Source organism: Ruditapes philippinarum, unplaced genomic scaffold (genome assembly GCF_026571515.1).
Source record: "Ruditapes philippinarum isolate M1 unplaced genomic scaffold, ASM2657151v2 ctg182_1_1_1_1, whole genome shotgun sequence".
Taxonomy (NCBI): Eukaryota; Metazoa; Mollusca; class Bivalvia; order Venerida; family Veneridae; genus Ruditapes; species Ruditapes philippinarum.
The window spans coordinates 50,438-338,712 of record NW_026863049.1 but is presented as its reverse complement, the minus strand read 5'-3'; the positions used below and the strand labels follow the sequence as shown (position 1 = coordinate 338,712).

The 288,275-nt window shown below is 33.5% G+C and overlaps 3 protein-coding genes and 2 long non-coding RNA genes across 6 annotated transcripts; 2 read left to right on the top strand and 3 right to left on the bottom strand.

Moving 5' to 3' along the window:
- Window positions 1-13,450: 13,450 nt before the first annotated feature.
- LOC132720990 (nucleosome-remodeling factor subunit BPTF-like) lies at window positions 13,451-30,573 on the bottom strand. Its single transcript, XM_060705236.1, has 3 exons — window positions 29,035-30,573; window positions 16,186-16,306; window positions 13,451-13,687 (listed from the first exon to the last, which is right to left on the bottom strand). The coding sequence occupies exons 1-3, from the start codon at window positions 30,030-30,032 to the stop codon at window positions 13,562-13,564; spliced, it is 1,245 nt and encodes a 414-aa protein (XP_060561219.1). The 5' UTR covers window positions 30,033-30,573; the 3' UTR covers window positions 13,451-13,561.
- LOC132720991 (uncharacterized) lies at window positions 26,000-28,315 on the bottom strand. Its single transcript, XR_009624412.1, has 2 exons — window positions 27,591-28,315; window positions 26,000-27,276 (listed from the first exon to the last, which is right to left on the bottom strand). It is a non-coding gene; the product is annotated as an uncharacterized LOC132720991 (long non-coding RNA).
- Window positions 30,574-45,549: 14,976 nt separating the features above from the next.
- LOC132720987 (lysosomal alpha-glucosidase-like) lies at window positions 45,550-212,020 on the top strand. 2 transcript variants are annotated; one of them, XM_060705234.1, is made up of 19 exons: window positions 45,551-45,894; window positions 48,315-48,511; window positions 67,505-67,691; window positions 83,667-83,821; window positions 84,348-84,516; window positions 85,082-85,178; window positions 91,421-91,659; window positions 103,355-103,486; window positions 120,902-121,015; window positions 140,275-140,388; window positions 142,267-142,354; window positions 163,668-163,785; window positions 166,243-166,379; window positions 174,026-174,177; window positions 177,313-177,461; window positions 183,838-183,928; window positions 199,276-199,457; window positions 200,563-200,651; window positions 211,866-212,020. In XM_060705234.1, the coding sequence occupies exons 1-19, from the start codon at window positions 45,721-45,723 to the stop codon at window positions 211,925-211,927; spliced, it is 2,646 nt and encodes an 881-aa protein (XP_060561217.1). In that variant the 5' UTR covers window positions 45,551-45,720; the 3' UTR covers window positions 211,928-212,020. The 2 variants fall into 2 exon arrangements, with proteins under 2 accessions (XP_060561218.1, XP_060561217.1); XM_060705235.1 differs by lacking the exon at window positions 103,355-103,486 and having other exon boundaries at window positions 45,550-45,894.
- On the top strand, window positions 48,519-64,692 carry LOC132720989 (uncharacterized). Its single transcript, XR_009624411.1, has 5 exons — window positions 48,519-53,182; window positions 55,996-56,072; window positions 57,519-57,744; window positions 58,388-58,546; window positions 63,843-64,692. It is a non-coding gene; the product is annotated as an uncharacterized LOC132720989 (long non-coding RNA).
- A 35,583-nt stretch (window positions 212,021-247,603) lies between the features above and the next one.
- Window positions 247,604-249,275, bottom strand: LOC132720986 (uncharacterized). Its single transcript, XM_060705233.1, has 3 exons — window positions 249,116-249,275; window positions 248,114-248,213; window positions 247,604-247,913 (listed from the first exon to the last, which is right to left on the bottom strand). Exons 1-3 carry the CDS (start codon window positions 249,186-249,188, stop codon window positions 247,646-247,648), a joined length of 441 nt encoding a protein of 146 aa, XP_060561216.1. The 5' UTR covers window positions 249,189-249,275; the 3' UTR covers window positions 247,604-247,645.
- Between the last annotated feature and the right edge of the window lie 39,000 nt (window positions 249,276-288,275).

The window sequence follows — 288,275 nt, the reverse complement described above, 5'->3', positions numbered from 1 at the left end:
TCAATAATGTAAAATGAAGTTGAATGTGTAAAGTGTTGGGTATAATGAAGGAAACTGAAAAATTTCATATTATTTTAAAAATTAAAAGGGGCAAAAACTTTCCCAAAAAAATCATCGAACCATCCCAAAATTAAAACGTGCCCGTATTTTTCATGACATACCCATATTCAAATTGATTTTGAATATGTTATTCTTTTGGGAAATAATAAAAAGGAACTGAAAATTTCATATTATTTTCAAAGAAAAAGGGGGCATATTTACTCTGCCAAAAATCATCGAAAAATACCAAATTAAAAATTACTTTTTTCTCATGACATATCCATATGTAAAATTTTTGGTTGTTGTGCAACCCTTTACAAAGATAACTAGAACTCCCACTATCAGGGCGTGAATCCCCCCCCATACCATTTTGTCAGAATCAACAGTGGCCTTTTAGAGTTCAAGGACAACCTCCCTCCAAATCTGGGGTTTCTAAGCCAGTGCATTGCTTTTAGTTTCTACATGCTTCAAATGTCAAAATCAATCACTGCGGAAAGCATTTTAAAGCAATTGAGGGGAAAAGCCTTTTTTGGGGCCCAGGCCCCCATGACCTTGACCTTTCCCCAGTGACCTCAAAATAAATAGGATCACCTTAGGGGGCATGATCACCTCCATGCCCAAAAATGAAGACTGTGGGGCAAGGAATCTTAAGTTATTGGGCGGACAAACTTTTTTAAGTCCAAATCCATGTACCTTGACCTTTTACCTAGTGATCCCAAAAAAATAGGGGTCATCTATAGTTATACCAATACTATTTTGAAATATAAAGACTTTTGTGATGAATAGTTTTTTAAGATGATCAGCCGAAACCATGTGGTTACCATGGGAAAACCGAACCTACTGACTAACAAAGCAAAAAAATTCCCAATAAAACTACAATAACAAGCAATTTTCAAAGGTATTGCAAACAATCCATAAGTCCCCTACCGGGCAGAACCCCAGTTCAAATTTTTTCTATATCACAGTAATGTGTTTCCCCGGTGTTGCCCTGCCTAGTAAGGAAATTTGTTTGTACAACCTTGTCAATTTTTATTCGTTTGGGGGTTTTTTAAAGTAAACCCTAAAAGGAATAAAGGGGAATTTGGGAGTGAACAATACCAATTTTTTCGAAAAAAATCTAAGTTAAAAGGGACATAATCCTGGAAATAGTCTTGTAGAGTATTTCCCCTTCTAAAAAATTTGTTAGTGAAATAAAAAAACATTTATATAAATTTTTTAAGTAGATACATTAGGAAATAAAGAAGTTATTAAAAAAGACTACTTTTTTTTTTTTAAATTCTAAGTTCAAGGGAGGTAATCGATAATTTTTGTGCTAGAGTTGTAAACCCTTTGTAAATTTTGAGTGGTTGAAAACCGGGAAACTTATTTTTAAATTTGAAGAAAACACCTTAAAAAATTTAAAGAACTTATAGTAAAAAAGCAAAAAATTTAAATCAGAAATTTAAAATTCAGTTATTTGTTGCTAGAACCAGAGGAAGAAAAAAAAAAAGATGTGCATAATCCCCAGATGCCCTACCCATACCCAAAGTTCAAAAAAATATTTTCAGAAATTTTTTTGAGTTACCCCTGGCCAGTTTATGTTTAATTTTCCCCTATTTTCGATATTTTTTCCCAAAGAAACCCAAAATTTTTCAAATAGGAAGAAAAAAAAAGACGTGCATAATCCCCATATGCCATCTATCCTTTTATTCAATTTTCATAGAAAAATTTTTCAGTCTTTTTGGTTTATCGCGGGATCCAGTTTTGTGGACGGACGGAGGGGACTGACGGAGTTCTAACGGGAGAGTAAAATGTGGCTACTCTATTGTTCCCTTATTTAGGAAATAGATATCATTCTTAGTGCATTGTTGTAGAAAATGAGGGTTTGATTCAAAGCGAGTAATAAATCACGAAAGCCCACAGGCCTGAGTGATTAATTACAAAGCATTTTTAACGAAAAACGGCATTATTAACAATAATGCACGAAAAAATTAAAATCTATTTCCATTCTAACACTCAAAAAAAATATAATTTATTTTAAATTGGCTTTATTTTGGCGGTTTTAAATTTTTTTTCGCCCTTAGAGTTTCCCAAAAGAACTTTTTTTAAAGGCCGTTCCAGGGGGTTTGAAAAAAAAATGTCGTTAAATCTACCGGTGTAGAAACATTTTGAGAATAACGAATTTTTTAAAACGTTATAAAACTTTTTTTTTATTTTATTTATTCTTTAATTTTTAAGCGAAATACAAAAAATTAAAGTGAAATAAATTAAAAATTAATCTCTGCGACGTTTAAAAAAAGGACTTGGGTTTTGATTTTTTGCACTGCTGTTTGGCGCTACATTGGCGTCACGTAAACAACACTTTAAACGTCTGTACAGCGTTTTAACGACTGAAATTAAGATATTGGTTGTTCGGATTTCATTTTCTTAGTTAGACCATTTTCTATCTTCTAGATTAGTTTTTCACAACAAAAAATTCGACAAAAAAATTAGTTTTATTGTATCAGATTTTTCAAACAAAATGGCGCCCTCAGTTGTGAAAATACACAGGGAGATAATAAGAAGCGGCGAAGTGGCATTTGTTCGCAATAATGCACGCTTCGAGCCTTCTTTGTCTATATAGAAAAATTTTTCCGAATAGTGTTTAGAATGTTTCTGTTTTTAGCCACATAAAGGGAAAATAGCCCACATAAAAAGCATTACGGAATGAATGACATCAAAGAGAAAAACCCAGTTTATCTTATTGTCCCCCTCTTAGCCACATAATTACTGTCCTGTGAGTGGCCGGACGGACGACGACGGAGGGTAAACCTAAACAGCCCTCCGCGGTTTAAAACCGGGGTTGGGGACTTAAAACAGATTTAGAGATAGGCGTGCGTATCGGCGTTCATTTACGCAAGCAAAATACTCGGATACGCCAGCTTCGTTCTCATTTTGGGCGTTATTTACGCAAACTAAATTACAGTTTCGCATTTTAAGTTTGAAACAAATTTGGGCGTTAGGCAATTGTTACATTGACACCTGATAAAATGACAGACTGGTTAGGCGTACTGTTCTATTAAAGGTTTGTGTTATTTTCTCAGGGCTGGGTTTAAATTGCAAAACCAGTCGACATTGTATCACATTGTTCACTGAGACGCTCTGGTTTAAAAATAGATTGTATATAAGATAAATCAAGCGTTTTCTGTCACGTTTATTGAAGTAGACGAAAAATTTTGTCAAAATTTTTTTCAAATTTTTTCAAATCGTTTACATCGAAAAATGTTCTTGTTTAAAAACCCAAACAACCCGTAAAATCGACACATTCTACCGTGTAACAAGCCCAGTGTTCTTCTCGGTGTGTTTATTCAGCCAATTATTGAAGAACATTTTTGACTTTTGTTTGCAATAGCAAAAAAACTCATACGCACCAGCATTAGCACGCTACGAATCAAATCATGGTGTAAAGGTTTCCCGTGGCTTTTGTCTGTAACGTCAGATACGACAGATGTAGTGGTTTGAAATGTTGCCTTGTGTTTGTAAGCACTTAAAAGATGGGCGAAAATGGGCCACAGAAGGGGTTTCTCAACATTCCAAAAGTCTAACATTTGAACGGTAAAAAAATAAATTAATTGCAACCTTTTTATCTGTACCTAGCTCCCTTTTTAAAGAAAAAAATTTTTTTTACAATGAAACTAAGTTATACCTCACACCTTATTTAATTTCATTTATTATGTTTTAGAAAAATTACAGTAATTTTTTAAATTTAAAATAAAACAGTAATTCTCAACATAAAATTTGGTAAAAAAATTTTTGATTATTAGCCCCCCAAGCTAAAAAAATTCCCCAGTGTGGGTCAAAAACTGTTGGGCATGTATACATTTTTTTCCCCTTTAAAAAATTTGGGTTCAAGTTCTTATAATACCCCTTAAACCTTAATTTATTAAAAAAATTTCCCTTTTGCCTTTTCTCCCGATTTTTCTGATAAATTTTTAAACTGCTACTGAGGCAGTTTTTTTTGTTTTTTTTTTTCAGACAAATTTTAAAAATAAAAGGGATCATAATTTTTTTATAGCTTTCCCAAAAAAAGGTTTACAATTTTGCCAAAATAAAAAAAATTTAAAAGTCTTTTTTTTTATTTTGACAGGCCTTTTACTAGAAAAGAACTTTTTTTTTGTTTGCTGAAAGGGTTAAAAAAAAAAAAGCCTGGTATAATTTCTAGTCAGAGATTTGAAGATGAGGGTTGGGTTTGATTTGTAAAAACAATTTTTTATTTTTTTCCGCCCCAAATATTTGTCTTTTTTGAAAATTTAAAACCCCCCCAAAATAGTTAGATACTTTTACTAAAAGTTACAGCGCCCAAAATTTGGTGTTGCCCTTTAGGGGTATCAGAATTTTAAGGGGGGACAAAGTTTCTAAAATTTAAAAAATTTTCATTGCGGGATGGTTTAAAAAGGGGCCCGGGTTATTTAAAAATTAATTCTTCAAAATTTTTTCCCAATTCTCATTGAGAAAGTACTGACTTTAGGGAAAGAAAAAGGGGTTTTTAAATTTTGGGTTTTAAGGGATATGAAAAAGAATGGAAACCAGTCACCCCTTTTCTGGGAAGTACAAAAAACCCAGTGTTTGGTTTGGGGGCCATTTATACTTTTTTTGGGGGCAGTGTTTTGTGTTATTTTATCGTTAGGGTTTAGACTTAACAAAAGTGTGTCTCTCTGGGCTTACCGATGGGGGCAAAGTGTTTATGATGGGAAAAAAAGACTGGTGTAGGCGTCCAAAATGAAAGCCAAATTTTTCTCCATACATGACACAAACCCACTGCATTGCTGCATAGATTGAACCTGGCCCAATAGGTGATGCCCATTAAGAAAGAATGAAACTTTGAAAAATTTTTAAACAAGACTGTTTGAAACTTTTTTACCATTTCATGTCTGCATCAACTTTACGGATTAATAAAACTTAAGGGGCTGTGCTAGGATATACTGTATGAAACCTGAAATAAGTATTAAGGAGGCCTCATTCAATCAGATGGTTTAGGGCTTAAAAAGCTGTAGAAAGCTGTATATGATTGTTATGGTGCCTTGTTAGTAAACTCTTTCATCATTTGCTTTGTGACAATCCAACTGCAAAGGGGACTTCATAAAAAATTTTTCCACATACAAGTCAGCATTATGATAGGTTTTTAATGATGGACTACACCCCCAAAAACGGGGGTTTACTTCATGGGGGAGTTACCCCCCGGAAAAAACCCCTTTTTTGTTTTCCCTCGGAAATTTTTAATTCCCATTTCCCCTCGAAGAAAACAGTTGGGAAAAAATTGGGAAAATATAGAAAGGGAACCTTTGATGGGAAAAATGGGTTTAAAAATGAAAATGAAAAAACCCGCACCCCCGAGGGTTTTAAAAAAAGGTTAAAGATGATGGGGGGAAAACCAAAGCCTTTTTTAAAAGGGGTTGAAAGTTTGAAATATTTAAAAAAAGGTAACTTTTGATTTTTTAAAATTTAACGGGTTGAAAAAAATTTAAAACTTTGACATTTTAAAGCCAGAAATTTTTTAAAAAAAAGAATCATTTAAGTTGCCCTGTAATTTTTTATTTTAGTTTTAGGACTCTTGCTGGAACCTGCCTTTTTTATAGTACAAAAATTTTGAAAAATGTTTGAAAGAGTTTTGGTAGCACAAAGAAATGGTACACATAAATTTAACAAAAAAACTTTTGAAGATGTTGTAAAGGGAAAACCCCTTTGTTGACCCCTTTACTTAAGGGGTGATAAAACCCGGGAAAACTAAATTTGGCAAGGCCTTTTAAAACCCAATTTGGAAAACCTGTGGTGTTATAAATAAATTTTTTCAAAAAGGGGCTTTTTGCAGAAAGATTATTCAATTTCCCACTGTCAACAACCCTTATCCCAATTTTTTCCCAAAGTTTGGCGGGAAATTGGACTCTGCATGGAAAAGGACCCCCAGTGTAGAATTTGAGGGGACTTTTAAAGGGGCCAAAAAAAACAGGCAAAAAATAAATACGGGTTTACTTTTCTGTTTTTTTTTAAATTAAAATTTGTGAAAAAATGTATATGATTTAACAAAATTTAATTGGAAAATTTATTTTTTATTTTTTTTAAAATTTTAAAGAATATTTAAATTTTGGGCCCACTTAAAAAAACAGGAAAATAATTTATTAAACTTTGGGGGTGATTTTTTTTAATCACCAAAATCAATGTATTTTATATGTATAAAAATGGGGTCCCTTTTTAAAACAAAGTTTTTAAATTTTGGTATGTAAATTAATTTTGGAAACAAATCAAAATCCCTTGGGCGTATAATGTATTTCTTATCCTTTTTTCGAGCTCCCCCTGAAAAAAGGAATCCTTAAAAGGCTCCCCTTTAAATTGTTGTCATTTTTTTGGGCCCCAACCTCAGCCATTTAAAAAAGCCACAGGCGGGTTGTGAGGAAAGAGGGGTTTGGGACAAAGCGGGAAAGGAAAATGGGGGCCAAACCCTTGCACCTTACAATTTCAAGAACAACTAAAAACCATTATGTCTAAATGTGTTATAAAGTGTAAATACATGATACCCAATAAATACAAGTGATCTAATGATACATTTTGTTTGCAGTATGGTTCCTAAGTTTAGATGCGGCAAATTGACTCCCAAAGTTCTTAAAAAACTGAGAGTAAATTTTACTCCTTCATTTGGCCCCAGAAACTTGGCAGTTTACTCTCAAGTCTTTAAAAAACAGAGAGTATTTTGACTCCTTGAGTAAAAATAATTATTCTAGAACACTGCTAAAAATGTCAAAACTCCTCACCAGTGATTTAACCTCCCTTGGCAGGGATTGTAATTTTACTGCCTTCACAGACGTTCAATGATGATGAAAGTCACATGACGTTAACATCGAAAATTCAAATGGAAATATTTGACTGTTACCATAGAAGATCATAACGTCATTTTTTCTCTTTCTGTTTTTATTTTTAACTTTTCATACCTTACATCTGTTTACTATTTTAAACAAAAATTAATTAAAAGTATAGCAAAATAATAAAAATAAATTAAAAAAAGCTAAAAAAAATATAAAATATTGATATTTAATGGTTTGTGGGATGGCAGAGATTCTGTAGTGATAAAGGGGAGATCACTGCATAGGAGATTGTGAAAAGATGTAAGATTCTCCAGTCATCAAAGATGGAGGAGGGAATTACCAATGTTAAACAAAACCCAATGAACAGCGAAGAAACCACTCCGGAGGAAAAGTGATATAAATAAATGGATCTATTTCAAATAAACACAGATACTACTAAAAGCTCAGATTATACACCAAAATGTATTAAATCTTTCTTCCCTTACTATAGAATTATCCAGAAAGTGAAGTAAAATTTAAACTTAGTAAGGGGCTTAAATTTACTCCTACTCCAATGGAAAATAAAACAGACTAATACTAGAACTATCACTAAATGTGATTAATACCCCCGCAAGACTGCTTCGAAAATGAGGAAGTTACTAGTAACGGAATACCCTTGTTAAAAGAATTTGAATAGAGTTATGGTTGTTCGGCAAATTAAAGATAGTTTGGTTCTTGTACGTTGCATTTCCTTTCAGTGTGGTTGACGGATTGATGAAGTTTTATTGAATTACTCTGTAATAAGTCCAGAAAAATTTATGATTCTTTGAAAACTTTTTACTCTTTCTCTCAATGTGCTTAGCCATTGTATGAATCGTTTTATTAAATTCCAACTAGTGGTTTTCAAGTTATGCTCCAGAAAAGGAAAATGCAAAGGAAAAGTAACAAAGGGCAATTAACTCTATAATTACTTTACATGGAGTTATGGTTCTTGTGCACTGCATTTCCCTCTTATTTTTTGTTTTGGTTTGAATTCCAACCAGTATTTTTTCAAATAATGTTTCTGACGGGGGGAAAAAAGAAAACAAAGGGAAAACACTGTAAAAAAAACCAGAAATTTGTGTCCTTTAGGACTTTGGGTTCCCCCCAGGCCCCCACTGTTCTGTCAATTTTGATGACTTTAGGGCCCAAAATTTTTTTTTTGGGGAAAACCCAAAATTCTTTTTACAAATTTAAAGGGAAAAGAACTTTAAAAATACTGAAAAACCCAAAAAGGGCCCCAAATTTACAATGCCTGCCCCAACATTCTTTTTAAAATTTTCCCGGGGCCTCCCAAGTAAAATTTACTTTTTAAAGAGATGAAACAAGTTAAAAAAATTGCAAATTTTTTAAAAACCTGTTATTTTAAAGGGGCAATAACCCCTAACAAAAATTTGAAAAAAAAAAACCCACATGCAAAGTCTCAGGTTCATAGCTTCACAGAGATGTGAATCAATATTCCTGTAATTTAATAATGTTGATCATTATTCCTGTAAAGTTGGTTGATTCTAACTCAAGCACTCAAGGAACAAATAACAACATAATGAAACGGTTTTTACTAGGTCAAGGGTAATAACTCTACAAATACTGGATAAATCCACAAGCGAAACCCCAGGTGCAAAACTAAATATGCTGAGCAACCTTCCTGTAAGGTTCAATGACTCTATGTCAAATCCTTTTTAAGTTACATGCGACACAAGTTGAAAATTGCAAAAAATTTCTATATCAAGGGCAATAACTCTAAAAATACTAAATTAATCCTGACGAAAATACCCAGGTGCACAACTACACATGCTGACCAACATTCCTGTAAAGTTTTATGACTCTATGTCAAATCCTTTTTGAGTTACATGTGGCACAAGTTGAAAATTGCAAAATTTTACTAAGTCAAGGGCAATAACTCTAAAAATACTAAATAAATCCTGACGAAAATACCCAGGTGCACAACTACACATGCTGATCAACATTCCTGTAAAGTTTCATGACTCTAGGCCAAATACTTTTTGAGTTACATGCGACACAAGTTGAAAATTGCAAAATTTTACTAAGTCAAGGGCAATAACTCTAAACATACTAAAAATATTCAGACGAAAATACCCAGGTGCACAACTACACATGCTGATCAACATTCCTGTAAAGTTTCATGACTCTAGGCCAAATACTTTTTGAGTTACATGCGACACAAGTTGAAAATTGCAAAATTTTACTAAGTCAAGAGCAATAACTCTAAAAATACTAAAAATATCCAGACGAAAATACCCAGGTGCACAACTACACATGCTGATCAACATTCCTGTAAAGTTTCATGACTCTAGGTGTAATACTTTTTGAGTTACATGCGACACAAAAGTGAACAGACAGACTAAAGTGGGGGCACAAAAATGGATCTTGTGCACTGAACTTCCTCTCAATGTGCCTGACCATTGTATGAAGTTTAACTGAATTCCAACTAGTGGTTTTAAAATTATGCTGACCGGACAAGAAAAATGCAATGGAAAAGTAACAAAGGGCAATAACTCTGTAATTACTTTGGATAGAGTTATGATTCTTGTGCATTTCACTTCCTCTTATTGTGCTTGACCATTGCATGAAGTTGTTTTGAATTCCAACCAGTAGTTTTCAAGTTATGCTCCGGACAAGGAAAAGTAACAAAGGGCAATAACTCTGTAATTAGTCAAGATGGAGTTATGCTTCTTGTGCACTGCACTTCCTCTAAATGTGCTTGACCATTGTATGAAGTTGTATTGAATTCCAACCTTTAGTCTTCAAGTTATGCTCCGGACAAGGAAAACGCAACAATTTGCTGGACCGACCGACCACTGAGTGACTCCTATATACCCCCAAACTTTGTTTCGGGGGTATAATGAATGGAAACTGATGATGACGGAAGGGCAGAATGACGGAACAGGGTAACACTATATGCCCCAGCCATTTCATGGAGGGGCTTGAAAATAAAACAAGAGCCGGTTGAACTGGGTGATGCTCCCCGACTAGGTTTTGGACACAGAAAAGTATATCTTTTGTAGTTTCAGAGTTATGTCCCAGACAAAGTTCAAAGTGTGATAATTCCAAACTTAGGCAAGGCAGAGTAACTGTTCTTTGCACTGCACTTCTACTCAATGAGATCTATCTACCGACTTGCGCCTGACACATCGTCTCAATATGGTGATCATTTCTGTTAAATAGATGTTAATCCGACTTCAAATAACAAAGTTATGGGTCGTGCAAGGTAATGCTGTGACCTTGACCTTCAAGGTAGAGACCTAACCCCCTCCGTGGTCGAGGGGTTAGAGTTGATGACTTCTAATCCAGTTACCTCTCTGTCGTGGGTTCTATCCCCGGGAGATGCTTTGGTAGTTTAGCATGGAGGAAGGTAGTCTAGTACTGGTGTAACTCTCCAGGAGCGATGGTTAGGAAACTACCCGCCTATATGACTGATATACTGTTTGGAAAAGGCGTAAAATGAAACAAACAACAAGGTAGCGACCTAATTGTTGCATGTGACACGTCGTCTAAATATGGTGATCATTTCTGTAAAATAGTTGTATAATAAAACTGCAAATAACGAAGTTATGGGCCGGACACAATTTTGCTGCAAAGTCATGCTGTGACCTTGACCTCCAAGGTAGCAACCCAAATGTTGCGCGTGACACGTCTCAATATAGTGATCATTTCTATGAAATAGTTTAAAAATCCAACTTCAAATAACAAATTTATGGGCCGGACACGAGTTTGCTGCAAGGTTATGCCAAGACCTTGACCTTCAAGGTGTGACCCAAATGTTGGACCCAACACATCGTCTCAATATGGTTATCATTTCTGTTAAATAGTTTAAAAATCCAACTCCAAATAACAAAGTAATGGGCTGGACACGATTTCACTGCAAGATCCTGCTGTTACCTTGACCTTTAAGGTAGCGACCCAAATATTGCACATGAAACGTTGTCTCAATATGGTGTTCATATCTGTGAAATAGTTGTAAAATCCGACTTCAAATAACAAAGTTATGGGCTGGACACAATTTTGCTGCAAGGTCATGCTGTGACCTTGACCTTCAAGGTAGAGACCCAAATGTTGCTTGTCACACGTCGTCTCAATATGGTGATAATTTCTATGAAATAGTTTTAAAAATCCAACTTCAAATAACGAAATTATGGGCCGGACACAATTTTGCTGCTAGGTCATGCTGTGACCTTGACCTTCAAGGTAGCGACCAAAATTGGCGTGCAACACGTCGTCTCAATATGGTGATCATTTCTGTGAAATAGTTTAAAAATCCGACTTCAAATATAGAAGTTATGGGCCGGACACGAATTCGGGACGTACGTAAGTACGGACGGACGGACTGACAGACGTACTCACAAAATGGTACTTATGTGACATTTCCATTGATCTTTTTGGCCATTTTTAGTCACACAAGGCTTAAAAAAAGACACACAAGTAAAAACGGAATGAATAGGATCAATTTTTAAAATTGACTACCAAAGGAACCAGGGTTCAAACAAAAATCTGTCAACTAACTTTAAGCACTTTAAAAGACTTTTTAAGGCCAATTTTGCTCAGACACATCCTGCAATAGAGTTCTTATAAACAATCAAAGTGTCAAGCAAAGATTTCTATCTAAAAGCAAATTGTACACTTCAGGCACCTTATCACGATCATTTATCCTGCATTTTCCTTCGGGTGTTTCCTCTATTACATGTATTGCTTCTCTAATACTTAATGCACTTTCACTTTGTCCTATACATGTATAACATTTATTTCAATTATCTTCATGCATATCCGCCACTACTCTGGAATGGGCATTTCAAACATTTCTTTATATGATAAGCAACGTGAGCAAGAATTAACATTTTTTTCTTAGACTTTTTTATCCATAATTTTCAAAGTTTACTTTTTGTTTATACTCGTGAAAACCGGTAATGCAAAAAGTGATGATGTTGTACACATGTATACCAGGGCTCTCGATTGACACGGGGATCCGGGTTTTGACTCGTGAAAATCAGGAAATGCACAAATTTGACACGTGATAAAATCTGCACAAGAGTCAATTTGCCACGTGGGATTTTCAGCTATGCAATAATAATTACCTTAAATCTACTCCAAATTACCTATCAAATCCTACATATGTTCAAATCACACTCAAAAAAATGTCACTGTGTGTAATACACAGCATTGTTTATAGCCTGTGCACTGAAGCGCAACATTATTGGATGCAATTTGACAGCGCTAAAAATAGCTCTACACAACTGATAAGAATTACATACTTGAGGTGTCAATTATTGATTGCTTTTAAAGGTTTATGATACGTCTTTGATTTACTTGGAGTACATTTGTTATTTCCATTAAATATTCCTAGTGCATTTTGGTATTTAAAATTAATATGATATATTACTAAGCATACCAGTAAAGATATTTTTTATATTTTAAACTTTTAATCAGAAAAGCTGCTGCTTAATTTATTCTTTCACAGTAAAGATGCAATTCATTTTTTGTTTTTTTTTGTTTAAGTTGTCTTTTTTTTTTTGGGGGGGGGGGGGGGGAATATATACATTATAACTAGGCATTTTTTCCATGTAAAATATTATCAATTTAGACTTGAGAATCTACACAAAATGACCTCCAATACAGTAATTTTTGTAACATAAAAATGATTCATGTAGTCAAATGACACTAGAAAAAAATTATTTGACTCGCATGAAAATTTTGGCCAAAGAGTCTTTGACTCGTGATATTCTGACCCTACTGAGAGCCCTGTGTATACCTTTACCGATGAAGTAGAACACATTTTCTGTTCATGTTGTACTCATAAACATTTGTAACATAAATAAGTATGTGTAAATAAAAAAAATTTGCAAAGTTTTCCTTTCCATTTGAATGTTTAAATTTCCTTGTTAATTGATGATCACTTTTATTTTTACGAGAATCAGAGATTTTCAAGGATTTTTTTTCAAAATCAAGCCAATTTTTAGCACTTTTACAAGGACACCCTCAATTCAAGCACTTTTCAAGACAGAGATCGTTTTCAAGCACTTTTCAAGACCTGTGCGAACCCTGGACATTCCTGTGAAGTTTAGATGAAATTGGCTTAGCAGTTTATGAGGAGATGTCATTTAAAGTATAAGTTTACGGACAGACGCCAGACGAAAGTGATCACAAAAGCTCACCATGTCACTTTGTAACAGGTGAGCTAAAAACTGACCATTAGGGGGCCATAACTGTGCCCCCCACGAAAAAAATCAAGTGGAAAGATACTATGCACAACTAGGAATTGTGATAAAGAATCCTGTAAAGTTTCACTGAAATCCCCGCAGCGGTTTTGGAGATGAAGTGCAAACAAATTTATTTTACTCAAAAATCGACCATTAAGGGGGACATAACTGTGCAAATAATCATGAGACTTTGCACAACTAGGCAATAACGCACCCCCCCCCAAAGCGATTTTGGAGATGAAGCCCCCCCCCCTCCCCCCAAGCGGTTTTGGAGATGAAGCACGGACAAGCTATATACTATGCACAACTAGGCATGGTGACAAATAATCCTGTGAAGTTTCACTGAAATTCTCCAAGTGGTTTTGGATGAGGCGTGGACAAGATTATCAGACAAACGGACAGTGCAATTACTATATGCCCCCCTTCTGGGCATAAAAACTTGTTTTTCAAAACAATGAATTTTTGACAGTAAATTACTTACACTATGATTCTTCTAACTAGAAACCAGTATTTTCTGCCCAGTCTGTCATAACCAAGAGGATCTTGTCTACATAACAGACCTCCTTTCTCTGCTTCTGATACACAGTCTGTAACACCTTTAACCTGTAATGACCACAGAGATATTCAGGAAGTAGGCAAATGCTGGTTTTTCTCCATCTAATCCTGGGTGCAAACAACTCAGAATTTTAACATAGTACATGTAAATATAACTGTAATATTAAGCACAACACATTGATCATACTATTGTGAATGAAAGTGCATCATAAATTTATAACAGTCAAAGTTTGTTCACCGGGATTAGACGAGAAGAAACCCACATTTGACGAGCTTCGGATAACATCTATAATTCAAATTTTTTTATGAGTCTTTAACACTATCGGACACATCTTTTGAAAAAGACGGCCATGATGGCCCTGAAATTGCCCACCTGAATATGGAAACTCTCCATGACAAGGAACGAGTAATATTGTTAACTATCAAAAAAAAGCAGAATATAAAATCTAAAACTGATATCACAAAGTTCATATTTGTATCTGAAATAGTGCATATGTAAAAACATTACTGGTTGTTATTGCTAAGGGAAAACAAGAGTTCCAAAAGACGTGTACATATAAGGAAAATCAATAACCCCAGGAGGCGGGGCCAATTTTCACCCCAGGGTTTTTATTTGAACAACTTGGTAGATACTCTCAAGAAGATGTTTCATGCTAAATATCTAAGCTCAAGCTATTTGGGTTTTTTTTAAAAGATTTTTTTTTAAAGTTTTTACTATATACATATATGGAAAATCAATGCAACCCTGTGGAGGAGCCAATTTTGACCCTAGGGCTTTTATTTTAACAAACTTAGTAGATGTTTCATGCTAAATATCTTAGCTCTACCTATTTGAGTTTTTTTTAAAAGGAAGACTTTTTCAAGTTTTTACTATTTATACAGTGCACATCGGATACAACGAGATCGTCAGGATCATTTATTTCTACTTTCTCTTTTGCATGCATCTTCCTTGAAGAGTACATAATGGGAGGTAACTCTTTGCACTTAGAAGTTTTTGTTTTATTTAAATATACATTATATAAATATATCTTGCTATTACTGAATTTAAACAAAACATTTGAAAACACATACTACGCCTTACTGCATGTTTTTTTTTTAAATTATGTACATCTTAAATTTAGTGCAGTGTAGTTCTCACGAACATCAAATAACACTGCAAGAAATAAGCCGCTTCCTTTATGCTTATCACTCAATAAAAGTTGTTTAGTTAAAACATTTCGTCACCTAGAGGACAATTTGGCCTGGAGCGCTAAGGCTGACACATTAGATCGCTTATTGCTCAATCATTACTTCTTTAATTTACCTTTGTTTTCGATCACCATTGTTTTTCTCAATGACATGCCACTGGAGTGACCTCATTAATTTATGAAAATACATATGGGAAGGTGAATATATGTACCTTGTAACCAATATCTTGCTAAAACCGAATTCGTTATAAACAGTATAAACTCAAAAACTAAATAGTTCATGCTTAATATCTAAGCTCTAGCTATTTGGGTTTTTAAAAAGAAGACTTTGTAAGTTTTTACTACATACATATAAGGAAAATCAATTACCCCATCCCCCCTCCCCCCTGTAGGGCCAATTTTGACCCCAGGGCTTATATTTGAACAAACTTTGTAGACACACTCAAGAAGTTGTTTCATGCCAAATATCTAAGCTCTATTTTTTTGTTTGTTTTTTTAAAAGATGATTTTTTGTTTTCACTATATACATATAATGAAGATCAATAACCCCCTGAGGAGGAGCAAATTTAAATTATAGGGCTTTTATTTGAACAAACTTGGCAGAAACTTACTAGAAGATGTTTCATGCTTAATATCTGAGCTCTATCTATTTAGGTTTTTTAAAAGAAGATTTTTTTTAAGTTTTTACTATATACATATAAGGAAAATCAATGGGGCTGGGGCTGGGCCAATTTTGACCCCAGGGCTTTTATTTGAACAAATTTTGTAGACACTGACTAGACGATGTTTCATGCCAAATATTTAAGCTCTATCTCTTTTAGTTTTTTAAAAGAAGACTTTTTTAAGTTTTTTCTTTCGGTTGCCATGGCAACCAGAGTTCTGCATGGAATTAAATTCTTTCAACAATTTTTAAAGTTGACTACTAAAGGAACATTCCTGTGAAGTTTGGATGAAATTGGCTTAGTGGTTTATGAGGAGATGTCGTTTAAAGTAAAAGTTTAGAGACGGATGGACGGGAACCAAACGAAAAGCAATCACAAAAGCTCACCATGTCACTTTGTGACAGGTGAACTAAAAATGCTTATCAAAATTAATTGTATCGTCCTTCAAACAAAGTGCCACTTTTACACTTTCCCCTTGGTAGCCTTTGTTGACAGGTTTAACTGTAGTTTATATATCTTCATTTTTTGGTTCTTCAAACAGTCAAACTAAAACTAAAAGTTGTGCTGGAAAAATCAAGAGTTTCAGTTTTCCCCCATAAATAATGCATTATTATTATTATTATTATCATTATTATTATTATTATTATTAATTATTATTATTATGTAAGACTTATTGATCAATATAATTATTGTTCACTTGATGAGCTCTGCAGATGCTGCACAACCAATCATCATCTGGGACTTCTTCTAAAGGAGGGTCTACACATGTCAAATGGTACACTGCAGAGCATGTCTCACAACATAGAAGATCTCCCAATCTGAAATAAAATCATTTTATTCAAAATATACAAAATATAATTATAACAAGGAATACATCAAAAAATGTTTTCAGAAAAGGCATGCCAAGCCACACAAAATCTTATCTTTTTCACAAAGAAAATACAAGACTACTGTACGAAATATTTCAATGTCTCTCTGTATGCATATTTGTTGACGTTGATTAATTAACAAATACTGCTGTTCATATATTACAAATTTAGCTTATTTTAAATATGTTTAGATTCTGTACTTAATGCATTTTACTGCGTGTGAGTGTCTTTTTGTTATTATGTCTGGGAAAGAAAATGAACCCAAATTTTCTTTTCAAAACTAGTGAATACTGTAATGATTCCAGGCCTCAGCATTAGCAGTGGTTCGCTAGTCCGAGACCATCTCATTTTGGCAAGGTTAGGACGACCTTATTTTGTAAGCAATTGGTCCATCAAAAAATAAATTTAAACATACAAGGCAATATTTGCTTTTTTTAAGTACCTTAGGGTGTCTGTAACAACATTTTTGGAAAGAAAGGATAACTTTTTGGATACTTTTTCAAAATATTACATCTTTTGCGGACTGTGTGGGTAGGGGGATATACTTAAAGTCTGAATATCTTACAGTTTATGATAAAAATTGTTTTATTTCTCTTAATTTTATTAAAATATTAAGTATTCTGATAAATGTTACAAATTTTTTTTTTAGATATAAACAAATTTGCTTTCAAATTTTCAGTATTTTTCCCGCAAAGTAAAATTTTCAAACATGTTTGAAACAAAGAAGAAACAAGAGCCGGTTGAACCGGGTGATGCTCCCCAAGAAGGTTTTGGACACAGGAATGTATAAAAAAATGAACAAAGGGCAAAAACTCCAAAATTAGGCAAGGCAGAGTTATGGTTTTTGCACTGCACTTCTTTTCAATGAGATCTATTAAGTTTTGTGATAATATCTCTTAAAGTTTCAGAGTTATGTCCCGGGTAAAATTCAAAGTGTAAAAATGAACAAAGGGCAATAACTCCAAAATTAGACAAGGCTGTGTTTAGGTTCTTTAGAATTGCAGTTCTATCCAATGAGATCTATCTACATACAAAGTTTCATGTTGATATCTCTTATAGTTTTAGTGTTATGTCCTGGACAAAAGTCAAAAAGTAAAAATAAACAACAGACAATAACTTCAAAATAAGGCTTGGCGGAATTATGGTTCTTTAACAATGCACTTCTACCCAATGAGACCCATTTACCTACAAAGTTTCATGTTGATATCTCTTATAGTTTTAGAGTAATGTTCTAGACAAAGTATCAAAATGAACAAAGGGCAATAACTCAAAAATTAGGCAAGACATAGTTATGGTTCTTTAACAATGCACTTCTACTCAATGAGATCTATCTACCTACAAAGTTTCATATTGATATCTCTTATACTTTTAGAGTTATGTCCCGGACAAAGTTCAAAGTGTAAAAATAAACAAAGGGCAATAATTCAAGTATTAGACAAGGCAGAGTTACAGTTCTTGTGCACTGCACACCTACTCAATGAGATCTATCTACCTACAAAGTTTCATGTTGATATCTCTTATAGTTTTAGAGTTATGTCCCGGACAAAGTTCAAAGTGTAAAAATAAACAAAGGGCAATAACTCAAAAATTAGGCAAGGCAGAGTTACGGTTCTTGTGCACTGCACACCTACTCAATGAGGTCTATCTACCTACAAAGTTTCATGTTGATACCTCTTGTTGTTTCAAAGTTATGTCCCAGACAAGAAAAGCAGACGGACAGACAAAGCGGCCACTATACAGTCTTCGACTTAACCCACTCGACCGACGACCGAGTCGAGTAAATTTGCGGGTGGTCGAGTGAAAATTCCAAGCTGGTAGCCCGTCTGGTCGAGGGCTTTTTTCATATCCAAATTAAGAAAATGTTGGAAATATGCAGAGCTTCAGATAGCAATGTTTTGGCTTTATGAAAATACAATATATTTCTGCTGAATTGGATGGAAAACTAAAAGTACTATTGTCAACACTGCTGTAAGTTGAAAACGAAAGTACCAGGAAGTGACATCGAGTAAAAAGGGAAGGTAACTCTTGGGAGTTTCTGAAATGAATTTATTGATCAAGTTAAATTTGGTGTAATCATCTAGGACTTAACCTAATATTCAATTTGTTTAGACATATATTATAATGTTTTTGCTACAAAATAAAGAAAAATGTTGTACTTGCCACTTTAGTTATTGGAAAACATATTTCTCTCTTGCCATCTGCAGTTTTGTACTCAATATTGTCGTACCAAGTTTACAGTTACGGACAATTTCCTCAAAGACTAATTCTTTGTGTATAAAAGTTTTAATTCTATTATATTTATTTTTCATTAATTCTAATTTTAATCATAAATAATCAAAACCAAAGAGCGGCACTAAAATGTAGACTGTAGAAATAGAGTATGAATAAAGCCTCATGCTGACCATGTAGCTGATTGTAAAAGAATGTGACACATTCAAACAACAACATGTCAGCAACAAAAAAATGAGTCTTGTCATTAATTTGCTGTGTAACCTTAACAAACCCTAGTCTAGGGAAGCCTGCCTTAACAGAGCAAGTTTTGTATTATTTAACGTTGAATCAACATTTTATTATATAAGTCAGTCTGATTTATGTAAAGAAAGGAACTTTTTAGAAGGCAATGGAATTTGATAACAAAACAATGCAAATTCTTTTTATAAATTTTACCCCAGAATTTTCATTTTACTCTAGATTTTGATGGGTAAACCACCTTGGCCCTAAAAATTATTTGCAGCTTTATTAAACTTAAAACACTTATGAAATATTATTGATTGTTAGACATTTATTAGGCGTCATCTTGTGCTGCACAATATGTCTTTTCTCTTGTATTTTGAAGGCACTAAGCCAAAAAGGAACACACCAAAAATAAACAAGAGCTGTCACTGGAGACAGCCAAGCTCGACTAATAAAATACTGGACGCAGTAAGGAGGACAAAACTATGAAAGAAAAAACAATTATGTATAATTATGTATTAAGTTATAGTAAACAAGAGGGCCATGATGGCCCAAAGTCGCTCACCTGTATATAGGCCCCTGGAGCGGGGCCAGTTTAAACCCCAGGGCTTTTATTTGAACAAACTTGGTTGTATATGTATGCATGTATATATATATATATATATATATATATATATATATATATATATATATATATATATATATATATATATATATACATACATACATACATACCAGTGATTTTCTCGCTTAATTGGGAAGAAGCCTTAGCCTCTTGATTTTGGGAAAAAATTATCGCTAAAATTGCCAATTTGGGAAGAAAAAAGCATGTTTCAGTTCAGATTTTTGGGAAAACTGCATGATTTAAAAAAAATTTCAATTGGGAAGAGGCCCTTTTTCTGGAGTCTGTTATATATGTAGGAAAATCACTGCATACATATATAGATATATATATATATATATATATATATATATACATATATATATATATATACACAACATACATACATATATATATATATATATATATATATACATAATATGTATATATATATATGTATATATATATATATGTATATATATATATACATTTATATATATATATATTTATATATATATATATATATATATATATATATATATATATATATATATATATATAATATATATATATATATATTAAATATATATGTGTATATATATAATATGTATATATCTAAAAAAAAAAAAGTCAAGATAATGAATGACCCCCGGGGCGGGGCCAATTTTGACCCCAGGGCTTTTATTTGAACAAACTTGGTAGACACCCATGAGAACATGTTTCATGCTAAATATCTTAGCTCTAGCTCTTTGAGTTCTTTAAAAGAAGATTTTTTAAGTTTTTACTATATGCACATAGGGAAAATCAATGACCCCTGGGGGCGGGGCAATTTTGACCCTAGGGCTTTTATTTGAACAAACTTTGTAGACACTCATTAGAAGATGTTTCATGCTAAATATCTTAGCTCTAGCTCTATGGGTTCTTTAAAAGAAGATTTTTTAAGTTTTAACTATATGCATATAGGGAAAATCAAAGACACCCTGGGGCGGGGCCAATTTTGACCCTAGGGCTTTTATTTGAACAAACTTGGTAGACACTCACTAGAAGATGTTTCATGCTTTATATCTAAACACTAGCTATCTGGGTTTTTTCAAAGAAGATTTTTAAGTTTTGCTATACACAGTCATATAAGGAAAATCAATGACCCCCGGGCGGGGCCAATTTTGGCCCTAGGGCTTTGATTTGAACAAACTTTGTAGACACTCACTAGAAGATGTTTCATGCTTTATAGCTAAACTCCAGCTATTTGGGTTTTTTTTAAAGAAGATTTTTTAAGTTTTTGCTATACACATATAAGGAAAATCAATGACCCCCGGGGCGGAGCCAATTTTGACCCCAGGGCTTTTATTTGAACAAACTTGGTAGACACCCATTAGAACATGTTTCATGCTAAATATCTTAGCTCTAGCTCTTTGAGTTCTTTAAAAGAAGATTTTTTAAGTTTTTACTATATGCATATAGGGAAAATCAATGACCCCTGGGGCAGGGCCAATTTTGACCCTAGGGCTTTGATTTGAACAAACTTGGTAGGCACTCATTAGAAGATGTTTCATGCCAAATATCTAAGCTCTAGCTCTTACGGTTTTTTAGAAGAAGATTTTTTAAAGTTTTTCTTATTGGTTGCCATGGCAACCAGAGTTTTTAATGGAATTTAAATTTTTGAACAACTTTGAAAGGGGTCCACCTAAGGATCATTTCTGTAAAGTTTGGTTGCAATTGGCCATGTAGTTTAGGAGGAGATGTTGTTTGAAAAGTTTGACGCCATTTTTTGAAGGACGCACGACGCACGACGCACGCAGAGTGATGACAAAAGCTCACCTTTGAGCACTTCGTGCTCAGGTGAGCTAAAAAAATATCATTTGTTAACATAAATTCCAAGATCAAGGGGAATAATTCTAGAAAAAGTCATGCTAGAGTTATGAACCTTTCACACAACATGTGTGTAATGATAAGAAATATATATTTGAAGTTTGAAGTAGATACCTTAAAAAGTAAAGAAGTTATAATAATCAAAAGTTCAAAGAAAGATAAATCTGTAAATATTGCTTCAAGAGTTACGAACATTGTCACATAAAATGTAATTGATGATAAGGAATAAGTATTAGAAGTTTGAGGTAGATACCTTAACAAGAGGGCCATGATGGCCCTGAGGTCGCTCACCTGTATATAGCCCCCCCCCCCCCCCCCGCCCAATTTTTACCCAAGGGCTTCTATTTGTTTATTTGAACAGACTTGGTAGACACCCATAGGAAGTTGTTTCATGCAAAACATCTAAGTTCTAGCTCATTGGGTTTTTTAAAAGAAGATTTTTTAAGTTTTTACTATACACATACAGTTAAAAACAATGACACCCTCGGGCAGGGCCAGTTTTGACCCCTGGGCTTTTATTTGAACAAACTTTGTAGATATTTACTTAAAGATGTTTCATGCTTAATATCTAAACTCTAGTTATTTGGGTTTTTTCAAAGAAGATTTTTAAGTTTTTGCTATGTATATAAGGAAAATCAATGACCCCCGGGGCGGGGCCAGTTTTGACCCTGGGGCTTTTATTTGAACAAACTTGGTAGACACCCATTAGAACATGTCTCATGCTAAATATCTTAGCTCTAGCTCTTACAGTTCTTTAAAAGAAGATTTTATAAGTTTTTACTATATGCATATAAGGAATATCAATGACCCCCTGGGGCGGGGCCAATTTTGACCCCAGGGCTTTTATTTGAACAAACTTGGTAGACATTCACTAGAAGATGTTTCATGCCAAATATCTAAGCTCTAGCTCTTACGATTCTTTAAAAGAAGATTTTTTAAGTTTTTACTATATGCATATAGGGAAAATCAATGACCCCCGGGGCGGGGCCAATTTTGACCCCAGGGCTTTTATTTGAACAAACTTGGTAGACATTCACTAGAAGATGTTTCATGCCAAATATCTTAGCTCTAGCTCTTACAGTTCTTTAAAAGAAGATTTTTTAAATTTTTACTTTATGCATATAGGGAAAATCAATGACCCCCTGGGGCGGGGCCAATTTGGACCCCAGGGCTTTTATTTGAACAAACTTGGTAGACATTCACCAGAAGATGTTTCATCCCAAATATCTAAGCTCTAGCTCTTACAGTTCTTTAAAAGAAGATTTTTTAAGTTTATACTATATGCATATAGGGAAAATCAATGACCCCCTGGGGCGGGGCCAATTTTGACCCCAGGGCTTTTATTTGAACAAACTTGGTAGACATTTACTAGAAGATGTTTTATGCCAAATACCTAAGCTCTAGCTCTTACGGTTCTTTAAAAGAAGATTTTTTTAAGTTTTTACTATATGCATATAGGGAAAATCAATTACCCCCCAGGGTGGGGCCAATTTTGACCCCAGGGCTTTTATTTGAACAAACTTGGTAAACATTCACTAGAAGATGTTTCATGCCAAATATCTAAGCTCTAGCTCTTTGGGTTCTTTAAAAGAAGATTTTTTAATTTTTTACTTTATGCATATAGGGAAAATCAATGACCCCCTGGGGCGGGGCCAATTTTGACCCCAGGGCTTTTTTTTGAACAAACTTGGTAGACATTCACTAGAAGATGTTTCATGCCAAATATCTAAGCTCTAGCTCTTACAGTTCTTTAAAAGAAGATTTTTTAAGTGTTTACTATATGCATATAGGGAAAATCAATGACCCCCCTGGGGCGGGGCCAATTTTGACCCCAGGGCTTTTATTTGAACAAACTTGGTAGACACTCACTAGAAGATGTTCCATGCCAAATATCTTAGCTCTAGCTCTTACAGTTCTTTAAAAGAAGATTTTTTAAGTTTTTACTATATGCATATAGGGAAAATCAATGACCCCCCGGGGCGGGGCCAATTTTGACCCCAGGGCTTTTATTTGAACAAACTTGGTAGACACTCATTAGAAGATGTTTCATGCCAAATATCTAAGCTCTAGCTCTTACAGTTCTTTAAAAGAAGATTTTTTAAGTGTTTACTATATGCATATAGGGAAAATCAATGACCCCCTGGGGCGGGGCCAGTTTTGACCCCAGGGCTTTTATTTGAACAAACTTGGTAGACACTCACTAGAAGATGTTCCATGCCAAATATCTTAGCTCTAGCTCTTACAGTTCTTTAAAAGAAGATTTTTTAAGTTTTTACTATATGCATATAGGGAAAATCAATGACCCCCCCCCCGGGGCGGGGCCAATTTTGACCCCAGGGCTTTTATTTGAACAAACTTGGTAGACACTCATTAGAAGATGTTTCATGCCAAATATCTAAGCTCTAACTCTTAGGGTTGTTTAAAAGAAGACATTTAAAGATTTTTCTTTCGGTTGCCATGGCAACCAGAGTTCTGCATGGAATTAAATTCTTTGAACAATTTTAAAAGGTGACCACCAAAGGAACATTCCTGTGAAGTTTGGATGAAATTGGCTCAGTGGTTTATGAGGAGATGTCTTTTAAAGCAAAAGTTTACGGACGGACGACGGACGGACGACGGACGGACGGACGCCGGACGAAAAGCGATCACAAAAGCTCACCCTGTCACTTTGTGACAGGTGAGCTAAAAACTAAAAAAGTTATAGTAAAAAATAACATTTTTCTAGTAATTTCTAAGTTTATGGGGAGATAATTCTTGCAATATTAGTGCTAGAGTTATGAACCTTGCCACATAAGATGTGGATGATGATAAGTTACATATATTTGAAGTATGAAGTTGATCCCTTTAGAAATAAGTAAGTAACAGTAAAAACTAGTATTTTTTAAGGAAAATTCGAACTTCAAGGGGAGATCAATCTGAAAATATTGGTGCTAGAGTTATGAACCTTGTCACATAAGATGGGGATGATGATAAGGTACATATATTTGAAGTATGAGGTTGATCCCTTAAGAAATAAAGAAGTAACAGTAAAAAATAGTATTTTTTGAGGAAAATTCTAAGTTCAAGGGGAGATAAATCTGAAAATATTTGTGCTAGAGTTATGAACCTTGTCACATAAGATGGGGATGATGATAAGGTACATATATTTGAAGTATGAGGTTGATCCCTTAAGAAATAAAGAAGTAACAGTAAAAAATAGTATTTTTTAAGGAAAATTCTAAGTTCAAGGGGAGATAAATCTGAAAAAAATTGGTGCTAGAGTTATGAACCTTGTCACATAAGATGTGGTTGATGATAAGGAACATATATTTCAAGTTTGAAGTTGATACTTTAAGAAATGACAAAGTTATAGTGAAAAATATTTTACTGCACCAAAACTTTAATCTGAAATCTGGACGCGGACGTGGACGCCGACACCGGGGCAAGTAGGACAGCTCTCCATATACTTCGTATAGTCGAGCTAAAAAGTAATACGAAAAGGAATATAAATATGTCGTCAATGCATGTATCAGCCGACATGGTTACAGTAAACGAGGAGAAGAGTATTTTCAGTTTTTAAACAATTTTTTTCAGTGTCTGTGGACAATGCCACGCCACAGAAATATCAAAATATCTTCTTTTCATATGTAGTTTAAACTCTTCTTATTTAAATAATGAAAGGAAGAAAAGTTGATTAGTTGATATTTTAATAATGTTAAATGGTATATAAAACATAGAAAGTGTTATTTTTGTACAAAATGTATGCAAAAAATACCATTTTGGTTCGGGCTAGTTAAAATGTGTTTGGGCTAGTGAAATTTGTAAGCTGCTAGCCCGACTGGGCTAGTGCTGATAAAAAATTAAGGCGAAGACTGCTATATGCTCACCCTTCCGGAAGCATAACAGCAACAGACCGGCAAACGTATAGGGGATATTGTAAATCATTCACAAATATATGTTTCACTTAACTTAATTATAAGTTAGCTTGCTTTTTTTTTAATCATCTGCCGCATTCGTTATCATTCATGGTCTTTCACAGCTTTAATTTACCCTATAATTTAATGTATAAACAAAGCGCTATTTTTAGCGATGTCGGTTTACAACTGTTGCTGTGGCCACGTTTCAGCTTGTCTGCTAATTATGTCGGATTACACAATTAAATCTCGGTAATTCTGTAATTAGTCAAAATGGAGTTATGGTTCTTGTGCACTGCACTTCCTCTTATTGTGCTTGACCATTGTATAAAGATGTTTTAAATTCCAACCAGTATGTTTTAAGTTATGCTCCGGACAAGGAAAAGTAACAAAGGGCAATAACTCTGTAATTTGTCAAAATGGAGTTATAATTCTTGTGCACTGCATTTCCTTTAAATGTGCTTGACAACTGCATGAAGTTGTAATGAATTCCAACCGGTAGTTTTCAAGTTAGTGCTCCAGACAAAGAAAAGTAACAAAAGGCAATAACTCTGTCATTAGTCAAGATGGAGTTATGGTTCTCATGCACTGCACTTCCTCTCAATGTGCTTGACCATTGTATGAAGTTATATTGAATTCCAACCATTAGTCTTCAAGTTATGCTCCGGACAAAAAAGCAATGGAAAAGTAACAAAGGGCAATAACTCTGTAATTAGTCAAGATGGAGTTATGGTTCTTGTGCACGGCACTTCCCCTTATTGTGCTTGACCATTGTATGAAGTTGTTTTGAATTCCAACCAGTAGTTTTCAAGTTATGCTCCGGACAAGGAAAAGTAACAAAGGGCAGTTACTCTGTAATTAGTCAAATGGAGTTATGGTTCTTGTGCACTGCACTTCCTCTCAATGTGCTTGACCATTGTATGAAGTTATATTCAATTCCAACCATTAGTCTTCAAGTTATAGTCCGGACAAAAGAAAGCAATGGAAAAATAACAAAGGGCAATAACTCTGTAATTACTTTAGATAGAGTTATGGTTCTTGTGCACTGCACTTCCCCTTATTGTGCTTGACAATTGTATGAAGTTGTTTCGAGTTTCAACCAGTAGTTTTCAAGTTATGATCCCGACAAGGAAAAGTAACAAAGGGCAATAACTCTGTAATTAGTCAAGATGGAGTTATGGTTCTTGTGCACTCCACTTCCTCTCAATGTGCTTGACCATTGTATGAAGTTATATTGAATTCCAACCATTAGTCTTCAAGTTATGCTCCGGACAAGGAAAATGCAACGGACCGCTGGACTGACCGACTGACCAACCGACCGCCTAACCGACCACCGGGTGACTCCTATATACCCCCCCAAACTTCGTTTTTGGGGGTATAATAACAGTAACTCAAGGACAATAACTCTGACAAAACTAAATTAATCCACAAATAAAACCCCAGGGCCTGTGTTCACAAAAAATTAAGGATCAAGATCAGGATCAAATTTAAAAACTCTAATATTCTTCATTGTTTATCCACATAGATTAAATATCTAATCTTAATTTGATAAAACTGGACTTGCAATAGCAAGTTTATGAAATTTTAGAATAAATTTGTTGTTATTTTTGCAAGATACGGGCATTTTACAGTTGATCCAAATATTAATCCTGATCCTAAAATTGATCCTTATTTTGATCCGTATATTTATGTATTTGTTTTGTAATTTGTCGATTTTATCCCAAAAAAGTTGTTCCTTCTTTGCAAATCAACAATTTTTTACATTTTGCATATTTACCATTCAATTCTAGCAAAACACTATTAATTAAATAGTAACATAAAACAAGAGCCATGTCAACATGGCCATCCCCTGCCAAATGTGTTTGCTCATTGGAAGAATGTATATGTAGTAGAGCAGAATAATTCCATTTTAAGAGGTCTTTTGGTAATGAAAACTGATGGCTATAGTGATTACATGTACAGATTTGAAACCTATGTGAATACTGATGGCTGAAAATAACAAAGGGCAATAACTGAAAAATAATGCAGGGTAGGTTATCATTCTTGTGTGCTGCATCCCTCCTCAGTAAAATCTATCCACCTATGAAGTTTCAAGTTGATACCTCAAATACTTTTTGAGAAAAAAATTGAATTGAAAAATTAAGTATGAAAAATAACAAAGGGCAATAACTCAAAAATTATAAAAGGTAGAGTTATCATTCTTGTGCACTGCACACCTTCTCAGTTAGATCTATGCACCTATGAAGTTTCATAATGATATCTCAAAGGCCTTTTGAGTTATGCTCTGGACAAAAATTAATTTTGAAAAATAACAAAGGGCAATAACTAAACAATTATGCAGGGTAGAGTTATCGTTCTTGTGCACTGCACTCCTCCTCAATGAGATCCATCCAGCTATGAAGTTTCAAGTTGATACCTCAAATACTTTTTGAGATAAGCTCCGGACAAAATAGTATGAAAAAGAACAAAGGGCAATAACTAAAAAATTGTATAGGGAAGAGTTATCATTCTTGTGCACAGCATTCCTCCTCAATAAGATCTATCCACCTATGACATTTCATGTTGACATCTCAAACACTTTTTGAGTTATGCTCCACTCAGGTGAAAAATTAAGTATGAAAAATAACAAAGGGCAATAACTCAAAAATTATGAAAGGTAGAGTTATCATTCTTGTGCACTGCACACCTCCTGAGTGAGATCTATGCACCTATGAAGTTTCATGTTGATATCTCATAGGCTTTTTGAGTTATGCTCTGGACAAAAATCAATTTTGAAAAATAACAAAGGGCAATAACTCAAAAATTATGCAGGGTAGAGTTATCATTCTTGTGCACTGCACTCCTCCTCAATGAGGTCTATCCACCTATGAAGTTTCAAGTTGAAAACTAAAATACTTTTAGAGATATGCTCCGGACAAAAATGTCGGACGGAAGGACGGGTCAGACGGACAGACGGAGACTATTACTATACCGAAAAGGCGGCGGGGGATAATAATGAAAATAAAATCAGGATCACTTGATCCTGATCTTTTCTTAGTGAACACGGGACCAGGTGTACAACTTTACATGCTGATCAACATTCCTGTAAATTTTGTTGACAAGCTTAAGCACATTTTAGAGCTACATGTGACCCAACATGAGAACACATGAGAACGCCCCCAATTAAAATATCATAAAGGGCCATAACTCTGACAAAAATCATTGAACCGGGAAATGCCAACAATATGCAAAACTAGACTTGGTAATGATCATTCCTGTAGTTAGGATGAAAAATGCACTGGTCAGTAGTTTTCGAAGAGTAGCAGTACTTTGGGAGTAGTGCCGGTACCAGACAGATTGGGAAAAAAACCATCGGTTTGACTCAAATTGGGAATTTTACATAAGATGCAAAACATTCTTTGGAGACATGAAAATTATGCATAATAAATACTTTAAAATCATGTATTATTAACTTTATGCTTCTTGAGGTTGAAAAAAAAAAGATAACCACAACAATTGTACATAAATAATGTTAAGGGTGTGAAACACTAAAAGTACGAAATTAACTGGGTACGAATATCACTCGTGTGGTTATACTTGGTTTTTATCACAGATCACTTATCAATGGCATTTCTGTTTTTGTTTACCTTTAAAATTGCCGATTTTTGAGAAAATTTTCAGTGTTATTTTGGGAATTTATCAGTCATTAATTGGGAAATTTGTTGTCTATTTTCTATTGGAAACGGTGCCGTATTCTGGTATCAGTTATATAAGGAAAAAAAACACTGAGTAGTTCGGACAAGTTTTGTGACAGCAACGGAAAAGTGAACCCTATATGTCGCCACTACTCTATAGCAGGCAACGCAAAAACTAATTCATACTTATGACATGCTCTACAATGGTCATCATATGTAATGTTGCCTTCATTAAGAATCTCTTCTCGGACTTTGTTTGTTGTTAAGAATATGTCTGTAAGGGTTTGAAGCACTTTCAGTTTATCAGACACACTAACAAATGGAAAATCTGGCAACTCTAAAATTCCTATTGCTTCCTGATAATCATCAGAACTGTTTTTATCACTTTCTAAGTAGGATTTTGCAACTTCTGGCCATGTCATTGCATCGTTAAAAAAGTATGTTATGTTGATACTATCTTTGGAGTCTGATGGACCAAATGTTGTACTATTACTATCTTCTTCTCTAAGAATAGCTTTAATCATCATAACATGTATTTCTGTATATAAGCTACATTGTTCTTCACCTAGTAATGATGCACAAAAATCTTCAAATGTAAAAGGCGATAACCTAACAATGGTTCTAAAATGGCGTACAATTTCATAAATTCCTAAACATTGCATCAAATATTCAGTTGGCATTAACAAGTCAGTAGAACTTGGAGGTAAATTTAATGGCGGTATTTCAATATCATCTAACAATTCTGGACTTTTGGGGCGACGAAAAAATACAACTCGTCTTTTACCAGATGTACTGTTACTTTCAACACTAAAGTCTGAATCAGATTCATCATCTTCGTTGTACGAGATATCAGAATCTCCATCAAGATTTGACATGTTGTCAAGGTTTTCACTGTCTGGACCAAGAGAACCAGCACCAGCACTATCTCTCGACATTTCATCATCATCATCAAAAAGATTCTGAATAAAACTTCTTCCCCTACTTGCAGCATCCCTTCTACCTTTGTCATATTTATTTCTTGTTGGTGTTGATGCTGGGGATATACTGAGAGGGGTACTCGATCGAGAATTACTGTCACCAACAAATCCACCTCCAAAGGCCTTTGGCTTTCTCAAAAAATTTGCAGATCTTGGTGTTGCAGTCCTTGGTGGCCTCCCACGACCTCTGCTGCCTCTGCCAGGCATGTCTACAGCGAATTGAGGTGACTGACACCTCAAAATGTCAGTTATGCAAATGTAAACAAACACACGTGCTCATGGCCTCAGATTTACGCGAATAAGAATCCATGTTTGTAAATTTGGAGGCCGCCATTTTCCATAATGAAGTCACGTGATAAATTGTGTATTCCTTCAAAGCGGCGATTTCAAACATCCGCTATATACCCAACTTTTCGGAAAGGCCAATCAAATATTTCATACGTTATTTAATCATTATTCGGTAATTCTTGATTTTAACTTTTATCATAAAGACAGAAATTACTGTCTTTCACTCGTTTTCTCCTCTTTTCTTAGCTGTTACCGATCCAACGCGGCTATGCGTGCCGCTTTGAAACCGTGTACGGCATTGGATGAATGTTTGATTGGAAAATTGAGAAACGTTTAAAAGATAAAGTTTTTAAACTTCTTTCTTCATAAGAATCAACTAAACTTATACAGGCTAAGAGGAATTCGATATTGGGGGCTTTAGAATTTTAGTAAATAGTGTACTTTAACTGAACGAACTAAAATCGACCACATAGTATTGACCAATCAAATCACTTGTAACAAAAATAACATTGTGTCTTATAAAAGGATGACTAACGAGGTTTCGCGAGAGAAAACGAGATCTTTCCTTTATAGTTGCCATTAAATGCTGAAATTGTTCTTTACAATGAGAAAAAAAAACAGCAACAAAAACATAGTTATATTTTTTCGGAAATAATACAGCTTGTAAAGTTGTAGTCTTCGTAAACAACAAAACCTTGGACAACAGGGAGGGTTTCAATATATTCAGCCGGGGTCGTCTCAAACATACCTCGATTGAGGACCTTATCAGGGTGGTAGCAAGACACTTCATCCTCCAGACACTTCACCCCTCAAATTTTGAAGACACTTCACCCCTTAAGACACTTCACCCCCCAAAATCAGTAAGACACTTCACCCCTCATCCATTTTTTTTCTATAAAGTAAATAAAACAAATTAGTCAACAACAAAATGCTTATATATGTTTATATTAATTACTTTTAGTATTATTTGATTAAAAATTTTGCTTAATACCTTTATTTTTACTAAGTTTAAAGCTGATTTAGGTTAATTGGTTGTATTGCCAAATGATATACAAAGCACTTTCATCTATTAAGTGTTTATTGCATGTCACCTTGTTTATTCAACATGTTGATTGGTTGTTTATTCAACAGTTATCTCATAATTGATTAGATAATTGAATTAAAATGGTATAATTGTATGAAAATTAAATTTTTAATTTTTATAATATTGAATTGAATGAATGAATGAATGAATGAATGAATGAATGAATGAATGGAATGGAATGGAATGTGGAATGGCATGGCATGGCATGGCATGGCATGGCATGGAATGAAATGAAATGAATATAAATGAATATGAATGAATGAATTAGTTGCTTTATAAAATATAGTAAACATAAGTTATTTACCATCATTATCAGATACAATTATCCTGCATTTAATACAAAGATCATTCATAATGTCAATACAATCAGTGTTTTTTTTCTTTATATAACTACTACCCTAAAACGGTACTGTTCCCAATAGAAAATACATTGTAGACATTAAAATTCCCAATTTTCAATGTTTAAATTCCCAAAATGGTTGTTCAAAATTGCCACAAGGCCATGTGATTTCTCTGAAATCATTTAAATCCAATATATTCATATAAATCACCACTCAATAGTTCTACCTGGACAGTGGAAGCTGTTAGCTATCTTTATTCATGATGACTAATCTTATTTGTAGCAGAAAAAATGCATGAACAAAATCCCAATATAAGTCAAAATAACGCATTTTTTCCCAATCAATCTGGTACCGGCACCATTCCCAAAGTAGAGAAAAAAACACTGACAATAATCATAATTCATTACAGATAACTAACAGCTTTGTATTCCTGTTTTGCTTTTAATCCATTTAACAAGATACTGTCAATTAAAGACACAAAGTAAGTGTGAAAGAGATTATATACTCTTATAATATATCAAAGGAAAATTCACACAAAGGTTCACACACTTTACTAGAAAGTTATATATGTTAAAACAATAACATACTCAATCACTATTGAATGTATTTAACAATTTCTATATAAATAATTGTTAAACACAAAATAAAAAAATGAGGGGTGAAGTGTCTCAATCAAATTTCTTAAAATGAGGGGTGAACTGTCTGAGGGGTGAAGTGTCTGCAAAAATGGGCCTAGGGTGAAGTGTCTGGGGGGTGAAGTGTCTGTAAGCCATCAGGGTTTGTCGACCGTTCAACGGCTAAATATTTCAGTTACTAAGATTTAGTTTTCGGAAAAAGAAATAGTTAGCACTTTCTTGATCCAAAACAGGATATACTGTACGGTATTTTATTAGAATCTAATTAAAATAAAAGGTGATAATTTGTTTTTGTATAGTGCCACCAATGCTTTCCAGCGTTTTAATTGTAGTAGAATGGCTATAAGACTAATTGCAACACTGATATTCGATCCAATGTTTATTTGACTTAAACAATTTGAAAAAAAAATGAGTTGCCTTAACTGGGATTTGAACTTCAGACCTCTCGCTTCCTAAGCGAGCGTGGAAACCCCTCGGCCACGGTGAATTTATATGTTATTGGCCTGAAGAAAACCATATTATTCTAGTTAGGGTTTGTAACGACGCTATAGCTGTTGTTTAACACTTGTGTAAATAATCATGGCGCTTACTATAAGCATGTATATCTGTAAAGAATAAAACAATATTAGAAATATTCGACCATTCGGGAATTATTTTGCTTGAAAATTAATCCGCCTGTCATGTTACCATATTTACGCAGTGATCTCCCCTAAATTTTTCCGCCTAAGTGTTACATATAAAGGGAAGTAACCGCTTCAAAAAAAGCGGACTACTTTCGGCACTTGCAATTAACAGCATAAGAATACCATTATTTGTTTGGTCTGACGACCCAAACAAATAAAAAATGGTCTCGCTACGTTTATAAATCAAAGCACTGCAAGCACTGAGGTATACATTGCTTGACACTATACATAAAGGCCATGTTGATTTTAACCAACTGACTTCAAAATAAATAGGGGAACGGTCAATGTTCCTAACAAGTTACACAAACCTATGCTTAAATATTCTTCTCAAGTTATTGACGGAACAAGGGAAGAGGTGACTTTTCTACAGACAAGGGTTGTGTTATGCCAGGCCAAAGGCTAGTCGTACTTTATGTTTTGCGAAAAACGGAAAATGAAGAGCAATACAAAAATCAGTTTGCGAAACACCTGTTTATTGACTACAGTATACAATATTAAAACAGTAATATGGAGTCTTCAGTGTTATTATCTATTACTAAAAAGAAATGACCAACATGCGGGCTTGTAGTCAATCACCCAGCTAGACTTACTGTAAGGTGAACGTTTTGGTTTACACGCAAAACGTACACTTTTGAAAATGAATACATGCACTGCACGTTATAATATGCGCTAATCACAACGAACATTACATTATGAAATACGCAGAACACATGCAAAACGATATGTCACGGTTCAGAACTGTTCACTATTTAGGGGTGATCGTGTGTAAGCGGACGGATAGCTCAGTTGGTAGAGACGCGGTACGGTATTCTGAGGGTCCCGGGTTCGAGTCCCGGTCAGGCTGCACATTTTTCTCACCCATTGACATTTGGCGCCCAACGTGGGACCGTGACTGAATAAAGCTCAGAGTTTAATTTACATTGCTCTGTAACTCTGTGAAATTTGAGGATGAATTTCAATATAGCAGGGGAGTATGTCACGGTTCAGAATTGTTCACTATTTAGGTGTAAGTGGCCGGATAGTTCAGTCGGTAGAGCCGCGATACGGTATTCCGAGGGTCTAGGGTTCAAGTCACGGTCAGGCTGCACATTTTGCTCACGTTGTGACAGATATACAGTACCCTAATTGAAATGCTAAAATATTCTGAGTATTTTTCCATGTAAACCAACCTTACAGAGCTTAAACCATAAAGCATGCCTGTAAACAGAATCAAAGGCCTTCTTTATATCTATAAAATCGCAATAAAGGCGAAAATTTTGTGATAAAAATATTCGATTAAAGAAATTAAAACGAAAATCGTGGCAACTGCGCTCGCACTGTGAAGAAAGTCGAACTGAGCATCCGACAATACGTTAAATTGGCTCATGTACAGACTCAATCAAACCGAGTCTGCAATTCTCTTGTAATTTTGTTGTGATTAATGCTTCCGAGGAATCACTTTGTCTCCAGATTTTTACCCAATTTTCAAAAGGCTTTGTTAAAACACTTTAGTAAACAATTTTAAGTGTTATTCCTCTGTAGTTATTGGGAGAATTATTGCCCTCTTTTTTTATGCCCCCCCCCCCCCTTCGAAGATGAGGGGTCCCCCCCTTCGAAGAAGAGGGGGTATATTGTTTTGCAAATGTCGGTCCGTCTGTCTGTACGTCTGTACGTCGGTAGACCACATGGTTTCTGCTGATTATCTTGAAAACTATTTATCACAAAGTCTTCATATTTCACATAGTGATTGGTCATAACTATTAGATGACCCTTATTGATTTTTGGTCACTAGTTCAAAGGTCAAGGTCACAGGGGCCTTAAATGTCAGAATGGTTTCCGCTCATTATCTTGAAAACTATTTATCACAAAGTCTTCATTATTTTTCTTTTTTCCATAACTGAACACTTCCATGTACCCATTTATGGCAAGTTTCTATAACAAACTAACCAATAATGTGAGTGGTCTAGAAAGGGGGGCAGATGTGTCGTTGGGCATTTCTTGTTTATAAAAATTGAGATGAGATAACCATATGACCAGGCGTTGGGAAAAAGGCCTGAATCAAATATTTTATTTAAACAGTCGGTTGAAATGACATGCAACTGCTAGTATTTCCGCAGTTTGTAGTAAATACTCATTATCAGTAAATTATCAGCAGGATATGTGGCTTCATTAAGATTCACACGACTTATAGCTTCACGAACTTCTTCTGTGGTTATTGTGGTATTTAACGACTCAAACGTAGGACTATTTACGTTAAACAATGTGGCCATACCACGTGACTTATCGGGTACGGAGCACGCCGATTTTTCACCCGATTCAGGTATGTTTTTTATTCATAACTTATTTATTACTCAACCGATTTTGATCAGGTAATAATATCAGCTTTCCACGGTATATCAAAATTCTGAAAATCCCTGAATGGTTTTTGAGTACATTCGAGTACAGTTTTCTTCTCATAGCCGAGGCCGAGGGGAACGGTACACACTCATTTGTCATAACAAGCCATTTCTAGCAAGTCATATGTTTTTGTCGCTATTTCATAGAAAATACATGTTAAATCTGATATATTTACTATGTCCAATGTATCGAGTGAATGCAGTGATGTTTTAGCATAATTTCATAAAGTTATGTTGAAATGGTACGGAGCACACTGCTATTTCAAAAGATACGGTACACACACAATTTCTGTCTTTGAAATAATTCTAAAATAAAATATATGAAAATTTAATTTGAATTATAATGTGAGTGATTTTTTTAAGTCATACATTTTATTAATTTAAACAAGAACCCTGGGACCTGTTTTGCAATGTATCATTATGCTTATAGTTTGATGTAAACAGGATTATTAAAAAAATAAGAGTACGTCGCGCAAAATTCGATTTTAAATGCTGAGCAATTAATATTTGGCAATAATTAAAATGTTAATATTTACGGGAGGGATACGGAAGACATTCAAAATTTTGTTTTGTTTTGTTTTTTTTCATTGAAATAATTAAGTATATTTTTTCGGATTATAAAACGAATTGTGAAATTCATGGACATCTGTTATGTGCGATTATTCTTTCATTTAATTTATTTGTTCGAATATATAAATGACTGTCTAAACCTAGTATGAATATAAAAAAACAAACAAAAAGTTAGGAGTAAGTTGGAAATATATGTTCCTTGCAAAATGTTGATTTAAGAAATAACATCGGCCTGAGAGGTGTATATCGGCTATTTAACACCGGTTTGGAGTTTGGATGCGTAGGAATTGACCACGAAGGCCGTAGGCCTGAGTGGTTAATTTTGTCGCATCAAAACGACAAAACCGGTGTTAAATAGCCAATATACACCTCTCAGACCGATGTTATTTCGATTCTAACACGATAAAATAAGGAAAATCACTAATGTTATTTTTCAAGCGGAAATAACTTCCGGTACCGATTTTCGTATAACGCTGTTCGATTTTCGCACCCCACTGTTGCGAAGATATAGAAATTATCGATCAAAAGAAATGATAAAAAAAACGTTATTTTATCAAGTTTTCAACAATAAAAACTTACGTCGTATTGTGTTTACATCAGTGCCCCATTTATAATTCTTGTATGTATGAAATAACGTCAGCTTGTTTATGAATGAGTTGTTTACTTAGGATGACGTCATTACGCTGCTTACGGATTGGCGCCGTTTTGTCAAACTATTTATTAACTGATATGCATCTAATATGTGGCGTTAGTGTATGTGAGATATTATTTCGGTATTGTATGAAAAGAAAACATTATACGAACTGAAAATATAAATAAAAATGCTTTTTATTGTTGCTTTAAAATGCTTTGTAAACTATAGAATCGAGGGTGAAAACATAACAGCGCATATACAAGTAGTCCCTAACCGGTGTTTATTGGCAGTTTAACACCAGTTTTTTTCCTTCTTTGTCTATAGTGACAAAATCACGTGAGTGTTAGAATAAATAATCGAATTTGGAGAAAAAACACTGGTTTTGATGCAAGTGTTTTTTTAAATCACGGAAAGTTTAAAGTATTTTTCTGCCACATGATATTTGGTATGAATCATCTGCCAGGGTCCCAAACTGACTGTATGTATTTAAATTATCAAATTATCTACACATAGACACAGATATTCCGCAGTTTTACGTGCAATCAAAATTAAAAGCCGGATAATCTGAAGAACCCATATGGGAACAAGGCCTGTTATATAACGTAACGTTGTATCATAGTTTGGGGACCTTTCTGTTGAAAAAGTGTCAGAGTTATATCGTATACATATACATGCATGTAGGTACGAGACCACAAGTGACTTCGATGTTTCGATTTTTTGTGTGAGAAAGTTTTCTAACTACCATACAGAACGTCGGTAGTTCTACTCAGGTGCCCGTTCGAACCTTTATTTATACCCAAAGGGGCACTTGTAAAACTGGAAAGACGCCACATGATCATGTCAGTTTTGGTGAGCCGTGAAACCAAACCAAAAATGACCTATATTACCTGAATTAAAAGTTATTTTTAAAGCTTCATGTCTTTAAACATTAAAAATTTAAGCCATAGCAACTACATTTTTTGGGGGGTCGTCAGACTCTGATATGCTTATTTGCAAAATCAGAAAGTAGTCCGAACTCCTCGAAGTGGTTACTTACCTTTATAAGTACTCTAACGCCGAAAAAATAAGGAGAAATCCCTGCGTAAAGATTGTCAAATGACAGGCGCATTAATTTTCAAGCCTTCTCGGGGGAAGAAAAAGTAGTTTCCGATTGGTCGAAGATTTCAAATATTGTGTAATTCTTTACAGATATACATATAATATTAAGCTCCATGATTATTTACATCAGTGTTAAACAAAATTATTAAGGGTTACAAACCCTAATTAAGAATGATATGGTTTTCTTCAGGCTGTTATCTTATAACTTCCCCATGGTCGAGGGGTTACACGCTCGTTTAGGAAGAGAGAAGTCCTGAGTTCAAATCCTAGTTAAGGCAACTCATGTGTTTTTTTAATTGTTTAAGCCAAATAAACATTGAAGTGAATATCAATTGCAATAAGCCTTATAGCCAATTTACTACAGTTATAACACTTGAAACAGCATTGGTGGCACTATACAAAAACAAATTGGGTAATCATCTCACAACCTTCACCTTTCTGACATTCTGAGACCCAAACAAATTCAGCACCTTCTATACTTTGATTTAATTAAACATGACCATGATATTGCAAAATTGTACCTAGTGACTAACTTATTATTAACAAAATATAAATATATATAATGTTATCAAGTAATGATATTCTTCAGCGATTTAGGTCATGACCTTGTTTTATTTTATCAGGTTGAAGCAAAAAAAACATATCTTACACTTCACTGAAACTTAAAGAAATAAAAAACAACAACAATAAACACAGCATTATAACAACATTTTTTTTCTATAGAACAATCATTTTAAACGCAACTACCTGATTCTGTGAAGATCGAAGTGTTTAACATACCCTAGGTGATTTTAAATAGGACAATTACATGGAGGTTGTAAATGTTAAGCGTGATCTCTTGAAATATAATGCACAAATACATATTAACATTTAAAGTAAGCATAATGATACATTGCAAAACAGGTCCCAGGGTTCTTGTTTAAATTAATAAAATGTATAACTATGAAAAAAATCACTCACATTATAATTTAAATTAAATTTTCATATATTTTATTTTAGAATTATTTCAAAGACAGAAATTGTGTGTGTACCGTATCTTTTGAAATAACAGTGTGCTCCGTACCATTTCAACATAACTTTATGAAAATATGCTAAAACATCACTGCATTCACTCGATACATTGGACAGAGTAAATATATCAGATTTAACATGTATTTTTCTATGAAATAGCGACAAAAACACATATGACTTGCTAGAAATCGCTTGTTATGACAAATGAGTGTGTACCGTTCCCCTCGGCCTCGGCTATGAGAAGAAAACTGTACTCGAATGTTCTCAAAAAACCATTCAGGGGTTTTCAGAATTTTGATATACCATGGAAAGCTGATATAATTACGGTACTCTGCGCCTTATCTGATCAAAATCGGTTGAGTTTAAATAAGTTATGAATAAAAAGCATACCTGAATCGGGTGAAAAATCGGCGTGCTCCGTACCCGAAAAGTCACGTGGTATGGCCACATTGTTAAAATCATGATTATTTACGAAGTTATCGATTTTTTTCTATCTGAGTCGCATGTAATTCATGAAAGATATTTGCAAAGTAATCATGAAATTCTGCTGGCGAAATATTGCTTGCATTTTCCATTTTATTTTGTTTAAAAATTTCCAAAAGTCCTGAGGTTTCTTATGTAGTAAATCACTTAGGCGGAAGTTAGGCCCGTATTCAGAATCGATACTTACACTCACACTCATTGAGTAAATCCGTTCAAGACAGTCCTCAACTTTTCAGTAAAGTTGTATTCTGATGATAAAGTCAGTTTCCAGTAAACTAAGGTAAGTTGAGAATTTGTGAGATTTGTGAGGTATCCTCAATAAAATAATACTGAATACCACTTAGTTTTGAGTATTGATTTTGAATTAATTTCGTCCCATATTCATTCAAGTGCATCATATATGGGAACTGACAATATTTGGGGAAATAAATGTTGAATAACAGATACCTAGGGATAGAGATGATCCCATTAAACTTATGTCAGAAGTTGAATTTTATCAGAAAGGAGTCTGACTTATTCGAAGGAGTGTGCACATTTTATACCAGTAATGATACAAGTAGTATGAACTATTAAGAGTGTATTCAGCTCGCGGGAAATCAGTACTTATGCCAAAAAGAAGTGAATTTATACAATTTCAAGTTCCATGAAAAGTTCCCGTGTTTGTCAATGTGACCGTCGATGACTAATGGACTCGAGCCCTCAGATGATTTGTCATATGCGTCTAAATATAGACCTGTATAAATGTTTTTGTTTTAAACAAATGCCACTTAGTTATCTTTTGTTTTGGTTTGGGAATATTAAATACAAGTTATATCACACTGTTTGAATTTTGAGATTGACATAGAATTCCCAATCTATATATTTAAAGATATTTCAAATTTTATATATAAAGATATATATTTCAAAGGAAACACGACAGAAAGATATCTTCATGGCGTCATGAATAACCATAGCATAAAGTAAACTTTGATGACGTCTGACGTCACATTCAAACAGGTCTTTTTGGGGGAGGGGGTAAATAATAAAACAGTCTTGTTAAAGGCTCGTTATGCCTCATTTTTTATTTCTTTTAGAAAAATGGGTTTAATAATGTTTTAATAATGGACTTATGGTATATAAGATGTTTATCAACTACTTAAAGTTGCACTTATAGTTGTGAAGGTAGGAAAATGTAAACAAAGTAGTATTTTGACTCTATACAAAATGATTATGCACTATGATTATACCCTTTGCAAACAAAGGATAGTTCATGTATGTGGCAAATGAGCATTTTTTGAGCTATTACAAGATACCCAGAGAAAAGTTTTGAGAAATAAAAATGATAGAATTTATGAGGCATGATAGGCCTTTAAAATGTCATAGAGAAAACATAATTGTGTATTGAAATTTTTATTCATTGACACAAAAAATTGAATGCTTCTTTCAAAATACATTATTGAAATGCAAAATGTCTTCAGTTCTAAATGCCTGTCAGATGCCTTTCAGCTCTTTCTTTAGCTTCCATTTTTCGTCGTGTGTTTCAGGTTTTCCAACATTGTTTTGCTGTTCTGGCATTTACTACTTGAAAATCATAAAATTCTCTTTAAATTTCTTCCCACGCTTTTGTTTTATCGAACATATATAGATTTAAAATCTTTTTTTCTTTTACATTAAGATTTTTAATAATTAATTCTTTTAACATTTTTTACACGGTTTTACACGACATGGTTACACTTTTGCAATGCATATTGGTCTTCATCTCCCTTAGAGAGGTAAGGTTGAGTAAACAAAACGAATACCAATTTGCACATTGTGAGTTCTACTCCAGCGTTACTTGAGGTGACCTTTCGTGAGTTTAAGTCGAGATTGAGATTAAGAATAGTTTCTGAATAAAGGCCTTAATTCTTGAGACCTACGTAACCTAAATCCCTTTTTCTTTTCAATGATTGATACTTGCATTTAGCATTACATAGTAATTCCCTGTTTTATTACATTTTATTAAGATTAAAGAAGCTAAGAGCATGTTGATACTCTTGCCGCGAAACTCTGCATTCATTATCATACCAGTCTATCAACATTACAATTCGAATAATGCTTAAAATATGGATCAGCAGTACTTTGAATAAGCGCAGAAAAAGAATCATCAGTTTGATCAATATTATCATTACTGACAATATCAGTGTTTATTTGTGACAAAATTTCATTAAATTGCGGTTGTTTAGCGATATCATCCTTTATATGCAGCATTCCACTTATAGGTTTATTTTTAGTGAGAACGTAATCGGCGCGTGATCGCTATACAGCTTAAACGAACTGAACGAATCAATCAGTAGATAGATTTCTGTTACTCGCCAATATTATAATCGTTACCGATTCTACCGTTAGGGGCCAGTTACACAGACGGTCGGTCCCCAATCGGTCATTTAATTTTAAATTAACTCGCTGTTATGATCGGTTGTCATGCGTGATTTTATTTCTGGTTTTCTGCGAAAACGGCCATCGGTGACAGAAAGCAAACTCAAACGGGGCTGGATCGGTGATAAAAATGCTGAAATACTATGGGTTTTTATCGTTTGTAAATCGGAGCTAAATCGGGCGTAACGCTGATTAATCGGTGTTTGATAGCTATAGCTATAGTTTTATAGTCATCAGTGGTAAAACACTTTCGCCAGAAATGGCCGGTGATTCATATTTGGTTATCATTGTCCGATTGGCGATATCGGTGATTAAGAGCTTGCATATCTCGTTGCTGTCGGTTACATGTATTTATAAAATATCTTCAGCGATCGAGAATTTTAAACATTTTTTCACCGATAAAACTTATCTTTCCCCAATAGTAGTTGATAGGTCGAAAACAGGTGACCAATATAGGTGATATCGGTGTTAAATACGTTGTCATCGGTTCACTCCATAATTTGGCTAAAATAACTACCGATCAATCACCGATGGCTGTGTAACTGGGGTTTTAGCAATCCGTTTTGAAGCTGCTTTGCGAAATTCGAGCATTTGTGTACCACTTTATTACATATTTTATCGGAAGAGGCCCGTCCCAACGAAACATCTGGGTAATAATTATCATAATCTAGACCATTATCGCATGCATCAATTGAAATGTAATCGTGTTTATTTTCTACCCTATAGTTCCGAATCTCAAAATCCTGACAATATGCGCCAGGGCACTTGATGACAAAGCTTCTGTAAAACTTTCGTCAAAATCACTTGAGAAATGTAGGAGAAATTGTTTACGCCACTACCTCAATCTAATAACCTTTCTTTCCTTCGGAAAACCTGGTTAAAAAGTTATTGATGGTAAATTGGCTGTAACGTTAAAAAGTCATAAAATCAGAGCCGATATCGTGAATGCTAGTTGCTTGCAAATTATGTAAATACTCAATATTAACTTGTATAGCAAAAGATAGTTATTGAAATATTTATGTGTCCGATGGGTTTTGGTACGATCGATGAGTTATATGTGCGCTACAAAAGATTCGATACTATTGACATTGTTAATAACTACCTAAAACTATATACCATTGTGGTGTGGACTAAAATGAGTTTATTTCTAAGACTGTCTAACAATATGAAGTCAATTGGTCAGTACACTAAGTAGGCGGAGCCTAACAATCAAGTTTCAAGGTACTGCATGCAATATTTAATGTAGAATTAAATATAAAACAATATATATTTAATGTAGAATTAAATATGAAACAATAATCTCACCTCTGATCTTCATGTTCTTCGTAAATGACCTTATAGACAATATTAACACTGATTTAGAAGGTATTTTTACAATTAACGAACTTAAGCTTTTTCTCATTTTATTTGCAGACGACCAAGTACTTTTTGCTAAATCCCCTGAATCTCTACAGGCAATGCTAGCGGATATTGAAACTTATTGTAATACATGGGGTTTGAAAATAAATACGTCTAAAACAAAAGCAATGATTTTTGAAAAAGGCAGGCATACACAGCATATTTTTTATATTTACAACACACCAATCGAACTTGTAGAATCATTTAAATACCTTGGATTTACCCTCTTTAAAAATGGCAATTGGTTTAGAACTCAAAACAGAATAGCTCAACATGCCTCATTTGCTTTACATAACCTGTTTAAAGTATTTAAAAATATAGAACTGCCAACCTATCAGAAATGTAAATTGTTTGATTCTCTAGTCGGTTCCATTTTGAATTATAATTCGGAGATATGGGGAATGCACGATGCTTAAGATATAGAAGTTATTCATACTAAATTTTTGCGGAGAGTCTTAGGGGTTAAAAAATCTACTAACTTGTCAGCACTTTATGGTGAGCTTGGTCGTTACCCGTTACATATTACTAGAAAACTTAACATGATAAGATATTGGTCAAAAATACTTAAACTTAATGATACATCACTTGTTAAGCAAGCGTATTTACTTCTTAAGTCAGACACAGATGTTGGTCGAAATTATAACGGAAAAAATTGGGCTTCTTTTATTAAAGACACCTTGTCAAGTCTTGGCTTTTCATATATTTGGGACAATCAGTTTGATATAGATATACCATATAATACTATTAAACAAAGATTAATTGACACCTTTCTACAAAGTTGGTATGCATCTATCAATAATTCACCAAGATTACAAACATATTGTATATTTAAACATTCTTTTGAAATGGAAAAGTATTTAGATTATGTCCAAGAAAGTAAATACAGAACTGCTTTAACTAGATTTCGAACTTCTTCCCATAATTTATTTATAGAAACTGGTAGATACGAAAACATTCCTAGAGAACAGCAATTATGTAAATCATGCAATATGAAGCAAATAGAGAGTGAATACCACTTTCTCCTTGTGTGTCCACACTACCGAGATCTTCGAACAAAATATTTAAAAAAAATACTACTGCCATTGTCCTACTATGAATAAATTAGATAGTATCTTGTCGTCAGACTCAAAGAAAACTATTTGTACCTTAGCTAAATTTTTGTATTGGGCAAATCATAAACGTATATCTTAATCTGATATTTTTTTCTGAAAAACTATATTGTATAATAATAATTATATATAAGTACAAGTCTTATTTGTTCCAATATTAACTTGTATTCTTCAGAAAACTTGTGTATAATTGTTAACTGCTATTTTTCTCACTGTCAGGCGCGTAGCTAGCTTTTAAAGAATGTGGATTCAAAATAATCCAGGGGAGTCAGGGGGCATGCCCCCCCCCCCCCCCCCCCTGAAATTTTTTAAATAAATGGTGAAATTTGGTGCGTTTTGGGGCCTCCGGAGAGCTTTCTTGACCATCGAAAATCCATTTATTTTAGCATAAAAATGGAGATGAATAGCTTTACTTTAGTCTATTTCAACTAGTCTACATTTCACAGCAAGTCTAACTTGCGGCCTTTGCTTTCGAAAATACGGCGCGTGCAAACTTCCGACTTTGAAGAGCTGCAAAGGCCGACAACTTTTCAAAAAAAAAAACTACGGTATGGTGTACGATTTAGGCTATATGATTTATAAAGTATTCAGTGTGGTAATTATCAGATCTGGCGAACGCGGCTGAATTTCAAACCACATTTTTTTTACTAAAAATTTTTTTTGTCAAAATAATGTGGATTCAGCTGCGTACTCGCGTATAGGCAGCTACGCGCCTGACTGTACATGTGTATCATTGTTAATTGGCTATAAGCAATGTATTTTGTTTTATGCTTAATAAAATTCGTATTCGTATATACCAGGGTCTTTCAAATAGAATGGTGTGTAAACCCTTCGCGCTACAATTAAACTTCTATTTGAAAGACCTAGCTGGTAATATATATACTGAACAGTTTTAAGCACAAATGGAGTACACAAGAAGCACAAGAGAAGCATATAAAAATAATATAAAACAAAAATAAAGGCCTTATGCAGCATGTTTATCTTAAAGTTTTGTTTTCTTATTAAAATTAAAAAAACAAAACAACAACAACAACAACAACAACAACAATAAAACATTGTTTCTTTTTCTTCCAAAAATCAGAGACATAGATAACAGAGATAATTTAAGCAGCTCCTATATACTCATTTGAAATATCACTCATGCCTATCAAAAAGTGAAAAATTTGGCATTTTGAAGCAAATAAAACATAATGGATATACATGTACATTTGATCCTTTAATATTATGTACCATTTAAAAGGAAAATCTTTTATCTATTGCTGCATGTTAAAATATTTCATTTTGTAACTTTCCATGCCTTTCACTTCGAAAAAACAAATACTCACTGAGCCAGTTTTTTCGTCATATGAAGTTTTGTAACAAAAGTTATTAAGTAGTCTCCTTTAAAAATTGATGTATCATTTATTTAAATGGGAACCGTAATATTTTTTTTAACAGCAGCCAGAAAATGTATTATTTTACTGATTTTGATACCCGGTTAATAAGTTTTACTTGCTACAAGTTTTAAGTTTAGCAGGCATGCGTGGTATTTTAACTGGCTAGGAAGTTGCCTATCTCTGTTATCTATGTGTCTTTGTGCAAGTCCAATATCTAGTCTGTATAGACGGGCCTCTTCAGCCGCGAAGTCAGGTGACCTATTATATCACATGATAAAAATATGTCAGAAGCACTTATGTTTGGCTATTTTGCGTATGGACATGAATAAACAAGAGTGAATATACTATTTGAGAATTACGTTTAATTAACGTTCATTGTGCGTTATTAGAAATAGAGCTCTGAAAATTCTGACATAATGGATAGTGAATTTCTCCTCGACCAAAAACCTCAAAGTGAAAGTAGACTAGATCCACATGTAAGAAGTTATGAGACAAAAAGATATTCTTTCATTAAAACTATCGGCACTATATGCGTGGCAGCGATTTTAGGAGCATTTGGAATATATATTTCTATGAACTTGGATGAACTGGTAAAATATTTTTCTTTGATAGATCTACGTTTTATTTAATATACAGTCATCGTAACACACGGGCGTAGCCAATCTCCTACGCAGTGATCTCCCCTTATCAGTACAGAGATTACAAGTGAAAAATTAAAAAATATATTTAGTTTAAGGCGTAGCTAGACTAGAACGTTACTGTACTGGTTTTCTAGCATGAATCTTGAATGTTTTTTTTTTCTCTTTTATTTTTCAATCATAATATACAAACGTTCAAATCATAGTACATGTAATGAATACATAAAAAAATAATGTCAAATCAATGTTATCAGATTATGACAAGTATATTTGTATCTTGACTTAAGATCTTTTTATAAAAGATTTTGACAGAAGAAAATGAGTGCTAAGAAAAACTGATAGTATAAAGTGCATAGTAAGTATGAAAGAGAGAAAAGAAAGTGTATAAAGAAAGGAAAGATAAATAAAGAATGAGAAGAAAAAAAAAGAGAGAGAAAAGATAAAGATTAGTTATGTCCCTTATACTTAGTAAAAAAATATATCTAAAAAAATGGAGAAAATATAATTAATTAAGGAATGGACTAAACGGAGATAAGAATTGAAGATTGTTTCCTTTTCTATTTGTATATGCATAAATTATATGTCTAAATTGTGTGGTTTTGGGGTCTGTAAAAGTTAAGTTTCATTGAAATTTGACCATTTTTCTTCAAAATTTTGTAGATTGTCTTGTATTAATGATATTTCTTTTTCAATTCTAATCATGTAAGAGAGAAATGGCATAAATTTTTCAAAAGTGGGTATATTTTTGCTATATTTCATTTAAATATGAAGTATTTACACAGAATTATGATAAAATTTACAGTGTTATGTTTACCTAATATACCGAAACACACCTGTCTTAAGTTTAGAGGTATTTCATAACCTTTAGAGAATAAAAATGTTTGAATTTTGTTCCAGAAAACTTGTGTTAATTGACATTCCCATATTAAATGTTCAATAGATTCTATCTCCATAGAACAAAAATCACACAAATTGCTAGATGATAATTTGCATTTAAAAAGATATTTATTTGTTGGGACTAAACATATTAAAAATTTGTATTGAAAACTACGAAGATTTGTGTCGATTGTAGACTTAAAAGGTATATTAAATATTGGTTTCCAATCTATTTCATTGTCATTAAATATGTTTTCCCATTTTATGTCATTTCTGAAAAAGGGCCCTCAGAGATACACCCTAGCTTCAGTTCATAAAAGTGGCCATAACTCGATTTCCGTACGGTAAAGTTTGTTTAAATTTTGCGTACAGGTGTACTTTAAGGTATATATCTGACCTATGATTTAAATTTTTCAGTTCCTTATAGTGCCCGTTAGGGTGGTAATACCTTAAGGACGTTTTCGGGAGTTTTCTTATAGACATATAGGCAAAATTAAAACTGTTCCTTAGAATTTCTTTAAACTTGGCATGTTGTTAGAATATGATAACAGAAACATTTTAAGCGGAAAAAAATTGGGGTCTGTCCGTTCGTCCCCATCCGCTATTCTTGTCGGGACTTTGAAACAACAAGAGGTATCAACATGAAATTTTGTGGGTAGATAAATCTCATTAGGTGCAGTGCACAAGAACCATAACTCTGCCTTGCCTAACTTTGGAGTTATTGCCCTTTGTTTATTTTTATACTTGAAACTTTGTCCAGGACATAACTCTAAAAATTCAAGAGATGTCAACATGAAACTTTGTAGGTAGATAGACCTCATTGTGTAGAAGTGCAGTGCTAAAGAACCATAACTATGTCTTGCCTAATTTTGGAATTATTGCCCTTTGTTCATTTTACACTTTGAACTTTGTCTGGGACATAATCTAAAACTATAAGAGATATCAACATGAAACTTTGTAGGTAAATTGATCTCATTAAAAAAGTGCATTGCAAAAGAACCTTAACTTTGCCTTGCTTAATTTTGGAGTTATTGCTCTTTGTTCATTTTTACACTTTGAACATTGTCCAGAAAATAGTTCTGAAAGTATAATAGATATGAACAAGACACTTTGTAGGCAGATAGATCTCATTGGGTAGAAGTGCAGTTCAAAAGAACCATAACTCTGCATTGCCTTATTTTGGTGTTATTGCCTTTTGTTTATTTTTTACACTTTGAACTTTGTCTGGGACACAACAAGAGGTATACTTTTCTGTGTCCAAAACCTATTGGTGGAGCATCACCCGGTTCAACTGGCTCTTGTCTGAATGTTAACAGCATCAACATGATTGACGTACCATCAAAGTCTCCAGACTAATGTCACTGTGATAGAAAATACACCAGATTGAATCTTAGAAAATTTCCTATCTAACTGTGTTTCTTGGGTTTTTTTTTTTTTTTTCAAATTTAAGCTTTGTTGTGTTTTCTGTGCAATTGAGATTTATGTTTTTTTTTCAGAATGAACACAATTTAGAAGCAAATGGAACAAAAACAAGCATAAAACCGCAGAAGATACCATTTACAGATTCACCTTTTTGTTCAGATATACCCCATTCTAGCAGATATGACTGCTGGCCTCAGTCTGATGGGGTCACACAACAAAAGTGTGAAAATAGGGGATGCTGTTGGAGACCCTTTTCTGGAAACTCTCACCGGTAGTGATATTATTAGACCCACATTTTGTGGAAAAAATGTGGAGCTATTGTTATGATCCTTTCATTGGTGTTGGTTAAACTTTTTAGCTCACCTGTCACAAAGTGACAAGGTGAACTTTTGTGATTGATTTTCGTCCGCCGTCCGTCCATTTGGGCTATTTAAGAGAAGTAGGGGGGCCATGTGACTGTAAATAGAACAAAAGAGAACAATAAAGTTCATTCAGTAACAAAAGAATAGGGTGCCATGGCCGCTCTAGTAAACAAAAGAAAATTACAAAACAAATGGCCCCTTAGTCCATTTAAATGACAGTTCAGATATTAAGTAGTGAGTGTCTACCAAGTTTGTTCAAATAAAAGCCATGGGGTAAAAATTGGTCCCACGTTTGGGTCATTGTTTTTCCCTATAAGTGTATAGTTAAAACTTAAAAGATCTTCCTTTATAAAAACCAAAGAGCTAGAGCTTAGATATTTAGCACCAACCTTGTACAAATAAAAGCCATGGGGTTAAAATTATCCTGGCTGGTGGTGGGGGGGGGGTGAGTCATTGATTTTCTTTGCATGTATATATTAGGAACTAATGTTTTTACACATGCACTTTTTCAGATACAAATATAAACATTGTGATATCAGTTTAAGATTTAGATTTTATATCTGCTTTTGTTTACAATATTACTTGTTCCTTTTCATGGAGAATTTCAGGTGAGCATTTTCAGGGCCATCATGGCTCTTTTGTTATTGTTAAGGTCCATTTCAAAAGTGTTCACTTTCAAACTTGGTATACATGTTTACTATCAACATCATAAATATGCAGAGGAAAATACATGTAATCCTAAATTTAATCTGTGCTAAGTTGAACAATATTTTTGTGGTCCATTTCTCAAAATCTAACTGGAATAAAATAACTTGCTCACTATAAAAATTTAAATGCTTTTATCAGGGCTTGGAATCAAAACTGTGTCGTATCCTACAAGATATGTAAACAAACGCCGCCATCTTGGAACGAAAATGTTATGTTTTTGTTAATTACTCTTTTTATTGGAAATGACAGAAAACCAAATATATGTATTAACACGCTCCACTTTTTACCGCTTCGTTTGGTATATGTTGATTGCAGAACTATTTTGTATAACAAAAGTTAAAGCAAACTTGCAACTTGAAGTGGGACATATTTTTTAAGGAGTTTTGTGGATACAATTCAGTTCAATTTGCTATATCCATTGTTTATTTCATTCAGATCAATTATATACTCATTTCATAATTAACCATAAACTTCAAAATATAATTTTACATCATTTACTAAAATTTCATTAACCCATTACTTCATGAGCATTTTGTGAAAAATGGCTGTTTTCATTGAAAAGTCTCCTGTTACAAGTTCAAATTGCTATAAAACTTTTAAAACTGCTTCAATACTAATCAAATTGACTGGACCATTGCCTTTGTAACAACATGCCCAGGCTTAAATTTCCTGTTACCATGGCAATGAGGGGACATCTCAAAATTGCCAAAAATCACTATTTTGCGTTGATTTTTTCCATCAAAATTGATTTCAAAGTGCTGCAACTTCTCAATGGATTGAGATAGAGTCAAATGCTTTTCAGCATTCATTAAATGTTACCTTATAATCGATCTGGGGTCATTTTTAGCCTCTCACAAGTCCAAAATATTCTTAGTGGTGAGGGGGACTGCCGCCCCCCTTCAAACCCCCCAAGGGGGCACATTCCCCTTCAGGCAACCCCCTGATGTATCTTTCGGTTGGGGGGGGCCATGCCGAAAAAGTGGTCACTTTTTTAAACAACATTTCTCAAACAAAAACAAGCATTGAGAGCCTAAATAAGGCATTTTTTCACCATTTTAGACAACAATAAAAGGGGGGGGGGTGAAAAAGCCCTTAAAAGGCGTGTATATCTGGTAACAGGTTAAAAGAAATGTTTATTTTGAAAAAAAAAAATGATTAGTACCAAATGATACGACACAGTTGTATTAATATTGTAGGCTGTATATTGATTGGTTCAGCTATTTGCTTGTGGATTTATTAAGTATTTTTAGAATTATTGCCCTTGACTTATTAAAGATTTGCAATTTTCAACTTATGTCAGAGTTATTGCCCTTTAGATAGTATAAATTTGCAATTTTCAATTTGTGTGGACACAAGTTAAAAATTGCAAATTTTAACTACATCAAGGGCAATAACTTTAAGAAAACAAAATAAATCCACAAGCAAAACCCCAGGTGCATAACTTCACATGCTTAGCAACATTCCTGTAAAGTTTCATGATTCTTGGTCAAATACTTTTTGAGCTACATGCGACACAAGATGAAGTTGAAAATTGCAAATTTTTAGTAAGTCAAGGGCAATAACTCATAAAAAATATTAAATAAGTCCACTAGAAAATACCCAGGTGCACAACTACACATACTGAGCAATATTCCTGTGAAGTTTCATGACTCTAGCTCAAATACTTTTTGAGCTACATGTGACACAAAATAAAAAGGACCGACGGATGGACAGGACGGATAGATGGACGGACCGACCTAAAAGGGTAAATCCCCCTCCTCCTAAAATGGGGGGTACAAAAAGTTGCAATTCTGTCGCTGGGGATAGGGGGTGCTTTGACAGCATACCAACGCTCTTTCTTTACAAAATAATGCTGCGGATATCTACATGTTTGCATACCAAAAATAATTAAAATCTGAGATGTTGTAAAATTTTGGTCGGAAAGTAGATAGCTTCCTTAATATCAAATTATTTTCATAATTGCTCTACAGTATACAAGTTAGAGATCTTCCTTTCGCTCACTGAGAACAAATAACAGGTAGGAAGTGATTTATTTGGACGAATGTGAAGGAGAAGATATGAAAGTGACATTATTAACAAATAATACATGGCCTTGAGGGCAATATGCAAGTTTATGGACTGATTGGTCAGACTGAGGAAGGTATATGGTCCGAAGTGCAGCTGAGGGCAGTATACATTCCGAGGTCTAACCAACCAGTCTGTAAACTTGCATTATGCCCGAAAGGCCATGTTTTATTTGTTATATTATACCGAATCTAAATCCTTTCATCCCTTTTGTTGCTGACATTTTTACTATAATTTACTTTCAAATAATAATATATTTGTTCAGTGTGTGAAATATTTCAAACCCTAGTTGGAATTATTATTAGCTCGACAGAGCCGAAGGCTCAGGGTGAGCTATAAGTATCAAAGTATCAAAGCATCCTTCGTCCGTCGTCATGCGTCAACAATCGTCTTCTTTTCTGAAACTGCTGAGCAGATTTACTTCAAATTCAATCTGTAGCATCCTTGTGACAGTCGCACTTGAATTTGCTCATGTCATTTCAATTGGCCCCTTTTAGGGGTCAACAGAGCTAAAAATAGAAAAACCTTTAAACATCTTCTACTACAGAACTAATTGATGGATGATCACCAAACTTTGTCTGTAGCATTCTTGGGTAGTCTTTTATCAAGTTTGCTCATATTAATTTGATTGGCCCCTTTTAGGGGTCTCTAGGGCTAAAAATAGAAAAAACCTTTAGACATCTTCTTCTACAGAACTAATGGATGGATGATCACCAAACTTTGTCTGTAGCATTCTTGGGTAGTCTTTTATCAAGTTTGCTCATATTAATTTGATTGGCCCCTTTAGGGGCAGCTAAAGCTAAAAATAGAAAAACCTTTAAACATTTATCTAGAGAACTAATGGATGGATGATCACCAAACTTTGTCTGTAGCATTCTTGGGTAGTCTTTTATCAAATTTGCTCATATTAATTTGATTGGCCCCTTTTAGAGATCTCTAGGGCAAAAAATAGAAAAACCTTTAAACGTCTTCTTCTATAGAACTAATGGATGGATGATCACCAAACTTTGTCTGTATCATTCTTAGGTAGTTTTTTATCAAGTTTGCTCATATAAATTTGATTGGCCCCTTTTAGGGGCCGCTAAAGCTAAAAATAGAAATACCTTTAAACATCTATTTCTACAGAACTAATTGATGGATGTTCACCAAACTTTGTCTGTAGCATTCTTGGGTAGTCTTTTATCAAATTTGCTCATATTAATTTGATTGGCCCCTTTGAGGAGGCTCTAGAGCTAAAAATAGAAAAACCTTTAAACGTCTTCTTCTATAGAACTAATTGATGAATGATCACCAAATTTTGTCTGTAGCATTCTTGGGTAGTCTTATATCAAGTTTGCTCATATTATTGTGATTGGCCCCTTTTAGGGGCAGCTAAAGCTAAAAATAGAAATACCTTTAAATGTCTATTTCTACAGAACTAATTGTCTGTAGCATCCTTAGGTATGCTGTTATCAAATTTGCTCATATTAATTTGATAATATTAATTGGGTCGCTTGCGCATGCGCATAGCGAGCCAAAGTTATAAGCTACATCTCAAGCTTATGGCGAACCGAATTTTGGCTGAAATATACTTGCATGTAGTAAATAGTTCTGTATGGTCGGTAACAAGTTAGAAAATCCGTACCTTCATTCACTACAGGAGGGTTATCATACATTTTGAAATGTATCTTGATATCGAAAATTACAGTAAATTTGGGCTGTGTACAGAAAAAATATCAATGCGCGATTGAATCACGTGACAGGTCACTGGGGTCAGCCATATTTTTTCGATGTAAACATTTCGTCATCCAGGATATTTTGAAGAAATTGTAAGTTCTTTAGTAATTTTGACAGTTAGCTCGATCAAATAAGAAAGACTTTATGAAACTGAGCCACCCGTGTGAGATTTGTTAATAAAATTTGTCCCAATTTAGTGACGATTCCCCCCACCTAAAATTAACATTTTTAAAATTCATTTGGATTAAAAAAAATTTATGGTTTGCGTATTTTTGGCATTTGTTTAGTATATCCTTTATATTTAATAGATATCAGATAAAGGTTTAACAGAACTAACTTTTTAAAAATTTTTAATTTTTTAAAAATTTTTTGGGTTTTTAAAAAAAAAATTTTTTTTTTAAATATTTTTTTGGGGTTTTTTTTTGGGGTTTTTAAAAAAAATTTTTTTTTTTTTAAAAATTGAAAAAAGTTTTTTTTACCCCAAAAACTTTTTAAAATTTTCCTTTTTTTAAAAAAAAGGGTTTTTTTAAAAAGGGAAAAAAAAAATACCAAAAAAAATTTTTTTGGGTTTTTTGGGGAAAAAATTTTTTTTTGGGGTTTAAAAAGTTTTTTTTTGTTAAAAAAGGGGTTTGGCGTCCCAAAACCCCCCAAATTAAAAATTTTTTTTTTTAAAATAAAAATTTTTTTTTTTTAAAAAAAAAGGGGGGGAAAAATTTTTAGGGGTAAAAAAAAGGGGTTTTTTTTTAAAAAGGGTTTTGGAAAATTTTTTTTAAAAAAAAGCCCTTTTTTGGGTTTAAAAAAAATTTTTTTTTCCCCAAAAAAAAAAAAACCCCAAATTTTTTTAAAAACCCCGGGGGTTTTTTTGGGGTTTTTTTTTTTTTTTTTTGGGGGAAAATTTTTTAAAAGAAAAAGGGAGGGGGTTTTTTTTAAAAAAATTTTTTTTTTTTGGGGGCCCCAAAAATTTAAAATTTTAAAATTAGGGGAAAAAAAAAAAATTTTTAAAATTTTTTTTTTTTAAAAATAAAATTTTTAAAAAAAAAAGGGGAAAAAAAACCCCCAAAAAAAAAATTTTTAAATTTTTTTTGGGTTTGGGGGTTTTTAAAACCCAAAAAAATTTTGGGGGGGAAAGGGGGGTTTTTTAAAACTTTTTTTTTTTTAAAAATTTTGGGCCCCCCCCCCCCGGGGGGAATTTTAAAAAAAAATTTTCAAAAAAATTTTTTTTTTTTAAAAAAAAAAAAAAAAGGGGGTTTTTGGCCAATTTGTTTTTTAAAAAAATTTTTTTTTAAATTAAATTTTTTTTTTTGGAAAAAATTTTTTTTTAAAAAAATTAAAATTTAAGTTTTTTAAAAAAATTTTTTTTGGGGGGGCCCCCCAAACTTTTTTTTAAATTAAATTTTTTAAAACCCCCTTTTTTTTTTTTTCCCCCCCGGGGGAAAAAAAAAAAAAAATTTTTTTAAAAAAAACCCTTTTTTGGGGGTTTTTTTTTTTAAAAAAATTTTGGGAATTTTTAAAATTTTTTTTTGGGGGGAAACTTTTTTTTTTTCCCCTCCAAAAAATAAAAATTTTTTAAATTTTTTTTTAAAATTTTAAAAAATTTTTCCTTTTTTTTAAAAAAAAATTTTCCGTTTTTTTCCTTTTTTTTTTTTCCCCCCCAAAAATTTTGGGGGAAAAATTTTTTTAAAATTTCCGTTTTTAAGGAAAATTAAAAAAACCCCCCAAAATTTTTAAAAAAAAAGGGGGGCCCTTTTTTTTGGGGGGGTTTTTTTTAAAAAGGGGAAAAAAACCCCCAAAAAAAAAAATTTTTGGGGGTTTTTTTCCAAAAAAAAACCCCCCCCCAAATTTTTTTTGGGAAAAAAGGGTTTTTCCCCCAAAAAAAAAATTTTTTTTTTTTTTAAAAAAAAAAAATTTTTTTAAAAAAAAAAAAATTTTCCCCCAAAAAAAAAATTTTTTTTTTTTTTTTTTAAAATTTTTTGGGGTTTTTTTTTTTTTTCTTTACAAAAAACAAAAAATTCCAAAAAAAAAATTTTTTTAATAAAAATTTCCCTTTTTTTTTTTAAAAAAATTTTTTTTTTTAAAAAAATTAAAAGGAAAAAAAAAAACCCAAAAAAAATTATTTTAAAAAAAAAATTTTTTAAAAAAAATTTTTTTTTTTAAATTTTCCTTTAAAAAATTTTTTTTTGGGGGGTTTTTTTTAAAATTTTTTTTTTTTTTTTTTTCCAAAAAATTAAAAAAAATTCCAAAAAAAAAAAAAAAAAATTTTTTTTTTAAAAAACCTTTAAAATTTTTTTTTAAAAAAAAAATTTTTTTTAAAAAAAAAAATTTTTTTTTTTATTTTTTATTTAACCTTTTTATTTTTTTTTTTTAAAAGGTTTTGGGTTTTTAAATTTAAAAATTTTTTTTTTTGGGGAAAAAATTTTTTTTAAATTTTTTAAAATTTTTTTTTTTTTTGGGGTTTTTTTTTTTAAATTTTTTCCCCCCTTTTTTTTTTTTATTTTTGGGAAAATTTTTTAAAAAAAACCCCCAAAAAAAAATTTTTTTTTTTTTTTTTAAAAAAAAAAAAAATTTTTTTTTAAATTTTTTTTTTTTTTTTTAAAAAATTTGGGTTTTATATAACAATTTGATATATGTGATAAAATTGTATGTGTATATGTCTATTCCCTGAATAAATCGATACGATATTATAAACATGTATGATATTGTCTTAAGGTCAACATTTTACTTGCTTATGATTTGTTCCAATAGTTTGATGCATTGACCTGTTTTGAGTTGGTATATATACATGTACATGATGTAGCTGATTTGACTATTAAGCCAAATGATTAATTTAGATAACTATAAGTTGGGAATGCTTTATTGTTGATATGAAAATCATATAAATGCTAAATAAGAAATGCATTTATTTCAGGTGTGTGATATAACAAACTGTTGTGTGAGGTTTTTAATGTGACATGGTCAAGACATACTATGATAGTATTGTGCAGTGTAAGTTCTCTTTAGATGTTTGTTTATAAGAAAAACCCACATTTATTTTATTGAGCTCTGGAAAATTTTGAACACATATTTGACTTAGTAGTCAAATTTAAGAACAACACTACTGTCATGGAAGTATTTCCTGTACAAAAGCAGTATACCAGCTTTTTTTGCAATAAATGCTGTTGTTTTTTCATTGTGTCCAGAATGATATGCACATACTATTAAGAAATATATTCAGAAATACATTGAAAATTGTATATTTGTACTATTCTTATTCTATTCTTCCCGATACATATATGAATCAAAAGCTCGGCAACACTGTTCATTTTTGGGACATTTTACAATATTTCTTGGAAAACAGAGCGAGTGCATGATCTGAAATTTTTGCATATAGGTTTTTTTGCCAAGATCTACATCAAATAGAATATCATATTATCAATCTTGAAAAATTATTCCCATTTCCTGGTCATGTCAAAAGCCTCTCAGTGGAGTCCGTTTAAGTAATTCATATATGACATTGACCTTAATTAGATGACTGACCATCAAGATCAAATACTGAATTTAACTTATTGTCATATTGTTAATATTTATTTGTTTTGTGTTCGCATATATATTTATAAAGAAGAATTCCTTGAAAAATATTTACCTCATTTTGACTGGAAAAGTACATATATTATAACAACCTTAGAATTCAGCCACCAGAGGCAATTAATGCTAAAGGTAGTAATAAGAGTATGAGTCTGAAGTTTACAATATTTATGATTTCTCTTTGGTTACCGAGAGAAACAGTTTTCCTTTTTGTATTTTATTATATTGAAAAATGTATAATTTGCTATCAAGTTGTGTGTAACTAAATGTGTAGTACATTTTACATTATTTTCTGTTCTTAGTAATTAATCTATAGAGTAAGTGTATAGGTAAAAGAATCTCTGGTAAAAAATATTGAAAATCTGAAAAGCACATATAATGTGTCAGAGATAAATAATTTTGTAATTATTTAGAAAGGTCAAATATGTGTTCAATAATGTTTTAATGATGTATTTAGAGCATTTTAAATGTTTAACAAATGAAAAGAGTACCACTGAACAAACATGATGTGTTGTAAAGGTAGCAAAATGTGAGCAAAGTATTATTTGACTTCCATACAAAATACTGAATTAATGTAATTATACCAATTGCCAGATAATTTATCTACATGTACATGGTCAATGAGTACATGTAACTATTTGAGAACTGCAACAAGATATGTAAAAGGAAAGTTTGAAAAATAAAAATGTTATCTTTTCTAAGGCTTAATGGACCTTTAAAAAGTTATTATTTTAATATATATTTAACACAGATATCATATGTGCAGGAAAAATTGTGGTTAAATGATATAACTTGCCTATTTAACACTGATTACTTGTGCATGATCTTTAATATAAGACATTAAATTTTGTTCTCCTTTTTTTTTAGATGACTTCTGTCATGTTACTGTTTGATAACAGTGAAGGTACAGTAGGTTCAGACAAGTTATATACATGTATACAGGACAAGACAGCACAAACCGGCAGTTTGTTATAACAGCAAAAAGTGATGAAGTTTCAGCCATGATGATGATGATGATGATCCTATTTATAAATTCTTTGCAATTATCTGTAAGGAAGAGGTTTCTGCTGCAGAGAAGAAAAAATTCATACAGGTTTGTCATTTTTTCAATAATAAATTTAGGTCTGTTGTTGATTGCATGTACAGTAAAGGTCTTTCCTTATCATAAGGTTCTAAGGTATGTCATCTTGTGGTAATTACTGATCCCTTAGTAATTAATTACAGTCATCAAACTTTTTAAACATGTTTACTGTAATCACTTGTTGCATGGTGCATATGCCTGAGGCCCAGTATTTTGTGACAAATATCATCATGTTTTACTATTAGATTATGTGGAAAATGATTAATAAATGAATTACAGTTTTAGGGTTTTTCCAAATTTTCAATTTGCACCGATCTTGTTGTACATCAGGATTTTACTTTCTAATGTTTGACTGATATCATTGCAGACCTTTACTAATTCAAAATCATGACAAAGTATTTAAAATTATAAGTCTCCTTTCCAGAATTACATTAATTCATTGTAGGACTAGTAATCATACAAAAAAATATATATTATTGTAAACATGTTACACTAGAAAATTAAAAAAATGAAATGTATGCTCATCCATTCAAAAGTTAAATTTTCAATTATTTTTCTGAAAAACAATAACAGTTTATGCCCTGCTTCTAGTTTCTTGTATTTGAACAAATTATGCTGTTTCATTGTTTTACTAAACCTTGCTCCCACTTTGCAGTAAGAAGTTGCCGCCCACTCTGTTCAAATGAAGCTGTCTGAAGTACCCAGTAGAACAATGTTTTATTTCTGGAACAACTTAATTGAAGTGAAGCTTACTATGTGAAGGAGTTATTTCTGTATTCAAAAGGAAACTTCAGCATACAGAATACCAATTGAGGTATAGTAGTCCACTTTAAATTTTTACTTTTATCCATCTAAAGAAAGCATGAGATACAAAAAATAAGCGATAATAATCCCCAAACTAAACGAGACTTACCTTGGTAAAGTTGAAGTTTGGTTGAGATTTTATTCAGTCATACTGCTACTGGAGGGAATCAAATGAGATGCGCGCCGGACCATGTCGTATAAATCAGTCTTTAAAGCGCAAAAAATTAATGCACTTAACAAAAAATTAAAATACTCATTAACATATCGACCTATTCACAACAGATCAAAAAAGGGAAGGGAATCCATATGAATGGGTGGGATTTGATTCCCTCCAGTAGCAGTATGACTGAATAAAATCTCAACCAAACTTCAACTTTACCAAGGTAAGTCTCGTTTAGTTTGGGGATTTTATTACGTCATACTACTGTCGGTCTCAAATGAGACTTCAAAGCTGTTAAGGGCATTAAGCAATATGAAGTAGGCATAATACTTATATCATAATATTAAAATAAATCAAAATACCTGATAACTGTAATTAAAATTCTGTATACTGTTTCATAAAAATTTATTCTTGAAGTACTGCCCTTGCGAAACTACCCTTGTCTTTATTGATGTGTATAGATTTATCATAAAATTGACCGAAAGTCTTTGTATTAGACCATCCAGCAATTGACAAAATATGTTCTATAGGGACATTTCTTGCTTTTGCTCTAGATGTTGCTTTCCCTCGAATACTATGTGGCTTAAAAATATTAGTATCAATTCCTGAAGCACATAAGACTGTCTTAAGCCATCTACTGACTGTATCCCTTGACACATTATGATATGGTTTAATATAACTAATAAAAAGAGCTGTTATGTTTCCACGAATAGACTGTGTGCGATTTAAGTATTCCTTCAAGACAAAAGTTACACAAAGACGCCTGTCAGGCGGATATGACCTTAACACTGCCTGTGCATTATCAGAACCTGGTCGAGAATGTTTTAAAACATCACTGTACAATAAAATAACAGAATCCTTCTGCTTCTTCATATTTCTTATATCAAGAAGATGAATTGCCTGAGTCCTACAAGCAAGTGTTAATGCAATAAGCATTACTAATTTCAAAGTTAATAACTTCAGTGATAAACTTTTCACTGGCGATAAAGACCTTAAATATTTTAAAACCACTGAAACATCCCATGTTTCTTTATAACGAGGTACAGATGGCCTCAAATTGTAAACACCTTTCATGAATCTTATGACCAACGGATGAGATCCTGCTGCAAATCCATCCACAAGAATGCCAATCGCTGAAAGTGAGCTACGGGCAGTATTAATTCCACTATAACCAATGCCAGATTCAAAAAGTTGAGTTAAAAACTCTAAAACATAATTTACAGAAGAACAAATGGTACTAATTTTCCTCTCATTACAGAACTGAAACCACTTTTTGACTGTTGAGTTATACTGTTTTTGTGTTCTATGTCTCCATGAGGATAAGATAATGTCAACAGTTTTTGATGGAAGTTTTCTTGAAGAGAGAGAACTCCTGATAACTTGCATGCTATTAGCACTATTTTGTCGCTTAAAACATGAGTCTTGTCTGTTCCTGGGAGAATTAGTAATTTTTTCTTGCGTGGAAGAATAACTGGAAAGTCTATCAAAAGATTCATCAAAGGAGTCCACCAATTCTGAGTGGTCCATCGAGGACAAACAATCAAACATGTTGCCTTGTCTAGGCGAATTTTCTGTAGACATCTCATGATCAAACTGAAAGGTGGAAAAATATATGAATATTCAGATGACCAATTTAAAGAAAAAGCATTGACATATTTGGCCTCTGGATCTGGGTACCAAGATACAAATTTATCTATTTGTTTGTTAAGCCTCGACGCAAATAAATCAATAGAAGGAGTACCCCATCGATCAATCAATTTCAGAAAAATTGTTCTATCTAGCATCCACTCTACATTTTCATTAAATTTACGAGAACAAATATCAGCTACATTAGTTCTTCCTGAAATATAAGAGGCTGACAACCAAATACTTCTATCTATACACCACAACCAAATTTGCTTTGCAAGATCATTACATAACATAGACTTAATTCCACCCATTGCATTTATGTAAGACATTGCACAAGTATTGTCAGTTTGAATTCTGATGTGAACATTTCTCATGTCTTTACAAAATGCTTTCAATGCATAATAAATAGCCAAAGTTTCTAAATAATTTATGTGGTTATCAGCTTCTTTTTCTGTCCATCTACCACCAATTGACAAATTATCTTTCACCGCCCCATATCCATGAGACGAAGCATCGGTGGTTATAAAAACAGAAGGACTATCATGAGTAATATGTCTCTTTTGTGAATGCAAATTACAAATCCACCAAAGTAACTCAGATTTCATAGACAGAGATATCTGCATAAAAGCATCAAAATTACCAAAATTTATCTTCAACTGCTCAATTTTCTGCCATTCAATGTGCCGATAATGCAACGGCCCATACTCAACTGCAGAAAAACTTGCAACTAATAAACCTAATACTCTGGCCACTTTCCTTATAGGAACACTTTCTCGTGACCAGATATATAAGCACTCAGAAACTATTTCAGCAACTTTTTCTGCTGGTAAAGTTACAAACATAGTTTAGAGTCAATATCAAATCCTAAAAACCGTATCTTTTGTGTAGGGACCAGCACTGATTTCTTATCATGAATAATAAATCCAAGATAGGACATTAAACTCACTGTATCGTCAATATTGTGTTGACAAAGTGAAAAAGTGCTGCCTAGAAGTAAAGAATCATCAATATAACCTGTATTAACATGACCTTTCTGTCTTAATGTTGAGTAAACAGGCTTCATCAGTTTAGTAAATAAACGAGGGGCTGATGAAATACCATTTGGAAGAGCAGTGTATTGGTAAAGTTTGTTTCTCCATAGAAATCTGAGATACTTTTGATGATCTGGTGCAATATGAACAGTATAATATGCCAATTTAAGGTCAACAGAAGCCATAAAATCTCCTTTATTAATTAATTTAATGGCAGACTCAAAAGTGTCCATTTTGAAATGATAATAAGTAATTTGCTTATTTAATTCTTTTAAATTTAAAATCATTCTGGCTTCGCCATCTTTCTTTGGCACTGTAAAAATTGGAGAGATAATTTCACCATCTTCATGATTCACTTCAATTAAAACTTTCAGTTTTAACAATTTATCAATTTCATTATCGATAACTTCTTGTTCTTTAAGCGAAAAAGAATTACAAATTGTGTTTTTTAAACAAAAATCATCAGGATCAAAATTTGACTCAAATTCTAGATGGCAATGCTCAACAATATCTAAAATATTTTGATCTTGGGTAATATCTCTCCAATTTTTCACAAAATATCTCAATCTACCTGCTTCAAACTGACTCACCTTATCAATATTTATTTCTTGCTGCGGTCTTCTTGGTAGTTTTTTGGAAATCTAAATGCACCACCATTTCCACGACCACGGCCCCTCTTCATTACTCTGCCACGGTAAACACCTCTCAAAGGAAAACGACCTCTGGCACGAGCATTAGGATATCTACCCCTCATTCTTGAACCCATGCGATTGATGTCTTGAATTTCCTTAACATGCTTGCTCACATCATCACCATATAATAAATCTGTATATTTCTGAGAGGCAGAACATAAATAATGATACTCTTTGTTCAGATCAGTTTTGTGAGTCTCTTTTCTTCTTATGTTAATTAATTTATTTGCCTGACCTAATAAACCTAAAGCATCTGTCCCAGATTCAATTTCATATCCAGATAGTCTGTCTGAAGCCAAATTCAGAACCTTGGTAACAATGGCAGCAGCTTTAACAATAGATTCTTGTATAGACTGCATCTTAGCATCAATAGTCTGCATATGGGGAGATAATAAGTTCCAAACAAGACTATTTACTCTTGTTTTCGATAATGCTGTACAATTTTCTGGACGAGATGTCTCTTTCATGAGCAAGGCAAACTTATCATCAGAAATACCCTCACGAAACACATTATTAACCAAATTTGCTAAATCGGTGTCAACCTCGTCATCGACGGTTTCCAACAAATCATACTTGGAACAAACACCTTTAAAAGCCCCGGATGACCCCTGTTTGTTAATCTGCACTGACTGATCAGAAGGATGTTTATCTATATTACTACATATTGGATCAGTAACTCCCAAATCAGCATCGCCGAAATGGTCTTCCTCATCATGATCATTATAATAATCAACTGGAGTTTCCTCACAAAATGATAACATTTGGGACTCCAAAGACCTCAAATGGATATCTTGGGCTTTCTGATTTTTATTAATAGAGTTCAAAATACCCATCAGTTCTTGGTGAAATTTTTCACTCTGCACATTTTGTTCAGACAAGGAACACAACGAGTTCGAAGCTAACTCAACGGCTGCGTCGTCAAAGTTTTCTTTGTAGATGGGACTTTCGGGGGCTTTTTGACTGAAGTCACATCCACTGGTTTTGTCTGGTGACCATCAGAAACGCTCATATCGGCTAATTTCTGCTTTGCTTTAGCCTTATTGGCCTCACGCACTTCAACTTCGGCCATTACTACCGAAAAGCGTTAGCACTACCACAAACACAACATGTGGTAAAAAATACAAAAATAGTCAAAACCCAAAAAACGTTATTTACAGCGTAAAATAACTAAAAAGAAATAGTTTTACTTTCAAGCCACTACAACGTAATGACAAAATACAAAATAAAAATGTAAAACTAATTTACGACAATGGTCGATAAACCTCGTTTATCGGAGAGAGTAAAAACAACGTCTTTACTCTACTTGTACGATAGGCGCACTGATTTATACGACATGGTCCGGCGCGCATCTCATTTGAGACCGACAGTAGTATGACGTAATAAAATTATTTTCCTGACATCAGAATACACTATGGTTCTGCTTGCAGTTAGAAGTGATGTTCTTTTCTTGTACAGCAGCATTAATTGAAACCAATATTTGTCCTATCATTTAATTGAAAGTAATTGACAATATTCTTGTTTGTTTTTCAGCAGCATTTGTAAAGTTTAAGTCTGAATATCACACCATCCATTGCTTTTGATTTTCTTGTGACCAGAAACTAGCATTTTACATAGTGGTGTAAGCTTACTATGATAATTCATGCAAAGATATGATAAAAAAATTATAGAAGAAATATGTCTTCGATTTCACTGGTAAATTGTAACGTAGTGGAGCACATTGTCTTTATGATGTTGAATATATTCAGTGCCAGATAAACAATAACTTGCAACATGACAAATATATTTTATTTTCAGATATTTGTAGCTTTAGTTATGGGAGAACACAAGATTAATTGAACTGGAATCCCTTCAGAAGTTGACATAGCTAAATTCCACAGTTTAAACTATAAATTGACATAAAATTAATATACATTGGTTTTATTTTATACATGTATCTGTTAATATTTTTGTTTTCCATTATTTCCCAATATTGTTAATTTTGGATAATATAATGCCACAGAAAACTTGTCAGTCTTAGATTATGGCTGTTTAACAAAAACAATCCAGATTGTTCGTCATAACAATGAAATTACAGTTTTGCTTGTTAATAAAGTAATTTACATAAATATTTAATTTTTGTAAGCATGAAGAAATTTGGAACATACAAAGGGTATTTGTTTCTTTTACATGCATGATCCAAATATATTTCATAGAGTGAGAACCAGGTTCAATACCGGTATTTTCATGAATGGCATTGAAAAACATATGCAATGTATAACTTTGCCACAATGTTGGTAAATGGAGGCTGCTATTTTACTGTGACTGAAAGTAGTTCAGATATGACGCCTTATTATGTCCGAGATCTATAGCCCATCATACAAGCCAAAGAGAGCAGATTTTTTTTCTGTGTAGAATCATTAATTTTCAATGTTCATATTTGAAAGTGATTCTGTCATATTTCCTGAATTTCCTTCATGATTTGCAAATATTAATTATCTACTCTTTATTTATCACATTTTTCTGAGAAATAAATGTATTTCCCACAAAATATCTGTTTGTTTATAGGCTTTTCATCCTCATTCAAATAAAGTCTGACTTCTTTTGAAATTATACTTTATTGTGAAATAATCTAAAAGTACTGTCATTTTTTACTGAAAAGCATGTTATAAGTTATGGTGTTCAATTGATTTCTGCAGGACAACTTATGAAGGAAATGAAGTGTGTTGGTAATTGCCATGTTTTATAGTATCAAAAGACAGCTTTTGTTCAATTTTAACAACAATACATTTTTTGATGCAGTTATGCCCCTATTTAGCTCGACTTTTTTAAGTATTGTTACAGTCATCTTGGCATTGTCGAGGTCACCCACAAACTTGTACTTTGATCATTACTTTTTAGCTCACCTGAGCACAACGTGCTCATGGTGAACTATTGTGATCCCCCACCATCAGTTGTCGTGGGTCGTCAAAAATTTCTTTAAACAAATCTCCTCAGAAACCAAAGACTGCACAGTAACCAAACTTTGCAGGAATGACCCTACAGTTAGTGCCCTTTGAAACTTTTGTCCAGTGCATAACTTGAAAACTAGTAGTTGGAATTCAATACCACTTCATACAATGGTCAAGCAAAATGAGAGAAAGTGCAGTGTACAATAACCATTACTCCATCTGCAGTATTTATAGAGTTATTGCCCTTTGATCCTTTTCCTTGTCTTTCTGGACTTATTACAGAGTAATTCAATAAAACTTCATCAATGGTCAACCACATTGAAAGGAAATGCAACATACAAGAACCACAACTTACTATCTTTAATTGCCCACAAACATAACTCTATTTCAATTCTTTTACAAGGTATTCTGTTACATCCTAATGTCCAAAGCAGTCTTGTGTGGGTATTTATCACATTAAGTGATAGTTCTAGTTTTAACTGATCATACTTGACTTATTGTTTTGTGAGAATTTCTGACACTCTCTAGATGAAATTGTGACATTGATAAATCATGTATTCACTATCACTGAAAGTTTATCCCTGATGGAACACTTATTACTAGTATGCATATAAAAAGAAAGATTTTTCAACCATTTTCTTTTCGAGTTGTTTGACACTATCCAGTCTATATGCACATGGGTTAATGATAACTTTAATATCAGATTGATAATAACTCTTATCCCCAAGAATGAGCATGTTTTTCATATGTCTTATAAGTAGATGAAATGAGCCATGTCACGACAAAACCAACATAATGGATTTGCGACCAGCATGGATCCAGACCAGCCTGCGCATCCGCTCAGTCTGATCAGGATCCATGCTATTTACTATCAGTTTCTCTACTTGTTATAGGGTTTGAAAGCGAACAGCATGGATCCTGATGAGACGCGGCTCAAATTATCAATACTTAGTCATTGTTAATAGAGGTCTTGGTTACCTACTTCCAGCTTCTGCTTCAGTCAGTAGTGTACTCTTTAAAATTTATTCAACTTTCAAAGTATTATTTTGAGGATATAAAGCAATTTGATTTTTCGATCTCAACTGAACCACTTGAGAAAAAATACTGATTTTAAGTACTTTTGATAAACCGTGTTGTAATTGTTGGATGTTAATGATAAATCTCCCTGAATTAAATCATATGGCAAAATATTGCACTTTCCTTTGTACTCAGTCATTTCCACTTGAATATGACATGAACTTTTTCAAAAAAGTTGCTAAAGGACAGGAAATTTGGCCTTTCAAGTGATCACCAGCAATATAATGTCATATAAATTTGTCAGCGCAAGCGACCCTCCAGTGCTTTCAGTGCTTTGATTAATTTTAGCGGCCACTAAAGCCAAAAATAGAAAAACCTTTGAACATCATCTATCATCTACTGAAATAATTGATAGATGATCACCAAACTTTGTAGCATTATTAGGTAGTCTTTTATTAAGTTTGCTCATATTAATTTGAATGGCTCAAATTTAATATCAGAAAATATTGACAATGGATAATTTCCAACACTGAAAAGCAATTGTTTCTGGTGAGCGACTCAGGGCCATCATGGCCCACTTGTTATTATTTTCAAGCGATACAGCAAAAAAAACATGCTCTTCTTTTGTTATTCAATTTTTGTTAATCAAATTAAACAGGCAAAAAAACTTTAAGATTTAATATGACATCATCCAGTCCATATAAGAATTATGGACCGCCCCCGGTCTGTATGCGGTTTATGGACCGGATGAAGTCATATTAAATATAGAAGGGCGTATGCAAATGAGGTATAATATAAGATATTAAATGTAGCATTTAAATTGAAGTTTATATTAATATTGCTGTTTGTAGGTTTATATTAATATTGCAGTTTAAAGCTGTATATTATCAAAACTAAATTTTTGTTTTGGTTGATTATGATGATTTAATCTTCATTTATTTGCATAATGTCTATACATAAGCTGAGACATTGATCTTCCTTTTGCTAACTGTGAACCTGACGAAAGTGACTTACAGAATATCAAATATAGCGTTTAAACAGTTGAATATTAATACTGCAGTTTGAAGAAAGTACAGTAAATATGTTACATGTATATATTTTGTATAAATATTAATGTATCATGAAAATCATTATGTCCTGATGTTCAGAGCAAATATATATTTTAAAATATATTATCACTATACAACAACATTGATATTGAATAGCCATGTAGATTATCTTGCTCAATTGTTTTACGTGTTGTAATAATATTTCGCACCCAATTTAATTGACAGTAATCACGTGTAAATCCCATGTGTATGACAATGTATTTGAAAATAAATATTATTAGTTTCCAATTATATATGTCTACAAACTGCAATTTTCCTATAAAATTCTATCAAAATGCTATAATTCATATTTTTAAAGTCAGTTTTGATCACTTTCGTCAAAAAGTCACTTTTGTATTTTAGGCAATATACTGAATTTTTGATGATGATTTTATTTATGTGATATCTGTTGTTTATTTACTAGGCTTGGTGGTGTTCCATTTTGTTTCTTTCCAAGTGGTTACGAAGGTTACCAAGTGACAAGTTTACAGAAGTCAGATACAGGAATGAAGGTGAAGTTACAGCTGTCCCAACCAACAGTCTGGCCTGGCGATGTACAGCAAGTTGCCCTAGATGTTATATATGATACTCCTACAAGGCTTCATTTTAAGGTGAGACATAAAAGAGATGTTTGTTTTTTGCTTACTCCATATTAAAAAATAATAATTATTCGGCTGTTAACTTTGAACAAGATGTTTGATATACTGCGGAATGACACAATTAATTTTGCGAATCATCAATAAAAACAAAAGGATATAAAAATATTTACATTTATCAGCTTTACACTCCATGACCAATTTTCCTCAAATGGAAAGACAATGTTTTCTTATCTACGTATATATATAATGGACTGTGTAACTGTCTGTATATAGGTTTTCAAGATTTGATATTGTGGAACCAGGCTCAAAATAAATCATGCGTAAACATAGCAAAGATAAACCTAAAGGGGAATATGCTCGTCCATATGGTCTCTTTCTGATGGCGAGGGTAAACAAATCCAAATACACACAAAAGGGTCACTGTTTCATATGGAACAAAACACATTGGTGTTGCATTGGATTGTAATAAAATCATCTGAATTTTTCAATCTATCCGTTCCTTTTAGAAAATAGGAAATAAGTTTGTTTTGTAGAAATTTAAGTGTTTATATTTAAAAGTTTTGTATTTTTAGCTCGACTTTTAAAAAAAAAAGAAATAGAGGTAATTGTTATCGTTGCCGTTGCAGTTGCCGTCCGCAAACATGTATGTTGATCAGAACTTTTTAAGTTCTTGGTGTATTGTCTTCATACTTGACCACAACAACCCTTAGGACAATACCTTTTAGTAGACCAGGCTAACCTTCATCTATAAATGACCTTGACCTTCAAGGTTAAATGTCTAAATTTTGCTTGTTTTTCACTGATTTTTGCTATTATAACTTTGTTATCTTTTAATGGATTGTCTTGAAACTTGAACATAATAATCTTTTTAGGATAGACCTTCAAGGTGACCAGACAGAGGTCAAATATCTAAATTTTGCTTGTTTCTTGCATTTAGAGGCAATAATTATGTTATTGTCCCCCGCCTTTTCGAAGAAAAAAGGGGGATATAGAAATAGGCTCCGTCCGTCAGTCCGTCCGTCCCATCCGTCCGTCCGCACTACCGAATAGGGATAGAGGGCCATCTAACTGTAAACAGAACAAAAGAGAACAATAGAGTTCATTCCGTAACAATAGAGTAAGGGGCCATTGGCCCTCTATTAAACAATAGAAAATAACAAAAGAAATGGCCCTTTATTCCAATTCGGCCGGACGTCCGTCCGTCCGTCCGTCACACTTTAGTGTCCGGTCCATAACTTTTATGAAAGGAATTTGAAATAACTTGGCACAAATGTTTATTATAATAAGACGATGTGTCATGCGCAACAACCAGACCCTTACCTCCAGGGTCAAGGTCACACTTGCTCATTCAAGGTCAACATTACCTATTTGAGGGTATATGTCGTGTCCGGTCCATAACTTTCTTATCTATGAAGGGATTTTGTAAATACTTCCCATAATTGTTCACAATAATCAGACGATGTGTCATGCGCAAAAACCAGTCACCTACCTTCAAGGTCAAGGTCACACTTGGAGGTCAAATATTAACATAGTCTGTTACAGGGAATATTTTGTGTCCGGTCCATAACTTTGTCATTTTTCAAAGGAATTTGAAATTACTTGGCACAAATGTTTGTTATAATTAGACGATGTGTCATGCGCAACAACCAGACCCGTACCTTCAGGGTCAAGGTCGTACTTGCTCATTCAAGGTTAACATTGTCTATTTGAGGGTATATGTCGTGTCCGGTCCATAACTTTCTTATCTATGAAGGGATTTTGTAAATACTTGCCATAATTGTTCACAATAATTAGACGATGTGTCATGTGCAAAAACCAGTCACCGACCTTCAAGGTCAAGGTCACACTTGGAGGTCAAATATTAACATAGTCTGCTACAGGGTATATTTCGTGTCCGGTCCATAACTTTGTCATTTATCAAAGGAATATGAGATAACTTGGCACAAATGTTTGTTATAATAAGACGATGTGTCATGCGCAACAACCAGACCCATCCCTTTGAGTCAAGGTCGTACTTGCTCATTCAAGGTCAACATTGCCTATTTGAGGGTATATGTCGACTGTCCGGTCCATAACTTTCTTATTTATGAAGGGATTTTGTAAATACTTGCCATAATTGTTCACAATAATCAGATGATGTGTCATGCGCAAAAACCAGTCACTTACCTTCAAGGTCAAGGTCACACTCGGAGGTCAAATATTAACATAGTCTGTTACAGAGAATATTTTGTGTCCGGTCCATAACTTTGTCATTTATCAAAGGAATTTGAAATTACTTGGCACAAATGTTTGTTATAATAAGACGATGTGTCATGCGCAACAACCAGACCCGTACCTTCAGGGTCAAGGTCGTACTTGCTCATTCAAGGTTAACATTGTCTATTTGAGGGTATATGTCGTGTCCGGTCCATAACTTTCTTATCTATGAAGGGATTTTGTAAATACTTGCCATAATTGTTCACAATAATCAGACGATGTGTCATGTGCAAAAACCAGTCACCGACCTTCAAGGTCAAGGTCACACTTGGAGGTCAAATATTAACATAGTCTGCTACAGGGTATATTTCGTGTCCGGTCCATAACTTTGTCATCTATCAAAGGAATTTGAGATAACTTGGCACAAATGTTTGTTATAATAAGACGATGTGTCATGCGCAACAACTAGACCCATCCCTTCGAGTCAAGGTCATACTTGCTCATTCAAGGTCAACATTGCCTATTTGAGGGTATATGTCGTGTCCGGTCCATAACTTTCTTATCTATGAAGGACTTTTGTAAATACTTGCCATAATTGTTCACAATAATCAGATGATGTGTCATGCGCAAAAACCGGTCACCTACCTCCAAGGTCAAGGTCACACTTGGAGGTCAAATATTAACATAGTCTGTTACAGGGTATATTTATACCCCCAAAAACGAAGTTTGGGGGGGTATATAGGAGTCACCCTGTGGTCGGTCGGTCGGTTGGTCGGTCGGGCTGTCGGTCGGTCGGTTGGTCCAGACGTCCGTTGCATTTTCCTTGTCCGGAGCATAACTTGAAAACTAATGGTTGGAATTCAATATAACTACATACAATGGTCAAGCACATTGAGAGGAAGTGCAGTGCACAAGAATCATAACTCTATCTTGACTAATTACAGAGTTATTGCCCTTTGTTACTTTTCCTTGTCCGGGGCATAACTTGAAAACTACTGGTTGGAATTCAAAACAACTTCATACAATTGTCAAACACAATAAGGGGAAGTGCAGTGCACAAGAACCATAACTCTATCTAAAGTAATTACAGAGTTATTGCCCTTTGTTGCTTTTCCATTGCTTTTTTTTTTGACTGTTGCATTTTCCTTGTCCGTGGCATAACTTGAAAACTACTGGTTGCAATTCAATATAACTACATACAATGGTCAAGCACATTGAGAGGAAGTGCAGTGCGTAAGAAACATAACTCTATCTTGACTAATTACAGAGTTATTGCCCTTTGTTACTTTTCCTTGTCCGTGGCATAACTTGAAAACTACTGGTTGGAATTCAAAACAACTTCATACAATTGTCAAACACAATAAGGGGAAGTGCAGTGCACAAGAACCATAACTCTATCTAAAGTAATTACAGAGTTATTGCCCTTTGATGCTTTTCAAATGCCTTCTTTTTTTTGTCGGGAGCATAACTTGAAGACTAATGGTTGGAATTCAATATAACTACATACAATGGTCAAGCACATTGAGAGGAAGTGCAGTACATAAGAACCATAACTCTATCTAAAGTAATTACAGAGTAATTGCCCTTTATTACTTTTCCATTGCTTTCTTTTGTCCGGACCATAACTTGAAGACAAATTGTTGGAATTCATTATAATTCATACAATGGTCCAGCATATTGAGAGGAAGTGCAGTGCACAAGAACCATAACTCCATTTTGACTTATTACAGAGTTACTGCCCTTTGTTTCTTTTCCTTGTCCAGAGCATTACTTTAAAACTACTGGTTGGAATTCAAAACAACTTCATACAATGGTCAAGCACAATAAGGGGAAGTGCAGTGCACAAGAACCATAACTCCATCTTGACTAAGTACAGAGTTATTGCCCTTTGTTACTTTTCCTTTGCTTTCTTTTGTCTGGACCATAACTTGAAGACTTATTGTTGGAATTCATTATAACTTCATACAATGGTCAAGCACATTGAGAGGAAGTGCAGTGCATAAGAACCATAACTCCATCTTGACTAATTACAGAGTTACTGCCCTTTGTTACTTTTCCTTGTCCAGAGCATGACTTGAAAACTACTGGTTGGAATTCAAAACAACTTCATACAATGGTCAAGCACAATAAGGGGAAGTGCAGTGCACAAGAACCATAACTCCATCTTGACTAGTTATAGAGTTATTGCCCTTTGTTACTTTTCCTTGTCCAGAGCATAATTTGAAAACTACTGTTTGGAATTCAGTACAACTTCATACAGTTGTCAAGGACATTCAAAGGAAGTGCAGTGCACAAGAGCCATAAATCCATTTTGACAAAATACAGAGTTACTGCCCTTTGATACTTTTCCTTGTCCGGAGCATAACTTAAAACGTACAGGTTGGAATTCAAAACAACTTCATACAATGGTCAAGCACAATAAGAGGAAGTGCAGTGCACAAGAACTATGACTCTATCTTAAGTATTTATAGAGTTATTGCCCTTTGTTCTTTTTCTTTGTCTTTCTGGACTTATTACAGAGTAATTCAATTAAACTTCATCAATGGCCAACCACATTGAAAGGAAATGCAACATACATGAACCACAATTATCTTTAATTGCCCACAACCATAACTCTATGTTTCAATTCTTTTACAAGGTATTCTGTTACTAGTAACATCCTCATTTCCGAAGCAGACTTGTGGGGGTATTAATCACATTTAGTGATAGTTCTAGTTTGTGTCAGGTCTATAACTTTTTCATAGATCAAAGGATTTTGAAATACTTCGCCCAAATAGTCACTATAATAAGAGGATGTGTCATGCGCAACACCTGCATCCCTACCTCCAAGGTCAAGGTCACACTTAGAGGTCAAAAATTAACATAGTCTGTTATAGGGTATATTTTGTGTCGAATCTAGAACTTCTTCATAGTTCAAGGGATTTTGGAATAACTTGGCACAAATAGTCACAATAATAAGCCGATATGTCAGGTACAACACCTGCACCCCTACTTCTTAAGGTCAAGGTCACACTTAGAGGTCAAAGGTTAACAGAGTCTGTTATTTGGTATATTTTTTGTCGTGTCCATTACTTCTTCATAGATTAAGGGATTTTGAAAATACTTCACCCAAATAGTCACTATAATAAGAGGATGTGTCATGCGCAACACCTGCATCCCTACCTCCAAGGTCAAGGTCACACTTAGAGGTCAAAAATTAACATAGTCTGTTATAGGGTATATTTTGTGTCCAATCTATAACTTCTTCATAGTTCAAGGGATTTTGAAAATACTTGGCACAAATAGTCTCAATAATAAGACGTTGTGTCATGCACAACACCTGCTCCCCTACCTCCAAGGTCAAGGTCACACTTAGAGGTCAAAGCTTAACATGATAGATTTTTAAATTCCGTGTTTCATTTTATTTTTTTAACAAATTTATTGTTACATTTGCAGATCTAGCATTGATCATAATTTTGGACTGAATGTCCTGAGATCCATACCTCAATCTTTTGAAATAGCACAATTTTATGCTTCATATAAAACTCCCGGGGCGGGGGACGTTGGTAACTCTGTTACAAATTCTTGTTTTTGAATGAATTGTCTTCAAACTTGAACATTATAATCTTTAAGGATAGCCTTTTAAGTTAAACAGACAGACCTTGACCTTCAATCATATATGACCTTGACCCTGAAGGTCAAATTAATGAAATTTTCATTATGCCCCCCTTCAAAGAAGAGGGGGTATATTGTTTTGCTTATGTCTGTCGTCAGTCTGTTGGTCCGTCCGTAGGTATACCACATTATTTCCGCTGATTATCTTGAAAAGTATTCATCACAAAGTTTTCATATTTCACATAGTGATTGGTCATAACCAGCAGATGACCCGTTTTGCTTTTTGGGTCATTGATTCAAAGGTCACGGTAACAGGGGCCTTAAATGTCAGAATGGTTTCAGCTTGTTATCTTGAAAACGGTTTTGACTTTATAATTTTGAGTTATTGCCCTTTGTTATTTTTCATACATTTTGTCCGGAGCTTATCTCAAAAAGTGTTAGCGGTATCAACTTGAAACTTCATAGGTGGATAGATCTCATTGAGGAGGAGTGCAGCACACAAAAATGATAGCCTACCCTGCATTATTTTTCAGTGATTGCCCTTTGTTATTTTCAGCCATCAGTATTCACAAAGGTTTCAATAGCTTTTATCACTCCAGCCATAAGTTTTCATTACCAAAAGACCCATTAAAATTGAATTATCCTGCTCCAACAGAATAACATCTAACAAATAGTAAAAATCACTATTCTCCAATGTTTTTTTTTTTTCCATCAAAACTGATTTCAAAGTGCTGCAACTTCTCAATGGATTGAGATAGAGTCAAAGGCTTCTCAGCGTTGGTAACACTTTACCTTATGATCGACATCGGGTCATTTTTAGCCTCTCACAAGTCCAACATTTTCTTGGCGATGAGGGGTCACTGCCGCCACCCTTCAAACCCCCCAAACAGAAGGGGGCACACCCCCCGTCTGGCAACCCCCTGATGTACCTTTATGATGGGGGACGGCGCCGAAAAAGTGGTCACTTTTTTTAACAACATCTCTCAAACGAAAAACGGTGTTTGGGGTCTAAATAGGGCATTTTTTCACTGTTTGAGGCCTCAGAAAGTGTGTGTTGGGGGGGGGGGGGGTGAAAAGCCGTCAAAACACGCTCATATGAGGGAAAAGGTTAAATAGACTAATGTTTTAAACAGGCATGGATCCATCGCTTAAAGGGTTGAAGCCTTTCCCGCAGACATCCTGGCCTGAATTTTTTTCAGGCACAATGAGAGTAAAATTTATATTAATCTAAGTCCTTGTTTATTGGAACCTGGACCCCAGCCGAGCTTCCTGTCATTAAAGTCTTTAAGTCCAATTGGCAATTTGTTGACATTATGGCCTCAACTACGAAATTTTACTCCTGTATTTTTGACTAAAATACACCTGTATTTTAATCCCTTTCCACGTAGCGGAAAGGGGATTATAGGAATGGCATCCATCTATCAGTCTGTCTGTCTGTCAGCACTACAGAATAGAGATAGGGGGCCATCTAACTGTAAACAGAACAAAAGAGAACAATGGAGTTCATTCCGTAGCAATAGAGTAAGAGGCCTTTGGCCCTCTATTAAACAATACAAAATAACAAAAGAAATGGCACCTTATTCCATTTCGGCAGGACGTCTGTCTGTCGGTCAGTAACATGAACACTTTCGTGTCCGTTCCATAACTTTTTAACCGCTGATTTTTATGCCCCCGCCATGTAATGGCCGGGGCATATAGTGTTACCCTGTTCCGTCATTCCGTCCTTCCATCCTTCCGTCCTTCCGTCATTCTGTCATTCCGTCATCATCAGTTTCCGTTCATTATCTTAAGAACGGTTGCACACATTCAACTCAAATTTGACATATGGATATATCATGAGAAAATACAGGTCAAATTCGAATTTGGTCATGGTTCGATGATTTTTGGCAGAGTTATGCCCCTTTTACTTTGAAAATAATATGAAATTTCAGTTTCCGTTCATTATCTCCCCAACGGTACAACACAGTCAACTCAAACTTGACATATGGATATGTCATGAGAAAATACAGGTCAAGTTCGAATTTGGTCATGGTTCGATGATTTTTGGCAGAGTTATGCCCCTTTTACTTTGAAAATAATATGAAATTTTCAGTTTCCGTTCATTATCTCCCCAAAGGTACAATACATTCAACTCAAACTTGACATATGGATATGTCATGAGAAAATACAGGTCAAGTTCGAATTTGGTCGTGGTTCAATGATTTTTGGCAGAGTTATGCCCCTTTTACTTTGAAATTAATATGAAATTTTCAGCTTCCGTTCATTATCTCCATAAAGGTACAACACATTCAACTCAAACTTGACATATGGATGCGTCAAAGGAATGTGCAGGTCAAGTTCAAATTTGGTCATGGTTCAATGATTTTTGGCAGAGTTATGCGCCTTTCACTTTGAAAGTAATATGAAATTTTCAGTTTCCGTTTATTATCTCCCCAATGGTACAACACATTCAACTCAAATTTGACATATGGATATGTTTTTGGAATGCCCAGGCCAAGTTCGAGTTTGGTCATGGTTCAATGATTTTTGGCAGAGTAATGCCCCTTTCACTTTGAAAATAATATGAAATTTACAGTTTCTGTTCATTATCTACCCAACAGTGTTACATATTCATATTAAATTTGACATATGGATATGTCAAAGGAATGGGCAGGTCAAGTTGGAATTTGGTCATGGTTTGATGATTTTTTGGAAGAGTTATGTCCCTTTCACTTTGAAAATAATATAGATACATCTTAGAAATAAGCAGTTTAAGTTTGAATTTGGTTGTAGTTCAATGATTTAAGACAAACTTATCTTTCCTGAATGTTGGAAAAATTTTGAACTTTCACTTTCAGCACTCTTACTTTTAGCCATTATTTTGGCTACAAATATGCAATATGCTATTTTTAAAAGGTTTAGACTGAATAATTTCAGTGCCTTGAACATTGTATGAAAATGGTTTGTGTTAACATTGAAAAGTTTTAAGGGCTTTGAACTTAAAATGAAAAAAATAATTAAAGCACCATCTGAAATTTTGGCTGCATGCGGGGGCATCCGTGGCATGATGACACATTTCTAGTTTTTAAAATAACTTGGCACAAGTGATCACCATAATGAGAGAATGTGTAAAGCACAATAATTGGGTTGCTACTCCCAAGGTCAAGGTCACACTTAAAAGTCAAATGCTAAAAAGTCTTCATTTCATAATAAAAAGTCTACATTTTGTGTCCGCTCCATAAATTTTTTGCTGAAATGTTTTTGAAATAAATTGGCACAATCGATCACCATTATAAGAACATGTGCAGAGCTCTATATTTGGGTTGCTACCCCTAAGGTCAATGTCACAGTAAAAGGTCAAATGTATAAAAGTCTACATTTCCTGTCCCCTCCACAACTTTTAAACCTCTGAATTTTTTTTAAATAGCTTGGCACAAGTGATCACCATAATGAGACAATGTTCAGAGTGCAATAATTGGGTTGCCACCCCCAAGGCCCCAAGGTCAAGGTCACACGTAAAGTTTAAGTGTTTAAAGGTTTATATTTTATGTCCGCTTAATTATTTTTAAACCGCTGAATTTTTTTTTTATAAACTTGACAAAAGTGATCACCATTATAAGACGATGTGCACAGCACAATAATTTGGTTGCTACCCCCAAGGTCAAGGTCACACTTAAAGGTCAAGTGTTAAAAAGTCTACATTTCATGTCCGCTACATAACTTTTAAACCGCTGAAAAGTTTTTAAAATAACTTGGCACAAGTGTACACCATTATGAGACGATGTGCAGAGCACAATAATTGAATTGCTACCCCCAAATTCAAGGTCACACTTACAGGTCAAATGTTAGAAAGTCTACATTTCGTGTCTGTCCATAACATTTAAACCGCTGCAATGTTTTTATGATAACTTGGCAGAAATGATCACCATTATGACACCATTTTCAGAGAAGAAAGGTCCAATGTAAAAACATCTATTTTTATGTCTGCTCTACAACTTATTGACAATTCAAAGATTTAAAACTTACTTGGCACAAATGATCCCTACCATGAAACAATCTGCAGAGCTCAACATCCAGGTTGCTACTGCCAAGGTCAAGGTTATATGTTCTCTATAACTTTTTGACTTTATGGAAGATTTTGAATAACTTGGCACAAATATTCACTATCGTGAGACTATGTGCTTATGATGTGCATGGCTTAACAACAAGGTCATGGTTGGTAAAAGGTCAAGAAGTACACATTCATGTTCACTGCGGAAGGGGATGTAGCTGTCCTTCGAACTGCCTAAATGTTCAGTTAAAAATTACAGCTGCTGTACTTTTTTATCCCACCTGAGCACAAAGTGCTCAAGGTGAGCTTTTTTTATCACAATTTGTTCGGCGTCCATCATCTGTCAGTGTGTCTGTGCTTCCATCTTCAATTTTTGTGTCGCCTTGAAAAAGACATATAGGGGTTATTTTTGTCGGCGGCCCCTTAAGCTTTTCCGGGGCATAAGTCAGTCATTATAAGTCGGATTGGCTTCAAACTTGGTATTCATGCTTCTTATAATTACCCAAAGTGCAGTGCACAAGAACCGGTACTCTGCATTTCTTTTTTTTTTTAGTTATTGCCCTTTGTTATTTTTCATACTTTATTTTTTTCCAGGCCATTTCTCCTAAAGTATAAAAGCTATGGTCTTTAAACTTCATAGGATGATAGATCTCATTAAGAAAAAGTGCAGTGTACAAGAGGTGGTACTCTGCACTTCTTATTTTTGAGTTATTACCCATAATTAATTTGCTACTTTATTTTTGTCCAGGCCATTTCTCATAAATTATAAAAGCTATAGACTTGAAACTTCATAGGATGATAGATCTTATTGATAAGAAGTGCATTGCAAAGAAACTGCTGCTCTGCATTTCTTATTTTTAGCTCACCAGAGCCGAAGTCTCAGGGTGAGCTATAAGTATCAAAGGGGGATACTCCGTCGTGCGTCAACAATCGTCTTCTTCTCTGAAACCGCTGGGCAGATTTACTTCAAATTTGGTCTGTAGCATCCTTGTGACAGTCACACTTGAATTTGCTCATGTCATTTCAAGTGGCTCCTTTTAGGGGTCAACAGAGCTTAAAATAGAAAAACCTTTAAACATCTTCTACTACAGAACTAATCGATGGATAATCACCAAACTTTGTCTGTAGCATTTTTGGGTAGCCTTTTATCAAATTTGCTCATATGATTTGATTGGCCTCTTTTAGGGGTCTCTAGGGCTGAAAATAGAAATACCTTTAGACATCTTCTTCTACAGAACTAATGTATGGATGATCACCAAACTTTGTCTGTAGCATTCTTGGGTAGTCTTTTATCAAGTTTGCTCATATTAATTTGATTGGCTCCTTTTAGGGGCCGCTAAAGCTAAAAATATGAATACCTTAAAACATCTATATCTAGAGAACTAATTGATAGATGATCACCAAACTTTGTCTGTACCATTCTTGGGTAGTCTTTTATCAAGTTTGCTCATATTAATTTGATTGGCCCCTTTAAGGGGTCTCTAGGGCTAAAAATAGAAAAACCTTTAAATGTCTTCTCCCACGGAACTAATAGATGGATGATCACCAAACTTTGTCTGTAGCATTCTTGGGTAGTCTGATAGCAACTTTGCTCATATTAATGTGATTGGCCTCTTTTATGGCAGCTAAAGCTAAAAATAGAAATACCTTTTAAACATCTATTTCTACAGAACTAATTGATGGATGATCACCAAACTTAGTCTGTAGCATTCTTGGGTAGTCTCTTATCAAGATTGATCATATTAATTTGATTGGCCCCTTTTAGGGGTCTCTAGAGCTAAAAATAGAAAAACCTTTAAATGTCTTCTCCTACGGAACTAATTGATGAATGATCACCAAATTTTGTCTGTAGCATTCTTGGGTAGTCTTTAATCAATTTTGATCATATTAATTTGATTGGCCCCTTTTAGGGGCCGCTAAAGCTGAGTATAGAAATACCTTTAAACATCTATTTCTACAGAACTAACTGATGGATGATAACCAAACTTTGTCTGTAGCATTCTTAGGTACGCTTTTATCAAATTTGCTCATATTAATTTGATTGGCCCCTTTTTGGGGCCACTAAAGCCAAAAATATAAAAACCTTTGAACATTTCCTACTGAAATAATTGATAGATGATCACCAAACTTTGTAGCATTATTAGGTAGTCTTTTATCAAGTTTGCTCATATTAAATTGATTGGTGCCGTTTAAGCTAAAGCTTAGTCGCCCCAGGTCATGGCATTTAGTCAAATTATTATTTAAACATATTCTATGCTCAAATTAAATATCAGAAAATATTGACAATGGATAATTTCCAACTCTGAAAAGCAGTTGTTTCTGGTGAGCGACTCAGGGCCATCATGGCCCTCTTGTTTGAGTTATTGCCCTTTGTTAATTTTCATATTTCATTTTTGTTCTGGCCATTTCTCCAAAACTATATTGTTCACAAGGCGACACATCCGACCCGCGGAGTTCTAGTTTATACAAACAACTTCTTCTCAGAAACCACATGCCCAAACTTGATGAAATTTTCCTTGGATGTTCATTATATGAAGCTCTACTAAAATTCTTCAAATGGTTTTGCTCAATTGAATATCTGGATCAGCAGGGCTAAAATAGATTTTTAGAATGAAATCTTTTAAAATCTTCTTCTCTGAAAATGCATGGCCTAGAGCTTAGATATTTTGTGTGTAGCATCATCTAATGAAAGTCTACAAAAATTATTCAAATTATAGCCCTTGGGTCAAAATCATTATGTACATATAGTAAAAACTTAAAAAAACTTTTTTCTGAAGATATGAGGCTTTAAGAGCCTTGATATTTGGTAAATGATATTATGTATGTCCTCTAACAAAGTTGTTCAAAGTTTTCTCTAGTGTAAATATTGGCACCACGATGGGGGGAATAGGTTTCCAAATATGGAAAAACACTATAGAGGCTACTGTTTCAACTCAAATTGGTGAGAAAGTTTGTTTTGATGTTTGCTAGGGCTTTTTCAGATATGGGTTTTCTGGGGTTGAAAACTAGGTCACGCAGCCCAAATATGGAACAACCTTGTAAACACTTTAAAGGCTACTGTTTTGGTCCAAATATCCTGGAAATTGGTTAGATAGATTGTTAAGATGATTTTTTTGCTCAATTTGGAATAAGGGTCATCATAGGTCAAAATGTATGTTATACAGCCCAAATATTGAAAAACCACTGTTTTGGTTCAAATATCTTAGATTGGTTAGAACGGTTGTTTATATGATTTCTATTACAGATTTGCATATAGGTTATCTGAGGTCAAAAACATGTCACAGCACATAAAAAGGCATAAATGGAAAAACCTTATTTAAACATTTGCACTATTTCAGGTACAGATATGAATATTATGATATCAGTTTAAGTTTATGGCATTAAATCTGCCTTTCATTCATTTCATTCATTTGCTTACAATATTAATTCAGAGCCTCAATTATGAGTCAGGTGAGCGATATAAGGGCCATTATGGCCCTTTTGTTTTGCTATAACTTGCTATAACTTTGTTATTACTCATATTATAACAGAACATTCTTTAGGATAAGATTTCCATGTATAGCACACTCAAGTTGACCTTGACTCATGTAAGACCTTGACCTTTATGGTTAAATTATTGAATGTTCACTGATTTTTGCTTTAATACATATTCATATATGTATATAATTTTTTGATGCCACCGCAGCACCTGTGTGTGTGTGTTTGTGTGTGTGTGTGTGTGTGTTTGTTTGTATGTGTGTTCTATAGATTATATAGTGAACTTAAGAAATCTTCTTGTGAAAAACCACTAGTCCAATTTCAACCAAACTTGGCAGGATTGATCCTTTGGTAAAGGGCTTCCAAAGTTTCCAAAGAATTTCATTCCATGCAGAAATCTGGTTGCCATGGCAACCAAAAGGAATTATAAGAATAAATTAAAAAAATCTTCTCGTAAAGACCCAAAAGGCCTAGAGCTAAGATAATCCGCAAAAGGTATTGTCTGGTGGACCTCTACCAAGATTGTTTAAATTATAGCCCTGGGGTCAAAATCAGCCCCGCCCCAGGGGTCATTGATTTTCACTATATGTACATATAGTAAAAACTTAGAATATCTTCTTGTGTGAAGGTACAAGGCTTAGAGGTTTGATTTTTGGTATGTGTTATTATCTATAGGTACTCTACCAAAATTGTTCAAATTTTGCCTCTAGTGTCAAAATTAACCCTGCCCCGGGGGTCATAGGTTTTCATTATATGTATATGGTAAAAACTTTTTAAAAATTTCTTCTAACATTTGACAAATGCTAGAGGTTAGATATTTTGCATGAAATATTGTGTAGTGAACCTCTACCAAGATTGTTCAAATTTTAGCCCTGGGGTCAAAATTGGCCTTGCCCCAGGGGTCATTGATTTTCACTATGTACATATAGTTAAAAATCAAAAAATCTTATTGTCTGAAGGAATAAGGCTTAGAGATTTAATATTTGTTATATGATTTCATCTACAGGTACTCTACCAAAGTTGTTCAAATTTTGCCTCTAATGTCAAGATTAACCTTGCCCTGGGGGGTCATAGGTTTTCTTATATGTATATAGTAAAAACTTAAAAAATCATCTTTTCTAAATTGACAAAGGGTAAAGATTAGATATTTTGCATGAAACATTGTGTAGTGAACCTCTAGCAAGATTGTACAAATTATAGCCCTGGGGTCAAAATTGGCCCCACCCCAGGGGCTCATTCATTTTCACTATGTACATATAGTAAAAAATTAAAAATCTTCCTGTCTGAAGGTACAAGGCTTAGAGCTTTGATATTTGGTAAATAATATCATCTATGGGTCCTCTGCTAAAGTTGTTTTAATTATGCCCCTAGTGTTAAAATTGCCCTGCCCCAGATGCGATAGTTTTCCTTATATGTATAAATTAAAAACTTGAAAAATCTTCTTCTATGAATTGACAAAGGCTAGAGGTTAAATATTTGGCATGAGACTTTGCGAAGTGAACCTCTACCAAGATTGTTCAAATAATAGCCCTGGGGTCAAAATTGGCTCTGCCCCGGGGGTCATTGATGTTCATTATGTGCATGTAGTAAAAAAATAAAAAATCTTTTTGTCTGAAGGTACAAGGTATAGAGCTTTGATGTTTGCTATATAATATCATCTATAGGTCCTCTACCAAAGTTGTTCAAATTTTTCCCCTGGTGCCAAAATTGGCCCTGCCCGGGGGGCATTGATTCTCATTATGTACACATAGTAAAAACAGAAACTAAAACAAATTTAATGTTTTCTGAATTGGAGAAAGCTACACATAGATATTTGACATGAAATGTTGTTTGGTGGACCTGTATCAAGATTGTTTTGAATTAAACCCTTGGGTAAAAATTTTGCCTTGCCCAAGGGGACAATGACCTACTTTCTTGTCCTTTGATGTACAGCAATGAAATTTTGACCATGAGCACAGTTTTAGTTGTAAAATTGAACTTTAATATCAGCTGACCTAGATTTTGACAAAGTGTCTTACTGTGCTGTCATGAAATTAAGGCTGTGTGAAATATGACCTTCACCACCAAATTCAATAGACTCAACTGCATTGATATATTCCTACTCTAATCTTTTATTTGAATAACAATAGATTTAACCACTAATTTGATAATAAGAATTAGATAGGTCAGGGATCTATGCATTATGACAATCTTCAATTGTATAGAAACAAAAAAAAGTATGTTCCTACACTACTATTTAGTGTTGTATTAATGCGGTGGCATAACATTTTTCACAAATGCAATCTTGTTTTCTTCTGAATTTTGATAATATTTTCTTAACATTGTCATCTATTTATGGAGAGGATTCATACTTCAACATAACTAGTGTGACAAGACGGACCTATTAGAATTAAAAAAGGAAACATTAAGATTTATTCAAACTGTTCCTTTGTATCTTTTTAGAAAAGTAAAAAATCGATCGTTGCCCCCGCCCGGCGGTGGCTCTTGTTGACTCATTTGTCATCAAACTTGGTCAGGATGCTTTTCTAAGTAATTGCTCGGATGAGTTGGATGGGTCAGATGAGTGATCTTGGGCCATCTTGGCCCTCTTGTTTATGTGTTTCTTTGCCATGAATGTAATCATCAAAAGATGCAGAAGACTATCAGGTCACACAATAAAGTTTTAATGTAGCAAATTTATTATGTTTCAGATCTATGACCCAAATAATGCTAGATATGAGGTACCGATCAAATTGTCAAGGGCAATCAATCCTGTGACAGCAGTAAAAACAAATTATAACTTATATATCCCATCACATGGACCTTTTTATATAACTGTTACAAGAAAATCTTCTGGACATGTATTGTAAGTGCTTAACAAAAAATTTTATTCTTATTTACCGAATTTAAATGTCATGTGGACATTTTAAACATGATGTTTTCAAGCAGTCTACCATTTAAATCATTTTGAATAGGAAATAGTAAAAAAATTACACAGTTTCAAAATTCAGAGAAGTTTTATTTTATATTTCTCATTTGAAAGACTGTTATCAATTTTACTTATGTGGATAAAACTAAGTCATGCATAGTTAATACCATTTGACCACTGCATCACTTGTCAACCATTTTAGACATCTTGATACTAAATTTTATGTTCGGTAATTAACCTTGTGAATTTGTATTATAAATTTGTCAAGCTTTAAATAAGAGACATTATAAACAATGTCAAGAAAACCTTAAACCTGTACAACAATTTTACATGAAATCGCTTTTAGACTTTATTTTTTTGTACTTACATATTTTCCCCCTCATCAATAGTTTCATACAGCATATTGTCAGTAAGATTTGCTTTTATTGTGCTGATTAAAATATTTTCTCGTATTAACAAACAGGTTTAGTTCACAGAATGTTTCGCCATTGGTATTTGCTGACCAGTTTATTCAGCTTGGTACTCAGCTTAGCACAAAGTATCTTTATGGGCTTGGAGAGCACAGGGCAGCATTCCTTGTAAGCACTAACTGGACAAAAAGGGCTTTCTGGAGCAGGGATCAGCCACCATCTGTGAGATATTATTCAAAATAATGATAATAAAAAATTCTAAAATTATACCCAGTTTTGTTAAGTTATTTGCAAATAGATAGATATACTGGCAAAATTTATTTGTGTTGAAGACAAACACAGTCAAATTTAAAAATTTGCTGTAATTCTGGAGTTTTACAATATCTTTATAGAAAAAAACAAAGTTTTGAAGCTGATGAAGGACACTGTAAATTATTAAATGATAACATACACAATTTATTTGAAGCATGACTGTTTTTCTTCTTCTTCTTTAATACATGTATGCTAAACACCAAGTAAATTAAGGAATTATGCATCTTTGTTGCGATACACAAGGTGAGATAACCTGCTGTCTTCCATATAATATAGCAATAGATTATTGAGTAGGTTATCAAGGTTTTTTTTACATGAACCGTATATTTAATTATTTATAGATAATTTGTATGTTTATACATTATATCCTCCAACATTTCCCTAAACAGTGGAGGCATATTTTGTTTATAATGTATTGCAGAGGGATGGCAATTTGTATAAAGTTAACTATACTTGATATTCTTATACATTACAGCCGGATAGCAATTTGTATGGTGTTCACCCATTCTATCTAAATATTGAGAGAGATAACAATGCACATGGAGTGTTCCTTCTAAACAGTAATGCTATGGGTATGGATATTTAACAGTTTACTGCATTATTCATTTTTAGCTCCATTTTTTATACCCCCCAAACAAAGATTGGGGGGTATGTAGGAGTCACTAGGTGGTCGGTCGGTTGATCGGTCAGTCAGTAGGTCGATGGGTCCAGCGGTCTATCTTGACTAATTACAGAGTTATTGCCCTTTGTTACTTTTCCTTGTCTGGAGCATAACTTGAAAACTACTGGTTGGAATTCAAAACAACTTCGTACAATGGTCAAGCACAATAAGGGGAAGTGCAGTGCACAAGAACCAAAACTCTATCTAAAGTAATTACAGAGTTATTGCCCTTTGTTACTTTTCCATAGCTTTCTTTTGTCTGGACCATAACTTGAAGACTAATGGTTGGAATTCAATACAACTTCATACAATGATCAAGCACATAGAGAGGAAGTGCAGTGCACAAGAACCATAACTCTATCTTGACTAATTACAGAGTAATTGCCCTTTGTTACTTTTCCTTGTCCGGAACATAACATGAAAATTAATGGTTGGAATTCAAAACAACTAAATACAATGATCAAGCAAAATAAGAGGAAGTGCAGTGCACAAGAACCATAACTCTATCTAAAGTAATAACAGAGTTATTGCCCTTTGATACTTTGCCTTGTCCAGAGCATAACTTGAAAAGTACTGGTTGGAATTCAAAACAACTTCATACAATGGTCAAGCACAATAAGAGGAAGTGCAGTGCACAAAAACCATAACTCTGTCCAGAGTAATTATAGAGTTATAGCCCTTGGTTACCTTTCCATTGCTTTTTTCTTGTTCAGAGCATGACTTGAAAACTACTAGTTGGAATTCAATACAATTTCATACAATGGTCAAGTATATTGAGAGGAAGTGCAGTGCACAGAAACCATAACTCTTTCTTGACTCATTTAAGAGTTTTTGCCCTTTGTTACTTTTTATTGTCCAGTGTATAACTTTAAAATGAATGGTTGGAATTCAATGAAACTTCACACAATGGTCAAGGGCAGTGAGATGAAGTGCAGTGCACAAGAACCATAACTATTTGGATAAATTACAGTTATTGCCCTTTGTTACCTTTTTTGTCCAGTGCATAACTTGAAAACTAGTAGTTGGAATTCAATACTACTTCATACAAAGGTCAAGGGCAATGACAGGAAGTGAAGTGTACAATAACCATAACTACATCTTCAGTATTTGTAGAGTTATTGCCCTTTGTTCCTTTTCCTTGTCCGGTGCATAACTTAAAAACTAATGTTTAGAATTCAATGCAACTCATACAATGGTCAAGCGCAATGAGAAGAAGTGCAATGCGCAAGAAGCGTAACTCTTTCTGGACTAATTACAGAGTAATTCAATAAAACTTCATCAATGGTCAACCACGTTAAAAGGAAATGCAACATACAAGAACCACAACTATCTTTTATTGCCCACAACTATAACTCTATTTCAATTCTTTTGCAAGGACTTCCTCATTTCCGAAGCAGTCTTGCAGGGGTATTAATCACATTTAGTGATAGATCTATTTTTTTTTTTTTAAAAAGTAGAGGTATTGTGATAGTCCCAGTGGCGTTGCCGTTGCCTTCCGCAAAATTGTACCTGGATCATAACTTTTTTACTTCTTGGTGTATTGTCTTCATACTTGGCCACAACAACCCTTGGGACAAGACCTTTCAGTAGACCATCTAACCTTGGCCTTCATAAATGACCTGACCTTGAAGGTCAAAAGTCCAAATTTTACCTGTTCTTGCTATTATTGGCTGTAACTTTGTTGTTTTTGAATGGATTGTCATCAAACTTGAACATAATAATCTTCAAGGATAGCCCTTCAAATAACCAGACAGACCTTGACTTTCCCTCATAAATGACCTTGACTTTGAAGGTCAAATTATTGAAATTTTCATTTTTTATTTTTGGCTGTAACTGGCTGTAACTTTGCTATTATTGAATGGATTGACTTTATATTATAACAGGACCTTCATCTTTATCAAACTCAAATTGACTTTGGCTCTTTTATGACCTTGACCTTGAAGGTTAAATTATTGAATTATATTGGTGTGTATGCATATATATAAATATATATAAATATATAAATAACTAAATATATATACACACACACAGTTGACTCTCGGTAACTCGAAATCCAAGGGACTGGACATTTTACTTCAAGAGAAACAGAATTCCAGTAACCTGGATCTGTCGCCATTACATTGACATTCGAACATGTATATACATGTGCCTGATTGAATGTGCAAAGAAGTAGGTTTGTTATTGTTGATAGTGGCAATGCTGCAATATTTAACAGTTGAAATGATGGTAAATCACTTACAACTACAAATTATAAATGAACAAAATTTAATACATGTATATTAATAGTGAAACATAAACACAACATTTGTGGCAATGACATAAATGCAAGTTTGTCAGTATTCATCAGTAAAGCACATGTTTTTGATAATAACTCATGACAATTCATTACAATAAAAGCACAATAACACATTTATTTCAACAACAATTTATCTATTATATGAAGTGAATTGATCATCGGACGAAAACAAAAGTAGCAACTTTCGTGAACCGGAAGTATATATTAATGTATGCAAAATGACAGAACATTAATTATACAAATGTCATTTACGTTGATAACACACATCAATACCTAGGCTGTTTATTTGACTAACACCTGTCAGACTGGCACGAGTCAACTTTCTTAAAGAAATGTAATTAAATCTTAATTTAGTTATCTAACTGTTAAAACCAATTAAGTCCTGAAACCGATTAATACCACTTTTACGACGTGTTGATAATACATGATAACCGGCAATTAAAACTACTATGAAACGTGTGAATCACTAGTGAGAACATCTCACCTTGATATCGCCGACCTTTGATCTGTCAGTTGGACTTTAATTGACGGGACCAAAATTTCTTTTCGACTAAACAGGAGTCTCGGTAAGTCAAAATTTGACCTAAGTGGAGTTGAAATTCAAAGATAAAGAAGGAAATTCGACGGGACTTTAGAAATTCTTCGACAAACGCGTAATTTTGAGTAAAGCGATTTTGACTTTTTTGAGAGTCAACTGTGTATATATACATGTTTATTACCCTTCCAGATTTTTTCCGCCTTTTTGACTGGATATTGATCACCCGAAAGAAATTGATATTACCGAGCCAGACGGGTAATATACACGAATGATATCGACGAAAACAAAAGTAGCAACTTTCGTCGGAAGATTATATTAATTTCGAAAAAAACAATGCATTCAAACACACTACATACCTTTTTTTGTTTCAATCCGTTATTTCTTAAAGAATTAATACATCTTATTTAGTGATCTTTTACTGTGAAAACAGTAATCCTAAAGTAATCTATTTCGACGTTTGATAATATATGAATTAAGCAATGATTGTGATTTTAAAATCCCCCTTGAATCGGCACCTGGAAGTTGGTAATAAAATTAATTTTGGTTTTCGAGTAAAATATTGGTAATAAATTTACCTAAGATAAATTCACCCGATAAAAGGATCGACGGTGATTAAAATCTTGACAGGTAATTAGTAATATATTTGACTTTTGAATCAAAATAACATATAATATTAATATATAAATGCGTATAGATATAAATGCGTATATATAAATATAAGAAAATTTGGTCCCGTCAATTAAAGTCCAACATATTTTCATCTCAATTACATCTCAATATATATATATATATATATATATATATATATATATATATATATATATATATATATATATATATATATATATATATATAAATGCATATATATATAAATGCGTATTCATATACATATCTTTTTCTTTTTCTTCTGTAATACACATGGGGATATATTAAAAAAGGATTCATACTTTGACAAAACTAATGTGACAAGACACACCAATTTAATTGATAGAAAGGAAACATTAAGATTTGTTCAAAGGTTTCTTTGTTTGCTTTTAAAAAAATGTAAAAAGTAGAGCGTTGCCCCCGCTCGGCGGTGGCTCTTGTTATACATTGGCTCATACAGCCTTTATTTATAGCCTGAAGTTTTTCATATTTGAAAGGAATATATCTTGGATAATCCAGTGCTGGGAGTCAGAAAGTCAATGTCACTTGTAATGACAATAGATTTTTTTTACACTTTTTATTTGGCCTTTGTATGTTTTGTGCCCCCCCCACCCCCCTTTGGGGGGGAGCATTTAGATTTACCCTTGTCTGTCCGTCCATCCATCCTTTCGTACAAAACCAGAGGTACTTGTGTGACTTGGAGAACAATGGGTAACAGTAAATTCTCTTTGATCCTATTCATTCCGTTTTTACTTGTGTGTCTTTTTTTAAGCCTTGTGTTACTAAAAATGGCCAAAAAGATCAAAGGAAAAGTCACATAAGTACCATTTTGTGAGTATGTCCGTCCGTCTGTTCTCTTTTGTGTCGCATGTAACTCAAAAAGTATTTGATCTAGAGTCATGAAACTTAACAGGAATGTTGGTCAGCATGTTCAGTTGTGCACCTGGGTATTTTTGTGTGGATTTTTTCAGTATATTTAGAGTTATTGCCCTTGACCTAGTAAAAATTTGCAATTTTCAACTTGTGTCGCATGTAACTCAAAAAGTATTTGACCTAGGATCATGAAACTTTACAGGAATGTTGATCAGCATGTGTAGTTGTGCACCTGGTTATTTTCGTGTGGATTTATTGAGTATTTTTAAAGTTATTGCCCTTGACTTAGTAAAAATTTGCAATTTTCAACTTGTGTCGCATGTAACTCAAAAAGAATTTTACATAGGGTCATGAAACTTTATGGGAATGTTGATCAGCATGTGTAGTTGTGCACCTGTGTATTTTTGCGTGGATATATTTAGTATTTTTAGAGTTATTGCCTATGAATTAGTAAAAATTTCTCAATTTCAAATTGTGTCGCACACAACTAAAATAGTATTTGACCTAGAGTCATGATACCTTACAAGTATGTTGCTCAGCATGTGTAGTTGTACACCTGGGTATTTTAGTGTGGATATTTTTAGTATTTTTAGAGTAATTGCCCTTGACTTAATAAAAATTTACAATATTTAACTTGTGTTGCACGTAACTCAAATAGTTTATGACCTGTAGGCCTGAAAGTTTACAAGAATGTTGGTCAGCATGTGTACTTATGCACCTTGGGGTTTTCTTGTGGATTTATTCAGTATTTGTATTATTTGCTCTTTACTTAATAAAATTTTTTTAGTTTTCCACTTGGGCACATGTAGCCAAAAAAGAAATTTTCACCTAGAGACATAAGATTGCCAAATTGGTAGAGTGAGTGGGGGGGGGGGGGGCACCCGTGTCCTATGGACACATTTCTAGTTTTGGCAGTTATCCATACATAACTGAGTGAATGGGTAACCATTATTTGAAAAATTGTTACTGACAAGAATCTGAGCCGGAGGGGGCATTTGTGTTTAAACAAACACATTCTTGCTTTTTCTGTTACTGGCTATAACTTTGTTATTTATAAATAGATTAACTTGATATTAAGACACAACATTTTTTAGGTAAGGACCTTAATGTAAATCAAACTCAAATTGACCTTGACTTCACTGATTATCTCTTTAATTGGTAATTAATCAATGGATTATTTTCATAATTGGACAAAACAACCTTTTGGACAAGATCTTCAAAAAGGTTGAACTGACCATGACCTTGATCTTTAAATGACCTTGACTATCAAGGTCATACAATTTAATTTTGGTTAAATTGTCATAATTTTGTATGGATTTGATTTATGTTGACAAAACAACACTTGTGACCAAACAGACATTTGGAGTAATTTAATTAAGACCTTGACCTTTAAATGACATTGAATTTTGATTATATTGTATTTTCTTAACTTTGTCATGTATTTATGGAAAGGATTCATACTTGGACAAAGCAACAAGTGTGACTAGACAAACATATAAATATTTTAAAAATAATTTTTTTCTTTTCTTTTTAAAGATTTATTTGTTTGCTTATAGGAAAAGAAAAAATTTGAGTGTTGCTCCTGCTTGCCTTGCGGTGGCTCTTGTTATCTTAACATTAGATTGTCTTTCATTTAAAATGCTGTAATTTGACCTTGACCCCACACTTTACAAGACACGACTGCATTATGGCAAAATTGTTTAGAATCTATAGAACTCTACTTCTATTCCTAGTGTTGTATTTATGCGGTGGCATAGCATTTATTCACAAATCTTGTTTATGTTTTCATATTTCATCATAGAGGTTGAGGTACAACCAGCCCCATCCCTGACATACAGGACTACAGGGGGTGTACTAGATTTCTATGTGTTCACAGGACCAACCCCTGATAATGTGGTGCAACAGTACACAGAACTTATTGGTCGACCCTTTATGCCACCATACTGGGCACTTGGCTTCCATTTGTGCCGCTGGGGCTATAATGGAATTGATGGCATGAAAGCTGTCATCAACAGAATGAGGGATGCTAAAATGCCCTATGTAAGTAATAAAGAGACTTGATTAGATCATGATGATATTAAGATAAAATACACTTTCAAGTGTTGTGTACATTGGAGTAAAGAGTCCTAAGTCTTTTACAACAAAAGTAAAGGCCTTTGTTAACCAGGTTTTCCAAAGGAAAAAACTGGTTATTAGAATGAGGTATGTCGGCGGACAGGTGGGCAGGCGTAAACAATTTCTTCTGTGGGCGGCTCCTCCTACATTTCTCAAACGATTTTGTTCAAACTTTGTTCAAACTTTCACAGAAGCTTTGTCATCAAGTGCCATGATGCATATTGTCAGAGTTTTGTGATTGGATAATTTTTAGCTCACCAAAACCGAAGGTTCAGGGTGAGCTATTAGTATCAAAGGGGGATGCTCCGGCCTCCGTCGTCATGCATCAACAATCGTCTTCTTCTCTGAAACTGCTGAGCAGATCTACTTTAGATTTGGTCTGTAGCATCCTTGTGACAGTCACACTTGAATTTGCTCATGTCATTGTAATTGGCCCCTTTTAGGGGTCAACAGAGCTAAAAATAGATAAACCATTAAACATCTTCTACTACAGAACTAATTGATGGATCATCACCAAATTTTGTCTGAAGCATTCTTGGGTAGTCTTTTATCAAGTTTGCTCATATTAATTTGATTGGCCCCTTTTAGGGGTCTCTAGGGCTAAAAATAGAAATACCTTTAAATGTCTATTTATACAGATCTTATTGATGGATCATCACCAAATTTTGTCTGAAGCATTCTTGGGTAGTCTTTTATCAAGTTTGCTCATATTAATTTGATTGGCCCCTTTTAGGGGTCTCTAGGGCTAAAAATAGAAATACCTTTAAATGTCTTTTTATACAGATCTTATTGATGGATGATCACCAAACTTTGTCTGTAGTATTCTTAGGTAGTCTGTTATCAAGTTTGCTCATTTTAATTTGATTGGCCCCTTTTAGGGGTCTCTAGGGCTAAAAATAAAAAAACCTTTAAACATCTATTTCTACAGCACTAATTGATGGATGATCACCAAACTTTGTCTGTAGCATTCTTGGGTAGACTTTTGTCAAGTTTGCTCATATTAATTTAATTGGCCCCTTTTAGCTAAAGCTAAAAATAGAAATACCTTTAAACGTCTATTTATACAGAACTAATTGATGGATGATCACCAAACTTTGTCTGTAGCATTCTTAGGTACTCTTTTATCAAGTTTGCTCATATAAATTCGATTGACCCCTTTTAGTGGCCAATAGAAAAAGCTTTGAACATCATTTCCTACTGAAATAATTGATAGATGATCACCAAACTGTGTAGCATTCTTAGGTAGTCTTTTATCAAGTTTGCTCATATTAATTTGTTTTTTATTTCCATAAAATGTAGTTAAAAGTCTAATATATCCTTCTAATCACAACTAAATCATTTAACTTTATACAGTTATTAAACAGAAACTATCTAGTTTGTTGCAGGCCTGCCAGCTCATCTGCCTGATTTTGGATCCCCTAGAGTCAAGGTCAAGGTCACTGTTGCTAAAAGTAGAAAAATGTTTCCAGTCAGGTCACTGTTACTTAAAATAGAAAATAGGTTTCAGGTCAATAGCTAGAGTTTCGAATAAGATATTTTTATGAAATTTGATGTAAAGCAAGTTAAAGCAAGACCACACTTGGAATGGCTTTTAGGGTCAAGGTTACTGTTAGTAAAAAAAGAAAATTCATTATTTAAGATTTACATTGCACATAGTTACATTGCTTGTTGCTTGTATTTGTATAAATTTGAACTACAACATATATATCTACAATGGTGATAATTGAAAACCTGGTTTCGTGGCATTGCCATGATTCTTGTCTTATAATACAATGTGTATTCAGTATGTGATAAAATTTCATTGATATAGAATTTTACATGAAATATCATCTTTATCTGAGCATGCTGCAAAGAACATATACCGTTAGCTTCTATTCTTATTTCAAATACTTAAGTTGAATTAGAAATTATGATGACATAATTGCAGGATTTGTAGCAGTTTGTGTGTATAAATCTGTTGCTCTATGTAAAATTTACAGTTTACTCAATTTTCAATTACTGAGTATTCACTGCAATATACTGTACCCTGGATATTGCTCGATATTTTGAGGAATTTCGCGACTTTGAACGGGGAACAAATGTTAGTTAAGCGTCGATATTTAGTCATTTTGGATGGGTTTGATATAAATTTTATAGACCGACAAATACTTCAATAATTTCTCTAGTCACTGAAAACCCATAGATGTTTAGAAATTGCTTTGAAATGTAATTAGGAGATTAAATTTGTCTCTTTGCTCACGTTATAAATGAGCTCGGGTCATTCAAATTGGATGTTTTTGTGTATATACTTCCTTGAAAGAAAAACTTGAATCGAATGAAATGTGATAGCGATGATAATGCTGTAAATGTTCAATCAACAATAGAATCTTAGATGACAGTGCATTTTGAGAATAAATACTCATGTCAGTGTACCGAGTATTGCTTTGGAGTTGCTCGTTGGTGTCACGAGTATTGCTTTTTAGTGGAATGAGTATTGGTTATTAATGTCCAGTAAATGCGAGGAGTAATCACAGAGTATTAATACCACATTCAATCTTAAATATTTCTTATTGTGTATTATATACTTATTACAATTTATATGCAGAGGTTTGAGATACTTTACTGGAAACATTTGCGAATAATCCATAGGCAGTGAAATTTTCATTCCTGCTCATGAAAATACTCAGTCGAAAAAAATCAGCAATTTTCTGTGTTTCCATGTTCTCGTTGCCATCGAAGACTCAACCATTCAGAATTAATTAATAATCCATTATTGCATATCTTACTATAAATAGTACCAAAATTGCATTGAAAGTTGTCAATATTAGCCGGTATTTTAAAAACGATATTACATTAGACGATATTACACTAGTGGAATAACACTTTGACGTCACATCATTTGCGCTATAAACATAGCGTTAAAGCGTGGTAATGTTAGCGTTACACTATAGGCGTGTCAAAGAAAAATGATTCTTACTAACAGTTTACCATTCTTATTTTATATATGTGATAAAGAGAATATTATATTCGTGTAGATTCAATACTAAATTTATTGAACTCGTTGAATAAAACAATATTATGCACGCCAGAGGCTCGCATAAAATAAATAATAAAATAATAAAAATAAAATAATAAAATATGATTTTATTCTACTTGTTCAATAAATTTAGTATTAAACCTACACTCATTCAATATCCTCTATATGATACAGGGCAGCAAATGCAATGAAAAGATTATGATACAAGGCAAGTGTTGGATGACATTGGCGTTCGAAAGTGTGCTGATATCTTTCTTAAGGCACATTTTCTATGTAAAAAACTTTAATTAATGTCATCAAAATATTATATTTTTTCTTTTTAGATGATCACAGTACTGTTTCTTGAGGCATGTATTTAAAGATTTTGATCGTCAATGTTGTTAGTTCTACCCTTCTCCCGACAAAGTTCAGGCGTTATCTGAGCATACACTTTAATGCCATCCTCATTATATAACACGCTTAAACTTTATTTCGTTCATAATGTGATTTTCAATCAAATAGGGGATTAAATCTCTGTATTTGTCCATAGAAAAGAACAGTTATATCACTAAAACTGCATTGTTGAATCCGAAATTTTTGAATAAATATCATAAACAGTACATTATCAGCAAAAATAAAATGGCATAATCGATAAACAGACATAATTTAGACAAAAATATTAATTTTCCATTCTAATTTGCTCATTTTGTTTTTATTTGCAATACTCTGTACACTAAAGTTGAGCTAATGTGCAATAAATAATAATGTACACTAAAAATTAATACTCTGTACACTTTCTTGTATTTTTTTAGGCCAGTATCTTTTTAGGCCACCGCAGCATCTTGAATGCGGTGGCATATAGCGATTCACCTGTGTGTGTGTTTGTGTGTCTGTATGTATGTCTGTCTGTGTGTGTGTGTGCGCGCGTGCGTGCGTGTGTTGTGTGTGTGTGCATGCGTGTGTGTTATATAGATTATATAGTGAACTTAAAAAATCTTCTTGTGAAAAACAACTAGTTCAATTTCAACCAAACTTTGCAGGATTGATCCTTGAGTGAAGGGCTTCAAATGGTGTTCAAAGAAATTCATTCCATGCAGAAATCTGGTAGCCATGGCAACCAAAAGGAATTATAAGAATAAATTTAAAATATCTTCTAGTAAAGACCCACAAGTCCTAGAGCATAGATATTTTACATAAGGCATTGTATGGTAGATCTTTACCAAGATTGTTCAAATTATAGCTCTTGGGTCGAAATTGACCCCTCCCCCGGGGTCATTGATTTTCACAATGTACATATAGAAAAAAACTTAAAAATTCTCTTGTCTGAAGGTACAAGACTTAGAGCTTTGATATTTGGTATATGATATCATCCAGAGGTACTCTACCAATCTTGTTCAAATTTTGCCACAAGTGTCAAAATAAGCCCCGCCCCGGGGGGTCATAGGTTTTCTTTATATGTATACAGTAAAAACATAAAAAATCATCTTCTCTAAATTGACAAAGGCTAAAGGTTAGATTTCCTGCATGAAACATTGTGTTGTTAACCTCTAACAAGATTGTTCAAATTATTGCCCATGGGTCAAAATTTGCCCCGTCCCAGGATTCATTGATTTTCACTATGTACATAGAGTCAAAAATTTAAAGATCTTCTTGTCTGAAGGTACAAGGCTTAGAGCTTTGATATTTGTCATATAATATCATATATAGGTCAAAGTTGTTCAAATTTTGCCCCTGTTGTCAAAATTGGCCCTGCCCTGGGGGCATTGATTATCATTATGTACACATAGTAACAACAGAAACTAAAACAAATGTTTTCTGAATAGGAGAAAACTACAGCTTAGGTATTTGAAATGTTGTTTGGTGGACCTGTATCAAGATTGTTTGAATTAAACCCTTGGGTCAAAATTTTGCCCTGCCCAAGGGGACACTGTGACCTATTTTCTTGTCCTTTGATATACAGCCATGAAATTTGGACCATGTGCACAGTTTTAGTTGTAAAATTGAACTTTGATATCTGATAACCTAGATTTTGATGATGTGACCTACTTTCTTGTTTTTTGATGTGCAGCTATGAAATTTGAACCATGTCCACAGATTAAGATCTAACTTTTCTTAGCTCACTAGAGCTGAAGGCTCAGGGTTAGCTTTTAGTATACTCCGGCGTCAGGCGTCCGTCGTCAAGCGTCAACAATGGTCTTCTTCTCTTAATGATCACCAAACTTTGTCTGTAGCATTCTTAGGTAGTCTTTTATCAAGTTTGCTCATTTATATTTGATTGGCCAGTTATAGGGGCCGCTAAAGTTAAAAATAGAAATACCTTTAAACATTTCCTTCTACAAAACTAATTGATGGATGATCACCAAACTTTGTCTGAAGCATTCTTAGGTAGTCTTTTATCAAGTTTGCTCATATATATTTGATTGGCCAGTTTTAGGGGCCGCTAAAGCTAAAAAAAGAAATACCTTTAAACATCTCCTTCTACAGAACTGAACTAATTGATGGATGATCACCAAACTTTGTCTGTAGCATTCTTAGGTAGTCTTTTATCAAGTTTGCTCATATTAATTTGATTTTCCCTGTTTAAGCTAATGCTTTAATGCCCTAGGTCATCCATGGCATTTCTTCAAATTATAGTTTAAAGATATTCTATGCTCAAATTTAATTTTAGAAAATGTTGACAATGGATACACAGTCTCTTTATAAATATAAAATAAACGTGTTTTGACTTCACACAAAGTAGATATGTTATGTTTTAAACTCTTCACACTATAGGTGGTCACAGTATAAATATAATGACAGTGTCATTATAAAAACTTCTTTTTTTTATAGAAAAGACCAATTTTGCTTGGCCTATAATAGGATATGCAGCTTCCCATACCTAGTTTATTCATTCTTTTATCCAAATTAGTCATTTTCAGTAAGAATTTCATAAATTTCAATAAATTTCTATGACAGAATATCTTTTCATAATGAAAGGGAAACAACTCATGTTGGAATGTGTACATAATTATGTTATGTAATTTTTGCAAAAGAGATGGAAAGTCTTGATGTCATGACCTGTTTATGATGTGTAAATATCTTTCAGATCTAGAATTCGGAAATCGTATTGCATCATTGTCAGGTCAGTTGTTGGTCATTAACCAGGAAAAAATATTAGACCTAAAGACCTTACTTACAAAGATGAGTTTGTATGCTCAATTTTTTTATTGAATTTTGTTAAAAATTGTAATTTTTTCATTTTTTTGTTGAATTGGACTGAAACTTGGAGAAAGCACATTTCAATAAATTTTGGGACATACTGTTGAACCTGATTTTTATGTGCATAATTGAATTTTGGCATCAGTTGAGCTGTTTTTGATATTTTTGAAACCATTGCACATACTTTCCTGTTTTTGATGTACAGAGACTTGAAATTTGGATTAATGTACAGAGACTTGAAATTTGGACCAGGAATGTCATTTCTGATGCGAATTGAATTAAGATATCAACTGACTATACTTTTGTTATTATTATTTGATATTGTTTGACCTAGTTTGTTATTTCTAGCTAACCTGTCACAAAGTGACAGGGTGAGCTTTTGTGATCGCTTTTCGTCCGGCGTCCGTTCGTCCGTCCGTCCGTCGTCCGTCCGTGAACTTTTACTTTAAATGACATCTCCTCATAAACCACTAAGCCAATTTCATCCAAACTTCACAGGAATGTTCCTTTGGTGGTCACCTTTAAAATTTGTTCAAAGAATTTAATTACATGCAGAACTCTGGTTGCGATGGCAACCGAAAGAAAAAACTTTAAATATCTTCTTTTAAAAAACCATAAGAGCTAGAGCTTAGATATTTGGCATGAAACATCTTCTAGTGAGTGTCTACCAAGCTTGTTCAAATAAAAGCCCTGGGGTCAAAATTGGCCCCGCCCCGGGGGGTCATTGATTTTCCCTATATGCATATAGTAAAAACTTAAAAAATCTTCTTTTAAAGAACCCAAAGAGCTAGAGCTAAGATATTTAGCATGAAACATGTTCTAATGGGTGTCTACCAAGTTTGTTCAAATAAAAGCCCTGGGGTCAAAATTGGCCCCGCCCCGGGGGGTCATTGATTTTCCCTATATGCATATAGTAAAAACTTAAAAAATCTTCTTTTAAAGAACTCAAAGAGCTATGGCTAAGATATTGAGCATCAAACATGTTCTAATAGGTGTCTACCAAGTTTGTTCAAATAAAAGCCCTGGGGTCAAAATTGGCCCCGCCCCAGGGGGTCATTGATTTTCCCTATATGCATATAGTAAAAACTTAAAAAATCTTCTTTTAAAGAACCAAAAGAGTTAGAGCTAAGATATTTAGCATGAAACAATTTCTAATAAGTGTCTACCAAGTTTGTTCAAATAAAGCCCTGGGGTCAAAATTGGCCCCGCCCCGGGGGGTCATTGATTTTCCCTATATGCATATAGTAAAAACTTAAAAAATCTTCTCTTAAAGAACTCAAAGAGCTATGGCTAAGATATTTAGCATCAAACATGTTCTAATAGGTGTCTACCAAGTTTGTTCAAATAAAAGCCCTGGGGTCAAAATTGGCCCCGCCCCAGGGGGTCATTTATTTTCCCTATATGCATATAGTAAAAGCTTAAAAAATCTTCTTTTAAAGAACCAAAAGAGTTAGAGCTAAGATATTTAGCATGAAACAATTTCTAATAAGTGTCTACCAAGTTTGTTCAAATAAAGCCCTGGGGTCAAAATTGGCCCCGCCCCGGGGGGTCATTGATTTTCCCTATATGCATATAGTAAAAACTTAAAAAATCTTCTCTTAAAGAACTCAAAGAGCTATGGCTAAGATATTTAGCATCAAACATGTTCTAATAGGTGTCTACCAAGTTTGTTCAAATAAAAGCCCTGGGGTCAAAATTGGCCCCGCCCCAGGGGGTCATTTATTTTCCCTATATGCATATAGTAAAAACTTAAAAAATCTTCTTTTAAAGAACCAAAAGAGTTAGAGCTAAGATATTTAGCATGAAACATGTTCTAATAAGTGTCTACCAAGTTTGTTCAAATAAAAGCCCTGGGGTCAAAATTGGCTCCGCCCCGGGGGGTCATTGATTTTCCCTATATGCATATAGTAAAAACTTAAAAAATCTTCTTTTAAAGAACTCAAAGAGCTATGGCTAAGATATTTAGCATTAAACATGTTCGAATAGGTGTCTATTAAGTTTGTTCAAATAAAAGCCCTGGGGTCAAAATTGGCACCGCCCCGGGGGTCATTGATTTTCCTTATATGTGTAAAGCAAAAACTTAAAAAATCTTCTTTGAAAAAACCCAAATAGCTAGAGTTAAGATATTTAGCATGAAACATCTTTTAGTGAGTGTCTACAAAGTTTGTTCAAATAAAAGACCTTGGGTCAAAATTGGCCCCGCCCCGGGGGTCATTGATTTTCTTTATATGTGTATAGCAAAAACTTAAAATCTTCTTTGAAAAAACCCAAATAGCTAGAGTTTAGATATTAAGCATGAAACATCTTCTAGTAAGTGTCTACAAAGTTTGTTCAAATAAAAGCCCTGGGGTCAAAACTGGCCTGGCCCCAGGGGTGTCATTGTTTTTAACTATATGTGTATAGTAAAAACTTAAAAAAAATCTTTTTTTTAAAAGCCCAATGAGCTAGAGCTTAGATGTTTAGCATGAAACATCTTCTTATGGGTGTCTACCAAGTTTGTGCAAATAAAAGCCCTTGGGTTAAATTGGCCCTGCAATGTTGGGGGGGGGGTGGGGGGCCTATATACAGGTGAGCGACCTCAGGGCCATCATGGCCCTCTTGTTTGATGTACCTGCTGGAAATTTGGACAAGGGGTTTAATTTCTGATCCTGACTTGAATTTTGATATGAACTGGCCTACTTTTGATATATTTGATATCGCTTTACCTACTTTTTTGTCTTTTATGCACAGACTTAAAATTTTGACCAGGGGTGTAATTTGTGTAATTTTTAATGTTGAATTCAATTTTGATACCAGCTGACCTACTGTAGGTATTATTGACACCATTTGATCTACTTTCTTGTATTTTGACATTCAGATTTTAAATTTGGACCAGGTTTGTAAATTCTGATGCCGAAATGAATTTTGATATCAACTGACCTACTTTTCATATTGTTTACAATGTTTGACCTATTGTCTTTTTCTGAGGTACAGTTATGTCACCATACAGAATGTATAAAAAAATTGTTGTCCCAAACTGTAAACCTCAAACATCTACACCTTACATTTTTGCATGTGACATTTTGTGTTTTCATTCAAAAAAGTTATAATAAAAAAATTGTCCAGTCAAAATTAATCCTGCTCTAGTGGTTATTTATTCTGCATTTATTCTACATAGTCTCATAGGAACACACTAATCTTGCAACATACATATTTTTAACAAAGCCTTTCCAAAATATTAGGGCAAAATATTTCAATTTATATAGTGAATAATGAAATGATGGGTTAGATGAGTGATCTTAGTGGCTCTATTGTTTATTATGTAGAAAAAAGTTAAAACAATCAGTGTTGTGAAAGTATATTACTAGAGGTGCAAGTTAAAGTTGGACTGAACTTGCCGAAAGAGCTGGACTTGCCTTTCAGAAAGTTCTTTTGAAAAATAATTTCCAACACTGAAAAGCAGTTGTTTCTGGTGAGCAACTCAGGGCCATCATGGCCCTCTTGTATTGAACTTTGATATCAGCTGACCTAGATTTTGACAAAGTGTCTTACTGTGTTGTCCTTTGATGTAGTCATGAAATTTAGGCTGTGTGAAATATGACCTTCACCACCAAATTCACTAGACTCAACTGCATTGATATATTTCTACTCTGATCTTTTATTTGAATAACAATAGATTTAACCACTAATCTGATAATAAGAATTAGATAGGTCAGGGATCTATGCATTATGACACTCTTCAATTGTATAGAAACAAACAAAATCTGTTCCTTTTAACACTACTATTTACTGTTGTATTAATGCGGTGGCATAGCATTTTTCACAAATGCAATCTTGTTAAGACTTTAATTGTACCCCGCCTTTTTGAAGAAAAATAGGCTCTGTTCGTCTGTCACATTTTCGTGTCCGGTCCATAACTATGTCATTTATCAAAGGAATTTGAAATAACTTGGCACAAATGTTTGTAATAATAAGACCATGTGTCATGCGCAACAACCAGAACCCTTCCTCCAAGATCAAGGTCACACTTGGTGATAAAAGGTCGACATTGTCGTGTCCGGTCCATAACTTTCTTATCCATAAAGGGAGTTTGAATATACTTGGCACAAATGTTAATAATAATGAGATAGATGTGTCATGTGCAACAATCAGTTGCCTACCTCCAAGGTCAAGGTCACAATTTAAGGTCAAAGATTGAGAAAGTCTGTTACATCCTGGCCATGACTTTCATAGATCAAGTGATTTTGAAATTATTTGGCATAAATGTTCACAATAATAAGATGATGTGTCATGCTTAACAATCAGTCACCTACCCCTAATGTCAAGGTCACAGGTAGAGGTCAAATATTAACATAGTCTGTTGCAGGGTATATTTTGTGTCCAGTCCATAACTTTTTTATAGATCAAGGGATTTTAAAATACTTGGCACAAATCTTCACAATAATGAAACAATGTCTTGTGCTTAACAACCAGTTGTCTACCTCCAAGGTCAAGGTCACAATTGGAGGTAAAAGATTAACATTGTCTGTTACACGGTATATTTTGTGTCCGGTCCATAACTTCTTTCTGGATCAAATGATTATGAAATTATTTGGCACAAATGTTCACAATGATAAACCGGTGTGTCTTCATAACAACCAGTCGCCTACCTCCAAGGTCAAGGTCACAGTTAGAGGTCAAAGGTTAACATAATCTGTTAAAGGGTGTATTTTGTTTCCAGTGCATAACTTTCTCATCCTGGATTCCATCAAGGAATTTTGAAAATATTTGGCACAAATGTTCACAGAAGGTGATGTGTTGTACACAACACCCAGTCATGTTACTTCAAGATCAAGGTCATATTTGGTGATAAAAGGTCAATATCATTTGTTCGAAGGTATTCGTGGTGTCAGTTACATTTTCATCTATCAAGGGATTTTGAAATTACTTGGCATAAATGTTCACAATAATGGGACCAAGTGTCGTATGCAACAGCCAGACACCTACCTCAATGTGAAGGTCCCACTTGAGTGCTAAAGCTTAATACCTGTTCTAGGGTATATTTTGTATGCAGAATATAACTTTTTCATCAATCAAGGTATTTCAAAATAACTTGGCCCAAATGATAACAATTAAAAGACAACATGTCATGCGCAACACCTAGACCCCTACCTCAAAGGTCAAGGTCCCTCTTGGAGATCAAAGCCTAAAATAGTCTGTTTCAGTGTATGAAAATGTCATTGGTTGTTGATTGATAACTGGACACGAAATATACCCTGTAACTGACCATATCCTATATTGATTTTGTATTTGTCACATTTTGTGGCTTTGAAATAGGGATAACATTATAAGTATATATTATAAATATCCATACCTCAATCTTTTGAAAAAGCACAATTTTGTAAAACTTCCTTTAGGCGGGGGAGGCTGGTAACTCTGTTACAAATTCTTGTTTGTTTGTTAATGCAGGACACTCAATGGAATGATATAGATTATATGTATAAACATCTAGACTGGACATATGATACTTCCAAGTATAATGGACTTCCCGATGTAGTAGCAGATCTTCATCAACATGGACAACATTACATTATGATTATAGTAAGTTTGTTGGTTGTTAGAGAGGAACTAGATTTTAATGAATCTGAGTATGGAAAGGTAAGTTTATATGAGTTAAGATGTGATGTCAATAAGTCAAAGAAAGACATGGAAAATACTTTTATAGTAATGTGGTTCAACATATTTTTATGCCCCTAGGCATATAGTAATTGAACCGTCCGTCCGTATGTCCATCTATCTGTCAGTCTGTGTGAGGTTAGCCTAAAACGGCAAGTTGGAATTTTTTAAGTTCTATCTGTACCAATGGCTTTATATTAATTTACACACTTACTAATCAACACAAAGTACATGATCTGGGCAAGTTACATGACTATGGCTTCCATTTGTTTCAAGTTATTGCCCTTTTTCAGCACTTTGAAAATGGATATTATTAACCTTATATCTAAGTTCTATCTATACTAGTAATGGCTTCATATTTTCCACACTTACTTATCAATACAAAGTTCATGATATTGCCAAGGTTTATAACTTTTCCATTCATTGTTAGCTCCACTTTTTTATGCCACCGCAGCATCTGCGATGCGGTGGCATATAGCGATTCACCTGTGTGTGTGTTTGTGTGTGTGTTTGTGTGTGTGTTATATAGGATATATAGTGAACTTAAAAAATCTTCTTGTGAAAAACCACGAGTCCAATTTCAACCAAACTTGGCAGGATTGTTCCTTGGGTGAAGGGCTTCCAAAGTTGTTCAAAGAATTTAATTCCATGCAGAAATCTGGTTGCCATGGCAACCAAAAGGAATTAAAAAAATTTAAAAAATCTTCTTGTAAAGACCCAAAAGGCCCAGAGCTTAGATATTTTGCATAAGGCATTGTCTGGTAGACCTCTAACAAGATTGTTCAAATTAAAGCCCTGGGGTCAAAATTGGCCCCGCCCCGGGGGTCATTGATTTTCACTATATGTACATATTGTAAAAACTTAAAATACCTTCTTGTAGAGACCCAAAAGGCCTAGAGCTTAGATATTTTGCATAAGGCATTGTCTGGTAGACCTCTACCAAGATTGTTCAATTTATAGCCTTGGGGTCAAAATCAGCCCCGCTCCGGGGGTCATTTGTTTTCCTTATATGTATATTGTAAAATCTTAAAGTAAAAACTTAAAAAAAATTCTTCTAGCAATTGACAAATGATAGAGGTTAGATATTTTGCATGAAACATTTTGTAGTGAACGTCTAGCAAGATTTACAAATTCTAACCTTTGGGTCAAAATTGGCCCCACCCCAGGGGTCATTGATTTTCATTATGAACATACAGTAAAAAATTTAAAAATCTTCTTTTCTGAAGGTGCAAGGCTTAGAGCTTTGATATTTGGTATATTATATCATCTAAAGGTACTCTACAAAAGTTATTCAAATTTTGCCTCTTGTGTCAAAATTAGCCCCGCCCCCGGTGGCCATAGGTTTTCCTTATATATATATAGTAAAAACTTAAAAAATCATCTTCTCTAAATTTACAAAGGCTAGAGTTAAGATATTTTGCATGAAACATTGTGTAGTGAACCTCTTGCAAGATTGTTCAAATTATAGCCCTGGGGTGAAAATTGGTTCCACCCCGGGGGTCATTGATTTTCATTATGTACATATAGTGAAAAAATAAAAAGTATTTTTGTCTGAAGGTACACGGCATAGAGCTTTGATATCATTTATAGGTCCTCTACCAAAGTTGTTCAAAATTTTCCCCTGGTGTCAAAATTGGCCCTGCCCGGGGGCAGTGATTCTCATTATGTACACATAGTAAAAACAGAAAATAAAACAAATGTTTTCTGAATGGGAGAAAGCTATAGCTTAGATATTTGACTTGAAATGTTGTTTGGTGGACCTGCATCAAAATTGTTTTGAATTAAACCCTTGGGTCAAAATTATGCCTTGCCCAAGGGGACAGTGACCTACTTTCTTGTCCTTTGATGTACAGCAATGACATTTTGACCATGTGCACAGTTTTAGTTGTAAAATTGAACTTTGATATCAGGTGACCTAGATTTTGATGATGTGACCTACTTTCTTGTCCTTTGATGTACAGCTATGAAATTTGAACCATGCGGTGGCATAGCATTTTTCTCAAATGCAATCTTGTTTAAAAAAAGATAGAGGTATTGTTATAGTCATGTCGACGTTGCCGTCCGCAAACTTTAACCTTGATCGCACTTGTCACTTTTGTGATTGCTTTTCGTCTGGTGTCCGTCCATAAATTTTTACTTAAAACAACATCTCCTCATAGACCGCTTAGCCAATTTGAAAATTGTTCAAAGAATTAATTTCCATGCAGAACTCTGGTAAAAAATCTTCTTTTAAAATACAGAAAAAGCTAGAGCTTAGATATTTGCCATGAAACATCTTCTAATGAATGTCTACCAAATTTGATCAAATAAAAGTCCTGAGGTCAAATTGGACTCAAGGGGGGGGGGGGGGGTGCGGGGGTCATTTATTCTTTATTTGTAAATAGTAAAAACTTGAAAAAACACTTATTTAAAAAAAACCCAAGGAGCTAGAGGTTATTTAGCATTAAACATCCTCTAGTGGGTGTCTACCAAGTTGGTTCAATTAAAAGGGTCAAAATTGGCCCCGCCCTAGGGTCATTGATTTTCCTTATTAGCTCACCTTGCACAAAGTGAGCTTTTAGGATGGCCAACCAAATGGCGTCCGTCGTCTGTCGTCCGTCCACATTTTAAATATTCTAAGGACATCTTCTATGATACCGCAAGGCCAATGTTAATGAAACCTGGCAGGAATACTCTTTGTATGAAGCTCTATCAAGATTGTTCAAAGAATTCCATTTCATGCAGAACTCTGGTTGCCATGGCAACCGAAAGAAAAAACTTTAAATATCTTCTTTTAAAGAACCGTAAGAGCTAGAGCTTAGATATTTGGCATGAAACATCTTCTAATGGGTGTCTACCAAGTTTGTTCAAATAAAAGCCCTAGGGTCAAAATTGGCCCCGCCCCAGGGGGTCATTGATTTTCCCTATATGCATATAGTAAAAACTTAAAAATCTTCTTTTAAAGAACCCAAAGAGCTAGAGCTAAGATATTTGGCATGAAACATCTTCTAGTGAGTGTCTACCAAGTTTGTTCAAATAAAAGCCCTGGGGTCAAAATTGGCCCCGGCCCAGGGTGTCATTGATTTTCCCTATATGCATATAGTAAAAACTTAAAAAATCTCCTTTTAAAGAACCCTAAGAGCTAGAGCTAAGATATTTAGCATGAAACATCTTCTAATGAGTGTCTACCAAGTTTGTTCCAATAAAAGCCCTGGGGTCAAAATTGGTCCCGCCCAAGGTTGTCATTGATTTTCCCTATATGCATATAGTAAAAACTTAAAAAATCTTCTTTTAAAGAACCCAAAGAGCTATAGCTGAGATATTTAGCATGAAACATGTTCTAATGGGTGTCTACCAAGTTTGTTCAAATAAAAGCCCTGAGAACAAAATTGGCCCTGCCCCAGGGGGTCATAGATTTTCCCTATATGCATATAGTAAAAACTTAAAAAATCTTCTTTTAAAGAACCGTAAGAGCTAGAGCTTAGATATTTGGCATGAAACATCTTCTAGTGAATGTCTACCAAGTTTGTTCAAATTAAAGCCCTGGGGTCAAAATTGGCCCCGTCCCAGGGGGTCATAGATTTTCCCTATATGCATATAGTAAAAACTTAAAGAAATCTTCTTTTAAAGAACCCAAAGAGCTAGAGTTAAGATATTTAGCATGAAACATCTTCTAATGAGTGTCTACCAAGTTTGTTCAAATAAAAGCCCTGGGGTCAAAACTGGCCCTGCCCCGGGGGTCATTGATTTTCTATATATGTGTATAGCAAAAACTTAAAAATCTTCTTTGAAAAAACCCAAATAGCTTGAGTTTAGATATTATACATGAAACATCTTTAAGTAAATATCTACAAAGTTTGTTCAAATAAAAGCCCTGGGGTCAAAACTGGCCCTGCCCCAGGGGTGTCATTGTTTTTAACTATATGTGTATAGTAAAAACTTAAAAATCTTCTTTTAAAAAACCCAATGAGCTAGAACTTAGATGTTTAGCATGAAACATTTTCTTATGGGTGTCTACCAAGTCTGTTCAAATAAAAGCCCTTGGGTAAAAATTGACCCGGGGGGGGGGGGGGGGCTATATACAGGTGAGCGACCTCAGGGCCATCATGGCCCTCTTGTATTTAGATATTAAAAACTTTAAAATCTTTTTTTTAAAAACCCAAAGAGCTAGAGCTAAGATATTAAGCATAAAACCCCTTCTAGTGGGTATCTACCAAGTTTTTTAAAATAAAAGCCCTAGGGTTTTTTATACCCCCGCACAACAAAGTTGTAAGGGGGGTATACTGGAATCAGCTTGTCCGTCCGGCCGTCCGGCCGTCCGTCGGTTTTTTCTTGTCCGCCCAATAACTTAAGATATCATTGACCCTTAGTCTTCTTATTTGGCATGGAGGTTAGTCATGATTAGTAGATGACCCCTATTGATTTTGAGGTCACTAGGTCAAAGGTCAAGGTCACAGGGGCCTTGACTTCAAAAACCTTGTCCGCCCAATAACTTAAGATTCCTTTGACCTACAGTCTTCATATTTGGCATGGAGGTTAGTCATGATTAGTAGATGACCCCTATTGATTTTGAGGTCACCAGGTTAAAGGTCAAGGTCACAGGGGCCTTGACTTCAAAAAGCTTGTCCGCCCAATAACTTAAGATTCCTTTGACCTACAGTCGTCATATTTGGCATGAAGGTTAGTCATGATTAGTAGATGACCCCTATTGATTTTGAGGTCACCAGGTCAAAGGTCAAGGTCACAGGAGCCATGACTTTAAAAAGCTTGTCCGCCCAATAACTTAAGATTCCTTTGACCCATAGTCCTCATATTTGGCATGGAGGTTAGTCATGATTTGTAGATGACCCCTATTGATTTTGAGGTCATCAGGTCAAAGGTCAAGGTCGCAGGTGCCTTGACTTCAAAAAACTTGTCCGCCCAATAACTTTAAGATTCCTTTGACCCATAGTCTTCATATTGGCATTGAGGTTAGACATGATTAGTAGATGACCCCTATTGACTTTGAGGTCACCAGGTCAAAGGTCAAGGTCACAGGGGCCTTGACTTCAAAAAGCTTGTCCGCCCTATAACTTAAGATTCCTTTGACCCACAGTCTTCATGTTTGGCATGTAGGTAAGTCATGATTAGTAGATGACCCCTATTAATTTTGAGGTCACCAGGTCAAAGGTCAAGGTCACAGGGACTTTGACTTCAAAAAGTTTGTCCACCCAATTACTTAAGATTCCTTTGACCCACAGTCTACATATTTGGCATGGATGTTGATCATGACTATAAGGTGACCCCTATTGACTTTGAGGTCACTGGGTCGAAGGTCAAGGTCACAGGGACCTTGACAAAAAAAGCTTTTCTTCTCAATTGCTAAAGAATGTCCTGTCCGCAATGTATTGATTTTGACATTTTCACATTTTAAGCTTGTAGAATACATAACTTAGCAATGCACTGGCTTAGTAACCTCAGATTTGGCAGGGAGGGTGTCCTTGAGCGCTAAATGGCCACTGTTGATTCTGACAAAGTGGTATGCGGGGGTATTCACGCCAAGATAGTGGCAGTTCTAGTTATTCCAGTCGTTTGCTTATATCAAACTTGTAGTAGGCAACAAGTTTACTGTCAGAGAAACTTACTGAAATATATTTCACAAATTGTGTTATATTAAACAATAAGGGTACTTAAGATGTTAATCCATTTTTAGTGTTTTTGTTTTCATTTCGTTAAAGCACTAATTTTAAATGGAATTCTAGACAATAAATTATATGAAAAAATATATCTCACAGCATTTTTTGTTACAAATGTAAATGTATGATGCATATCATAAATTTATGTGCTTAACCTATGTTTACACCATGACCTATATTTACGATGTTGAATTATTGTATAACTTGTAATGATTGTGATTGTACATACACTATATATCTAAATGTATATTTATATATATATTTTTTTCCTTCTATTATGTTAAAATCTAGGAAAATGGGAAATAAAGTGTAATAATAATAATAGAGTTTAGATATTTGGCATGAAACATCTTCTAGTGGATGTCTACCAAGTTTGTTCAAATAAAAGCCCTTGGGTCAAAATTGGTCACGCCCCAGAGGTCATTGATTTTCCTTATATATACATATATATAGTAAAAACTTCAAAATCTTCTTGTGAAAATTCAAAAGAGCTAGAGCTTAGTTTTTTTGCATAAATCATGCTCTAGCTGAGGTTTACCAAGTTTGTTCAAATGAAAGCCCTAAGGTCAAAATTGGCCTGCACCTAGGGGTCATTGATTTTCCTTATATCATTATGTATATAGTAAAACTTTAAAAAATCTCCTTTTGAAAATCCAAAAGAGGTAGAGGTTAGATATTGGGCATGAAACATTCTATTCTGTTCTATGTTTGTTGAAATAAAACGCCTAGAGTCAAAATTGGCCAGAGGTTGACAGTTAAATCCCAAGCAAGGTTAATGATTGTTTTCCTACTCTTTTTCTGTCAGCTTTTAATTAGCTCACCTCTCACTTAGTGACAGGCTGAACTGTTTAATAAAATGGCTGCCAGAGCTAAAATTAGAAAACAACAGCATCTAAACAACATCTAAACCACTGGTTCAGTTTTGAAATTTTTTTGGTGACAATACACAAAAATTGTTAAGATTAAGCTGTCTCATGTTTTCAATTGTGCTTCTGGGGTGAAAGGGGCTCCACTTTGACCTTTTGACCTATTTCTCAGGTGAGCGATCCAGGCCCCTCTGGGCACTCTTGTTCAGTATTTGTATTGCCCTTGATTTATTGAAAAATTTGCATTTTTACAACTTGTAGCCCACATAGTTAAAAGATATTTGCCCTAGAGTCTTGAAACTTTACAGGAATGTTGCTCAGCATGTGAAGTTGTGCATCTGGGGTTTCGCTTATGGATTTATTCCGTTTTGTTAGAGTTATTGCCTTTGATTGATTAAAAATTTCTATACTTCAATTTGTGTTGAGTAGCTCAAAAAGTATTTTACCTAGAGTCATGAAACTTTACAGGAATGTTGGTCAGTTTGTGTAGTTGTGTACCTTGGGGTTTGTCAGTGTTCTTAGAGGTATTACCCTTGTCTTTGTAAAAATTGCAATTTTCAACTTCTGTTGCACTTAGCTCAAAAGTATTTGACCTAGGGTCATAAAGTCCTGGTTTTGCTTGTGAATTTATTGTTTTGTCAGTGCTATTGCCCCTCACTTTGTAAATACTTGTAATTTTCAATTTGTGTTGTGCGTAGCTCAAAAAATATTTGACCTAGACTTTACAGGAATGTTGCTCAGCATGTGAAGTTGTGCACCTAGGGTTTTACTTGTTGATCTATTCTGTTTTGTCCTTGACTTAGTAAAATTTGCAATTTACAACTTCTGTCGTGTGTAGCTCAAAAAGTATTTGACCTAGATTTATTGAACTCTATAGAAATGTTGTTCGGTAGGTGTGGTTGTGCACCTGGGCATTTGATTGTTGATTTATTCAGTATTTGTAGAGTAATTGCCCTTGACATTCCAAATGTTTTGTTATGTGTACCACGAATGCTTGAGTTAGAATCAACCAACTTGAATGATGATCAACTTCACTGTGAAGCTGTACACCTGGGGTTTTGCATGTGGATTTTTTTTCAGTTTTGTAAGAGTTATTGCCCTTGACTTAGTATAAATTTGCAATTTTCAACTTGTTCATGCATAGCTCAAAAAGTATTTGACCTGTAGTCCTGAAAGTTTACAAGAATGTTGGTCAGCATGTGTAGTTATGCATCTTGGGGTTTGCTTGTGGATTTATTTAGTATTTGTAGAGTTTTTGCCCTTAACTAAGTAAAAGATTTTCAGTGTTCAACATGTGTTGCGTTTAGCCCAAAAAAAATTTGACCTGGAGTTAGTAGATTGACAAAACAGTGTGTGTGGGGGGGGGGGGGCACCCATGTCCTATGACCAGTAATGTTTTTACACATGCACTATTTCAGATACAAATATGGACTTTGTAATATTAGCTTAAAGGGATACAAATTAATGACAAAAATATTAAAATGATCTTATGTACTCGAATCACGCTAAAATGACATTTTTTAGCGTATAGTGATGGGTGGGGTTATGTCCTGTGTTGGTCGTCGTGCGTCGTCAACATTTGGGTTGTTAACAGTCTAGCAGTCACAGTTTTGATTTGATCATTATCAAACTCTGTCAGAATGTTTGTCTCAATGAAATACAGGTCAAGTTCGAATATGGGTTATCTCTGGTCAAAAACTAGGTCACAGGAGCTAAAAAATAGAAAAGTTCTTGTTAACACTCTAGTGGCTGCAGTTTTGATCCAAATATTCTTGAAATTGGTCAGGAAAGTTGTTTTGATGATTTCTATGACAAGTTCGAATATGGGTTATCAGTGGTCAAAAACTAGGTCAGAGGAGCTAAAAATAGAAAAAAAATCTTGTTAACCTTTTACGTCATATAGGCGTGTTTTGACAGCTTTTCATCCCCCCTCCCTTTTGAGGCCACATGTAGTGAAAAAATGCTCTATTTAGGCGCCAAAACACTGTTTTTTGTTTGAGAAATGTTGATAAAAACAGTGATTACTTTTTCAGTGCCGCCCCCTATCAAAAAGGTACATCATGGGTTGCCAGAAGGGTGATGTGCCCCCTTCTGTTTGGGGGTTTGAAGGCGGTAGGCCCCACCCCCCTTCCTCATCTCAAAGAAAATTTTGGTCTTGTGACAGGCTGAAAATGGTCTCATGTCGATCTTAAAGTAACCTGTAACCAAGGCTGAAAAGCATTTTACTCTATCCCCATCCATTGAGAAGTTGCAGCACTTTGAAATCAGTTTTTATGGGAAAAAACAATGCAAAAATAGTGATTTTTTGGCAATTTAAGACGTCCCCCTGTTGCCATGGTAACAAGAAATTTAAGATTGAGCTTGCCGTTACAAAGGCTAATGGTCCAGTCAACATTTGTGCCAAGTTTCATCAGTATTGAAGTATTTTTCATAGTTTCATAGCAGTTTGAACTTGTAACGGGACATTTTTCAATGAAAACACCCATTTTTCACAATATGCTCATGAGGTAAAGGGTTAACACTCTAGTGGCTGCAGTTTTTAGCTCGACTTTTTTTGAAAAAAAAGTAGAGGTATTGTTATAGTCCTGGCGACGTTGCCGTTGCAGATGCCATTGCCGTCGGCAAACTTGTACCTGGATCATAACTTTTTTAGTTCTTGGTGTATTGTCTTCATACTTGGCCACAACAACCCTTGGGACAAGACCTTTCAGTAGACCACGCTAATCTTGACCTTCATCTATAAATGACCTTGACCTTCAAGGTCAAAAGTCCAAATTTTGCTTGTTCTTGCTATTAATGACTGTAACTGTTATTTTTGAATGGATTGTCTTCACACTTGAACATAATAATCTTCAAGGATATCCCTTAAAAATAACCAGACAGACCTTGACCTTCTTCACTCATAAATGACCTTCACTTTGAAAGTCAAATTATTGAAATTGTCATTTTTTTTGGCTATTAAAGGCTGTAACTTTGTTATTTTTGAATGGATTGTCTTCAAACTTAAACATAATAATCATCAAGGATAGCCCTTTAAAACTACCCGACAGACCTTGACCCTCACTCATGAATGACCTTGACTTTGAAGGTCAAATTATTGAAATTTTCATTTTTTTGGCTATTATTGGCTGTAACTGTTATTTTTGAATGGATTGTCTTCAAACTCTAACATTATAATCTTCAAGGATAGCCCTTAAAAATAACCAGACAGACCTTGACCTTCACTAATAAATGACCTTGACTTTGAAGGTTAAATTATTGAAATTTTCATTTTTTTGGCTGTAACTGGCTGTAACTTTGCTATTATTGAATGGATCGACTTCATATTATAACAGAACATTCTTAAGGACAAGTCCTTCATGTTTATCAAACTGAAATTGACTTGGGCTCTTTAATGACCTTGACCTTGAAGGTTAAATTACTGAATATTCACAGATTTACAGATTTGTGCATTAAATGACCATACAAAAAATGAAAACAAGTGCCGGAATAAAGTCACATATAAATAAAACAAAAAACACAGTCCATGAGTTAACTTATTAAGTATATATACAAATTATATAGACAAAACTAATGTGACAAGACAGACCGATTAAATTTATAAAAAGGAAAAGTTTAGATTTGTTCAAACATATTTTTGTTTGCTAGTAGAAAAAGTAAAAAGTAAAGCGTTGCCCCCGCCCGGCGGTGGCTCTTGTTATTGAAGTATTATACAAATTTGTACTTGGTCTTGTTAGTTATAATGTCATTGTTAAAATTTTTAATGATGTAAACACACTACAGGGAGTGTATTTTTTAGCAACCTGTACTAATGAAAGAAAAAAAAGAGGTACAGTCAAACTTGTATTAAGCGACTGCGCAAGGTAAACACCCAAAACGGTTGCTTTAATGAAACGGTCTCTTAAGACAAAGCATGATAAAAAGTCAAAATTTATACATGACATCTTTCTTTTGCGGTGGGAATGTTTTTCAACTTCATTTATATAAATGTTTAATAATTAGAACGCTCCGATAATCTAAATGGATGCTAATGTAAAAAAATAACTTTCTGATATTTATTGACAAATCAGTTTTGATCCATTACGTACATGTTTGACATTTTTCCAGAATTTTTAAACTTCTCCGTTGTATTTCCTTGTCTCCAACACGAAAACCCTGATAAGTGAAGCTTTTTTCTGTTGTGCATTTTTCATTTGAAATAAACAAACTACATCTGATTGTAACGATTAATTTAATTGCTGATCAAGTTCAAGGTCAATTCAATGCAGTCTAAATATCAACAGCTAAGGGTATACACCATCATCTGAGTAGGGGCGGAGCGTTGCATATTTTTATTGGTATTATTGGATGATACACGTCACGCGTATACTTACCTTTATTTGCATACACTAAAACGGTTTGGCAAATAGAGTTTTTCACACATTTATATATTGTGTTTTGATTGTTGATACTTGTGACATTACAAGGCGGCGTTCTCTAAAAACACAATTACTTGACAGGTAAAAGTGGTTGTTTGATGAAAAGATTGATCTCAATTAGCTGACTTAAAAGCAAAAGTCGCTTAATGCATTAAAGATATATCCTTTCGACGGCCACACCCTATACCCGTAGACCAGCCACAACGTATAAAAGCGTCTCGAAATTTTGATTCCCCAAAAGCCATGCTCTATACACGGAATACGTCCATAGCATAATAAAGCGGTAGGATATTTAACTATCCATATAGCCATAGCATTAATCTGCGTAAAACGTCTAAATGTAATGTAACGGTATGGAAAAAAACGTTTTTCATACACTGGATTTTCTAATCTACAGATTTACAGCAATTAATTACGTTATGGCGTTTTCACTACAAAACAAATTTCAACAATAAATACCGTAATGGTTGTACTGTTATAAAACAAAATTACGTTTTTATCGTTATGGCTGACTCTGGAAGACAAGTATGGATTTTACAATCTGTTTCATTTTTTTCCCATTTTAATAATTCGTTATTTTTACGAAAAGCACTGTAATAGCTTTTCTATACATAATTTTCAGAATTTTACTTGAAGAATACGAAAAGTCCGTAATGCATACGCTGTGGACTTTCTAATCTAAATCTTAACAATGAATTACCACAAACAAATTTCAACAAAAAGCTGCTTAATGGCTGTACTGCTACAATAAGAAATATGTTTATTTCCGTTATGGCTGATATTCGAAGATAAACATGAGTCTTTAAAATATATTTCTTTTTAGTCTCCTACTGGTTTACCGGAGGGGACTTTAGGTTTACCCTCCGTCCGTCTGTCCGTCCGTCTGTCTGTCCGTCCGTCAGTCCGTCCGTCCACAAAACTGGATCCCGCGATAACTTGAAAAGTACTGAAAATATTTTTATGAAACTTGGTATATGGATAGATGGCAGTATGGAGATTATGCACGTCTTTTTCTTTTCTTCCTATGTTGAAAATTCTGGTTGCTATGGCAACAAATAGGCTAAAAATATGGCAAATTTTACACATAAACTGGATCCAGTGATAACTCAAAAAATACTGGAAATATTTTTATGAAACTTGACATATGGGTAGATGGCAGTCTTGGAATTATGCACGTCTTTTTCTTTTCTTCCTATGTTGAAAATTCTGGTTGCTATGGCAACAAATAGGCTGAAAATATGGCAAATTTTACACATAAACTGGATCCAGTGATAAAGCAATAAGTACTGAAAATATTTTTATGAAACTTGACATATGGGTAGATGGCAGTCTTGGAATTATGCACGTCTTTTTCTTTTCTTCCTATGTTGAAAATTCTGGTTGCTATGACAACAAATAGGCTGAAAATATGGCAAAATTTACACATAAACTGGATCCAGTGATAAAGCAAAAAGTACTGGAAATATTTTTATGAAACTTGACATATGGGTAGATGGCAGTCTTGAGATTATGCACGTCTTTTTCTTTTCTTCCTATGTTGAAAATTCTGGTTGCTATGGCAACACATAGACTGAAAATATGACAAATTTTACACATAAACTGAATCCAGTGATAACTCAAAAAGTACTGGAAATATTTTTATGAAACTTGACATATGGGTAGATAGCAGTGTTGAGATTATGCATGTCTTATCTGTTCTTCCTATTTTGAAAAAATATCAGTTGCCTTGGCAACAAATAGGCTTAAAACATGGCAAATATAACAATATTTGTGATTAGTCAAAAAGAGCTGGAAATTTTTATGAAATTGCATCTTTAATTCAAGAGTTATCTCCTCTTTAAGAATTCTGCTTTTAAAATGTTATATTTTGGTAACAGGGATGTTTCAAATATTAACTTTAGAGTGTCCTTCAGTCCGTCTGTCTGTCTGTTCATAAAAACTGTTTCCTGTGATCACTTTTAAAGAACTTTTCCAATAAGTTTACTTAAAATAGAGAAAAATTGAAACATAAGTGAATGGCCAATGGCCCTTCAGAATGTTGATGGGGTTCTAACCGGTAGGGGACTTATGGATTGCTTGCAATACTATGATAATTGCTTGTTTCCCGTGTATTACGTTATATTTACGTAAAATATTGTACTGACTTTAATCAATACATGTAATACTAAAGAAAACAAATTCTTATTTTTAGATTTTTGTTAAAAAGATTTGTATGAAAGCGCGTAATTACAATACGAATACCATAAAACGCTACACATATCATCTCAAACATTGACGGTTAACAGAAGTATTTGCTACTTAGCACCATTTTCAAATTGCAGACAACCAAATTGCTTCAAAGAGGAATGTTTTTTCATAAATAGTGTTCGTTCATTTTAAACAGTGCATTGATATCAAACATGTAAGTATTTGCTTAATATTATTATACTTTTGTGGATCATTTTACTGTGACTAAAATAATGCTTGTTTAAATTTTATTGATCCTTTAATTTTTAACTGTAAAAAATATTTCCTTATTTCTACTTCCGGGAATATATTAACAAACCAGTGCCTAATAATATCACTTTATTCGTTAAAAGCATGACCGGTAGCAATCAATTTGCTAACCATATTACATTATCTTTTTAGTAATGATTGAAACGACATTTAAAACAGGAAAGAGTTTACTGAACTTCCACATACAAGTTATGCGACACAATTTATAAGTAATTACAAAGATGTATGAAAATTTTACAATGCATGTTTGTAGATATTTAAATTATTTTTGAAGTTAAAAATAGCAAATATACAAAATATTTTTGATGAAATTATTAAAATAGTAAAACGACATGCATGTAGAATTTGCTGTTCTTTCTATTTTCATTTTAAAACAGTCATTCAGATTCTAACTTGATAAAGAAACAGATGTAGCAACAGAGACAGAGACGAACAAGGCAACTTCAGACTCTCGTGGCCAACTGTGACGCAATAAAAAAGCAGATATAGCAACAGAGACAGAGATTGAGAAGAACACCGCAACTTCAGACTCGCGTGGTCAACATGATAAAGAAACAGATCTAGCTAGAAACACAGAATCAAGAAAAAACATGAAAGTTTCTCCACATGATGACGTTTGGAAAACGTATCAAAACGAGGATTTCCCTGAACATTCCTTACTTGTAAATGAGACGGACAGTTGTTCCATGTTAGATGAAATGACCTGCAGGAACTTATAGATAAAAAAATACAAAATTTACTCAATAAACGCAGACAGCAAGATAATAAAAGATCAAAATCTGAAGATGAGTTTACCACATCTGATGAAATGCCATTAAAATTCCTAATCGGGATCATTGATGCCAGCACTATTTAGTGTTGAGAATTGAGTGCTGCTCAAGCCAGTGCTGGGGGCGTGAGGGATGTTACACTTATTCATTTACCTCATATACAGACTCAATCAAGCCAAGTCTGCAATTTTCATGTAATTTTGTTAATTTTTCCGAGGGATCACTTTGTTTTCAGATTTTTATACTTCACAACAACAGGTGTCAAGTGCTGTGTGGCAGCTGTAAAAAGTTGCCCCGTACCTCACTTCAGTGTTGTTATATTTCTCTTGTCCTTCGGGATCATTGATGCCAGCACTATTGAGTGTTAAGAATTGAGTACCGCTCAAGACGATGCTAGTGAATTTACCACATTTGATGAAATGCCATTGAAACTTCTAATCGGGATCGTTGAAAAACATAGTGATCATAAAAAACAAAGTAATCCCTCGGAAGCATTCATCACAACACAATTACATGAAAAGTTCACACTCAGTCTGTACATGAGGGATAATGAATAAGTGCAACATCCCTCACGTCCCCTAGGGCGGTCTTTAACCGAAATACATACTACGACCCAATCACTAATATTCTTTCCGACACCGTCACAAGTAGGCAGGAAAATGGAAAAGGTCGAAATTGCCATGCCCAAAAATAATCGTAAATTTCAACAAGTTTATGGAAGGTGTTGACAGACATGAGCATTTGAGAAGAAGTTACTCTTTGCAAAGATGCAGTACATGCTGGTGGACGTATTTCGCCTTGTTTGGGATAGACATGGCATTAATCAACAGCTACCTACTCTACAAGACTGTTCACAAAAGATTGCTCACAAGAAGTTTCGACTGAAGATAAGATATGCACTGTTTTGTGAAGATTCGGTTTAACAGTCAAATATATATTTCATGTTGTGGTTGTGACATCTAGCTTGCTTTAAAAATATAGCGCACAAATATTGAAATTTACCTATGGTTGATAGGAGAACGAATTGCAATGTAGCATTTATTGATACCAACCTTAAATCGTACGGCTTGAGGATTTTTTGTTTTATCTTTGTTTCAAAACGTAACGTGTATATATATGTAAGTGATTAATATACAAGAAGGAAAGTTTGTAAATGGCAATATTGAAGAGGTTTTTATGTAAACACTCTGCTGTTATTTAAATTATAAAATTATGTAGGATGCGTGACTAATTATGCTATATATTTTGTATTTGTTCTTCGTTCGATACAACTCAATCTTTTGTTGTAGCTGTTTGTTACAAAAAAAATTGAGTGCGTTTCAAAACGTAAAAAATATTGAAATGTGTTGCCTCCATGTGAACATATTGTAAGACAACCAAAGCGTATCATTTCCTAGTTTTATTTTAGCTTTCTACGTTTTCTAATGGAAATTTTGTTTGTTTATGTGTGGGCAGACATAACATACTTAACCATTGTTTCCAAGTGATGCTACTGCATTTTTTACCTAGTTTGTAACAATTTGTTTATATTTCGGTAAAGTTATGTAAAATAATCCATAGTGTATGAAAATGTAAAAAACATATGTTGAAACCATAGTGGCATTTTGATTAATAACTTAATCATTTGTCCACGCAATGTAAGCCGCAGTGTAAGTAACCGTAATGAATGATATTGAGTAACAGATCCACAGAGTTTCAATACGTAATAATTTGAAATAAATAATTATCAATTTTTACGAATATAGCTGGACAAATTTAAGTTTTGTTCTTTGCAACTAATTGCTTCAGAATTTGACTTATACAGAAAACTTGAAAACATTTTTAATTGATAGAGGAAAGTCACATAGTTGGTATCTTAAATTAATGTGTTTTTTGTAATTAATTAAAATTGTTATTGATAATTGATTTCATTATGTGATTATATAAACATCTAAGCAATTTGTTAACCCTTTATCATAATATCGTAATAAAATAGACTTTTAGCAAATGTTTCTGAAGATATTTTTTTCAAAACTCGAGGTGAAATGAATGTAAGTACATGTCAAAGTGAGCAAATCATTTAGACATAAAACTAAAAATGGTGGCCTTTCTACGCTCAATGGGCATGGCTTTCAGGAAGGCTATTTTTCATACCGTTTAATTACGTTATGGACGCCCTATGTGTATAGCCAGTGGTTTTTGAGAGATTGATTATTCCATACGTTTCATTCCGCTAGGTCCGTCGAAAGGATATAGAGAAAATGAACGGGGGGAATTGAAAGTGGCCGCAAAAGACAAAAGTCGCCTAATACACGTGGTCACATGGGCAAGTTAGACTGTATTTCTATACACTTGTTTGCAGTCCTGTTGCTGTTGGCCAAAAATACTTTACATTTGACACTAACCTTTAAATGACATTAAAGAATTTTATAAACCTGGTGCTTGTTTTTAAAAAGAAAAATACTTTTAAGATCTATTCCTTAAGGTGAGCGATATAGGGCCATCATGGCCCTCTTGTAGACTGTTTATTTTTTATTTTTGGAGGAAACAGACCCTAGATAATCAAGAGTTGGAGATCACTTATGCTAACAATAGATTTTTTACACTTTTCCGTATTATTATTTTACCAATGTCTCAAAATTAGAGGGTGGTCCTTTAAGCTTGTGTGGAGTTAGGGTTCACTGGATTCAAGGTCAAATGTGTTGCATTTATATACATTTGATAAATTTTTATGGTTAAGTTGAATATTTTTTAACTTCATCAGATAGCAATGACATGCCAACTTACATTTGTCTCAATTACACAATGCCTGCATGCAATTATTGATGGAGTATTGTTCAAATACTTCGTACAGTAAAGCCTTTGTGATTTTATTACTGCACATCCTACAACACATTCACAATTGATGCCTATTTCCTAAAGAGTCCATGTGACATGTGCTTGCATAATGCAAAATATGTCCAAATTCCCTATTTTCATATGAATGATGAACTTATGTTGACACAGAACTCCATCATTGAAAGGAATTTACATAAGTACATTAGTATTTACATTGTTTTCCAATCATTATTTTGATTGTTACATGTTTGCAATAAAATAGTGTGAGCTAAATTATTTGTATATTATTTGTATTTGTATCACATATTTGTTTTGACAGGATCCAGGAATTAGCAATGCACAGTCAACAGGGACATACCCACCATATGATAATGGTCTCATGATGAATGTATTCATTAAAAAACCAGATGGTTCTGGACCTATCATAGGAAAAGTAAGAATTATTTATTGATCTCATATTTTGTTGTTGATATGCACTAGACTTTTAGGGTAGGACTGAAGCACAATATTTTGGGGTTGATACGGCGCAATATCTTGTTAATATCCATAGAATAATTTAGAGGCTGATTGGCAGTTGAGTATCTTTCATTGATATGCGGCCGAAATGTTGATCTTTCTTGGATATGCGCTGTAATACAGGCAGTACCAATTTAACATCAGGGACAGAAGAAATGGATGGTGCCAGGCTGGAAACAAGAGTTCAAAATGAACTTAAAGGGAAAGGCAATGTAAGAATAAAAAACTGATATCAGAAAAAGAATACTATACTATTTTCTGCAAATTTTCTGCATTCAAATAATGATATTAAATGCTTGATAACAAAATTTAAATCGCTAAATCACCGATTTCTACAAATCAGTAGGTGTGGCCATGTTTGTGTATTGGCCGTATAAAAATAGGTGCGCGTGATGTCCTTAACCCACATATTTAGATTTACGATAAATAATTGTTGCATCGTAGCAAAAGATAAAGGTATTATAAATTATTGACGAGAGAAATAATTTTAAGCAGGATGTGTAGGGAAGAAGGTTTTTTTTTGGTTCAAAACACGTAACATAAAGAAACAAATAAAAAGACAATGGTCTACTTGAGCACAGGTCGCACCACTTTAGACTAAGTGAAGCCTGTTACTCCAAACAATGCTTCGATAATTGAAGTCTCATTTTAATGTAATTAAACACTATCTCACATTTTTAATAAATATCTGTGTTATTATTTAACAAAGTCTTGCAATCACTGAATGAAATCAAATAAACATTAACGCACCAACCAATAATGGCCAGTTAATGATTGAACAGCAATAATAATTATTATTATAAAAATCCTTCTAAAAAGTTTTCTTAATAGTAATTAAATTCTTGCAGTTTGATTCTGTACTTCAAATAAAAAGGTGTGAATATAGATTATAATTGATGTACACATTTCAAAAATATATGCAACTCTTTTGAAAAGTAAATTGTGCACAGGTATGTTGATCAGAGGGCAATGTTGCTGTGTGATATTTATTTACATCTGGAACTTTCCATTGTAATCGATGGTATTTATAACACAATGTTTCTTAATACTATTTCTATATATTTGTTCATTATACCACCGAAACAAAGTTTGGAGGGTATATAGGAGTCACCCAGTGGTCGGTCTGTTGGTTGGTCGGTCGGTCGGTCCAGCAGTCCATTGCATTTTCCTTGTCCGGAGCATAACTTAAAGACTAATGGTTGGAATTCAATACAACTTCAATCATACAATGGTCAAGCGCATTGAGAGGAAGTGCAGTGCACAAGAACCATAACTCCATCTTGACTAATTACAGAGTTATTGCCCTTTGTTACTTTTCCTTGTCCGTGGCATAACTTGAAAACTACTGGTTGGAATTCAAAACAAATTCATATAATGGTTAAGCATAATTAGAGGAAGTGCAGTGCACAAAAACCATAACTCTATCTAAAGTAATTACAGAGTTATTGCCCTTTGTTACTTTTCCATTGCTTTTTTTTTTTTGTCGGGAGCATAAGTTGAAGACTAATGGTTGGAATTCAAAACAACTTCATACTATGGTCAAGCACAATTGGAGGAAGTGCAGTTTACAAGAAACATAACTCTACCCAGAGTAATTATATAGAATGATTGCCCTTTGTTACTTTTCCTTGTTGCAGATAATATCATGAAAGCTACTGGTTGGAATTAAATACAATTTTGTACAATGGTCAAGTATATTGAGAGGCAGCGCAGTGCACAGAAACCATTATTCTTTCTTGACTCATTTAAGAGTTTTTGCCCTTTTTTACTTTTATTGTCCAGCGCATAACTTGAAAATTACTGGTTGGAATTCAATGAAACTTCATACAATGGTGAAGGGCAGTGAGATGAAGTGCAGTTCACAAGAACCATAACTCTATTTGGACTAATTACATAGTTATTGCCATTTGTTCCTTTTTTGTCCAGTGCATTACTTGAAAACTAGTAGTTGGAATTAATTACAACTTCATACAATGGTCAAGCATAATGAGAGGAAGTGCAGTGCTCAAGAACCATAATGATAACAACTTATACCCTGCCCTGGTTATGACGTAGGTACTGTAGCTACGTCATATCCTTTTAACACTGGCATCGAATGTTGTAACAATGGAAGAAATGAATTGTTGAAAAAAAAACGGAAAAAATCGCTGATCAAAACAGCAATCGATTGTAGTATCTTATAGATATAAATCGATAAGACGTCGCTGATTTTCTGTGTGCCCTATAAGCAGCATTTTTGTTGATATTTTCCACGATTGAAGCGGATTTGTTCTTGATGTCTTTGGTAGGAACATGGAACACTGAATCAAGCAGGATATTATATGGACAGAGAAGTTTTCTTAGTCAAGTCAGATTTAGATCTTCAAAACATTGTTGTCGAGAACAGTTTAATTTTAAATAATTTATATGCATTGTTTCGTGAAATGAACATAAGATTGTACTTTGTCTAGCTTTATGCTGACTGCTAAATTGACAATTTGACTATGATGATCCATGGATCTACTCTCCCCCACAGCTATTCATTTAGCTATGTCTGTTTCTCGCTATAATGTTAATCATTCGCGGTGTTTTAGTTATGATGGTAACGATGATGACTGTAATGAAAACCTTTAACAAAACAAAACAAAAAATGATGGAGGGTTCTTACATCTTTTGTAGATATACGATAATCTAGCTAGGTCAGTAGGTGCACTTTGCTATTTTCAATGGCGTAAAGAATGGTGGAAGCAATAAATTTGTTAACTTGTGCAAATTGTCCTTAATTATGAATAAATGTGTCTACTAAAAGGTTCATAAGAAATCAATTATTATTAATCAGTTTTAAAATATATTATATCTGCTTTTAAATCTTCAAAATAGATCTATAATTTTCTTTTTGCTGGACGAGATTGGAAGAATGTGATTAAAGACAATACACTACTGGTCTGTATGGGAAATGTGGAAATAAATGCGATGGTGATCAGCAGCATCTTGTGATGACTCCTGACATTTGATGAATTGTTAGTAGAGCTAGTAGTTTAGTTCCTTACAGTATTAGGTGAGGTATTAATCCTGTTTAAATGTTTATTTTATACATTATTTTACAATGTGGAACATGGGATCTATATGTTGAACAAATTAATTATTCAGTTATATTTCAGTATTTGTTATTATAGATGTGATTGAATACATTGCCTTATTTTAGTGCCTGTTGTTTTTTTTGTAAAATTAAGTATGCATAATTAACAAATTATGTTAGATAATAAGATAAGAAGGGGCTAAAATCACATTAAATAGAAATTGATAAATAAATGCACAAATAATTTTAAGATGCAGACTTCAATGCAACACCCATCACATGATTAAGATATTAGATAATAATTATTATAGAAAATTAATAAACATTATATAAAAATAAAATAATAACAATTAATTAATAGTAATAATAATAATGAATTGATAATAATATTAATAATAATAATAAATTATTAATAATGATAATACGATGTGATAATAATAATAAATTAATAATAAAATTAATTAAAAATGAATTGATAATAGTAATAATAATAATAATAATGATGATGAATTGATCTAATAATAATAATAAGAAGAAGAAGACAATCATGAATTCATAATAATAATAATAAAAATAATAATATATTGATAATAAAAATAGATTAATAACAATAATAATTTTAAATATTTGTCTTTGTTTGACTATTTATGTTGTTTATAATTCATGGTGTAGGCTACATTACAGTACAGATTTATAACAAATTATATTTGTCACTCAATTTATTGCAATTTTAAGTTGACGAAGTTGTAGTTCACTCTTCATTGTAAAATTTATTTTCCATTCCACCTTTTATTTACTTAACACAACCTAAAAAGATAAATATTTTAATATAATAAATGGATAGCTAATTTATTAAATGATTATGAACCTCTTTTAATGATTTAAACATAGTGAACACCATCCAAATATAAAACTTTTAATTTGAAAGGATATCATTTATTTATTTTTTACTGTTATAGTTTGACCATAGATCTACACATAATTAAACTTAAAACTTTAATTTAGAGGCCAGAAGTTTTTAATTTAGAGGTTAGAAGTTTTCCATTTCTTTAGAATTTCTTATAACCTTATGCTATATAATAGGTACTCATTTCCCAAAACTAGTGATAAAAGTGAACACGCTTCTTAAATTTTAGTGTTAAACACTGTTGATAATATTTTCACAAAATCATGCATTCAACGTTTAACTTTTCTTTGTTGAATGTTGTTTAAAGGAAAATCATTCAAGACAGTTTTCTCTTGGCTTTAGTATAATACACAACTTTGGTTGAATTGCAAGACCATTTTTTTTATTATGTAAACTAAATAGAGGGTTTGATATTTAAAATGTTAATATAAATTGCTTACTTTAATTTCGGTGTTGAAACAATATTACATTGTACAAAAAGTACACCCTATTCAATTTCAAAATAACATGGTTATGATATTAAACTGACATTGTGCCCATTTTGTCATGGTCAAGTTGTGCTGAATTGACTTTTTAGCTCACCTGAGCTTGCTCAGGGTGAGCTTTTAGGATCGGTGAATGTCCGTCGTCCGTCGTCCATCCGTCCGTCGTCCGTCATACGTCAACAATTGCTTGTGAACATTCTAGCGGTCGCATTTTTGCCTCAATCATCATCAAACTTGGTCAGGATGCTTATCTAGTTGAAAGCTCGGATGAGTTCGAACATGGCTCATCTCGGATGAAAAAAACTAGGTCACCGGAGCTAAAAATAGAAAAACCTTGTGAACACTCTAGAGGTCACATTTTTGACCCAATCATCATCAAACTTGGTCAGGATGTTTGTCTAGGTGATAGCTTGGATGAGTTCGAACATGGGTCATCTCGGATGAAAAAGGAGGTCACCGGAGCTAAAAATAGAAAAAACCTTTTGAACACTCTAGTGGTCACATTTTTTGAACCAATCTTCATCAAACTTGGTCAGATTGCTTGTCTAGTCAATTGCTTGGATGAGTTCGAACATGGGTCATCTCTGATGAAAAACTAGGTCACAGGAGCTAAAAATAGAAAAACCTTGTGAACACTCTAGTGGTCACATTTTTGACCCCCAATCATCATCAAACTTTGTCAGGATGCTTGTTTTAGATAATAGCTCGGATGAGTTCGAATATGGTCATCTGGATGAAAAACTAGGTCACCGGAGCTATAAATAGAAAAAACTTGTTAACACTCTAGCGGTCACATTTTTGCATCAATCATCATCAAACTTGGTCAGGATGCTTATCTAGTTGATAGCTTGGATGGGTTCGAACATGGGTCATCTCGGATGTAAAAGTAGGTCACCGGAGCTAAAATAGAAAAACCTTGTTAAACACTCTAGCGGTCACATTTTTGCATCAATCATCATCAAACTTGGTCAAGGATGCTTGTCTAGGTGATAGCTCGGATGAGTTTGAACATGGGTCATCTCGGATGAAAAAGTAGGTCACTGGAGCTAGAAATAGAAAAACCTTGTTAACACTCTAGCGGTCACATTTTTGCATCAATCATCATCAAACTTGGTCAAGATGCTTGTCTAGGTGATAGCTCGGATGAGTTTGAACATGGGTCATCTCGGATGAAAAAGTAGGTCACTGGAGCTAGAAATAGAAAAACCTTGTTAACACTCTAGCGGTCACATTTTTGTATCAATCATCATCAAACTTCATCAAGATGCTTGTCTAGGTGACACTCTAGTGGTCACAATTTTGACTCAATTGTCATTAAACTTGGTCAGGAAACTTGTCTAGGTCATTGCTGGGAATAAATCGAACATGGGACATCTCGGATGAAAAACTAGGTCACAGGAGCTAAAAAAAGAAAAATCTTGTTAACACTCTAGTGGCTACTGTTGTGACCCAAATATTCTGTTAATTGGTCTGAAAGTTTGTTTTGATGATTTCTAAGTCAAGATCGAACATGGGTCATCTTGGATGAAAAACTAGGTCACACCGCCCAAATATGGAAAAACCTTGTTAACATTCTAGTGGTCACATTTTCGACTCAATTATCATCAAACTTGGTCAGGATGCTTGTCTAGGTAATTGCTTGGATGAGTTCAAAATCACAGTTGAAACTAGGTCACCGGAGCTAAAAATAGAAAAATCTTGTTAACACTCTAGTTGCTACTGTTTTGATCCAAGTATCCTGGAAATTGGTCTGAAAGTTTGTTTTGATGATTTCTAGGTCAAGTTTGAATATGTGTCACCTGGGTAAAAAACTAGGTCGCACTGCTCAAATATGGATAATCCTTGTTAATACTGTAGTGGTCACATTTTTGACTCACCTGTCATGAGACTTGGTCAGAATGCTTGTCTAGGTAATTGCTTGGATGAGTTTGATAAGTCAGGTGAGCGATCTAGGGCCATCATGGCCCTCTTGTTATTTCAAATAATTGACTGTAAAAAGGTGATTGACCTACAGCTGATATTTTAAAATGTTTAGGATAAAATATAAGTATGCCTAAAATATAAAAAGACTGTCCCAAACTTTTTATAAATTGAACATTTTGGGTAATTTCCGATGGCATTGTTATATAAAAATAAAGCCATGTTAGTTATTTATCGTTCATAAATGCAAAGACTTAAGTACATGATAAAATTGAAAGGAATTATGGCAAGATGTAAACTTATTTGACTTTCACCTGTTCACTCATTATAATTATAGCCTTGGATGGGCATTATGCATTATGTCCAAAATATCTTTTACATACTGTTTAATACTGTTTATATTCTATTAGTGTCAATTAAATAATACAATGTACAAAAATTTTGTTATAAATTGTTATGCACTTCAGAGTCCATCTAAGCTCTTGATATTTATATATATATTTTTTTTCTTAAAATGATTGATTTTTATCTTCATAGTAATAAACTTTGTCGTTTTCTGTCTGGATTATTTTATTAACATAATAAGGCACATAAAAAAACACTCACTTTACAATGTTTAAATAGAATGATGCGAATACTTGACACAAAACACTAAAATGACTGCATTGTTATGCTGCTAGTTCTTAGTAAATTATTTATGTAAAAAGTGTTTGCAATGTTCTAAGGTTTCACTTTGTTCAAAACTTAAATTACCATATTATTCAGCTATTTTTGTTCAGCAGCTACTTAATTTGATAATAAAAAATGTCTTGGCTGATAATCAGCAAATGCTTTCTGTATTGCAGATTGATTAATGAATGTGGCTTTCAAATAAAATAAAATGTAAATACATGTGTATTATTATAATTACTATTTATTTAACTCTATTAATTGGTTGAATTGATTAATAACCAACACAGAATCAAACAACCCTTAACTGACAGTATAGCTGGATGCTGCAAACTGACCAGTGTAAGAATTGCTTATAACACTGGCAGTAGAATTTATGTCCAAAAAGCTTAAACCATTATTCTTGCAGTTTGGGAATTTAGTATGTTTTTGGCCAATAAAGATATTTTATTGGTAAATATTCCATGAAATCTATAAATTGTTTGAAATCTTTTTACAGCTCAGTGAAGTTTTTTAGTATAAGTATCTATTTTAGATAAGCGCTTGACACAGTTGTAAGAAAGACAGTCCAGGACTGACCAGGATGGGTGGTGTGAAATGCTGCAAATTGAAATATATAGCTCGAACCTATGTACAATTGTGGCAACCTATGTACAATTGTGGGGTAAAAAATTAGGACAATTTCTAACACGTTAATATTGCATGCTATTCTAATGACAATAGCATACTTAAAATATAATACCAGTGTTCTGCATTGTCGAAGATATGATGCATTGAATTGTTGCTAATTTTCTATACCGCATGGAGCGTAAGTGTTTACATCATGCGATTTAAAAACAAATGAAAACTTGATTAATGTAACAAGAATAGTGTTGTTATTAAACATGTTGGTTGAATTCGAAGCCATGGAACGCAATTGGAAATATCTGCCCTCAGGGTCATGCAGGTCTCAAGATCTTGATGGTCACTACTGTCTTGGGCATAGGTATTCGTGGCGTTGGTTGGTCGCTGCCCCCAGGGCCCCCTTGCCCACTTCGCGGCCCTCCTACCTCTCAAAACCATGATATTGAAAATTGGTGAAAAAATGTTGGAGTTATGCAGTTCATATTTAGATGAGTGCTGAAAAATGAGCGGCGAGTTGCATACCTTTACTTAATATATATATATATATATATATATCAATTTTTTATTTTGTGGGAAATAAAGGTTATTGAATTAAAAGCATAAACCAAATATTCAAAACATGTTTTAAATGAAAAATGCTGCGGTTTGCATGGTTTGGGAGGGTTGTGAGGTGGGTGGGGGCCCCAAAGGTGGTGGCCGATCACGCGCCGAACACCTATGGTATTAGGTGATTCAGGAAATGTATATTTGAAAAGTTGATGTGTTGATACATAATTTATAGTTCACGTTGATTGAATGCACTTATAGTATACATGTATCTAGCACATATATGAAGCAGTTTGACATTATTGCTAAAATAATATCTAGAGGAAATACACTGTCAAATGTATATACATTTAGCTAGCACATATTTGGAGCAGTTTGAATGTTTTTTCAAAATTTATATCACAAGAAATGGCACTGAACTCGAGATCTTGGTGGTTACTACCAAAATTATTGTGTTTCAGATAGTGTCATATTTGATTTATGAGCGCTAGTAATTGTATATTTGTTGGAATGCTGCTTAAATATTTGCTAAAGTTGAATTACCTACATGGCAGTGTTGTATTATAAATCATAGTATGGCTGGGCACGACTATTTTTTCAGTATTCAATTCGCCGGAGCCAATAATAATATGATATTGGCGAAGTCAATATTATATGTTATTGGCGGAGCCTTCGACTGGAAAACAGGAAATTTCCCGTTCACCATCCGAAGTCTAGTGGCGGCCGGCGAATAGACATTTTGTGATACTGGCGATACTGGTTTCTGCTTCCCAGAACCAATTTTGCGCAACAGTGTCAATGCTGTGTTGTTGCTCATATACATTTGTGAAAATTGACTTTTTTGTGAATGAAGAATTGAAAGACTAGTATTGTTTGAACAGCTTTGATCAATGATTTTCTAGAACATACTGTTCCAAAAATTTATACAGTTTGTTCCATTTGCTTGTTTTGATTTTGTGTCATTTGTTTGTTTTGCTAGGGATGTCCTAACAGGGTTTTGTATGCCCGGTATCCCAACCTTTTGGCTTTTTATGGTCCCCAAAAATTTCGGGGGAGCATATAGTCGGCGCCTTGTCCGTCTGTCCCGTCTGTCCGTCCTTTGTCTTGTCCGAAGCATAACTTGAAAACCCTTGGAGATAATTTGTTAAAACTTCATACAGTGGTAGAGGGCATTGAGGGGGAGTGCAGTGTCAAAGAACCATAACTCTATTTTGCCCGGTTTTTGAATTATCTCCCCTTATAGAAAAATCTTGTCCGGGGCATAACTCTAAAACTATAAGAGATATCAACATGAAACTTTGTAGGTGAATAGATCTCAATGGGTAGATTTGCAGTGCATAAGAACAATAACTCTTTTTGTCCTAATTTTGGAGTTATTGCCATTTGTTTATTTTAACACTTTGAACTTTGTCCGGAATATAACTCTAAAACTATAAGAGATATCAAGATGAAACATTGTAGGTAGATAGATCTCATTATACCCCCAAAAACGAAGTTTGGGGGGGTATATAGGAGTCACCCGGTGGTCGGTCGGTCGGTTGGTTGGTCGGTCGGTCGGTCGGTCGGTCCCGACGTCCGTTGCATTTTCCTTGTCCGGAGCATAACTTGAAAACTAATGGTTGGAATTCAATATAACTACATACATGGTCAAGCACATTGAGAGGAAGTGCAGTGCACAAGAACCATAACTCTATCTTGACTAATTACAGAGTTATTGCCCTTTGTTACTTTTCCTTGTCCGGGGCATAACTTGAAAACTACTGGATGGAATTCAAAAAAACTTCATACAATTGTCAAACACAATAAGGGGAAGTGCAGTGCACAAGAACCATAACTCTATCTAAAGTAATTACAGAGTTATTGCCCTTTGTTGCTTTTCCATTGCTTTTTTTTTGTCCGTTGCATTTTCCTTGTCCGGAGCATAACTTTAAGACTAATGGTTGGAATTCAATATAACTACATACAATGGTCAAGCACATTGAGAGGAAGTGCAGTGCATAAGAAACATAACTCTATCTTGACTAATTACAGAGTTATTGCCCTTTGTCACTTTTCCTTGTCCGTGGCATATCTTGAAAACTACTGGTTGGAATTCAAAACAACTTCATACAATTGTCAAACACAATAAGGGGAAGTGCAGTGCACAAGAACCATAACTCTATCTAAAGTAATTACAGAGTTATTGCCCTTTGTTGCTTTTCAATTGCCTTCTTTTTTTTGTCCGTAGCATAACTTGAAGACTAATGGTTGGAATTCAATATAACTACATACAATGGTCAAGCACATTGAGAGGAAGTGCAGTGCATAAGAACCATAACTCTATCTAAAGTAATTACAGAGTTATTGCCCTTTATTACTTTTCCATTGCTTTCTTTTGTCCGGACCATAACTTGAAGACTAATTGTTGGAATTCATTATAACTTCATAAAATGGTCCAGCACATTGAGAGGAAGTGCAGTGCACAAGAACCATAACTCCATTTTGACTTATTACAGAGTTATTGCCCTTTGTTTCTTTTCCTTGTCCAGAGCATGACTTTAAAACTACTGGTTGGAATTCAAAACAACTTCATACAATGGTCAAGCACAATAAGGGGAAGTGCAGTGCACAAGAACCATAACTCCATCTTGACTAATTACAGAGTTATTGCCCTTTGTTACTTTTCCATTGCTTTCTTTTGTCCGGACAATAACTTGAAGACTTATTGTTGGAATTCATTATAACTTCATACAATGGTCAAGCACATTGAGAGGAAGTGCAGTGCATAAGAACCATAACTCCATCTTGACAATTACAGAGTTATTGCCCTTTGTTTCTTTTCCTTGTCCAGAGCATAACTTGAAAACTAATGGTTGGAATTCAATATAACTACATACATGGTCAAGCACATTGAGAGGAAGTGCAGTGCACAAGAACCATAACTCAATCTTGACTAATTACAGAGTTATTGCCCTTTGTTACTTTTCCTTGTCCAGAGCATAACTTGAAAACTACTGTTTGGAATTCAGTACAACTTCATACAGTTGTCAAGGACATTCAAAGGAAGTGCAGTGCACAAGAGCCATAACTCCATTTTGACAAAATACAGAGTTACTGCCCTTTGATACTTTTCCTTGTCCGGAGCATAACTTAAAACGTACTGGTTGGAATTCAAAACAACTTCATACAATGGTCAAGCACAATAAGAGGAAGTGCAGTGCACAAGAACTATAACTCTACCTTCAGTATTTATAGAGTTATTGCCCTTTGTTCTTTTTCTTTGTCTTTCTGGACTTATTACAGAGTAATTCAATTAAACTTCATCAATGGCCAACCACATTGAAAGGAAATGCAACATACATGAACCACAATTATCTTTAATTGCCCACAACCATAACTCTATGTTTCAATTCTTTTACAAGGTATTCTGTTACTAGTAACATCCTCATTTCCGAAGCAGACTTGTGGGGGTATTAATCACATTTAGTGATAGTTCTAGTTGAGTAGAGGTGCAGTGCAAAAGAACCATAACTCTGTTAAGCCTCATTTTTTAATTATCTCCCCTTTTAGAAAAATCTTGTCCAGGACATAGCTGTAAAACTATAAGAGATATCAACATGAAACTTTGTAGGTAGATATATCTCAATGGGTAGATGTGCAGTGCACAAGAATCATAACTCTGCCTTGCCTAATTCTGGAGTTATTGCCCTTTGTTTATTTTTACTTTTTAAAATTGTCTGGGACATAACTCGGAAATCATAAGAGATATCATCAAGAAACTTTGTAGGTTGATAGATCACATTGATTAGAAGTGCAGTGCAAAGAACAGTAACTCTGCCTTGCCTAATTTTGGAATTATTGCACTTTGAACTTTTTCCAGGGACATAACTCTGAAACTACAAGAGGTGTACTTTCTGTGTCCAAAACCTATTCGGGGAGCATCACCCGGCTCAAACCGGGCTCTTGTTTATTAATGGAGTCGTGCCCATCAAATGCCAAAGATTAACTAAGACATTACTCAGTGAGTTAAATTACATATGCCACTATGCATGTTTATAAAATAAAATTAGTTAAAGTTTGATATTGTTTTGTTGTTGTCCCAAATAATGATGACTATTTCTATAGAATAGTCTCTGTTGTTTGGGGAACAACTTATACCCTGCCCTGGTTATGATGTAGGTACTGTAGCTACATCATATCCTTTTAATGCTGGCTTCAAATGTTGTAACAATGGAAGAAATGAATTGTTGAAAAAACCCACCCGCCCTCCTCGGTCAATGATGAGTGTGAAGTGTCAAAGATTCGAGCTTAAATTGTGTATTAGCATCATGCTAGTTTCGTTGTTTCTGTCCTCTTTTGATATGTTTTCAGGATAGCCAACATAAGCGACGTGTTTCAAGACAGCTAGCCCTACTTTATACCACGAAAGTGTATCTTTAGGAAAACTGCTTGGGCCAAAACAACCAGCAGAGAGAATTTGACAACGGTGCGACTCAAGAGATGTGTTCTATGAACTTTCAAATACTAGATTTCACTTGTTTTGTCTGCTAAATTTGCATTTTGCGGCCAGCGAATAGACATTTTGTGATACTGGCGATACTGGTTTCTGCTTCCCAGAACCAATTTTGCGCAACAGTGTCAATGCTGTGTTCTTGCTCATACACATTTGTGAAAATTGACTATTTTGTGAATGAAGAATTGAAAGACTAGTATTGTTTGAACATCTTTGATCAATGATTTTCTAGAACATACTGTTCCAAAAATTTATACAGTTTGTTCCATTTGCTTGTTTTGATTTTGTGTCATTTGTTTGTTTGCTAGGGATGCCATAATAGGGTTTTGTATGCCCGGTATCCCAACCTTTTGGCTTTTTAGCTCACCTGAGCTTGCTGAGGGTGAGCTTTTAGGATCGGTGAATGTCCGTCGTCCGTCCACAATTGCTTGTGAACACTCTAGCGGTCGCATTTTTGCCTCAATCATCATCAAACTTGGTCAGGATGCTTATCTAGTTGAAATCTCGAATGAGTTCGAACATGGCTCATCTCGGATGAAAAACTAGGTCACAAGAGCTAAAAATAGAAAAACCTTGTGAACACTCTAGAGGTCACATTTTTGACCCAATCATCATCAAAATTGGTCAGGATGTTTGTCTAGGTGATAGCTCGGATGAGTTCGAACATGGGTCATCTCAGATGAAAAAGTAGGTCACAGGAGCTATAAATAGAAAAACCTTGTGAACACTCTAGTGGTCACATTTTTGAACCAATCATCATCAAACTTGGTCAGAATGCTTGTCTAGTCAATTGCTTGGATGAGTTTGAACATGGGTCATCTCTGATGAAAAACTAGGTCACAGGAGCTAAAAATAGAAAAACCTTGTGAACACTCTAGTGGTCACATTTTTGACCCAATCATCATCAAACTTTGTCAGGATGCTTGTTTAGATAATAGCTCGGATGAGTTTGAATATGGGTCATCTCGGATGAAAAACTAGGTCACCGGAGCTATAAATAGAAAAACCTTGTTAACACTCTAGCGATCACATTTTTGCATCAATCATCATCAAACTTGGTCAGGATGCTTATCTAGTTGATAGCTTGGATGAGTTCGAACATGGGTCATCTTGGATGAAAAAGTAGGCCACCGGAGCTAAAAATAGAAAAACCTTGTTAACACTCTAGCGGTCACATTTTTGCATCAATCATCATCAAACTTGATCTAGATGCTTGTCTATGTGAAAGCTCAGATGAGTTCGAACATGGTTCATCTCGGATGAAAAAGTAGGTCACTGGAGCTAAAAATAGAAAAACCTTGTTAACACTCTAGCGGTCACATTTTTGCATCAGTCATCATCAAACTTGGTCAAGATGTTTGTCTAGGTGATAGCTCGGATGAGTTTGAACATGGGTCATCTCGGATGAAAAAGTAGGTCACCGGAGCTAAAAATAGAAAAACCTTGTTAACACTCTAGCGGTCACATTTTTGCATCAATCATCATCAAACTTGATCAAGATGCTTGTCTAGGTGATAGCTCAGATGAGTTCGAACATGGGTCATCTCGGATGAAAAACTAGGTCACAGGAGCTAAAAATAGAAAAACCTTGTTAACACTCTAGTGGTCACAATTTTGACTCAATTGTCATCAAACTTGGTCAGGAAACTTGTCTAGGTCATTGCTGGGAATAAATCGAACATGGGACATCTCGGATGAAAAACTAGGTCACAGGAGCTAAAAATAGAAAAATCTTGTTAACACTCTAGTGGCTACTGTTGTGATCCAAATATTCTGTTAATTGGTCTGAAAGTTTGTTTTGATGATTTCTAAGTCAAGATCGAACATGGGTCATCTTGGATGAAAAACTAGGTCACACCGCCCAAAATATGGAAAAACCTTGTTAACATTCTAATGGTCACATTTTTGACTCAATTATCATCAAACTTGGTCAGGATGCTTGTCTAGGTAATTGCTTGGATGAGTTCGAAATCGCATGAGCTAAAAATAGAAAAATCTTGTTAACACACTAGTTGCTACTGTTTTGATCCAAGTATCCTGGAAATTGGTCTGAAAGTTTGTTTTGATGATTTCTAGGTCAAGTTTGAATATGTGTCACCTGGGTAAAAAACTAGGTCGCACTGCTCAAATATGGATAATCCTTGTTTACACTGTAGTGGTCACATTTTTGACTCACCTGTCATGAGACTTGGTCAGAATGCTTGTCTAGGTAATTGTTTGGATGAGTTTGATAAGTCAGGTGAGCGATCTAGGGCCATCATGGCCCTCTTGTTTATTAATGGAGTCGTGCCAATCAAATGCCAAAGATTAACTAAGACATTACTCAGTGAGATAAATTACATATCCCACTATGTATGACTATAAAATAAAATTAGTTAAAGTTTGATATTGCTTTGTTGTTGTCCAAAATAACTCTATTTGGACTAATTACATGGTAATTCAATAAAAACGTGTAAATCTTCCTATAAAAAATCCAAAGAGCTAGAGTTTAGGTACTAAGCATGGAATATCTTCTAGTGAGTGTCTACTTATATGGTTCAAATAAAAGCCCCTGGTTTAAACTTGGCCTTGGCCCAGGGGCCTATATACAGGTGAGCAATTTCAGTGTCATCTTGTTCATACATAGAGAGGAAATATCATTATTACTTAACATAAAAAGTGATGATAGATTTACAAGTTTCCTAAAAAGATATTATAAATTCATTACTCTAGGCAGACATGTGATTATGACAATTTTAACATAAGTATGACATGTTAGTTACTAAGATCTTAAATTGTAAGTAAGATTAATAATTTCCTAAAAGGCTTCTAAAGTTTAGTGAAAACATAGTCTTTCTCTAGAAAAGAAATCTTAATTATTATTCAACAGTTTCCATTTAGAAAAATATACATAAAACCATTTATTTATAAACACACAAAATATACATAAAACCATTTATTTATAAACACACAAAATATGAAAATACAAAGATAATCAACTACATGTATATACATTAGATTCACATACAAGCTTTTTTACAATAATAGATTTTTTTTTACTTGTGACGGAAAAGTACTTTATTAATTTGATTGCCTCCCCTTTCTATAAGTTTGCCATATGTATTAGAAAAAATATAATGATTTATTCAAAAATTTGACATGATATAAAGAGTAGGTATTTTAGGTATTTTTACAATCAAATCTGTATAACTTTAGGGTATCCTTCAAAGTGTTTATGTTTGAAATTGTTTATCTATTACTGACAATAGTTTGTAAGAGGAGTCACTTCTACTGACAGATGCTCATAAGATTTAGTTAAAATCAGTTTCAAGAAACGTTTTATTATTTTAGTCAATTAAAAGTATTGTTTTTATTCACTGTGGGGATGATGCTTTACAAGCATATAAATAGAGCCTGTGCAGTCTGAAAAATTTAGTCTGGTCCTGTCCGTTGGACAGTGGAAATGAAGTCGTAAATACTGGTACACAGAAATCTCAGATATCTGGTACTAAGGACGTTTTATGATTTCTGTAAAAATCCTTGGGCATGAATTATTTTAAGAAATATATATTTTAGTTTAGTTTTGGTTTTGGCTCCGTACGGTTAAGATCGAAGTGGTAATTATATTTACTAGTAGCCAGACATCTTAGATATCTGGTGCTAAAAATATCTTTGCTGCTTCAGGAAAAATTTTGAGAGTTGAATAGTAAGACTGCTTGTTATCCCCCGCCGAAAAGGCAGCGGGGGATATAGAAATAGTCTCTGTCCTTCCGTCCGATATTTTTGTCCGGAGCATATCTCAAATAGTATTTGAGGTATCAACTTGAAACTTCATAGGTGGATAGACCTCATTGAGGAGGTGTGCAGTGCACAAGAATAATAACTCTACCCTGCATAATTTTTGAGTTATTGCCCTTTGTTATTTTTCAAAATTAATTTTTGTCCAGAGCATATCTCAAAAAGCCTTTGAGATATCAAAATGAAACTTCATAGGTGCATAGATCTCACTCAGGAGGTGTGCAGTGCACAAAAATGATAACTCTACCTTTCATAATTTTTGAGTTATTGCCCTTTGTTATTTTTCATACTTAATTTTTCACCTGAGTGGAGCAGAAATCAAATGTGTTTGAGATGTCAACATGAAATGTCATAGGTGGATAAATCTTATTGAGGAGGAATGCTGTTCGCAAGAATGATACCTCTTCCCTTTATAATTTTTTTGAGTTATTGCCCTTTGTTCTTTTTCATACTATTTTGTCGGGAGCTTATCTCAAAAGTATTTGAGGTATCAACTTGAAACTTTATAGGTGGATAGATTTTACTGAGGAGGGGTGCAGCACACAAGAATGATAACTTACCCTGCATTATTTTTCAGTTATTGCCCTTTGTTATTTTCAGCCATCAGTATTCACATAGGTTTCAAATCTGTAATCACTTCAGCCATTAGTTTTCATTACCAAAAGACCTCTTAAAATTGAATTATTTTGCTCTACTACATATACATTCTTCCAATGAGCAAACCCATTCGGTTGGGGATGGCCATGTTAACATGGCTCTTGTTGTCCTTGTAAGAGTTGGATAGAAGTGTTATTGCATTTACTAGTAGCCAGACATCTCAGATATCTAGTGCTATAATACTTTATTGCTTCAGTAAAACCTCTTGGGCAAATGTTGGATATGGGATAGTTTATTTCGAAAATATTATTTTAAAGGATAGATTTTTGAAGGTTTGGTTTATTTGAGATGAGGGATTTTTGTTTTGATATATTAAGTGAAAAATAAGTGATAGGTTTAGGAATATAAATTTTTGTTTAAAAGTATTTTGTTTAGTTGTTTCTTGATAATTGTTGTTTTTAATAATTTAATAATTAGTTTGAGATTGTTATTTTTTGCATTTTATTATTTCTAGAGTTTTTATTAAGTTGATATCTAATCAAAAGGTCAAGAAACCACAAGAATAATTTATATTTGAAAATTTCAAATCATTTCGGATAAGTATCACAAGAAAAATTATATATTTGCATTTAAGAACATCAAGGTTTTATTTTGTAGCACTAGATAATTAATCAACCGCTCGGTACACGCTACAATCTTAACTTTTAAAGAATTTGGTGCAAAATATGTGGCATAACATTTTCACTACAGCATTCTGTAAAAGGTCTGAGTCCTCAAGAGCAACTAGGATAAAAATGAATACGTGAAAATTGAAGACTTTTTATATTTGAGCTTTTTATCCCATAAACCACAGCGGATAAGTGTGAAAAAGTCATTTAATAAAAATGACAATGCACTGGTGTAATAATTTTGTAACATGACATAATATAAATACATATAATGTAAAGTAGTTTTAACATAAGTAATTAGTTTAATGAACTTGTTAAATAAAACAATATTATGCTTGCCAGAGGCTCGCTTAACCTTTAACTTCATGAGCATATTGTGAAAAATGGCCGTTTTCATTGAAAGGCCTCCTGTTACAAGTTCAAACTGCTATGAAACTATGAATAATGCATCAATACCGATGAAACTTGGCACAAATGTTGACTGGACCATAGTCTCTGTAACAGCATGCTCAATGTTATCCATGGCAACGGGGGGATGTCTTAAAATTGCCAGAAATCACTATTTTGCATTGTTTTTTTCCCATCAAAACTGATTTCAAAGTGCTGCAATTTCTCAATGGATTGAGATAGAGTAAAAGGCTTTTCAGTGTTGGTCACACATTACCTTACGATCGACCTGAGGCAATTTTTAGCCTGTCACATGTCCAAAATTGTCTTGGATGAGGGGAGGGCGGTAGCCCCCCCTTCAAACCCTGGAAACAGAAGGGGGCACCTCCCCCTTCTGGCAACCTCTTGATGTACTTTTTTGGATTGGAGGCGGCGCCGAAAAAGTGATCACTTTTTTTATCAACATTTCTCAAACCATAAACAGTTTTGGGGCCTAAATAGGGCATTTTTTAAGGCCTCAAAAGTGTGTGTGTGGGGGGGGGGGGGGCAAAGCCATCAAAACACATCTATTTGAGGGAAGGGTTAATATAATTTTTTTCAACTCATTTGATAAATTCAGTATTGAACATTGTTACACTCATTGAATAACCTATATATCTTTATAAATTTATTGAAGAAGCTCTCCCTCAAGAAAATAAACGCACTAGTATTGGTTTGAGCAGTATTCAATTATCAGCACTAAAAGTAATCTGTGAAAATTAGGCCATTTACATTCAAGGTTTTGATGTGTTGTTGCACCAACTACATGTATCAAATACAGTTGAAATGTTGATTAGTCTTTTCTAATATTTTTCAATGTAACAGTGAATATAAAGTAGTCTGTAAAAGGTCAGTATAGATGTCAGGATGTTTCAATATCAAACTATCATCATATCAAACTATCATCATGTATTCTAGATATTAAAAAACGAAAAACAATGCAAACAATATAAATCTTTATATCAGTATACATTGCTTGCATTAAGAAACCGACGTGTATTTTTTAGGTATGGCCTGGTTATACAGCATTTCCAGATTTCTTCCACCCAAATGCTACAATTTACTGGACACAACAAGCTAAATCATATCATGATGCTGTACCATTTGATGGTATCTGGATTGTAAGTTATATTCTTTATAGTGACATGTTAACACTAAATCTGTTGAAAGTAACAATGTACATCAGATTGACAAGTTTGATAACTTTGCCTACAATATTTATAGAATTATGCCCCTTTTTAACATAGAAATTTTGGTTAAAGTTTTTTGTAAAGTCAAATATCTCAATTACTGCTTGAGATATTCAATTGAAACTTACAGTACTTATTTATAGTAACAATATACATCAGATTGACAAGTTTTATAACTTTGCCTACAATATTTACAGAATAATGCCCCTTTTTAACTTAGAAATTTTGGTTAAAGTTTTTTGTAAAGTCAAATATCTTAATTATTGCTTGAGATATTCAATTGAAATTTACAATACTTTTTTAAAGTAACAATGTACATCAGTTTGCAAAGTAGGCATAACTCTGCCTGCAATATTTTCAGAATTATATGCCCCTTTGAAACTTGGTTAAAGATCTTCAAAGATATTTACTTAAAACTTTACACATGTACTTAGGGTCATAATTGAAGGTCACATCTCAAGATTCATTACTCTGCCATGTATTTTGACTGAATTTATAATGCTCCCTTTGTAATAAAAAATATCCTTTTCTTGGTTAAGTTTAACATGCAAGTTTTGCATATCTCTGAAACTATTAAAGATACAAACTTGAAACTTCATATGTAGATTTGTGGTCATAAATAATGATCACTGAACAGCACTCATATCTGTGTCATGTATTTAGGCTGATTTATCTCCCCCTTTTTTACTTAGTCTCTTGGTTAATGTTTACATGTAAGTTTTACATATCTCAATAACTATCAGAGATTTTGATTTGAAACTTCCCACATATGCATAAAGGGTCATAATTGTATGTCACTGACCAAGTTCCATAACTCTATCTTGCATTTAGGCTGATTTATCTCCCCTTTTCTACTTAGTCTATAAGTTAAATTGTTAACATGCAAGTTTTACATATCTCAATAACTATTAAAGATATTTATTTAAAACTTCACATACATGTATGCATTTAGGGTCATAATTGTAGGTCACTGACCAAGATCCATAATTCTATCTTGCATTTAGGCTGATTTTTCTCCCCTTTTTCAACTTAGAAATTCATGGTAAAGTTTTGCTTGTAAGCTGTTATCTCCATAACTACTGAAGGGTTTGTGCCTTTTTTGGGACAATTTTCTGCATTCATAATAATAAAGCAGTGATTTACTTGATAAAACATCTTAATAACAAGCCTTTGTACCTTTTCAGTCAATTTTATGTATTCATAGGTAAGCATTATTATACTCAATAAAACATCATTGGGAACTTTTTCGAATATTTGAGCCTTACTGTCCTCCGACAGTTCTTGTTGTACTATATGGACTATCCATTAAAGGCATAGATAGCAAATTGTTTATGTCACCGACTCCTTATCATTGACCTCTCAACTCCGTGGGTCATTGCTCCTCTTTACAGCTGTGAGTAAAATACCTTGGAAGATATTGACTTTTTTTGTGTTACCTTTTGGCTGAGAGGTTCAAACCCTATTGAGGACTGTGCTGATTTCCTTGCTATACTTCAGTCAGGTTATAAAAATAGGTAACTTAGGGAACAGTATGTTTCATGGTACCGTACAATGCAGAATGAAAGATTTCTTTGGGAGATCAATTGATGGATACAATAATTATAACTGTATATGAAGTGTGATATTAGTACTCTATTTACTCACATTGTTCCTTAAAGGTGAACAATTTTAACAGGATGTTAACATGACGTGACTCAATTAATGCACAAAGGGCTCTAGGAAAGAAAAAATTGGAGTATTGTTATTTTAGCTTATGTGAACTATTAAAAAATTGTACATTCATGTTATTAATGTTCATGTATGTTTCAGGATATGAATGAACCCTCAAATTTTGTTGATGGGTCTTTACATGGTTGCCCTGAGAACACTTTGGAAAACCCACCTTTTGTGCCTCCAGGTATTATTGTTTAAGATCCTCTCTTTGAACAAGCAATTTCTTTTTTCCAAAATAGTCACATAGATAACAATATTACTTGATAGAAAATATTTGCTTTTTAAACTCATAAAGTAATTTCATTGGTTACTAATACATGATAATGCATACCTTTATATTTACAAATTTAACAATAAAACTTTCACCATTCTTTTTTGTGTTGACTCAACGAAGTAGTGGATCACTTCTTCGTCGTCTGTCTGCACTACCAAATAGAGATAGGGCGCTATCTAAGTGTAACCAGAACAAAAGAGAACAATAGAGTTCATTAGGTAACAATAGAGGAAGGACCAATGGCCCGCTAATAAACAAAAGAAAATAACAGTAAATTTGGCCCTATATCTCAATTCAGACACATGTCAGTCCGTCTGTCTGTCCGTTACAAAACTTGTCCTCATAAAGTACTGGTGCAATTTCATCCAAACTTTACAGGAGTTTTGTTGTGCATATTGTAAGCATTTTCCAGTTCAATGATTTTTGTCAGAGTTATGGCCCTTTAATGATTTTTATGCCCCCCCCCCCCTCCGAAGAAAAGGGGGTATATTGTTTTGCTAATGTCGGTCGGAATTTGGGTTGGTCTGTATGTCCATCGGTAGACCACATAGTATCCGCTGATTATCTTAAAAACTTTTTTTCAAAAAGTCTTCATATTTCACATACTGATTGGTTATAACTAGTAGATGACCCCTATTGATTTTGGGGTCCCCAGGTCAAAGGTCAAGGTCACGGGCATTAAACCTTTACCTCATATAGTTGTGTTTTGACGGCTTTTCGCCTCCCCCTTTCTGAGGCCTCTAACAGTGAAAAAATGCCCTATTTAGGCCCCAAACACTGTTTTTCATTTGAGAAATGCGGCAGCCCCCCTCATCGCCAAGAAAATTTTGGACATGTGACAGGCTAAAAATGGCCTCGGGTCGATGGTGAAATAACGTGTAACCAACGTTTAAAAGCTTCTTACTCTATCTCAATCCATTGAGAAATTGCAGCACTTTGAAATCAGTTTTGATGAAAAAAAATAACAATGCAAAATAGTGATTTTTGGCAATTTTGAGATGTCCCCCGTTGCCATGGTAACAAGAAATTTAAGATTGAGCATGCTGTTACAGAGGTAATGTTCCAGTCAATATTTGTGCCAAGTTTCATCAGTATTGAAGCATCTTTTATAGTTTCATAGCAGTTTGAACTAAAAATGTAACAGGAGGCTTTTCAAAATGGCCATCTTTCAAAAATATGCTCATGCAGTAAAGGGTAAGATGTCACAATGGTTTCCACTTATTATCTTGAAAATTGTTAATCACAAAGTCTTCATATTGCACATACTGATTGGTCATAACTAGTAGATGACACCTATTGATTTTGGGGTCACTAGGTCAAAGGACAAGGTCACAGGGGCCTTAAATGTCAGAATGGATTCAGCTTATTATATTGATTACTATTTATCACAAAGTCTTCATATTCCACATAATTATGGGTCATAACTAGTAGATGACCCCTATAGATTTTGGGGTCACTAGGTCAAAGGTCACATGGGCCTTGAATGGTAGTATTGTTTCCACTCATTATCTTGTAAGCAAGTTATCACAAAGTTTTCATATTTCACATACTGATTGGTTATAACTAGTAGATAATCCTTATTGATTTTTGGATCAATTGTTCAAAGGTCAAGGTCACAGGGGCCTTAAATGTCAAAATGGTGTCTGCTCATTATATTGTTTATTATTTATTAAAAGCTAGTTATCACAAAGTTTTCATATTTCACAGTGATTTGTCATAACTAGTTGATAATCCTAATTGATTTTGGGGTCACTAGTCCAAAGGTCAAAGTAATGGGCCTTAAATGTCAGAATGGTTTACACTTATTATATTGATTACTATTTATCACAAAGTCTTCACATGTTTCACATGTTAATTGGTCATAACTAGCAGATGACCCCTATAGATTTTGGGGTCACTAGGACAAAGGTAAAGGTCACATGGGCTTTGAATGGTAGTATGGTTTTTGCTCATTATCTTGTACTTATAATTTATCACAAAGTCTTCATATTTCAGATACTCGTTGGTCATATCCAATAGATGACCTCTTTTTACTTTGGGGTCACTAGGTTAAAGGTCAAGGTCACAGGGGCCTGAAATGTCAGAATGGTTTCTGCTCATTATCTTGGTTACTATTTATCACAATGTCTTCATATTTCACATACTGATTGGTCATAACTTGTAGATGACCATACTGATTGGTCATAACTCGTAGATGACCCCTATAAACTTTTACTTTTAATGACATCTCCTCATAAACCGCTTTTACCGGACATTACTCTAAAATTATAAGAGATATCAACATGAAACTTTATTGGTAGATAGATCCTTTTGAGTAAAAATGCAGTACAAAAAAAACATAACTCTGTTTTGCCCAAATTTTGAATTATCTCCCCTTTTAAAAAAATCTTGTCCGGGAAATAACTCTAAAACTACAAGAGATATCAACATGAAACTTTGTAGGTAGATAGATCTCAATGGGTAGATGTGCAGTGCACAAGAACTTGGATTCCGCATTGCCAAATTTTGTAGTTATTGCCCTTTGTTCATTATTACATTTTGAACTTTGTCCGGTTTGATCCCCGGGAGATGCTTTGGTAGTTTAGCGCGGAGGAAGGTAGTCTAGTACTGGTGTAACTCTCCAGGAACGATGGTTAGGAAACTACCCACCTATATGACTGAAATACTGTTGGGAAAAGGCGTAAAATGAATCAAACAAACAAACTCGGACATAACTCGGAAACCATAAGAGGTATTAACAAGAAACTTTGTAGGTTGATAGGTAGCATTGATTAGAAGTGCAGTGCAAAGAACAGTAACTCTACCTTGCCTAATTTTGGAATTATTGCACTTTGAACTTTTTCCAGGGACATAACTCTGAAACTACAAGAGGTGTACTTTCCTGTGTCCAAAACCTATTCCAGGAGCATCATCCGGCTCAAACTGGGCTCTTGTCAACTTAGAATTTACATTTAATTTTGCATAGCACCTCAGATATTTTCATATTCTATTGACATCTGGCTTTGAAACAAGTTGAAATTTTATACTCTTCTTTGAGAGCATACTACGACTCACTCCAAGGCCTATAACTGTAACATGGTTTAAAGAAAATTTTGTCCTTTTGTTATCTTAGACAATTTTACATTATCAAGGCTCTTTTACTATCAAGTACTAAGAATAGTCGAGCTCTGACAGATCTTGTTTTATGAAAATATTTGTGATTTGTTAAGATTAAACAAACAAGCAATGAGAAAAAATAATCTCAGTACCTTTACAGTCAAACTTATTTCATTTCAGATGTTGTAGAAAAGCTTGTTTTCAAATGATTGAAGAAAGTTTGCCTAAACAGAAATAATTTTTCGTGATCAAATATTTGCGAATAATTTCAATTAGCAAAAATTGCAAATATTTCCATGTAGCAAAATTTTCCACTTATTGCTGTGTTCTCACTGCTGATCAGATTAACTTGATCAAGCACAATCAAGCGATCGGGTACAGGTCTAGCTCCGTCTGCATGCGTGATTGGGGTGGTCGAAGCGGTCTACCTTGGTCGGCATGGCTCGGCTTCCTATCTGAATATTTTTGACATGTCAAAAAAATTCGAGTAGCGATTGAGTAGATAAGCGGTCGAGAAGCGATCGTATACTGATCGAGTAGAAGATCTAGTTGATCGAGAGAAAAATCGTGTAACGATCTAGTTTGGTTGGGTATACATCTCTTACACAATCTGTACACGATCATCTCGACTTCTACTCGATTTGGTCGGGCAGAAATCTGGCAAAGATCGAGCAAAGGTCCAGTTAGTCTAGTTGAGATTGTGTATGACTCGCGTGGTGAGGTCTGGGTGATCGAGAAGACGTCGAGAAGACGTCGGGATGTTGGTCGGGTTGTCGTCGAGAAGAAGTAGTTAAACATCATGTAGGGTCGACTTGACGTCGTGTAGGAGTTGTGAATGTGCATTTAATCCAGCTTTAATCCAGCTTGGTCGGCCTTCACTGGGGAATTAATGTGATCGGGACGATCCAGTTGATCTGATCGGCGGTGAAAACATAGCATTATACAGTGTGTATATATAGTAAAAACTTAAAAAATCTTCTTCTCTGAATTGACAAAGGCTAGAGGCAAAATTTTTGGCATGAAACATTATGTTGTGGAACTCTACCAAGATTGTTCAAATTATAGCCCTGGGGTCAAAACTAGCCACACCCTGGGGTCATAGGTTTTCCTTACATGTATGTAGTAAAAACTTTTTTAAAAAATTCTTGTCTGAAGGTACAAGGCTTAGAGCTTAGATATTTGATATATGATATCATCTATAGGTCCTCTATGAAAGTTGTTTAAAATTGGCCCCTTATAATAGTGTCAAAATAGCCCTTGGGGGTGGGAGGTCATAGCTTTTCCTTATATGTATATAGCAGAGCAACAGATAAGCTTTGAAATTTAATTGGGTATTACTCCATCATTTCCTTTGGAATTGGGTTTTGGCTCCATTTAATTGGGTATTCCAAAACTCAATACCCTATAATTTTAAAGTCAATTGGGTATTCAAATATGAAGATATGAATTTTATGTTTTTTTAACTGTTTTAAAAAGAAAATAGGGGCTACTTACTTAACAATTTACTAGAACTTTTAACAGCTGTTTAATGTTTATATAAAAATGCACATGTCAGATCTATGCAAGACTTCAAATAATAAAAGTTAAGTTGCTAATGATTACATGTCTGCATGTTGTCACTGGAAATCATTTATCCTTAGCTGCATCATTTAACAAATACAAGTACGTCATTTTATAACAGTTTTGTAAATCTACCAGTTTTAACTGATAAATAATCCATCATATTTTGTACTAAGTATTTAACTAGATTTATTATCTTTTTCAAATAAAAATATCCTAAGTGTAATTATGCTCTTAATGATTCTGTGTTCATTTCCTTCAAATGCCTGGTCAAGGATGAAAAAAAAATCAGTAAAGCGTGTACGTTTTAGCCCATGGTTTGTTTAGTTTACCTCTGAAATAAACATACTGTATGGGTCCAGAAAGTTTCTAGTTTTAATATTTTCAGATTATGTTTTTAGCTAGACTTTTTTTTTTAAAAAAGTAGAGGAATTGTTATAGTCCTGGCGGCGTTGCCGTCCGCAAACTTGTACCTGGATCATAACTTTTTTTAGTTCTTGGTGTATTGTCTTCATACTTGGCCTAAACAACCCTTGGGACAAGACCTTTCAGTAGACCACACTAACCTTGACCTTCATCTATAAATGACCTTGATCTTCAAGGTCAAAAGTCCAAATTTTGCTTGTTCTTGCTATTATTGCCTGTAACTTTGTTATTTTTGAATGGATTGTCTTCAAACTTGAACATAATAATCTTCAAGGGTAACCCTTAAAACTAACCAGACAGACCTTGACCTTCACTCATAAATGACCTTGACTTTGAAGGTCAAATTATTGAAATTGTCATTTTTTTGGCTATTATTGGCTGTAACTTTGTTATTTTTAAATGGATTGTCTTCAAACTTGAACATAATAATCTTCAAGGATAGCCCTTTAAAATAACCAGACAGACCTTGACCTTCACTCATAAATGACTTTGACTTTGAAGGTCAAATTATTGAAATTTTCATTTTTAGCTCGACTATACGAAGTATATGGAGAGCTGTCCTAATCGCCACTGCGTCGGTGGTGGCATCGGCGTCCGCGTCCAGATTTCAGATTAAAGATTTGGTGCAGTAAAATATTTTTCACTATAACTTTGTCATTTCTTTAGGTATCAACTTCAAACTTCAAATACATGTTTCTTATCATCAACCTCATCTTATGTGACAAAGTTCATAACTCTAGAACCAATATTTTCAGATTTATCTCCCCTTTAAACTTAGAATTTTCCTTAAAAAATATTTTTTACTGTTACTTCTTTATTTCTTAAGGGATAAACTTTATACTTCAAATATATGTACCTTATCATCATCCCCATCTTATGTGACAAGGTTCATAACTCTAGCACCAATATTTGCAGATTTATCTCCCCTTGAACGTAGAATTTTCCTAAAAAAATACTTTTTTTTACTGTTACTTCTTTATTTTTTAAGGGATCCACTTCATACTTCAAATATATGTTTCTTATCATCAACCACATCTTATGTGACAAGGTTCATAACTGTAGCACCAATATTTTTAGATTTATCTCCCCTTTAAACTTAGAATTTTCCTTAAAAAATATTTTTTACTGTTACTTCTTTATTTCTTAAGGGATAAACTTTATACTTCAAATATATGTACCTTATCATCATCCCCATCTTATGTGACAAGGTTCATAACTCTAGCACCAATATTTGCAGATTTATCTCCCCTTGAACTTAGAATTTTCCTTAAAAAAAATATATTTTACTGTTACTTCTTTATTTCTTAAGGGATCAATTTCATACTTCAATGAAATAATATATTTTACTGTTACTTCTTTATTTCTTAAGGGATCAATTTCATACTTCAAATATATGTACCTTATTATTAACCACATCTTATGTGACAAGGTTCATAACTCTAGCACCAATATTGCAAGAATTATCTCCCCATAAACTTTACTTATTTTTTTACTAGAAAAATGTTATTTTTTACTATAACTGTTTTAGTTTTAAAGGTATCTACCTCAAACTTCAAATACTTATTCCTTATCATCAATTACATTTTTTGTGACAATGTTCATAACTCTTGAAGCAATATTTACAGATTTATTTCTCTTTGAACTTAGGTTTCCTTTAAGAAATATTATAAATTCTTTACTTTTTAAGGTATCTACTTCAAACTTCAAATATATATTTCTTATCATTACACACATGTTGTGTGACAAGGTTCACAACTCTAGCGTGACTATTTCTAGAATTATTCCCCTTGATCTTGGAATTAATGTTAACAATGTTATGTTTTTACTAAAACTTAATACATAATTATACATAATTGATTTTTTCATAGTTTTGTCTTCCTTACTGCGTCCAGTATTTTATTAGTCGAGCATCGCTGTCCCCTGTGACAGCTCTTGTTTTGGCTATTATTGGCTGTAACTTTGAATGGATTGTCTTCAAACTTGTACATAATAGTCTTCAAGGATAACCCTTAAAAATAACCAGACAGACCTTGACCTTCACTCATAAATGACCTTGACTTTGAAGGTCAAATTAATGAAATTTTCATTTTTGTATACATTGCTTGCAATGTATACAGAGTTATAAGCTATATCTCAGAAATCGTTACAGGTTAAAGGCATTACCGAACAACATCCACTCCTGGATAAAAACCGCTATAGAAACTAGTTCTTCATTCTGCAGTAGCGTTACATTCTGACTACACATCATTAAAATAGTGTTTGCAAAGTTGTTTAAATGCTTTGAAAGTTCCAAATCGTTCATTTTCATGAAATAATAGACTCTACATTCCTTTAAAGAAAACAAAAAATAACATTTCATTGATAAAATCGTAGTTTATACCTACGCGTTAAACTTCACATATACGCATGCGCTTGCTAGCATGAATGAATACATCGTTAATATAGTAAGGTCGTCAGAATTATATAAATGGGACGAAACATCTCAGATAGATATTTAATCAAATAAAATTCCTGATTTACATTTATGCAATAAAATTGCCCTAAAATGTTTTACAAAATGAGTATGGAGCTCCGTAACAAAATTTACCAGCGTATACCGGAAAATGTTGTTTTTTTTTCTTTTAAAAAACCTGGCAATTATCGTGGCTTCGAAAAATAGAAATTCCGTAAGCTATTCTTTTGAATACCTTTTTTACACATGATTTTCCTTTCACTTTAGAATGCCTTAGATTTTTTAAAAGAAATATGTTTCGAAATTCAGCGAAGATTGCCTGATTCAGTACGGGTAAAAATAAAGATTCGGCCGCTCGACCATTCGACCCATAACAATTCGTCGAACTTGGGATATTGACGATTAAGCCAGAGCATGGAGCTAAATATAGGCATTATGGCCAGATTCGACGATAAGAAATAATCATTTGAAACTAACTGTAAATCTGTGTAAGCATTAAGAAATAAATACATTAAATTTATGTTCAGAAAATAGGAATTATTTTAATCTGCTTATATTAATGGGTGCATGGAATTGCCGAAAAACACCGAAAACCCGAAAAACACCAAAAAAATACCGAAAAACACTTAAAATACAAAAAAATATTTAGGCTGTGATTAAATTCAGCAATATAAACAATTTTTGATGGTTATTTGATGAAATGGGTTCAATAATATCAGTTTTAAATCGATGATATATCATAAAATACGCTGATGAATGTATTCGCTGAGCCTGCGTCTCACATAGAAAAGCCGAAAAACACATGTCACAGGCAAAAAAAATATATGCTAATTTCCATTTTAATCACTAGAGAAATTGTTTTTCACAATTCCAATCAATAAATTTATCAGTTGTCAGCATTATATCGAAAAGAACACACTATAAAAATGTTTTTGGAAACTCAACGGGTAAGCTTAAAAAATATGGATAAGCCGAAAAACACTTTTTACGGCGATACAATTGGTATAATTCCAGCAAAATTAGTTTTATCTACTTTTTTCTATCCTTTAAATGGTTAAAATTTACTTTCTTTTCGCAACCAGTGTAAATTAGAGAATGATTCTATTCTGTATTTAATGCGATATGAAAGTGTTTTTCGGCAAAGTAACAGTCTAGCTTCAAAAAACATGGAAAAGCCAAAAAAAACAAACACATTTTTTACGGGCGTTAAAATAGTCGTAGTTAAAACAAGAGCCGCTATTATTTTTTTTCAACCTTTTAAATGAATAACTATTACTTTCTTTTGTTACCAATGGAAAATGTCAGTGATATTATTTTTATAAATACGGTATGAAAGTGTTTTTCGTTTACGTAACGGTCTAGCGTCAAAAACATGGAAAAGCCAAAAAAACAAAAACATTTTACTGGCGATGAAATGGACATTTTTAAAATTAGAACTATTAAATAAATTTTTCAACCGTCTAAATGAATGATTATAACATTATATTTGTAAGCAATATCAGTAATATTTTTGTAATAAACATTGTATGAAAGTGTTTTTCGGCTATGTTACTGCCTAGCGTCAAAAACATAGAAAAGCAAAAAAACAAACAAACAAACAACACATTTTACTTGCGATAAAATAGATATATTTAAAAAAGTGCTGCTAAATACATTTTTCAACCGTTTAAATGAATAACTATTACATAAAATTTATTACCTTTTTAAAATGTCAGTTATTTTTTGTAATAAGTACAGTATGAAAAGCTTGTGTTTTTTCGGCTATGTAACAGTCAGCGTTAAAACATGGGAAAGCCGAAAACCACATTGGACTCGCGATAAGAAAGGTATATGAATAAAAACACCCATAAAATTAGACTTTTCAATCGTTTTAATAATTAACTTTTACTTTTTATTTGTTTATAGTAAAAACTAATCGAGCAGTCGTTTTATATTTATATGCTATATGAACTTGCGTAGTTAAAGAACATATATAGAAAAGCAATAATTTACTTAATCATTACGCAGTATCTTATTATTTATTTCAGTGGTGAAACTTATAGGTTGGCTCAGGGTGAGGTTTTAGATTGTTGAATGTTGGCCATCCATCTTATGTCAACTGTGGTCTGTCCACATTTAGCATCGTGGGATACCCACGGCCGAACCATTTACATTTATCAGTTATGTCATGTTAAATGTTAATCAACCATGTGTATCCGACAATGACATTACAGTTGTTAACAATTTGCTGGTCATTTAGTTTGTTAACACTCTACTGGTCACACTTTTGCCCCAATTGTCACACAACATCGTAAGAATGTGTGTGACAGGTTTTGCTCGAGTTTGAACATGGATCACCTTGGTTGAAAATCAGAAGTAAGTCACAGTAGCCAAAAAATAGAAAAAATGTTTAGCTCAATGGTTCATCTGAAGTTAAGAAGTTGGTAACACAGCCTGATTATGGAAAAAAACCTTCTTAACTTGCTGTCCAATATAAATGAATTTCTTGGAAAGGTTGTATATGAAGACTATATGTAACAATTATTGAATAATGAAAATATTACAGTACATTTGAATTGTTTTGATTATAGATTTCATTTTATTAATAAACGATAAAGTACATGTAATGCATTTGAAAATTAATGTGTAGAGATGAATACAACACCAGAATATATGTATTAATGCATCAAAGTACAGTACATAGATGTACTATAATTTGGTAATTAAGTCTTGTAGGATGATTAAATTAATTGACTTTGTATAGAGTTCAAGCCAGATCATGTATTTTATTAGATAGCATCACTGGAAACTCAATATGACTGTTTCAATATTCTATACTGCAGTCCATTTAACGGGTGTTTCAAAAAATGATTTCTTATTTGCTCATCTATCAGCTTGCCTAGCAATACACATATGGAACATCACATCTTCCTTCTTTCATAAATAACTTTGGAAGAAAAAAGCCTTGGTGCATGTTAGTCACTTGTTAGGGACATTGACCTTGGTCAGAAGATGACCCCTATTGTTTTCGAGGTCAGTAGGTTAAAATCAACATGGCCTTGATGACAAAAATGGATTATATTATCAAGCAATGTATACTTCAGTACTTTCAGTGCTTTGATTTTGGCTGTAACTGGCTGTAACTTTGCTATTATTGAATGGATCGACTTCATATAATATAACAGAACATTCTTAAGGAGAAGACCTTCATACATATATATATATAAATGCGTGTATATACGAGGGGTTATCCAAATGTTGTGACTTTTTAAATATCTTTTGAAAGTCAAAGTGTATTGTAATGAAATTTTATCAGCATACATTGTAGAATATTATCAACACGTTTTGAAACGAACAGTTAACTGCGTCAATAAATAATACTTTTATATTGCTTAACGTAGAAAACCCGCTAAACATCGCATATTTCTTCTATGATGTCATTTAAGTAATTCAATAAAATTATGGACGTCATTTCCATTAATTATACCCCCGAAACGAAGTTTGGGGGGGTATATAGGAGTCACTCGTTGGTCGGTCGGTCAGTCGGTTGGTTGGTCGGTCGGTCGGTCCAGCGGTCCGTTGCATTTTTGTGTCACCTCTACGGAGTAGTGGCGACATATAGGGATCACTTCTCCGTCGTCTGTCCGTCCGTCTGTCCGTCCGTCTGTCTGTCCGTCCGTCACAAAACTTGTCCGGACTACTCCTCATAAACTACTGGTGCAATTTCATCCAAACTTTACAGAAATGATCAGTACCAAGTCTAGTTGTGCATATTGTCAGCATTTTCCGTTTCAATGATTTTTGTCAGAGTTATGGCACTTTAATAATTTATAATTTTAAAGTTTGTCCGGACTACTTCTCTTATACCACTAATGCAATTTCAATGAAACTTTACAGGATTGATCTGTAGCTCAAGTCCTTGCGCATATTGCACGGGTTTTCCGGTTGAATGATTTTTGGCCGAGTTATGGCCCTTTGATAAAAAGGTGTTTTTTTCTGTGTGTTGCCAGATACACAAAAGCTTGTCCGGACTACTCCTCATAAACTACTGGTGCAATTCATCCAAACTTTACAGGAATGATCAGTACCAAATCTAGTTGTGCATATTGTCAGCATTTTCCGGTTCAATGATTTTTGTCAGAGTTATGGCCCTTTAATAATTTTTATTTTTAAAGTTTGTCCGGACTACTTCTCTTATACCACTTATGCAATTTCAATGAAACTTTACATGATTGATCTGTAGCTCAAGTCCTTGCACATATTGCACGGGTTTTCCGGTTGAATGATTTTTGGCCGAGTTATGGCCCTTTGATAAAAAGGTGTTTTTTTCTGTGTGTTGCCAGATACACAAAAGCTTGTCCGGACTACTCCTCATAAACTACTGGTGCAATTTTATCCAAACTTTACAGGAATGATCAGTACCAAATCTAGTTGTGCACTGCCCGTCTGTCTGTCCGTCTGTCACAAAATTTGTCTCAACATGAAATTGGCCATCATGAGGCGACACATGTGATCACTGATTGCTCTTGTCCTTGTCCGGAGCATAACTAGAAGACTAATGATTGGAATTCAATACAACTTCATACAATGATCAAGCACATTGAGAGGAAGTGCAGTGCACAAGAACCATAACTCTATCTTGACTAATCACAGAGTTATTGCCCTTTGTTACTTTTCCTTGTCCGGAGTATAACTTGAAAACTACTGGTTGGAATTCAAAACAACTTCATACAATGGTCAAGCACAATAAGGGGAAGTGCAGTGCACAAGAACCATAACTCTTTCTAAAGTAATTACAGAGTTATTGCGCTTTGTTACTTTTCCATTGCTTTCTTTTGTCCGGACCATAACTTAAAGACTAATGGTTGGAATTCAATATAACTTCATACAATGATCAAGCACATTAAGAGGAAGTGCAGTGCTCAGAAACCATAACTCTTTCTTGACTCATTTAAGAGTTTTTGCCCTTTGTTACTTTTTATTATCAAGTGCATAACTTGAAAATTAATGGTTGGAATTCAATGAAACTTCATACACTGCATAACTTAAAAACTAATGTTTAATGCAACTTCATACAATGGTCAAGTGCAATGAGGGGAAGTGCAGTGCTCAAGAAGCGTAACTCTTTCTGGACTTATTACAGAGTAATTCAATAAAACTTCATCAATAGTCAACCACATTAAAAGGAAATGCAACATACAAGAACCACAACTATCTTTAATTGCCCACAACCATAACTCTATTTCAATTCTTTTGCAAGCTTTTCTGTTACTAGTAACTGGTGACTAGTAACTTCCTCATTTAAATCACCAGAAACGCCAGACGACAATATTATTATTAACAACGAAAAATTGAAGGACACGCAGAAATAAGAAAATAGCATGATCATAAATTTTTGTTGTAATTAAGGAATGACACTTACAAAAACATTTTAAAATCAAAGCACAGAAGGCGCTGAATTTGTTTGGGTCTCAGAATGTAAGAAAGGTACAGGTTGTGAGATTATATGTATAGTGCCACCAATGCTTTCCAGCGTTTTCATTGTAGTAAATTGGCTATAAGACTAATTGCAACACTGATATTCAATCCAATGTTTATTTGACTTAAACAATTTGAAAAAAAAAATGAGTTGCCTTTACTGGGATTTGAACTCCAGACCTCTCGCTTCCTAAACGAGCGCGAAAACCCTTCAGCCACGGTGAATTTATATGTGAACGGCCTAAAGAAAACCATATTATTCTAAATTAGGGTTTGTAGCGACTTTAACTGTTGTTTAACACAGATGTAAATAATCCTGGAGCTTACTATAAGCATGTATATTTATAAAGAATCAAAGGGCTGCAAGTTCTGTGGTATTTTCTGATCTTTGCAATCTAAATCGTACTGTATAACTGTATGTATTTTCCTTTATGTATTATAATTCATTTTGCAAGGCACCAGAGTTTGATACATACGGAATTCTGCATAACTAGAGATGCATAAAAAAATCATTTATGCTTATTTTTTACGACAGCCACACTTTATCCTTGCATATCATGGCTACTTCCTTAACAAAGGCACTTAAAAAATAATTAAAAAAAAAGTTTCTTCGACTGGGATTCGAACTCCAGACCTCTCACTCTCAAAGCGAACGCGTTACCCCTGCACCACGGAGAAGTTATACAAACAATGTCTGAATAACATCAAGTAATTCTAAATTTAGAACTTCTATTGCATCCCAGGTACGTATATTAACATACGTACCTGGTAATCCTTATTAATTTCGAGGTATTTTGTTCAGGATAAACCTTTTGTTTAAAATTGTCAAAGTAAATAATTAAGCGAAAATCTTCTCGCCCAAACAGTCCGACATGTAGAATCTATATACTCCACTACTCGGTTTGTGTAGTATAAAATAGTATTTTCATTGATAAAATCATTATTCATCCGCGTAATTTGTGATTTTGCATTTATTGACAATTCTATAAGCCAACGCTATTTTTAAACTTTGAATGCGTTGTAATTTGTTGGATACTTGTAACAAAATAAAAATATTTCTTTCTTTTAAATCGCTAGTTTTAAGCTGTTTTGAGAACTACTTGTTGTTAGGTTTGTCGTAAACTTCTGTGTCAGAGATTAAATGTCCGCTTTGTATTTACTTATTTTTGATCAGAAAATACAATAAAACAATATAAGAAATCTTCGACCATTCGGGAATTATTTTGGTTGAAAATTAATGCGACGGTCTTTGACCATCTTTACGCAGTGATCTCCCCTGATTTTTTCGGCGTTAGTGTACATATAAAGGGAAGTAACCGCTTCAAAAAAGTGCACTACTTTCGGCATTTGCAATTAACAACATTAGACTCGGAAATTTCGCTACCATTATTTGTTTGGTCTGACGACCCAAACAAATAAAAACAGCAGGGGAAGAGAGAAAATATAACTTCAATATCATTATTGTTTAAGTGGCAAAAAAATTTATTGGTTTTTGACTGCATAAGTTTTTGAAGCATAAGTTGTACATTAAATATTATGACGTTGACGTCAATAACTTTTTGGAGTGCGCCACTATCGCTGACATGTGTTTATGTAAAATTAAATATTGTTGTTATATAAGAAGCTACTAACATGAATTTTTCTGTGTTTATTTGTTATTTATTTTTCTAAGCAGTGTAAGAATTTCAAATCAATATCTCAAATATATTTTACGCAACAAAGAAAGTCCACGTATTTTTAGCTCACCTGTCACAAAGTGACAGGGTGAGCTTTTGTGATAGCTTTTCGTCCGGCGTCCGTCCGTCCGTCCGTAAACTTTTACTTTAAATGACATCTCCTCATAAACCACTAAGCCAATTTCATCCAAACTTCACAGGAATGTTCCTTTGGTGGTCACCTTACAAATTGTTCAAAGAATTTAATTCCATGCAGAACTCTGGTTGCCATGGCAACCAATTGAAAAAACTTTAAATATCTTCTTTTAAAAAACCCAAAGAGGTAGAGCTTAGATATTTGGCATGAAACATCTTCTAGTGAGTGTCTACCAAGTATGTTCAAATAAAAGCCCTGGGGTCAAAATTGGCCCCGCCCCAGGGGGTCATTGGTTTTCCCTATATGCATGTAGTAAAAACTTAAAAAATCTTCTTTTAAAGAACCCAAAGAGCTAGAGCTAAGACATTTAGCATGAAACATCTTCTAATGAGTGTCTACCAAGTTTGTTCAAATAAAAGCCTCGAGGTCAAAATTGGCCCGGCCCCAGGGTGTCATTGATTTTCCCTATATGCATATAGTAAAAACTTAAAAAAATCTTCTTTTAAAGAACTCAAAGAGCTAGAGCATAAATATTTAGCATGGAACATGTTCTAATGGGTGTCTACCAAGTTTGTTCAAATAAAAGCCCTGGGGTCAAAATTGGCCCCGCCCCGGGGGTCATTGCTTTTTCTTATATGTGTATAGCAAAAACTTAAAAAATCTTCTTTGAAAAAACCCAAATAGCTAGAGTTTAGATATTAAGCATGAAACATCTTCTAGTGAGTGTCTACAAAGTTTGTTCAAATAAAAGCCCTGGGGTCAAAATTGGCCCGGCCCGGGGGTTGTGATTTTCCGTATGTGTATATCAAAAACTTAAAAATCTTCTTTTAAAAAACCCAAATAGCTAGAGTTTAGATATTTGGCATGAAACATTTTCTAGTAAGTGTCTACAAAGTTTGTTCAAATAAAAGCCCTGGGGTCAAAATTGGCCCCGCCCCAGGGGGTCATTGGTTTTCCCTATATGCATGTAGTAAAAACTTAAAAAGTCTTCTTTTAAAGAACCCAAAGAGCTAGAGCTAAGACATTTAGCATGAAACATCTTCTAATGAGTGTCTACCAAGTTTGTTCAAATAAAAGCCCCGAGGTCAAAATTGGCCCGGCCCCAGGGTGTCATTGATTTTCCCTATATGCATATAGTAAAAACTTAAAAAAATCTTCTTTTAAAGAACTCAAAGAGCTAGAGCATAGATATTTAGCATGGAACATTTTCTATTGGGTGTCTACCAAGTTTGTTCAAATAAAAGCCCTGGGGTCAAAATTGGCCCCGCCCCGGGGTCATTGATTTTTCTTATATGTGTATAGCAAAAACTTAAAAAATCTTCTTTGAAAAAACCCAAATAGCTAGAGTTTAGATATTAAGCATGAAACATCTTCTAGTGAGTGTCTACAAATTTTGTTCAAATAAAAGCCCTGGGGTCAAAATTGGCCCCGCCCTGGGGGTTGTGATTTTCCTTATGTGTATAGCAAAAACTTAAAAATCTTCTTTTAAAAAACCCAAATAGCTAGATTTTAGATATTGAGCATGAAACATTTTCTAGTAAGTGTCTACAAAGTTTGTTCAAATAAAAGCCCTGGGGTCAAAACTGGCCCCGCCCCAGGGGTGTCATTGTTTTTAACTATATGTGTATAGTAAAAACTTAAAAAATCTTCTTTTAAAAAACCATAGAGCTAGAGCTAAGATATTTAGCATGAAACATCTTCTTATGGGTGTCTACCAAGTTTGTTCAAATAAAAGCCCTGGGGTCAAAATTGGCCCCGCCCCGGGGGTCATTGATTTTCCTTATGTGTATAGCAAAAACTTAAAAAAATCTTCTTTTAAAGAACTCAAAGAGCTAAAGCTAAGATATTAAGCATGAAACATCTTCTAGTAAGTGTCTACAAAGTTTGTTCAAATAAAAGCCCTGGGGTCAAAACTGGCCCCGCCCCAGGGGTGTCATTGTTTTTAACTATATGTGTATAGAAAAAACTTAAAAATCTTCTTTTAAAAAACCCAAATAGCTAGATTTTAGATATTGAGCATGAAACATTTTCTAGTAAGTGTCTACAAAGTTTGTTCAAATAAAAGCCCTGGGGTCAAAACTGGCCCCGCCCCATGGGTGTCATTGTTTTTAACTATATGTGTATAGTAAAAACTTAAAAAATCTTCTTTTAAAAAACCATAGAGCTAGATCTAAGATATTTAGCATGAAACATCTTCTTATGGGTGTCTACCAAGTTTGTTCAAATAAAAGCCCTGGGGTCAAAATTGGCCCCGCCCCGGGGGTCATTGATTTTCCTTATGTGTATAGCAAAAACTTAAAAAAATCTTCTTTTAAAGAACTCAAAGAGCTAAAGCTAAGATTTTAAGCATGAAACATCTTCTAGTAAGTGTCTACAAAGTTTGTTCAAATAAAAGCCCTGGGGTCAAAACTGGCCCCGCCCCAGGGGTGTCATTGTTTTTAACTATATGTGTATAGAAAAAACTTAAAAAGTCTCCTTTTAAAAAACCCAGTGAGCTAGAGCATAGATGTTTAGCATGAAACATCTTCTTATGGGTGTGTACCAAGTTTGTTCAAATAAAAGCCCTTGGGTTAAAATTGGCCCTGCCGTGGGGGGGGGGGGCTATATACAGGTGAGCGATCTCAGGGCCATCATGGCCCTCTTGTTGGATAACCCCTCATATATTTATAAATGTGTATATATATTATACCTCATTTGCATAAGCCCTTCTATATTTAATATGACGTCATCCTGTCCATAAACCGCATACAGAATGGGGGCGGTCCATAATTCTTATATGGACTGGATGACATCATATTAAATCTTAAAGTTCGGGTTTTTTTTGCCTGTTTAATTAGATTAACAAAAATTGAATAACAAAAGAAGAGCATGATTTTTTTGTTGTATCGCTTGAAAATAATAATAATAATTCCAACTATGGTTTGAAATATTTCACACACTGAACAAATAAATTATTATTTGAAAGTAAATTATAGTAAAAATGTCAGCAACAAAAGTGATGAAAGGATTTAGCTTCGGTATAATATAACAAATAAAACATGGCTTTTCGGGCAAAATTCAAGTTTACTGACTGGTTGGTCAGACCTCGGAAGGTTTATATCCCTCAGCTGCGCTTCAGGCCATACACCTTCCTCAGTCTGACCAATCAGTCCATAAACTTGCATATTGCCCTCAAGGCCATGTATTATTTGTTAAATAAATGCGTGTATATATATATATATAAAACAAAAAACACAGTCCATGTCAGTTAACTTGTTTAATTATTTGCCAACCGGTTTCTCTTATGATCATCAGGGCAAATGTGACGTCGTTCATAGTAACGACGACGTTTTTGTGTACACATGTGTACGCATAATCTAAAAATAGTAACGTCATAATATAGTATTAAGTTTTGGATTAAAAACATCAATAAAATAGCATTCTTTAGATAACCTAGCTGAAAAACTACCTCATTCTTGTTCATGTTATACTTATGGCTTAATAAAGCCCAAATATAATCTCAATACATGGTTGTTTCTTATTTCTCCATACAAGCTTCAATTGAGATTTTGGTGGTTGTTGAAGTTAATATAAATGTATTTTATGTGTCATAAAATTATTTATATGCAAGACAACTTAATTCTTAATATCATTCACTTTAGTTTTCTGTAGATCCGCATATATCTTATGCACTGCAGATAGATGTCGTCATACCGAAGTTTCGTTACCGACAAATAAACGGTGCATTTATAATTAGCCTACGTCACTTCCCATACCTCAGTGAACAAAGAAACTCGCATTTGCTTTTCCCACCCTCCCACCACAATTATAAATTACCATTACAGTCTTGCAAATATATAGTTTTGTAACTTCATGCTTATTTTTTCTTTCTAGTCATATACTGATTTATCATGTTCTTTCTATTTCTAGTTGTTATTTGGTGCTGGCGGTTTTTCCCTGCCAGATATTTCGAAAAACTAACTCATTCTTGTTCATTTTATACTTATGGCTTAATAAAGCCCAAATATCAATCATATATATATATACATAGGTTTGTGAAAATTATTTACATCTACAAAATACCTTTCAAAAACACTGGATCCCAAGAAGGATACAAGAACGTTGAAAGAATAACAATAAATTTGGAGAAAATAAACGTTCATACAGTGCTAAAGTATAAATACCCAAGTACTTTCGGCGTATTATGCCTTCATCAGGGGTGTATTACATGTATAATGTGCACACAATAGAGCACAAAATCTCTATATTGTGTACTGTATAGTATCAAAAATTGAACTGAAACACAGTCGCTAGAAAGGTGATAAAATTACATTGATTATGAATAGACCGTTATAGAATGGTCATTGTGTTATACTTTACAAAAGAAAATATAGCCTCGGTCAATATGGCATAAACTCGGTTAAATATATCTATACAGTAAACTTCACTTATAGCGAACACGGTTATAGCGAACTTCCGGTTATAAGGAACAATTTATTTTGGCCCGAATTTTGCCCTTCTTTATTTAATATAAAAATATACGGTTATAGCGAACACGGTTATAAGGAATTATCGCTTATAAGGAACTCATTTTTTAGTCCCAATTTAGTTAAAAGTGCATAAAATTACACTTTTATAACGAACTCCAAATATCGTCCATTCGTAAATATATCCCGCATTTTCAACTTTCGTTTTCATTGGCACGGAATAAAACTCGCAGAATGTACCGTTTATTGTTGTATGTAATTCAATATATGAAAATGAATTTGTATAGAAGTATGTAATAGTTTTCTATTTAGGATAATTTTAGCTTGAGTTCTTGTCACAAAGATAAAACGGTAATTCCCTTTATTCTATAATTTCTTTTCTTTAATAGTTTGCTCGAGTAAAATAATTATCGGTTTTCAACATAATCACGCATGCTTGCAAACATAATCCGTAGAAAACTACACAGTATGCTTGATTGAAATGAAAAGAAATATATATGTTATTAGTTAAAGTCACCCTCAAAATATAATAGAAGATATTCAATATAAAAGGAAGAAAAATGGAAAATCTTGTTTATTCTTATTCATTGAAAGAAAACGAAAAGCACAGTGCAGTGAGTAAAGAAACGAAATATGATGTTTTATGAAAAATTGAGAAAGGGAGTAAAACTAAAACTGAAATAGCAAAGAATTTTCAAATTCCAAAATGTACGCTCTCGGGTATTGTGTCTAAAAAAGAAATAAATGAATAATTATTCTTAATCAAATGCTCTTAAAAATGTTTAACAATCAGTTCGTTATATGTAAATCTGTTCGCTATAAAAACTCCTGATACAAGGAACTAATTCGCTATATGCTTACAAGGAACTCCGGATATAAGGAACAGATTTTGAATGTCCCAATGAGTTCGTTATAAGCGGAGTTTACTGTATATATATAAAAAAAATAAAAAGAAAAATAAATAAAACTTCACATATAAGGGCGTTATGTGTTTTTATTACTAAAAAGTATAATGTGAGAAAATGCAAGTTACAAATAGTGTGATATTATATGAAGTGAAAATTTACGATAAGGTGAAAGTAATAGAGATGCTCTCAGGCCAGGAAAAAAGAGCTCTCCCCGGCACCGCCTGATAACTAGAGTAAGGTTTAAAATTAGTCTCCTTTATTGATTCCTGATGGCTCTAGCGTATACAGTCAGCGCATCCAGTATGTCTCGCGTGATTTCCGTATATATATATTTATATATATATATATATATATATAAATGCTTATATATATAAATGTATATATTTACAAAATATATAGACAAAACTAATGTGACAAGACAGACGGATTAAATTTATAAACAGGAAACGTTAAGATTTGTTCAAACATTTCTTTGTTTGCTTTTAGAAAAAGTAAAAAGTCGAGCGTTGCCCAGGTGGTGGCTCTGGTTTATTATTATTATTATTTACATGATCGCCCGAATGTGCCAGTTATTTTTGTTTACGAACATAAAAAATAGTTTGTAAATACACAAATACGCAGCTTATCTGTTGCTCTGAATTGTAGTATAAACTTTAAAAATCTTCACCTGTAAATTGACAAAGGCTAGATGTTAGATATTTGGAATGAAGCATTGTGTAGTGAAACACTACCATGTTTCTTCTAATAAAAGCCCTGGGGTCAAAATTGGCCCCGTCCCAGGGTCATAGGTTTTCCTGATACGTATATAGTAAAAACTTTAAAAAATCTTCTCTTATCTGAAGGTGCATCTCTTAGAGCTTAGATAATGGTATTTAATATCATTTATATTTCCCTTATCATACCCCTATCTTTAAAATTGGCCCTCACACAAATAACAGGATGTCTTCAGGTGAGCACTTTGGGGCCAATGGCCTTCTTGTCTAACCTTTAATACCAGTGCAGTGTTTTGTTATTATTTAGAAGATTTTTTTGTTTACATGCCACAGTTTTGCTTGGGAGACATTTAAAGTCGAAGACACTGTGTGCATCAGCCAAACAATACATCTCATCACATTATAATCTACACAGTTTGTATGGACACAGTGAAGCCATAGCAACAAAAAGGTCAGATTTCTATCATTTAACATTGACATCACTGAATTGTGAAATGGACATGGCCTGTTTTGAGGACTGCCAAATGTTAGGTTTTTTTTAGGGATTTATATATCTATATGATGAAAAAGAGTTAATAACAGTATAGGGGCAGGTCACACTGCACAGATGTACATGCTGGCCTTGCTCTATAAACAATTAAATCTATAAATTATCAAATTTCGGTGAAATGCCGGACATACGTGATTTTTTAATTGGTCATGCAGGTGTGGATTAGATATTATAACCTAAGCATCCACACTGTCGTATAGTCATTTCTTTAAATTTTAAGGTGATCAGTCACATTCACGTATGTTGTGTGTAATATGTCTAAAGGTGTCAGAATTGTTCTAGTTGCCACTTTGTCTGTCCGTCTGTGTTATATTTTTGTCCCCCGCCTTTTCGAAGAAAAAAGGGGGATATAGAAATAGGCTCCGTCCGTCTGTCCGTCTGTCAGTCTGTCTGTCCGTCCGTCTGTCCGTCCGTCCGTCACACTTTCGTGTCCAGTCCATAACTTTGTCATTTATGAAAGGAATTTGAAATAACTTGGCACAAATGTTTATTATAATAAGACGATGTGTCATGCGCAACAACCAGACCCCTACCTCCAGGGTCAAGGTCACACTTGCTCATTCAAGGTCAAAATTGCCTATTTGAGGGTATATGTCGTGTCCGGTCCATAACTTTCTTATCTATGAAGGGATTTTGTAAATACTTGCCATAATTGTTCACAATAATCAGATGATGTGTCATGCGCAAAAACCAGTTGCCTACCTTCAAGGTCAAGGTCATCTTGGAGGTCAAATATTAACATAGTCTGTTACAGGGTATATTTCGTGTCCGGTCCATAACTTTCTTATCTATGAAGGGATTTTGTAAATACTTGCCATAATTGTTCACAATTATCAGACGATGTGTCATGCGGAAAAAGCAGTCACCTACCTTCAAGGTCAAGGTCACACTTGGAGGTCAAATATTAACATAGTCTGTTACAGGGTATATTTCGTGTCCGGTCCATAACATTCTTATCTATGAAGGGTTTTTGTAAATACTTGCCGTAATTGTTCATAATAATCAGACGATGTGTCATGCGCAAAAACCAGTTTCTACCTTCAACGTCAAGGTCACACTTGGAGGTCAAATATTAACATAGTCTGTTACAGGGTATATTTCGTGTCCGGTCCATAACTTTGTCATTTATCAAAGGAATTTGAGATAACTTGGCACCAATGTTTGTTATAATAAGACGATGTGTCATGAGCAACAACCAGACCCGTACCTTCAGGGTCAAGGTCGTACTTGTTCATTCAAGGTCAACATTGTCTATTTGAGGGTATATGTCGTGTCCAGTCCATAACTTTCTTATCTATGAAGGACTTTTGTAAATACTTGCTATAATTGTTAACAATAATCAGATGATGTGTCATGCGCAAAAACCGGTCACCTACCTCCAAGGTCAAGGTCACACTTGGAGGTCAAATACTTACATAGTCTGTTACAGGGTATATTTTGTGTCAGGTCTATAATTTTTTCATAGATCAAAGGATTGTGAAAATAATTCGCACAAATAGTCACAATAATAAGAGGATGTGTCATGCGCAACACCTGCATCCCTACCTCCAAGGTCAAGGTCACACTTAGAGGTCAAAAATTAACATAGTCTGTTATAGGGTATATTTTGTGTTGAATCTAGAACTTCTTCATAGTTCAAGGGATTTTGAAATAACTTGGCACAAATAGTCACAATAATAAGACGTTATGTCATGCACAACACCTGCTCCCCTACCTCCAAGGTCAAGTTCACACTTAGAGGTCAAAGCTTAACATGATAGATTTTTAAATTCCGTGTTTCATTTTATTTTTTTAACAAATTTATTGTTACATTTGCAGATCTAGCATTGATCATAATTTTGGACTGAATGTCCTGAGATCCATACCTCAATCTTTTGAAATAGCACAATTTTATGCTTCATATAAAACTCCCGGGGCGGGGGACGTTGGTAACTCTGTTACAAATTCTTGTCTGGATTGTAAGAAGGGTTGAATATATGGTAATGACAGAGCAACATCTTATTTTACTGGTTATCATGTTGAGAATTAGTATTGAATGTAAGCACAACATACTAAAGACTGACCTACAGATGATAGGAAGACATGAAAAAAAAGATAGCAAGGTGTAATTTTGTAACAGCTTAATGCACTTATTTCTCCTGTTTGATCTTCTGTTATACGGAATTTAAAACTTAGAGAATGTCATTTTTTCAGTAAATTTGACTTGTCCACAGACTTTTTTAACTCATCTTGCATATAAAAGAAAAATAATTAGAGAAATTCATCTTGGGCAGTATAATAGAATACAGTCAAATAAAAGCTGCTTATCTACATATAGATTTGTTAAATTACACAATGTATTATATTACTACATCTTAGTGCCTTGGACAGTATAAAGGGAAACAAGAGGAGTATTGTGATATCCAGGTCAACCTACCCTAGCACTGGGGTTCACTCTGGTCACTGGCTAGGTGATAACAATGCTCAGTGGATTGATACATATTACTCTATACCAGGTAATGTTTGAGTCTTGCTCCTTGTAGAAATTTTTGAAAAATTGTAGCTTGGCTAAATTAACTGCTTTCTGATTCTGACTGACATTGTATTCATTTCAAACATGATTTATAATTATCATGATTCATGCCTTTAAGAAACAATCTTTTAGACTCAATAATGATGTCAATAAACTTCATGACATTGTGGTAAAATCTGCAGTGCCAAGAAGGGTATAACATTTTATTTGTAAAGATTTGTTGTTCTTTCACTTGTAACAGTTATGACTGAAAGCAAGATCATTAACTTTAACAAGAATGTTTTTATATACATATATGGACAGTAACAGACTTTATATCCATCCCCCAGCTGTTATAATTTAACCCCATGTAATAACACAGGAATTTCTGTTTGGGATACGTCAAATGTCATAATGGTATGTCAGTTTGGCATGAACATTTTTAGCTTGACTATTCGTTAGAATAAGTAAAGCTATCCTAGTCACCTGAGCATCAGGGTCTGTGATGGCGTCGGCGTTACCACTTATGTTAAAGTTTTTGTAACACCTCAAATATTTTCAAAGTCCATTGACATAAGTTTTGAAACTTTGCACACTTGTTCACCATCATGCCCATAACTTGTAGACAGGAGGGGAAAACTCTATCAAGCATTTTGACAGAATGATGCCCTTTTTTTATGCCCCCGGGCATATAGTAATTGAACCGTTTGTCCGTCTGTCTGTCCGTACGAGGTTAACCTAGAACGGCAAGTTGGATTTTTCTTAAGTTCTACCTGTACCAATGGCTTCTTAGTTTACACACTTACTAATCAATACAAAGTACATGATCTGGTCAAGTTACATAACTATGGCTCCCATATTTACCAAGTTATTGCCCTTTTCAGCACTTAGAAAATGAATAATGGTTAACCTAAAACAGCAAGTTGGAAATTTCTTAAGTTCTACCTATACTAATAGCTTCATAATTTCCACACTTACTTATCAATACAAAGTACATGATATTGCCAAGTTATATAACTGTGTCATCCATATTTCCCAGTTATTTCCCTTTTTCACTTTGAAAATAGGGCCTTGTCTGGTTAACCTATTCCGGCAAGTTGGATTTATCGTAAATTTCTCTTAATTGCTTAATTTATTTAATGATATCTTGCATATTTGGTAGGTGGATACCTTTAATGGTCCTTGGGGAGTAAGTGGTCTCTAGGGTCAAGGTCAAGGTCACTGGTTTAGAAAATAAATTTAAACATTTTTGCTCATACAGCCTTTATTTTTTGGTTGATGTCTTTCATGTTTAATACAAACATGCCAAGGGAGGTCCTCCTTCTTTGGGTATAGTAAGGGGTCATTTGGGTCAAGGTCAATGTCACCAATGTCAAGGTCACCAATGTTAAAAATAGATTTTTACAGGTGTATTAACCATATTCTATAGACAGATGTCATTTATAATTGATAGGAACATAAAATTTGATGGAGTTAGTGGTCAGTTGGGTCAAGGTCACCAGTGCTAAAAATAGATTTTTACACTTTTGCTCATACAGCCTTTATTTATTGAAATATAGAATATTTATCACCTCACTAGTCATAGCAATGACTTGGTAACTTATATATTTCACAATTACAAAATGCCATGACTCTGTCATGCTATATAACTTGTGTTTACAATTTTTGTGCCCCCACGTTAGTGGCGGGCATTTAGATTTACCCTTGTCCGTCCGTCCTTCCGTCCGTCTGTCCGTCCGTCCGTCCGTCCGTCCTTCAGTTCGTCCTTCCGTCCGTCCGTCCGTTCACTTTTGTGTCGCACGTAACTCAAAAAGTATTTGACCTAGAGTCATGAAACTTTACAGGAATGTTGATCAGCATGTGTAGTTGTGCACCTGGGTATTTTCATTTGGATATTTTTAGTATTTTCAGAGTTATTGCCCTTGACTTAGTAAAATTTTGCAATTTTCAACTTGTGTCGCATGTAACTCAAAAAGTATTTGACCTAGAGTCATGAAACTTTACAGGAATGTTGATCAGCATGTGCAGTTGTGCACCTGGGTATTTTCGTGTGGATATTTTTAGTATTCTTAGAGTTATTGCCCTTGACTTAGTAAAATTTTGCAATTTTCAACTTGTGTCGCACGTAACTCAAAAAGTATTTGACCTAGTGTCATGAAACTTTACAGGAATGTTGATCAGCATGTGTAGTTGTGCACCTGGGTATTTTCTTCTGGATATTTTTAGTATTTTCAGAGTTATTGCCCTTGACTTAGTAAAATTTTGCAATTTTCAACTTGTGTCGCATGTAACTCAAAAAGTTTTTGACCTAGAGTCATGAAACTTTACAGGAATGTTGATCAGCATGTGTTGTTGTGCACCTGGGTATTTTCGTTTGGATATTTTTAGTATTTTCAGAGTTATTGCCCTTGACTTAGTAAAATTTTGCAATTTTCAACTTGTGTCGCATGTAACTCAAAAAGTATTTGACCTAGAGTCATGAAACTTTACAGGAATGTTGATAAGCATGTGTAGTTGTGCACCTGGGTATTTTCGTTTGGATATTTTTAGTATTTTCAGAGTTATTGCCCTTGACTTAGTAAAATTTTGCAATTTTCAACTTGTGTCGCACGTAACTCAAAAAGTATTTGACCTAGAGTCATGAAACTTTACAGGAATGTTGATAAGCATGTGTAGTTGTGCACCTGGGTATTTTCGTGTGGATATATTTAGTATTTTTGGAGTTATTGCCCTTGACTTAGTAAAATTTTGCAATTTTCAACTTGTGTTGCACGTAACTCAAAAAGTATTTGACCTAGAGTCATGAAACTTTACAGGAATGTTGATCAGCATATGTAGTTGTGCACCTGGGTATTTTCGTGTGGATATTTTTAGTATTTTTGGAGTTATTGCCCTTGACTTAGTAAAATCTTGCAATTTTCAACATGTGTCGCACGTAACTCAAAAAGTATTTGACCTAGAGTCATGTAACTTTACAGGATTATTGATCAGCATGTGCAGTTGTGCACCAGGTATTTTTGTCTGGATTTATTTAGTATTTTTAGAGTTATTGCCCTTCACTTAGAAAATTTTTGAAATTTTCAACTTGTGTCGCAAGTTACTCAAAAAGGATTTGACATAGTCATTAAACCTTATGGGCAGGTTGCTCAGCATATTTAGAGTTGCACCTGGGGTTTCGCTTGTGGATTTATCCAGTATTTGTAGAGTTATTTCCCTTGACTTAGTAAAAAGATTGACAGAACAGTGGCGCGGTGGGGGCACCCGTGTCCTATGGACACATTTCTAGTTTGGCAATGTTTCTGTCCATAACTGAGTGAATGGGTAAACATTTTTTGAAATATTGCTACTGACAAGAATCGGAGCCGGGGGCATTTGTGTTTAACAAACACGTTGTTTAACTTCTTGTTTTACTTAGAATTTACGTTAAAGTTTGCATACCACCTTAAATATTTTCAAAGTCCATTGACATATGGCTTTGAAATTTTGCACACTTGTTCACCATCATGACCCCAATCTGTATTCAGAAGGTGATAACTCTATCAAGCATTTTGACAGAATTATGCTCCTTTTTATGCCACCGCAGCATCTGCGATGCGGTGGCATATAGCGATTCACCTGTGTGTGTGACAAAAAACTGTTTGTGTGCGTGTTTGTACGTGTGTTCTATAGATTATATAGTGAACTTAAAAAATCTTCTTGTGAAAAACCACTAGTCCAATTTCAACCAAACTTGGCAGGATTGATCCTTGGGTGAAGGGCTACCAAAGTTGATCAAAGAATTTCATTCCATGCAGAAATCTGGTTGCCATGGCAACCAAAAGGTATTAAAAGAATAAATTAAAAAAAAATTCTTGTAAAGACCCAAAAAGCCTAGAGCTTAGATATTTTGCATAAGGCATTGTCTGGTAGACCTCTACCAAGATTGTTCAAATTATAGCCATGGGGTCAAAATCGGCCCCACCCTGGGGGTCATTGATTTTCACTATATGTACAGATAGTAAAAACTTAAAATACCTTCTTGCCTGAAGGTACAAGGCTTAGAGGTTTGATATTTGGTATGTGTTATTATCTATAGGTACTCTACCAAAGTTGTTCAAAATTTGTCTCTAGTGTCACAATCAGCCCCGCCCCGGGGGTCATAGGTTTTCCTTATGTGTATATAGTAAAACTTAAAAAAAAATTTCTTCTAGCAATTGACAAATACAAGAGGTTAGATATTTTACATGAAACATTGTGTATTCCTCTACCAAGATTGTTCAAATTAAAGCCCTTGGGTCAAAATTGGCCCTGCCCGGGGGACATTGATTTTCAATATGTACATATAGTAAAAAATCTTATTGTCTTAAGATACAAGGCTTAGAGCTTTAATATTTGTTGTATGATATCATCTATAGGTACTCTACCAAAGCTGTTCAAATTTTACCTCTAGTGTCAAAATTTGCCCCGCCCCGGGGGTCATAGGTTTTCCTTATTTGTATATAGTAAAAACTTAAAAAATCATCTTCTCTAAATTGACAAAGGCTAGAGGTTAGATATTTTGCATGAAACATTGTGTAGTGAACCTCTAACAAGATTGTACAAATTATAGCCCTGGTGTCAAAATTGGCCCCTCCCCGGGTCATTGATTTTCACTATGTTCATATGGTAAAAAATCAAAAAAATCTTATTGTCTGAAGAACAAGGCTTAGAGCTTTGATATTTGGTATATAATATCATCTATGGGTCCTCTACTAAAGTTATTTTCCATGAAACATTGTGTAGTGAACCTCTAGCAAGATTGTACAAATTATAGCCCTGGGGTCAAAATTGGCCCCACCCCTTGGGGTCATTGATTTTCACTACGTTCATATAGTAAAAAGTTAAAAAATCTTATTGTCTGAAGGTACAAGGCTTAGAGCTTTGATATTTGGTATATAATATCATCTATAGGTCCTCTACCAAAGTTGTTCAAATTTTTCCACGGTGTCAAAATTGGCCCTGCCCAGGGGCATTGATTCTCATTATATACACATAGTAAAAACTGAAACTAAAACCAATGTTTTCTGAAAAGGAGAAAGCTACAGCTTAGATATTTGACATGAAATGTTGTTTGGTGGACCTGTATCAAGATTGTTTTGAATTAAACCCTTGGGTCAAAATTTTGCCTTGCTCATGGGGACATTGACCTACTTTCTTGTCCTTTGAGGTACAGCAATGAAATTTTGACCATTTGCAAAGTTTTAGTTGTAAAATTGAACTTTGATATCAGGTGACCTAGATTTTAATGATGTGACCTACTTTCTTGTCCTTTGATGTACAGCTATGAAATTTGAACCATGTGATGTAAAGTGAACTTTGATATCAGCTAACCTAGATTTTGTCCTTTGATGTAGTCATGAAATTTAGGCTATGTGAAATATGACCTTCACCACCAAATTCACTAGACTCAAGTGCAGTGATATATTCCTACTCTGATCTTTTATTTGAATAACAATAGATTTAACCACAAATCTGATAATAAGAATTAGATAGGTCAGGGATCTATGCATTATGACAATCTTCAATTGTAAAGAAACAAAAAAAATCTGTTTCTACACTACTATTTAGTGTTGTATTAATGCGGCGGCATAGCATTTTTCACAAATGCAATCATGTTTGACTTGGAATTTACATTAAAGTTTGCGTACCGCCTCAGATATTTTCATATTTCTTTGAAACAAGTTGAAATTTTATACACTTCTTTGAGAGCATAATTAAAAGACTCTCTCCAAGGCCTATAAATATAACGTGGATTTGAAAAAAGGCCATTTTGTGAATTTAGTAATTTTTAAATTATCAGGGCTCTTTTACTATCAAGCACTAAGAGAAGTCGAGCATGCTGTCCTGCTGACAGCTGTTGTTTAGCTTGGATGCAAGCAGCTGGCCTGGAGCTATACTGGGGGCAAGAGGCTGGCCTGGAGCTATACATGTGGAACAGGCTGGCATTGAGCTATACTGGTGGCAATAGCTAGCCTTGAGATATACTAGTGGCAAGGGATGTCCTGGAGCTATACTGGTAGCAAGGGGCTGGCCTGGAGCTATACTGGTGGAACAGGCTGGCATTGAGCTATACTGGTGGCAAGGGCGAGCCTTTAGCTATACTAGTGGCAAGGGCTGGCCTGGAGCTATACTGGTAGCAAGGGGCTGTCCTGGAGCTATACTAGTACAAGGGCTGGCCTGGAGCTATACTGGTGGCAAGTAGCTGGCCTGGAGCTATACTAGTAGCAAGGGCTGGCCTGGAGCTATACTTGTGGCAAGTAGCTGGCCTGGAGCTATACTGGTAGCTAGGGGCTTGCCTGAATCTATACTAGTGGCAAGGGCTGGCCTGGAGCTATACTGGTGGCACGGGCTGGCCTTGAGCTATACTGGTAGCAAGGGTTGGCCTTGAGCTATACTGTTGGCAAGGACTGGCCTGGAGCTATACTAGTGGCAAGGGCGAGCCTAAAGCTTACTAGTGACAAGGGATGTCCTGGAGCTATACTGGTAGCAAGGGGCTGGCCTGGAGCTATACTGGTGGAACCAGGCTGGCATTGAGCTATACTGGTGGCAAGGGCGAGCCTTGAGCTATACTAGTGGCAAGGGCGAGCCTAGAGCTTTACTAGTGGCAAGGGATGTCCTGGAGCTATACTGGTAGCAAGGGGCTGGCCTGGAGCTATACTGGTGGAACAGGTTGGCATTGAGCTTTACTGGTGGCAAGGGCGAGCCTTGTGCTATACGGGTAGCAAGGGGCTGGCCTGGAGCTATACTGGGGCAAGGGCTGGCCTGGAGCTATACTAGTGGCAAGGGCTGGCCTGGAGCTATACTGGTAGCAAGGGACTGGCCTGGAGCTATACTGGTAGCAAGGGCTGGCCTGAAGCTATACTAGTGGCAAGGGCTGGCCTGGAGCTATACTGGTAGCAAGGGCTGGCCTGGAGCTATACTAGTAGCAAGGGCTGGCCTGAAGCTATACTAGTGGCAAGGGCTGGCCTGGAGCTATACTAGTGGCAAGGGCTGGCCTGGAGCTATACTGGTAGCAAGGGGCTGGCCTACAGCTATACTATTGGCAAGGGCTGGCCTGGAGCTATACTAATAGCAAGGGGTTGGCCTTGAACTATACTGGTAGCAAGGGGCTGGCCTGGAGCTATACTAGTGGCAAGGGCTGGCCTGGAGCTATACTGGTGGCAAGGGCTGGCCTGGAGCTATACTGGTAACAAGGGTTGGCCTTGAGCTATTCTGGTGGCAAGGGCTGGGCTGGAGCAATACTAGTGACCAGGGCTGGCCTAGAGCTCTACTAGTGGCAAGGGCTGTCCTGGAGCTAAACTGGTGGCAAGGGGCTGGCCTGGAGCTTAACTGATGGCAAGGGCTGGCCTGGAGCTATACTGGTGGCAAGGGGCTGGCCTGGAGCTATACTAGTAGCAAGGGCTGGCCTGGAGCTATACTGGTGGCAAGGGCTGGCCTTGAGCTATACTAGTGACAAGGGCTGGCCTGAAGCTTTACTGGTGGCAAGGGGCTTGCCTGGAGCTATACTAGTAGCAAGGGCTGGCCTGGAGCTATACTGGTGGCAAGGGCTGGCCTGAAGCTTTACTGGTGGCAAGGGCCAATTACTTTAAGTTGCAGCAAGTCTAGGATTAATCAATGACTGTAAAATTTCAGGTATTTTGAACTTCAATTTGTTTGGAATTCCTCTGGTTGGGGCAGACATTTGTGGGTTTAATGGTAACACTACCACAGAACTGTGTACTCGATGGATGCAGCTTGGAGCATTCTACCCATTCATGCGTAACCATAATACCATTTATAATATGGTAAAGCTTTCTTGTGTTTCTGATTTTCTTTTTAACAGTTCTGAATTATTTTGATTTATTTATCAAATGTCAGGTGAGCTCAAGGTGAGCTTTTGTCACACAATTAGTCCGTCCACATCCATTTGTGCCTCTGTTGTTGACTTTATACAAACAACTTCTTCTCAGAAACCACCATTTGATTAAATTTTTCTGGGATGTCCCTAGCATTAAGGTCTACCTAAATTGTTCCAATGGGTCTGCTCAAAAAAACATCTAGGTCAGAAGTGCTAAAAATAGATTTTTAAAATAAAATCTTTAAGAATCTTCTCCTATGCCTAGAGCTTAGATATTTTGTTTGTAGCATCATCTCATGAAACTCTACAAAAATTGTTCAAATTATAGCCCTTGGGTCAAAATTGGCCTTGCCCCTGGGGGTTCAATTATTTTCCTTATATGTATATAGTAAAAAGTTAAAAAGTCTTCTCCTCTGACAGTGCAAGGCCTAGAGCTTAGATATTTTGTGTGTTCTCATCAAATTAAAGTCTCCACTAACAAAGTTGGTAAAAAGTTGCCTCTAAGGTCAAAATTATCCCCACCCTGGGCGAGGGGGGTTGGGGCCATAGGATTTCAAATATGGAATAACAATCTAGGGAGTAATGTTTCAGTCACAGAGTGACACCTGTCACAGAGTGGCATGGTGAGCTTTTGTGATCGCTTTTCGTCCGTCATCCGTCCGTCTGTCCATAAACTTTTACTTTTAACGACATCTCCTCATAAACCACTAAGCCAATTTCATCTAGACATCACAGGAATGTTCCCTTGGTAGTCAACTTTAAAAAATGTACAAAGAATTTAATTCCAAGCAGAATTCTGGTTGCCATGGCAACCAAAGAAAAAACTTAAAATATTTTCTTTTAGAAAACCAAAAGAGCTAGAGCTAAAATCTTTGGCATGAAACATCATCTAGTCAGTGTCTACCAAGTTTGTTCAAATAAATGCCCTGGGGTCAAAATTGGTCCTGCCCTGAGGGGTCATTGATTTCCCTTATTTGTATATAGTAAATCCTTAAAAAATCTTCTTTTAAAAAACCCAAATAGCTAGAGCTTAGATATTACGGGTTAAACATCTTCTAGTGGGTGTGTACCAAGTTTGTTCAAATAAAAGCCTTAGGGTAAAAATTGGCCCCACCCCAGGGGGTCATTGATTTTCCTTATTTGTATATTGTAAAAACTTAAGAAGTCTTTTTTTTAAAAACCAAAATAGCTAGAGCTTAGATATAAAGCATGAAACATCTTCTAGTTGGTGTCTACCAAGTTTGTTCAAATAAAAGCCCTGGGGTAAAAATTGGCCTTCCCACAGGGGTCATTGTTTTTAGTCCCCTACCGGTTTAACTGGAGGGGACTTAAGGTTTACCATATGTCCTTCTGTCTGTCCGTCCGTCCATCTGTCCGTCCGTTCGTCCACAAAAACTGGATCCTGCGATAACGCAAAAGTACTAAAAATATTTTTATGAAACTTGATATATGGATAGATGGTAGTATGGAGATTATGCACGTCTTTTTCTTTTGTTCCTATATTGAAAATTCTGGTTGCTATGGCAACAAATAGGCTAAAAATATGGCAAATTTAACACATAAACTGGATCCAGTGATAACTCAAAAAGTACTAAAAATATGTTTATAAAACTTGAAATATGGGTAGATGGCAGTCTGGAGATTATGCGCATCTTTTTCTTCTCTTCCTATGTTGAAAATTCTGGTTGCTATGGCAACAAATAGTCTGAAAATATTGCAAATTTAACACATAAACTGGATCCAGTGATTACTCAAAAGTACTGAAAATATTTTTATGGGTAGATGGCAGTCTGGAAATTATGCACATATTTTTCTTTTCTTCCTATGTTGAAAATTCTGGTTGCTATGGCAAGAAATAGCCTGAATTTCAAGATTTCTGATTTAAATGTTTTAGCTTTTTCACTATAAGTTGTTTATTTCTTAAGGTGTTTACTTCAAACTTTAAATATAAGTTTCTGGTCATCAACCACATCATATGTGACAAGGTTTACAAATCTAGCACAAAAATTATCAGTATTACCGCCCTTGAACTTAGAATTTTTATGAAAAAAAATGTTGTCTTTTTTAAATAACTTCTTTATTTCCTATTTTATCTACTTCAAACTTCATATATATGTTTCTTATTATCACTCAACATTTTTGTGAAGGTTAAATACTCTAGCAAGACTTTACTCCAACTTCTTCATTCCTTATAGGATTTACTTTAAAATCCCACAATGTAATAATATGACAAGGTTGTATAAACATAATTTCCTTACTAGGCAGGGAAACTTAACACATTACTGTGATATAGACAAACTTAGAACTCAAAAGATTTAAGTTCATCATGTCATTCATTCACTGGTAAAATTAAATGGCCAATGGCCCATCAGAGTGTTGCTGGGGTTCTAACTGGTATGGGACTTATGGATTGCTTGCAATACTATGATAATTGCTTGTTCCCTTTATGTATATAGTAAAAACCTAAAAAAAATCTTCTTTTGAAAACCCCAAAGAGCTAGAGTTTAGATACTAAGCATGAAATATCTTCTAGTGAGTGTCTACCAAGTTTGTTCAAATAAAAGCCCTGGGGTCAAAATTGGCCCCTCCTGGGGGGGGGGGAGTCATAGTTTTTCCCTACATGTATATGTTTATAGTAAAAACTTTAAAAAATCTTCTTATAAAACCCCCCACAGAGCTAAGGCTTAGATATTTATCATGAAACATCTTCTAATGGGTGTCTACCAAGTTTGATCAAATAAAAGCCCTTGGTTTAAAATTGGCCTTGGCCCAGGGGCCTATATACAGGTGAGCGAATGGCCCCCTTGTTGTAACTGTTTTATTCTAAACGCAAAAGTAGAAAACCACCTTTTGTCCCGTCATACAAATACATGCATTTTCATTTAGAACCTCTCTTTGAACAATGTATGCTTCATATTTTGGCACATTTTATATTGTGTGAACTAAATTAATTGCCATATTCTGGCTTATTTTAATTTTTAACTATATTTTATTCAGTTAAAATTTTTGTTGCAATTAGCAAGACTATTGAAGATTGCTGGTACAATTAAGTTTGAAACCAGGTTTTGTTTTATTTATATAGGATCAAGATCCAGCCTCATTTGACCAAGGTACACAGAAGATAATGAAAGATGCCCTTAACCTGAGATATACTTTACTGCCATACCTGTATACATTGTTCTATAGAAGCCATGTTGATGGAAGTCCTGTTATTAGACCTTTATTCTTCCAGTAAGTACAAGTCTTAACGCTTTTTTAGCTTGACTTTTTTTTTTCTTTTTTTGAAAAAAAAAAATAGAGGTATTGTTACAGTCATGTTTCCATTGCCATTTCTGTTGTTAATCGCAAACTTGTACCTTGATCATAACTTGTTAAGTTCTAGGTGTATTGCCTTCATACCTGGCCACATTAACCCTTGGGACAAGACCTTTCAGTAGACCAGACTAATCTTGACATTCATCCATAAATGATGTTGACCTTCAAGGTCAAATGTCCAAATTTTGCTGTTTTTTGCTATAAGTGTCTATAACTTTGTTATTTTTGAATGGATTGTCTTTAAACTTGAACATAAAAATCTTTTAGGATAGCCCTTCAAATTAAACAGACAGATCATCTTTCATAAATGATCTTAACTTTAAGGTCAAAATATTAAAATTTTCAAATTTATTTGTTATTATGTCTCCCAAAATTTTTGGAAGACACATTGTTTTGCCTTCGCTGTCCTTCCGTCCGGTTGTTTGTCCATCCACATTAAGCTTGTCCGCCATTCACAGGTCAAGCTACTGGTGGGATTTCAACCAAACTTAACAGGAGTGATCAGTACCATCCCTAGTTGTGCACATCACTGGCACTTCCTGCTATGCTGCACAAAATGGCCACCAGAGTTAAAAATAGAAAAATCTTGTCCGGCCTTCACAAGTCAAACTAATGGTGGGATTTCAACCAAACTTAACAGGAGTGATCTGTACCATCCCTAGTTGTGCACATCACTGGCACTTTCTGCTATGCTGCACAAAATGGCCACCAGAGCTAAAAATAGAAAAATCTTTTACGGCCTTCACAAGTCAAACTACTTGTGGGATTTTAACCAAACTTTACAGGAGTGATCAGTACCATCCCTAGTTGTGCATATCACCTGCATGTTCTGCTTCGCTGCACAAAATGGCCGTCAGAGTTCAAAATAGAAAATTCTTGTCCGGCCTTCACAGGTGAAACTACTGGTGGGATTTTAACCAAACTTTTCAGGAGTGATCAGTACCATGGCTAGTTGTTCACATCACAAGCAGGTTCTGCTATGCTGCACAAAATGGCAAGAGCTAAAAAATAGAAAAATCTTGTCTGGCTTTCACAAGTCAAGCTACTGGTGGGATTTCAATGAAACCTCACATATATGACCTTGACCTTGAAGGTCAAAGTATTTTATTTTCACTGATTATTGCTATAATGGACTGTAACTTTGTAATTATTAATGTATTATCTTCATACTTAGACAAAAAAACATTGTACTATTGAATTTTGGTTAAGTTGTCATTTTTTTGCTTTTTATTTACGGATTTGATTAATCTGTGGTCAAAAGAACATGTTGAATAATTAAGATATCACCTTGACCTTTAAGTGACCTTGACAGTCAGATTATTGAATTTTGATTATTATGCCCCCACTTCAAAGAAGAGGGGGTATATTGCTTTGCAATTGTCGGTCCGTTGGTCCGTAGACCAAATGGTTTCCGAGTGATAACTAAAGAACCCTTAGGCCTAGGAACTTCAAACTTGGTATGGTATGGTGATTGGTCATGACCAGTAGATGACCCCTATTGATTTTGGGGTCAAGGGGTCAAAGGTCAAGGTCACATTGACCTTGTAGGTAAAATGGTTTCCGATCAATAACTAAAGAACCCTTAGGCCTAGGAACTTCAAACTTAGTTTGGTGATTGGTCTTGACCAGTAGATGACCCCTATTGATTTTTGGATCAATGGGTCAAAGGTCAAGGTCACATTGACCTTTTAGGTAAAAACTGTTTCGGATCAATAACTAAAGAACGCTTAGGCCTAGGAACTTCAAACTTGGTATGGTGATTGGTCATGACCAGTAGATGACCCCTATTGATTTTGGGGTCAAGGGGTCAAAGGTCAAGGTCACTTTGACCTTTTAGGTAAAACCGGTTTCCAATCAATAACCAAAGAACGCTTAGGCCTAGGAACATCAAACTTGGTATGGTGATTGGTCATGACCAGTAGATGACCCTTATTGATTTTGGGGTCAAAGGTCAAGGTCACATTGACCTTGTAGGTAAAAAAGGTTTCCGATCAATAACTTAAGAACGCTTAGGCCTAGGAACTTCAAACTTGGTATGATGATTGTTCATGACCAGCAGATGAACCCTATTGATTTTGGGGTAAAGGGGTCAAAGGTCAAGGTCACATTGACCTTGTAGGTAAGAATGGTTTCTGATCAATAACTAAAGAACGCTTACGCCTAGGGACTTAAAACTTGGTATGGTGATTGGTCATGACCAGTAGATGACCCCTATTGATTTTGGGGTCAAATGTCAAGGTCACATTGACCTTGTAGGTAAAAACGGTTTCCGATCAATAACTTAAGAACGGTTAGGCCTAGAAACTTCAAACTTGGTATGATGATTGGTCATGACCAGCAGATGACCCCTATTGATTTTGGGGTCAAAGGGTCAAAGGTCAAGGTCACATTGACCTTTGTAGGTAAAAACAGTTTCTGATCAATAACTAAAGAACGGTTAGGCCAAGGAACTTCAAACTTGGTATGATGATTGGTCATTCCCAGTAGATGACCCTTATTGATTTTGGGGTCAAGGGGTCAATGTCATATTGACCTTGTACTTAATGACAGTTTCTGACCAATAACTCAACAACTCAAGTTGCCTTGGTTGATATTTTTATATTAAACTAAAAATGCTTTTGGTATACACATTTGAAGGTCTTATGTAATATAACAACTTGGCTGTCATTAATGAGGCCTACATGATTCATAAAATTTATGCATATTTTATTTGGTAAGATTTTTGTAATAACTTAAATTGCTGCACACAACCTATGGGGTCACAATTATTATTACCTTGTGACTAGTCATGACCAGTAGATACTAGATAACCCTTATTAATTGTTTGTTCACTGGGTCAGAAGTCATGCATAATAACCTGATGACATGACTAATTGGCTGCCGATAGGGAGCATACATGTTTTACAAACATATCTTGTATTTTCTTAACATTGTCAATTTATGGAAAGGATTCATACTTGGACAAAACTAATGTGACTTGACAGATTTATTAAGATTAAAAAAAGGAAAACTTAACTTTTTAGCTCACCTGTCACAAAGTGAGATGGTGAGCTTTTGTGATCGCTTTTTGTCTGGCGTTCGTCCTTCAAACCCGGAGGTACTTGTGTGACTTGGAGAAAAATGGGTAACAGTTATTCTCTTTGATCCTATTCATTCCGTTTTTACTTTTGTGTCTTTTTTTAAGCCTTGTGTGACTAAAAATGGCTAAAAAGATCAAAGGAAAAGTCACATAAGTACCATTTCGTAAGTACGTTTGCTATAAACTTTTACTTTAAACAACATCTCCTCATAAACCTCTAAGCCAATTTCATCCAAACTTCACAGGAATGTTACTATGGTGGTCACCTATAAAAATTGTTCAAAGAATTTAATTCCATGCAGAACTCTGGTTGCCATGACAACTGAAAGAAAAAAATTTAAATATCTTCCTTCAAAAAACGAAAGAGCTAGAGCTGAGATATTTGGCATGAAACATCATCTAGTCAGTGTCTACCAAGTTTGTTCAAATAAAAGTCCTGGGGTCAAAATTAGCCCGGCCTAGGGGGTCATTGATTTTCCTTATTTGTGTATAGTAAAAACTTAAAGAAAACTTCTTTTAAAAAACCCAAATAGCTAGAGCTATCATATCAGGCATGAAACATCTTCTAGTGGGTGTCTACCAAGTTTGTTCAAATAAAAGCCCTTGGGTCAAAATTGGTCCCGTCCCAGGCGTCTTTTCCCTTTATTTATATTATTATAGCAAAAACCTGAAAAATCTTCTTTTAAAAAAATCCTTAGAGATAGGGCCCTGGGGTGGGGTTAAAATTGGCTCAACCCAAGGGGAGGGGGGTGTCATTGTTTTTCCCTATATGTGTATAGTAAAAACTTCAAAAATCTTTTAAAAACTCCATAGAGCTGGAGCTTAGATATTTATCATGAAACATAATAATAATAATAATAATAATAATAATAATATCTTTATTTAAAGAAGGTTACACATTAAGAACATACAATAACAATCATATATATCTTATTTCCAATGTGGCCTTCTGAAATAGAAAACAACAACAACAACAACAACAGGATATGCATAGGTAGTAAAATGAATGTATAATATATGTAATTTTTAGAATAATACAACTCATATACTTTCGACAGACACTCAACAATTTGTTTAAACATATACGTATATTGCATCATTCGTTCGTTCGTTCATATATTTATTCATTCATTCATTCACTCATTCATTCACTCATATGAACATCAAGATATGCTTTGTATTTTTCTTTAAAACATTTAAGGTTATTAACATTACGAATATTTAAAGGTATATTGTTCCAAATGTTCATGCCATAATAAGAAAATGTGTCTTTAATATAATTTGTTTTAGGTCTTGTCCATAATACAATATCTTTTCGTGACCTAGATCTTAAGTTATATATTTTGTTGTCGGATAAAATCATCAGTTCTGTCATATAAGTCGGTGCCATGTTATTTAAAGTTTTAAAAACAAGCACCGCCGTGTGGTATTTACATCTGTCAAGGAACGGTAACCAATTAAGAGTTTCGAATAGATTTATTGACGGAGATCTTTGAGGTTGCTGTAAAATGATTTTAGCAATTCGTTTTTGTAACTTACAAACATTATTTATGTTGTTTGTGTTTCCTTTACCCCATATAATACAACAATAGTCCATAATGGGCAATATATATGCATTGTAAAACAATAATTTCATATCAAAGTGCAAAAAATACGATATTTTTTTCAATAAGGCAATTTTTCCGTTAAGTTTTTTACAAACATTGTCAATTTGCAAGTGCCATTTTAAGTTGTTATCTTCTAATAGGTGTCTACCAAGTTTGTTCATATAAAAGCCCCTGGGTTATAATTTGCCACGCCCCAGGGGCTGATGTACAGGTGAGCGATTTCAGGGCCATCATGCCCTCTTGTTTTTTTTAAGCTTTGTTTAAACTGTTTATTTGTTTGCTTTAAGAAAAAAATAAAAAAGTCGAGCGTTGCCCCGTCTGCCCTTCCAGTAAGTTAAAATTAACCTTTGTTTATGCTTCCAGTAATGAAACATTTAGGGCTTTGTACTTCCATTAAATATAAGCATAAAACTTTCAAATAGGCTCAGACCTTTGTCCTTCCAGTAAGTATAAGCTCAGACCTTTGTCCTTCCAGTAAGTATAAGCTCAGACCTTTGTCCTTCCAGTAAGTATAAGCTCAGACCTTTGTCCTTCCAGTAAGTATAAGCTCAGACCTTTGTCCTTCCAGTAAGTATAAACTCAGACCTTTGTCCTTCCAGTAAGTATAAGCTCAGACCTTTGTCCTTCCAGTAATTATAAACTCAGACCTTTGTCCTTCCAGTAAGTATAAACTCAGACCTTTGTCCTTCCAGTAAGTATAAGCTCAGACCTTTGTCCTTCCAGTAAGTATAAACTCAGACCTTTGTCCTTCCAGTAAGTATAAACTCAGACCTTTGTCCTTCCAGTAAGTATAAGCTCAGACCTTTGTCCTTCCAGTAAGTATAAGCTCAGACCTTTGTCCTTCCAGTAAGTATAAACTCAGACCTTTGTCCTTCCAGTAAGTATAAACTCAGACCTTTGTCCTTCCAGTAATTATAAACTCAGACCTTTGTCCTTCAAGTAAGTTTAAGCTTAAATCTTTGTCCAAGTAAGTGTAAGCTGGGAAATTTGTCCATCCAGTAAGTATAAGCTTAGACCTTTGTCCTTCAAGTAAGTTTAAGCTTGAATCTTTGTCCAAGTAAGTGTAAGCTGGGAAATTTGTCCATCCAGTAACTATAAGCTTAGACCTTTGTCCTTCCAGTAGTATAATGTCAGACATATGTCCTTCCAGTAAGAAAAAAAGCTTAAATCTTTGTCCTTCCAGTAGGTTTAAGCCCAGACTTTTGTCCTTCCAGGAAGTATAAGCTTTAACATTCATCCTTCCAGGAAATATAAGCTGAATCCTTTGTCCTTACAGAAGGTATAAGCTGAATCCTTTGTCTTTCCAGTAAGTATTAGCTTACAAAGCAAATGGTTCTTCCCAAAATGTGGAAAAATAAAACTTTGGCATTTTTTTTCAAATGTTTTATATGAAGCATAAATTTAGAGAAGGTCTGAGGTCTTTCTCTGCCAGTAATGCTGTACCATCTCCGTATTACCTTTTCATTGTTGATGTAACCTAAATCTAACATCCCCACCCCTAGAAATATGAAAACTAATAGTAATTGAAGAATGACTTTGAATATCATGGTTTTAACTGTTCATATATTTGATATTGTGTACATCCTTGACATTATTGACATAATAGGTATCCAGTGAGCAATAACAATGTAACATACGAGACAGATGTACAGTTCATGTGGGGATCTGCTCTGCTTATAACACCTACCACTTCACAGGTATAATATCTTTAATATTACTTCATATTACCATTGCTGTTCTCCTTGTGTAAGAAAGATGCCAACATAGTGACAATAACAGTTAATTAATTCTACCTTTAGAATTAACTTCTATAATTAAAAGTTAAATTAGTTTTAATTGCAAACATTATTAGTTAATGGCACATAAGTATAATATACATGTACATTTCTCACAGGTGGCACTGTATCAGTGTTTGGACACCCTATTCTGCCCAAAACCACAGATTAAATAAAAAACAAATATTTTAAACTATAGTACTATAACTATAGTTTTGATAGTGGAATGTTTGTGCCCCCTTTTAGGGGGGGGGGAGCATTTGGATTTACCCTTGTCCATCGTCCCTCCGTCCGTTCTCTTTTGTGTCACACGTAACTCAAAAAGAATTTGACCTAGAGTCATGAAACTTAACAGGAATGTTGATCAGCATGTGTAGTTGTGCACCTGGGTATTTTCTTGTGGATTTATTTAGTATTTTTAGAGTTATTGCCCTTGACTTAGTAAAATTTTGCAATTTTCAACTTGTGTTGCATGTAACTCAAAAAGAATTTGACATAGAATCATGAAACTTTACAGGAATGTTGATCAGCATGTGTAGCTGTGCATTTGGGTACTTTCGTGTGAATTCTTAAGTATTTTTAGAGTTATTGCCCTTGACTTAGTAAACTTTTGCAATTTTCATTTTGTGTCACATGTAACTCAAAAAGGATTTGACATAGAGTCATGAAACTTTACAGGAATGTTGATCAGCATGTGTAGTTGTGCACCTGGGTATTTTCGTGTGGATTTATTTAGTATTTTTAGAGTTATTGCCCTTGACTTAGTAAAATTTTGCAATTTTCAACTTGTGTTGCATGTAACTCAAAAAGAATTTGACCTAGAGTCATGAAACTTTACAGGAATGTTGATCAGCATGTGTAGCTGTGCACCTGGGTATTTTCTTGTGGATTTATTTAGTATTTTTAGAGTTATTGCCCTTGACTTAGTAAAATTTTGCAATTTTCAACTTGTGTTGCATGTAACTCAAAAAGGATTTGACATAGAATCATGAAACTTTACAGGAATGTTGATCAGCATGTGTAGCTGTGCATTTGGTTATTTTCTTGTGGATTTATTTAGTATTTTTAGAGTTATTGCCCTTGACTTAGTAAAAGTTTGCAATTTTCAACTTGTGTCACATGTAACTCAAAAAGGATTTGACATAGAGTCATGAAACTTTACAGGAATGTTGATCAGCATGTGTTGTTGTGCACCTGGGTATTTTCGTGTGGATTTATTTAGTATTTTTAGAGAAATTGCCTTTGACTTAGTAAAGTTTTGCAATTTTCAACTTGTGTCACATGTAACTCAAAAAGGATTTGACATAGAGTCATGAAACTTTACAGGAATGTTGATCAGCATGTGTGGTTGTGCACCTGGGTATTTTTGTGTGGATTTATTTAGTATTTTTAGAGTCATTGCCATTGACTTATAAAATTTTGCAATTTTCATTTTGTGTCACATGTAACTCAAAAAGGATTTGACATAGAGTCATGAAACCTTATGGGAATGTTGCTTATCATATGTAGTTGTGCACCTTGCAGGGTTTCGCTTGTGAATTTATCCAGTATTTGTAGAGTTATTGCACTTGACTTAGTAAAAACCGTGTCATTATGTTGTGTTATTTGTTCCTTGCGGGCTTGAGTTAGAATCAACCAACTTTACAGGAATAATGATCAACATCACTAAATTACAGGAATAATGATCAACATCACTGTGAAGCTATGCACCTGGGACTTTGCATGTGGATTTTTTTTTCAGTTTTGTATGAGTTATTGCCCTTGACTTACAGTAGTATAAATTTCCAATTTTCAACTTGTTCATGCATAGCTCAAAAAGTATTTGACTTGTAGGCCTGAAAGTTTACAAGAATGTTGGTCAGCATGTGTACTTATGCACCTTGGGGTTTGCTTGTGGATTTATTTAGTATTTGTAAAGTTCTTGCCCTTTACTTAGTAAAAGATTTTTAGTTTACAACTTGTGACACATGTAGTCCAAAAAATATTTGACCTAGAGTCATAAGATTGACAGAACAGTAGCGTGTGGGGGCACCCTTGTCCTCTGGACACATTTCTAGTTTTTATGCTCCCCGAAAAATTTCGGCGGAGCATATAGTCGACGCCTTGTCTGTCTGTCCGTTGGTACGTCTGTCTGTCCGTTGTCTTGTCCGGAGCATAACTTGAAAACCATTGGAGATAATTTGTTTAAACTTCATACAGTGGTAGAGGGCATTGAGGGGGAGTGCAGTGTCAAAGAACCATGACTCTATTTTGCCTGGTTTTTGAATTATTTCCCCTTATAGAAAAATCTTGTCCGGGACATAACTCTAAAACTATAAGAGATATCAACATGAAACTTTGTAGGTGAATAGATCTCGATGGGTAGATGTGCAGTGCATAAGAACAATAACTCTTTTTGTCCTAATTTTGGAGTTATTGCCCTTTGTTATTTTAAACACTTTGAACTTTGTCCGGAACATAACTTTAAAACTATAAGAGATATCAAGATGAAACATTGTAGGTAGATAGATCTCATTGAGTAGAAGTGCAGTGCAAAAGAACCATAACTCTGTTAAGCCTCGTTTTTGAATTATCTCCCCTTTTAGAAAAATCTTGTCCAGGACATAGCTGTAAAACTATAAGAGATATCAACATGAAACTTTGTAGGTAGATATATCTCAATGGGTAGATGTGCAGTGGTGCACAAGAATCATAACTCTGACGGGCCTAATTCTGGAGTTATTGCCCTTTGTTTATTTTTACTTTTTGAAGTTGTCAGGGACATAACTTGGAAACCATAAGAGATATCAACAAGAAACTTTGTAGGTTGATTGATCACATTGATTAGAAGTGCAGTGCAAAGAACAGTAACCCTGCCTTGCCTAATTTTGGAATTATTGCACTTTGAACTTTTTCCAGGGACATAACTCTGAAACTACAAGAGGTGTACTTTCCTGTGTCCAAAACCTATTCGGGGAGCATCACCCGGCTCAAACCAGGCTCTTGTTTATTTAATCAGTAATCTAACAGTAAGCTTAAGAGTGTTATATTTTCTATGCCACCGCAGCATCTGCGATGCGGTGGCATATAGCCATTCACCTGTGTGTGTGTTTGTGTGTGTGTGTTCTATAGATTATATAGTGAACTTAAAAAATCTACATGTGAAAAACCACTAGTCCAATTTCAACCAAACTTGGCAGGATTGATTCTTGGGTGAAGGGCTTCCAAAGTTGTTCAAAGAATTTCATTCCATAAGGAAATCTGGTTGCCATGGCAACCAAAAGGAATTATAAGAATAAATTTAAAAAATCTTCTTGTAAAGACCCAAAAAGCCTAGAGCTTAGATATTTTGCATAAGGCATTGTCTGGTAGACCTGTACCAAGATTGTTCCAATTGTAGCCCTGGGGTCAAAATCGGCCCCGCCCCGGGGGGTCATTGATTTTCACTATATGTACATATAGTAAAAACTTAAAATACCTTCTTGTAAAGACCCAAAAAACCTAGAGCTTAGATATTTTGCATAAGGCATTGTCTGGTCAACCCATACCAAGATTTTCAAATTATAGCCCCCGCCCCGGGGGTCATTGATTTTCAATATATACATATAGTAAAAAATCAAAAAATCTTATTATGCTCCCCCAAAAATTTCGGGGGAGCATATAGTCGTCGGGTTGTCCGTCAGTCCGTCCGTCCGTCAGTCAGTCCGAGCAAACATTTGATTATTATGAGCTTCATTCCGTAGTTAAATAAAGAACAAAAACTCATAAAATTCAAATTAAGAGCTATTTTTTTGTTTTTATGAGCTTATTTTGCTTATGGACGTTGGTCCAGGTGGTGTTTATGAGCTGATTTGCCTCATAAACATCAAAAGTTGGTAAGTTCGTCCGTACATACGTCCCGAATTCGTGTCCGGCCCATTACTTTGTTATTTGAAGTCGGATTTTAAAACTATTTCACAGAAATGATCACCATATTGAGACGACGTGTCGCGCGCAACATTTGGCTCGCTACCTTGAAGGTCAAGGTCACAGCATGACCTTGCAGCAAAATCATGTCCGGCCCATAACTTTGTTATTTGAAGTCTGATTTTAAAAATATTTCACAGAAATGATCACCATATTGAGACGACGTGTCGCGTGCAACATTTGGGTCGCTTCCTTGAAGGTCAAGGTCACAGCATGACCTTGCAGCAAAATCGTGTTCGGCTCAAAACTTTGTTATTTGAAGTCGGATTTTAAAAATATTTCACAGAAATGATCACCATATTGAGACGACGTGTCGCGTGCAACATTTGGGTCGCTTCCTTGAAGGTCAAGGTCACAGCATGACCTTGCAGCAAAATCGTGTCCGGCCCATAACATTGTTATTTGAAGTCGGATTTTAAAAATATTTCACAGAAATGATCATCATATTGAGATGACGTGTTGCACGCAACATTTAGGTCGCTTACTTGAAGGTCAAGGTCACAGCATGACCTTGCAGCAAAATGGTGTCCGGCCCATAACTTCGTTATTTGAAGTCGGATTTTAAAAATATTTCACAGATATGATCATCATATTGAGATGACGTGTCGCGCGCAACATTTGGGTCGCTTCCTTGAAGGTCAATGTCACATCATGACCTTGCAGCAAAATTGTGTCCGGCCCATAACTTCGTTATTTGAAGTCAGCTTTTAAAACTATTTCACAGAAATGATCACCATATTTAGATGACGTGTCACGTGCAACATTTGGGTTGTTACCTTGAAGGTCTAGGTCACAGCATAACCATGCAGCAAAATTGTGTCTGGCACATAACTTCATTTTTTTGTCGGATTTTACAACTATTTCACAGATATGATCACCATAATGAGACAATGTATCGCGGGCAATATTTTGGTCGCTACCTTGAAGGTCAAGGTCACGGCATAACCTTGTTTCAAAATCGTGTCCCGCCCATAACTTTGTTACTTGAAGTCGGATTTAACAACTATTTCACAGAAATGATCACCATATTAAATCGACATGTAGCATGCAGCATTTGGGTTGCTACCTTGAAGGTCAAGGTCACAGCATGACCTTGCAGCAAAATCATGTCCGGCCCATAACTTTGTTATTTGAAGTTGGATTTTACAACTATTTCACAAAAATGATCACCATATTGAGACAATGTGTCGTGCACAACATTTGGGTTATTTTTACACTTTGAACTTTGTCTGTGACATAACTCTGACACTACAAGAGGTATACCTTCCTGTGTCCAAAACCTATTCGGGAAGCATCACCCGGTTCAACCGGCTCTTGTTGTCTGAAGGTACAAGGCTTAGAGCTTTAATATTTGTTAAATGATATCATCTATAGGTACTCATCCAAAGTTGTTCAAATTTTGCCTCTAGTGTCAAAATTAGCCCCGCCCCGGGGGCCATAGGTTTTCCTTATATTGTATATAGTAAAAACTTAAAAAATCATCTTCTCTAAATTTACAAATGCTAGAGTTAAGATATTTTGCATGAAACATTGTGTAGTGAACCTCTAGCAAGATTGTACAAATTATAGCCCTGGGGTCAAAATTGGCCCCATCCCCAGGGGTCATTGATTTTCACAATGTACATATAGTAAAAAATTTTAAAAAATCTTCTTGCCTGAAGGTACAAGGCTTAGAGCTTTGATATTTGGTATATAATATCACCTATTGGTCCTCTACTAAAGTTGTTTTAATTATGCCCCAAGTGTTAAAATTGCCCTGCCCCAGAGGCGATAGTTTTCCCTATATGAATAAAGTAAAAACTTGAAAATCTTCTTCTCTGAATTGACAAAGGCTAGAGATTAAATATATGGCATGAGACTTTGCGAAGTGAACCTCTACCAAGATTGTTCAAATTATAGCCCTGGGGTCAAAATTGGTTCCGCCCTGGGGGGTCATTGATTTTCATTATGTACATATAGTAAAAAAATAAAAAAATATTTTTGTCTGAAGGTACAAGGCATAGAGCGTTGATGTTTGCTATATAAAATCATCTATAGATCCTCTACCAAAGTTGTTCAAGTTGTAAAAACAGAAAATAAAACAAATGTTTTTCTGAATGGGAGAAAGCTACAGCTTAGATATTTGACTTGAAATGTTGTTTGGTAAACTTGTAGTAAGATTGTTTTGAATTAAACCCTGGGTCAAAATTTTGCCGTGCCCAAGGGGATAGTGACCTACTTTCTTGCCCTTTGATGTACAGCAATGAAATTTTGACAATGAGCATAGTTTTAGGTTTAAAATTGAACTTTGATATCAGATGACCTAGATTTTGATGTTGTGACCTACTTCCTTGTCCTTTGATGTACAGCTATGAAATTTGAACCATGTGCACAGATTAAGCTGTAAAGTGAACTTTGATATCAGCTGACCTAGATTTTGACAAAGTCTTTTATTGGATTAACAATTGATTTAACCACTAATCTGATAATAAGAATTAGATAGGTCAGGGATCTATGCATTATGACAATCTTCAATTGTATAGGAACAAAAAATATCTGTTCCTACACTACTATTTAGTGTTGTATTAATGCGCTGGCATAGCATTTTTCTCAAATGCAATTTTGTTTCAGGGTTGTAGCAGAGGTCCAGGGTTGGGGTGGAGTGTCCAAACACCTGTGACATTTCTATGGAATCTATGTATCATAAAATTGAAAGGTTAAATAAATGCATACGGGTATACATTTCTGGCAGTAAAACAAGTCTATGTTTTTTGTCTACCATCTAACAAGTGTAGTTTATATCAATCAATATCTAAGTTTGTCAAAATTGATGTTTAAAAAAAATCAAATAAAAACTATTTTACTTGTTCTGACATAATATTGAGTGAAAAGTCCAATCTATGTTAACATACTTATAATTGGTTATAGGGCGTATCAAAAGTTTGTTTTACTCAATATTATTAGCTACTTCAGTATACATGTATTTGTTATCCGGCAAAAATGTTATAAATCTAGCTAAATTCAAATGAAGTTGTCTTGAAGTTCTGCTTTTAAGTTTCCAAAATTCTGTTTTTAGTCTCTTTTATTGTTAAAACGAAATTAAAATATAAGTAAACAAAATCCACTATACAATCTTCTTCTTATTTTATTATTACAAAGTTTAGGGATGAGTTATTGCAATCAAACTTGGTATAGAGCAACTATATGTGGAAACCATGGTTGGTATTGTTTTTGGACCCCCTAGAGTCAAGGTCACTGTAAATAAAAATAGAAAAATGGTATTCGGATGATAACTAGTTTTATCAATGAGATATTATAATAAAACTTGGTATTTAGCAAGTTTATGTGAGAGACCTTGCTTGGGATTGCTTTTTGGTCAAGGTCAATGTCACTGCTACTAGAAAAAAGAAAAGTGGTTTCTGGACGCTAACTAAGTTAGGAATGAACTTCTGTAATAAAACTTTGCATTTAGCAAGTTTATAAAGAGACCTAGCTTAGGATTGTTGTTGTCTTAGTGGAAAGCAGTGGAAAACAGTTGTAATATAGTCTTCAATCATTTTTAGCTCACCTGTCACAAAGTGACAAGGTCACAATTAATCCAGCGTCCATCCATCCCCAAACTTTAACTTTAAATGACATCTCCTCATAAACTGCTAAAACCAATTTCATCCAAACTTCACAGGAATGTTCCGTTAGTGGTGAAAATTGTTCAAAGAATTCAATTCCATACAGAACTCTGGTTGCTGAAAGAAAATACTTAAAAAATCTTTTCTTTTAAAAAATCCAAAGAGCTAGAGCTTAAATATTTGGCATGAAACAGGTTCTAGTGAGTGTCTACCAAGTTTGTTCAAATAAAATCCCTGGGGTCATTGATATTTATGCCATCGCAGCGGTGGCATATAGCGATTCACCTGTGTGTGTGTTTGTATGTATGTATATTTGTGTGTTTTATTGATTATATAGTGAACTTATAAAATCTTTTTGTGAAAAACCACTTGTCCAATTTCAACCAAACTTGGCAGGATTGATCCTTGGGTGAAGGGCTTCCAAAGTTGTTCAAAGAATTCCATTCCATGAAGAAATCTGGTTGCCATGGCAACCAAAAGGAATTATAAGAATAAATTTAAAAAATCTTCTTGTAAAGACCGACAAGGCCTAGAGCATAGATATTTTGCATAAGGCATTGTCTGCTAGAGCTCTAGCAAGATTGTTCAAATAATAGCCCTGGGGTCAAAATTGGCCCCGCCCCAGGGGTCATTGATTTTCACTATATGTACATATAGTAAAACTTAAAATACCTTCTTGTCTGAAGGTACAAGGCTTAGAGCTTTGATATTTGGTATATGATATCATCTATAGGTACTTTACCAAAGTTGTTCAAATTTTGCCTCTTGTTTCAAAATAAACCCCGCCTCGGGGTCATAGATTTTCCTTAAATGTATATAGTAAAAACTTTTTAAAAAATCATCTTCTCGAAATTGACAAAGGCTAGAGGTTAGATATTTTGCATGAAACATTGTGTAGTGAACCTCTAGCAAGATTGTTCAAATTATAGCCCTGGGGTCAAAACTGGCCCCGCCCCGGGGGTCATTGATTTTCACTATGTACAAATAGTATAAAATTAGAAAATCTTGTCTGAAGGTACAAGGTTTATAGCTTTGATATTGTTATATGATATCATCTATAGGTACTCTACCAAAGTTGTTCAAATTTTGCCTCTAGTGTCAAAATTAGCCCCGCCCCGGGGGTCATAGGTTTACCTTATATGTATATAGTAAAAATTAACAAAGGCTAGAGGTTAGATATTTTGCATGAAACATTGTGTAGTGAACCTCTAGCAAGATTGTTCAAATTATAGCCCTGGGGTCATTGATTTTCAATCACTATGTACATATAGTAAAAAATTAAAATACCTTCTTGTCTGAAGGTACAAGGGTTAGTCCTTTGATATTTTTTATATAATATCATTTATGGGTCCTCTAAGTTTTTAGCTCACCTTGAGCACAAAGTGCTCAAGGGTGAGCTTCTGTCATCACTCTGCGTGCGTTGTGCGTCCGTGCGTCCTTCAAAAAATGGCGTCAAACTTTTCAAACAACATCTCCACCTAAACCACATGGCCAATTGCAACAAAACTTTACAGAAATGATCCTTAGGTCGACCCCTTTCAAAGTTGTTCAAAAATTTAAATTCCATTAAAAACTTTGGTTGCCATGGAAACCAATAGGAAAAACTTAAAAAATCTTCTTTTAAAAAACCCAAAGAGCTAGAGCTTAGATATTTGGCATAAAACATCTTCTAATGAGTGTCTACCAAGTTTGTTCAAATCAAAGCCCTAGGGTCAAAATTGGCCCCGCCCCAGGGGGTCATTGATTTTCCCTATATGCATATAGTAAAAACTTAAAAAACTTCTTTTAAAGAACTCAAAGAGCTAGAGCTAATATATTTAGCATCAAACATGTTCTAATGGGTGTCTACCAAGTTTGTTCAAATAAAAGCCCTGGGGTCAAAATTGGCCCCGCCCCGGGGGTTATAGATTTTCCTTATATGTGTATAGCAAAAACTTAAAAAGTCTTCTTTGAAAAAACCCAAATAGCTGGAGTTTAGATATTAAGCATGAAACATCTTCTAGTGAGTGTCTACCAAGTTTGTTCAAATAAAAGCCCTGGGGTCAAAATTGGCCCCGCCCCAGGGGGTCTTTGATTTTCCCTATATGCATATAGTAAAAACTTAAAAAATCTTCTTTTAAAGAACCCAAAGAGCTAGAGCTAAGATATTTAGCATGAAACATCTTCTAATGAGTGTCTACCAAGTTTGTTCAAATAAAAGCCCTAGGGTCAAAATTGGCCCCGCCCCAGGGGGTCATTCATTTTCCCTATATGCATATAGTAAAAACTTAAAAAATCTTCTTTTAAAGAACTCAAAGAGCTATAGCTAAGATATTTAGCATGAAACATGTTCTAATGGGTGTCTACCAAGTTTGTTCAAATAAAAGCCCTGGGGTCAAAATTGGCCCCGTTCCAGGGGGTCATTGATTTTCCTTATATGTGTATAGCAAAAAACTTAAAAATCTTCTTTGAAAAAACCCAAATAGCTGGAGTTTAGATATTAAGCATGAAACATCTTCTAGTGAGTGTCTACAAAGTTTGTTCAAATAAAAGCCCTGGGGTCAAAATTGGCCCCGCCCCGGGGGTCATTGATTTTCCTTATATGACAGTGTATAGCAAAAACTTAAAAATCTTCTTTGAAAAAAACCCAGATAGCTAGAGTTTAGATATTAAGCATGAAACATCTTCTAGTGAGTGTCTACCAAGTTTGTTCAAATAAAAGCCCTGGGGTCAAAATTGGCCCCGCCCCAGGGTGTCTTTGATTTTCCCTATATGCATATAGTAAAAACTTAAAAAAAATCTTCTTTTAAAGAACTCAAAGAGCTAGAGCTAAGATATTTAGCATGAAACATGTTCTAATGGGTGTCTACCAAGTTTGTTCAAATAAAAGCCCTGGGGTCAAAATTGGCCCCGCCCCAGGGGGTCATTGATTTTCCTTATATGTGTATAGCAAAAACTTAAAAAATCTTTTTTGAAAAAACCCAAATAGCTGGAGTTTAGATATTAAGCATGAAACATCTTCTAGTGAGTGTCTACAAAGTTTGTTCAAATAAAAGCCCTGGGGTCAAAACTGGCCCCGCCCCAGGGGTGTCATTGTTTTTAACTATATGTGTATAGTAAAAAACTTAAAAAATCTTCTTTTAAAAAACCCAATGAGCTAGAGTTTAGATGTTTAGCATGAAACATCTTCTTATTGGTGTCTACCAAGTTTGTTCTAATAAAAGCCCCTGGATTAAAATTGGCCCTGAGGGGGGGGGGTCGGGGACGAGTAGATCATTGTTTTTCATTATATGTGTGTAGTAAAAACTTAACATTGTGAAACATCTTCTAATTGGTGTCTTCTAAGTTTGTTCAAATAAAAGCCCTGGGGTTTAAACTGGCCCCGCTCCGGGTGCCTTTATACAGGTGAGCGACCTCAGGGCCATCATGGCCCTCTTGTTTAAATTATGCCATTAGTGTTAAAATTGCCCTGCCCAAGAGACGATAGCTTTCCTTATATGTATATAGTAAAAGCTAGAAAAATGTTCTTCTCTGAATTGACAATGCTAGAGGTTAGATATTTGGCATGAGACTTTGCGAAGTGAACCTCTACCAAGATTGTTCAAATTATATCCCTGGTGTCAAAATTGGCCCCTCCCCGGGGTCATTGATTTTCAGAATGTACATATAGTAAAAAATTCAAAAATCTTCTTGTCTGAAGGTACAAGGCTAAGAGCTTTGATGTTGGGTTATAATATCACCCATAGGTCCTCTACCAAAGTTGTTGAAATTTTTCCCCTGGTGACAAAATTGGCCCTGCCTGGGGGCATTGATTTTCATTATGTACACATAGTAAAAACAGAAACTAAAACGAATGTTTTCTGAATTGGAGAAAGCTACAGCTTAGATATTTGACATGAAATGTTGTTTAGTGGATCTGTATCAAGATTGTTTGAATTAAAGCCTTGGGTCAAAATTTTGCCTTGTCCAAGGGGACAGTGACCTACTTTCTTGTCCTTTGATGTAGAGCCATGAAATTTTTACTATGTGCACAGATTAAGATGTAAAGTGAACTTTGATATCAGCTGGCCTAGATTTTGACAAAGTGTCTTATTGTGTTGTCCTTTGATGTACAGTCATGGAATTTTGGCCATGTGAAATATAACCTTCACCACCAAATTCACTAGACTCTACTGCATTGATAGATTCCTACTCTGATCTTTTATTTGAATAACAATAACAAAAAATTCTGTTCCTACATTACTATTAAGTGTTGTATTACTGCGGTGGCATAGCATTTTTCACAAATGCAATCTTGTTCTTCTATGTAAATTTCTTTTGCAACTGTTGTTTTCCCTAAGCAATAGCAACCAGTAATGATTTTACACATGCACTATTTCAGATACAAATATGAACTATGTGATATCAGTTTAAGTTTTAGATTTAGATTCTTGCCTCTGACAGGGTTTGAACCCACGCGGTCAGCAATCCTTAGATTACTAGTCCGAGGCGTTAATCACACGATCACACAGCTGCTCTTGTTATATTTGAGAACACTAGAAAATGTCAACAAAAGTTCCCTCAAAGATTATTGATACACTACTAATAGATATTATCCAGAACTCTGCTAATGTGGGTTTTACCCAGCTAATCTGTAGGTACATAAAAACTTTAACTGTTGCATTACCTGTCAAAATAGATTAGTCAACCTGTGTGGCTTTTTATACCCCCGCACAACGAAGTTGTAAGGGGGGTATACTGGAATCAGCTTATCCGTCCGTACGACCCAGAGGTACTTGTGTGACATGGAGAACAATGGGTAACAGTATATTCTCTTTGATCCTATTCATTCCGTTTTTACTTGTGTGTCTTTTTTTAAGCCTTGCGTGACTAAAATGGCCAAAAAGATCAAAGGAAAAGTCACAGAAGTACCATCTTCTCCTCGTCCGGCCGTCCGTTGGTTTTTTCTTGTTCACCCAATAAGATTCCTTTTACCCACAGTCTTCATATTTGGTATTTAGATGGCTATGATTAGTAGATGATCCCTATTGATTTTGAGGTCACTGGGTCAAAGGTCACAGGGGCCTTCACTTCAAAAAGCTTGTCCCCCAAATAACTTAAGATTCCTTTGACCCACAGTCTTTATATATGGCATGGAGGTTAGCCATGATTAATAGATGACCCCTTTTGATTTTGAGGTCAAAGGTAAAGGTCACAGCGGCTTTGACTTGAAAAAGCTTGTCCACCCAATAACTTAAGATTCCTTTGACTTACAGTCTTGATATTTGGTATTTAGATTGGTCATGGTTAGTTGATATTCCCTATTGATTTTGAGGTCACTTGGTCAAAGGTCAAGGTCACAAGGGCCTTGACTTAAAAAACTTGTCTGCCCAATAACTTAGATTCCTTTGACCAGAAGTCTTCATGTTTGGCATGGAGGTTAGTCATGATAAGTAAGTGACCCCTATTGATTTTGAGGTCTCTGGGTCAAAGGTCAAGGTCACAGGGACTTTGACTTCAAAAAGTTTGTCCGTCCAATTATTTAAGAAACATTTGATCCACAGTCTTTATATTTGGCATGGAGGTTAGGTATGATTAGTAGATGACCCCTATTGATTTTGAGGTCACTAGGTCAAAGGTCAAGGTCACAGGGATTTTGACTTCAAAAAGTTTGTCTGCCCAATCATTTAAGAAACCTTTGATCCAAAGTGTTAATAATTGGCATAGAGGTTGATCATGACCATTAGGTGACCCCTTTTGATTTTGAAGTCACTGGGTTAAAGGTCAAGGTTACAGGAGCCTTGACTAAAAAAGCATGTTTGCTCAATTGCTTAAGAATGCTTTGGTCAACAGTCTTGAAGACATATTTGGTATTGAGGTTGTTTATGACAAGGTCACAGGGATTTTACTATAATATGCTTGTCTGCTCAAATGCTTAAGAATGCCTGTCCGCATTGTATTGATTTTGACATTTTCACATTTGAAGCATGTAGAATACATAACTTAGCAATGCACTAGCTTAGTAACCTCAGATTTGGCAGGTAGTTTGTCCTTGAGCTCTAAATGGCCACAGTTGATTCTGACAAAGTGGTATGCGGGGGTATTTATGCCATGACAGTGGCATTTCTAGTTGGGTCAGAAGGTCAAGGGTCAAGGTCACTATTACCTTAAAACAGAAAACATTTTCCGAAGCATAACTTAAGTTCCAGTTGGCCCACATTATTCAAACTTCATAGGATGATTGTCCATATTGGGTAAAAGACTCCTACTGATTTCCTGATCACAAGGTCAAGGTCACTATTACCTTAAAACTGAAAACAATTTCTGGAGCATAACTAAAGTTTCATTTGGCCCACAATATTTAAACTTCATAGGATTTTGTCCATATTGGGTAGAAGATCCCTATCGATTTTGGGATCAAAATGTCAAAGCTCAAGGTCACTATTGCCTTAAAACTGAAGAAAACAGTTTCCAGAGCATAACTTAAGTTCCATTTGGCCCACAATATTCAGACTTCATAGGATGATTGTCCATATTGGGTAGAAGACCCCTATTGATTTTGGGATCAGAAGGTCAAAGGTCAAGTTTAATACTATTTTATTGCATATATAAATAAACATCAATTCATTTACATTAACAAAATAACACAATATACAAAAGGGTTGGGCCAAAAGTTTTTACAACATTATCGTAGGCCCTTCCCTGGGGTCAAAGGTTCCTGTCAAAGGTCAAGGTCACTATTACCTTAAAACTGAAAACAGTTTCAGAAACATAACTTAAGTTCCATTTGGCTGACAATATTCAAAGTTCATAGGATGATTGTCCATATTGGGTAGTGGACCCCTATTGATTTTGGGGTTACAAGGACAAAGGTCAAGGTCACTATTACCTTAAAACTGAAAACAGTTTCCGGAGCATAACTCAAGTTCCATTTGGCCCACAGTGTTCAAACTTCATAGGATGATTATCAATATTGGGTAGAAGACCCCTATTGATTTTGGGGTCACAAGATCAAAGGTCAAGGTCACCATTCCCTTAAAACAGAAACAGTTTCCGCTCAATAACTTAAGTATTAATCAACCTACAGCTGTAAAATTTTATAGGATGAACAGCTAAGTCCAATACATGATCCCTACTGATTTTAGGATCATAAGGTCAAAGGTCAGGGTCACAATGATCTTAACACTGAAAATGTTGCTTTCTGGAGCATAAAACAAGTTCCATTTGGCTTACAGTGTTCAAACTTCATAGAATGATTGCCTATATATATTGAATAGAAGATCCATATATATATTGGGATCACAAAGTCAAAGGTCAATATCAAATGATCTTAATATTGTTAACAGTTTTACAACTGTCAAACTTCATAGGATGATCACTTATATTGAGTACATTAATTATATGCCCTAAGAAATTTGCTTATATTATGTTATACCCCTGGCGTCTTTCTGTCCATCCGTCGTAGCATTTTACTTAAAATATAACAACTTGATGGTGGTGCTTTGGAAACAGCAACTGTATATATATGAAGGTTCTTCAGCTATAAAGGAGAATTGCCTTTTGAAGGAGGTAATACTTTATTTAATTCCCATGTCTTACAAATGCTTCATCCTTACTAAAAAAATATAATGCTCTATAGCGGTGCTCTTGTATACATATATATATGTAATGGTCCATCTGCTCTTTCAGGCACTGAGAGTACATGTTTCATCACTGATTCTTATATACAGGACAATAATATCTGGCCTTTCCTTTTTCTAGAATACTTATAAAGGTCGAGGCTACCTACCAAAAGATCGTTGGTTTGACTGGTTTAATCATTCATTTATTGACTCACCAGGTCATTATATAATGTTTGACCTTCCAATGGAACACATTAACCTTCAATTGCGTGGAGGGTCCATTATTCCTCTACAAAAGCCAAATGTCACTACTACTATGGCGTAAGTATTATACTGAGAATATACATGCATATTAAGCATGTTACTTTTGTTTTTAACTCTCCTGAGCACAAAATGCTCAAGGTAAGCTTTTGTGATCACAATTTGTATAGCGTCCATCGTCCGTCAGTGCATCCGTGCGACCGTTGTCAACTTATTATAAAAACCACTTCTTCTCAGAAACCACTAGACCAAATGTGATTAAATTTGCTTGGGATATTTCTACCATGAAGCTCTACTAAAATTGTTCAAATTGTTCTGCTCAGTTGAAAGTCTGGGTCAGGAGGGCTAAAAATAGATTTTTGAAACAAATTGTTTCACTCATAACATGTATGACAATGTTCATAAATCTAAGCATCTTTATTTCAAGAGTTATCTCCTCTTTAATAATTTTGCTTTAAAAAATGTTATATTTTGGTAACAGGGATGTTAAAAAAATAACTTTAAAGTCTCCTTCAGTCTGTTTGTCTGTTACTGTTCATAAAAACTGTTCCTGAGGTCACTTTTAAAGATTTTAAAAAGTTGAACATTAGTTATACTTATTCATCCTGAGAAAATTGGACCTTTTGATTATCTGTGTATAAACATAATTTCCTTACTAGGCAGGGAAACTTAACACATTACTATGATACAGACAAACTTAGAACTCAAAAGATTTAAGTTCATTCATGTCATTCATTCATTCAATGGTATAATTTAATAGCCAATGGCCCATCAGAATGTTGCTGGGGTTCTAACCGGTAGGGGACTTATGGATTGCTTGCAATACTATAATAATTGCTTGTTTTATGCATCTTGGTTGTATTTCTCAAATGACAATTTCAGCCACATTGTTACAAAACTTCTAGTTGACAGGAATGAAATACATTTATTAATTTCATTTTGTGTTATTTGCTTATCCTGGAATGCTCTAAGTATACCTGGCTCTATACTGATGGCTTAGAGCCTTTCTTCATTTTCATATACCAAGCTTATTGTTGTAAATTGACTTGTCCACCAGATTAAATCTGGTCAAAACCATTCATCTATTTTAAGGAAATGTTTAAATATGTATGTTCTGAATAGCGAACATTTCAGATCATGTGTTTAATGAGTATTTCTGTTTCAGGAGAAAGAACAAGTTTATTGTGTATGCAGCTCTGGATGCCAGTGGTACAGCTAATGGTGAGATGTACTGGGACGATGGAGAATCTAGGGGTAGTTGTTATAATATGACATATTTTTCACCAGATATTTCTCGTTAATAGTGTCAATATCAAATTTATTAGTTGTGTGTCAAATGCAATAGAACCTTTCTCTTACATTCCAGCATATTAAAGATGTTTTGTTGTAGAAAGGTTTACTTGTATTAAAAAGGATTATGAAGTCATTTTCAAGCTTATTTTGCTTGTTACCTGTTCATCAAAAGAAATGCAAACAATATTTCAATATTTTTTTAGAAATAATATCCTTTCTTTATTTACTAAAATATAGATATTTATTTTAGCCCAAATATCCTAGAAATTGATCAGAAAGGTTGTTTTGATGATTTCTAGGTCAAGATTTGAATATGGGTCACCTGGGGTCAAAAACTAGGTCGCACAGCCCAAATATAGAAAAACCTTTTCAACAACTTAAACTGGCCACTGTTCCAGTCCAAATATCCTAGACTTTGATCAGAAAGGTGTTTATGATGATTTCTAGGTCACGCTAACAATACAAAAATCTTTCAAAAGGCTTTCACAGGTTGAACTCCTGGCGGGATTACAATAAAACTTCACAGAAATGATCAGTACCATTCCTAGATTTGCATAGCACCAGAAAGTTCTGCTCCTCTTCACAAAATGGCTGCCAGAGCTTTAAATATCAAGTCAAACTGTTGGTGAGATTTTTAATCAAACTTTACAAGAGTGATCAGTTTTATTCCTATTGGTGCATATCGCTTGGACTTTCCCCTTCGCTGCACAAAATGGCCACCAGAGCTAAAAATTAAAAAATCTTTGTCTAGCTTTCACAGGTCAAACTGCTGGCCAAATTTGGACATCACTTCATAGGAGTGATCAGTACCATACCTAGTTTTGGGAGATATATGTTTTTGTGACAAAAAGCCTTTCTAGTTATTATTATGGAAAGGATTCATACTTGGGCAACAACTATTACAAGCAATTTGAAATTCTTTAATTTTCCTTTTATTGATATGTCAAACCATTTATTTGATGCTTTTAGAAAAAGTAGAAAAAGTTGAGCATTGCTTCTGCATAGCTATATTTTAAGGCAGAAAGTTTAACTTAATGTGAAAGTTTTTGTTAATTATTTTCTTAATGATTATATCATGATTGAAGAGGTTACAATGACATGTAATATTTAATACAAAATTATTTATTATGAGATTATACTGAGAAAATTACAACTAACTTTATTTAGAATAACACAAACTCCTGATAGAAATAATATATTTGTACATCAGTGGGTGTTCTCCCTTATATATCTTGTTGGTTTTTTTAAACCAAAATTGGATTTTAAAACATTACAAGATATTTTATTTTAATGTCATCTGTCTGAAATCACGAAACTAACAGTGTAAGTAAAATGAAACAAATTTATCATTGTCTGGAAATAGGTTTAGCAATTTAGAACAGTTTTTACAATACTCTTTTTAGCTCAACTTTAAAAAAAGAAAAGAAATAGAGGTATTGTTTCAGTCACCTCAGCATTGCCGTTTCCGTCTGCAAACTTGTACCTTGATCATAACTTTTTAAGTTCTTGGTGTATTGTTTTCATACTTCGCCACAACAACCCTTTGGACTAACCTTGTCCTTCATTCAAGTCAAATATTTTTTTGCTTGTTTTTTCCCTGATTTTTGCTATAAGTTGTTTTTGAATGGATTGTCTTCAAACTTGAACATCTTTTAGGATAGTCCTGGGGTTTCCCTTGTGGCTTTATTTTGTTTTGTCAAAGTTGTTGCCCTTGACTTAGTAAAAATTTGCAATTTTCAACTTGTGTCGCACGTAGCTCAAAAAAGTATTTGACCTAGGGTAATGAAACTTTACAGGAATATTGCTCAGCATGTGAAGTTGTGCACATGGAGTTTGGCTTGTGGATTTATTCTGTTTTGTCAGAGTTATTGCCCTTGACTTATTAAAAAATTTGCAATTTTCAACTTGTGTCGCACGTAGCTTTAAAAAGTATTTGACCTAGGGTAATGAAACTTTACAGGAATATTGCACAGCATGTGAAGTTGTTTTCATATAAGAAAACTGTACTGCAGTAGATAGATGAGTAAGGTTCAGTTAAAAAAAAGATAATTTTATTTAAGAAGTGGCTGATTGATTTTCCGTGATTTTGATCAAGCAATCAAGCAATAAAAAAAACTGAGCAAAAAATGTTTTGGGCCTGTGATAATCTGGCTCGCTAAAATTGCCTATGATAAAAAAAATTTACGCTACTCAATGCACAGACACTTGGGGTGAGGAGATCAACGTTTTTAAAATCCAAATAAAATGTATATTTGTTGATCCCAGCACATGTACTGATCATATTATATATAAAAAGCTTAATATAAGCCATTTTGAAAAACAATGTGCTGGGATTGACGAATATACATTTTATTTGGATTTTAAAGGCGTTTTGAACTCCTCACCCCAAGTGTCTGTGACTCAATGGTCATGAACATTTAGGTAAGATTCAAGAAATTTAGCACAAATGTTAATGATTTTGTTCCAGAAGATAAATTCCAAGTTATTCCTAAAGACTAGGAATTTTGCAAAATCTTAAGTCTTAGAAATCTCAGAAAATAAATTACAATTCCTAGTATTACTTAGAAATTGATGAGTTGTGGGAAAATTATGAGAAATGCCTAGTTCTCAGTAACTGGTAATTCCTAGGAAATACTAGAATAGCCAAGACTGGCTTTAATATACTGGAATTTTCTAGGATAACTACTGGGAAATACTGGGATTTTTTAAATACCAGTATATATTTCTGCAAGGGAAAACATATCCTAAAGCTTGTCCATTGGCATCCGTTGATAAGAAAAAATCCTTATTATGCCCCGACTTCAAAGAAGAGGGGGTATAATTTGCTTTGCATTTGTCTGTCTGTCAGTCCGTAGACCAAATGGTTTCCGAGTGATAACTAAAGAATACTTAGGCCTAGGAACTTCAAACTTGGTATGATGATTGGTCATGACCAATTGATGACACCTTTTGATTTTGGGGTCAAGGTGTCAAAGTCACATTGACCTTGTAAGTAAAAACGGTTTCGGATTAATAACTAAAAAAGGCTTAGGCCTAGGAACTTCAAACTAGGTATGATGATTGGTCATGACCAGCAGATGACCCCTATTGATTTTGGGGTCATGGGGTCAAAGGTCAAGGTCACATTGACCTTGTAGGTATAAACAGTTTCCGATCAATAACTAAAGAATGCTAAGGCCTAGGAACTTGAAACTAAGTATGATGATTGGTCATGACCAGCAGATGACCCCTATTGATTTGGGGTCAAGGGTCAAAGGTCAAGGTCACATTGACCTTGTAGGTAATCAATAACTAAAGAATGCTAAGGCCTAGGAACTTCAATCATGGTATGATGATTGGTCATGACCAGCAGATGACCCCTATTGATTTTGGGGTCAAGGGTCAAGGTCACATTGACCTTGTAGGTAAAAACGGTTTCCGATCAATAACTAAAGAAGGCTTAGGCCTAGGAACTTCAAACTTGGTATGGTGATTGGTCATGACCAGTAGATGACCCCTATTGATTTTGGGGTCAAGGTCACATTGACCTTGTAGGTAAAAACGGTTTCTGATCAATAACTAAAGAACGCTTAGGCCTAGGAACTTCAAACTTGGTATGATGATTGGTCATGACCAGCAGATGACCCCTATTGATTTTGGGGTCAAAGGTCAAGGTCACATTGACCTTGTAGGTAAAAACGGTTCCCGATCAATAACTAAAGAAGGCTTAGGCCTAAGAACTTCAAACTAGGTATGATGATTTGTCATGACCAGCAGATGACCCCTATTGATTTTGGGGTCAAGGTGTCAAAGGTCAAGGTCACATTGACCTTGTAGATAAAAACGGTTTCCGATCAATAACTAAAGAATGCTTAGGCCTAGGAACTTCAATCATGGTATAATGATTGTTCATGACCAGCAGATGACCCCTTTTGATTTTAGGGTCAAAGGTCATGGTCACATTGACCTTGTAGATAAAAACAGTTTCAGATCAATAACTAAAGAACGTTTAGGCCTAGGAACTTCAAACTTGGTATGATGATTGCTCATGACCAGCAGATGACCCCTATTGATTTTGGGGTCAAGATGTCAAAAGGTCAAGGTTATATTCATCTTGTTGGTAAAAATGGTTGACGATCATTAACTTGACAACCCATGAGCTGTTGGTTCCCAAACTTCGTAGGTGCATTTTAATTGACAATTAGATGACCCTTATTGATTTTGGGATCAAACACTAGTTGACCTTTCAATTATCTTATCTTTCATTAACTTGTTTTAAGCTTGACTATTCGCAGAATAATCGAGCTTATGCAGTTACCCATTTGTCGGCGTCAGCGTCCCTGTGGTTAAGTTTTTGCGTGCAAGCTGGTATCTCCATAACCACTGAAAGGTATTGATTGAAACTTCACACACTTGTTCTCTGTGATTATCTATCATGATTGGCACAAGTCTAAAAACTCTGATTTGCTTTTTTACATAATGATGCCCCTTTTTCGACTTCGAAATTCTCGGTTAAGTTTTTGCGTGCAAGCTGGTAATTCTCCATAACTACTGAAGGGAATGGATTGAAACTTCACACACTTGTTCTCTGTGATTATCTAACATGATTGGCATAAGTCCAATAACTCTGATTTGCTTTTTTACATAATTATGCCCCTTTGTCGACTTAGAAATTCTTGGTTAAGTTTTTGCGTGCAAGCTGGTATCTCCATAATTACTGAAGGGAATGGATGAAACTTCACACGCTTGTTTTCTGTGATTATCTAACATGATTGGAATAAGTCCCATAACTCTGGTTTGCTTTTTTGCATAATTATGCCCCTTTTTCGATTTAGAAATTCTTGGTTAAGTTTTTGCGTGCAAGCTGGTATCTCCATAACTACTGAAGGGAATGGCTTGAAACTTTACAGTGGTCATTTGTTCTCTGTGATTATCTAACATGATTGGCACAAGTCCAATAACTCTGATTTGCTTTTTTGCATAATTATGCCCCCCCCCCCCTTTTTCTTCTTAGAAATTCTTGGTTAAGCAAATATGTCCATAACTACTGAAGGGTTTGTGCCTTTTTTTGAACAATTTTATGCATTTTATAATAATAAAGCAGTGATTTTAACTCGATAAAACATCTTAATAACAAGCCTTTGTACCTTGTCGGACAATTTTATGTATTCATATAGGTAAGCATTATTATACTCAATGAAACACATTTATGACAACTTTTCAAATAGTCGAGCATTACTGTCCTCTGACAGTTCTTGTTCAATTTCTGCTTTTTTAATAATGTCTACCCTGTATGGTGCAGAGCGAACTTGTGTAGCGGGAGGAAATTCTATTCTGTGCTTATACCAGTCAGTTTTACCCATATTTGCCAAAGAAGTTGAAAACACATCCCTATTCTTTAAAAGAAACTGTTTTAAATTTTCTTTTTCAGAATTAGATAAATTTTCATTTTTAATTTCAAAATCAAGTGTTTCTTTATGTGTATTTGATAGTTCATTGGCACAATTTACACTAACAGTTTTGGAAGTAGTCTCAGAATCATTTTCATCACGAAAAGAGTACTAGGATTGATCAAATAGTTCTTGGCCAGATGTACTTTGGGAGTTAGAGAACACAACTAATGGCCTTACTTTTCAATATAATCGCCCTCTACATCAATGCATTTTGTCCACCTGTGCTTCAACTTGTTTAACCCTTCAAAATAGAACTCTTTATTTTGGTCCTCAAAGAACCCATTGACCGCCTCCATGTTCCTTGGGTAGTCAACTTTAAAAATTTAATTCCATGCAGAACTCTGGTTGCCATGGGAACCAAAAAAACAACATAAAAATCTTATTTAAAAAACCGAAAGAGCTAGAGCTTAAATATTTGGCATGAAACATCGTCTAGTCAGTGTCTACCAAGTATGTTCAAATAATAGCCCTTGGGTCAAAATTGGCCGTGCCCCTGGAGGTCATTGATTTTCCTTATTTGTATCTAGTAAATCTTCTTTTAAAAAAACCCAAATAGCTAGAACTTAGATATTAAGCATGAAATATGTTCTAGTGGGTGTCTACCAAGTTTGTTTAAATAAAAGCCATAGGGTCAAAATTGGCCCCTCCAAGGGGGTTATTGTTTTTCCCTTTATATAGTAAGTTGTAGTATTATATATAGTAAAAACTTAAAAAATCTTCTTTTAAAAAACTCTAAGAACTAGAGCTTAGATATTTAGCATGAAACATCTTCTAATGGGTGTCTACCATTTTTGTTCAAATGAGGGCCCTTTGGTTAAAATTGGCCCTGCCCGGGGGGATGGGTCATTGATTTTCTTTATATGTGTTTCGAAAATTTTAAAAAAATCCTAATAAAAGAACCAAAGAGCTTGAGTTTAGAGACTAAGCATAAAAAAACAAAGAGCTAGAGTTTAGAGACTGAACATGAAATATCTTCTAGTGAGTGTCTACCAAGTTTGTTCAAATAAAAGCCCTGGGAAAAATTGGCCACGCCCCGGGAGCCTATATACAGGTGAGTGACTTAGCGCCATCATGGCCCTCTTGTTTGGATTCTGGATACATGTTTCATCCTGTGTTACGATCCGGAAGATAAATTCATGTTCATCCTCTGACGAGACAAAAAATATCTTGAAATGTCAAGCCTGGTTCGTTTCTGGTTGACAGTCAACTGTCTGGGGACCCATCTAGCGGAAACCTTTGACATAACATAGACATCAGTCAGAATTGCCTGAACTGAACTAAAGCTTATACCAATTTCCCTAGCAATGCTTCGCAGGTCAGGCCTTCTGTCGCACATTTCTGTCGCACATGACCTGATCGTGCACAGCTTCGGCAGTTTCATCGTTGGTGGCCTATTTTGGCCACCCAGGCCGCTGATCATCTCCAAAGTGTATCCATGAAGTTTTCTTACAGAGGTACTTAATGACGGCTCTGATTTCAACTTTCTTCATTTGGTATAAATGACACACCCCTCTACTGATCAGTGTGTTTTATGTTACTTAATCTGTGTAAAACCTTGTGTAACTCGGTCAGCAAACTTCAATAAGATATCTGTATCGACGTATAGTGTGTAAATGTCAGTGTAGTGTCTATAAGTATATCGGGCCGAGAACTTTTTTTATCATACCTCGTATACTTGAGGATTCTCAATATCATTAACTGTGGCTAGAACTCTATTAGGAGAAATTTGAATCTCAATATTGGTAGGATTGGCAAGTTTTAAAACAGCTTCATGATTATTTGTTTGAACTAAGCACCAGTAGCACCTACAAGATTTATTGTATTCAGACTTAGAGAAGGTTCAAGTAATTTTGATTGCCCTTTGTGATCCTAACATTTACATGAATTTCTGAATTTGCGGGGTATGACTTCAGGTTTTAAACACCTAGCATAACCAGATTTGCTGTCTCGAGCCAAAGCAACATTAACAGTGTCATCTTACAAAGACATAATATTGTGATGGAAGTCTATTTTCACTTTCGTGTTGCCATAAAGTCAATGCCTAAGACAACAGGATGATGTAAACTTTCCAAAACAGTAAAAGTTTGCTCAAGTTTTAAGCCTGAAAATCTATCAAATTTTTGTTTCTCCTAGTACCGAATGATGTTCACCACCTACTCCAACTATCTGAGTTAATTTTGAACGTGTGATTTCATAGTTTTTAGATTTGAAATAACTATATAAAAATGACTTTTATTATGCAGCTTATACTTGCACCTGAATTTATAAGAGGATTTGTTTTTCTGCCATTTATTTCTAATGTTATTGTATTTCGATGTACTGAGACTGCAAAGTTCACATCTGTAACAGTAGAGTTCAATTTACCAGAAGATTTTGGTTGGGCAGACGCTAAACTTTCATCTAATTGTTTATCACCTAAAGATTTGACAGAAGTATCATCAATTTCTCTAGTACTGGTTTTACAAGTAATGGCTGTGTTCTGTTTGACATTATTGATACCTAAACTATTATGGTGCCTATCTGTGACTTTATCACAACTTTTGGTTTCTGCTCAATAATTTGAGTTTGCTTTGGCCTATTGACACCAAACTTGGTGTGTAGGTAGCTTATATGAAGAGGCAGCTTGGGATTGCTACCAAGGTGTCTGTGATCAAGGTCAAGGTCACTGTTAATAAAAAGAGAAATAATCCAGTTTCCGCTCAATAACTTGAGTTTGCTTTAGCCTATTGACACCACACTTGTTGTAAAGAAAGCTTATATCAGGAGGCAGCTTGGGATTGCTACCCAGGTGTCTGTGATCAAGGTCAAGGTCACTGTTACAAAAAATAGAAATCCAGTTTCCGCTCAATAACTTTAGTTTGCTTTGGCCTATTGACACAAAGCTTGTTGTAAAGAAAGCTTATATCAAGAGGAAGCTTGGGATTGCTACCCAGGCGTCTGTGATCAAGGTCAAGGTCTTTGTTACTAAAAATAGAAATTCAGTTTCTGCTCAAGAACTTGACTTTGCTTTGGCCTATTGACACCAAACATGGTGTATGGATAGCTTATATCAAGAGGCAGCTTGGGATTGCTACCATGTGTCTGTGGTCAAGGTCAAGGTCACTATTACTAAAAATAGAAATTCAGTTTAAGCTCAATAACTTGAGTTTGCTTTGGCCTATTGACACCAAACTTGGTGTATGTATATATCAAGTGGCAGCTTGAGATCGCTACCCAGGTGTCTGTGATCAAGGTCAAGGTCACTGTTACTAAAAATAGAAATTCAGTGTCAGCCAATAACTTGAGTTTGCTTTGGCCTATTGACACCAAACGTGGTGTATGGATAGCTTATATCAAGAGGCAGCGTGGGATTACTACCCAGGCGTCTGTCATCAAGGTCAAAGTCACTGTTACAAAAAGGGAAATTCAGTTTAAGCTCAATAACTTGAGTTTGCTTTGGCCTATTAACACCAAACTTGGTTTATGGGTAGGTTATATCAAGAAACAGCTTGGGATTTCTACCTAGGTGTCTGTGATCAAGGTTAAGTATTCAGTTTTCACGTAATAACTTCAGTTTGCTTTGACCTTTTGACACCAAACTTGCTGTGTGACAGCTTTGGATTGCCACTTAGATATCTAGGAGCATGGTCAGGGTCATTTGCTTACAATAGAGTTTTCAGCTTTTACTCAATAACTTCAGTGCACTTTGACCTATTGATTGCTGTCACATCAAAACTTGGTCGTTGGAAACCTGGTTTTAGTCGCATTGCGGCGCTTCTTGTTGATGCAGGTTCTGTTGTCTCTGGTGCCATCGTCTACTCCATGTTTGATTATAAGTCTGTTTGAGCTCAAGATCTTAGTTTCTTATTTATAGCACACAATTGTTCATTGATATTGCCACTGATTTCTGTGGCAGCCACTGGTGTTATTGTCACTGGAATGGTTGAAGCTGCTAAAGTTTGTTCAGCAAGGCTGCAGGCCTTCTGCATATCTTCAAGTGTCCTCACTCACAGTGATTTTGTGGCATTACAATTTGTTTCACACTATTTGATAAGCCTTTTAAAGTTAAAGTAATAAGTAAACCTTCAGGATTCTGTTTGTTGGCTATTGTTTGGTAAAGCCTAGTGAAGTAGGATGCTGTGGTTTCACCTGGCAGTTGCTGCAAGTTGAATAGGGCCATATCAGGATTAAGGCCATCACTACCTTTGAGCTGCTGATAATTGATAAGGTCAGATGTCACCACATCAGACTGCATGTGTAGCCAAGCCAGTGCATGGTCTCTCAAGTAAAAAGTAATGAGTCTAGCTCTTTTATCTCTTGCTACGGCATTTACTTCACAATAGTTCTCAAACCATTAAAGCCAATTTGTTGCACATTCTCCAGGGTTGCCATGGAAATAGGGCATGTGAATCTGTGATGCCATACATACTGGGAATGTCGAGTATGTAAAATTCAACAATGAATCAGTATTGCTCTCTTCAGGCAAGAAGTTATCTTTGTGGTCACTCAGCGCCAAGTTTGATTCATATGGATCTTTGGAGGTCCCTTCCTGTTCCGTTGACCAAAGATGATAATAACGATTCACAGGTGTTGACATTACCCTGTTCTATTCTCCACCAATCTTGAACAAACAGTCTGTCTTAGGGGAAAATTTTTATTTTGTTTACAGTCTGTAGAAAAACACATAGACAGTATAAGTCAAAATATCCTTTATTTTAGACAGTCCAAGAAATTATGATTGTCTAACCTAACTGTCTCTTTATATGTATGTTTTGGAATTCTTTGAAAAGTAGAATTAATTAATTAATCATAATGGGTTCTCACTTTGAAGTTATGCATGTCAAAAACTTAGAAGGAAACAAAGCTGTGATATTTTACTCATCTATTATTCTGTATTTGTTTCTATTTACTCTATAAAAAAACAGTGTATCTGTTAAACAAAGAAAAGTGTTCAAAAGACCTAAAGTGCTTTCTAGCCTTAAGCAAAATCTGTTTATTTAAGAAATAATATATCCCAAACAGTGATTTTATCGCTCAATAATATCACTGTTTGGAGTTCGGATGCAAGGAATTATATCATAATGTGCATCCAAACGACAAACAGTGATTTTACCTTGCGATAAAATCACTGATTTGAATATACTATTTCGATTCTAACACAACATCAACAAATAAATGCTGCCGTACCTGATATTAAGCTAAATTGCTCCTGATTTGTTTCCGTACTTATTTTAAGCGCGTCACAATTTTAGTGGTTACGTCACGCGTAGAATGATTATGTCACATGTCTAAATATAGAACGACAAACTGTGATTTTATTGCATAATAACACACTTTCGGTTCTTTTTTGTTAAATAGGGAAAAATGCGGGTCATGTTAGAATTAATAATATCTTAAGTTTGTTTGACATGTTAAGAATGATGGTTTCTATCCCAAAGTTTGAAGAAGTGTTTACTATAAAAACACATTGTTATTTAAAGGTTTAAATTAAAAAATACAAACAAGTAAAATATGTATACAAAATGTACAAAATAATTGCATTACGTAATATAAAAATATGACTCATATTTGGGGTTCTTTATAGTATTATTAAAAAATGCATTTTGCATGGAGTATGGTTTAGTGACCAACATCGTTCAAATTCTTGTATTAAACACTAACTTTCACTGCTTTCACACAAATAACAGTGAGTCCCCCTTGTTTTACAACTTGTGAATGCTTTACAGACAACGTGTGTTTTACAACATATGTATTTTCATTTCAGATTCAATCAGTTCTGGAAGCTATAACTTAGTCACCTTCAAATTATCCAAGGTAATTATATGATTATTTGAGCTTTACCAAGATCATATATCATGGGAAAAATCTTCTTGAAATCTAAAATTCTTAAAACCTTAACATGCTGGAACTGAAATTGATTATCTTTAATGCCATAAGTATAGTGTCAGACTAGTCTGCCCATCCATAGTCTAACCAGACTCTATATTGTTGATAGCTCAGTCTTTGTATTTTGATGTTTAAATTGCTTAAATGTACAGGCATAGCAAATCTTTTACATAAATTCATAGGTAAAATCAATTATATAGTATTTAAATAACTTATAAAGAAAATAAATGAGCTTAAGGGCACATTAAGTCTCAGAAATGATAATTATGTCTTTCTGTAGAAAGTACAAACATATGTTTAATTATGTTGCAATATTTAATGGATTTAGAACATGTTAGATGCTTATTACCTAAAGAAAGCAGTGTAGAGTGTGAAATAATTTGTAATGAAGAAATCAAAATGTAAACAAAATGGTATTTTGACTTCCATACCTCTAGGAAATCACTCTAACTATGCTTCTAAAACACAAAAGAAGCAAAAGATGTCTTGTTGCCAATTAGGAACTTTTTGGAATACCGGTATATAACAGGCCACCAATAATATAAAGCTATCGAACAATTAATTTGTTTTGTTTTTATGCCACCGCAGCATCTGCGATGCAGTGGCATATAGCGATTCACCTGTGTGTGTGTTTGTGTGTGTATGTGTTCTATAGATTATATAGTGAACTTAAAAAATCTTCTTATCTTGATCTTGAACTTAAAAAACCACTAGTCCAATTTCAACCAAACTTGGCATGATTGATCCTTGGGTGAAGGGCTTCCAAAGCTGTTCAAAGAATTTCATTCCATGCAGAAATCTGGTTGCCATGGCAACCAAAAGGAATTATAAGAATAAATTGAAAAATTCTTCTTGTAAAGACCCAAAAGGCCTAGAGCTTAGATATTTTGCACAAGGCATTGTCTGGTAGACCTCTACCAAGATTGTTCAAATTATAGCCCTGGGGTCAAAATCGGTCCCGCCCCGGGGGTCATTGATTTTCACTATATGTACATATAGTAAAAATTTAAAATACTTTCTTGTAAAGACCCAAAAAGGCTAGAGCTTAGATATTTTGCATAAGGCATTGTCTGGTAGACCCTTACCAAGATTGTTCAAATTATAGCCCTGGGGTCAAAATCGGCCCCGCCCCGGGGGTCATTGATTTTCACTATATGTACATATAGTAAAAACTTAAAATACCTTCTTGTAAAGACCGAAAAGGCCTAGAGCTTAGATATTTTGCATAAGGCATTGTCTGGTAGACCCTTACCAAGATTGTTATTATAGCCCTTGGTCAAAATTGGCCCCACCCCGGGGGTCATTGGTTTTCCTTATATTATATAGTAAAAACTTATAGTAAAAACTTTAAAAAAATTTCTTCTAGCAATTGACAAATGCTAGAGGTTACATGTTTGGCATAAATCATTGTGTAGTGAACCTCTAGCAAGATTTTCAAATAATAGCCCTGGGGTCAAAATTGCCCCCGCCCCGGGGGTAATTGATTTTCAATATATACATATAGTAAAAAATAAAAAAATCTTATTGTCTGAAGGTACAAGGCTTAGAGCTTTAATATTTGTTAAATGATATCATCTATAGGTACTCTACCAAAGTTGTTCAAATTTTGCCTCTAGTGTCAAAATTAGCCCAGCCCCAGGGGCCATAGGTTTTCCTTATATGTATAAAGTAAAAACTTAAAAAATCATCTTCTCTAAATTTACAAATTTACAAAGACTAGAGTTGAGATATTTTGCATGAAACATTATGTAGTGAACCTCTAGCAAGATTGTACAAATTATAGCCCTGGGGTCGAAATTGCTCCCCCCCCCCCCCCCAGGGGTCATTCATTTTTAGCTCGACTTTTTTTTTTTTGAAAAAAAAAGTAGAGGTATTGTTATAGTCAGGTCGGCGTTGCCGTTGCCGTTGCCGTTGCCGTCTCCGTTGCCGTTGCCGTTGCCGTCCGAAAACTTGTACCTGGATCATAACTTTTTTATTTCTTGGTGTATTGTCTTCATACTTGGCCACAACAACCCTTGGGACAAGACCTTTCAGTAGACCACACTAACCTTGACCTTCAGCCATAAATGACCTTGACCTTCAAGGTTAAAAGTCCAATTTTTGCTTGTTCATGCTGTTATTGGCTGTAACTTTGTTATTTTTGAATGGATTGTCTTCAAACTTGAACATAATAATCTTCAAGGATATCCCTTAAAAATAACCAGTCAGACCTTGACATTCACTCATCAATGACCTTGACTTTGAAGGTCAAATTATTGAAATTTTCATTTTTTTGGATATTATTGGCTGTAACTTTGTTATTTTTGAATGGATTGTCTTCAAACTTGAACATAATAATCTTCAAAGATAACTGTTAAAAATATACCGAAAGACCTTGACCTTCACTCATTAATGACATTGCCTTTGAAGGTCAAATTATTGAAATTTTCATTGTTTTGGCAGTAACTGACTGTAACTTTGCTATTTTTTGAAGGGATAAACTTCATATTATAACAGAACATTCTTAAGGACCAGACCTTGTTGTTTATCAAACCCAAATTTGCTTGGGCTCTTTAATGACCTTGACCTTGAAGGTTATATTACTGAATTTTCTCAGATTGTGCATTTATCGGTGTGTGTGTATGTATAGTATATGTATTATATATAAATATATATATAAATGTGTGTGTGTATATATATACATATATGCAGGTATATATATATATATATATATATATATATATATAAATATATATATATATATATGCATGTATATATATATATATATATATATATATAGATATATATATATATATATACATATATATACATGTATATAATTGCGTCATGATTTTCTATTTTTAGAAATTGCGTCATTTTTTCTATTTTTAGAATTTGCGTCATTTTTTCCTATTTTTAGAATTTGCGTCATTTTTGTTCTATTTTTAGAAATTGCGTCATTTTTCCTATTTTTAGAAATTGCGTCATCTTTTTCTATTTTAAGAAATTGCGTCATTTTTTTCTATTTTTAGTAATTGCGTCATCTTTTTTCTATTTTTAGAAATTGCGTCATTGTTGCTATTTTTAGAATTTGCGTCATTTTTTTTCTATTTTTAGAAATTGCGTCATTGTTGCTATTTTTAGAAATTGCGTCATTTTTTTCTATTTTTAGAAATTTCGTCATTTTTGTTCTATTTTTAGAAATTGCGTCATTGTTTCTATTTTTAGAAATTGCGTCATTGTTTCTATTTTTAGAAATTGCGTCATGTTTTTCTATTTTTAGAAATTGCGTCATGTTTTTCTATTTTTAGAAATTGCGTCATTTTTTCTATTTTTAGAATTTGCGTCATTTTTTCCTATTTTTAGAATTTGAGTCATTTTTGTTCTATTTTTAGAAATTGCGTCATTTTTCCTATTTTTAGAAATTGCGTCATCTTTTTCTATTTTAAGAAATTGCGTCATTTTTTTCTATTTTTAGTAATTGCGTCATCTTTTTTCTATTTTTAGAAATTGCGTCATTGTTGCTATTTTTAGAAATTGTGTCATTTTTTTTCTATTTTTAGAAATTGCGTCATTGTTTCTATTTTTAGAAATTGCGTCATTTTTTTTCTATTTTTAGAAATTGCGTCATTGTTTCTATTTTTAGAAATTGCGTCATTTTTTTCTATTTTTAGAAATTGCGTCATTTTTTCTATTTTTAGAAATTGCGTCATTGTTGCTATTTTTAGAAATTGCGTCATTGTTGCTATTTTTAGAAATTGCGTACTGTTGCTATTTTTAGAAATATGCTTAATGTTTCTATTCATATATATACAAAATATATAAACAAAACTAATGTGACAAAACAGACCAACTAAATTTATAAAAAGGAAACATCAATATCTTTCTATGTTTGCGTTTAGAAAAAGTAAAAAGTCGAGCGTTGCCCCCGCCCGGCGGTGGCTCTTGTTACTATGTACATATAGTAAAAAATTAAAAAATCTTCTTGTCTGAAGGTACAAGGCTTAGAGTTTTGATATTTGGTATATGATATCATCTATGGGTCCTCTACTAAAGTTGTTTTAATTATGCCCCTAGTGTTAAAATTGCCCTGCCCCAAAGGCGATAGTTTTCCTTATTTGTATAAAGTAAAAACTTGAAAAATCTTCATCTCTAAATTGACAAAGGCTAGAGGTTAAATATATTGCATGAGACTTTGCGAAGTGAACCTCTACCAAGATTGTTCAAATTATAGCCCTGGGGTCAAAATTGGTTCCGCCCCGGGGGTCATTGATTTTTATTAAGTACACATAGTAAAAACAGAAAATAAAACAAATGTTTTCTGAATGGGAGAAAGCTACAGCTTAGATATTTGACTGGTGGACCTGTATCAAGATTGTTTTGAATTAAACCCTTGGGTCAAAATTTTGCCTTGCCCAAGGGGACAGTGACCTACTTTCTTGTCCTTTGATGTACAGCAATGAAATTTTGACCATGTGCACAGTTTTAGGTGTAAAATTGAACTTTGATATCAGGTGACCTAGATTTTGATGATGTGACCTACTTTCTTGTCCTTTGATGTACAGCTATGAAATTTGAACCATGTGCACAGATTAAGATGTAAAGTGAACTTTGATATCAGCTGACCTAGATTTTGACAAAGTGTCTTGGTGTGTTGTCCTTTGATGTAGTCATGAAATTTAGGCTGTGTGAAATATGACCTTCTCCACCAAATTCACTAGACTCAAGTGCATTGATATATTCCTAATCTGATCTTTTATTGGATTAACAATAGATTTAACCACTAATCTGATAATAAGAATTAGATAGGTCAGGGATCTATGCATTATGACAATCTTCAATTGTATAGACACAAAAAAAATCTGTTCCTACACTACTATTTAGTGTTGTATTAATGTGGTGGCATAGCATTTTTAGCTCACCTGTCACTTTGTGACAGGGTGAGCTTTTGTGATCGCTTTTCGTCCGGCGTCCATCCATCCGGCGTCCGTCTGTCCGTCGTCCTTAAACTTTTACTTTAATGACATCTCCTCATAAACCACTAAGCCAATTTCATCCAAACTTCACAGGAATGTTCCTTTGGTGGTCACCTTTGAAAATTGTTCAAAGAATTTAATTCCATGCAGAACTCTGGTTGCCATGGCAACCAAAAGAAAAAACTTTAAACATCTTCTTCTAAGAAACCCAAAGAGCTAGAGCTTAGATATTTGGCATGAAACATCTTCAAGTGGGTGTCTACCAAGTTTGTTCAAATAAAAGCCCTGGGGTCAAAATTGGCCCCGCCCCAGGGGGTCATTGATTTTCCCTATATGTATATAGTAAAAACTTTAAAAAAATCTTCTTTTAAAGAACCCAAAGAGCTAGAGCTAAGATATTTAGCATGAAACATGTTCTAATGGATGTCTACCAAGTTTGTTCAAATAAAGGCCCTTTGGTCAAAATTGGCCCCGCCCCAGGGGGTCTTGATTTTCCCTATATACATATAGTAAAAACTTAAAAAATCTTCTTTTAAAGAACCCAAAGAGCTAGAGCTAAGATATTTAGCATGAAACATCTTCTAATGGGTGTCTTCCAAGTTTGTTCAAATAAAAGCCCTTGGGGTAAAAATTGGCCCGCCCCAGGGGGTCATTGATTTTCCCTATATGCATATAGTAAAAACTTAAAAAGTCTTCTTTTAAAGAACCAAAAGAGCTAGAGCTAAGATATTTAGCATGGAACATCTTCTAATGGGTGTCTACCAAGTTTGTTCAAATAAAAGCTCTGGGGTCAAAATTTGCCCCGCCCCAGGGGGTCATTGATTTTCCCCATATGCATATAGTAAAAACTTAAAAATCTTCTTTTAAATAACCCAAAGAGCTAGAGCTAAGATATTTAGCATGAAACATGTTCTAATGGATGTCTACCAAGTTTGTTCAAATAAGAGCCCTGGGGTCAAAATTGGCCCGGCTAAGGGGGTCATTGATTTTCCAAATTTCCTTATATGTGTATTAGGAAAAACTTCTTTGGAAAAAACAAAATAGATAGAGTTTAGATATTAAGCATGAAAGATCTTCTAGTGAGTGTCTACAAAGTTTGTTCAAATTAAAGCCCTGGGGTCAAAATTGGCCCCACCCCGGAGGTCATTCATTTTCCCTATATGTGTAAAACTATAGCAAAAATTAAAAAATCTTCTTTGAAAAAACTCAAATAGCTAGAGTTTAGATATTAAACACGAAGCATCTTCTAGTGAGTGTCTTCAAAGTTTGTTCAAATAAAAGCCCTGGAGTCAAAATTGGCCCCGCCCCAGGGGACATTAATTTTCCTTATATGAGTATAGCAAAAACTTAAAAATCTTCTTTGAAAAAACCCGAATAGCTAGAGTTTAGATATTAAGCATGAAACATTTTCTAGTAAGTGTCTACAAATATTGTTCAAATAAAAGCCCTGGGGTCAAAACTGGCCCTGCCCCAGGTGTGTCATTGTTTTTAACTATATGTGTAAAGAAAAAACTTAAAAAAATCTTCTTTTAAAAATCCCAACAAGCTGGACCTTAGATGTTTAGCATGAAACATTTTCTAATGGTTGTCTACCAAGTTTGTTCAAATAAAAGCCCTGGGTTTTAAACTGACCCCGCTCCGGGGGCCTATGTACAGGTGAGCGACTTCAGGGCCATCATGGCCCTCTTGTTACTATAATAAGCTTGTCTGCTCAAATGCTTAAGAATGCCTGTCCTGTATTGATTTTGACATTTTCACATTTGAAGCATGTAGAATACATAACTTAGCAATGCACTGGCTTAGTAACTCAGATTTGGCAGGGTGGTTGTCCTTGAGCTCTAAATGGCCACTGTTGATTCTGACAAAATGGTATGCGGGGGTATTCACGCCATGACAATGGCAGTTCTAGTTACATTGATTACTATTTATCACAAAGTCATCATATTTCACTGATTGATTGGTCATAACTAGTAGATGACCCCTATTGATTTAAGGGTCACTAGGTCAAAGGTCAAGGTCACAGGGGCCTTAAATATCTGAATGGTTTCAGCTCATTATCTTGGTTACAATTCATCACAAAGTCTTCATATTTCACATATTGTTTGGTCATAACTATTAGATGACCCCTAGTGATTTTGGGATCACTAGGTCAAAGGTCACCGGGGCCTTAAATGTTAGAATGTTTTCCGCTCATTATCTTGGTTACAATTCATCACAAAGTCTTCATATTTCACATATTGATTGGTCATAACTAGTAGATGACCCCCATTGATTTTGGGGTCACAAGGTCAAAGGTCAAGGTCACAGGGCCTTGAATGGTAATATGATTTCCCCTTATTATATTGCTTACAATTCATCACAAAGTCTCCATGTTTCACATATTGATTGGTCATAACTAGTAGATGACCCCTGTTTATTTGGGGTCCCCAGGTCAAAGGTCAAGGTCACAATGTCTTTGAATGGTAGTAGGATTTCAGCTCATTATCTTGAAAGATATTTATCACAAAGTCTTCATATTTCACATAGTGATTGGTCATAAGCAACAGATGACCCATATTGCTTTTGGGGTCACTAGAGCAAAGGTCACAGGGACCTTAAATGTCAGAATGGTTTCCGCTTATTATCTTGAAAACTATTTATCATAAAGTCTTCATCTTTCACATACTGATTGGTCATAACTAGTCAGTGACCCCTATTGATTTTGGAGTCACTAGGTCAGAGGTCAAGGTCACAGGGTTATTGAATGTTAGTATGGTTTCCGCTCATTATCTTAAAAGCTTTTTATCACAAAGTCTTCATATTTCTTATATTGATTGGTCATAACTATTAGATGACCCCTATTGATTTTGGGTCACTAGTTCAAAGGTTTAGGTAACAGGGGCCTTAAATGTCTCATTATCTTGAAAACTATTTATCACAAAGTCTTCGTTATTTTTCTTTTTACATGATTGAACACTTTCATGTACCCATTTATGGCAATTTTCTATAACAAAATTACGCAATAATGTGTGTCAAGGGCTAGAAAAAGGTTGCATATGTGTTGTTCAACATTTCTTGTTATTAACAGCTTTTATCCTTGATGATTCATGGAAAAAGTCAAGACTTAGTGCTTGATGTTTCATGGAAAACATCAAGACTTAGTGCACACAATGATCAGATATACAATAAAAATATTGAATACTTAAGCACCTAACATGGGAATATATGGATAGCCTAAAAATGACTGTCAATATCATTATAAAACTGACTGTTGTTATGTCCAAATAGCAATATATTAAGTCAACCTTTCGCTATACAATGTGCAATCATGAATATTATGTGGAAGCATTCTAAAATGATTTGAACTGAACAATATATGATATCAATGTGTCTTTATATGATGTCAACCTATCATTTTACAATGTGCATGTATGAATATATTATGTGCTAAGCATCATTCTAACACTATCGGATTTTTTTCTATATAGACAAAGAAGGCCCGAAGCGTGCATTATTCTACAACAATGCACTCGCCGTTCTTATTACCTCCCTGTGAATTTTCACATTGAGGGCGCCATTTTGTTTAAAAAATCTGATAAATAAAAACATTTTTTGTCGAATTTTGTTGTGAAAGCTATCTAGAATGAAAGAAAATGGTCTAACTAAGAAAATGAATCCGAACACCAATATCTTTAATTCAGTCGTTAACGCTGTACAGACGTTTAAAATGTTGTTTACGTGACGTCACAATAAAGCGCCAAACAGCACGTGCAAAACAATCAAATCAAGAACGCTATTTTAATGTCGCAAACAAGTTAAGTTTCACATTTATTTCACTTTTAAAAAAATTGTATTTCGCTTGAAAAATTATAGAGTGAAATTAAATAAACAAACAAAGTTTTACCAACGTTTTCAAAATTTGTTTTTCTCAAAATGTTTCTACACACGGTAGGTTTATCGACACCTTTTTTCAACCAACCGGGACAGCCTTTAAAGAACGTTTCTATGGGAAACTCTGAGGCGAAAACAAATTAAACCACCAAACATAGAGTCCAACTTTATAATAATAATTATATTTTTTCTTGACGTGTTAGAATGGAAATAGATATTAATTCTTCGTGCATTATTGTATAATAATGCACGTTTTTCGTTCAAATGCTTTGTAATTAATCACTCAGGCCTATCGGCCTTCGTGATTATATTACTACGCATTTGAACTCAAACCGTGCATTATTCTACAACAATGCACTCAGAATTGATATCTATTTCCTAAATATATACCGGTAGTGTCAACTTATCAACATATTTTGTCAATCTTTCATTATACAATGTGAATCTATTATTATATGAATTGTGCATTTATGAATATATTATGTGATAGCATCATTATATAGTGTCAACTTAACAATGTCAACTTTTCATTTTATGATGTGGACTTATGAATATATTTTGTGGAAACAGCTTTATATGTACATGTATTTGATTTAACAATATAAGCAGCCAATATGTCACACAGCAATGTTCATTTTTATAATCATTAGAGGCTTTCCATAGGAATATATTTATGTGGTACAAATTAAAAATAGTGATTTGATGTAAACAATAACTAAAGAATTATACAATTCATAACAGGGAATCATAGTTTTGCATTTTTGTTTCCAATTAAACGATATAAAGATAAACAGAATCATTGTCAGGCTTTATATAAAGCTCTTTCACAGAATTCCTATGTAAATAAGAGCTTTAATAGTTCTTATAATGTAAAAGTAGTCTGTATATATAGTATTTCTATCTAGACTTCTTGGCTGAAAATATATAATATTTCTATATTTTCTTACTAAGTACAAATTATTTTGTCCAGACAGCTCTTAATAAACCCACATTGTTCAAATACTATTTCATCATATAGACAGCTATATTACCAGTACAGTCAAATATACTACACAATACATGCAAATTACTTCAAAACCATACTTTATCAAAACTAAACCAGAGATGAAATGCAGAATCAAGTAATATCTTTACTTTGGGGTTAACAGAAATAATGAAAAGTGTTAATATGAGTTTGAAAATTTCAGAAGTTATGAAAAAAATAACTGAAGGGCAGATAGTTTCAAAACGAAATTGTTGACCCCAAATTTAAATGCTGTTTTCATACCAAAAAGAACAGCTTTAATTTTGTCTATGAAGCAAGGGTCCTTGAATACTTTTCAGTAAAGTATTAGATATATATACAGTAAAAACTGTTTACAGTGACCTTCGATGGGAGAAAAGAAAAAAGGTCGTTATAGACAGGGAGTCACTGTTTACAGTCTCTACATAATTCGGATATATTCGAGACTTTAGGGAGAAGTTGGGAGATATATAAGGCGTCATCTGGAGAATTATAAGCTAGGAATAAACCAGAAAAGAAATAAAGAAACACCTCTCAAATAAAACAATTCTACTATAAATCTACTTTTCATAAATGTATTCCAATAGCAAAACACAATATTTACATATACTGTATACCTGTAGTGAGTATGTCTAGTTGGTAACAATATTCAGGGCAGATAGAGCAGTGCCACTTGCCATATTAGCAATGAGTCAGGCTGGTCATCGTCTATAATTTTCGTTTAGCGATTTGCCCACAAGCCAGAATGTTAGAAACATTAATTTTTATGTTGTATTATCATCCTGTTTACTTTACAGAAGTATTGATAAAACACATGATTTCTACAGATTAGTGCTCCAAAAAAATTTTAACAATTGAGTTCTCGAACTAAGACGTTAGGCATTGTTTATCTTTACTCGCCAAAACACCGTAGCAATTATGTATATGCAGGTGTCTTAAATCATGCAATCAGCGAAAATTGATTGAATCTGTCGCCATGTTGTGTAATTGTCAACAAACAGCCACAGTGTATTAGTGTGTCGCCGAGTGGTCAATGCAAACTGCCGTAGATACAACGCGCGTTCTGATTCGTCAATCGCATGAATACATAATGAGATAGATATACATAGTGAATTCTTGCCTTGTGGCGTGTACGTATTAGACTTTGTTGATGTTGACACGCGTTCTTAACCAGGTACGTATATTACCTGGGATTAACGGTAATTGGTTGTAATTGAGAGGTAAACAAATTGTTAACAGACCTAGCGGCATAAATAAGTATGACAGATCATTAAAAAAAATAGGGCGACGTCAAAATCGCTTTGAAGTTTGTTTTAGGCGAAGGCGCTGATCCGAAGGCGACTTCTTCGCCCAAGTCGACCCCTAGCTCAAGCCCTGCTCCCCTTGCAAAAGTCGCTTTGCACGGCTCATATACCGTAACGGGTGACTAAATCATGGTCGTAGTACAGACTAGACAGGGAGTCGCTACATACAGACCATTTAAATAGTAAATTCTGTTCGGCGCACCTAACTATGTTCACTAAAGACAGAACATCGCTATATACAGGGGGTCACTAAGACAGTCTTTGCTGTATGTATATATGCCTTATTCTCATCGATTCGTGCCTTCTCATCGATTCGTGACCTAAATAATTGTCTGGTATAAATACTTCTGCAAGGACATACACCATCCGAAAACTACACAAGTTTTATTAGAAACAATTCTATTAAATCAAAATGCGTAATTGAACAGGTGTAAAATGACGTACCTTACCCTACAATCAGCTGGTGACCTAATTACTTTAAAATATTCGATATTGATGTTTTAATTTATCAAACACACTTACACTTAAGCCAAAAAAGTATTCATTATGCTGTAAGAATTTACTTAAGACTTTGAAACATATATTGATCAGATCGGGCTGAAAATAACCATGCGAACATTGAGTGGTGTGAGCACCTATATTTTAATGACGTCACAGGGTGAATCGGATTTCACGAATTGATGGGTAAGCGTCCAGCTGAGCAAGACAGTCATGGTTGACATGTTCAGTTGCTCTAATCTTTGAGCGGTTGTTTTTAGAAGTAATTTAAAGTTTATGAACTTTTAGATTATGAATTTATTTAACAAATGCACTAATTGAACTGTATTTTAATAATGTCTGATATTTGTTGTGCAAGTGCAATTTTTCCAAATAAGAGTCACGAATCGACGAGAGAAAAGCATATATATGAAAGAAAGAAAGAAAGACATGAGCGAGAAATAATACATAGAAAGACCGGCAATCCAGAGACCCGTGGTTCGAGTCCCGGCTGCGGCGTGCCGATTTTTCGTGCGATTTTTCTATATATATATATGACTAGATTCTTTAGATATAACTAACTGCCTTAAGCTGGCACTTTCCAATTAAGATTCCAAACCAGTATTAATAGAATTTATCCTATTTAGGTATAATATTAGCAGGCACTACAAGTTTATAAAGAGCTTTATATATCTCTTACTGCTTAATTTGTATCTGGTGCAGCTAGTCAATTAAAGATTGCATCCTGCTGAACATTTCCTAATCAAAGAAGATTTACTTTTTGATAAGCTGTAAGAGAAGCTGCTGAATAATGTTGAGATATTTCTGTCTAATCTTTGAGAATTTTAATTTGATCATTAAAACATAAATCATTTCAGATGTCTAATGTAATATGGGTGTTAATCTACCACATTAAATCCTTAAGCTAGTTTAAATTTTATATTGTCATTCTGACAGAATTATGTTTTGAATACTTACTATATTATGACACTGGAAAATTAACTGAAGGAAGTGGTTCATTGTAAAGAAGTATTAGTGTAAGTTTGTAGGGCTAGTTGAATAAAGTACAAGTTTATTAGCAGGTTTCAATAATAAATTGATATGAATTTTCAGGAGATGTCGCTGTTTAAATATACTTGAGTGATCAACCTTTACCATCAGTATTCATCCAGTGCTGTCTGATCAGGCTCAATAATGTTGGCTGACCAACTTAAATTCTTTATCTTGATATCCTTAAAGCTACATTAAATAAATTTCATAAAAACAGAAATGGCGACATTTTATAGATAGATTTGGTTTCATATCGACTCCAGATTTTATTTTGGTGTCAAGACAACCAAAATAAGTTTTATAAGCATAAAATATGGGCAACCTCATTGTGGCGAAATCAGAAGTACAATAATAATTATTTCTGTTTGCATGAGAAACTCAGCCCTCGGTTCATCCGCACATCAATATTAAAACAACAAACATGACTTTGTGCAGCAGTTCTAATCTAACGGTATATTTCCGCATTGTAACGGATGTTTTCATACAAATTTAATCCTTTTTATGAGATGATTACTTTTTTCTGAACTACAGGCCTTAAGTTCACTGTGAAGCTAAAACGGTGAAAGTGTGTTTTCACAAGAAAATCTCATATTTACTGTGTTCCGGACAGCAACTTTAACAATGTGGCGAAGCACATACACGAGCTGATTATTGTCTTTGTTGTGGTGATTAAAAAATATGTTAATAAGTGTTTCTAAAAATAGAAGCAGGCCTCTATCCCACTTGGCACCATTGTTGTGGTGTTGAAAATGAAAAGCCTTAAGTTTTCTATAAATAGAATTTAGTTACTTATTACCTAATATTAACTTTTTAATGTTCTTAGTTTGCTCAGGAGTACTCTTTAATGGGATAAAATCTAATCGTCAGGATGACACCACCCTTTGAATGCAAAGGGAAATAAAACACAAATGTTGAATGAATTTAAATCAACCAAATTTTTAATGAACTAAGTTTTTATTTACACTAAACTAAAAGTTACTTAAAACTAAACGAGTTGACAAAATGTACTTTAATAGAAAATATGATACTCAAAATAAACTAGTGAATAAAAGATTTAAAACAATTGAAAGTTGTTTAAACTGTAATTACTAAAATATGAAAAATAACCTAAATGATTCTGTGCTGTTTAACTTATAAATCTAAATAGTAGCAAGCCCTGTTTTAATCAGTATCAACAAAAAATAAAGATCTAATAATTCAAAATGGCTGCCACTTAAAACAAAGAAAAGATATTAATTAATCTTAATTAATTCTGTAAAAATATAATTACTTAAATTACTTACAAATTTATCAAAAATATTTCAGTGAATTTAGATAATCTCTAAGGTTTACTTATGTGCCAAAGTGCCTAAAATAAATTAAATAATTAATTAATTAACCTTAGAGAGCTTTTAGAGATCTTACTTTTCCAAAAATTAGCAGCAGAATGACAAAATTGTGTAAAGTGCCTGTATTTATGCACTCTACTGGGAACCAGAACTTTGTGTGGAACCGGTAAAATGCAGAACTGCTCTGATTGGTCAATGAATTTTAGCCAATCAGAGCTCATTAGGGCTTTACATAACTATCCTAAAAATAGATTATGATTCATGGAAAATTTTGCAACAGTATCAATTGACCATGATCACAAAAATAATAAAGTAATAAACTTTTACAAAAATATTTTAAACAATAAAACTAGAAACTAATATCAACTAAATATATTTACAAACATATAGAAATCATGCAAATGCTAAATAAACAATATGTATCTCACTAAGTTTAAAGGCCAGTGTAATTGAAAGTATACATGTATTGTATATAAAGAGTCTTAGGCTATGCTAAGTTGCTGTTAAAGATTTCTTCAATAAGTTCTACAATGTTACTCAATACAATTATAATCAACATTAAACTAATGAATGATAAGAATGAAATGTCTATAAAACAATACATGTTCATTATGATTAAACTTTAAAATAAACTTAAATCTAAGTTAAAGTTTAAAAACTTTAATATTTCTTGAAAAATATTCCTTAAGATTATACATGTTATACTTCTTGAGTAATATTATGCAATATTATATAATAATTATATAACCTGTTGTAGTTGGAATCCAACTTTACAACAATACACCGGTTTTGGAAAAAGAAAAAATTTATTGCCAAGAACAATAAATTTTTTCAAGATAAAACTTGAACCTTTACTGTATTAAAGATACCTCAAAGAAATAGCATATTATCATATCAAAAATGTTCATGTCAATATAATATATGGATGAAACTATAAAGTATAAAACAATAAACTAACAAATCTACTTAAAGAATGAATAAAGAACATATTTACAAAAATGTACAAGCATGCAATTATGTTGAAATATTATTTATCTCATATTACATGGAAATAGAAATATCTTCTCAATAAAATCTATGCATCATGTAAATACAAAATGAGAATATAATAATTAAAATGTCTTGTCCTGGAATGAAAGAAGTGTTATTACTATATTATAACATGATAACAATTTTAAAATGTTATTTCTTCTTTCTGTCATCATCGGGTTTTCTTTTTTCGTCATGTTCGGGGTTACTAGTGTGCTGGCACAGCCACCTGAAATGTTCATACTGTGCCCAATGTCTTTGCACTAGATTTTGTCACAATTATGGGATATGATACTTATGCGCGATAACAAGTTATGTTTAGTATAAGTGCATGATGGCACAACCACCTTAAATGTTCATTGCACCCAAGGTCTATGCACAATTATTTACATGTTGCGCGATATCATTATTTTGTCTCTCAGATGCACGATTTGGTAATGTTTCTCAGATGCGCGATTTAATTATATTTACTCAGATGCGCGATCTATTGATTTGTTTCACTTTGCGCGTTATTCATTTCACTTATATCAACACTTTATTCTACACTTTAGATTTTCTTTATCACTATTCATAAAACACTTTATCACTATTCATATAACACTTTACGTGAATTTTCTTTATCTTTTTCTACACAAAACACTTTCTAGAAAAGAACATCACCTTTTAATAGAATCAATAATAGATTTGAACTTTAAACTTGTATTCTGTCAAAAGTTTTCATAAAGAATCAGTTACACCACCATGTTAAAATACAATCATAATAAATATAGCTATGACAGATGATTAACAATACTGTATCATAAATAAAGTAGCATAAAAATGGTTAACAATTATACCATAAGTAAAACAGGTCTATCTCATACAACAAAAATATATGATATCCAACTTAAATCTTGTTAGTCTAATGATATGTAAAAATATACATATTAACTTTTAAATAAATCAAAGTTTCACATCACTGTGAAAAAATCACAAAAGCATATGTGTTAGACCTAGCTGCGATGGAGCTATGCACATCTATGGTAAACAAACGCTTACTTTAGGATCATTACTTAAGTGAACAAAGAAATGTCTGTGAAACATATCACCAGACGCCTATAGATCTTAAATCCTATAGAAAATCTCTAAAACTCAAAAATTTGATGTTTCAAAACATCAAGCCCATAGAAACTTAAATTCTATGTAACGAGCACAAAAAACATTCACTAAGACACCTAAAGCAGCCTTACAAAACTCAAACAGAAAAATTTGTACTTAACAAAAAAGTTAACAAATAATCACACAATATCAATTATTGTAACAAAAATTCAACTCAACATATCAATATCTTATATGTATACAAAAGTCTTTTTCTCAACATAACAAAAAACAACATGGTACGGTATGACAGTGTAACTTAAACTTAAATTACTTTCTTATCAATTTAAAATGAATTGAAAAAGAGAAACGTAATAAAAGGTGGCATCTTTTCTATCACCCTAAATGTTTTTATACTTGTTTTGAATATAATTTGTCAATCTATGAACAAACTCGGGTTTGCTCAGTTTAACGCAGTCGCGATTTGAATAGTTACCGATTTTCTTCTCTCTTCTCGGATACACGCAAGCATCTGGTCTGTGGTATTGGTCATCTGATTGGTATGTGGCATCTTCTTGTGGTTTATAGTCTTCGCCGGGTATTGGTTTGTCATCATCTTGTTGTCTGGTATTGGTTTTGGCATCATCGCCTATTGATATTTTATTGTATATGACTACTAATAAGTTATCGTATATAGTAGCCATGCAGACTGTCCAATCGAAGATTGCATCTTTTGGTCTGCTGTTTGTGTCGGTGATGTCTTCAGTTGGTATGTAATTGGCATTGAAAGGTGGGCGTTTGGCTTTCTTTGGCATCAGTTCTGGGTAGGGTGTTAAGTTGTAGCCCTGAACAGGAACGGAGTCTTCTACTGTTGTTGACTTTATTGTATCTGATGCCATCTGCGGTTCGTCATCTTGGTTGTCTTCGGCCATTTTACTGTAGTTATTAGTTACTGGATGGACTGACTCTTGGCCTGCAGAATCAGTCCTTTGAAGTTTAAATGATTCAGTGGTAGACTGTCTTCTATGACTTTGTTGTAAGGTTGCAGCTCAGTTTGACTTCTTGAAGTGAGGCAGCAGTCTTCTTGGCAGTTTGAGGTGAAATTTGTATTTTGTTGGAACTTTTTATTTTGGTAGTTGTCATCACCCCATGTGCATAAGTCTTTCATCAATGATTGCTTGAATTCTCTCGCAAATTGTAATAGTCTTTCTTCGGTTACAAGTTTGCTTGGGTTTATGCCCTGTAATTTGGGAGGGTATTTATCTTTGGAGTCTTCTGTGAAGCCATTTGTAACAGTTAAAGCCGTGTTTCTTAGTTGGCTTGGTGTACTTGTTCGAAATAATCTTCTTTTATTAGCGAGAGATTTGTTGTTTTGGGTTGATTGTTTAAGTCGGTAGGCTTCGTGGTCTATGTAGTCGCCCAGAGGTTCTTGTTGGAAGTTTCTAGAATATTCTTCATGACATTGATATGGCTGATGTCTAATTTGCCCATGATATGGAGTTGATCTTCTTTGTATTGATGAGTAGACTGGTGAAACATGGTATGTTTGTTCATCTTCTCTGGTTCTCTGAAGTTCTTGTAGTCATTTTTCTAAGAGTTTAACTTGTTCTCGAAGATACAGGATTTCTTCATAAAGTGAAGAAGATGGAGGCAGCTGTTGTCTGGAGGATGCATAATAGTCATCATAGTAGTAGTTGTATCTCTGGTATGAAGTTGCGTATTGTAGTGGAAGATAACAATTGTAGAAGTAGACATCTTCTTCTGATGTGTTGATGCCAACATTTGTTTGAAGGGTTCTGGAAATTGGTTCCATCTTGGTATTGTGTTAACGTGTCTAGTAGCTGGCCGTGTCTGAGGCTGATTCTTCTTGGACCATTTTAGGAGGTTTGACAATATGAAGGAATCTTCTTTCTTATTATTTCGGAGCCAATGTACAGACAAATTTTGATAATCTTTTATTTCGGAGCCAATGTACAGACAAATTTTGATAATCTTTTATTTCGGAGCCAATGTACAGACAAATTTTGATAATCTTTTATTTCGGAGCCAATATGCAGACAAATTTTGATAATCTTTAATTTCGGAGCCAATATGCGGACAAATTTTGATAATCTTTTATTTCGGAGCCAATGCACGGACTAATGGTTTGCCAAGTGAAGTGCCTTTTAAAATGAAAATTTAGAATTTATATTATAAATATAGACCGAAAGCTTTCTGATTATACACACTATATTGCCTAAAATGTGTGTTTGTGAAATAGGCACTGTCGGACGCTGAAAATAAAGTTGTAATTAGTTGGAAATGACTATGTACTTCATAAATCAATAACTTTGGTTGCTATTGATCTCTGTACTTGTGATTTATATTTCTGGGTAAGGGACTCTTTGGGAATTGGCCTTTATATGAAATTAAAGAGGTAAAATAGGCCTGGCTGGAAGATAGAAAAGAATTTTACAACTCTAGGATCATATATGACACGCTTGTGCTTCCAGCTGCCAGAACAGTATAGCCAGAAATATATAATCACCTATTATTGTATTACTAATAGAACGATTACCCCATATAACATCCAGCTTGCCGGACTGCCGCAAACGTATAGCCGGAAGGATGTCAATGTATTCACCGTCCTACCTTATATGAAATTAACTGAAACTAAGTTAGCTGTTCAGGCTTGTGACAAGCTTCAACCTTCAGGCCGCCCCTATCAGTTGAAATAGAACAGATCACCCAGTAGCAGTTGAAGGAAGAAAAGATAGGTTAAGAGTGTTTACTGTTATGACTTTACTTTATTGCTATTAATTGACTTTGTATTCAAAAATTTACTTTGACAAAAATCCTTATTTTCAAAAATACAAAAATTTACTTATTAAAAATAATGTTCTCCTGAGTTGAGAAAATTTACTATTTTCAAAACTATCAAAAATTTACTTATAAAAAATGTACTCCTGAGTTGAGAAAATTTACTTATTTTCAAAACTATCCCACTTCTGACACCATTGTTGTGGTGATTAAAAAATATGATAATAAGTGTTTCTAAAAATAGAAGCAGGCCTCTATCCCACTTGGCACCATTGTTGTGGTGTTGAAAATGAAAAGCCTTAAGTTTTCTATAAATAGAATTTAGTTACTTATTACCTAATATTTACTTTTTAATGTTCTTAGTTTGCTCAGGAGTACTCTTTAATGGGATAAAATCTAATTGTCAGGATGACACCACCCTTTGAATGCAAAGGGAAATAAAACACAAATGTTGAATGAATTTAAATCAACCAAATTTTTAATGAACTAAGTTTTTATTTACACTAAACTAAAAGTTACTTAAAACTAAACAAGTTGACAAAATGTACTTTAATAGAAAATATGATACTCAAAATAAACTAGTGAATAAAAGATTTAAAACAATTGAAAGTTGTTTAAACTGTAATTACTAAAATATGAAAAATAACCTTAATGATTCTGTGCTGTTTTAACTTATAAATCTAAATAGTAGCAAGCCCTGTTTTAATCAGTATCAACAAAAATAAAGATCTAATAATTCAAAATGGCTGCCACTTAAAACAAAGAAAAGATATTAATTAATCTTAATTAATTCTGTAAAAATATAATTTCTTAAATTACTTACAAATTTATCAAAAATATTTCAGTGAATTTAGAAAATCTCTAAGGTTTACTTATGTGCCAAAGTGCCTAAAATAAATTAAAAAATTAATTAATTAGCCTTAGAGAGCTTTTAGAGATCTTACTTTTCCAAAAATTAGCAGCAGAATGACAAAATTGTGTAAAGTGCCTGTATTTATGCACTCTACTGGGAACCAGAACTTTGTGTGGAACCGGTAAAATGCAGAACTGCTCTGATTGGTCAATGAATTTTAGCCAATCAGAGCTCATTAGGGCTTTACATAACTATCCTAAAAATAGATTATGATTCATGGAAAATTTTGCAACAGTATCAATTGACCATGATCACAAAATAATAATACAAAAATATTCTAAACAATAAAACTAGAAACTAATATCAACTAAACTTATTTACAAACATATATAAATCATGCAAATGCTGATTTAACAATATGTATCTCACTAAGTTTAAAGGCCAGTGTAAATGAAAGTATACTATATATTGTATATAAAGAGTCTTAGGCTATGCTAAGTTACTGTTATAAAGAGTGTATCAATAAGTTCTACAAAGTTACTCAATATAACTATAATCAACATTAAACTAGTGAATGATAAGAATAAAATGTCTATAAAACAATACATGTTTGATATCATTAAACTTTAAAATAAGCTTAAATCTAAATTAAGTTTAAACCCTTAATATTTCTTGAAATATCCCATAAGATTATACACGTTATACTTCTTGAGTAATATTATGCAATATTATATAATAATTATTTAACATGTTGTAGTTGGAATCCAACTTTACAACAATACACCGGTTTTGGAAAAAGAAAAAATTTATTGCAAAAAGCAATAAATTTTTTCCAAGATAAAACTTGAACTTTAACTGTATTAAAGATACTTCATATATTATCAAAAATGTTCATGTCAATATAATATATGGATGAAACTATAAAGTATAAAACAATAAACTAACAAATCTACTTAAAGAATGAATAAAGAACATATTTACAAAAATGTACAAGCATGCAGGTAATGTTAATTATTATTAATCTCATATAACATGAAAATAGAAATATCTTACAATAAAATCTATACATCATGTAAATACAAAAATGAGAATATAATAATTTAAATGTCTTGTCCTGGAATGAAAAGAAGTGTTATTATAACATTATAACATGATAACAATTTTTCAATGTTATTTCTTCTTTCTGTCATCATCGGGGTTTCTTTTTTCGTCTTGTTCGGGGTTACTAGTGTGCTGACACAATTGCCTTAATTGGTCATATTGTGCCCAATGTCTTTGCACTAGATTTTGTCAAAATTACGGGATTTGATACTTATGCGCGATAACAAGTTATGTTTAATATAAGTGCATGATGGCACAACCACCTTAAATGTTCATTGCACCCAATGTCTTTGCACAATTATTTACATGTTGCCGCGATAATCATTTTTGTCTTCTCAGAAATGCAACAGATTTGGTAATGTTTCATGTCAAGAATGCGCGATTTAACTAATATTTACCAAGATGGCGGGATCTATTGATTTGTTTCACTTTGCTCGTATTCAATTTCACTTGTAACGACTCTATCTGTTTTTTCCTTCTATCATTTCTTTATAGATCATATTCCTTCATCATTCTATTTTATTGTAGATGAGAGATGTTATTTATTCACATTATTTCACTATTAGGCATCTTTATTAGCGAGCATCTCGTATTGTTGACTGTCATTTTGCTTGTGATGCATTCAAGTACGATCGTGGATCTTTTTTCAAATTAAGAGAGCAGCGACGCTTAAACGATATTCTTATATTTATGTTTTTTACTTCTCATCTGTAGTATAATTTGCGGAAAGTTTCAATAAAGAATCAGTTACACCACCATGTTAAAATACAATCATTAGAAATATAGCTTTGACAGGTGATTAACAATACTGTATCATTAATAAAGTAGCATCAAAATGGTTAACAATTATACCATAAGTAAAACAGGTCTATAATATAACAACAAAAACATATGATACCCAACTTAAATCATGTTAGTCTAATGATATGCAAAAATACATATTAACTTTTAAATAAATCAAAGTTTCACACCACTGTGAAAAAATCACAAAAAGCATATGTGTTAGACCTAGCTGCGATGGAGCTATGCACATCTATGGTTAACAAACGCTTACTTTAGGATCATTACTTAAGTGAAAAAAGAAATGTCTGTGAAACATATCACCAGACGCCTATAATTCTTAAATCCTATAGAAAATAATAAGACACAAACACTTGGTCTTCTAAAAACAACAAGCCCATAGCAATTTAAATTCTATATAATGGCATACATCAAAAGCCCATAGCAACTTAAATTCTATATCATGGCATAAAAACTTATAGAAAATTAGAATCTATAAAATGGCACCTCAGTCCATAGAAAACTAATTTCTATCTACCAAAAATACAAAAATCTCATAGAAACTTAAATCCTATATCATGGTACCTCAAACCCATAGAGATTTAACTTCTATCTAAAAACACAAAAACTCACTAAGCACAATCTAAAACAGCCTTACATAAGTTCAAACAGAAATATTTGTACTTAACAAAAAAGTTAACAAATAATCACACAATATCAATTATTGTAACAAAAACTTAACCCAACATATCAATATCTTCTATGTATACAAAATGTATTTTCTTTACATAACAAAATCAACATGGTATGGCAGTGTAACTTAAACTTAAATTACTTCTTATCAATTTGTAATGAATTGAAAAAGGAAACTTTATAAAAGGTGGCATCTTTTCTATCACCCTAAATGTTTTTATACTTGTTTTGAATAATATTTGTCAGTCTATGAGCAAACTCGGGTTTGCTCAGTTTTACACAATCGCGATTTGTATAGTTACCGATTTTCTCCTCTCTTCTCGGATACACGCAAGCATCTGGTCTGTGGTATTGGTCATCTGATTTGTATGTGGCATCTTCTTGTGGTTTTTGGTCTTCGCCGGGTTTTGTTTTGTCAACTTCTTGTGGTCTGGTAATGGTCTTGGCATCTTCGTCATCGCCTATTGGTATTTTATTGTATATGACTACTAATAAGTTATCGTACTTCTACTTGTAATAGATTTTCAGTTACTTGGACGTGTACTATCCTTGGTAGAGTTCTTTTGTCTTTGGATTCCTTGTTGTTTTGGTAATCAAGTCTGTTAGTAGTTGACCATCTGGCAAGTGAATTGGGTGAGAATTCCTTGCTTGAGTTCTGTAAGAGTCGTTTTTGTGTTTTATATGCTTGGAAATCTTTTATTTCTGGTCATTGTCTTTATCTTGTAGTTAGCAGACTTATTTTTTTTTGCTGCGTGTTCTCTTATCCGATATACCTATTTTCTTTCTTATTCAAGTGATTGTATCACAAGCATCTTGCAATATGTTTGTGTGTTATGAATGTTTCTTTTCTAGTTATCAAATGACTTTGAAGTGTGAGTTGGCCTCCAATTGTATGAGTGGTAAATATATCTTCAGAACTTCTCTGTTATTGTGTAACAGTTAGGATTGTGTTCCTAGGGTAACATTGATATCTTTTGTATTATCGACTGTTCGTAGGAGGTTCAGTTGGTTGGGGTGGTTTATTGAGTACATCTAGTTGTTTTGCTATGAGCTGGTAATAAGTTATCAGGTGTCTGATTAGGATCTATTTTTCTCATTCTTCCGCTGATATGTTTGAAGTATTCTGAGGTATGAATTTCTGATTTGCTGCTGGTAGCTGTCGCGTAGGTATTATAATTGGCATATTGACGAGTGAGCCATCTGTTGTTCCTTGTTGCCGATGGTGTTTTTGTACTGAGTGTATAAGTATATGCATAGTTTTTGATCATGTCATTTGTGAGTTGCTCTTTGGTGAAAGCTGGAGTGCTTGTAGTCGCTTCTGATTTAGCTGATTATATTTTGTTCTCGAGAAAGTATAGTCCGGATTTTCCTTCTGATCTACTTGAGTTGTTGATTAAATGAAGATGGATAGGCAAGCTGATTGTTGATCGGTGTAGGATATGTGTGTAGTTATATGAGGATGTCTTGTCACGTAGCAGGTTCTTGGTCTTTCGCGATATGAAGTATAGTGTATTGTAATGGATATGCTTGTGTGAGGAAGAATACCCATAGTTTTAGACATCTTCTTCTGATTTGTTCATTGGTTCCGACATTGGTTTGAAGGGTTCTGGATAGCGGTTCCATCGTCGGCATAGTGTTAAAGTGTTTAGCAGCTGACCATAGTTTACGACTTTCCTGTGACTATTAAGCAAGGTTTGACAATATGAAGGTAGAATCTTCTTTCTTATTTATTTCGGAGCCAATGTACAGACAAATTTTGATAATCTTTTATTTCGGAGCCAATGTGCAGACAAACTTTAAAATTAATAATGGTTTGCCAAGTGAAGTGCCTTTTAAAGTGAAAATTTAGAATTTATATTATAAAGATAGACCGAAAGCTTTCTGATTATACACACTATATTGCCTAAAATGTGTTTACGAAATAGGCACTATCGGACGCTGAAAATAAAGTTGTAATTAGTTGGAAATGACTATGTACTTCATAAATCAATAACTTTGGTTGCTATTGATCTCTGTACTTGTGATTTATATTTCTGGGAAAGGGACTCTTTGGGTATTGGCCTTTATATGAAATTAAAGAGGTAAAATAGGCCTGGCTGGAAGATAGAAAAGAATTTTACAACTCTAGGATCATATATGACACGCTTGTGCTTCCAGCTGCCAGAACAGTATAGCCAGAAATATATAATCTCCTATTATTGTATTACTAATAGAACGATTAACCCATATAACATCCAGCATGCCGGACTGCCTTAACTGTATAGCCGGAAGAATGGTGTCAATGTATTTACCGTCCTACCTTATATGAAAATAACTGAAACTAAGTTAGCTGTTCAGGCTTGTGACAAGCTTCAACCTTCAGGCCGCCCTTATCAGTTGAAATAGAACAGATCACTCAGTAACAGTTGAAAGAAGAAAAGATAGGTCAAGAGTTTTTACTGATAATTGACTTCTTTTTATTGCTATTAATTCACTTTGTATTCAAAAATTTACTTTCAAATTGACAAAAATCCTTATTTTTGAAAATACAAAAATTTACTTATTAAAAATAATCATCTCCTGAGTTGAGAAAATTTACTATTTTCAAAACTATCAATACAAAAATTTAGTTATAAAAATAATGTACTCCTGAGTTGAGAAAATTTACTTATTTTCAAAACTATCCCACTTCTGACACCATTGTTGTGGTGACGAAAAAATGTGGTAAATAAGTGGTTTCTAAAAATAGAAGCAGGCCTCTATCCCACTTGGCACCATTGTTGTGGTGTTGAAAATTAAAACCTTTTTGATTTCTATTAATAGAATTTAGTTACTTATTACCTAATGATCTTAGTTTGCTCAGGAGTACTCTTTAATGGGAAAAATCTAATCGTCAGGATGACACCACCCTTTGAATGCAAAGGGAAATAAAACACAAATGTTGAATAAATTTAAATCAACCAAATTTTTAATGAACTAAGTTTTTATTTACACTTAATTAAAGTTGACAAAAATGTACTTTAATATAAACTGTTTGTTATTAACCAAAAATATAATAATCAAAATAAACTAGTGAATAAAAGATTTAAACTGGTTGAAAGTTGTATAAACTGTCACTAATTAAAATATGAAAAATAACCTTAATGATTCTGTGCTGTTAATAACTAATAAATCTAAATTGTAGCAAGTCCTGTTTTAATCTATATCAACAAAAATAAAGATCTAATGATTCAAGATGGCTGCCACCTAAAACTACGTTTAAGTTTCAGAGTAATTGAAAGTAGAACCATTCTCTATATATTGTATGTAAAGAGTCTTAGGCCATGCTAAGTTACTGTTTTTATTTATTTCCCTGAAACTGAAAAATTTAAATAACATTTTGTGCAATTACCTCTTCCGCTTCCTGAACCTACCCCGCCGCGTCCACCCTCTCCTCCAATAGAAGTACTTGTTGTACTTGTTGAAGTCGTATCCGTGTTTTTAAAGGCCAATGTTCCCAACTTCTGCCCCAATATGTCGTTGTAGTAGTTGTAGTAGGTTTACATTTTTTAGGGGTGGTCACACTTCCCTTACCAGTACTTGTGGTAGAAAGTGTAGTCACTTGTATAGTCGTAAGGGCAACCGTTACACACAACAACGTACACATGTATTTTTCCATTTCCTTAGCGTTATGTTCTAAAGTTATCACGAAATAATTGCCCTGTATCGATAATTTTGTCTTTTATTATGTTGACACAATCCGCTTTCTCTTAGATCTAAAATATGAGACGCTTTGTAACCGTTTATTGTTACATTGGGGAAAATGCAACAAAACAGGAATTTATAAATTCCAATGAGGATTGTTATCCCGTAATCTTTTTGGACCGATTTATCTAATCCTAATGCATAATGCATAATTGCATATTTCCTAGAACATGTTTTGCAAATTTTCTTCTTGATCTTTGTCAATTTATTCATTTACTTTTTGTTGCATACTGCACATGTGCCGATCATTTGAAAACTTTTTGTTCTTTATCCTTAGAACGACTGGCACTTTTGCAAGTATTTTCATAGATACTCCGCATAAATGTGTAGTCTGTAATAGGCACTTTACATGGTTCTGTCAACGTCATTTAAAAGTGATTAAGTGGTATGTGACATAAACAGTGTTTATGTCATGAATAGCAAGTCATATTTAATTTGAACGCAACGTAAAAAGGCAAATTTCGCGCATTTTCTTCCTGTGTATGCATATTTTGCCTCTATTCAATACCTTGAACATTAAAACAGTTTTGGTAGAAAAGGTCACGTGACACGATCTTGTTCCGCTATCGCTATCGTAACTTCAATTTCGTCAAATCGCACATTCATATTTTTAGGGGGAAGAAAGCTAGATCATGTGACACCCTGGCCCCGTGTTCACTAAGAAAAGATCAGGATCAGGATCAAGTGATCCTGATTTTATTTTCATTGTTTAATGTTACAAAAAATATTTGTGTTTTGTTGAATTAAAGTGTAAATATTCAAAATGTAAAAATATGCTGATTTGCAAAGAAAACAAACTATTTTGGGATAAAATCAACAAATTACAAAACAAATACAAAATATTTGGATCAAAATAAGGATCAATTTTAGGATCAGAATCAATATTTGGATCAACTGTTAAATGCCCATATCTTGCAAAATTAACAATTGATTTATTCTTAAAATTTATATACTTGCTTTTTCAAGTACAGTTTTATCAAATTTTTAATTAGATATCTATCTATGAGGATAAACAATGAAGATTAGAATAAAGTTTTTAAATTTGATCCTGATCTTGATCCTGATCCTTAAATCGTTGTGAAAACGGGGCCTGTATAATGTAATGTCCAAATTTGGAGGCATAAATATGGAATCTACGGAAGTTGCCACCTTTGCGATAATTCTTAAGTAGGCTATATGGTTTTTAAAGGAATGTATCGTTACATAATGAAAGGCATAAAACACCTTAAGTTTGAATTCTGATAAACTGTAAAAGGAACAAAATTATAGGTGGACCACAAAATGTTCTTTAAACAGAAAAGAATTCGGATATAAGATAAGCTATGTCGGACCGTAATGTCAAGGAACGTATACTAGTATGTCACACGTGTAGGACATAGTTGGCCAAATTTAAGGGACTCCACTGAGGTTTTTTGACATGACGGGACTGGAAATATTTGTTTGAGATTATTAGGCTATTTGATGTAGATCTATTCTAATAACTTATGTGCAAAATTTCAGATCATTAGCTCGCTCCGTTTTTTTCATAATACTTTTTATAATAGTGAAAAATGACCCAAAATTGAAAAGCGTTTAAACGCTTTTCACTCAAATCGGACAGAGAATAGCACAAACATACGATTTTCAATGTATTTCTTGTATATTTCTTAGTTGTATTTTATTTATATTACTGTTTTAAGTGATCATGTTGATCTACGTGAAAAATTAAAGTTTTATGTATTAGCCTTATAAACCTCAGTGGAGTTCGTTTAATCCCAGCTGTCTTTATGTTCCATATACAATGGTAAGATACTACGTCATCGCGCACCTGCTGAATGCTCCAACTTGGACCATTTTTTCGTCAACTCGAACGTAAAATACAATTTTATTATAAGAAAACGTAAGAGTACCAAAAATTCATGTAGCGCACCAAAGAATGACTATAGTACTTGAGATAATTGTTGAAAAAGTTTATAGATTTATTGCCTGGTTTAGGCTTGAAACCGGGATAAGTGTTTTTCTCTGAATGCTCCCACTCGGACTTTTTCAGGGATAAGTGTTTTTCTCTGAATGCTCCCACTCGGACTTTTCCCAAAACATATATGAAAAAAGGTTGAAAACCTTTTCGAAAATTATTTTTAACTTAACGAGTCATGTTTACCCAATATTCTAGATTAGTTTCAAATATTTCTATTCAGAAGTCCGTTTATCTTTATTCTTTTTTAAATTATAAAAAATGGAAAATGCTCCCACTCGGACTCAACTTCAGAGATGCTCCCACTTGGACCTAAATATATACAAATTTTGAAAGCATATTGCTGTGTTAAGATATTATTATGTTTTCAAAATATCTTTATATTCACGTTCATATATTCATTTAATCAGTTAGAATTCAACGAAACAGCATTTTTAAAATACGATACTAATATTTAGATCACTAAAGTTGTGACATATTTTATCATAACTCTCGTAAATATGTCTTCTTGGATGATCAGTTATCGGCCTAAGAATAAAAACAAAGTTGTGCTGAAAAAATTCCTCGTTAAATAGAGTCGCTGAAATAACAAACAGATTGATTTTACATTTTAAAAATATACTAACATTGTGTTTTGCAGAAAGTATTTATGTTTGTGACCAGTATGGGAAAAGGTATAAACCACATTGCGACGTTAGGAAGCACATGGCAGGACATCTTGGCACGGCATAGCTGGAGCAAATATTTTAGATACCAAATGTGGATATATCTCAGTGAGTAGAATACTCTAGAAAACACAAGAATAATAGTTCTGTGAAGTGTATAGTTCTTAAACTTTTGTCTTTTGTTCGGTGTTTGCGTTAATTTTTGGACGATGTGTCATAAATGAATCAATTCATCTGAAACTTCACTGGAGGATAGATTTCAATAATAAAAGTAAAATACCGCAAACAAGAATGACAACTCTCAAAATGGAGTTATTGCTCTTTGTATTCACTATGATTGGTTTGCAAGGACCATACCTTTAAAACTATTTGAGATATAAACTTGAAACTGTAAATTGAACATGTTTAATAGAAGTAAATAGCAGAGTATAAGGACCAGAAGTGTTCACATAATTTTGATGTTTTTTTCTTTGTTTTTTTTTTTCATGGGAGTGTTATTTTTGTCATGATTTATTATGTCTAGGCTATAACTTTTCATTAATGTTACGAGTGTCATTACTTGGATTTTTTTAAACATGTATGTAAGGGTTACTTCCCCTATGAAATGTATTTCCTCCTTTTCGGCGGATGATTTTATTGTCTGTGATTCCTTCTTGTATGATTGTTATTATTTCAACGTCATTTAAATATCCCGAAATCATTTTTCTATGGTTTTATATTATTAATATAATGCTCAGATGAAGATTTATAAATATTGTTTGTTCCAAGAAGCATTATTTGTAAAGATAATACCGAATTTACATTTCATAAAGGGAGGTAATTAGAAGTATATTTTTTTATTAAGTGTTAGTTGAATTTTTCAATATGAAATGAATGCATACATGTATAATTTAATGATTACATATAATGTGGACAAGCATTTGCAGTGAGTATTTTACATGTTCCTTAATGTTTGAAAAATGTTTAAGTAGCATAATTATATACATATATATAAATTTTCAATTGGTAACAACCTGAAATATAACTTACAGGATCTCTAATTACCAAGATATGGTAAAGACTGTGATAAAGAAATACTGTGTTCTTTGTTTTTATATTAATTGATTTTGTTATTTTAGGTAAAGATACGTACACATTATAACATTCATACTTAAAATTGTCAATAATTGTGATGAATGATTTATGTATGGCAGTACATTGCCTTTTTAACCAGTTCATGACAAAAATAATTTACATTTGTCTTTAATAAAACTATTCAAATAGTTTATGTTCATTAACGTACCATTATGTTGTTTTAAAATCTAAATCACAAGTTTAACAAACACGTAAATCATTGGGTTTTAATTTATTAAAAACTAAAAAGTAGGGATGGCATCTGGAGACGAGACGGCCGAATCCGGATGTTCGGATCGTTGTTAAATTCTGATGTTTGATATGACGTGAACATTTTTTGCGACCTTTTACAAAGTGTAGTATTTCGTTTTTCTTCCTTTTAGGTTGAATGTTATATATCAAAACTGTCCGTTATTGATTTTATTTCTTCTAATAGAATACGACTGTTATCAATAAATTTACGATTTAAAATGAAATGAAAACGACATTCACCGCCCTTGATTAGTTCTATAATACACAATAATGTACACTCTCTCATATTAATACCCGTAAAAAATTAAATATAATGTTTCCATTGTTCAATAACACGCACACAATTTACACACGATGACCTTTGACACGTGTAGTCGGCTTTTCAAAAGAATATGCCAATCTTTGATGTTTACCATCATGTAGCCCTGGCTGTTTGATTCGAATCATTAAAGAAGTTGCCAAAACTTACATAAATTACACACATTTTAAGTGTCCCTAAGTGAAAAAAAAAACTGAAAAAAATTGTTTTTTTTAAATGCACCTGTTTCATTAATACTAAAGGAGAAAGTTATGTTGTTGGATAAATATCGTATCAATTTCAATAAAAGCTGTGATAATTAACATATTATTTTTTGTAAGTGCATTTATTTATTTGATTATTTTATTTCTGCAGATTTTTCATTGTCTCGAAATAAGGAATCGACGGGTCGGTAAGCCGAAATATATATAAAAATAACAGCCTAATTAAATATCTAAATTTTGATATAAAAAAAATGTAACATCGTTGCCGATGACAATCACACGGGACTTAAAATATATTCATCTTGAATCTTACAAAACTTAAATTTGATTAACAAAATGTGACATATCTGACTCGTTATTATTATAGTAATTATTGATTTTTTGTGGTCTGCAGAGATTATGCTGTGTATTGTCAAACTAATGTTCATTATACAATATGGTGTCAACACCATGTCTACGATTATCTCAACGCATGTATCACATTTTCTCAATATTCTAAAATAATTTATACGAACATCCGGATAAGAAAATCGGCTCCGGACACCGAGTCGTGATCCGAACTCCGAATGACATCCCTATTAAAAAGATATTAAAGTCAGCAATAATTGAATAAATACAGGCCTCGAATATGAGTACAAGTTCAACAGAATCTTAATCCAGTATGGTACTAAACAATGTATTATGACTTCTTTATAAAACGCCACCATTTTTCAACATCTAAATACAACTTTATTATTGAGATCCAAGCTGTCAATTTAAAGTCTTATAGTCCTCGCTTTGTTGTTGGCAATAATTTTGAATCATCCCTCCGGATCCAACACAAGCTAAGTGCACCTTTCTGTATAGTGATCCTGTCAGTTGAACTTTGCCATGGCACCTTGTTCCTGCACAACGACGTCATTCTTCAGAATCAAAGAAGTGATCTCTGTTAAAAGAAGGAAAAAGTTAATGTTGCCAAACACAGTAGTCATTGACAAAATGGTGTAAAAATTGTGAGAATATTCCATAAAAGCTTAAAACAGAAATGTATTTTCAAAATGTATATATTTGGGTCCGAGTGGGAGCATCTCTGAAATCGAGTCCGAGTGGAAGCATATTCAATTTTTATATAAAAAAGCGTTAAAAAACTGACATTTGATTAGAAATATTTGAAACTAATCTAGAAAAATTTGTAAACATGACTCGGTTTATATTCCGGTACGTTAAAAATAATTTTCAAGAAGGTTTTCAACCTTATTTCTGATATGTTTTGGGAAAAGTCCGAGTGGGAGCATTCAGAGAAAACATTTATCCCGTTTTCAGGCCTAAACCAGGCAATGAATCTATAAACTTGTTTTAAAATTATCTCTCGTACTATAGCCATTCTTTGGTGCGCTATATGATTTTTTGATACTCTTACGTTTTCTTATAATAAAATTGTATTTTACCTTCGAGTCGACGAAAAAATGGTCCAAGTGGGAGCATTCAGCAGGTGCGCGATGATGTAGTATCCTACCATTGATTTACGTTTCTGCAATTTGGTAGTAAATTGATATTTAAGTCTATAATTATAATTATAATTAATATAAAAAAGTAAGCATATATATTTAAACCTAGCCATTCACTGACCACCTGTGTGTCAATATACACAAATTTGTAACAAATTCCAATGTCGTCACTACATTTTATCAAAAATGTTTTTTTTATTCTTTCAAGTTTATAAAACACATTAAACGCTTCATGTGAGTTTATCCAAAGTGCACAAAACTTGATTTTGATTTTATTATGTACTTTACAAATGACGTTATTCAACTAAATAAAATTGTTTTTTCGAGGTTATGACCGAATTATTTGTAGGCATACTGCATGCTTGGTGTTCAACCCTTTTACAGTTGGACGCTACGCTTTCCTCTTTTGATTACATCTGACGGACCAAGAGGGAGACTATATGATGGACAGTTCTTGAAGCCCTTTGGGGACTGAATTTTCTTAATGTTCGTCTTCTGCCTTGCTTCGTCGGGCCCTTGTAGGTGATTTTCTTGTTGCTCTGCCTTCCTTTAAGGCATCGAGTACTTTGGTAATGGTCATTAGGCAGTAACTTTTTCTACATATTTACATAATTTTGTAAGTGTTTTATTTATTTCGTCTAATGTTATCATGACCATTGTTAGAATTTCACTTGGCGGGGATTAATTTTATATACATTATCGTGTCATTCAGGAACATATTGGGGCTAAGAGTGAGGTTTGGCGCGCCTAAAACCGGTTTTAACTCCCCACCAGTGGTTTAACTACTACTGACCGTTCCAAGGCGATACCCCTGTGTGTTGCTTCACGTGTTTTTCTTGTCTGTATTGTTACTTGTTTTTGGATGTTTACATGTTTTGTGATGTCTGTCTTGTTGGATTGTCGTTGACGGTAGGTATTTTTTCTCCCCCCTTCCATTTTAGCCCCCCCCCCCCACCTTTTCACCCGTACAGCCCTTTTCCTTTGGTTCCCTTATGGGCCTGATTTTGTTTATTTTATTTCACATTACATGTCCCGCTCCTTTCGCCCTTGTGTCCACTCCAGGTACTTGTTTGGTGCCTTCTGGGTGTCCTGCTTGGGTGTGTCCGGGGGCGGCGTCCTGTGAACGTTGCCTTTGCCTTGTTGATCTTTATTCTTGTTATTAGATATAAGCAAATAAACGATTTTTGAACATTTTCAAAAAATCATTAAAATTTTTCTTCTCCCTGCAAACCAGATGTATTATTTTATAGTGGTGCACACGAGAGGAGATAGTGTGAATGGCGTCTTGTTCACTCCGCATTTATAACTTAATCCTCAAACGTTATGTTATGCCTAAAACCATCATGATCATTTTCGAAATGACGATTGAACGTATTTTAACATGCATCCTACGTTTGCTTTTTTTCAAGGTTGAAGCAAATGTGCCATTAAAGCTCTAGCAATTTGTGACTTTTTCCTGATGAATCACAAAGTATGGATGATATAATGATAAGGGGTAGGGGTGGGCAAATGACTAAGATGTTTGCCCCTCAATTCCAGGATTGTGGGTTCGAGCCCAACTAAGGTCACGACTATGTTTCCTCATTTGACACCAGTACTGCTGAGTTCATGAAAGCGGCTCCAAAGTGTTTATTCACACCAGAACAACTTAGTTCCAGGAAGCGGACACTAGAGTGATTTATATAAGTTGAAAGACCGTGTTTCGCAAATATATATATATGTGTGTGTGTGTGTGTTTACACTAATAGCTTGCAAATTAAGGGCCCTGTGATCACTTTGTTCAAGCAGCAAGAAATATACAAAATTATTCTAGTGCAAGACCTATATATTTTGGTTTACAGGGATATTGCAGTACGATACTCATGAAATATGTTTTGCTTATTTGGTGAAATATTTGTTTATTATACACTTTAAAAAAGTCGGTGAAATATGTTTTCATTATACATTTGTGATGATGATTATGATGATGATTATGCTGCTGCTGCTGATAACGATGGTGATGAAGATGGCGGTTGTGGTATTTACGAATCCGTCATTACCTTATTTTTCTTCGTTTTCTTCATCTTTATTTATAATTAACTGTATTGGGCATAACGGCCTTATTTTTATAAAATAATATATACATTATGTATACGTAAGTATTTTGATTTTTATGTACAACTTTGGTAAGTGACAAATGCGTTTTGGTGAGCATAGAAAAGCTCAATCCAACCGAATATGGCACAATTTATGTTCCATATTCTGCTGAAAAGTGTGCCATATTCGACCAAATGTGTCACATGTATGCTATATTCGATCCTTGACATATGCGGTCCGACAGTGCGCACAAATAGCAATTTACAATGTATTACATCGTAGACAATTACCTATATATACGCATAAAATTTATCTATAAGATTTCTGAACGGAGGGTTTTGCAAATGCCATACATTATAACATGAAAATCATATATTAAACTTACGCTAACATCCTTAATGTGACACACTGGATAGCTGTGCATTCAAAAAACGCCTTTTACGTCAAGAACCCAGTCAATACAAAAGAAAGATGCCATTTCGGACCAAATGTGGACTTAAATGCGAATTTGGTATTATAAGTATTTGCTTCTTATCAATATCGTCACAATTACAAAACGCGATGCATACATCGATATGTTTATCCTTCCCAACAAACTTATAAAAAGACAAGAAAGTTTCTTAGAAAAGCTAATTGGTCGAGGAAAATCTACTTTACATTTTGCTTGGTAATGTCTTGGTGGTATTTTAATGTAGACCTGTAGCAATGCTAATGCTAAACATAGAAAACTTGTCCGGAAAATACCAAAAAGTACAAATGAAATAGCAAATAACCCTTAAATTTACCGGAAGTTATAATACAAATTCACACCCAGAAATATGGATATAGATGAGGATGATTTTATGATATTTGATTATTTAAGAGCAATTTACATCTTTTCCCATCTTTAAGTAAATGATTTAACACATATCCACTGAAACAATATGCAGCTTTTTTAATGAATGTAGCGACCGTGAGTATTAAGTTCATTTAAATATTTCACATTTTTCAGGTTGTGCAACTCATCAAAAATCGTTTAAGCAGTTTAACGAGAACGTCATATATATAACGCATGTGAATATATGTTACTTATATTAAAACTGTTTTCTTTTGCTCTATTACAATGTACCTGAAACAACAGCTTTCACATATTGCCGTAATTTGTTTTCTATGAAGTTCTTATTTTTTTCATTTAGTAAGTATTTCTTTATATTTTCTTTTTGTTTATTTGTTTTTCGTCGTTGTTTTTTTTTTTTTTTTTTTTTTTTTTCTGACATGTTACATGTCACAAGCCTTTGAAACATCTCTATAATTAATAACATTTATTGGAAAATTACTTTCTTTGATGAAATCAAACCGGCTACTTTGCAAAAGTCGTGGCTAGAGTAGAATGGACGGTACCAACGCACAATTGTATAACATTAATAGCAACCTGAAATATTTCTTTGATTTCAGGAATTTAAACAATAATTTTCTTATTATATTGCCTTTATTGTCTATATTTATAATAACAATTGCAACTTTCATCTATATTGCTTCAAGTAACACCTTATAGAAAACAATATGAATTACTGAAATGGTCCTGAAACCCAGCGTAACTTCATTGAACAAAGTCCTACACCGGTCCTATAATTAAACCCAGTGAAGATAACCCTATTTGCTCCAATGTAAATGTCCTCATTTTCCTGTCCTTGAGCGACATATTGACCATTCAAACCAAACAGATATTCACTGCAGTTTGAAAGAAGGAAACCGTAATCATTTGAAATTTTCAGATATTTGTTGCGTATCCAAAAATTCGCAAGACTTACAGGATATTCCAATGCATTGTAGTGCCTGCAAAAATACAGAAACAAATTTATAAACGACTCGTTTATTTTTCGTTACAAAAATGTTAAAATGAATATATGTAATATGCATTTGAATAAAGTATTATTACAAAGTGTTTTTGTCAGTTTTTTTCTGTTGCTGTTTTTTTTCTCTCTTAAACTTGTCCCTGTAAAAGCACGTATTGTGATGAAGAATATTTAGCTTACATGTCTTGTGCGTTCGGACAGTGGTCATTGCCATACACAGCCAAGTCACGTGAAGTCCCTTGTACCTCAGCATCATAACTTTGAGTGCGATAGTCCCCTTCTGCAAAACGAGCAATATTACATGAACATTTCTATTCTTGCGTATCAGACAGATTTATCTGCCGTTAACACCGGTGCTATAAAAACATGGCTTAGAACCATCATGTAAGACAAGTGTGTGTTTTCTTCATATCCGCGCAACGTTTATGAATGAATGCGTTCTTAGAATGACGTCGTGTTTTCGTTATGAATGAAGTTGTAAACTATAAAAAAGTGTAAAATGAAAATATAAGTTTTCGTAATTTCTTTCTTAATTATGATTTTTCTTAATTATGATTGATATGTCATATGCATTATTGATATGTCATATGCATTATTGATATGTCATATGCAAGAAAGAAATCAAACACCGGCTGTAGTCAGAGATCCGAATATCAACCTCTCAGATAACTGTTTGGCTGAAACTCGGCACAAACTCGTTTTCCCTCGAACTAGATATCCTGACCGGCAGCCGGTGTAAAATCCTCAACTTATATTGAGTATAAGTTGTTAGCATTTAACTCTTTTAATTTTACCCTAAGCAGACTTAATATGCATTACATGTACAAGCACATCAAAACAGAAAGAAAGAAATGAAGAATATTAGGATGTGATTTGGATGATGTTATCGAAATGGCGCTTTGATACATCTTTTAAAGTTTTTATTTTTATAATTCAAGATTATATTTAGGATCACTTTAAAATTTGTATTATACTTATTTTAATTTTCAAAATTGACTACATTGGAAAACACTCGTGCCTAGTAAAGAATTCTAACAAAATGTAATGTGCACTAACTATAAATGAAGTATTTCATAAGTTGTACTACGTGTTAATCGTAAACTAATCGCTTTCAAAAGTTGTACTTGTTAATCGTATTCTGTAGCAATAACTCACAAAATTCGCTAACGAATGTATACGTACTGTTACCATCATTAGTTTGACTGTCTCCAATATTAAACATAAAACCGCTTCGTTCGCCATTTGAAAGGTACATTTGTACTTTCAACAATCGCTGTGCAAACACTTTCGAGTATAATTTTTCGTCAGGAACGCAATTCGCTTATCCTCTATCCTTCACAAAATGAACCTGAACAAAAATATTTGTATCAAAGTCCAAATACTCTAACATTAGGAATGGTCTCGATTATTCTCATTCAGAAAAACAAAATGTTCTTGGGGAGTTATTTCACAAACAATTCAACCACAATGTCCTTAACATTTATTCAAAATTACCTTAACACGTTTGCAATATTCGATTTCTTTAATCAATTTTAATTGCTTTATATTGATATATATTTCTGACTTTATATCTTACTTTTATTATGGCTTGTCTGCTGCATGGTTTGCCATGAAACTTATGTGTCACCCCTTAAATTATAGAAACACCCGGTATATGTCCCCTTACAGCACCAGTATCGTCAAGGTTTATGGTCATTTCACCAGACTGGTAAGCCAAAATAAGTGGCTTCAAAACTTGAAGAGAGTAATAAAATATGCATGTATGTATGTATACATTTAAGACTTTAAATGCATGAAAATATTACATGGTTATTATATAATTTCAAATAACTATTTTTACAATTTATATTTCAATCTAGTATTTTTATCAAATACGACTTTAAATTAAATTAAAATATACAAATGTTTCAAATGTTTTTGCGACTTTAAAATAAAATTTACAAATGTTTTAAATATTTTGCTGTCTACGCTTCCTTATATTTGGAAAAAAAATACTAAAAAAACAATTTCGCATTACAAAATCTTTTTATTGCTAAGTACAATATTTTTCACGTATTTCATCAAACCATTTCTGTGATAGATTATCATCTGCAAAAAGAGTACATCATAAGCCTATATTCCTAATGTACAAAGATGTCAGATGACATGAAATATTATATACAATATTAAAAAGCAAACGGAATATCAATATTAACATATTATTATTTAAATACATTATTAATAGAGCAATGTTGTCAAAGTGTTTAAAATAGATCCTCAATAGAACTTTCATTTATATCATATAAGTGTATTTTTGATTATACATTTTTCTTCTTATTATTATCATTAATAATACTATTGTTAAAGTTGGGATAATTTTTGCAAACATTGTTTTATGGTGCAGTTTGTCATGAAATAATGATATTAAAAAACAATATAAATTAAATAATTGTTATTGTTTTTTAAGTCATTAACTTTATTTACTTTATCTTTATCAAATAATGAAAAAAATTACTACAATAAAGGTCGCATTTACATGTTTTACTAATTGTTTACTAATAGTCTAATTTATAATACTATGCTCAAATAACACAGGAAAAGTAAAATTGATTTATCTGAGCAACTTGCTCAGAAATAAGCGTCTTCTTAAAACAGACTTAATTAAAAATAAAACACAAATAACAAGTAGATGGAACAATTATGTTACACAAAAAAGTGTTACTGAAACTGAAATGTAAAACTTCGAAACATGTGAAATCTTTTAGAATATAATTGCGTGATATAACCATTATTGATGATATATTTTTATTAATACATTTATCAATTAATTTGAAATTACAAATTTATGTTTAGATGGTGGAATAAATGGAATGCTAGTTGAAGTACTCGCACTAGTAGTCGTCGTCGTATCTATTGTTGTGAAAAGCGTAGTTGTTGCCTCAACTTCAATGGCACACGTTATATACAACAATATATTAAAATATTTTCTCATTTTAGAAAATCTTATGTTCTCCATACAGTTATCACTTAATAACAAATGCTGCATTATTTATGATCGCGTCTTATAAAGTATCAACACAATCCCTAAATTCCAGAGTATAAGAGGCTTTGTAATCGTAATGCATGAAAAATGAAATGCAACAATAAGTGAAATAAAAAAACGACAAAGAGGCTTTTGATATATCTATAGACCAATTCATTTAATCCTGTGCATTACTGCATAATTTATGTATATTTCTATAAGTATTAAATGCTGTCAAAACAATATGTTACAGTTTATACTCGTATTTCAGCATTAAAATAATACAATAAGATATATTTAAATGTCATGCCACTAAAGTAAAAAATGTCAAATATGCTGAACTTTCATTTCTGCATGTTACATTTTACAACCAAGCAATTAAAGTATAGCAGTCATTTGGAGGGGTGGTATACTATTGCGATGAACTCAATCATATAGCAATCGCAACATGGCTTAATATGATATAGAAACATTTAGAATTATAATACATCATGGCTGAATATATTGCCATTTAAAATCGTTTCAAGAACGGTTAAACGAGCAAATAAGATAAATTAAACTCATCGGAGTTTAATAGACAACCCGTCCAAAGGATAAAGATAGGGGGAAAATAGAAATTAAAAATTTCAAAGAGATGAAGGTATTGATGATCGTTCAACTCAGATGTCCGATTTTTGTCTGAAAATATACACACATGCACTTTGCCAGAATTGAACAATACTGGTAAAAGCCGGGTTATATTGTTCCGTTGTAACTACTAACGGCTTAAGCTTGAGTCTGGTTTTGGTATGACAAATGTACTAATAACTTGTCGAGGTCACTTCATTCTGGCAAAACTATCTATAAATGCATAAAATTACTACCAATCAAAAAGCTCTCTGTTCCAGGTTGCTTGACAATGTACTGAATACCTCCAAATTTTCGTAAAACAAATTGACTTAAAGCAGACTGGAAGCAAAAATGCACTTATACCACTTTTTAAATTAAAGGTAGGATATTACAGCATTGCTGGAGAAAACTCATAGGTCACCATGTGTAAATAAACTGAAAATATATGTTCTTAAAGGCACAACTGCTTTATCACTAATTTAAAAGTACTATTTTTCCCATTGCATTTTATCAAATATTAAAAAATCGTACGTCATTCTTGTATCGTGAATATATCATAAAAACCTATAGCGATAATAATAAATTATCCACATAGTGTAGATTAACATGCCTTTATCAATTCTATTTTCTTCTTTTTCTCCGCTCATTGCAGTTCAACAAATTTTTAAATTATCAATTATATTTATAAGCATGTTTTAATATATAAAACAAAGATATATTTCCTTGCGATAGAATGATAATGCACGAGTCACCAATAAAAAACGGAAGAACATAAAACATTAACATACATCAGCTTTACACTTCAGGCCCAATTTTAAATTTCTAACTTTGCTGCAAACATTTTTATTTATCGATGTTATTTGTTTATTTTTAGAAGCAAAAAACATGTATTCCGGTAATTTAAAATAAATATAATTGAAAATAATATACAATATATGTTCTTGTGTTTATTTGTGACACAATCATCATTGTATAATATTTAAAGGCATATTATACTTCGTATTTCGGAGTACTGTTAAATATAGCTCTATTAACTAAATAATCTGATTTCTAAATTCCTGATTAATAGCGGTATCCTTTCAAACAGATTATTAGAACTCATTGCATGTTGAAATCGAGACAAAAGTCTGCTTGATTAATACATTCAGAGCGTGCAGAAGCAGATGATTTAAAATATTCCGTGCACATTGAAAGATATAAAATATTTGCATAATCGATCATCATTATAGTGCAATATCTATGAATTTCCTGAAAATAAATTGGGTGAAAGGATCATTATGCCTCAGAAATCAATAATTTTATCATTCTTTGGTCAAATATGTGTTTGATAATATTTTGAAAATCCATTTAGAGCATCTTAGATGTTAAAAACAACTGCAGAAAGTAGCATTTAAAGCGCAGCTATGTGTTGAAAATGTAGCAAAAAAAAGTAGTTTTTTGACCGCCAGACAAAATATTGACTCCTATTGATAAAGAAGCAAAATCAGCGAAAGAAAGTTCATCTATATGGCCAATGATAATTTTTTCAGAAACTGTAATAAGATACCAAAAATAAAACTGTTTTGTGAGGTGTAAAATAATATCATTCCAAGAGTTTAATGGGCATTTAAAACAAATAAGACTTTGAACTTAAACTATTCTTTATGTGATGTTATTGGTTGTTTATAATCTACAGGAGCTATTAAACCATAAGCATGCCAATTCATTACTGGTTAAGTGAGTTTTGATTTCATAATTCTTTGATGTTTATCATATGCAACGCATTATTATCTAATGAACCTAATTTTATTAACAAATGATTACATATTTTCAACATAATACAAGACACGTGACCTTGCGTGAGAAATGAATAATTAAGATATCACCGTTAATCACGGCACACCCTGCTAATGAATTTAATAACGTTCAAAAATATCAACTTAATTAAATAAATATTTCAAATATACATTTGTTTTATTCCATACCTTCGGAGGAGTATTTTCCTTTGCATTTAAAACATATGTTTACCGTCATTACGTAAGAATTATTCTTTTGAAAGAAACATGTATCTCGTATGATCAATCTTTATTTTTACCCATGTGTCAATTTGTAAATTTCAATGATGACATTCTGGGGATTTTTTTGGATGATTTTTTTTTACCGAAGAAGTGTAAGGTTATATTAAGAAAATAGTATGTAAGCTCTATCACGAGCAACGTAATATATAATGTAAAGGCACCCTTGTGTCCAATAAGTAGTGTAATAAATAAACACAACCCATAATTTGAAAGTAAATACATCTGTTCGAGAAAGAAAATCTCTGGAACGTTTTTTCTTAAGTACTTATGTCACGAAAGTATCTCCATAGATACTTATATGATCAGTTAAAGTGAAACGCTGTTTTTGTCGACAATAAAAAGTGTCTTGAATGCAACGTGCACATACAAAAAATTAAACATTCGTAACTACGAGTTAACAAACATGTTGTTTTTTTTCATACTTGACCATTTTTCGAAAGATCTTGATGGAGTCATTGTTCAGCGACATTACATTAACAGACATAATTATACTAATTCTTATTCACATGGGCGACACCTTACGTTAATTCTTTGAATCATTTGCCTTCACATGTTGATTAAAACGGGTTTGACCACTTAAGTATAAAGTTACAAATGCATTTGTTCAAACCTAAGTGATGGACTTATACTGTATTCATGGAAAGATTATCTGTTCTTATTACCATGTCCGTATTCAGTATCTATATTCAAGGTTAAATTTATTTGTATTGTTTGTACTAAGCCAAATTATTACTATTCGTTTTGAAATTACTCAATTCTTTCATCTTTCCATAAATATCCATGGTATCGATTCTTATCAAAATAAATTACTTCGAAGTTCGTGTTTCAATAATTAAGATATCATTAATTAATTGCTTGATTAACTGCCTTAATTTACTTGGAAGCATTTCCCGTAATTCAAACGTATAAGCCTTATGCTCATATTTCAATAACTAGACTATGATATGTTCATTTCAGTATTCACTTCAAATTAAACAAAGTACATTTATTTTACAGAACATGATTGTAATGGCTACATTATTGTACAAAAGTAAAATTCTACATTTACAGTACACATGTTAAGACTAACAGAAATATTACAATAAATATGAAAATATTGCTAGAAAAGAGACGGTTAGTTATTATATAGATATGCTTTTGTGGAATAAAGTCAATTAAATGTAAACATAATTATACGTTTAACTTATTCTATCTTTTGACACGATGGGACTGGAATAAAGTTTCGAGATTAATGTTGAATCAATTATTAAACAGTTTTATTTTAAATCTTATGATAAAACAAAATTCCGGGGTTTATGCTAATACATTGCTAGCAGGCGAATCATGCGTAAATATGTGGTTTCTCACAACTAACCTTAATTCTATAATGATCATTTTTTATTTTAAAAATAATTTCAAAAATAAAAATTTTCTTATAAAGTGAATTAAATAGTCATTTTAATTATTCGTCAATATTAATAAGACATAAAACAACATTTGGTATGCTTTTAATTTTGTTGCATACTAGTTACGTCCTCTCAATGGGATTTCACTGAGTTTTTTTTTTTTTTTTTTTTCGATATGGCGGGTCTGAAAATATTTTTCCGAGATTTGAGTAGCAATTGATTGATTACGATTCATTAATAACTTGTGTGCAAATTTTCAGCTCATTCCCACATCCTTTTTGTCCAGAGTAATCAATTTTATTGTTAAAAATGACCTAAAATGTAAAACGTTGCAACGCTTTTCACTCAGGTATCGCAGACAAATTAATTTTCAATTTAATTCTTGTATATGTCTTTGTGATCTTTTACAGAGTTTTCCATTTTAAAAGATTCACTTGATATTTGTAAGATTTAAAATGTTATGTTGTTATGCCTTTGGCCCACCCTGCAGTTGCTTTCAAACATATTTCAAATTGATGAAACTGCATGTTACAACTCAGGTACTTTGGTAGGAGATAATTAGGTTGATGATTTTTTTCCGTTCTTATATAACAGGACAAAAAGCTATATGCTTGAATATGCTAATTCATTACTGGTAATGTGTGTTAAATTACGGATTACTTTGATCGCTAGCATATGCAACGCATTATTGTCTAATGAATGTTTTATTAACGAATGCTTACAAATGTAAAATACTTTCAAAATAATATGAGACACGTCATGTAGCCTGGGAACAGAATAATAAAGATATCATCGTTAATTACCGACGCACACTAGATCGTATCTAATAGCGTTCAAACTAACCACTTATAACATTTATTAAAGATATACTATGATCATCTGAGAGTAAAATAGTTTTATCCCAGAAATTATTTGAAATCTATGAATTTCTTTCTGAATATGTCTAATTCTAATAAAAGAATGTACAAACTGTGGGTGGGAAGATGCATATCATATTGCAGGTCAAGTAAAGTTGACCTTGCTTAAAAAATCTGCCAGTTTTTGTTTGTTTTTTTATTGACACTATATATTCTTAGTGTGTCTACCTAAATTGTGTATAGTTTAAAACATAAGATATCTACTTGGTGTGTAGTCGAAACATGTTTATTTTATATTTAAAAAAGAGACTGTGTAGCAATTATCAATATTTTAAAATACAAAATTTGAGCAAAATTTATATCTTTAACTTGTTAAGTCTACACCCTGCAAGATAGGATGTGTGCATCCATAACAGATGTGTACCGTCTTAACTTAAGACTGACTCATAACTGGGATATCTTCTCTGAATAAGGGATTAATTTAGAAGATAATCCGAATATATCAAATACAAATGCTGCGATAACAACTATAAAAAGGTATGTTTGTTAATTGTTATTTACAAACCAATATTTATTTTCAATGAACATTTTAATTAATGTAAGATTAAAGATATTGGGAAATGTTTTAAATAGTCAATTGTTTGAACCATTCTTATGCATTGTAAATAACTTGATATATTTTAAAAATCAAACTGCCTGTGCAAAGCAAGCATCTGCTAACTACTCAACACTTTACTGTTTTGTGTATCTTTAATTTTCGACTTAAGGAGCTTTTATATAATATTTCATTTTGCTTCTGAATAATAGTGATATGTCGCACAAATAAACAATGTTTTAGCATAGTGCTTTGAAATTCAACAGACTTGTTATTTCCCAAAATTAACAGAAGGAGCTTTACTTAGCTAAATGTGATGCTATGTAAGTTAGTTATTAGGATAATAGCAGCAGTAAGCACAATCAAGAGGGACGTAATGTATTATCATAAGACACCCTTGTGGCCAATAAATAGTGTAATAAATAAACCCAAACCCTTAATTTGGAAGCAAATACATCTGTTCGAGGAGAAACATATCTGGAACGTTTTTCTTAAGTACTTATGTCACGACAGTATCTCCTTAAATACATGTATAAGATATATTGTAACATTTACTTTTACCAACAATGATCAGAGTACTAAATGTCTAAATGTAGTTAACGTTCATTTTCCAAAACAAAAGTAAACTGTATGTTGTGCTACAACATTTGTTCATGTACAATGATATTAAATATTAAATATATTACGCAAATGTATTTTGTAACGATTATGTACTAAATCTGTACGTTTATAAATTATATATCTGTCTATTTAGGTAAATAATGTTCTGTCTATAATTACTTAACATTTTCATCTTTCCATAAATAAACAACGTTGTCTAATGTTTTCTTATCATAATTAATTACTTTGTAATTCGTGTTTATATAGCTAAATTATCATTCATTTGTTATTTTATTAACTGGCAACTCCTTGTAGCATTTTATGTAGTTAAAACTTATTATCATCTTTAAATTGTTGTCGTGAGTATTTAATTTTTATTATACACTTCTCAAGAAAAGTAAATTTATTTGTTTCAAGTATATGAATGCGCTGACTTCGTTTTTGTAATGTAAAAAATTATATATTCATATTACAGCTGTTAGGACTTAAATAAATGTGAGAATATTTAATTTTATTATTTATATCAATAATATGCTGGTGTGAAATAAGAAGTATGATTTATACAAACTGGAATTTTCTGCGTATGTTATGTACAATGCAACAGAATGTATTTCTTTATCTAAGACTGTGAAAAGATAACTTTATTTTTTGTCATACTATTAATGAGACAAATGTGTTTTTACAAAAAGAATGCTTTAACGTATACGATGATGTTGTACTTAATATTTCGAATATTAACTCGTAATATCCAAAGTGTATATTTAACATATACACGTATCTATAAAAAATGTGCATTTCAAAATAAAGATATGTTAGCAAATACACATCTCACAAGACCTTCGAATTGAAGTTGCTCTTTTACAGGGACTACCAAGATGGAATATAATATATATAATTTCAGAAAATAGTACAAATCGGCTTTAAACTCTTTTTTTAATTGTTAAAACGTACATTATAAGGTCAAGGAAAAATAATTGCATGATGGGACAATTTACAAACCACTTCTTGTAGTTTTTTCTGTATCTGAATTAACAACTTGTCTTTTACATCTCTTTATATTTGAAGGAAAGATAGAATCAAAACAGGTTTGTCTGTCCATGTCTAAATATCATTGACAACTTATGCGATTTTTCATATTATTTCATTCTTTTATTTTTACAATTACCAAGACAATTCAGCAACGATAGGTAGGTGACCGGAATATTTTAGTCTCAGTTATATAAGAATACATAAGATCATGAATCTAAGCGTACAAATGCACTAGATAGATAACAAAATAGATTTATAACTAGCTTTTAAAGAAAGGATCTTCTTGAAACGCACCCCTATGCCCTTTAGCTAGTGTTATAAATAAGCATAACCTTTAGTTAAGTAGCACTCCTGTATTTCTGAGAATGGAAGCCTGCTCCTTATGTTATAAAATGTGTTTCCTCACGAAATTATCTCCTAAATACACATACAAGATAATAATACCTTGTTTATCCTCAGCAGAGCACCTAAAAGGACAGAACACACGAACAAATAACGGACGGGATGTCACTTTAAAGGTTTCTACTTATCCTGCAGACAATTGACAGAAGTGCCCGGTAAGGCGATTTGGTAAATTGTATTCTCGATAGCACATTATCCTTATATTATGTTAAAATATTTTTTTCCTTTATCATCAAAAGCAAAATTGTTTGAAATGTCGCTTTGGCCTCTGTTATCTTTTCAAATGAGAATGATGTAGTTTAAAATAGTTGCTATAATTCCGAACATTCTTGTTATGCGGATTTATCTATAAGCAATCAAAAATAATTGAAAAAAATCATTCAAAGCAGTCATTCAGACAAAACCACATGTCTATGAAAAAAAAAAATATGACATTTTTGTAATTATCTTTTAAAATATGCAAAAATGCTTAAAATATAAAAGCCATGAGTAATTCAGGAACGATTTATTTAATATTCATTTTTAATATAATACGATAATTACGTTTAGCGCGTTTATCAATTTCTTTAAATACTTTATATCTATTATTTGTGGTCGAGCAATTAATCTTTTAGTTTAAGATTTATTTACAGCAATACATTTATTTTACATTTTCCATAGTTTATTCCGTTTGTGGGAGAAACGTAAGACATGCTCGTTCAAATCAGTCAAACAAGTTGAACGATCGAATACGTCAAACAACTACTAAGCGTTTCGTATTTAACCCTTTTAATACTTTTATTATACATGTATAGAAAAACACTTTGCTGAAAACATTAAATATTTTAAGTGTCAAGAAATCAAATACTGAAGTATCAAGGATTTTTTTAACTCTATGACCTTCAGGTATTTTGTCTCTTTCCCGTGCACGTGACGTTGAATTATATGTTGTCGATGAAACTCACGTAGCACCCTTTTCTGCTGGCAATTATCTTTCTTATTCTATTTCAATCTTATTATTTGTAATAAGTCACTGTTAAAACTTAGGAAAAAGACAATTTACCCTACCATTATATTTATCATATAACACACATATCAACAATTCACTGACGTTTGAATATAATCATGACAGCCAACTCAATTTAAAAAATAGTTCAAATCGATTGAATATGTTCACAAAATATGTTTCAATTAACAAATTATATTAGCAATTTTCAAATATACATACGTTTTGTAACTATAGACATGAACAGTTGTTATGAAATTAAATATTGTTTAAACTTTGTTGAAGCACTTTATTATTCTCAATTTTCCTAAATGTATAGCAATTTGTTTTATATAGGGATGCTGAGTTTGCTTGTTTATATCAGTAAAAAGTAACTATGTAGAAAATATATTTCTTTACTAAAGTCGTGCATGACGAAGATATGATAAATAAAGTTTTCTGATGTAATGGATTAATACCAAGGAAAAAAGTACCAAAATAAGGCTTGTCAAAATACAGATATACTGAAATATAAACCTAAATGGCAATATAAAAGTAATATTGCAGGCTCACTATGATTTTACATGATTATTCAATGTCGTCAATATTAATTTGCTTGCACGACTATTGACAATAACTGTTCGGTTATTATTTATCTAAAGTTTGGATTTACTTAGCATCTAGCTGTTAATGACATTCTTTAAGTTGGAGCTATTTTTTAAGATACAAAAAATAACAAAACTTAAATGTGATTAATAGCTTGCTATCATCATTCTGTAAATCTAACATAACAAAAAAGGATTACAACCTATAATATCATCACGTGGTTTATAAATCATAATTAATTTATTATCAGGCATTAGGTATTTATCAAGTAAATAGATAGACTAAGTCTTAAATGTGCTAAATTCTTAGCTACTAGTTAAATACATACAATTACTGAAATTCTTTATAATTTTGCATTACATAATTATTTTTCAGATTGCCTAAAAGTGTTATTTCAGTAACATAATAATTATGTCGATTCAAATTAAGAAAATTAGGATGAATTAAAAAAAAATATCATGTATTTGAATTAAGATAATTGCTGCTCCAACTTTGTTAGGCTCAGTGCTGCTTGATATAGTAAGCTATGTTTTTCAGACTATTCTTTTTGCTCCGAACATTCATATCATCACAGCCCCCTATACTTTCAGCATTGAATGTTCTCTATTTGCATAGATAACTTAATATGCTCTTTTATGTAACTACATGTATTATCCAGAAAATTAATAAAATCCTAATTCATAGAATATTCCTCGAACATGCCTAATTAAAAAGAATGAATCAAGACCATAGTGTTTTGAACCTCTGCATAACTATACTGCTATTCTATCTGTGCTTTACTGATAGTTTTAGTAATTTAATAACGATTGTATTTATTAGAGAAGACGTCTATTTTAATCATTTAAATATCTAGGGACTCATCTTCCTTATAGCAGTTTATAATCATGTTTAATGAACACTAATGCAAAACGAATTTCATACTAATTTAACAATAGTTCTATACACACATATATATGGAGCCAGAATGGGTATTTACTCTTCGTCAGCCTGGTTATTATCTTTCAAGCTATCTTATCTAATTTATATCTGTATCATAAATGTCTTATCTATAATCATAATAAATTTAAATTGATTTAAACGAATGTTGAATTGCCGTCTTTTTAATTGCCATGTTTAAAACATTTGTATTTTTGAACTACTGCCACAATGTAAGATCATATTCGTATTTCGACTTCTTGTTTAAACTATACTTGTTGATCTTATCGATCATCTAGGTTTGCATTACTTCTTCAATTTGAATAATTTAGTTTTAATAACTTATGAATCTTTGAAGTCCTTCATTTTAAGAATACAAATGTGGGTCACATAACAATGAAATAAAATCTATACGAATGCACCTAGACAAAACTACGAACTGCAATAACACGAATACGAAACACATTGAAATTTAAATTTATTACATCTGGCCGAGACCAAATCATTTCCGTATTCAAGTCCGTAATTTCTGACTGTTTGTAACCATTGAAATATTCTCTTCAAAAAAAATCCACGAAATCCAGGGTATAGCACTCCACAGTTAATTTCAAGTTTCTGCCGTCAATTGTCCTAACAAGCAAATACATGTACGTACTAATAATTCTGATACCAAACTACACAACCTTGAAAAAAGAAAACACATTTTGTTGAGAACATATATGACATAAGATTGACAAATCTACAAAAGAAATCATCCCATCTGCACATAGGGCAGACAGTTCGAAAACGTCTTCTGAATCTTCATTCCGCTTTGAAGCACCAAAAATCTACAGCTTGGCCCATCACCCAAAACAATCATATTTTCGTCCCGTCTGGCAAAAAAGACTGCCAAAGTTTACTACAGCGCTAAGGAGAACACCGTCTCATGCTCTATAAGCAACTCCCTTTACATGCAAATCGTAGTTCCGCACGAAAGAAAAACTGCCGCGCTCAAACCTTTAGATTTTTTACTACAGCCTAATAGTTTTATACCCCCTGTAAAAATGACTCGTTTTTACCGGGTGCACGCTGCGTCTTGAAAAAGCCAACCGGTTTAACAAAAAAATGGACCGGCACATTGACAATCCATCTAATAAATCAACAGAATCGTGCTTTTAACTGGCCATTGTTTTCGAATTTGCAAGTGATCATATTAGATATCTTAAAAACAAATTTCATGCTGAAAATGCACTTTAAAGATAACCAGTCATTTAACCTTTTCCCTTATATAGACTATTTTGACGGCTTTTTGTCCCCACCCCTCCTTTTTGACACCTCAAACAGTGTAAAAAAATGCCACATTTAGACCCCAACACTGTTTTTCATTTGAGAAATGTTGTTTAAAAAGTGACCACTTTTCGACGCGCCCCCTATCAAAATAGTACATCAGGGGGTTGCCAGAAGGGGGGTGTGCCCCCTTCTGTTTGGGGTGTTTGAAGGTGGCGGTAGGTCGAGCTCAGGGTAACTAGTAACCGACGCTGAAAAGCCTTTTACTCTATCTTAATTCATTGAGAAGTTGCAGCACTTTGAAATCAGTTTTGATGGGGAAAAAACAATGCAAAATAGTGATTTTGAGACGTTCCCCGAAAATTTACGATTCATGCTGTTACAGAGGCCATGGTCCATGTCAACATGTCCTTGTGCACAAATTCCATCAGTATTGAAACATTGCTAACAGTCTTCTATAGCAGTTTGAACTTAGTAACAGGATGCTTTTCAATGACACAACTAGCCCATTTTTTCACAAATATGCTGCAGGCCGGCGATTACAACGCTAAATCCTCAACACTATTAACTATATCCCCAAGAAATCCTCCCCTGGCCATTCGAAGCTGGTCTTACTATTACTGTAGGTCTGCTACCTATACAACTGGAAAATTGGCCTGACGTAGCACTTGTATTATTCACACCTCTATCTTTTGCCTCTACGACAAAATCAAACCCGATGAAGCAATACCATGAGTATCTCCCGTCACTAAATTTTGCGTCCTTAGTATTTAAAAGCTAGGCACACAGAAAGCAAATATTAATCACGTCGTTTCTAGGTTTTATTTGTTCTGCTGTTCTTCTTATTGAAATGAGTCAGTTTTATTTCGCTTAAGGTTGTTTAATGTTAATAATTTCATAAAGTTAGAATATGGATAAATCTCTATAACAACAATTCTTATAGCCTCTACATACAAATTTATTTTTAGTGTGAATCGAATGAGAATAAGAGTTGCACAAATACATTTGTAAGAAACAAGTTCGAGAAAACACACTTTCTTTTAAATAAGTAGAAATACCACATGTTTATACCAAAAAGTAATTTATTGGTATCTAATATTAAATTAAACGAATTAAGATGAAGTACTGGCAATGGCTTTAGAATATTACAACTTACTATAAACATAGTAAGAAAGAATAAATAAATATTTAAGTAAAGAACTTTGATTTATTCACAGATGAATTAAATTTGTAGGAATATGAATTAAACTTATGCAAATGAAAACAACAAGTAGTCAAGTGAATAAATACCCTAATTCTGCTCCATACATATACTATCATACAGTATGTGTTGTTGTCTTTACACGATCGCGTTTTATTTGTCTGGAACAGATATTTAAATTGTAACTGATATAATATGGAACAATTTACCATTGTGAAAAATCTTATAGACTATTTGTTATACCTTATTATCTCTTACTACAGAATACTTTTAGTCGTTTTGATGAATAGATTGTTTTTAGAGAGATATATGTTATTTTTCTTTACTCTGATAATGAATTGTTTCCCGAAAATAGTATATTACTTAATAAGCGCCAAACAACATTCTATATGAATTCACTTATCCATGCTGAAATTAATGATGTTGATTTATCCAAACAGTTAAGCCTAAATAATTCAATACCAGTCCTTCTGATTGGTCTTTAAAGATAATTTCATATATACACAAATAGCGCCAATTCTACTACATTCATTTGTTTCTCTTCGTATTGTATCAAAGGATATCAAAACCGATTTAGCAGTCTAAATACCGAAGACTATCTGTTGGAACTTTATGAAATTAAGACAATATATTAGCTAAACCTAGATCTATCCATCTCACTATGCTAATTCTGACAAATAAAATCGTATTGTTCTGTTCTGCTCATCACCTGAATACACTTAAACTATTACAATATCAACATAAATGATTACCCCTTAGCAAGTTCACGTTGTTTTTATTGGCTATGTAAAAAATGGAACATCTATATTGATATAAAAACAGCCGTTATATGGATTTCTTACACTAGCTTATTAATGCCATAATTTGTAACACATGAATCCGGTTAAATTATTAAGGAAATTGGTAAGATTATCAAAGTTTAAATATATTATTTCTGTTTATTCCCTTAAAAAACATTTGATGGCAGTCTTTGTTCGAAAGTATAAAAGAAAAAGAAATTGATGCATAAGAATAAAAGACTCAATTCATTTTGGAACCCAGGCTAATTTTTATGCTAAATATAAAGATCTTGCCCCCAAACATGATGGTTATTTAAGTGGTTAAGGAATTGAATTAAGGAGGTATTATAGAAATATTGCCGTTGAAACATATTCTCGCATTATCAGTTTTGTAACAGATATTCTATATTTTAGTTTGCACTTTCAATTAGAACTTTTGGTTTACGAACGAAAGGAAATTATTTATGTAGCTTCCTCCAGATAATACATGTACGATACCCCTAAATTGACATTCTTGACACCTTTTATTATTTCTTAATTAAGGAGTAACATGTCGTTAAAAAGTAATTACATTTCGTAATAAATGTAGAATTAATGTATTATATTGATTGTTTGCACAAAATATATCTGAAAAGAAATATGTCGATCTAGTTCTGAGATATTAAGTATGGACATTTATATGATAAATACTTGTATTTTGTTCTAGAACACTGTCAACATAATTCAATGGTTTTCTTACCTCCCATTATTCACCAACTTACTTTATCTAAAAAATAAATGTTCCTGAAAAAGTTTGTAAAATTATATAATTATATGCGAGAAAACTGAATCTTTAATGTTATTTCAGAGAAGACGATCCTAACAAATGGTATGTCTTGTAAGATGTTGGCAACATGTGAGATATACGAGGTTTTTAAAGTACTTATTACTTACTACATTGTCCGTTTGAACGTTATCATCACCATTAACCTTCATCTACAATAGACGGTGTATATAATTGCGCACACATATTGCTGCAATATTTCCAAAGTTAATTGAAAATTCATATTTTTACATTCTTATCTTTTTTATTATACAATAAACTACATATGATAATGTTCATACGTCAATATTTACAGGCGTCTGGGATAGAACCTGTTCAACACAATATCTAATTTTCTTATCTTGTTTTTTTGTAACTGTGAAAGATTTTGTCTACTTAACCATCTCATCTGCAAAATATAACATTGTTTACGCTAACCAAGCAGACGATCATTTGTTAGTTTCCAGAAGGGAGTTTGCTATCTCTGTCAATAAATTTTATGTAAATTTCAGCATATTTGAATGTTTTCAAAGCTGGGTGCCCTTCACATTGTTCTAGAATTCGATGTCAAATGATATCAAATGTGTATGAATTTATGCATCAATGTGATTCGTAACTTACATATAACACATTGGGGTAGTAAATCAGTTCTCATGATATTATAGGCATTCGGGCAAATCATGTTGAATGTCGCGTGAAAGTCATGTTGCATTCACTGATCAGTTATTTTTATGTTAATGACGCTCTATGTCACGTGACTATTTTTATGAATATTAGATTTACGATGATTGATTGAAATTAACATCCACCATCTGTTCAATCTTGACCAGAAACATTTGCTTTTGTAAAGTATTCTGGTATAGAATTTTGGTATAGTTTAAGGATAAAAGGTTTCAATATTCATTTGGGTTATTTTAAGTTTCATCATTTTCATCATTTATTTATAATTGTTTTAAGTCTTTTTAAATTTAGTTACACATCCTTTTTCGTTCTCAACTTGTTGCTGTGGTTCCACTGAGATACCGATATGAGCTTTTGAAAACTTTTATGGATTTGTTAAAGAGCCAACATTTTAAAGAGTGGATTGAGTGGTTCTTTTATTTATTTAATTTTTTCTCAGGTAATAGGCAATCCATGTTTGAAGTTATCTTGACTTTGGTAGTATCCAACGATGAACATAGTATTTGTTTAAGTAAATCACATATGAGACATACTATATATGCTATACATTGATATTTAAGCAGTAACGTTTATATTTTCTTTACATATATCGGTTTCAGATACACAGCCAAAATATGTACTCTAAAAAAAGTGAGTACTTCAAATCATTTTTGTAATAACAAATGTCTCTAACTAAAACTACTTCTAGAATTATTTAGCAATTAATGTCAAAGATCAGTCATATCATATGAAAATAAATTGCCTAACAAGTTAATAACTGCCAATATAAGATTCAGAAACATCTTTTAAAACATTAAGTGTCTATTCAATAACAAGTAATCAAGATACAGCCAGATGATAAGTACAATGTAACAGGAACCCTAAGATAATGGCATTATTTGCTTTAAGATATTCTAACATTCGTGCATTTTTTCTCAATATAATCGGTTTCCTAAATTAGTACGTAGTTTATTCTGATCATTGATTTAATGATATTTGGCACATTATGACCGTGAATCGGTAATACTCCTTTATATTTTTAAGGGGGGGGGGGTCTTTTACTGTTGTTTTTGTTGTTGTTGTTGTTGTTGTTAATGATGATGATGTTTTGGTTTGTTGTTGTTTTTGCTACACATATCATCAATCATCAACTTACATGTGTTTTACAAAATATATAAAAAAGGTTCAGTTATTTATATTATATTTTATTTAAAAAAATAGTATAGAATATCTCTGTGCATTTAATCAAGCTATAATAGCTTTAGTTTTAGAAATGTAAAAATATCTCTTTTAAACATCGTTTAATTCTATATTTCGTTAAAATGAAGTTCTCAAGAAACGCTTAGGAAACGAGCATAGCATCATATTACAACAGTAAATCTGTACAATTTAGAATCTTCATGTTTTAAACAACTGATAATCATTTTTGTTTTCGTGGCCAAGCTAAATATATCTCATTCCCCATTAATTATACGTTACATGCAGGCGACGTCTGCATTAGATAACGAAAACTTGAGCGCTTAATTTTATTCGTGTAATGTTAAAAATTATAAGCGTGTATCATAACAGGACAATACCTAGTGGAAGCATAATAATTATATTTTATTGATTATGTCAATTATTAATTAATAGAAGACTCCAATAATTGTGTCATACACATTTGAATCCATTTTTTTGTCGAAATAAATGGCAATATTGTGTGACGAGATATAGAATAATGGTGGAGATTAATCAACTGTAAAACGTTACAAGCAACATAATATTCTCTTCAATATAATTGTCTGGTTATTTCTGTTAACCTTTGCAATACAATAATTTAGTTCAATATGAATATGTAACATATCAAATCTAAGCAAACAATTGACAATAACAGCATATTTGAAATTGTTTGGACCAATGAGATTGCAGCTATATTTAGATCGTATTATAATACATTATATCATAAAATTATTTTAGATCATATATGATCTAAATATAGCTGCAATCTCATTGGTCCAAACAGTAGTCGACAGAACTTTTTATGAAATCATACTTACCATATTCACTGGCTGAATTGGATTTTCCCAGTCTAAAAATAGATTGAGACTCATACTCAATGATCATACACCGTAGACTGTTAAATACGCGTGTTAATTAAAAATAATTGTTGTCTTTTGATCCTTATGGCATATTTCTCGATTAACATATCAATTCTTTAGGCTACACCGCAATGATGATTATTAACTTGAATTACTTTTTGTATGCGCAGCGTTCGAGAAGTCGTCTTTTTTACCGCGCTTCAACGAGGCAAAATTTTTACATGTATATAAGGTTGTACTTTTTGTGATTTTTTTTATTTCCTAGCTTATTCATATAATAAAACAATTATTGACTAGTGAGTCATTGAATATGATGTGATATTCACCAGTAGAAAGTCATATTGACCTCGGCTATCGCCTCCGTCAACATGTCATCTGCCGGTGAACATCACATCATATTCAATGGCTCACTAGTCAATAATTGTTTAATATTGCAGCAAAACAAAGTCCTCAGATATCAATTTTTGTTTGATAAGACGTTATTTTCATAAAATTTAATATATTAATAATTTATAAGAAATGACTTCATAAATGCCATAGGAAAAAATATATATTACGCTTTCAGACACAATATTTTGTTTAATAAAAACAGATGATAGAATCGTGTGATGTTATGTGAAATAATCAATGTTTATGAAATAACAGTAAATTTACTGTATAAAATTTGCCCTGCTGTATTGCATAACTGAATTGTCTGGCTGTCTCTCAAATATAAATTGATAGTAAACGTTATTCTATATATTATGTATATAGAGGATATTGAATGAGTGTAGGTTTAATACTAAATTTATTGAACGAGTTGAATAAAATCATATTATGCGAGCCTCTGGCGAGCATAATATTGTTTTATTCAACGAGTTCAATAAATTTAGTATTGAATCTACACGAATACAATATTCTATTTATTACATATATAAAATAAGAACGGTAAACTGTTAACAAGAGTCATTTTTCTTTGACGCGCCTATAGTGTAACGCTAACATTAGCGTGTTTTAACGCTATATGTTTATAGTGCAAATGACGTGACGTCAAAGTGTTATTACACTAGTGTAATATCGTCTAGTGTAATATCGTTTTTATTAAATGGCTTTATTACACTCCTGCGCCGCGGTTTATGTGATAAATTTAAATACTAAATGATGTAATTAACATTGTAACCTTCTTATCCAGACAATAAGTTGACAGTTATGTTTTACAGAATATAAGATATATAAATTATAGAATATTTTGATCCTATTTGTCGACAAATACGACACACTTTAACATGACATTTTTGCATTGCTAATTTGAGATGAATCGACTATATGTTTCATGATTAAGTGTGACTGACCAACAATAGACATTGGAATATGTTTAGAATAAAATATAAATATGTCTAAGATATAAGAAATCTGCCCCAGTCTATTTTATAAATTGAACATAACTGGTAGTAATGTTTCCTATGTTCCGATGGATAGTTATAGAAAATTCCTTTGAACATGTTAGTTTATTTAAATCTAAAAATTAAAAGGAATTATGGCAAAATTGAAAATCATTTTGACTTTCACCTGTTCACTGGATGGGCATTATGTCACTTTAAACTGTCGAATTTGCTAAATTAAATGTACTATGTTGCAAAGTTCATTTTGCAATTTAGATTGCTTTTGATCTTGCATTTTAATAATATACATGTATAAATGATAATGATTCAATAATCCTTGGATTAACACAAACACATATCTGTTTGTGAAATCACTTTAAAATAACATTTAAAACTTAAACCGAAAATTAAAGTGTTTTATAACTTTGCATAGTGAAGACTTACCATACACTGTATAGTTATTAATTCTGACGTCACAATATTAAATTTATATATTCTCTGTTCGTTTTATGTATGACAAAATTTTCTTTTAAGAGGAATCCTTAAATATCTGGTAAATTCTTTGTTTGATAATAGCAGGTAATATTACAACAGCCTTAATTATGAGATCAATGCTGTTCAGCTGCATTACATTGTACCAAATATAGAATAGAAACAACCTTAATAAATAAAAACAAAGGTTACGACAAGCAGCGTTAAAAGAACGCAAACCCAGAACAAAACAAAGATCAAGACAAGGCAGCGTTAAAAGAACGCAAACCCAGAACAAAACAAAGATCAAGACAAGGCAGCGTTAAAAGAACGCAAACCCAGAACAAAACAAAGATCAAGACAAGGCAGCGTTAAAAGAACGCAAACCCAGAACAAAACAAAGATCAAGAAAAGGCAGCGTTAAAAGAACGCAAACCCAGAACATGGGCTGGATAAGATTGACTGACAGTCAAAACAACTGAAGTTGAAAAGTGCATTTTACAAATTCAGCAGGTTTAGATTAAGTTTGCAAATATGTTCCATCTTACCAGTGTCAGAATTATCGGCCGCTCAAGTTTAACCTAGTTTTTCTTGCAGTTCATCATATTACCGTTTTCTATTACAAGTAGGATATTAAGACGAATATAGAAATTAAATGTGTACTTTGGCGAAAAACTCTCCTAGATTAATTCAAATAGACAAAGTATGAAATATATCTTCCATATGCAATGCATATAAAATGAATTTGTCATATTAGCAAGTTGTTATACTTGTGGCAAAATTGTCAAAAACGAAATTAAAATCTCAAATACGACTTTAAATTTATTACATGTAACAAAATCTACATTATTGTTCTCTTCTCCAATAATTTTTTTATCGCATATCTGCAATGGTGATCTTAGAATATCACCTTGGAAAGATATCTTTTCATTTATATCGGTCCTAATGAAGTTATTTTCATCACCGTCATCGCTTTTTCAATAATTTCCTAGCATGATATAAGATAACAAAATTGACCATAACAAAAGTATTAATGATTTACAATTTCCTGTATCATTATAGAACATATTTCGTCACTAATAAAACTAGGATGGAACAGATGTTGGAACAAGTTTCAAATTAGATATATAATTTTAACATACTACTCATATATTAGATAATTTGACAAACATTTTAGCTTAACAATATTACATTATTTGCGTGGAAATAAATCGGACTCTTTTCGAGATTTATATTGAAGAAATATAAAAATGCTGGTTCCTGTCTAGAGACTGTTACGATACAGTCAGAACTCTTATTTTTTGTGGCAGGCACTCATGTTATCAAAAGATTGATAAGTAGACCGCTGAATGTGATATAAATTGAATAAAGTACAAAATTTAAATTAGTATGACTGTAACGTATTCTGTCATATCACTTCTATTGTCTTACCAAATTATTTGATAACGGAATACACCTTTAAATTGCTGATATTTTAACAGTGAAAAGTTTAGCCCCACTTATGATGTCAATAAACAGCCTGTTCATTTTATATGTACTTGTGTAAACGTTCTTAGATAGTTTGGACATTTTGATTTTATCAAAAAATAAATGTTCTACTGCTCACAGACAATTTAATATAGTAGTTCATAATGTATACAAGAAATATCTAAATATCTCTACCAATGATTGCTTCTTGACAGCAAACACATTGCACATTCTTACTACCACTTTGACAGGTGTAATGTAAATTTCTAACTTATAACAAATGCATTTCGTGTAAACCAATGAAACTAAGGTTTAGACGGTGCGATAATAACAGCTTCGCTGTTACTTTGCGTCTATAATGATGCTATGATACAGTAAATAGATAGTAATTTAGTTTCTTTTTACGACTGATCCTTTGACATTTACTGCTCAGTAATTCTAGAGACTTTATGTAGTAGGAAGATATCTTAGAAATACTTGAGGAGTGTTTCTGTAGCAACCTAGATTTAGAATTCAAAATTCTGGTAGGAAGATAAAGTGTTGCTTTTCACCCTTTCATTGCTTTATTTGATAGCTGCAAACAAATTAAGTTCGGTCCATAATAACCGCCGTATGAACACATCCGTGAATGCTTATAAATTCAAAATTTCACAATTATTTTGATTAAATTTTGAGCTTTGCTTAAGCCGGTGCTACGGGACGTGGACAGTAACTTGCATTTTCCAATACCGTCCATGAACAGGCTTATTTAAACCGAGCCTGTAACCTTTTCAATTTTTGCGTCTTCATAAGAAGAGTTGCCTCGTTTCTGACAAACAGCATTTAAAATGATAGCGAGAGGAAATAATACATGTATGTATTTAATAGGTAGACGCTTATAAATAAAAGAAAACATGATTCATACAGAATTAAGGGAGCGACTTAATATTCTAATTATCAATAAATGAGCTTTAAAATAAATAATTGTAATTATAATATTCTCTGAATGCAAAGCAATTTATAAACTTAAGGACAATTATAATAAATAATGAAAATAATCAAATAGCTATTCAGATATTCTTTTAATATACATTGTACAATTCTAGCAGAAAATCAATTACGACATTATGCTGATAATGTACAGTTGCCTAGACATATTTGATCCAATTATTTTCTGATGTACAAAGATTCTTCCTTCACACCAAAGGACAAAAATACTTTAAAGTAATTCATATAGCTCCTTAGCAGAATTAAATCGGCCCTTCATTGCTGCCATGGTAAATACAGTCATGTGTAACTTTCGAATTCACGAACTTCCCAAATCCGGAAACTTCTGAAATCCGAACAACTTTCAGGGTCCTGAATTTTTTCTTTTCGTTTTCTCTGTATTCCATATCTCTGAATACTTCAACTTCTAAATTCTGAATTCCGAACGATTTTATGGTAAAAGTTTGGTTATTTCTATAAAATTTCACTTCCAAAGTCCGGAAATTGAAAATGGTGTAACTGTTATTATACTTGAGATTAACAAACCAGTAATTTTTAATGTCATCAATGGTCCCGAAAAAAAAAACAGTGTGATTAAATATGGGGCAATGGAATCTTTTTAAAGCTGGCAAACGGCACTTACGCCTTCTATTTCGAGTATACGTATATAATTATCTGGAAAAAGGGAGATCGAAAGAGAACAACGGAAAGAAATTCATCTTTCTAGTATGCATTTAATATTTCAAATTAACTTTTTAACATAATTGTTTATAATCAAATAAGCAAATGATGGTAAATGACACCTGCTAATGAGAAAAGTAGTTTGTCTTTTTTTCTTAAAAAAGTCACGGCAATAGGTTTAGAATTGTTCAATACATTACAAACTATCAGTTTGATAAAATTCTGTAGAACTTCTGTTAAAATAACAGAAATATTTGTTTGTTTGTTTGTTTGAAGGTCAACGACTTTAACCACTCGGTCCCACGGACGCCCAATGAATATTTGTAGGTTCGGGGAAATTAAAGTGTATCATGGGAAAGTTCAAGGGATTAATTTTCTGTATCAACATGTAAATGTTTCGTGTCATTAACATAGAATAAAGCATAGCCTGAAATTAAATTGTTTTTTCTTCTTATTGCCAAGGTCAAAAGGTCACATATTCATATTGAAATGCAATTTATATTTTCAAAAAACTAACAGACACTCAAATTCAAAAGAATATAATACTGCCTGAAACGGGTCATATGTCAGCAATAACTATCAAAATTCAATTCAATATTATATTACGTCACGCAATATTGTCATTTATTTGGACGGACAAAAAGTGTTTGCCTCGAAGTTAAAACTCTTGTAACACATTTATTGGTAAAATAAAATATAATAAGACCCAATTTTTAAACATCCCGCCACAAGGTGTCTGCAATGTTGACTCATGTTTTTTTAATAATTCTAATAAGCATGAAGCTGCAAACAGTCTGTAATACAATAATTTGAAGTCCAATTCAAACGTCAATTCAAATTCATATGTTAGATTAACGGTATTTTAAATGGAATGATTTGCCGTTAGCATAACCTTTCAAATGTACAACAATTATTCGTGGTCTAAAACATGCAATTTCTAAATTGAAATGATTTACTTAAAAAGCGATATGATATTCTTCCCGTTTCTTCAGTGCTGTATAGAAAAACATCGTCTTTTATGAAATATTAAATTAAATATTGTCTAGAAAACAAATTTGTAACATATGTGTAATAAATTAGATAAAGAATTCATTAAATTGCACACCACTAAAGGCTATCCTTTTGTTAGGCCATTACTGTTTTGATTAATGTATGGTATGATTACTAAGATATGATATAAATCAGTATGAATTGTACTCAATAATGGTTTTTATCAAACAAGAACATACATTATTGAGATGGAAATTGTTCATTAAAAGTGACAGTAGGCGATTAATGATATCAAAATAATAAAATCAAAAAGAAAAATTGTTTACTGTGTTAAGAAAGATCATGGTTGTCACTTTTTATGAAGAGAAATTTAACACATTATATTTCTGGTAGCAGTTTCCTTAAATTGTTTTTTTATGCTTAAGTGTAATATCTTTGTGAATTGATAAAACCGATTTGTTTTTAATTTTACTGTGTCGGAGACACACTTTCTAAACCGTTCCTAGAACTAAGGATTGCCAAATAAAATCCTTGATTTTATAATGCAAATGACTATACGTACAAAGCATAATACTACCCATGCCCTTGTGGAAGAAGTATTACTTATAAATACTAAGCATGAACAAAGCAAAGAGAACAGTCATGTTTGATTAAGTCCCTGGAGTGGACATTTAGTTTTGTAGTAATTGTGTTGCCTCCATTAATGTTTCTCGGCTTACACATTTCCGTTTTTGGTAATTTGTCACACATTTGATTTGTTCAACAGAATATTAAATATAGCTCTGAATGTCTTTCGGTTGGCACATTGTTATTTTTGCAAGATTTTTAGCATTTTTATAGGTAGGCTGTAGCTTGCAATTACCACAACTGTCCATAACCAGGCTTAATCATAGCATGCCTGCAATATTTTCAATTTTGCAATTTTAAAGAAACTTACATTGAACACCTAAAACACAATTATATTTCTTATACAAAATTGTCTCTCAAGATTTAACATATCTGTATACATTGTAAATCATGTTTATCAGGGGCTGATATGATGCGAATATGCAAATAGGATTTAAGGCAGACTGTCATGTTGAATTTAAGTACATTTTATTTACAGTTATCATTATAGGCATGGAACTGTATTAGATGATTTTTTTTCCATTACCTTATACTTGTATATTTGAGGGGGGGGGGGTTAATTCAAATTTCTGGGCGGAATCTGCCATTGAATTCCGCCCCATTTCCGTGCAGAAAATTTCGTACAGGATTACCAAGTAACAAATGGTCTTGTCCAAAAGGTAGTTTTGTCAAGTCAAAATATGAAATTAATTCATTGATTAATTACCAAACATAACAGACAATTATAGTAATAATCAATGAAAAATAAGTAATTTGACCTTCAAGGTCAGGTCATAAATGAGTGAAAGTCTATTTGTGTTTGATATACATGAAGGAATAATTGTAAAGTGATAGCCAGTTACAGCATAAAATGTAAAATTTAAATAATTTCACCTTCAAGGTCAATGTCGTTTGTAAGTGAAGAGTTGATATGAATTTTCGTATTAACACTATTTGTATAGATGACAATAGGCATTGACAACGTAATGATTTAAAAACTCATTAATGTCCATCCGACAAATACAAATAAAAACGATTGTTAGTCCCGTTTAACATGATTAGGAGATGTTACTTATTTACGATAATATATGTACAAAATAAACTTAAACCAATGGTGAATAACATTAATTTAAAGACAACATATTAAATACGATGTATGTTTATTTTCCAAATTATGTAAAATAATTATGAACTATTTTTGTGTCTACAAAATATTGTGATAATTGTAGGTTCCGAGTTATTTATCATTTTGTATTGATTACTTGTCAATGAATTCACTCTTAATACTTATTGGATATTGCTGCCTCTTATATTGGCAGTAATCTGTTTATTCTTTTTCATATAATACAATTGTACGACTGATATTTGACCTCGTGATGGCCTCGTAATTCTAGAGTTGGTTTGTTAGATATTTTTGTTATTACAACAATGTTTGGAAGAACCTCGTTATAGTGTTTCTCTATTTTAACAAAATTTACAAAGTTAACTAACCCGATATGTGTAAAGAAAGAATAACATGATACCGACTTAACATTATATCAATATAGCCAATACCTAACATGGTTCTAATTTTAATGTTAAGTTATGCTATATTTACTTGAATTATGTTTTATCATCCTAAGTTAGGATAATTATGTTGTTTCTTTTTAGATTTCTTTTTTTATGATTGTAAGTGATAATCCGGCTTCATAACCTCTGATTCTTTTTCAAAATTTAATTCCATTTAGTTTTGCCAAATGTTAGTTTGTTAAAGTGATATGATGCTTTTAAGCAGCACGCCTCCAGATAAATGAACTTTAATTCATTCTTATACAGTCACAAAAAATATAAATTAAATGATTATTATAAATGTTATATTCAAATATTTATAATAATATTTATGTAAACATCGTTGCTTTATTAGCCAACTCTCTTTTATTTTTGTAACATGTTTTATTTTTTACCTACAACCCACAACGCATTATTCAGCTACAACGCAGCCGAGTCTGATAAGACGCACAATTTACTGCGGAATGACACGATATTTTTTGCGAGTCACAAACAACAACGGAAGAACATAAAAACATTCACATGCATCAGCTTTACACTTCAATTTAGATTTCTAGCTTTTACATTTATCGCTGTTATTTTTTTTTGTGTGTGTGTGTGTGTGTGTGTGTATGCGTGCGTGCGTGCGTGTGTGCGTGCGTGCGTGCGTGTGTGTGTGTGTTTTAGGAAAAACTCTTTTATTCCGGTTAATTAATATATTAAGTGATATTAGTATACTATCTCTGTTTGTATGTTAATTTATGACGCTTACATCATTGTATAATGTTTAAAGGCATATTATGCTTCAGATTTTGTAGTAATATTAAGTAGAGCTCTATAAACTCAATAATCTAATCTCTAAATTCCTGATTATAAGCGGGTTCCTTTCAAATTGATTATTAGAACACATTGCCTGTTGAAATCGAGACAAAAGTCTGCTTGATTAATACACTTAGTGCGTGCATAGGCATTTGATTAAAAAATATTCTGTGCACATTGCAAGATTAAACTCAAAGTATTTACATAATCGATCAACATAGTTCAAAGCAAATGAATTTCTTGAAAATAAATTTGGTGAATATAAAGTAAAAGCATTAAAAATACTTAAGATACAAATCTTAAGCTTTTGTAAGCATTTTCAAGGCACAATATTCTTCAGACATCAATTATTCTTAAATTTTTTAGATAGGTCAAATATGTGTTTGATAATATTTTGATAAAAGAGCATCTTAGATGTTATCCAACTGCAGAAAGTAGCGTTGAATGTGCAGTTATGTGTTGAAAAGTAGCACAATGTAAACAATGTAGTATTTTGATCTCCATACAAAATGCTAACTCACAATGATAATATCTATTGCCAAAGAGCAAACGAAGCGAATGAGTCAATGAGTAGTTTTTCGGGAACTAATTAAGTACCAAAAAAAAAATTTTTTGTGAAAATTGTAATGATATCATTCCAAGGGTTTAATAGGCCTTAAAACCAATGAATACTTCGAACTTGAACTTCTCTTAATATGATGTCTCTGGTTGTTTATAATCTACAGGAGCTATTAAACATTAAGCATTCCAATTCATTACCGGTTATATGAGTTTTAATTTCATAATTCCTTGATGTTTATCATATACAACGCATTATTATCTAATGAACATAATTTTATTAACGAATGATTACATATATTCAAAATAATACAAGACACGTGGCCTTGCGTGAGAACTGAATAATGTAGATATCATCGTTAATCACGGTACACCCTGCTAATGAATCTGTTTAAAAATATCAACTTAATAAATATAATTATTTTAAACATGTTTTTAATATTATTCCATACCTTCGGAGGGGTATTTTCCTTTGCATTCACAACAGATGTTTACCGTCATTACGTAAGAATTATTCTTTCGAGGGAAACATGTATCTCGTATGATCAATCTTTATTTTTTCCCATCTGTCAATTTGTAAATTTCAATGATATCATTCTAGGGTTTTATTTGGATGAATTTTTCTACCGAAGAAGTGTAAGGTTATATTAAGAAAAAAAGTATGTAAGCTCGAGCAACGAAATATATAATATAAAGACACCCATGTGCCCAATAAGTAGTGTAATAAATAAAGGCAACCCGTAATTTGGATGTAAATACATTTGTTAGAGAAAGAAAATCGCTGGCACGTTATTCTTAAGTACTTATGTCACGAAAGTATCTCCATCAATACAAAAATAAGATGAAGTGAAACACTATTACTGTCGGCAATTAAAAGTGTCTTGAATGCAACGTGCACTTTTAAAAAAAATAGAACTACGAATTAATAAACATGATTTTTTTCGGACTTGAAACTTATAGGAACGATTGGGTTTGAGTCTTTTTTCATAAATAGACATGTATTAATGTTTAATAACGTGGGTCACTTTTATGTTAATTCTTTGAATCATATGCTTTCACATGTTGATTAAAACATGTTTGCCCAACTGAGAATACACAGACGTTTTTGTTCATATTTATTTTATTTAACCGAAGTGATAGTCATATTTTACTGTATTCATAATATGTTTGATGCAAAAATAGAGAAAATAAGAATCCCTAAAGAAAGCCCAACACGACAAAACTGAAAATGTTGCAGACTCGGTTTGATTGAGCCTGTTCATGGACGGTACTGTCAAGTGCAAACTACCGTCCACGCCCCCTAGCACCGGCTTAAGCAGAATTCAACATTTAAAATGAACTGGTACAATTTTGAATTTGGAAACATCCGCAGATGTGTTCATATGGCGGTTATCATGTTACCTTCAATGTGACACCTAATTGCCATTCCATGAAAAGCGGCATATGGTCCCCAAGTAAAAAAATGCGTGTGCCCTAATCGAGAAAACAATGGGCGGAACTAAATAAAATGGAACTTTGAAAGGGGATCAGAGGTTATGAAGCCTATATCACAGACAAGACGTCAAAAGACAATTTTAAAAAGCAGGCCACATATCCTAAGGGTGATTCAACAGTATTCTAGAGAGGAATAATGTGACCACCCAACAAGAAAATAGCCGAATAGAAAGAACTAAATTACTAAAGCACAACATTAATGTCGTGTTGCACGATCTTTAAGGATCGAAAATATAACATCTCTGATTGAATGTACGGGGCGACTTTTTACAGCCTCCACACGGAACAAACAACGCTGATGTGGCGATAAAATAGAGAAAATAAGAATCCCTACAGAAAGCCCAACACGACAAAATTGAAAATGTTGCAGACTCGGTTTGATTGAGCCTGTTCATGGACGGTACTGTCAAGTGCAAACTACCGTCCACGGTCCGATGTTCAGTTACTATCTTATTAAAAGTGTTTGTACGAATACTAGTTATTAGGTAATATGATTTGTTTTGTAATTTCTCAATTCTTTCACCCGTCGTATCGATTCTTATCATAGTTATAAAATAAATAACTTCGAAGTTCTTGTTTCAATAATTAAGATATCATAAGTTAATTGCTTAATTAACTGGCTTAATTAATTTGGAAGCATTTCAAGTAGTTCAAACGTATAAGCCTTATGATCATATTTCAATTAGACTATGATATGTTCATTTCAGTATTCACTTCAAATTAAACAAAGTACATTTATTTTATAGAACATGGTTGCACTAGCTTCATTGTTGTACAATAAAAATCATCATATAGGTTACACTTGTTAAGACTAAGACTTTGTTGTTTTTTAATATTACAATACAAAACGTTACATGCGTGTTAAATTACGAATTATTTTGACCTTTTTCTTATGCAACGACTTATTGTCTAATGAAATCAACTGTTATTAACGAATTTTTACAAATGTGCATATTTTCAAAATAATATGAAACACGTCATCTAGCGAGGGAACAGAATAATTAAGATATCATCAGTAATTATTGACACACCCTAAAATGTATCTTATAGCGTTCAAAGTTATCAGCTTAATTAGAAAAATTATTTTGCTTATTTATTTGTTAGGGATAGCATGTTTGCATCCATAACAGATTTGTACCGTCTTAATTTTGGAATTACATGTCTCGTACTTATAATGGCATATCTATTTGAACAAGGGATTCATTAAGAAGAGAATCTGTATAATATCAAAACTGTTAAAACTGTTGTGATACCAGTTATAAAAAGGTAAACTTGTTTATTGTAATTTACAATCCAATATTTATGTTCAATGAACATTTTAATAAATGTAAGATTACATCTTTTGGAAAATTATTAAAGCAATCAATTGGTTATGGTCCGTTTGCATTGTATGTTATAAAAATATCTGTCTGTGCAAGAAAGCACTTCTAGCTACACAAACAGAATTCGGTGGAATCTACTGTTTTATGTGTGTATTTTTAAATGTCGATTGAAACAGCTTACATTAAATAGTCCAGAACTGCTTTAGAATAATAGTGACAGTCCGTCTGTCCGTCCATCCATCCGCCCGTCACACGTTCGTGTCTGGTCCATATCTGTGTCATTTTTCAAAGGAATTTGAAATTACTTGGCACATATGTTTGGTTTAATAAGATGATGTGTCATGCGCAACAACCAGACCCTTACCTTCAGGGTCAAGGTCGCACTTGCTCATTCAAGGTCAACATTGTCTATTTAAGGGTATATGTAGTGTCCGGTCCATAACTTTCTTATCCTTTAAAGGATAAAGTACAAAATTGTTCACAATAATGAGACAATGGGTCATGCGCAATTACCGGTCACCTAGGTCACACTTGGAGGTCAAAGATTAACATAGTCTGCTATAGTGTATATTTTGTGTCCGGTCCATAACTTTTTTAATGATAAAAGGATTTTGAAAATACATGCCACAAATAGTCACTATAATAAAACGATGTGTCAAACACAACACCTGCATCCCTGCCTCCAACGTCAAGGACACACTTAGAAGTAAAACTAGCATAGTCTGTTATAGGGTATATTTTGTGTCTAGAAAGTATCCATAGTTTAAGGGATTTTGAAATATCTTGACACAAATAGTCATAATCATAAGACAATAAGTCAAGTACAATACCTGCACCCCTATCTCCAAGGTCATACTTAGAGGTCAAAGGTTAACAGAGTCTGTTATATGGTATATTTTATGTCCCGTCCATAACTTCTTCATAGATGAAGGGATTATGAAAATACTTGGCACAAATGATTACAATTATGATAAGATAATATGTCATGCGTAACACCTTTCTCCCTACCTCGATAGTCAATGTCACAGAGATCAAAGATTTACATAGTCTGTTATAGGGTATATTTTGTGTCGAGTCCATAACTTTTTCATAGATCGAGGGATTTTAAAAATACTTTGCACAAATAATCACAATAATAAGATGGTATGTCTGGCGCAAAACATGGGTCCCTACCTCCAAGAACACACAATGTAGAGGTCAAACATTAACATAGTCTGTTATAGGGGCTATTTTGTGTCCGATCTATAACTTCTTCATAGCATGATGTATTGTAACTAGAAACCGATTAGATTTATAGTTAAGTAAACAGTGGTTCAATTACATGAATAGCTTCTTACAAGGGATTTTGAAAATACTTGGCACAAATAGTTACAATAATGAGACAATATGTAATGCACAACACCTGCACCCCTACTGCCAAGTTCAATATCACACTTAGAGGTCAAAGCTTAACATGATAGATTATTAAATTCCGTGTTTCATTTTATTTCTTGAATAAAATTATTGTTGCATTTCCAGATCTTTAATAATAATTCTGGAATGAAAGTCCTGAGATACATACCTCAACCTTTTGAAATAGCACAATTTTATGCTTCAAATAAATCTTTCCTGAGGCGTGGGACGTTGGTAACTCTGTTACAAATTCTTGTTTTAAGTACTCATGTCTCGACAGTATCTCTTGAAATGCATGTATAAGATATGTTGTAGCAATTACTTTAATCGACAAGACAATGATCAGACAGTCTGAAAAGTGCCTTGCATGCAAAACGCATTTTAAAAAAAAAACACATGCATAGCATGCATGATGAATTGTAACTAGAAACCGATACTTTATCTTTGCTTAGATTTATAGTTAAGTAAATAGTGGTTCAATCACATGAATGACTTCTTACAATGATTTGAATCGTTTGGTTTCAAATATATATACACGGTGTACATTAAAGCATATCTGAGTATTTAACCTTTAAAAAAATGATTATTTTATGAATGCAAACATTAGCATGCCAGTTATTCTGCATAACAATGTTTGAACGGGGCCAAACATTTACGTAATATAGATAGTATAGTACAAAGCAACGGATTTAATTACTAAATGCTCTGTAAATTAATATATAAATTACTTTTTGGTATTGTTTGTACCCTGAACTTACTTCATTAGGTGTCAATTATGATTTTTTAAAAAGAGCTCTTCTTATGGAACCTTATCACAGCATAAATTTGTATGAATGAAAACGCTTTATAACTAACTACTAAAGGTTGTTAACGTTTAATATCCAAAAAATATAAACTGCATAGCAAGTAGGTAGCCAGATTCTTTTAGTCTCAGTTTATCAGAACACATAAGATCATTAATCTAAACGTACAATTGCACTAAATAAATAACGAGATAGATTTATTACTAGCTTTTAAAGAAGCGATCTTGAAACGCACCACTGTGCCCTTTAGCTAGTGTTATAAATAAGCATAACCTTTCGTTAAGTAGCACTCCTATATTTCTAGGAATGGAAGCCTATTCCTTATTTTATAAAATGTTTTCCTCACGAAATTATCTACAAGATATATACCTTAATTATCGACATTTTTTGTACATTTACTTATTGAATGATGAAACGTATTGACATGTTCACCACATATAAGTTACAACAGTTTCATACGTATCCTACAGAAAATGAGAGAAGTGCCCGGTAAGGCGATTTGGTAATGTATTCTCTATATTACATGATGCCTACATTATGTTAAAATATATTTTTGCTCTCTTTATCATAAAAAAGATTTTGTTAAACTGAAAAGTCGATCGAGAATGTCTGATGTGGACACTTTAATCTCTATCGAATAGAATGTTGTAATTGAGGATAGTCGCTATTCTAAAAAGAAATAATGTAATTCAGCACAGCCGAAAAAAAAACATATCTTGAGATGCAGATTTATCTATAAGGATTTAACAAATTGAATATTTAAAAAAAGTCCTTTAAAGCAGTCATTCAGACAAACCCGCAAATCTATGCAAAAAAGACATGTTTAATCAAATAAAAACTAAACGGTAAAAGTATTTTGTATTTTGCAAGCTCAACCGATATACTTGTATCATCATCCCTCATCCCTTATCCCTCATCATGGTAACATTTAGGGATATTTTTGATAAGGCATTTTACATAGCGAAATGGTCAAATTAGTGCTTAAAGTGGATAGGGTAGGTTTATATTTTTATATACATTTAAAAGCATTTTGTTGAGAAACAATCATTTTGTTCATCTACCTGAATATTTTTAATTGTTTCTTTACAATGAGCAATAGGATAACATTTTTCATAATGATGATATTATAGGTTATTTAGAGTTTCCTCATTTCTTAAAACAGGTATAAATCAGAAAAATTTCCATCACTAATAAACCACACAGTAAATTGTATTTTAATTTTGCATACAGATGACCTTTCAGTATGTTGTAAATTTAAAATTTTCATAAAGTGCCCATTAGGAGTGGTCTACCGTAACATTTATTTGTAGCTAAAACGTAAGGCATGCTTGATCAAATTAGTCAAACAAGATGAACGATCTTAACAGTCAAACAAGTAAGTGCATCGTATTTAATTCCCTATTTAGACTAAATATATAATACCTGTTTAAAATTTTGCTGAAATCATCAAATATCAAAGTGTCAAGGAATCAAATACTGAAGTGTCATGGATTTTTATAACTTAATGACCTTCATGTATTTTCTTTCTTTTCAGTGCATGTTACGTTTAAAAATATGTTGTCGATGGAGCTCACGTAGCACACTTTTTCGTTGGCAATTATCTTTTTTATTCTATTTCAATCTTATTATTTGTAATTAGTAACCGTTAAAACTGGGGGGCAAAAGACAATTTACTTTACATTAAATTTATCGTATTACATACTATAGTGTTTTTTTTTACGAGATTAACTTTTATATCAAGTAGTCACTGATTTTTAAAATTATTATGACAACTCGATTTAATCAATAGTGCAAATATATTGAATATGTTCATAAAACTGTGTTTCAATAAACTTAGTATAATTGTAATTTTCCAGGACATACGTTTTATAACGATAGACACACATTTGTCACTAAATATAAAAAAATGTTTTAACTCTGTTGAAGTGATTTATTCCTTAATTGATAGCACTATGTTTTATATGGGTAAATGCTCTAATTGTAAGTTGATATCAGTGAAAGGTTAGAATTGACTTGAAGTTTTTATTAATGTCGTGATAAAGATAATATATGATACAATGGGTTAGTACCATTGAAAAAAGTACCAACATAAGGTTGTCAAAATACAGAGATAATGAAATGAAAACCTAAATGATTGCAATCCTTAAACAACTCCTCTAGGTGATAGTCATTATACAAAAAATTCTTCCAGGCCAACAATCACTTTTATTGAAAACCATTACTTTGGTTTTAACCTTATTAACTTTGAAACCCCATTTGTTCACTAAATGTGTAATGAATCAAAGGAATTGTTTATAACCCCTGATGAGGTGCCTTAAATAACCATATCGTCTTCATAGAGTAACGGTATCAAAATAGTATTATTTTTTATGCTTTTGTGGATTACTGATTTATCCGTGATAATTATAAATGATAATTCAAAACTGCTCTTGATGAAATTTGGGCATATTAAAGTATCCTACGAGCAATAACTGCCGTATGTTTTATGAAAACTTGAAAAGCAATGCCAGCCATCAGCCCGAAGAATAAGTAAACAACCCAGCGTTCCTGAGCCAGCCTTTTAAGTTTTCCATTATCCTTGCTGCTTTTGGAATGTTTTCACATCTGTCAACACTTATTTTTTGTATGTTACAATTTTCAAATAAGTTTTCCTTCTTTTAAAAAGGTGTATGACTAACAAATCCAAACGATATCCCTCTGAATCAAACACAATTACCCCCCCCCCCCGGTGAATTACACAACTTTAAAATAAAAAATGGCTGCCGCTTACATTTAACAAAGGCAGTTCCAATATAAATTCGCAGTAAGTAACAGAAATATGGATGGGTGGTTTGACTTTTTCTCCTACAAGAATTGTTTGTTTTTATTATAAAAACAAGCGATCATTCATATTTTTTTTTAATAAAATGAATAATATCACCGTCATTTAACGTTGATTGTCGAACTTATTTCTTAGCTCAAGACTTCTTGTATTTAATGAGAAATTCCGTCTAAATGGGGCTCTCAATGGGGAAAAGGAGTTTAATATTAACATTAATATTATGGAAATTTCGTTTTAACTTTTTTTAAGCATAAAATGAAAAGAAAACTTGTTTGTTTGTTGTGTTTTGCATGTCCACTAAACGTTTTTTTTTTTTTTGTTTTTTTTTAATTTTTTTTTTTTTTATTTTTTTTCTTTTTTTTTTTTGCTCATTACGGAACATTCATTTTATCACATATATTTTCTATAATGCCTTACATAATATTATATACTATGCTTAACATTTTGTAAACTAATTTATTGCAGAACTTTATTCAAACCTACTAGGTAATTCTCATTGAACATTTAATTTTAATAAGAGAACAAACAAACCATTTTTACGAAGCTGCAATCCCTTTTACTGGTCCAGGTAATGTGGCCCCCATTTTTTATGACACTATGTATTCATATTTCATAACACATATAATACCATACAGTATGGGTTGCTCTCTGTAAATGACTGCGTTTTATTTGTCTGGAACCAATACATGTATTTGAATAAAGCAACTGATATAATTTAGAACAAATTACCATCGTGAAAAAACATATGAACTTTTTGTTATACCATACTTATCTCTTACTACAAATTACTTTAAGTTGTTTTTGATGAATAGACAGTTTTTAGAAATTAAAATGTTATTTTCCTTACGCTGATAATGTGTTGTGTTTCCCGAAAATAATAATAAACTACATATATAGTGTTCATATCAGATACAATCATCTATACATTTATCAGAAATAATAGCCCTTACAATACGTTTGGTTTTTATTGGTATTAACATAATGGAACGATCTATATTGATATAAAACAGGCGTGTTTTAAAGATTTCTTTATAGCCTTTAATGTCATATTTTGTAACACATAGATCCGGATAAAACATTAAGGAATTGGGAAAGATTATAAAAGTTTAATTATTTAATTATTTCTGTTTATCCCCTTAAAAATGAAACAAAAAACAGTTTATGGCATTCTTCCTTCGAAAAAAAGGAGATGGTTGCATTCTTTGTTCAAATGTTTAGAAGGAATAACATAATGCATAAGACAAATAGACACAATTTATTAATACAATAAAAATACTAATTGTAATCATATATCTAATGTGCCCTTTTTATCATGACAGCGCATCGTTTTTTGGGTGAACAATAAAAATTAAAGATAGTGTAGGATAAAAGAAGGTTATTATTTTATGTTTTACATTTTTATTAACTTTATTATGCAAAATATAAACATCTAGCTCCCCGGCATGATGAGGTTATAGCGGAAAAGAATTAGAATTAAGGTCCGAGGTATTAAAGAAATATTGCCGTTGTAACTTATTCCGGCATAATCTATTTTGTATCAGATGTTCTCAAATTTAGTTTTCACTTTAGAACTTTTGGTTTACGAACGTTAGGAAATTATCTATGTTGCTAACGCCAGATAATACATGTATGATGCCCCTAAACTGACATCCTTGACACTTCTTATTATTCCGTAATTATAAAAATACATTTGGGAAAAACTTAATAAAATATCGTAATTACGACATAGCATTTCGTAATTACGACATAAATGTATCGTATTGAATGTTTGCACAAAATATGGCTGAAAAGGAAAATGTCGATCTGGAGCTAAGTAATTAGGTATGAACATTGATATGATGTAAAATAGTATTTTGTTCTAGAATACTTTTATCTGATATATTTAATAATGTTATATCGGATCATGTATCTGACAATTACCAGCAACATCCATATTGATATATTGTTCATTCATATTTTGTGGTTGTGAATGAATGATACTAAAAACAATATAATTAAATGGGTTTCTTGTTTCCCATTATGAACCATTTTTCTTTACTTCAAAGAATCTTCCTAAAAAAAAGTTTGTAATATTATATAAGAATGTTTATTTACGAGAAAATTGAAACATCCTTTAATGTTATTTTAGAGAAGACGATCCTACAAATTGGTATGTCTTGTAAGATGTTGGCAACGTGTGAAATATACGAGGTTTTTATAAGTACTTTATAATTACAACATATGCTTAAATGTTATTATCATACTTAACCTTTATCTACAATAGAAAATGTATAATGCGCACAAATATTGCTGCAATATCTTCAACTTAAATTAAAATTATACATTATGTTTATATTTACATTCTTACACGTATCTTATTTTATCATACAATAAACTATATATGATAATGTTCATACGTCAATATTATATTTGCAGGCGTCTGGCAAAGAACCTGTTCAAACACAACATCTAATTTTCTTATCTCATTTTTGCGTCTGTGAAAGAGTCTGTCTACTTAACCATCTTATCTGCAAAAGAAGACATTGTTTACGTTAACAAATCAGAATATCTTTTGTTAGTTGCCAGAGGATAGTGACGACTTTTTATTAAACAATATCAGCATATTTAAATGATTTTGTGTTTACAAAGTTGATTGCCTTTCACATCCTTACATTGTTCTAGAACCCGTCATCAAATGATAATAATATTTATATATTAATTTAAGTCTTTTGAAATGTAGTTACATACCCGTTTTTGTTTTCAACTTGACGCTGTTGTTTCACTGAGATAACGATATGAGCGTTTGAAAAAAATTGTCAATCTTAAAGATCCGACCCTCTTGAAGATAATAAAGGGTGTCCTGCTGTGGAATCTTGGGCGTGTCAAGGGCTGCGTCCTGTGAACGTTAACTTTGCCTTGTTGATCTTTTTTTCGTATTTCCAAGTAAAAAGCCATCCCTGTTTGAAAACAAATAAACTCGTTACCATGACTTTGGTGTTTCTCAAAGAAGAGCATAGTAATTTCAATAAATCACATATAAGACATACTATATATGATATACACGGATATTTAAACAGTAAAGTTTATACTATCTTTACATAATATTATATCCGTTTCTGATTCACAGCCAAATATATGTACACTACACTATAAAAATGAGCACTTCCAAACATTGTTGTCATAACAAATATCTCTAACTAAAACCATCTCTAGAATTATTTAGCAATTAATGTCAAAGATCAGCCGTATTATAAGTAAATAAATTGCCTAACAAGTTAA

Bases quoted from the DNA above. Each gene is read 5' to 3' on its own strand.
- LOC132720990 (XM_060705236.1), bottom strand. From the start codon at position 30,032: ATGCCTGGCAGAGGCAGCAGAGGTCGTGGGAGGCCACCAAGGACTGCA. The intron at 16,307-29,034 runs GTATGAATTAGT...ATTTTATTTCAG, and splicing joins CATTGTAGAGCATGTCATAA to ATTGGGAGATCTTCTATGTT. The intron at 13,688-16,185 runs GTGAACAATAAT...TGGTCATTACAG, and splicing joins GCATCTGCAGAGCTCATCAA to GTTAAAGGTGTTACAGACTG.
- LOC132720987 (XM_060705234.1), top strand. From the start codon at position 45,721: ATGGATAGTGAATTTCTCCTCGACCAAAAACCTCAAAGTGAAAGTAGA. The intron at 67,692-83,666 runs GTGAGACATAAA...ATTATGTTTCAG, and splicing joins CTACAAGGCTTCATTTTAAG to ATCTATGACCCAAATAATGC. The intron at 142,355-163,667 runs GTATTATTGTTT...TACATGCCACAG, and splicing joins CCCACCTTTTGTGCCTCCAG to TTTTGCTTGGGAGACATTTA.
- LOC132720986 (XM_060705233.1), bottom strand. From the start codon at position 249,188: ATGTACCTTTCAAATGGCGAACGAAGCGGTTTTATGTTTAATATTGGA. The intron at 248,214-249,115 runs GTACGTATACAT...CTCGTTTTGCAG, and splicing joins TCAAACTAATGATGGTAACA to AAGGGGACTATCGCACTCAA. The intron at 247,914-248,113 runs GTAAGCTAAATA...GTATTTTTGCAG, and splicing joins TGTCCGAACGCACAAGACAT to GCACTACAATGCATTGGAAT.